The 208,557-nt window shown below is 46.7% G+C and overlaps 1 protein-coding gene across 4 annotated transcripts; it reads right to left on the minus strand.

Moving 5' to 3' along the window:
* Window positions 1–8,018: 8,018 nt before the first annotated feature.
* On the minus strand, window positions 8,019–194,535 carry MYO18B (myosin XVIIIB). 4 transcript variants are annotated; one of them, XM_039505043.1, is made up of 44 exons: window positions 193,769–194,535; window positions 187,629–187,754; window positions 185,579–185,734; window positions 181,755–182,477; window positions 181,147–181,213; window positions 179,570–179,682; window positions 178,470–178,646; window positions 176,905–177,103; window positions 174,171–174,313; window positions 171,263–171,363; window positions 167,109–167,172; window positions 151,033–151,177; window positions 130,984–131,154; window positions 129,032–129,122; window positions 124,425–124,617; window positions 123,016–123,096; window positions 122,141–122,288; window positions 119,900–120,059; window positions 116,850–117,033; window positions 116,265–116,466; window positions 112,911–113,020; window positions 108,679–108,744; window positions 106,806–106,934; window positions 105,801–105,944; window positions 104,072–104,161; window positions 98,940–99,059; window positions 98,098–98,206; window positions 96,945–97,069; window positions 94,794–94,948; window positions 92,323–92,446; window positions 89,678–89,878; window positions 88,962–89,072; window positions 86,297–86,401; window positions 82,186–82,338; window positions 68,704–68,817; window positions 68,057–68,173; window positions 66,744–66,827; window positions 64,929–65,066; window positions 62,658–62,843; window positions 43,218–43,351; window positions 40,159–40,200; window positions 38,898–39,059; window positions 10,025–11,274; window positions 8,019–8,169 (listed from the first exon to the last, which is right to left on the minus strand). In XM_039505043.1, the coding sequence occupies exons 2-43, from the start codon at window positions 187,665–187,667 to the stop codon at window positions 10,026–10,028; spliced, it is 7,125 nt and encodes a 2,374-aa protein (XP_039360977.1). In that variant the 5' UTR covers window positions 187,668–187,754; window positions 193,769–194,535; the 3' UTR covers window positions 8,019–8,169; window position 10,025. The 4 variants fall into 4 exon arrangements, with proteins under 4 accessions (XP_039360977.1, XP_039360978.1, XP_039360976.1 ...); XM_039505044.1 differs by lacking the exon at window positions 193,769–194,535 and adding an exon at window positions 193,391–193,525 and having other exon boundaries at window positions 122,141–122,282; XM_039505042.1 differs by lacking the exon at window positions 193,769–194,535 and adding an exon at window positions 193,391–193,525.
* Window positions 194,536–208,557: the final 14,022 nt, after the last annotated feature.

Below are 208,557 nucleotides of genomic sequence, written 5' to 3' on the forward strand. Positions count from 1 at the left end.
GTGTAGTTATCAATGGTTTGCTGTCAAACTGGGGGGTTGGGGGTTGTAACTAGTGGGCTTCCACAGGGATCTGTCAGGGGTCTGGTACTATTCAATACTGTCATTAATGACTTGGATAATAGAGTGGAGCATATGCTTATAAAATTCAAGCTGGGAAGGGTTGCTAGCACCTTGGAGGAATTCAAAACAACCTTGACAAATTGGTCTGAAATCAACAAAATGAAATTCAAGTGCAAAGTGCTGCACTTCGGAAGGGAACATGAAATGGAGCACTACAAAATGGGAAATAACTAGTTAGGTCATAGTACTGCTGAAAAGGATCTGAGGGTTACAACGGATCACAAACTGAATAAGCACCAACAACATGATGTAGTTGCAAAAAAAGACTGATCTAATTCTGGGGTTTCGCCAGGTGTCTCATACATACGACACAGGCAGTAAGTGTCCCACTCTACTCGACGCTGGTGAGGCCTCGGGTAGAGTTCTGTGTCCAGTACTGGGCACGACACTTTGAGAGAGATGTGGACAAACAGGACAGAGGCCAGAGGAGAGCAACAAAAAGGATCAAAGGTTTAGAAAACCTGACCTGTGAGAAAAGGTTAAAAAAAACTGGGCCTGGTTAGTCTTGAGAAAAGAAGCCACAGGAGGGAACCTGAGAACAGTTTTCAGATACGTTCAGGGCTGTTATACAGAGGAGGGTGATCAATTGTTCTCCCTGTCCACTGAAGGGAGGACAGGAAGTGATGGGCTTAATCTGCAACAAGGGAGATTTGGAATAGATATTACAAAAACTTTCTAACTATAAGGGTGGCTAACACTAGAACAGGCTTCCAAGAGAGGTTGTGGAATCACCATCACTGAAGGTTTTTAAGAACCCTGTCAGGGATGGTCTGTTACCTTGGCCCTGCCTCAGCACAGAGGGCTGGATGTGACGACCTCTCAAGGTCCCTTCTCGCCCGACATTTCTGTGATTCGCTGTGTGCCCAGGGTAACGTAGGAAATCTGTGGCAGATCTGGGAATTAGCCCCTGCCAAATCTGAGGGTTGTGTCCTAACCACTGATCCATCCTTCTTCTCAGACATAACTCTGCTCCCCATTTATCCACCATCCCCTCCCACTGCGCAGCATCCAGGATGGTTTATGCAATACCCTGCATTGCAACAGAGCTAAGCCTGGCCTCATTAAAGTTTAATCAGATTGTATTAGTGTGCACAGCTAAAGGTTGTTGGATCAATCGATGTAATGAACTTCCCAGGGCCGCACTCCTTTTGTGCAGGTACATGAAAAGTCCTTGCAATAAACAGCTTGTTGAGTGGCGTATTTTCCATTCTATTGCAAAAATATTCTGTCCACACTAGCACTATTGAGCCACACGCCCGCCTGGCAACAGGCCAAGAAGACAGCTGTTCCCAGCTGCCCGTTCCCCGACCATAGTCGGCTGCTGTCTCAGCACAGTGCTCGAGGCAGGACGCCCCCCGGCTGCACAGGGATCATGGAGCCTGTGGAGGCCAATCGTGTAAATGTGGCTGCAGGGAGCAGCTGACTAATGGCCAAAGAAACTGAAACATGGGCTTTGCTCACTGCTGTACTAGCTCTTTCAACGGCTTTATTCCTCTGGGGGCTGCAGCAGTGCAGGCGGCTGGAGGGTTGGTTAGAAAGTGAATGCCGGAAAGCAGCTGCGGTCCAACCCTTTGCTGGGCAGCCATCAGGGCACAGAACCATGTGCTTCCACCTAATTGTTCTTCTGTGGGGGCTTTAGTTAAGACATTGCCTGTCACCTGTTCTATAATTACCATGGCCTTCACATCAGGGTCTCGGTGCAGGGGATATAATTGCATTGGCTTTTTGTGGCTGATTCCAGTGAGAAAGTGCTCCAAGGCCTCCTGCTTCTAATCAAAGAGAAAGGCGATCTGCTAATGGAGCTCCTGAGAGCAGAGAGAGCTGGGAAGCTAAGGTCCCTGCTAAGGTCAGAAGGAGAACACAGCCAAACTGACAAACATCGGTGCTTGGATTCCAGGGGAAACTGGGCTGCATGCGAGATGCTCACTATACTCGGCTCTTCATGGCACTTTGGGAATGAGTGCAGGGCTCTGAGTCTCAGGCCTCCCAGCCAACAGGGCCGGCTCCAGGCACCAGCCCAGCAGGCAGGTGCTTGGGGCGGCCAATGTTTTGGGGGTTTTTTTGCTGCTTGGGGCAGCAAAAACCCTGGAGCCGGCCCTGCCAGCCAATGCTGCTAGCCCGGCTCTATGTTCCCGGGCCAGTGTAATGTGAGCAGGGCTCACCCCAGACACCTCCTTATCAGCCTCTCCAGCTCTGATTTCTATGAGCCTGTGATTGACAGATCATACCACTGGCTGCCTTAATCCTTTCTCCCATCACCTTCCAGTAAGTGTTTCTCCGGGGGCTGCATAGCCCACTCCTCGCTAACCTAGTCATCACCTGCCTCTTTGCACATTAGAAGTGTTAATATGGCACACTCTATCCTCTGCATTAAGAGCAAACCCTCATTCCGGGTACAGATTAGTCAAAAACATTCATCCAATCGTGTGTCATGTGTGGCACAGCTCCCTGGAGATCTGGGATGAACTGGGCCCTTTATTTCCTGCGTAGTCTTTCCATTAAAACATCTTTCACTTGTTTGTTCCCGGCGATTTAACATAACCGAGTACATTAATGTCCTTCAATGTATTAAAAAAAACTGTTAACCAAAAAAACAGCTCTGTTTGTAAGACGATCACAAACAATATTCCATCAGCTCGGATTGCCATGGGGCCTTCTTTGCTAGCTCACAGGAGAGCATATTAGAACTCTGGAGACGTAACAAATCCAGCCAATAGTCCTGCTGGTAAAGTGCCTTTTATCTCCATGTTTTGGTGCCTGTATACAGCTGACATCCTGCCAAAAAAGCCATTTGCTATTTCTTCCGCCCCTCTCCCTTTTTCTCCTGAGGAGGTGGTTTTCGACACTCCCTGCACTGAGGCAGTGGGGTCCAAGGAAAGCAATGCAAATTCTGTCACCTGGAACGTTTCTACGTAGCCTGGGCCAAACCTCAGTGAATGTCCAGTAGAACCAATCCTGTTTTGTCCAGCAGATGGGCTGGTGGATATAATATTACAGCAGTCATTACTGGGACCAAAAATGGCTTTTCCAAATTATATACAAATACTTGTGAAAAAAGTATTGTTTGAAAACATTGACTAGCATGTTTTTACTCTTTAAGAAGTGGGTTTTGTTTTCCCTCGTCTTTACTCTGTTTGTTTGTTTGTTTTTTTAAGGAATAATCAGGAAGGTTTGTTCCTGCCTTGCAATTAGACCAGCTGGTTTTGCTGCCTCGCAGAGCAGGGGAAAGGTGTGTGGGAGTGGGGAGTCTGACTACTAGCATGCTTTTAGCAAAGCATGCTGGGAGTGGGAAGAGTCTGGGGCCTATATAACACAAGCTCATCCATCTCTCAGTCACTGCTAGGATAGGCAACAGCAGAGAAAGATGTGCTGGAAAGACGAGGAGAGGCGAGACAGCACAGGAGTACCAGGAGCAGGTACTGTGCCTGGAACACTGGACATGTTATTATTCATCATCGTTGCTTGTTTTCTAAACCCAGAATTGTGTAGGACCAACTTCTATTGGCACTGCTGGATACCTGGACTGCCAGGTCTAGGCTGTTGAAGAGACGGGGAACTGAGGCACAGAGCGGCGAAGTCAGAGTCACACAGAAAGCCCGTAACAGAACAGAGATTCATATTAATATTATTTATTTGTATCACTGTAGCCCCTAGGAACCCTAGTCACGAACCAGGACCCCGCTGTGCTGGGAGGGGTCTGCTCATTGAAAGAGCCTATGGCTGCTGTAGAGGGAAAGACTTCAGATGTGCTGAGTACTATGTACTCATAGGGAACTGGGGTTGAATGTGATTTGATGAGTCAGCGCCTGTAATGAACGACTCCATCTCTGTCTTCCTTCTGCCAGCACTTCTTTGGAGGGCAGGACCTCTTGGTTCACTGGTAACAACACCCTTTTTTGGGGGGATCACCCGGCCTCTGCTCCTCACGTTCTATGTAGCCCCAAGGCCCTGGTTCAGCGCACACGTATCTACCGTCAAGCACATGCCTCCTTCTAGTCCTGCTCAGCAAACCAGTGAAGCAGGTGCTTGACCTGGACAGCAGTGCACTGAACTTGAAGCATACGGTCTAAGGGCTTTGCTGAATGGGGCCCAAAATGCAGATGTCCTGGTGCCAGGGATCCTTCCAGCCTGGAGGGGTTAAAATAGGAAATATATATCCAGGGGGAATGAATCCTCTCTCAGACCAGGAGCACTGTAAGTCTTCTCTGTGTTTGATTCAAGACGACTGATGTTAGTGTCGTCTGCCTGGCTTGACAAATGAAAGTAACTGTGGTGACAAGCTAAAGCAGTTTCTCACAGGGTCCTGTGATGACAAAAAGCAGTGACATGGGCAGTATATGACTATGCAGAGCCTCTTCTCAGTGTTATTTATAAGGTTCATTATAACGCGTTGGGATATTCCTTGTACATAATGTGTGGGAGCAATGTGGGGGCCAGCCTAAGGCTCAGCTTCTTTCAGTTGTGATGAAGGACTGAATAGGTGCTAAGACTGAACATGAGAATAGATTGGGCAAAGTGAGCCGTACAGTTGGCCTTTAGCCATGCTCTTATGTGAATGTCATGGTACCCTATATGAATGGGCCAATGGGTTCCAACCAATCCTAATAATATAATACTTAGAGATCTCTGCACTTTGATAGCACCTTTCATTCGATGCTCTGTGCAGACATTAGCTAAGTAGACATCACAGTAAGAGAGATATTTTCCTTGCCCCTGAAATGCAGCAGCCTCTGGGGTGGAGTGGGGGAATTCAGTAGCAGGTAACACTGCAGTGCAACACTAAGTGGAAATATAATACCCTAACCAACTGCAACTCCATGGGACAGTTTGTGAAGGCAGAATCACCAAGCCCTGCTCCTGACTGCAGCCATAATAGACATGTGGCAGAACTCAAAATGCAGGCAGGAAAGCTGTTTCATCCATGGTGAATACATTGGAGACAGTAAAACAAAACAAAAAAACCCGACATCATCATAATGGTGGGCTGGTCCACGCTGTAATGCCACCAAGGTCGTATGTTTGTCCTGCCATGAATCTCGCAGCCTCTCCTTTCAGAATGCTACCTCAAGAACTCCCTAGAATGAGGTACTGCAGCCAACTCCATTGCTTCAGCCTCTGTTCTTCCTTTTGGGTGTATACAACCGTCCCTAGCACCAGGGAACTCTCTTGCTTAGTCCAATATGTGCAGGCATGTGTGAAAGTGGGAGCAACTTAATCTAATTTGCACTGAAAAATTGCATGAGAACCCCCTCTCCGCATAAATTTTATGCAGATGCTGAATTTCATTAGGCAAAAGTCCCTGGCAAACACGGGGATCTTGACATGTTCAGTCTATTCTGTCCTGTTGTGTTTTTATTCCCAGAGAGCTATTAGCTATAAAAGCTGCACAGACGTTCAGGCTGCTTTGAAGGATAGGCTACAAAGATTTCTCTGTTCTGAAATGCACAGTCTGTGCTTTTTTTCGTAATATATGAATGAAGAGAAGAAGGAGGGACTGAGGTTTTTTTAAATCATTTTTCATTTGCTTCTTTCTTTTTTTTAATAGAATGTGAACTGAAAAAAGACATGGTTCCATTTCAGAAATTGCAAAGGCTATAATGAGTGTGCAGTGTATTGTGGTGATCCATTTTGTCAGTTTTAAGGGGAAAAGGATCTTTAAAAAAAGCCATGATTTCTTAATGGTATTGCTCTGAGAACTCTGGAGGAATTTAATATGCCCATAAAAAACCTTTTTAATGAAGAACTCCACAAGGAACACTTTGAATACATTTCGGCTTTGAAAGCAGGATCCTTTTTTCTGAAAGTAACATTCGTGCCCGATAAACTGTTCCACAACTAGAAATCATCCTAATTGCAGAGGCAATGATACCTACTCACCTCAACTCCCAGGGGTGTGGTAAGAGCAAGTTAATATTTGGAGAGCACTGTGAATGTGGGAAGTTCTCACTAGTAGTAATAGCAGAGTATATAATAGCTCCTACACCCTGGCCATGCTGGAATTTAATGTTATTCTTACTGTTGATCCTTGGCTAACCACTGAAAATGTGCATGGGTTTGAATAAGACAAAGGAAAAGATATGGTTCCTGCCCTAAGGAGCTTAAATTCTAAACAAGGGATAATAGCTACTATGAATGGAACAAGCAATGATGCCAGGTGGCTTGGTTGCAATGTTCCTTTGGAGTCCTTGACCATCCCGAGCAGCCTGTGCAAATCCCAAGCATTGCGTTACCATGCATTTCAAATCAGATACGCATCAGTATTTCCTTCCACTAAAGGCAAAGTGTCCAACAAGGTCACCCTCTGAACTGAACTCCTTCACGCAACCATGTTATCTGGACTGGGAATCAAGCTGTGCTCAGAAACGAGCCGGGCCAGCTGCCAAAGTCATTAAAAGCAGACAGCTAGAAAGTGACAGCATATGATTGCTGTCCAGCTTGTGTCAAAAGTAGGTGCAGCGCCATGATGGGGGTGAGCTGGTAGGGAATGTTTCAGTATTGCACCATAAACCCCACACTGAGCATCCACCTGCCTTCGCCTGGAGGGAGCTACTAGCACCTGCCTTTCACCAGGGAAATGTACTTCTGCATCTATGTTCTTTGCTCTAACACAGGAGTTTTGCTGGCCTTTCCCTTTCACACCTTCATGTACCACCCACAAGGCTGTGTGCAGAATGGCGAAGTGGGGAATGTATTCCTACACCTGCTGCTGTATGCTCCCCGTACGGTTATTTGTTGTGCAACCTGACTCTAATAATATTCTTACTTGATAAGTAGAAATTCAGCCAGGCATTCGTTCTCCTCTAAATAGCAAGACAGAAAGACACGATTCTTCTCCAATCAGTGGTGGTGACAAACTGACATTCCCGCAAATACCTCAGGATGCATCATGAATAGGGCTGTTCTCTCCGAGAGAGGAGCAGGACTTTGCCAAACAGAGCAATTGCCATCAAGCCACGTCAGACAAGACACAAGCCATGATAGTCAGCGCATTCACAAAGCTTGTAGCACATAAAGCACAGGTTAAAATAAGCCCCATGGTCCACTAAACTGCACAGTTAGAGATGAGCCATTGACACTTCAGCCCTTAGAGATGAGCTTCTTCAGAGCCACTTTGGAAGGTCAATGGCAAGTATCTCATTTAAATCATTTTTGTAAGTGGAAAACCTACACCATGGATTGGTTTTGCTTCCAATAATGGCGGGGCCATTAACCAGGTGTGTTAAAATTGCATGGCAGTAATCAGAGGTAATCTATGCCACTGCACAGTTCTTCCATTATTTGCTTTAGAAAAATGCACCAGAACTCAGGAAAAGTTACCATGGGTCCAGACAAAGGCATGAGGAAACATGAAAATATCAGGTGTTCTCTGCCAGCAGGGCAGCGGTGCTAAGGACTGCACAAAGCCGGAGAGGAGGTGGAAAAGTTTACCTACTTTTGTGTATATTGTAAACATCTTTGTGTAACTGCTTACATGAACCCTAATATGAACGTTCTGCAGTCATCTGTGAGAAAGAAAATGCTTCTTGCTACAAAGATTTAATTTAAACTAAAAACACAGCAGAAAAGGAGTGTGAGGAATTCTAAAGGCTGAAACGCTGAAAATTGCCTAAGTGCAAAATTTCTGGTCATGCCAAAAAGTATTTAGCAAATGAGTTATAACACCCACCTCATTCAACCTTACAAGAGCCAGTCACCGTGCCAGCAGATTGGAAAAGTGTCTTAGACATTGGCAGTGAAAGACATTTTCTGAAGAGCTTCACAGTTTTGCTACAAACACCTAGTAAAATAAACCCTGGAAGTTTTGCCCTTTCCTGGGAAGCTAGAATTTTGAGTGGGATTATTAGAATGCACAGATCCAATGACAAAGCAAAAATCTATTTGAAGTAAAAATTGCCAAGAACTTTGTTTATTAAGACTTAAGTGCAGATGACTCTAGGGAGTGTGTATACATTGAGAGATGTCTCCTAAACCTCCCCGCAGCAGTGGGCTGCACTTACGTAGTGGTGGACTTTTCAATACATGCATTTTGTTTTCAGCTGCCTGTTCTCACTGCAAGGAAAGGAAAGAAGAGAAGAGGCTTAAGTCAAAGAAGCAAATATTTTATTTTGTATAAAGCAAGCAGAGGTCAGAACACAGCTTCCCATTATAGTGTACATCGAATCACTGTCTCTCATATCATTGTCTTTTGGTCAGGCATAGCCTAGCATGCTCCAGACAAGGAGGAGCCAATGAAAGCCACCTACGTATCTGTCTTCTAATAACCACGAAATTATGAATGCTTTAAATAAGGCCTCAACTTCTTGAAACTAAAAAATGAAAAAGACGTATGAAGAGGCATATTCAGTGACATGGTTCATACCATGGAATTCAGGACAGAACAATTCTCAAGCTACCAGTTGAAATGTAACTGCAGCTACTGATGCCACATTCTGTTCGGAGAGGCTGACTCCCGCATGGGACTGGCAATACTGAGAGCCACTCACTGGTTATTCTAGAGAGTTTCCTAATGCGAACAAACATCTGTCCTTTCTGTGCTAGCTAACAGCATCGAAGTGACATTTCTCCTTTTGGGCACTCCTACTCTCCTTTCCGAGCAAAGGGCATGCTTTTTTGGCTGGTTGATGGCTTTATAGTTTATAGACCCCCACTTACTTTATTAAAATGAAGTCTGGGGGAAAGTGGGATCTCTTATTATCCAAATGCAGCTTCCCATAAAGACATATTTTATTAAGGTGCCCTCCGCTCCTGTGCTGGTTTCGCAGATTTGGTCACAGCTTGACATCCAATAAGTTTGTCTAAAGGCTGCATTTTTACAAAACATTTTTCTAATCTATTTCAAACACAGTTCCGGTTATGATGCATTCATTAGGGAGTTTGCTTTCCAACCTGGATTGTAGTAATACATCTTAATTCTGGAAGCATCAAAGGCAGTAAGAGAATTGTATCCAACTGGTTGTCAGAATCAAATGCTGAATACAGGAAGTGAGAGTGACTAGAAGCAAAACCTACCTTCTCTGGAGGGGTGAGTTTCGGGGCCCAGGCTCATCAATGGTTTAGATTAATAAAACAAGTAAAACGGTAGAGATGCAGGCTCAAAACGTCCCAGAGCCACGCCATGTAATTCAATGTGAGAAGAGCTAGGTGAGGAGATTCCAGCGAATAGGTGAGGCTCAAAGCAGTCTGTTCGGAAGAGACTCCCTTGCTCTTCCGTCACTGACAGCAGTGCAAGGTGGGTGTAAAACGCGGCTAGCTCCAAACGGTGGTGCGTCATGCCCACCGGGCACTGGTGTCAGTGGGGAATTGGGCTGCCTGCATCTAATGCTGTCAGAGCCGTCACTTCACGGGGCAGGACACTTCCTCCTTGGCCGGGTGCAAAGCAACGGCCAGGTTCTTAAACTGCTCACTTGGGCCCAGATCCCGCCTGGTCTGTATGCTGTACGAGGGCCAGGAAAGGGCAAGGAGCCTCCCTTTATCCCTTGCACAGACTGCTCTCTCCACGCCCTGCAAGTGGGGTTGCGGGAGGGGAGCCCTGGTCCCTCCCTTCTGCACACTGGCCCCTGGAGCAGGAGCAGCACATGGGGGAGGGGAGGCGTATGCTGTCTTGGGGCTACTTCTGCTCTGGCCAGAATGTAGCCTTAATTTGGTATGGAGGGACTGCCAAGGGATGATTATTCATTATGTTAATGCCGTTTATCAATAAAGCCAAGTAAAAAGGTAGATTCTGGTCAGAGTTTTGCTTATTAGCCAGGATTAGGCTATTCCAGACCAGAAGCCTCTGAAGATAAGAATTTGCAGTGGAAATGCTGGCAGAGCCTCTAGCTGAGTGTCACAAATAGCAAACCTATAGCAGCCGGCCCAAGGTAACCGTACAGACGGGCCGTGGTTAGTATAGCAGCAAGTTTACCTTAATCTTTTCCTAGATATTTCATCATAATGCTATTGACATCGTCTTCTTTCCCTTCTGCCTCCCATCGTCTTTCATCTTTAGCACCTTCAATGATTAGTTTTCCGGCGCATCCTTCACCTTCTGGTCTTTGAATCTTTGGTCGGCTCTTGACGCTGTCAGCACTTTTAAACGAAACGATCGAGCCAGAGGATGAAGATGAGTCGGAGAGGTTTCCAGCGTCCTCTTTGGCCTTTGAAATGGTCTTTATTTCAGACAAAAAAGTGCTGTCTGCCATATCCTGGTCTTCAAAATGAACGCTCATTGGCCTCTGGCCTTCTCTCCTGTCCTTGACAGATCTGGACAAACTGCTTGTTGACTGGGATTTGCGAATTGCTGGAAGGAAGTAATCAAAATCAACATTTGTTCTCCTTTCATAGTTAAGAGTTGGTATTTTCCAAGTGAACGGGTCGCTTTCCTTTCCTTCAGCCATAACATCACTGAATTTCTTACTCTGAAATACCAGAGAATCTTTCCCCAGATCAGCGCTGGCTGTGTCATCTAGTGATGGCTCAAGGTAACTTCTCCATGGCTTAAGTCTTGATGTATTGAACGTATCTGCTCCCACAGCTGGTGAACTCAGCTTTAAGGAGGAATTATCAATATTTTGTAAGAGTGAGTCACAGGAGCCAAACTTTGATATTCTTTTGAGAGCTGGGGAGCGCGCTGGCTCTGTGTTCTCAGATGATATGCATTTTAAACTGGATGAACGCACTAGGCTAGCTCCTGCAGGCACTCCTTCACTTTCTGTACTTTCATTGACTCCAAACTTTATTGGAAACTCATCATCCTCTTTGAAAGTCCTGCATCTTCTCAGGGAGGAGGCACCAGTTGTTTGGTAGATTGGCAGGGGAGAGGTGTCCTCTAATCCTAATGTTCTCTGCTCTTTCTCTGTTGCCCGTTTCCTCCTCAGCTCTTCTACATATTCAGAAAGTGCAGATGAAGAGCTTGGAAATGTCTCTTCTGCTGTAGGAGATGACCTCCTTCTCATCACAGATGGAGATATAGCTCCTAATTTATCCATGGCTTTTTTCTGACTGTCAATCTCCTTATCCGCAATTCTTCCTAATTCCCATCTTTGAGCGCCAGCTAAATGGCTCACATCCTTGCCAAAATCTGTCTCACCCATAGTTCTTCCATTTTCCCCTCTCCAAGCACTCAGTGCAGAAGCTGGTTGGTTCATTTCTTGATCTTTGATTTCTTTGTTCATCCTAAGCAACAATGGAAAGAGATACATTTTAGTTTAAATTACATGACTTGATGTAGCCGCAACGTCGGTCAGAAAGGCCACATCCTGGTATCCAGAAACCTGTTCTTACCTTCCGGTCTCACTTGAACCATTGCCTCTAAGTTGGAGTTGCTTATTGCAGGTAAATGAACTCTAGTTGTTTCATTAAATGACACTTTTGAGCATAACTGAACTCAACATAAATGTCTCTGAGTAAACTAGAGACGCTAAAATGCATGAGTCAAGGTAGATCACATCAAAGACAGTGTACTTCATCAATCTGACATACCAAGACATGCCTCAAAATGGGTTGCTTTCTCAATACATTTTAGCAATGGATTTATTTGATTTCTGTCACTAACCAAAGATGATACACTGAATCTTCCTGAAGCTGAATTATAGCACACTATCCCAATGCTACTCCCTGGTATGTTTCTCCAGTTCTCCCTTTGGTAGGAGGAACTAATTATAATCGATAAGAACAAAATAAATGCCTGGCTGTGGGCTGGATATGAACAGCACACACCACGGGACAAACTCCTTCCATTCGGGGGTATTTCAGGATTTGCCTTTCTGAAAACAGCTTTTTAGAATGGAACACAGGCCAAAACCAAAACCTGCTCCCAGGAAATAGGAAGCTAGCTGTGATATAAAATTAGACTCCAATGAAATAGCAAAGCAAGTGGAGCTAGTTAACCTTTGCTTTTTTGAACGTCATCTATTGCCCTTTTAAAATCAGTGCAATTTGGGGAGAATCCATTCACCAGCAAATGGAAGACTTGAGCAGCGCTGGCAGATGGTGCCGCAGAGACCTGAGGGGCGGAGGTGGAGGGGGTATGGGAATTCCTTCTGCAAACAACCACAAATACTGATTTTTAATTAAAGGAGTGATGCAGGCTCTGCTAATTAATCCCTGTCAACTGATAGCTATTGTTGTCGTAGCTATTATTAATGGGATGATGCTCTTAAAGCTTGTAGCTTTCACTAGAAAAGGAATACAGCGTGTCTTTAGAATTCCCTACCATTCTCTTAACAAGGACATGTTCTCTTTTGGTAAACAGCATCAGCAAGTATTGGAATGGAACATTATTGTTGTTGACTCTGGAGCTTTTTTTTTTAAGGGCAGACACACTGAGCAGGAGGAAATGCAATAATCAGGTGACATGCCTCATTGAGAAAGGCTATTGGCCAAGTAACAGTTCCCACTGTCCGTGGAGATTCTCCGGGCCTCCACCAGGGATGGGAGATGCCGGCTCCTCTGAAAGCAGCGGCTCAAAACCAAGGCTTGATACTGACAGCCTGGCTGCCTGTCAAGCAGCATTTCTGGTTAGGATCCTATGGAAGGTGATGGCGAGAGGACTCTCTGACAGCCCCATTGCCACTACATGTCTCTTTGACTCTGGGCCATTTGGGTACAGCCCCGAGTCCAAGACACCGCCAGGGCGATCTCCTCTCAGATGAAAGCGGAGCGAGTGCCCGTGCAGATATCGTGATGTCTGCTCTTTCCTGGCTGAGTGTTGTGAGGAGGCAGTATGAGGAGGGAGCTGTTACTATCATGTGGTGCTCTGCAGAGATCCATCTTGCCTCCCTGATGGTTCGATGGGTGTCTGGGGCTGTTGGGAGGGTGGATGAGGAGGCTGATTTGGTGCGCAGATGAGTGGACTGCTGGTGGCTCAATCCAGATAAGAATGAGATGAGGCTGATAGGCTGGGGGAAGTGACTGGCTGATGAAGAACCTATTCTTGCCCTAGCTTTACCTGGGGGGTTGTGCCCACCCCTTGTGACTCATATTCCCAATCTGGGAGTCAGGAAGGCTCTGCAGGTGCGCTTGGACGATGTTACAATACCACAGACCAGGAAAGCTTTATCCCATTTGTACCTGGTGAGGTTATGAACCTTCCTTTTGGCTGTGGGATCTCACGGTGTGTAGGCTGTGAGGGTATGGCCCAGCCACCATTTCAAATTAGTTGTAATTTAAGAAAAGTCCTTTTTGAGCTGGTGGGCCTTTGCCTTTGCAGAGCAGGCTGTAGCATAACTCCAGAAATGCCCGGGATGCAAAACAACTACAGAAAGGCAATCAGTTAAAGAAGCAAGACCACCCCCCACCACCACACACACTCCTTCCTCTCTTGTCTGCTGCAGAAAGACTGCAAAAATTGACTGCAATCAGTGTTACCCTTTGTGCCACAAAGCTCTGAGTGAAATTCTTCAAAAAAGATTGCACACATTCATCTGAAGGCCTGAAAACACATTTCCCCCCCTATTTAATTTTAACAATCTCTGAGAGGGGGAGTTTGCTCTGTTTCTTGTATGCAGCATGACTGACATTCTGAGGTGTTGTTGTATGTTTCTTCATGGTATATAATTTTGGATCAATAATATCAAGTAACAATCTTTAGGGTGCTCTCCCTCAGATTCGTGCCTGTGAAATTAGAAATGGAGTTTGTCAAAATGTATTTGCCCATAAAGAATTTTTTCGTGTTTTGAAGCTGGAAATACTGCTGTAAAGGAAGCCTAGAATTTTCTAACACAAAAGTATATTTTGTACTGCAACACTGCAGTCAGACATCATCAGTTAGGACCTATAATTTTCTATAATGAAAAAGCTTCTTGCTTTTGAATTTGTCTAACAACGAAAAGAAGAAAATGTGTGGATAATCGATTAAACCAGAGGAAACTAAAGATAAATAAACACCCGTGTGTGATGGAAGGGCTGATGTTTTCAAAACCACCAGTGGAGTTTTACCTTGACAATAATAAACCATCCTTACTAGGGAAGCATTCTAGTTGCTATAGTAACATTATGGTACTGAATAATCGCATAGACAATGCCGGGCAACTTGACACCTGACTCTACTGACCATAAAGCAATTTAAATGTTGAGACGAGTTGATAACAAACTGGCATCCAAAAGCGACTGAAGAAGTCACAGGATAAAGGTGCATTTGAGCTGCTTTCCTTATTGCATGACATCAATAAACAAAATCCTGAGGCGGGGGAGGGCTGAGCCTCTGTACAACAACTGCTGCTCCGTGCAGTCGTGGGCCTGTGATTTCCCAAAGCCAGCAACGTGAGACAAGGTGCACTGAGGTTCTGCAGCTGAGGAGTGAAGGGAGAGGCTCCTCAAATGGGAGCACCTGTCCAAATGCACTGGCCTCCCCACCCCTCCGACCGGTTCGTGAGCATCTTGTGGTCTCACTCCACCAGCCCTTTGGGTCAACGGACAGTCTCCTATTGACGTCGGTGAGCCTGGGATTAGGCCCTAAGAACTCTTCCTGACACCTGGGGCTAGCAGTGATGGAGAGAGGTAGCCATGAGCAGGGGTGGCTCTAGGTATTTTGCCGCCCGAAGCACGGCAGGCAGGCTGCCTTCGGCGGCTTGCCTGCGGGAGGTCCCCGGTCCCGCGGATTCGGCGGCACGCCTGTGGGAGATCCGCTGAAGGGAGGCTTGCCTGTGGGCAGGCCGCAGGCAGGCAACCTGCCTGCTGCCCTCGCGGCAACCGGCAGAGCGCCCCCCTGGCTTGCCGCCCCAGGCATGCGCTTGGCGTGCTGGTGCCTGGAGCCGCCCTGGCCAGCTTTGCTTTCACCCAGAATGGTCCCAAGCTGCTGGACTGTCCCTCACTAAACGAATTGAGCCATAACAACTTCAATTTTTCTAGCATACAATAAAATTCTGGAGAATATGTGACAAGACTAAACTCGTATGCTGAGCATACTATTGCTGCAGCCCTGGCTTTCATGCCATTTTCACTTACAGCCAATTCATGGCAGGTCCCAAACCATTCACATCGTCTCTTGGAATCCTAAATTGTATCCTACAGAAAAGCTGGTGCAATCCTTCCAAGAGGATGTACATGGGAAATGCCCCTGTCCATTTCTATGATTCCAAGCAAAGTTGTAAATTGCAGAGCCACTGGATTTCATCATTTAAACAGCCAGCTTTTCATACAGCAGCTTCACTCTTCCTTCTGGTTTTCAAGGCTTAGATAAAACTGCACTAAAGAGGCAAGAAACTCTAACCGCCTGTGAACATGAAAGGGTTAGAATCGGATATTCACTGCACCATTCAATGTAGCAGACACATTATCTTATGAAAGTGTTTAAAGCCTGAAACTTAATGAACCGCTCACTTGTTTATTGTTTTCGCTATCTGTGATATTATAAAATTCAATCAAGAGGAACCATTCTGCTTTTAGACCTTGTCCAAAGAGCAACTGTGTGAGTTCTTATTTGGTTCATGTGCAACATTAGCTGCTGCTTTCTTTTTTTTTAAGGAGAAGAAATGAAATCATACCTAAGGCCCTACTTAACTTGCAATATTGGGGAAATTGTGGATTCTGCAATATTAGGCTTTCACTGCAATTTTGTCAGCAGTAACCCCGTCATGTGTGGGGCTGAAAGTGGGAACCCCGGCCACTCTAAGGCTGAGAGCTGTTGGCCCCTGCTCTCAGCCCTGGGAAGCCAACAGTGGAAAATCGTGGGAAAGTAATAACGGACTTTATTGTTGCAAATAAAAAGGTCCATTATTACTTGCCTGCAATTTTCCATGGCTTGTTCGCCACTCAGCTGCAATTTTTTGACAATCATCCTGCAATTCAAGTAGGGCCTTAATCATACCCCAAAAGCAGAGAATCCAGCTGTTAATGTCTCCCAATCAGGGTCATAGGGTTTAAGGCTAGAAGGAACTGCCAGATCATCTAGCCTAGCCTCCTGCATCTCACAGGCCACCACCACCACCCAGCATTCATGTACTAAACCCAGGAACCAAAATTAGACTGAAGTATTACAGACCAGATTAGATTTTTATGTGCCTCAGGCAGAAAACAGGAGGGACCAAGGTGCACTAGTGCAGGGGCATGAGAGTGCTGAAGTGGCACTGAGCTGCTGATTATCAGTACTCACACTGCCACTGGGTCTGGGGGGCTGCATTTTTTAATTTTTTTTTTTGAGAGCTCTTTAAACATTTTAAAAACCTTATTTACTTTACATACAACAATAGTTTAGTTATATATTATTGTTAAAATGTATGACTGCACAAAAACCTACTTTAGAGTGATAAATGAAGACTGCACACACACACAGCTGAAAGGTTGCAAGCCCTACACTAGTGTCTGGAGATACCCAGAGAATCCTGGCAAGTGACTTGCACCCACATGCTGCAGAGGAAAGCAAAAAAAAAAAAAATAAAATCACCTCTCACTGCCTGCACTGCCTGGAAACCTGGGACAAAATGACCCCCACATGCAAAGCAGCAGCCCCCAAGCCAAGAGAGAGAGATGCGTGCCCACCTCAGAGCCCTGGTCTGCCCTGCCCAATATCCCATCGCCAGCTGTGGCCATCCCTGATGGGGGTAGGGGGAGAAGTCCCTTCCTGACCCCTGCAGGTGGCCAGTTGAAACTCTGAAGCATGAGATTTTAGGACCATAAAACAGAACCCCCAGAAGTGAACCCCGGGGCTGCTGAGCCCTGCCCCTTATCACAAGCAATCCCATCCTATCATCACACTAATAAAATAGTTCCAAATCCTACTAATCTGCACCCTTTGAGAAAAACCCGTTGCTCTCTGTAGGCATTCCACAGAGCACAACGGATAGGGAAACCAATCTGAGCATTTCTTGCTCCACTGGCCTTAACTGCCAATAATATAGAATATAAATATTTCTGCTCTGGGGTTTGTGTCATCTGAGGTTAAGCTAAAACCTACCAACATTCAGTGATAATCGCTACTTTACGCCATCCAGAGGGGTGATGGGATGAGTTAAGAGATCTGAGGCTAAATCAGTTGCCGTTGTACATCTTAATAAGCGTTGTGAGTGAGAGCAGCACAGACACTGTGTAAATGGGATTCAGGGGGTGAAGGGATAGGGAGCGAATTCTGAGTTCTGCATCTCAAAACAAAGACGGACTTGACGTCTCTGTGCTGCGATCTTTGTTATAGCAAGTGCTGTAGCCTAAGCTCTGTGTAAGCCAAAACTGCCTGAAAAGAACAGTTTCAGCACTTTGCCCTAATGAGCAAGAGTGAAATCCACCTCTGCAGCCAATGCCCCACTTAAATCTTAAGCAGTGCCTAGGCCTCATGCCTGACCTGTTCTGCTGGGGGGAATTTCATTCCAGACTAGTAACAGCTGCCTGAAACCTGTGGAAAGTATTAGAAAACAAGCCTGGAGCCATAGCCAGATGCTGACTGCTGGCTATAACAGAATGGCAGAGGGGAGGGCTAGCTTAGTTGCCTGAGTCTGGACACAAGCAACAATGTAGTCAGAACAGACATGTGAGTGAGAAGGGCAGAATTTCATTATTCCAGCCTTATTAACAGCATTTCCACACCTGCCAGAGCACAACAGGGTCCTGTTTCCTCTCTCTTCCCTGCTCCTTACCATGGGGCGGACATGCTCAGCTTCTTCCCAGTCCTCCAAAGCACTCTCGGAAAGGAGTCTGGATTTCACACACACTAAAATGAAGGGAAATCATTCTTCTAGCACAGACAGAAAGATGCCTCTCAAATTAACTGCACTGGGTGGAAGAGGAGTGGTCTGTCTGTATTTCAGTGTCTGTCAGGTGATTGCACAGGGAGTAAACCTGCTTCTGTACTGTTATTTGGGGGCAGCAACAGTCACCCTGTGTTTTGTCCTGCAGAACTTTATAACAACATGTGCTCTCAGACAACAGAAGTGAAGTAAACCTGTGTAAACACCTCCAAAGAAAACCCAGCTGCAAATACATGCAGTGGGCTTTGGGAGGGTGTGACAGGCTATACTCTTATGTTCACACTTTTTACAGGACTATGAGAAATTTTGTACAAAGTGTGCCTTGTGATGTATCATTTGAAAACTCATAATCTGCTGAACATTATTCTCCTGGTAAAACATGTGCATCAACATTGTATGTAAAGTTATAAGATTCTACTGTATAACATTGCTGTAACATGCTTCAAGTTTAGAGGCACAAACCAGTTCCTCTGAAACAAAAGATGAACCAACACCTAAGCCAGGTGTCAACAAAGCCGAGTGGACTATCACCTAGTTAAGCGGGCACTCTTTGAAAGGAAGAACAGTATAAGCAAGAAATTTAAATATTGGCAAAGAAACAGCTGGAGGTCCCTCCCACAGACCTCCTGTCACCTGAACTCCATCTGGAGATAATCCTCAAAGAGGAGAAAAAGATATAAGAAGAGAGAACACACAACAAAAATTACCTCTCTCTCCTCCCTTTCTCTCTGCTCATGCCATCAACAGCACCTGGAAGACTGAACTGGCTGAGGGGTCCTGGTTTGGAAGCTTCCAGCCAGTAAAAGACTGCAAAGAGCATGTGGTGAGAAAAACCTTTCCTTTGAATTAATTTGGCTTGTTCAGTTAGGCATTAGTTTACATTTTATCTTTTATTTTCTTTGTACCCAATTCTGACTTTTACGCCTCATTACTTGTAATCACTTAAAATCTCTTTTGTAGATAATAAAATTGTTTTATTGTTATCTAAACAAGTGTGTTTGGACTGATGTGTTTGGGACTCTCCACTTGAGATAACAGGGTTTGTGCACAGCATTTTCCATTGATGAAATGATGAACTTTCTATGAGCTTGTATTATCCAGAAGGAGAGGGCTGGGCAGTACAAGACACACATTTCTGGGGCAAAGTGTAGGACTGGGAATTTGCTGGTGTCATGTAATTCATGACTGACTGATCAGAGCATTCATGTAAATTCAACTGGGAGTAATTTACAAGCTAAAGGCTGTGTGTGAGCTGACCAGGAGTGGTTGCTCTCACAGCGAAGCAGTGTAAAAGGCACTGCAGGTTGGAGAATTGAGGAAGCACAGCTGTCCATCTTTCCAGATTGCACTGTGGGTAATGTCACAGTGAGGGGACAGGAGAAATCAGAGTCACATCAGGAACCAGAGACACTGCAAGGAAACAGGTTAGACCAAGACGAATCCAGTAATGGAGCGAGCACAGGTAGCACCTACTGCTCACAGATCGGTCCCTGAAGATGTAGATGGGTTAAGGATCACTGGGAAGAGAGAATGAACCAGACCTTGTACAGACTGGATTAACAAAGTCATGCCTTGCACTTAAGCCTATGCAGAGGGTACACTCTTCTCAAGGAGGGCTCAGGATTTATCATGCTGCATTTACTAGGAAACAAACATCGTCTCTTTCTTCTGCAAACCCTTGAGTCGGCCCATTGTGACACTTTTGACAAGTCACACTGTACTTGGAAATCACTTTAAGCTGCAAGTGAGTTTCTAAAGCAGGGGTCGGCAACCTTTCGGAAGTGCTGTGCTGAGTCTTCATTTATTCACTCTGATTTAAGGTTTTGCGTGCCAGTCATACATTTTAATGTTTTTAGAAAGTCTCTTTCTATAAGTCTATAATATAGAACTAAACTATTGTTGTATGTAAAGTAAATAAGGATTTTAAAATGTTTAAGAAGCTTCATTTAAAATTAAATTAAAATGCAGAGCCCCCCAGATCGGTGACCAGGACCCAGGCAGTGTGAGTGCCACTGAAAATCAGCTCACGTGCCGCCTTCGGCACCTGTGCCATAGGTTGCCTACCCCTGTTCTAAAGTAATGAAACAGCAAGGACTATATTGAAAAAACACGTGTCTCTGCACACAGTGGTGACCTGTGTGGACTTTCTACCCAGCCAGTCTCTTCCAAAGGGACACGAACAGGTTGCTCAAGGTCTGGAAGCTTTTCTGCCAGTCACTGTAGCAGAGCTCCTCACAACGTGGCATATTCCCAGGGCTTTCTCCTCGCCTGATAACAGCGCTCTTGACATATGGCTCTACTTTTTCTCCCCCAGTTACTGGGCATCTAAAAATAGCCAAGTGAGCAGATTCTGGCAGCTTGAGAAGTAAAAGCAAAGACCACCCAGCCACCCTGCTAGGAGGCCGTGCCCATCACTCCCAGCTCCCTGCACAGAACTCAGTGGAAATTACATTCTTTGTTTAAATCTGTCGGCTTATGCCACTTGCACAGTGCACCTTCCCCTGCTGTGACCGTCTGCCCTATTCATTCCTGCACACGGGCCCCACAGCATGGGGTACAACTGGGCCTGCAGTCAGAAGACAACTGGCAGGGGGCCGCCGGGAATCCTTTCAACTCAGACTCTTTGGCCCATTAGTACGGCTACTGAGCTGTGCTTTAAAGGAAGGCAACTCTGGCCCTTCCCAAGCTTGGTGGAGTCTATACCAGCTGTCGTAAAGGGCTGACCCTCCCACCCGGCCTGCCTTGGCGCTCTTGCTGGAGGCTCTGTGTTTTATCCTGAATCAGAGCGGTTTGGAGTGTCCTCTTCTTCAGCTCACGCTCGCTCGCCACAGAGCGCTTTGGCCAGCAGGGAGCTGCAGTGCAGAGAAGCCTGACGTCTGTTCTCAGGCTGGCTCGTTTTCCCCTCGGAGCCTGAAAATGCCTCGAGACGGCCGGTAACGAGAAGACAGAATGGCCTGCAAACTGCTCCCAACACGAGTGCTCAGAGAAGAACTGGGATTCCTGGATTGGATTGTGTGGGGCGAGCCCAAGGCTTGAATTGTGGGGCAGGGAAAAAGCAGGGCCTCCCACATGGAGCCTCCAAGCACAACCGCTCACAGAGACCTTTTGCTTAAGAAAAACAGAGAGCTCCGCTGCTGCCTATTATTGCTGCCCCAGGCCCATTCCTGGCTTTAGACAGGCCCCGTCAGCGAGCAGGTGATGTGACACGGGGGGCCGAGTGACAGCACTGGTGTGTAGGTGCCTGCAGAGTGACCGCACCCACTGGTCGAAGAAAACACGGCCCCCGCTGGAGAGAATGAAACGTGCGTCGCACACGGCTGTGAGTCACTGCTGAGGAACAGCACGGACGTGAATCCCCAGCAGGGCTTTCATTCTTAGCGCTGCGTTTAACCTAACACAAGAGCACTTAACAGGCTTAGCCTAGGGCTGTAGCCAAATGTGCAAGGAACAATGGCCTGGGCTCTGCTCTAGGTTTCAAATTAACCCCTTCAGGTGCAGCTCCACACACCTAGCTGCGGAGACAGGTCCTCATAACAAGCGGCTTTAAACTAAATGGGATCCAGAGCCACCAATAGTCTCCCTTCCCTCTACTCCAGAAGAGGATCAAGGCCCCATTCATAAGCCTCTGCCCTGAAGCGCACGTGTGTGAGAGAGTGAGCTGGGAGCTGACATGATGGAGGTACATACACACGCCAAGCAGATCGAGTGCCCCTAGTCAGCCTCTCTCATAGTACCAGGACAAGGGATGTTCAGTAGAATTGAAAGGTGACTCATGTAACACTGTGTTGTGTACGAAGTGATCTCTTTTATCAACCAATGGAACTCATTGCCACAGGATACCACTGGGGTCAGCAGAGCATTCTCCAGGGCAAATCCCAAAGTGGACAGATGTGCACTTTCTTCTGTGTTATCTGCTACTGGCCAGGATGCCGGCAAAGAGGGATCATTTGCCCAGTGCAGAATGGCAATTCCTACGCTATGCAATTCTGGGTCCTAGTGCCCCATAGCAATGGGATTTGTTGACCGCTCCATCTACTGTTTGTCAACAGAATTTCTGTGACTTGCTGACAAAATATGTAGTTAGACTTTTTCTTTTAGTGGGAAAAGCAGGAGGGGGAAAAATAAACACAGAAACTGGAGCTGCCAGGGGCAGCATCTCCCCCGCCACTGGAACAGACAACAATTATTTCTGTTCTGCTGGGATCCTGAAAAAAAAGACTGCATTAAAAACATGTACTGTTCAAACATTTATATTTCTAGATGCACCCTGGAATAATCAATGTGCTTAAAAACTCCATGCTGGCAACAGCAACATCTGTGCCTCTTTTCCTGATGAATAAACATTGCTTCTGCCAGACGCAGAGGAACCATCCCACCTTGTGTATGGAAGAGCTAAAGTGACTCTTTAAAACGGCCGCTGTGAAATGGTCTGTGCACTCCTGCTCTCTAGGTGCACCTGGCTCATTTATAACGCTGCTCCTGCAGCAGCTTCTTCACACAAAGCCTTCGGTTCTGTAACCTCCTTGTGAGGAAGATCCTGATCAGTGAGAAGGGCTACAATGATGGTCAGAGGATGGAGAACCTGCCTCAGGGGAGCAGACTTAAGTATTTTGGCTTGTTTAGCCTGACCAACCAGCCAACGGCTGAGGGGAGATATGATTGCTCTCCACAGATGCATCAAAGGGATAACCACCACGGAGGGAGAGGAGTTATTTAAGTTAAGGGCCAATGCTGGCACAAGAACAAATGGATATAAACTGGCCATCAAGAAGTTCTTCTTCCAAGGAGAGAACTGGGGGCAAAAAAACCTAGACTGAAATGGAGAAGTTTTTGGAGGGGATAGTATGATGAGGTTGCCTGCAATGGCATATGGCCCAACCATGACTGCTATTAGCAAATCTCTCCAACAGCTAGAGATGGGGAGAGCTCTGAGTTCCGACAGAGAATTTCCCCCCACATGTCTGGAGGTGGGTCTCACCCACATGCTCAGGCTCTAACTAATCACCATATTTGGGGCTGGGAAGGAATTTTCCATCAGGTCAGATTGGCAGAGACCTGAGGTGGGGAAGGTTCACCTTCCTCTGCAGTGTGGGATGTGAGTCACTCCTGGCTTGAACTAGGGTAAGTGGTGGATTCTCTGTAATTTGAAGTCTTTAAATTACGCTTTGAGGGCATCAGTAACTCAGCCAGAGGTTAGGGGTCTATTACAGGAGTGGCTGGGTGAGGAGGTCAGAACAGATGATCAGGGTGGTCCCTTCTGGCCTTAAAGTCTATAAGTGGGCAAATGGGACTCGGAGACGAACGTTCTGCCCATGAGCTCATATCCAAACCGTGTTCTATGTGTTTAAAAACAAAGCAACCCATTGCAAATAGTGGCTTGGCTCCCAAGCAGCCAGGCTCACAGGCTAGGCCTATCTGCGGTGCCAATTCAAGACAACGGAGGTGCACTAGGATCACCCTCACAATGTTCTGTGCTGTGACCTAGGACTTGGATGTCACCTTTTTGCTTACGAAACAATCATCAGTGTAGCAAGGTGCTAAGAGCAACACAAATCCAAAGCAAAGACACAGAGAACGGCGACTAGTATTTCCATTTGTCACGTAAAGTGCCGTGCTGTCTTGGAGCAGCGATGGGGCTGCACTGCAGGTACGTATGCCAAAGGAGCAAAAGCCCTATTAATTCAAAGCAGCATCTGCTGCCTGCTGCATTAGCACAGGGCCTGATTGGTTTTTACATTAAAATGCAAATAATGAATGTGGTTTAGTGCAACAGCAGCAAGGCCTTGTGCAGTAAGGAAACACTGCACAGGTGTGTCACCTTTCCTCCCAGCGCCCAACACCCGGGGTCCTTGCAGCAAACAGTCGTTATCGCTCCCCTAGCAGGAAGCAAGGATTCTGGTCACACCCAGCAGCCACCTCCAGCCCAATCTGTCTCTCCACCATGGATGAGCCACCTCTCCCCAATTGTACAGATTGTCCTTCTGTGATAGTTGGAAGGTTAGACGGTACTCACATGGATTAAAGAATGCCTCATTAACGTTACTGCCCTTAAAACCCTGGCACTTCAGGCAAGAGTGCCTAGTAATGGAACAGCTCAGAAGTATGCCCCTATCCATGTGAACCGGAGATGATGCTGCAGACATGGCAAATGCAAACTATGGCATCAGATACGCCCTGCAGGGGGCAAAATCTCCCTGCCCCAGTGCATTTTTAATGACTTGGCTAATGGAGTGGAGAGCATGCTTATAAAATTTGCAGAGGACACCAAGCTGGGAAGGGTTGAAAGCACTTTGGAGGAATTCAAACGACCTTGACAAACTGGAGAATTGGTCAGAATTCAACAAGATAAAATTCAATAAAGACAAATGCAAAGTAGTGCACTTAGGAAGGAAAAATCAAATACACAGCTACAAAATGGGGAATAACTAGCTAGGTGGCAGTATTGCTAAAAGGGATCTGGGGATTATGGTAGATCACAAATTGAATATGTGTCAGCAATGTGATGTAGATGCGAAAAAGGCTCATATCATTCTGGGGTATATTGACAGGAGTGTCATATGTAAGAGACAGGAGGTAATTACCCCACTCAGCACTGGTGAGGCCTCAGCTGAAGTTCTGGGTGCCCCACTTTAATAAAGATGTGGACAAACCGTTGAGGGTCCAGAGGAGAGCAACAACAATGATGAAATGACCTATGAGGAAAGGTTTAAAAACAGGGGCATGTTCAGTCTTGAGACACAGAAGGGACCTGAGTACAGCCTTCAAATATGTTAAGGGCTGTTGTAAAGAGGACAGAGGTCAATTGTTCTCCATGTCCACTGAAGACAGGAGAAGTCGTCATGGGCTTAATCGGCAGCAAGGGAGATTTAGGTTAAATAGTAGGAAAAACTTTCTAGCTCTCAGGGTAGTTAAACTCTGGAACAGGCTTCCAAGGCAGAGTGTGGGATCCCCGTCACTGGAGGTTTTTAAGACCAGGCTGGACAAACACCTGTCATGGCTGGCCTAGGTATATTTGGTCCTGCCTCAGTGCTAGACTTAATGACCTCTCCAGGTCCCTTCCAGCTCAGCAAGGACAAAGGTGTTAGATTAGAAGAGATTGACTCATGGAGTGTAATTCAGCTGTTTAGTAGTTTTGCACTAAGTTTGAAGAAAAAAAAAAAAGAGCCAATACCCTTAAAGAATTAGCAGCCTACACGCACTGCAGTCAGTCAATTCATCCACTGATTTAATCTAAACATATTTTCAATTAGAACGTGCGCGCCATTGGGGGGCATGATGCAAGTGTGGGAGGAGAGAATTCTGTAAACCTGGTCAGCATCACGCTTGCTGCTCTGCATGCTGCAGGCATTTTTATTTTGAGGATAGTGGCAGAATCAGCCTGTATTTTCCTACCCAGTCCTGCATTATGACAAGTCTTCTCTAGAATGTTGGTTTCAATTGCCAGAATTTTATCAAATTATAATGACATAAGTTAAAACTTTTGATCTGTCCATGTGCTGAATATCCCTGCAGGTCTACAACCATCTGCTGCACCTCTGAATTTATCTGTAAACAAACTGTTAGAAGCTGGAATTCAATCAAGACAGATTACCACTTCCTACTATACATTGATCCTTTATCGTAGCTACTGTAAAGGAAATCTAACTGGCCTCTTTCATACTGTGACAGTGCTTAATATTATGTCAAGCAATCGAGTAATGTTTGTATCTGAGATTAGTATGTTGCACTGCATTTTATCCAGAGACAAGCAGAGGGGAAGCTGATATGCCTTTAGCAAGCAGTTATGAAGTGCTGCATGACAAAGAGATCCTTTCTCCTGAATGAAATATCCCTCGGTTCTTGTTGCCGTCCAGCACTGAGAAGTTCTGTGCTACGCTGACATTTCTCTTGCCCTGAAGCGGTTCTCTGTATTATCTGCTATCTTGATTTGATGTAGTGACTATTAAAAGAGGCTTCAACCCTGGCTCTCTAGCCACACACAGAGACAGAAACTAAATTTCATTTACAATTAATTACATTCTGAGAAAGCACTTTGCATACCAGAGGCTAATTTCTCCCTTGTAACAAGTTTCTGGTTACTGGGTTGATATACTGTTTCTGGGAACATTCCCACTAATAGTGATGTCAGATCCTCTTTATTTCCCTGCCTGGGCCAAAGAACAGCCGGTTTGAAATTCTGTCTGGGATGCTGGAACCTCTACATTCAGCAGTGATCCCTTCCTTCTGCGATTCAGAAGGGTTGTGGGCCTAGCCTGAGAGTGAAGAGCCAGTGACCCTGCTCTGAAATGCAGAGCCGGATAGCAGCTCTGGGCTCAATTCCCACAATTCATTTCTCAGTGCTCGGAAAACTGATTGGAAGCAAGAGGGAAAGTTTAGGACATGGGACGTGGTTCTGGAACAGACCTTCTGGGTCATCGAGTCCAGCCCCTGCTCTCACAGGCAGCCCTGTCAGTTTCATCCATAAATTTGTCAAGATCCATCTTAAAACCAGTTCAGTTATTTTTCCTCACTCTTGCTATGGGGAGGCTTTTCCAGAACCTGATCCCTTGGGTGGTTAGAAACCTCCTTCTAATTTCCAGCAAAAGCTTATTCACGGCCAGTTTATCACCCGTTGTTTTTGTGCCAACATTGTCCTGTATCTTAAATCGCTCGTCTCTCACCCCGCTGTTCACCTCCCCACCTTGCCTTCCTAAGCTTATCTTCAAAATCCATGGAAAGGGAACTCTCCCCTCCGCACACCAGTGCTGCCATCCCAAAAACCCACTTTTAGTCTGAAAGCTTTGCAGCGAGGAGTGGCATTTTCAGAAGTACTCAGCACAGATCTAGCTGCACTGAAAGCAAAGTGAAACCTCCCTCTGATGGCGACAGGAGCAGAGCTAGGCCAATGGGAAGCACATCCCTGGATGTCTGTGTGTGTGCCTGATTTGCCTCACAAGAGACAAAGCCAGGATCACGCATCCCAGTTCAGGTGAATGTTTGGAAATGTGCCAGAGAAGAGAGAGGATGAGCACTGAGACCCTCATGTTAATGAGATGAGTATCTCATGAAGATGGACAACTCAATACAGTTCTAGATATATTTCATTCAAAGGGTCCATATGCTGTGTATTCTGGGAGCTCGTTTAATAAAGAGTTATGCAATGATCTTCTGCTCCTGTTTCCTGGCTTTGCTCCACTACAGAATAAACATGATTGTGAATGCAGCGATGCCAAGGGCCTGCAATGAAATGTTGGCTTCCTTTGTAAAGGGAGTGACACAAGTGGCTGGATAGATGGTCTCAGAGTGCACTGGACCCCCGAGGGATTGGAATGGATGTACCGTGCTGATGAGCTTTCATGTCACAGCGGCTGCTTTAGAAGCATGCAAGCCAAGCATGGAACCGATGTGTAAAACGTCCGTTGAAAAAGCACCCCTCTCTGCAGTAAATCCCACGTCTCTCTGAAATGTGGGGTTACCCATGTGAAATTCACACTCATCAAGAGATGAGCTGAGATTTCACCCAAGATGCTCTTAGTACAGGGTAGCGCAGCCAGAGTTTGTCCAGCTGTTTGTGGGAGTTGCAAAGCCAGGACTGAAAATGGAAGAGATGCGTGAATTGCTACAATCACTCGGACAAGTCTCATCCTCACCGCCAAGCTTTTTAGAGTCAATACACTGCTCGCACAGTGCTGTCTCTCAGTACTGTCCCCCCATGAATGCATGCCAATGAACAGCTGTGGCCTTTGGCATTGAGAAATAAATATAGCAAAGGCATTCATTCTCACTGTGGCCACAGACTATGAACAGCCATTGGGCATGTATCGCTAAGGTCCAGAGGAGGAAGCTTAAGACAATACCAAATCTAATTTAGCCCATTTACCTGGGATCACTGCCGTACCACATTTCAGCCTAAAAACAGTATGAGATTTGCAGAAGCAATGAAAACAGTTTAATCCCACAATCTTTTTTTAATACAGTTATATAACATAATCGAGCCACCTTCTCTTAAGAGCCATGGAAGCCTAACAGATAAGCAAACTAACTAATAAAATACAGAAAACACACTGTTAAGCCAAACATGTTTTTGACTGAATAAAAGAAACATGTAAAAAAAGCCTGAATCCCTATTTCAATGGTTCAAGTGCACACTCATGAACCACAGCTCATATTTAACTGCTGTTTTTAAACTTTCCATCTTTATCATACATTTTTGGCCATGAAAAAAAGAAATATCACCCCCAAAAATAAAATGCTCACCCAACCGAATCTAAGCAAGGAGTCAGAGCAGCAGCTCTCAACCTTTCCAGAGTACTGTACCCCTTTCAGGAGTCTGATTTATCTTGTGTACCCCCAAGTTTCACCTCAATTAAAAACTTCTTGGATACAAAGTCAGACATAAAAATCCAAAAGTGTCACAGCCCACTGTTACTGAAAAATGGCCTGCTTTCTCATTTGTACCATATCATTATACAATAAATAAATTGGAATATAAATATTGTATTTACATTTCAGTGTCTAGTATATAGAGCAGTGTAAACCCAGTCACTATCTGTATGAAGTTTTAGTTTGTACTGACTTCGCTAGTGCTTTTTCTGTAGCCTGTTGTAAAAATAGGCAAATATCAAGATGAGTTGGTGTGCCCCTGGGAAGACCTCTGCGTACCCCTGTTGAGAACCACTGAGTTAGAGGAAACTTTGCATTACAGGGCACAAGTACTAGACGGATAGTCAGTTCCCATTCTGAAATCATAGATTATTAGGGTTGGAGGGGACCTCAGGAGATCATCTAGTCCAACCCCCTGCTCAAAGCAGGACCAATCCCCAAATGGCCCCCTCCAGGATTAAACTCACAACCCTGGATTTAGCAGGCCAATGCTCAAACCACTGAGCTATCCCTCCCCCCTGTTAGTATGTTAGTATGTACATTCAAATCTTAAGACTGAAGTGCCATCAATAATTCACAGAGCTTGAAATAAACGTTTGGATTGTTGGCCTTAGCCCTGTATTTCCTCATATTTGTCTGGCTTCAGCTACATCCTGAATGTCAGTTAAGCTCAATGTGTGTGTTCCTCTGATTGTTTCAATTAGGGATATGGGCAGTGCTAGAAGCAGCACAATTTCTAAGCACATTATAATTGCAAAGCAAAACATTGTAAACACCACAGAAAATGCTTTGCTTAAATTAGAGGCAAACTAAGACCTGATACAAAAAAATCTAAAAGCATTTGCAAGCCAAATAGAATTCTGTAGTGTGCAATCCACACCAAGGCAAATGACATACAACACTAATTAGTGAAGATTACACAGCAATTAACATGATTATGATTATGCTAGTTGAAATAATTTATACCATAATATCCACACTTGCATTGCAATACAATGCATGTCCAGAGAAAAAAGAATATCAACCAAATGATGCTCTTGGTTCTGCATGTATGAAAACCAGTACAGCTCCAAGGCAGTAAGAGAGAAGAACTTGTCCAGATTTCAGGAAGAAATTTTCCTGTCACGCTATCAATGCAAGGCAGTTCTGAGTTTTTAATAGAAATTATTTGCTTTTGATAATATAATGTTTTAAAATAAAATAAGTAACATGGCCATTTCCTGACTGCTCCAAGGCCTCCAGTTCTAATATAATAAGAATATTCAGATACTGAAATCCAAACCTAGGTGATCTCCCTTTTTTGTGTCTTCAAGCGGTTCTTTCCCTATTATAGTAAACACATAAATAAATTATAAAGTTCAAAGTAATTTATTATCTGGGATTAGGCTCTGGCTATCATCCAATACAAGCAGTTAGCCCCCACAAGATCTTAAGAACAATTGGATGTATCCTGATCTGTTTTCATGAACATGAAAGTGTGACACTGTCCTCTCAAGATTCCAGAACTACACTTGAGAGCTGTGCTGATGGCTCTATGTGGTCAGTGTTGCTGCCGTATGTGCTACCACATCTGAGAGAGACTAAGCTTTGTTTCCGAAAACTCCCTTGGACGGAAGGGTCTAACAATGCCAAGGAGGCACCAGGGGGAAAGAATAGCTAGTGATGTTCATCAGCCATTGACTTGGAATTGAAATCCTTGGATGCTTTGCACTCACAAGGGCAGCGTAGCTGCAGTGAATAGTGCCACAAGATTCCCAAGATGACATAGCATGTGCTAAGTGCCACAAATATACGTCTGTCTTCTACTCCTGCCGTCTTGTAAACTAGTAACAGCTCACTGAGATCATCTGGGGAAAGGGGAACTCTGCTTCAAGAGAGGAAACTGACAGCTTCCGAACAAGACCCTGCAGGAAGACTAGCACCAGAGGGACCAGAGCAAGTAGCTCTCATTCGTCAAGAAGAGTTGTCCTATGACATGAAAAGAGATTGAGTGAAACTGTGTCTCTTACTCCTCCCCTTCGCTCCTGAAGGTAGCTTCACTCACTTGTTGTAACAAGGTCTGCAGAAAATCTTTGCAGATCCCATAATCACCAGTGCTGGGCGGCACTCATCTTTGGAACTTGCAGAGAGACATTTAAAGCTTGAGCAATGTAAATATTTACTACCAGGTTGTCAACACAGATGCCAATCGAGCCAAAATTACCATTGCAGACGTTGTGCCATTTCGTCATCACTCCTCTTGGAAGAGTCAATACTAATGAGCATGACTGAACACTCCTGCCCTCTACTGCATGAAACTAGAAGCACATGTCACAGATCACACACTAGTAACAGCTAATGGAGCTGCTCCTTTTGCAGCAGGACAGTCAAAGTTCTGTCCCCACCATCACCATGAAGCTCCAAGTAGGCATCATTGTGAGAACCATGAAGTTTCCAGGGTGCAGTGGGCTTGTTACTATATCAATGGGCCTAGAGAAAAGACAGACCCTTCATCCCACAGAAGAGTATCTGCAAGGAACCCAGAGTGTAAGAGATGACTGCTATAGTATAACCTAAGTCTAGTAGGGATGTGACGAATACCCAAAACCGTTATGATTTGTATGTGTGCGTCCAGTCACTCTGGGACTGTTCAGAATTGTTTGGATACTGACCCCTCCAAGTGAAGGCCCCCTGAATAGTCCCCTATCTCCTGCATACTGGGCTTAGAACCTTTGTAGTTCAGCAATTTCAATCTTGTTACCCAAGGATGCAGTAAATTCACATAGTTTTGAAGTCACTTTCTAATAAAAAGTTGACATTTTATTCCGACTGTGAGATGTCTCTGATTTACTGGGATTCAGAGTTGACAGCCATTTTTGTCCAAAAACTTAATATCAGAGAATTACAGAAAAAGTTAATCAAATTCCTGATCTCTGTGCACTGGGCTGAATATAACAGCCTCATATCACTCCCTTTTGGGAGCGGCTAGTTCAGGAAAGGAAAACTATCCTGCATATATTAGCAAGAAGTGAATGCTAGGTAGCTTTGTTTCTCATTACTGGGGGTTTGGGTAAGCGAAATCTTAATAAAACTGAGATCAACTGAGACAAGACACATGGGCTCTTTCTCATTAACTCACTAGATTCATCATCTTCCATTTGTTTTCATTTGATACAGCTTCCTGCCTACTACTTCAGTCTTAGATTATCTGAGGCCATTTGCAGTTATAAGGTTAGGATTTGGAATCTGCCTTTCCATGGACTTTAGAACGACTCTAAATTGTGACATCTCTTCCAGCCTGAATGCAAAGGATCGTTTTGAAATTAAGCCATGGCTGGACCAATATGTTGCTTTTATTTATCTCTCTATAGAGATAAATACTGTGCTGCCCACAGTCTATATTGCTGCCCGTTTATTATAAACCCAGCACAGTTCAGCTCAATAATGTAGTTTAATCCATCATTTCTGATCTATTGCCATTCATTTGCAGTTACACCTAAGTAATTTGGACCAAAGACCTAAGACATCCATAGGAATTAAGCTAAAAGCGTTCTTAAATACAATGCTAGAGTAGAATTCTGCACACTAAGGATGCTCTGCTCGCTGATGAAGGACTCATGTCAATTTCCTATGCCTAAGTCTAACCATTGCATTTATTGGTTTTAAATTCCATTTCATACCAGCAATAGACAAGGCTCAGAAAGGCATTTTCAACCTACAACAAAAATGATTTAAAATATTAGCTGAGTGGGGACTTGCTCTTCAGAAAATTAATTCTGGTTTGTATTTATTTTACCATGTAAACCTGAATTCACAGGGCTCAGACCTCGCCACAATAAGAATGGAGTGTTTAACATTATAGGGAAGACACTAGTATTAATCTTGAAAAATCACATAAACTCAGTGTAGCTACATATCAGACTGCACACAACTACAGGGTGACTATACATCAGGTAGGAACTAAACCCACTTTGCAATGACTGCAGTCTGAAAGTCAGGTAATGAAAAAGATATGTGCATAATACAAGCAAAAGCGACTTGGAGCTAGATTGTGCCATGGATTGCGTGGGCATGAGACGTGCCAGGGGGTAACCTCCCCCCTTGCTCCACCACACACACAAATCTCTTATGTTCCTGTATAGTCTCCCTGGCCTTGGTTCTGGGTATGCTGGAGAAAGCAGGTGGGTGGTGAGTGAGTAGAGGCTTGGCTGGTTCAGCTGATCTGGGGAGAGGGGTACTGCAAATAAATTTGCTACTGCAAATAAATACTGGGAGCCTGGAGAGATTCCCTTCCCTGTGCAGTCCCTGGACCAATGGAGCTATGTACCTTCTCCCACACAAGGCTCCTGGCAAAGCAATGGCATAGACCTTGATCTGAGGACTTCTGAAAATCCAGTCCATGTAAGTGCTTCACATCTGGGATGTAAAGTCACTGATTGTCTGAAGATCCCCATAATACCAGGGAGGAATTTCAAATAAGATGCCCGCCTTGTGTCTTCATTTCCAGGGCTATTCGGAGGGTTTCAGTCAAATCCTTAACACTTAGGTGCCCAATTCTGAACCCTTCCTCATGCAGAGTAGCATTTCCTCATGTCAGGATTCTCTCTGGTTTCAACTGGCCTGTTCTCAGGAATAAATTCTATTCCTGCAAGCAAAGGCTGCACACTTGGCCTCTGTGCTAATGTCATTTTGTGTGTGTTTTATGTTCCGACCTTTTTCTGGGGCTAATTTCCTCAATTTCTAGTCCCTCACAGCTGGGAGCCAAGCTGACCCACATTAAGTATCTAGCTGTCTGGCTGCTTATATATGCCATTGTCCAACTTGCTTACAGCCTGCTTACATTTTCTTCAAAAATTAACATGTCAGACATTTATACACTTTAATATAAAATCTTCCCTCAGTGGTAAACATGTGAGCGTATGGCACACGAATCCACAGATAGACGGCATTATCTCTTTAAATCACCTCTAGAGAATACATCAAGGAATATTATCCTGCTTGAAGTGTTTTTTTGAAGTAGCGGCTTTCATCTACCATTCCACTGATCCTGGTTTGGAACCAACTACCTTCTTTGATTTGATGGTTTGACCTTAAATACCACGCTCTCCCACTGAGCTTCCTTCTCCACATGTTGAAAAGAATGTAGCCTGAAACATTTTCACAGTCTCTGGGCCAAGAACTGTAGAGTACCTGACCTGATTAGGCGGTCACTTTTCTACAGCGGTTTTAAATAACGTATTAAAATTAATACACAACAGATTAACCTCTCAATTATGCCCCACAATGTAACTTTCCTGTTTCCACCTCTTTTCTCTACTCTTCAGCCTATAAAATGGCAGCTATCTTAAATGATGGTGCGATCTGTCAAACCAAGACATATTTGTAAAATGCAGACTTGACAAGACATTCTTCATGACCTTTGGTACTCTTTTGCCATTGTGTGATAACTCCCTCTTTTTAACATTCATGTATAACAACATTTACAGGTGTCTCCTCTGTTCCCCTCCATGTACCTGCAAACTACACAAGATTGGAAAAAAGCTTTCCAAGAGTGCTTGCTGAAGGCTGCTTCTGAGTAGTTTAGCAGACTAAAATAGTTCATTAGTTGATGTGTTATGCAAACATGCATATTGAACAAAATACGAAATTGTGTATATTTTAATTAGACAGCAAGTATTGAAAATGTAATAAAATATCTATGCCAGATAAGCCACTTTGATGAATCCATCAGCAATGTTTGCAAATTGATTGATTTTTCCCCCTACTGTTTTAAAAATACACTGGCTTGAAAGAAAAATAGACGTGAAATCAGTAGATGCCACCACCTGTGGTGACTAGGACTGATTCAAAAGGCAATCCTGGTGCCCAGCAATCACTGATGCGGTGTTATTACTGAATAACAAGCAACATGCAGTAAGGCACCTGCAGCCGGTATGTTTAGGTTCTCACTTGGACCTGCAGTTGCTTTTGCATTTAGATTAGAATCACATCTCCTGAGGGTTTGCCCTCCACTGTCCACACCGAATGGGCGACAATGGTTCTGGCTGAGATATTGGTGCATTGCTTAGGAAAAGGGCTGGTAGGCGGCTCTTGTGCCATGTCGTTTGAAGCAGTCAAGAGATGGAAGGAGTTGTTCAGTCCCTCTTTTCTCTCCATTAAATGGTGGGAACAGCGGTGAGAGTCTCTGTGAGCAGCAGTAGACAGCACTCCGACCCTAAGCCTTTTACCTTCTCACCACCAACTGGGGCATGTCATGCAGAGAATCACTTACTGTACAATGGCACATCATTCACTGTGTCATTTTTCTCCGCCTAGATGGGTGAGTTTGCATGTGTCTCCAGTTGTAGCTAAAGCTTTTGACAAGGCACATGATTGCTAAAGGGCAAACACAAGCCACTGGCATCACAGCACTAGTCTGACTAGCAAACAGAGACCCAAGCATCTCTCCCTACTCCTTGCTTCACAGCTGTGGCTATATCGCCACCCCTGACGCCTCCACAAACAACAAGCTGTTTCTGAAGCAAATTGTGAACGGCTGCTGCACACTTTCCGACGGGGCAGAATGTTAGACCTGAGCCAGCCCTTTAGGGGTCTGCAGATGATGTCACCAAAATATCAGCGTCTGGGCCAGGTGTCTTCAGTGTGCGCCTGCTCTGAGAACCTCGAGCTCTGCTGAGCTGCAGTGGCATGACTGTGTCCGTCAGAGGCAATATCAGCTCCATCGGAATAGGCAGTTTGCAGCCAAACAGAAGGTGCAGGGGCTCCTGAGCATGGCTGCTCATGTGAAGCCAGGGCTGAGATCAGTCACAGAAGTGGAGGCAACTTCTCTATAAGACATCATGCTTCTTCCTCCAGGGTTGCAACAAGGGCGATCACAGCTTCTCTCTTCTTCTAGCTCTTCTATTGTTCACTAAGCCCCATACGAGACAATAGACAGCTACCTCTATTTGTGAGACCGAGAGGGAAAAGCCCAGTAGGAACCAATTAAATGGACCTCTGCCAGATCCAGGAACAAAACCATGTATTTACTAAAAAGTGACAAAGAGTCCTGTGGTACCTTATAGACTAACAGACGTATTGGAGCATGAGCTTTCGTGGGTGAATACCCACTTTGTCAGACGCATGACATGTATTTACTATTTGTTCTTCTCTGTTGCTAAGTAGAACTTCTAAAGTTTTGTCAAAGAAGAAAAATAATAGCTTGTTTGTTCCAAAATGTGGTTTAAAAAAGCCATGGTAGACATTTTTGTGGTTCTTGCTCAAAGTCGGTCTTGTTCTTGTTCGTTGATCACAAGCACTGGGGCACTATTATGGATACAACTTGCTGCAATGTTAAGCCTGTCCGTGGCGTGGATTTACCTTCCAGATAGAGAGCATTTGTCTTTTTAGACAGCTGGTTCATCCCATGTATTCTATCCAGTGTCTGCACCACACTCCAGTCCAGACCTAACAATTCACACTGAGAACAGAGTGGCACTTTTGATTCTGAATTTTCCCTCCTATATTCTCCTTAGAATGGGGCCCATTCTGTCTGTACACACTTGATAGATATTTTGCACTGACAGAAGGTCCAGCAGTAGTCTGAGCTTGGCAAACCCTCTGTGACGGGGCGGTTCTGGCGGGACCCAACTGAGAGTGCCAAATCAGGACCAATTGCTCAAACAGGGCAGTCACAGCCCTAGGCTGGGGTTTTTCCACTTCTAAGGCAAACCAAACCAGCCAGACAAAGAGGACTTCGGTCTTACCCCACTGGCTAACCACAAGTCACACAAGCAATTTCCTTAGACACTCCAGTCTCCCAGTATCACCACCAGTGCACTCTTCCTGGGGATGAATGGTTATGAAAACCAACACCCCAATAAAAGAAAAAGGTTCTCTCGATCCCAAAGGACCAAGCCCCAGACCCAGGTCAATATACACATCAGATCTTACCCACAAATCACGCTGTTGCCAATCCTTTAGAATCTAAAATCTAAAGGTTTATTTATAAAGGGGAAAAGGTAGAGATGAGAGCTAGAATTGGTTAAATGGAATCAATTACATACAGTAATGGCAAAGTTCTTAGTTCAGGCTTGCAGCAGTGATGGAGTAAACTGCAGGTTCAAATCAAGTCTCTGGAACATCCCCCGCTGGGATGGGTCATTCAGTCCTTTGTGGGGAGCTTCAGTTTGTAGCAAAGTCCCTCCAGAGGTAAGAAGCAGGATTGAAGACAAGATGGAGATGAGGCATTAGCCTTAGATAGGCTTTTCCAGGTGTAAGAACCTCTTTGTCCTTACTGTGGAAAATTATAGCAAAATGGAGTCTGGAGTCACATGGGCCAGTCCCTGCATACTTCGCTGAGTCCTAAGGCGTGTCTGTCTTCTCTCCATGGGTCAATTGTGTAGCTGATGGTCCTTAATGGGCCATCAAGCAGGCTAAGCAGAGCTAACACCAACTTGTCTGGGATATCCCCCATAAGCACATCACCAACTTGAAATACAGACAGTATAGAGCCAATATACATAACTTCAACTAAAAATGATACATGCACACAGACAGCATAATCATAACCAGCCACCCATAACCTGGTCTTAGACACCTTATATGACCCCCTTTACCTAAGATTTGGTGCCACTACAGGACCTTGGTTGCAACCCATGTTCTATATGGTCCCAATTTATATCAATAACGTCACACCCTCTCATTAGCATCCTGCAAAGTATACATGGTCTGTGGCACACGAGATGTCCATGTGGCCTACCTTGTCCTGTCAAACAGAGAGAAATTTCAGTGGCAGCTGCCAGATATGGTTTCCATTGCCGACTTCATTCTGCTGCAAATCTGACCAAGTATCCAAAATGAAAGGGCTTGAAATAAGCATGCCCTACATTGCAAAGGCTGTCAAACAGCCGCTGAACTGCTTCAAGAGTAGAAGAAAGATCTTGTGCTTAAAGCGGTGGACTGGGATTCAGGAGAGCTGGGTAAATCACTTAGACTCTCTGTGCCCCAGTTCCTCATCTATAAAACAGAGCCAATAATATTTCCCTCCCTGGCATGCTGGTGAAGTGCTAAGGCACGAGGTGAAATGCACCGTGGAAGAAGTCTAAATTAAAAAATGTAGTTTGGTTTGTGATGTAGGCCACAATTACTGTTTTCCCTTTTGTGGAATTGATCAGTAGTATTGTGACATGCTTGGTGATCTGACCAAAGCTGGCCTGTCCATCCACTGATTCACACACATTTCCTTCGTACCACCATCTCCACCTGCACCAGGCTTCTGCGCACGGGCGCTATGGGTGAAATCCTGACCCCACTGAAGTCAATGGGAAAAGTCCCATTAACCTCAGTGAGGCCAGGATTTCACCCTGTGATTCCGTTACTTCCTTGAAGGAGAGTAGCCACACAATTACTGTAAATAAATTTGAGAACATCTAGGTGTGGGTCTATTACAGTGTCCAGTGCAAGCAATATGAAATCCTCTCATGTTAGGTCATGGTCTTCCAACTCATTCAGTAAATGCCTCTGTCTCTCTTTAACATCACCATTTTCTGTTGTTCCACATAACATTCCCATTGCTAATAGTGCTAACGCAGCTACCAATTGCAATAGGAGCATCTATTTAGAGAAATCATAGAGTACTTCCTAACACAGTGGTTCTTAGAGGTCTGCCAGCGGATACACCACCTCATCTAGATATTTACCTAGTTTTACAACAGGCTACATAAAAAGCACTAGCGAAGTCAGTACAAACTAAAATTTCATACAGACAATGACTGGTTTATACAGCTCTATGTACTATTCACTGAAATGTAAGTACAATATTTATATTCTAATCGATTTATTTTATAATTATATGGTAAAATGAGAAAGTCAGCCATTTTTCAGTAACAGCGTGACACTTTAGTATTGTGTGACACTTTAGTATAGTGTGACACTTTAGTATTTTTATGTCTGATTTTATAAGCAAGTCGTTTTGAAGTGCGGTGGAACTAGGGAGTACACAAGACAAATCAGACTCCTGAAAGAGGTACAGCAGTCTGGAAAGGTTGAGAGCCACTGTCCTAACATGATACTGCAGTAATGAGGTGAGTACTAAAGATAAAGATGTGACCAAGACTGCGTGAAACAGGGAACTCTGAATACTAGTCTTAAGTTTTCCCAAACTTATTGTGACTCAAAGTTCTGGATATTGATCCGAACAGAAAGTCCACAGCTTTTTAACGTTCACCAGTCGGTAGTTCTTACCCAGCTGAATGTAGTCCCTTGTATTTAAAAGGGCAATGAACGATCATCAGAAATAAACACCAGCTAGTGACCTACGTCACAACGAAATGTCATTGCTTTGGAGGTCTGGTCAAGTGACGGGTACTGGGGTGGAAGAGCTGATGTTGGCTGTTTACTCTGTAATTCTAGGAAGGCAAGATGGAGAAGTGCAGCTTCACACAGGAAATACTGTACCCTTAACATACTATTAGCCTCATAGCGCCTTGCTGCCTCGTTGCAATCTGCCAAGTTTAAAAGCACGCAAAATCAGAAATCTGCATGGCTTTTTAAAAAGAAGTAACTGATTCCAAAGCTGGCTGCTGCAGCTCCTGAAGGCCCTAGGAAGGCGATCTATGTTTTCTTGGCTCCCGTGCCTTGTACATCCTGCTGTGTGTGGCACTTGGCATTTAGTGTTTAAAGTTTCTACAGAGGATATGTTTGATGTGAGCTCTCTGTTTCTCACAACTCGACCTGCAGCACATACCATCCATTACCACTGATCTTTTTTAGTCTAAGAAAGTTCTGGACAGCTCTTACCTCAGGCTCGGGGTGCTGCGGCTGCCCAGGGATTGCCTTGAGAGACTTCCAGCCACGCTGGGACCTGAAGGTGATGACCAGCCCACTGAAGACCCCATCCAGGATTTGATGCTTTCTTCTGGCTCCAGACTTAGAGTGGAGCCTAAACTAGACTGATTGTCCCTGGAAGCAGAACACACCACCATTTTACTTTGCATTCACTCTGGCATGCCCTCCTTCTCCAAAGACAGCAAAGAAACCTGAGGTAAGCTGGCAAATGGGGTATTTGAAAATCTTATCCTGAGTAGGCTCTCTCACCTGGCTTTGCAGGTTCCCTGGACTGGAAACAACCATATGCCTGCCTCTCACCGTGTTGCAGAATTTGTGCTCCAGACCCAGGTCAAACCAAGCCATGCACACGAAAAGTGAAGTGGGGGAAAGATGACTAAAACCTAGATAGGTTCTCTCAGGGTGGTAGTTTGGGGTGGCTTTTGTTTGATCTGTATTGGTCCCTTCATCCCTATTTTTTTTTTTGCACCTCTAGATGACTGAATCTGTTCTGGTCTCTCACAGCATCAGCACAGATTGGCTCAGAGTCTGCTCTGAGTGCACATGGAACAAACTTTTCCAGGCAACATGATTTTCATGGAATTGCCGCTTCAGATGACTGTATCTCCTTATGCTGGTGAAAATGCTCTGTAACCTGGCGTGGTGGTGTGCAAACACAACCCCCATCTTATTCATTGTATGTTCAGTGTGGGAAGATGGCTTTAATCGTAAAACACGTTTCATAGAATCATAGACTTTAAGGTCACATTTGAACCAGTACTCCTGGGCTGTATCAGAGGTGGGTACAAACCTTCCAAAAGGGTTTCACACTGTGTTAGGGGTTTGGTCCTGTATTCATTTGTCATTAGTGTCCACTCCTGATATGGTGATAGGTTGATTCCCTTTAAGAGATTCACTTCCTTTAAGAGGACAAGCCAGTTTAATATTCTCAAATCAGACCCGGCAAAGAAAAAAAAATTGTGACCATCTATCTTGGATTAATAGGCAGAATATCTAGGGAAAATGTGGAAGATCAATGTAGCTGCAGCATATGTAAAGGCAATACATCTGAAATTCCATCTGAAACTAATCAAAGCACATCTAATACGAACACAATCACATTTTCACCAGGTATTGACATCTCCTTGGAAAACGAGATTTTGATAACTATGAGTCAATATCACAAAAAATGTGAAACACTTTAACCACCCAGCAAATCTTAGGGTTCACTTACATATCTCTTCTTAAACAGGCAGATTCCAGGGCCGTCTGGACACTGTAATGAAGGAAGAAAAGATCATTGCACTTGGTGATGGATTGTGCTGTCTTTACTAAACCACAGTGGAAGTCAGAGGATCAGCTTCTGTCTGAGGAGACCAAAAACATTTCAGATTCATTGTAACACAACTTTCTCCTCCAGCTGTCATTACAAGGAGGAGCAGAGCTACCAGGGCCTTTTCCTATCTGTCCAAAATATGTCCTAAAAATCAGACATACTGGAAATAAAGGCATATGGGTGTGTGTACACACACATACACACACAAAGGCCACAGTTGTGCACACTGGGGGAAAGGTATATTGGTAGAGTGATGTATGCCAGTCCAGAGCCCACTGATGGTAATGCAAGTTGTGCCAGTTGAATGGCTAACTATCCTGTAACATGCCCAAACACACAGCCCAGATCTGTAGGCTGACGAAAGGGACTGATGTGACAAGTACATGTTATGCCTGCTGTGAGCCACAATGCTATTTGCAGTTCTTCTGCATCCGAGCGTATTGGTTTTCCTAGGATCTACTTAGTGCAATATGTTTGGGGCTTGATGCTGCTCTCACGCCTGTGTCCATCAGAATTAACTCCACGGAAGTCAGAGGGGAGACCCAACATCAGGCACTGATCAGTTGTAAATCTGAGCCCCCTGCAATGCATCATAAACCTGGTTTGTTATAGACCTGGTAGCGTTCAATGAACCGTCCAGAAGGACTGAATTTACTAATTCAACAGGTTGGGCTTGTTTTAGGATCCACTGGTTAAAAGTTAAAGACTGCAGGGAAATGAGAAAATCTGAAGCCATGGATGTAGAGGAGGGTAAGTAACTGTAAAAAGGGCCGAACACCATTTACTTCAGCACAGCAGCCTGGAGAGTCCCTGCTGAGAAGTACTTCTCACCTCGGAGGAAAGCGTGACTTGTACCTGAAATCAGTTCTGATTAGAAAGGGCATTTCTGAGCTCTTGGGTTTCACCCTGTTCTACTCCGTTTAATAATTAGGGAAAGAACTGCATCTTTTCAAAGAATGGTATCAATATATATATGTATATACACACACGCACACACGCCCCATTCTTTGAAAATATATAATCTTTATATAATATTGAATAAGTATATCTTTTCAAAGAATGGAGTGTGTGTGTGTGTGTGTGTGTGTGTGTGTGTGTGTGTGTGTGTGTGTAACCCTTCTCTCTCTTTGTCATAAAGCCCTCTTAGCAATGAGGGAACAACAATCATCAGAATGAAGCTAGTCCAAAAATGGGGAATGGAAATTTTTTCTTGTCAACATTTTTCAACCAGCTCTCCTGCAAAAACGGATTCTCTCTCCCCACCCAACCTCGATTTTGAAGGCAAGGAAATGTCACAGGGCTGTCTGGTTTTTTTAAATCAACAACGTTAACTTATTGAGCATCTAGTTGTCAGAAGTCTGATAATTAGATGATCTGTGGAAAGGTCCTTCTCTCACATTAGCAGCTATGGCTGGGTAGCCCAGTGCATGCCCCTTTAAGACTGAGGCTTCGCAGGAGACTTCCTCTTGCAAAGAGAGAGGAGCCCTGTATTCAGGGCAGAGGGAGCCAGGAAGAGACAGAGCAGATTTATTTTCAGGAAGAACATCCTATTAGATCTGTTGCAAGAGCAATGGCCTTGTCTGGAGGCTGTCTGGGAAAGAGACACTCCGAAGCAGTCAAAGAGACTAAAAAGAAGTTAGAAAGACAGATGGCGCTGGACTGATTTACCATTAAAGAACAAATATTTTAAGAGTTGTGTGAAGATGAGTAATAGAAGGGAGGTTTCAGACTAGCATTTCAGGTATTTGACTGTATCTGTGAAGCCATGGGGAAAAGAATGACTTTCGCTGAGTAAGAACAGGTCTCTCAAACACAGATCTGGGAAGAGCACTGGAGAGACAGCAGGGCATCCTGGGTTTGGGGGCAAATTCCCCTGATCTGGAGATGAGTCAGTCATTTGTTTTGTTTAGCACAAAATTCACTGCTGGAATTATTTTGCCTTTTAATTTGTTGGAGAATTTTATTTTTAAATTTATTTGGTAACAGCCTTTTTAAAGGCTTGTTGTCAAGGTTTTTAGGTGGTAAATTTAACTTGCACTGGATTCATTTTGCCCAACAGTCTGAAAGCACAAGGTCACAAGCACTTCTCTGCAGGAAGGAAATGTGTTGGAGAATAAAGATTTCAATTCCAACTGGTATTTCTGAGCCTCCTGCTGGGAACATGCATTTTTCTGAAAAGTGAGATCATTTTGTGACACTGGCACTAAAACGATTATCCCATCCGAGACTGGAAATGCTTTTCCCAGTGGCTTTAATATCTGATTAACAAACAGGAGGAAAACTTTAAAAATTAAGCATACAGTTTTAACTATTCAACACTGACATTTTTATCATTAAGTTTAGCCCCCTTCGATCCTGGCCTAAATCCACTTCAGTTGTGACACAGTAAAAGGAAGTTATCCAAAGGCTGAAGGACACATGCAAAGTTAGGGCCTGGTTTTCCCATTGCCCTGTACCTTGTGTAGCCATTTCCACTTGTGTTAAAACCCTGCTCTGCTGCATTGAGAGCATTTGCCTCCTATTTTGCACTGGTTCAAATGACTGCACAAGGTGAAGAGCCATGAGCCATGGAGCAGCAGGCTCTCATGGCCACCGCTATATTCATGACACCAAACACAGGGGGATTAACCCTCCCCCTGAGGGAAACCATGCATCTGGTGGAAAACGGAACAGTGATTTTTGGAACCAAAAATCTTTTTTCATTGATAAATGGTCTTTTTTTCTTAAAGGAAAAATTTTGCATAGTAGGTGGCACTCACAAACTAAGCTGAGTGGGATGATTTACATGAACGTAGAAAATGGACCAATAATTTTTGTGACTAGACTATTTCCATCACAATTAGAGACATCAGGCCACATGGTGCCTAGTGTATCTGCACTAACTTTAGAATGCTTCCCCCAGGGGTGAACCTGGCCTTCTTTGTTTTGGCTTGTTTCTTTGGTTTTAGTCTAGATACCTTTCTGTATCACTTTCATCACTGGATTGCACCTCTTCGAGGGCGACCTGCAGATCCGCAATGCGTCTGATCGAGGTTTCCAGGTCAGCTTGCAAGGTCTGCCTCACTGCAAACAGCTCATCTACCTGCTTCTCCTAGGAAAAACATATGTTAAGATTAGGTTTTGCTCAGGAAAGTTGCAGACATTCAGCCATGGACCTACATATCCGAGAAGGGTAACAAACCATTCACTTACATGATGTATTTTCTTATAGAATGTATTTGTTATTATTCCAGTAACACCTAGAGATGCCAACCAAGATCGTGCTAAGTCATGTGCGAACACATGATAAGAGACCGGTCACTGCCTCGAAGAGCTTACCATCTGAATAGACAAGATAAGCCAGACAAAGGGTGGAAGAAAGGAAACACTAGTATCTGATGTGCAAATGGGAAACTGAGGCATGGGGAGGTGAGGTGACTTCCCCAAGGTCACCCAGGAAGTCAGTAGAAGACCCGGGGACTGTACCCAGGTCTGCGGAGTCTAGTGATTTTAACCATTAGTCTAGCTCCTCTTCCCTTCAAGAGCAGCGGTGTTATGGCAGAGGTTACAGTGCACCCCCAAATCCTGTAAGGAGACCCCCAAACTCCTGAACATTTCCTCTCATTTTGAATACTAACAGAGCTACATCCTCTGGTGGCTTTTGACCTTGGGTTTTGGCCTCATGTTCTTTTCTGGTTTTGCTGAAACAGCCTTTAGAATTGCATTAACCTACCATATTTCTATCCCTCAAAATAAAATGAAACGAAACAAATGCAGGATCCTCTCTCCCTCCTGGGTGCAGCCAGCAGTTGTGCCTGTGCTCTCTGTGTGGCGGTGTTACACTGATCTGGCCAGAGGATAGAGTCCATGCTCTAGGATGCCTTTCCCATCTTTTGAGTCTTTGACCCATTGGGTTTGGTTCCACCACAACTCTCTTAACGCTCAGGTTTTAAGATTCAGTTAAATTGTGCTTTATCCAGGCGAGATGTGAGTAAGGAAGCAGCTCATTCATAAGACTAATCTGGGAACAGACCTGCTGAGAGTGCAGGGGCCAAAGGGACATTTTTTGTGTATTTCTGGGTTGCTTATCCACTTACGTAACATGGTACAAACTGCTGTAAGACAAAGCTCTTTTCTGAAACGTTGCCAGCTTGTAAGAAAATCAGAAGCTCAATTTAAACCAATGGGAGGGGGGGGAAGCGTCACAATCCTGGATTCTATTGTCACCGTCAACATCAGCAACAGGCTGTGGCTGAGATTTTCCCATCATAATTGCAATAATGGCTGCGTGAGCTGGCGCTAATCACATGGAGATTTCACTCTTTTACCACTCGCAGTCTTAACTTTGCAGTTTTAATTTGCTTTTGCGTCTTTCCAGCTCACATCTAGAAAGGCGTTCTTCAGCCCGCTTTCCTGAACCATCACATGACAGAGACAGAGCACGCAAGCTGCAAATTTAACTTGATTGAAGGTGCCAGCTGTAAAATTGCCGTCTCTGTGGTGACAAGGTGAGAGATGATTTGTAGTGCAGGCAGCGACAGGCCTTAGTGCAGGAGCCAGCCGCCTGTCAGAGTAAATAATGAAAGCCCTGGTATCACAGGGTGAGCGGCCCTTAGGGGAATAGCATTTCAGTTCATAAAACATGCAAAGAAATGTCTGAGTTGGGACTGCACACAATCACAGTCGCTTTGGGGAATGCTCTGATACTTGTAGGGACTATAACGCCACCCAGATCTTTTTCAAATCTAGCATTTCCAGGCCTTTATTTTCTGCCTATTAGGGGGGAAATGTGAGTGGACATCTGACTGGTTCCCTTCATGGAACTCCCCAGCCTGGGAGTTAGAGTGGGAAAGGACATAGCAGGTCATTTTGTTCATCCTCGTGCCGATGCAGGTCAGCTGGGTATGAAAAGTGCCCCGGGACATGGCGTTCTGCTCTGGTCCTGTGGCGTTATAGGGCACACAGTAGCAGACACTACAACTGAGGTGGGAGATGCACCCAAATGAAAAAAAGCAAAATACTCTAGCCTGGGAACATAGGCAGGGAAGTGTTAAATCCCATGGGGAGAAAATGCAGAGCTTTAGCGACCACGTCCGTAATCAGCTACTTGTACATTTAAAACCAGCAGTAAAAAACCCTATTGATAAAAAAGCAAACCTTCAGATATACCGATAACAGCCCCAATTAAAATAATTCCTCCGCTCCGGGAAGATGTGACTCAATGAAATGTAGTTCACTGGCTGCGTTCTGGTTTTGCTGCATTCTATTATTATTTTCCTGACATACCGATGGAGGACTGCACTCCCCCCTCAACACAATGGGATGGAATCGCTTCTCTGTATCTGGGAATTCAGCCACTTTCTTACTCAATTTGGTGAAAATAAAAGACCTCGGAGTCTTCTACAGAGGTGAAATATTACCAAATAACGTAATCTCAGCAGCTTGCTTTGTGAGGACGCTCTCTCTCCTTGGGCAGCTCTGTGAACATCAGCTTGTTTTACATTGTGTTCACTTGTTGTTATGACTGTCTACCAAATGTTAAGGCTGCAATTTTCAGTGCTGCTTCTAAGGGCTCTGGCCTGCCCGTTCCCATTAAAAGCAGTGCCAACGGAGCCCCCAGAAAGGAAGTGAGACCATCGAGTGAAATTCACCCGTATACCAAGGCCAGCACAAGGCGACTGCGTAAGTCCCACTCAGAGCCACAGAGGTAGATTGAACCTTGGGTCGGCCTGGAGGATGGGGCAGCCCCTTGCAGAAGTAGTGGGACAAAACTCACCCCGAGTCACAGTCTCCCCCCTGCTCAGCTCGGTCTCTAGTACAGGGAAGTAAGTTGTGACACCCCTTTCTGGAGTAGCGCTTACCTCCCTCCTCGCAGCTGGCTGGCTCTGCTGGTTGGCACACAAGAGGGCAGATCCATGGCTCTACCCCTCCTTACCCCATTCATTCCCCTACGGGGTATCAGCTGCACAACCTCTTCTCTCTCCCACCCCATTAGTGAGCTTCATACTGAGTCATCGGTTCTATGCCCCCCTTGGGTCCCCTGCAAGGCTGCGTAGGACCAGGACACAATCTTGCCTGGTGGGTGAGGTAGAACTTAAGTGGTGCCTAGGTCTTGTGCTGGCTCTCTACGTGGGGCTGAAATCGGTCCTTTCTCTGACATCTTAGGCCCGTATGCTCAAGTGTTTCCATTGCAGGGCTGGAGAGCTGGGTTCTAAAAGACTCTGGGCCCATCCTACAAGGTGCTGAACGAACTCCACTCCCAGAGACTTCAGTGGAAGGGGAGGGTTCAGCACCTTGCTCTGGGGGTGACTTTAGGAAGGTCACTTTTACTGTTGGGGAAACCCAGAGAGGCCAATACAATTCACCTTCCAAGCAGGAGCTGTGCGAGGAGGAATTCATGTTAGTAAAGAGCTCTGAGAGCCAGTGGCCGAAGGCACCAGAGATGTGCAAAGTTACCAATCATTTTGTGGAGAGTGGGGGTTAACATTGGATGGTATTGAGCAGGTGACTTAATACATTACATTGCCACTATGCTAATGATATCAATGAGCTTGGGATTCTTTTTGCAGCTTCTGGACAGAGTGGTTATTTAATGGTAGGCTGGAAAACAGAGATTTCTAATGAATGCTGGCAGCAGGGCTTAACAATACCATTGTCCCTAAAACAGATGGGTTTACAGTTGAGAGCTGTCGAGTTATTGTTATTATTAGAGGCACTGGAACTGTTCCAATATTGCCAAAAAATTTCAGGCAAATTTGTGTTCGCTCTTCATTAACCTTCAAGTAAGTCACTTGTGCAAATCCACGTGAAAAGTAAATTTTAAGTCTGAATGCTCCAACTTTCACTGAAAGTTAATTCTGAATTGTACATTCACTTATATAAATATGCAGCCGGAACAGTTGGGGAACAGAACGATACTACATGATTTATGGAACCTGTCACTCAGCATGAACTGAGAATATTCAGTACTTTCTGAAGAATTAACAAAGGAATTTGAAGATTTCATGACCAGTCTGTAGGCAATTTGTAAATGGAAAAAAAGGAGAAATTTGTCAAGTAAATTATTAGCTTAGCTTGAGCAGAATCAAATAAGCGAAAACAATGTCTGCAGTTTATGGACTGAGCAGTGGTCTAGGTTTGGTCTTATTTTATCCCAACTGATTCACACATCCTTACACGGGGACAGTTGAATTTGTAAATAAACCATGAAAAAAAAGACATGATAGATTGGGGAAGGTTTCAGAGATTGTAACACTCATGGCTTTCCATCCGACAAGTTAATAAGTTGTTAGTTTATCCCATGTTGTACATACATCGAGGGCCTGATCCTTCACTGACGTCAATAGCAAATCTCCCATTACCTTCAATCGCCCAGAATCAAGAGCTTTGCTTGTACAGACAAGCTATGGTAGAAGCAGACACAGCCAAATGCTGTATACTGCACATGGTGAATCTGCTGGGGAGTTCCATGCACAGAGCATGGAAGTGATCTGGATGGATGAAAGGTCTGCAGAGTGGATTTGAGAGTAGTCCCTAGTTTAGCAGGTCAAAGCTCAACATTTATGGCATAATTTCTCTCTCCAGTCCACGGGAATGGAGTTAAGTACATTCTATAGGACAGAAGTTCCAGATGATTCAAGCAGGACAATCTTTCCTTGAGCCTCAAATGGATGATGCTATCCAAAAACTACTGTTCATAGCATATATTGGGCTTTCCTATCAGCATATGCCTGGGATTTCAGCTACTATCAACATAATTGGTGCCTGCAACAATTGTACCTATTTTGCCCTTCTACTTACATTCAAACATGGCATATCTGTACCACGCAATTTTCTTGAGGAAAGGAATAATCATATCAACATAATTAAATTTCAAATGCCAAAATTATCTTCTTTGCATAAACTGACAATAAAGTTCCCAACATCAGAACACCATTATTCTAGATAGCAATTCAAAAGACACCTTGACACATGTTGTTTCAAATTTGATGTAAATGCAAGAAGCATTTTCCTTTTAATACACCAGCCCCCGTGAATTTTACATACTCATTGAGAACGGACTGGAGAGAGGCTCTGACTTTCCTATTGAGAGGAAACAATAGAAATGCTCCAAGCACCCACTTCTATTGCTCTGACAAATCCTTCGTGCTCATGAAACAAAGGAAGAAAGACCCAAGGAGATGAGCAGCAGCAGCCAGGAGGAGCTCACAGGCAGCCGACTAGGAAATCCCCACACCCTCCTAGCAGGCAGAGGAGATGGAATAGAACCCTCTATGCCAGCAGGGGTGATCCTCCTGGGGCCAGATCTGCTGGCCCCAAAGCTGGATCTCACCAGCCGAGAGGTGTCAAAACAGCCACCCCGTCCTCCTTTCTCCAGCATCATTCTTGATTCTGTGTTTTGCTTGTGGCCTTTCTGCACCTCCAGACACATCTCCGCATGACTCATTCTTGTTGCATTCTCCACAGAGGAAGCGCTCTGGGGGTGAACAGCACCTGTCAGCATGGCATCTAAGAGAAACGGGTGGAGAGAAAGCCTGCCCCTGTAACACCCCAGCCAGAGAGGAGGGTGAGACAGAACAAATACCACCACAGGAGCTCAATGCAGGACATGGAGCATTTTACCAAAGAGACAACAAACCCCAACAACACCCCTCTCCTCAGCACAACTTAGGTAATTATGCAGGGCACCCAGTTACTTCTGAAACACCCCATCCATGCTCTCAGCATGACACCCAGTTTTTCCCCAGTGACCTTAACGCTGTCCCCAGCAAAACATGCAATCCCTTCCCGGTGACCTTAGCTGTGCTCCAGCAGTAAGGGAGCACCGCAAGCTTAGCTAGCGCGTGGGGGGGGGGGGTGTCTCCTTCTTACGTATCTCACCATTCATGCGTATTTAAACTGCACTTTCAGCCCATAAAAGCTCTGCAGTGTGTGAGAAATTGGGTGCGAAGCCGAAAGAAAGGATGCAAGCGAGGCTGTGCAGTGTGGCTAGAATTGGGGTGATGCACAGTGGCCCCCAGAAGACAGGCCGAGGTCTGACTGGACATGGATGACAGTCTCACTGCTTCCAGGGCTCACCAGCGAGCAGGGTGAAATGCGTGCCCTGCCACGGCCCATGGCATAGATCACCTCTCTGCTTTCCCAGGCTGCCAGGCCAGCTCCTTCCATCTGCAGTGAATTCACTTTAAAAATTAAGCCTGCCAGACCGAGCATCAGTTTGAAGGAGGCCAGAGCCTGGTGCTGTTGTTCTACCTTTCTGGGTGGCAGCCCTGGTGTAGGCACCTCCTTCACTCATTCTCGTCGAGCTGTCGGCTCCCTCACTCTCCCCGGTAGCTCTTTACTCCGCCCCAGTACATGTCCCCCAGGTGTGGGCGATGTCTCTGACACTTTCTCCAGGTTTCCTGGCTGATTTGGGGCCAGTGTCTCAGACGGGAGGATCAGTTCCATCCACTCGCCCGAACACACGTACCTAGTGTGAGACGTCAGTGCTCCCGCAGGACGTCCCTGTTGCACAGTGGTTCTCAACCTGCAGCCCGCAGGCCGCTTGAGGCCCAGTCAGCACAGAGCTGCGGCCCATGTGACATCCTCAGGGCCATACAGGTCGTATTGGATGCGGCCCACAGTGATAAACAGGTTGAGAAGCACTGCTGCAGCGCCTTCAAGTAGGAAGAGCTATTCTCAATCTGAAGGACAGTTTGGCTTGAGTGTAATTCAGCACAGCGCTTTACAGGGCAGAGCCCTCCAGAGCAGTGGCTCTCAACCTTTCCAGGAGTCTGATTTGTCTTGTGTACCCCCAAGTTCCACCGCACTTCAAAACGACTTGCTTACAAAACCAGACATACAAATACAGAAGTGTCACAGCACGCTGTTACTGAGAAATGGCTGACTTTCTCAGTGTGCCACATAATTATAAAGTAAATCAACTGGAATATAAATATTGTACTTACATTTCAGTGTATGGTATAGAGAGCAGTGTAAACCAGTCATTGTCTGGATGAAATTTTAGTTTGTACTGACTTCACCAGGTAAAACTAGGCAAACATCTGGATGAGTTGATGTACCCCCTGGCAGACCTCTGAGTACCCCAGGGTACGCGTAGTCCTGGCTGAGAACCACTTCTCCAGAGTGATGTAAGCTGGAAACTCTTATCACCTTGCTCTTCTGCAAGCAAGACTGATCTACCCTCTCCATTCGAAAACTCTGAGAGGCAACTCTGAGAACCTCGGGCTATTTAGAGTGCATGAATGTTGCTCTAATCAGCCACTCCTGCTGCCTGCATGACCCCCAGTGGTTTGCGTTGCAATTCATTTACCTCAAGTCACAGCAAGGAGCACAGGTGGAATGAATATCACAGCTGAAAGGACCATTTGCTCTATTGCGTATCGCAAGGCTTATCAGACACAAGGAAATAACTCATGGGGCTCTGGGCTGGAAGGATTCTAGTTGTGGGATTGTTCTTTCCATGCATTTCTCTATCAGCTCACCAGGCCTGCCATGGAAAACACTCTCTCCCTCTCTCTTTTCCACAGAAGCAGATTATCACCTGCCATGACATGAAGCTGTCAATATCAGACTGTGTAGTCACAGGGAGCCCAGACGCTACTGACACCAGCCAACAGCTATTCACGGCTCAGCCACACCCTGGGAAAGACTCACAAGGCTCTGCTGCTTTACAGTTGTTCTGTTATTAGCTCAGCTGTTTCTGCCTTTGGCTGTCTTCCCCGTTTCACAGCGGGTTAGAAGGGGAGATGGCCAGTCAGCTCCCGTCTAGTCCATCCTCTCATTCAGGACAGAACTGTCCCATGCAGCATCCTGTCTGGTGCTAAAGGGTGACCAGTTTAGTTGAGAGGGCCACTGGAATCTCAGGACGCAGGCAAGGCTGCTGGGATTGCAAAGGGGAGCTGGCTGAGCTAACAGGGGAAGCGGAGAGAAGGAGTTTGTTGAGGGTGTATGGAGGACGAAATTGTCACAGTAAAGCATAGGACAGGTGCTGGGTGTTCACTGGCGAGGTGGCACTAACCAGCAGTGGGTTGGTCTATAGATGTCTTGAGATGCTAAAAGGATTCAGGAACCTTTCCATACTTGCAGCTTTTCTAAAGAGCTGTCTCCTGTTTGTACTAATCTTATGTGTATCTACCCTGTAATTATTTAATCGCTAGTTACTCAGGATCGAAGAAGAACTGCCAGTTATTCTGTGTGGAAATCACCCCAATTATTACTGTAATTCCTGCTAAAATGTACTTTATTTGATAGATGTACCATCTATTTATGCAAAGTGGCCCAAATTGGATTTTCCTACCAACTACGTGGGTGGATAAATTGCCTTAATGTACAGCACTGTCAAAAAAACCCCTGTACAATACCGTACAGTCAATAGTTCAAAAGCATTTATTTAAAAAAGCTGAGGTTAATATTACCTGACTTGGAATATGAATTAAAGTCTTCCAAGATAATAGGGAAGAGAATTCAGGCTGCCATTGTTATTGTATAACAAAAGCCATATGTAGCAAAAACTCTGTCGCAGTGAGGAAACCTTGTCTTCAAAATCTATACAGAAAATTTTGCAATTCTACTGTTGTCACATGCTTAAAGTTCCCAGCCTTGACATTCTTCAAATAAGATTTCATACAAGACCATTTACTGCTGATCTAATTAAACATCAAAATTCTGGCAATATATATCATCAGCAAAGCAAGGAACACTGCCCTTCTAATGCAATTGTCAATGCTGCTCAGTTGTGAAAATGATCCCAATGCTCTTCCCCTGAGATCGCCCTTTGCCTCAAATACTCCTTTGAACGTCCCCTTTCATATTGTCCTTTGTGGACACTGTGATTCCCAGACTGATCTGCCACACATCTTCCAGTGTGGCATAGAGAAAGAGAGACGCTGTGCTGGGAAAATATTATTTCCGCTTTGTGAATGCTCCAGAAAAAAAATAGCAAAGCTAGGTCCAATGAACCCAAGCCATGCAGCACACTCTGTTAGCTTCAATAGAAACATTTTAAAGCAAACCAGTGATCCAACCAGAGCTTACCTTCCATTTGGCAGCAAGCAGTGAAGTAAAAGAGTAAAAGACAAGTGCAGTGTGCATAACAGGTAGTGAGAGAATGCAAGGACAATGGGGGTTTATTATGCATGCTAACGTGCTTGAAACGCTTAAAGTGTCAAACACTTCCCAGGCTGGAGGTTCTTACTGGTTTTAATTATTGATGGTGGGTCAGGTTCTGTTCTCAGTTACTCCAGTGTAAATCCAGAACAGTAACTGCATTGCCTTTACTGGTGTCACAGAGATCAGAACCTGGCGCTTTTGCTCTAGAGTTTGATAACATTATGCAGCATTACCTCCAGTGCTTAGAAGAAGACATGATTTAAAGCTGTGTGATAAGCCTCTTTCCAGGCTGTAAAAAGAACAGGAGTACTTGTGGCAATTTGTTAGAACACAGTGTGCTACTGATTTGGCCAAATTAAGGTGCTTTGTGCTTTGGGTTTCTTTTTGCAATCACGTCTGAATCCAGCTGAGACAAGAGCTGAGCAGAATCTCCTCTGCTTGTTGGAAATGGGAGGGCAAAGCAAGGCCAGCAGTGAAGGTGTCTGCAAATAAAAGGATGAGAACTGCTCAGCCCCTCGGCTGCAACGGGTTGGAGGACAAGGAGAGCATGACCAGAGTGCAGTGAATAGTTCATGGTAGATAATTTATACAATTTGCCTCATTTAATGGTTCATGACCTATCGACAAGCGCCTGACATGTCCTCAAGGTCATTTGAAATTATTTCAACAAAATCTTCTTGGGGAGTTGACTGTCTGTTGGCAGTTCGCTGCAAACATTCTATGTTGCTCAGGTTTGACTGGATACATGGATCACATGGTATTGTTTCTGCTCCTCCCACTGGCTGAGCATAACTTTTAGAGTCAGGTTTCTGGTGTGAATAGCAAAGACTGCAAATTCAGAATTTGCTTTCCACAAACAGTCTCCAATATTCACTTAAACACGTGTTCTTTCCATGAATATTCCTGCCAGTGAACACAGTGGCTATGTTGAGTAATATACGCTGGCTAGCATACATAGGTATTATGCTGATAATACTATCCACAATATATATTCCAAGCATTTAAGCATACATGCTATTAAGCATTAATATAGCAGTTAGATATCCCATACTGGTCTGTATCTTTATTATAATCATGTTCACTTATGCTAAGTATCCCATAATACCTTGCATTAGCTGAAGTAAGCTTTGTCTTAAGATAGGAAAACTGTCAGTATCAGGATACATAATTGTTTCCTCATTACAACAGATAGGAAGTTACTCTCACAAATCTATTTATCCTGGTACCAGCCTAGGAGCTGTCTTCACATCCCTTAGTGCCTGGAATGCTTGTAGCCGGAACAAAGATAAGGGTGCGTCATTACCTGGTACACATGCGTTCAGAACAAAAGATAAATGGGCAGTACACCATGATACTGGTAACTAACAAAGTAAAAAACTGATTAATTGAATCTAGTTTCAGGTCACGTATATAGTACCTTTTACTGGTACACAAATAGGGTATATAAAAATGGCTTTAGGGACGTAACTTTGGGGATCACACCTTCTGTGAAAGGTGAATGCACCATCACTCCATGGGATTACTCTTCATAGACTCGTGGAATCTTTTTCCTGTACCATATTAATAAAGCTTATTAACACTGGTTATTTGGGCTCTAGAGTATATTTCATAATGGCCCAAAGTGTGGTCGAGTAATTGACTATACAATTTATCAACAGCTGGAATAATCACAGAAAGAAAACACTACTAAGACAAAACTCATACAAAACACATTCCTTTAAAAACAGATGAAACCATAAATAGGGAATGACAGAATCCCGCTGAGCCTGCAAATGGAGTTGCATGGCTCTGTCAAGGCATCAGGGAACTAGTAAGACATTAATTTACTGACACCTGATGGCAGTTTTGACAGACATGCAGGAGAAAACCCAAATCACAAGCCTACTCTGCATTTCCTTTGCTTGTCTTAGACTGAGTTACACCCATGCACTGTGGTCTTCAAGACCTGGATGCGAGATAGCATCCTCTTGGCACAGAGAGCCCTCCTTGGAAGTGGGGGTGGGAGGGCTGGGCCTACCATCTTGTCAAGCTCAAAGTTGTTGCTAGACAGCGAGATGTTTTTTCTGTGGTGAGAACTACCCGTGGTGTTGGGCCATGTTTAGATTTGAGCCATGCCGAGGCCTGACTGTGGCTCGACCTGCCAGACCCCGGATTCAGGTATGTTTGTATCAGGAGGACAGATCCTCCCCTCTGCCTCTGTGGAAAGCAGAGATGAAAATCTGATGGATCCAGGCAGAGACCGGCTGGAAGGGCTGGAAAACCTCTTGGGCCTGGGGAAGCAGTGGTAGGAGTTGGGGCCAGAAAGGCAGCCACTCTCCATAGATTCAGCCTGCCAACACCCAGAGAGGGAGCTCACGCTGACGTTGGTGGCAATTCCAGGAAGTTAACGTTGGCAAGGCCCCCTCGGGCAGCAGCCCAAGGATACGATCAAAAGGAAGCGGCAAGTGCTGGCTCACATGCCCCAGTTCTCTGCTAGGTCAGAGCTGGGCTCGGGTGCAGTGAGAAATGGGAGCAGGTTCCAGCTCCTTTATTCAGAGCCAGCAGGAGGGGTCCTCTCGGAGACAGGCTGCTGACAGCGCTGGAGATAGGTCCCTTCTGCCGGGGGAGGATAGGTGGAGTGGGGCTCAGCTTTGGCACCCCCAAATTGTCCTCCACACACACCCGCGTCCATGACACAGCCACGCTTACACCAGACTATGTCTGCTCCACACCAGTGCAGATTCTCCCTACACAGGGGCAATTCTCCACCGGGAGTCTCTGGCTGATGTAAGGCCACTGAGTGCTCTAAACAGGATAATCCAGCCCACAGAGTTTCCAGGCTCCTGCATGGGAATAACCACCCAGGCAATGGCTAAGAACAACATCTTACCTTCCCATCCCACTTGCTGCCTCATCAGCCTAAACCAGTGCCAAGGCTCTGAAAAGGGATTTACAAGCCTTTCTTTCTTACAGCTCAAATGGTGTTCAATTGGCCTCGAAAGCATTTCAAGATAAGGCAAAGCAGAGATTAGCCCAAGTGAAATAATTTAGTTTGACTTAGTCTATAATGGATCTGTGGTCAGAAGACTTGGAAAATTCATTACAGTTCCTTCACGTCTCTCTATTGGTTTTGTGTGTATAAACTTTGTCAAATTTCCCATCCACCTTTAAGTGAAGTGTAATCTAATTAAAGATGTTTGGATTGGCTCTATTTGAATAACTTAACGTACACCTGCAGCATTCATCAATCATTATTATTTTTAATTAAGTAATTAACTTTGAGGTTTTCAGCAAGTTTGAAGTGACAAAATTTCCAGTCTAACTCTCAGGCGAGATGAGATTAGTATCTGTTTCTAATCTTTCAAACACAGGCTTTATTTGTAATTGGTACTAGCAACTGCAAGTGCCGATTAATTGCTATAGAATTTTTTTTCCCAGTGACGAAACAAAACTGCACATCTTATATGCAATGGATCTAATTATGCTAAGGTAGATTGCCCAATAAAAGCTTTTCATATCATGCTCTCTCATCTCAAAGTGGGGCTTAGAGAGATTGACTTTAGCTAAATTTAACCACAGATGATATCAAGCAAAGTCATTAGCTTTTACGGAAAGGCACAACTCCAAAGACCTGTGCCAGGAATGTTCAAGGATGGGGGCTGTAAGCTGGTCATTGGCTGTTAAACGTATTTAGTTAAAATTCTGTTGATATCCTTTAATTTGCTTTATAGTGCAACCCCTTTGAGAATCCAGCAGCAGTCCCTACACCTCACTAGGAGTATAAATACTCAAAGACTGAGAAACCATTAAGCCTTGCAAATGAAAACAGTTTGTAAACACCAAGGCTATAATGTGCTAAGCTGTTCTGGATAGCACGCTGATAACACTACTGTAATTAGGAAGGCTATCTTCTGTCATGAGAACCATAAAAGGTGTTATTTACACTGTGACTGTAGCCTAAAATACCTTCCAGATGGGATTTTTTGAAGAAATACTTGAGATCTCACTTAAAATAGTTAACAGTGCTCAAAGTTTCACATCTATTAATAGAAGAAACATTTAGAAACATTAAAGTAAACTTGTACATGCTTGGTTTTAAGATAAAGGTCAGATTCTCCTCTCTGCCATGCTGGTGTGAAGTGGGAGTGACTGCATCTCAGAATCACATTAACTGAGATCAGAATCTTGCCACCTGTGTGCTGCTGAACTTATTGAAAGCCAGGGAAAGGCTGGGCAGTGGCTGACATTGCTAACCAGGTCCAGAGGCTGAGAACTAATTATTACACCAGGAATCAGAATTACAACCTGGAAGCTTTAGCCTGAGTAAAGGTCTAGAGGGTTCTAACTTAGCAAGTCATTCTCCCAGATCCCGGCCAGCAGCTGCCACTCTCCAGCTGGCCAGCTCTGAAGGCAGCACCACTGCCAGCAACAGTGCAGAAGTAAGGGTAGCAGTACCACAACCCTCCCTACAATACCCTTGTGACTCCCCCACAACTCCTTTTTGGATCAGGACCCCTACAATTACAACACCCTGACATTTCATATTTAAATAGCTGAAATCATGAAATTTACTAATTTAAAAATCCTATGACCATGAAATTGACCAAAATGGACCATGAGTCCTAGTTATGTCAGTTGGGCATGTTGTATGAGTATTGATTGTTCCGCTAGAGAATTTCATTACACTGCATGGCCTTTGAGGGCATTTTAACATGTGGAAAACTCCCACTGGTGCTGTTGACTTCTTTGCATTTCAAGCTGTAATCCCAGCCCTCAGGGAGTTTTTTTCCTCTCTTAAAATATAAACAGTTGTAGATAGTTCAGTATGTAACAATGTTAAGCACTACTGCAAGATATCCGCTCTGGTGTGCTTTCAACAAGTGCTTTAAATTTACTTTGTATTAACTTTGATATTTGTAGCGATAGTATGAATAATTAAAATCAGACCTAGGAAACCTGTAGTTATTATAATTAGAGTCTATGTCATGCATTTAGCCATCTCTGTGCCAGAAAATCTGCAGTTGCAAAGGGGAATGCCCTGCCAGAACTGCACAAACTAGCACTGAAAACTGCAGGGCCAGGACAAGGCAATGGCGACTCCCCACAGCTATTGCCAGAGGACCCTGCCTTTTCAAAGATGGCAACTGAGACACAACACCGGACACCTGCAGCTGCTCCTGGGATGCTTGGGCAGTGCGGGCCTCTTCTCACCCCCCTCCAGAGTCGGGTAGCTGGGAATAGGCATCCTGAAAATCATCACAGACTCTCTAAGGCCCATGACAAGCTTACAGCCTACTCCTACTCATGCATACCCCTATCTAACAGCACAGCCATGTAACCTACCAGCATGCGCCTGGTAGCCTGAAATAACTAACAGATGTTTAGGGGCAGGTCCTTAGCTGATGTAAACGGTCATAGCTCTATTGGGGCCTTAATCGCAGCTATGACAGTTTAACCCAGCTGAAGATCTGCCTGGTAACATTTAAGGCCAGAAGGAATCCTTATGATTATCTAGTCTGACCTCTTCTGTATAACACAGGCCAAAGAATTTCACCCTGTAAATCCTCTATCAAGCCCATAATGAACGAGTGTGCACATAAGATTAGGAGAGAGCTGGTTTTGCTTTTAAGCTCCCAAAGGTTTATTCTAAATAGTCAGATAACTTAGGGTCATGTCAAAAAAGAGAAGAGGAATTCAGTTTCCACTGTAGCACAGAGAGAACAGGTGGCTGGGACTAAGTCTTTTAACCTCTGGGTGCTCAGCACTGTGCCGGAGAGAAGAGAAGCAGCCAGCAGCCCTGAGCACAGTCCTGCAGATCCACATCTTTCAGGAGGAGGAGACATAGCTTCTGGGCGGATACTTTTTCCACACACAACAGAAGAGGACAGCAAGATGCCCCTGAGCACACGCCACTCACTCCACAAGGAAGCAAGCACCGAAAACTAACGTCAGAGTGGGCTCTTGTAAATAAGGCCCTCTTGTGTGGAGGATTAACAAAGCAAAGCAAATGTTATAGTTCCTGGCCCTTTGCCTTGGGGCCAACAATTGTGCCTTGTCGGAATTTTCCACAATGGATAATGGAATAGGAACCTGGCTGCTCCTATCCCCCAAATGTCCAGGTTTGAGTCACTCACCAAGAGCCTGTGGATTGAGACTGAAATTCCAGCCCTTCGGCCCAGCTCAGATGCCAAGGTAGTATCTCCACTAAGCACAAGTCAGTACTGAGGGCACTGATACCAACCTGAACTCTGTAGTAAAGTGGTCACCACAGGGATTACAGGATTACCCAAGGTATTAGGGGATGGATCTATGTTCCATACCTCCCTACTTCCTCTTTGTCAGTGGGAGCCATCCTCCCTCCCCCACCTCCAGCACATTCAATTTTATTTTGGTTTTTTATGAGGCGGTTGGAATAAAGCAGCATGTTCCCAGCCCGCATTCCTGGCACAGAGCATTATTTTTATTCCACTGTGCAGACCTTTTACAAAAAATCTCCATGAGGAAACAGTGAGTTTGGGCAAGTCTGCCACTGGTTTAAGTTAGTGGAATGGTGGAAAACAATTTCCCTTTAGACATAAATTTTCATACGGCTTCACCACTGCTAGACGTGACCTATTGGCATTTGATGTATTCACACATATCTGAGCATTGCAAATGAAATTTTTAGCACTCTTAGAAGGAACACTGAACTTTGAAAATCCACCTGCACAATAAATAAGTCTCTTCCATCCATTTCACCAATTCACTTAGTGGAATGAGGGGTCAAACCCCACATAGGACAAAGGAAGAATTGTGTTTATTTCATTTATTTATTTATTTTGGTAGGTGCAGACTAGGGCCTAAGTACTGTTAAGTGAATAATTCATACAGTATTTATAATTTACATTGTATTTAACAGGAGCAGAGCCATAAGTGGTTGTCTATTAACTATTTATGTTCTCACCACCAGTTGACAAGCATGGCTGGGCACTGAGATCACAGCTCTCCTGCAATGTTTTATTTAAACATTATTAAAAGTACACACAGTCCTAAGGAATGCCTTCACTTTCAGAGAATATTAGACTCTGCTGTGATAAAGCCTCTGGCTCTCAGGGAATCAGTGTTTACTCAAAATACTCACTGGATTCCACCATAACTCACTACAAGGTCTTTATCCAACCCCTCCACACACAATGGTCCACCCCCACATCCACTGGATGAAGAGATTTTTTTTTTTGGCTCATCTCACAAGTCTGGGCATTGGATGTGCCCGAATGTTTTCTGAAGGGCCTTACCTCCTAGCACAGCAGTGTTCCTTAACTGCTTTCCATTAGGCTCATGCATTTGGGCAGCAGATTTCAGACAAACTCAGATACCTTGGTATCTGGGTAAATTTGAATCAATTTACATGTCTTTAGCCTTTGCTTATGGCTCTGTTATTTTTACGGGATTTTTTGTGTTGCCTCAGGTAGACAACTAAACTAGGATTCTCTCCGATGCCTTAGGTTCTTCAAAACCCTAGTCCTAGAAATTGAAGTATCAGGTGTTGTGTTACATCAACCCCATAAATGTCTCAATGGAGCATTCAAAAATTCTTTGTTTATGTTTACGTTTATATTTTCCAAATGCAATTAACAAAATCTGTGCACTCTTCTAAAAGACAACATCCAAGGTTTCAAAAATGATGCATTTCTACCGAATGCCCTTCTGAATTAACTAAACCACTAGAGTCTGCAAAAATGGCAAATACACATTCTTGGAATTAGCCAAGTATCCAATGCTCTTTAATTGTGAGTGCAGCCTAGAGCTGGTTCAGATGGAATTAAGGAATTGATCGGAACATTTCATAGATTTCCTTTCATTCCTGGGGGACAGTGGGTCCTTTCTAGACAGAATTTTCTGGCCATCTATACAACGTTTGCATACAAACATACCTAAGACAAAGTTTGTTTTGAACCTCCTGCAACAAAAATCACTCAGACTAAAACACCTTTTCCTGGGTTTTGTACATTTAGAGCAGGTAAATTGTTCATCACAACTGATTAATGTGCTACTTGGATGGAGAAAGTCCTCTCTTTTGCAGGCTGTACAGTTCTGATGAATGGATGCAAAGGGAAACTTATGACATGAGTTAAGTCTCTTTCCATTCAAATTTTTCCCTTCCTCTCTCAATGCACCAAGACACACTGGCCATTGTGGATGGCTCCTAGTTGTGCCTCTGTTCAACATCATGAGATGGAGAAGGAGGGATATAGAAGAGTTTACTATTGATCATTCTGTATCAGTGGTTTGCAACCTTTTCCATATTGTAACCCCATGTTACAACGGAAAACATGCTGGGAGAGTGATGAATGGAGCGCTATTCTTCTATGTAAGCAATTGCTCTGGTTGCCAGGGGTGCTACGCAGTGAGGATCAGGAGAGTACGTGGGGTGCACAATTATGAATGGGAGAAGAGATGAGACGAGAGAGCATCCTCCCCTTGAATGGAGGAGAAGGGAACACCACGCAACAAGTCAACAAGTCACACCACGCAACAAGACACACCCTATTACCGAAAGCCTGTTATCAAATATTACATCAATAATAATCACTCGTGAAGTAACATCCCCCAAATCCACCCCTTCCCTTGAAAATTAACACAGGAAAACATCCTCTATGATACTGCAAACACACAAACGTTCAGGATCTCCAGGGTAAGGGCAGAAACACAACTACGCCCAGCTCCTCTGCCTGGTGGATGGCCGAGGGCATATGCTGGCCTAAGGCTGCTCCTCCCCTTTCTCAGTCCTCATCCAATAAACCACATTTATGAACATTTTCCTGTGAACTGGAAATTCTGAAAACTTCTCATTTTGGAAACACCAATACACGGTGTTTCTGAAACAAAATGTGTTCCCTGGGCCCTGGCAGCTGCTGATGGAGATGGTCTGGATTCTGATCAGTTTCACCACTGCCAGCCGGGAAACAGACAAGAATCATTATCAATTTCAGTGAGCAGATGCTGGGGCTCCCAGAGCCCCTGGCCTCAGGGCAGCTCTGCCACTCAGACTATCCCAGGGCTTGCAGACTCTCAGGCCAGCAGGTCCCAGTCTGCACAGCAGGGATGCTCTGGAGCTGCAGAACCTAGTAGCCCACCTGGAATCCTGCCTGTGAGTCAATGAAAGTTCATCAAAACTGGACATTTCCACAAAACATTTTGGGTTTGGCAAATCGGCGTTGTCTGAAAAAACCCTGTGTTTTTGGAAAATTCCCAGCCAGCTCTCATCTGGCTAAAGTTCTCAGTATTTATTGGAGATGAGGCGGCAAAGCAATTCCTTTATTTAATAAAACCAATCACTACAGGGACCGCCTAGCTGCACAGCCAAAGCTACGTGAAGAGTGGGATGCTAGGGAGCCAGAATAACAGGCTCAGTTAAATGATTTGGGGACGAGAGGGGAGGGAAAGCCATATACAGCACCACCAGAGAGCTGCACTGATTGCTCGCAGTGCTCTGCTTGTCAAAACCCAACCTGATGTGGCTGACATTAGAGAAATCCAGGACAAGCAGTGGGAGGAAGTGGCCCGTAAAACATTACTTACCCTGCTTGAGGGCCAGCTCTAACAATAAATTGGTTAGACCGATCTCGAAATATCGAACGCACAGAACATCAAGCAGAAAATTACCTGTGGTTCCGGGATCCTTGGGCCAATCTGCAGGTTATTGGGAGGCTTCCAAATTAAAATTGTGTGCAACGGACAGCAATGGGTGTTGCAAACGCTACAGGACCCTCCCAGCATGCTGGGACCGACAGCAAACTGGCTAGGTTAGGCCAATTAGTTAGCACAACTCAGGACATAATTTATTTTCCAGCATCACGGCATCCCCCCAGTGTATGTTGTTATGAAATGTACCAACTATTAGATTTCATAGCGCAGCAGCAGCATCGCCCAGGTGAAAGACTGCTGGATAGAAACTGGATTATATCTAGAAGACCCCAAGATGTAGGGCAGGAGGAATTAAACCTGCATATGCCATGGCAGCTCAGGCTTGTCTCTGCTTCCCATGCACCAGACTGTACACGCACTCTGGCAATTATGTTCTAACTAACCACTAAAAGGCAACACAACTCCAGAATAAATCCAGTCAAGTATCTAAGCACCTGAGTGATGGATATCTCAGAACAATGCAGAGCTGCTCAAGTGGTAACCATACTTGATTATCTGAAAAAACCGGGCCATATCCATGAGGCATAAAGAGCTACTGACGCTGCAATGCACCTTTCCCAGCACCCCAGCCAAGGAGACTCCATTGGCCTCTGACACAAGGCAATACCCTCTCTTGTATGATAGCCCACTCCTCTTCTTACCAGCACCATACGCCTGCAACTGGCTTCCAGCTCTCTCTGCACCAGCTCATTCATGTCTGCTTTCATCTCCTCCATGCGCATCTGGTAATACTTGGTGTTCTCCTTCTCTCGAGCCTCCGACTCTGCGGCCTTCTCCAACTCCTCACCCATCTTTATTACACTGTCTCGCAACCGAAGGACAAGCATCTGGAGTGATAGGGAGGGGTACAAAAGGCAAAGGGGTTTTCTTAAATAAAAGATTACAAAGAGTTTTTCCCCCATTCTTTAGTCTTTTATAGTGATGTACTTGGAGGAATGCTCTCCCTTCCTGACCCCTACAGAAGGTCAGCTGATGCCTTGAAGCATGAAGTTTATATATACTTATTATTGTATCACACATTGCTGCAAATGCTCGTAATGGTGCTGATATGAAGCAGCTCGTTTTTGTCTAGTGGCCCTGTGATGCAATGAATTCCATACAGGCTGACTGCGAACTCCACAAAGCACTGGTTCCTTGGGTTGGCTTTACAATGATGGCTCTTTAATTTCATTGCATAGCCCATTGCAGACCCCTGAGAGCTTCGGCAGTGCTCCAATCACATTGCAGTCACTGTGTGGAATGCAGTGGATACAGTAGTGGCACACGGTGGCCCTTTTGTGTCCCATCATTCATTACCCATCGCCTAGAGCAGGGAAACAATGTGTGAGGCAAGCGCTACATTGCATCACATTTCCTCTCTCCTTTCCCATCCTGCTGGTATATTTCCCTTTCCCCACATTTAAGGCAGACACATTAGAACTCACCAGACTGAGACAAACACATGGTACTGTACAAATATTTTGATCTCTCAGCTATCCTTCATTTAAAACAACAGCTCACATTAGCATTCCCAGCCTTCAGCTCCAGAATCAATCACAGCATCCTCGACAGGTCTAACTGAAAGCTGGCACTGCGCAGCATAACTGGCAAACCCTGAGTGACGGAAGGCATGATCTCTGCAGAGTCACTCCAGGAACTCCCAGTGGAGAGCTTGTCCTAGCTAGATCTCACCTCAGAGCAGCTGATGGACTCTGGATTAGACAGGCAGGAACTGAAGGAAGGATGAAAGCAAGGCTTGTGGCAATGTGAGCAGAGAGGCTCCAATGTGGAAGTGGCCTGGCATTGGTGTCTGTATCTCAGCTTTGGTGTCAGAGGAGGGATGGGATCAAAGAGGAGGTGATGGGAGGTGAGCCGCACCAAGGGCAATGGCAATGACCTCACAGGAGGCTGCCAGAGAATGAGCTTTGGGGTTCACAGACACAAAGGGTTAAACCGCATGAGGGAAATAAAGAGCCGCCAGTGCAGCTTGGGTAACTCTGAAATGCCTTTTCTCTAGAGACCGCTCTCCTGCTGGGCTGCGCTCAGCTGCTCAGGGCTGTCTACGTCTGCCATCATTGTGAAGTGACCCTACTACACTTTCTTGGCCTCCCCTCAATTAGTCACATGTAAGTGGGGGTGGGGATGGGTATTTATATTTTATCTCATGACATGAAAGGAAATGAGCATAAACGAATATAGGCCAGGGTTTAAGCGCCGAGGTTGTTCTAGATGTATAGTGATGGACCTTCCATACCTTGACTGATTTAATGTGCTGGATTTTGGACTATGCCACACAGCCCTGTGACACGTCTGAAAGGCACTTTGATCAACGTGCTGAGTAGTAAATAAATATATTGCTCTACACCTTGAGGCAGGGGCCGTGTTCCTTCCATGTTTTTATAGCACTGAGCACGCTGCTGGCTCGCAGTAAATACAGCAATAAAATAAAGCAGGAATAATTAACCTCACTGGTATGAAATACACAGACTGGTCAGAGCCACAGATTCCACAAGAGACGCTTGAGCTGACTCGGCCTCTCACCCTCCCAAGGGCAATGCAAACGGTTCCATGTGTTGGGGGCATTACAGAGGTGACCACACAAGCTGCTCTCTGCTCTGGGTAGGAAAGATCCCAGGGCAGCTTTCATAAGACTAGGAGTCTGCTCTCATTTCTAGAGCCTCTTGTCCTACTGGTTTGCACTACGCTGTGAGCCACTTGGTCTCTTCCCTCCATGCCTGAAGTAGCTGCATTGCTTTGGAGCACCCCGTGAGGCAGGCCAATCTACCGCCAGGACAGGCTGGTTGACATTGCAGGAGAGGGAGGGGAGGAGGCATTGCCAGTGCACATGCCTGTCCCAGAGGCAGCCACTTTTTTCACAGGGTTTTTCCCTTTGTGTGTTAGAGGCAAATAAGGGGCTAAGAAATATGCCGTACCTCGAATCGCTTGATCTGCACACTCTGAAACCCCAGCTTGTTCTCCAGATCACAGATCAGCGCTTCCTGTCGACTGACGATTGAGCGTTCGACCATCGACTGCTCCACGTACACAATCCGGGCCTGAGCTGCCTGCAGCTATTTTAGAGAAGAGAGTGGGAGAAAGACGGGGGTCATGATTCGTCAGGCTTTTGGCTGGAAACGTCAGAACCAGCTCAAATGCTCCTCGGCCCCTTTCAGCCCTTTTTTATTAATGCCGCTCTGCGCTATTGTCTACCCTGCAGACTTCTCATGGCGGCACCAAATCCACTGGGAATAGAGAGATTTCAACGGTACCGCCTCAGAGCACACTGGAAGTGCAATGGCTGCATGTAGGTGCCGTGCTGTACAGAAAGATACTGCCGCCCCAGGAAGGTTGGCACCTGCCCAGGGTTTCCCAGGAACATCACTGTTTTGAGGTAACTGAGCTAGGAAACCTGTAAGGGCGCTCGCTACACCCTGCCAGCTGTCCAGTTTTATGGGCTCAGGGTTATACCTGATGTCCCACTTTTTTGTGCCTCAGAGGTGGCAGCCATACTCCCAAGCTTCCTATGCTATTGTTTGCGTGAAAACTGTGCAAACAATTCATTACATTCTGTGGTTTTACAAATAGAAAAACGTTGGCAATTTTTCACCCCATTGGGTGGGGAGGTTTCCTCTAAAATCTTTTGAGGACGGTATATGTGTGAAATTGTGCACTCTGTCCCAGGGCAGGATTTTGGCTGGCACCTGGAACTCTGGAGGCAGCCTTGGTAGGAAGATTAGACCAAGGCTCAGAAACAATGAGGGGAAAAATTAATCAGCCCTTTTCAAACCTCAGTCAAAGTTTGGTTCAAAATTTATTTTTGGCCCAGACAGGGGAAGTATTTCTTATTTTCTCCAAACTGTCTGTCAAACCCTCCACGCTGTCTGAGTGAGTCCAGCTCTTGGTGCCTGGGATAGCAAAGCACGCGGTCAATGGAACTCCTCGAGTGCTTAATATTAAAGATACACTTTACAGGCCTGGAGCCAGGGTGCCATGAACAAGGAAAACAGTTCCCAACTCAGGTTGTAGAAGGAGGTATATTCCCTCTGTCCCTGGTGTGGTGCACAGCACGAGGCTGGCTTGTGGTCTTGCACAGAGAACATCACAATTCAAGAAATTGCAACAGCGAAGAGAATGAGCAGTAAATTCTCCAGCTCTCAAAGAACCTTTTAAGTGTGAATTTTCCCCAGTTGCAAAGAAAGTTCACCGGCAGGTTTCCACAGATTTCCTGAACATGCAGTTTGACCCAGTTTTCCAGCTTTGCCCTGAGGAAAGTCGATACTGAGCAGTGTTTACAGCAGTTAAAAGGAGGCTTTTACATGTGTGCGTGTTTTATTGCTCTTAGAGGAGTGGGACCGTGGTATTGTAAAGAGGAGATATTTCCTGACAATAAGCACATAAACATTTCACTTGAATTCACCCCCAGGACATGAGCTCACCAAAGAGCCTGTATTTCAGTACTGACACTCAGAACTTCAGTGGATTCTTATACACGTCTCTGTATGGGAGTATTCCAGGGGATCTGAGTATCTCACTAAGTTTTTGTGGATACAGACTAACATGGCTACCCTCTGATACTCACTAAGTCCTGTGATCTACGGGCAATAAAGGGATTGGCAATGAGATGCCAAAGGACAGAGCGATTCTTGAAGTCCTTCATTGCCTGTCTGCTCCAGGTCTGAGTTAGTGACTGGACAGACATACCTTAGTGCCAGATATTTCAAGCCTTAAGGGGAAGGGGGAGGACATACTTTCTCTTGAAGACTTTGTTTCTCTTTCTTCACGTCCTCCAGCTGCGTCTGTAGCTCTCGAATCTGAGTAATGTCCACTGCAGACTGTGAAAACAGAAACCCCAGCAATAGCGACAAAAGAAAGAACTTGGAGCAGAACTGGAAATGCACAAAGAAGTTGTGTTTTGAAGACTGGCAAGGGAAAGGCCATTTTTAGTACATTTGAATGGGCAGCTGCTCCTGTCCTGAATTATGCAAGCATAAATCTACTGACCTCACCCGATTTCTCAGCTTCTGGGGATAACTCTCTGCAGAGCTGATCAGCCATGACATCACCAGGGTCATCCCCAAATGCTGATTCTGTAAGTCCTTAGTCTTGTTCCCCTCGCAAAGCTACTATGGACCTTTCACAGTCCAGGACATTTCTGGAAAATACTGGACCTCTGGCCAAATATAGAGACTTCTATATCTTTGAAGTCTCTGATCTTTTCTACGCTGAGACAGGTCAGATCTCTGGTGCTGTCACAATATGTTTAAGCTATTCAAATAAAATCCATATACACTCCCGGCACATAGCCAGTACCCTCAACACATCAATGTCCTCTTCCAATCTCCTCCTGGTCAAAGGCTGAGGACCTCACAAAGGACCTCCAAACACAGCTTGTCAACATTTTTCTTTGAAACCTTTTTTTCTGCAATTTTTTTTAAATGGAAATTTTTCCAAGAAATTTTTTCAGTGAAAATCATACAATTTCCAGTGAAAATGGAAAACAACCTTTTCAGTGTTAAACAACTTTGCAGTTTGGCCACTGAAACCTGGAGAAAAAACATCAGCGTCGAGGTTTTCAATGGAAACCTGAATTTTTTCATTTTGGTCGACATTTTTCATGGGAAAAAAGTCATAAATTCATGACCAACAAACTCCAAGCCGATTTGTTCTTCTAAGCAGCAACTTTTGTGGATGGACTTGAGGTGTTACTTTGATTACTTGCATAGACATCCAAGGGTTAACACTTGATAAAGGATCCCTAGCTGCCATTTTTATTTAAAAACATGATTTCAGGAGAGTAATAAACTAGCTGGTGCAAACCATCTTGGAATGACTCTCCATGTGCGTGTGTCTGGGCATGCATGTTCAAACTGCTCATTAGAATTATTAGAATTAATTGTTTGAAAAGTATTAGCAATATGTCTATGCGATTCCAGCAGGTTACATGTCATCTTTCTAACCCTCCCCTGTGGTGTGACGCCATGATGCCCTCTGGATCTCTTTCTAGCAACCCCCTTTTCACCCCATGTTCCTGTGTGTATTTCCTCCTCATCACACTCTTTACCTGTGCAATCAGAGCCTTGTGCTTTGTCATAAGTTCGTTCAGATCCTCCTGGTCCTCATCAATGCGTTTCAGGAGATCAGCTTTCTCGTGCTGCAGCTGATATAGGTGCTCATCAACCTGCGGAGGACAAACAGGGTGCTGCTCACTCAGAGATTACAGTAGGTGCCGACAAGGTCCAGGCACTGCCGGTGGTAGTGGTGGGTTTTCAGTGCTGTAATTCTCTGCCTCACATGCAGACGTGCTGTGTTCAGTGGTGGCACTTTACTAAAGGCCTTTTCCATTTCCACACAAATTTTGAAAGTCCGTGCGCTTCTAATGTTGGCAGGGAGAGGCAAACAAGGCTTTATTGGTGTTCACCACATCTCTGCAGACAGCTTAGGGTATGTTGTGTGTTCTGGATAATTTGTGCCACTTTTACATGTCCCTGGAGACAGTAAAGGCTCCTGGACTGGGTTCCCCCTGAAAAGTTGGACAATTTAAAGTAATTTATAAGCAAATGACATTGGCAATCCCAGCCCTGAGGGTCTCAGAGTCTAAATAATAAAGTCCATAGAACATGTAAAACTATCAACAAAGCACCATAGTGCCCTGGGGTGCTGGGTGGGGAATAAGCAGTTTCAATAATGTCTGCTATTTAGGGCACGTACCAGGTTCTTGTTCCTGCTGATCGTCTCCAGCTCCACGTGCAGGTTCTCCAGCTCCAGAGCCAGTGCCTTCTGGGAACTCTGGGCCTCTGCACATTGGGCTTTGCTCTCTTCCCACTGTAGAGAATTGAGGAAGGGGATAATGACATCAGATCACACTGACAGCCAGAAGTCATTTCACTGATCAGTCTTTCCCCTTTGCTGCACAGCAACGTTTATTTACATTCTACTCCCAGAGCGTTTTCACCCATTGAATACATTGTAACTCGGCCTTTTAAAATTTATGTGGCTCTTGAGGCATTTGGTTTCTATTTTACACTAAAAACCTCCTTTCTATTGGTTATAGTGCCATGAAATAAGACTCCAGAATAACATGTGCGATGCTACTCTCTCTCAGCGGTACCGCTTGCTTCAGGTGTCATTCAATTCCCTTCATAAATGGAAATCCTTAAAATAGATCCCCATCTTGCTGAGTAGTGAAGCAAGCGCCTCATTGAAATTCTACTGTCTGTCTCTGCAGTTGTGTAGTAAGGTAGTGCTGGGATCACTCATTTACAAAAGTATATGAATTACATGTAATTTGTGATTAGAGCAATTCATGATTTGGAGTATGCAAATGGTCTTTTCATGTAGTGTAAATTGCATTTGCAAATACACATGAAAGTTCACATTTACAAATGCTAATTTGCTCTTGATTTTTATTGCCCAGCTATTACAACCACAATGATCTTAAATGTGTTACAAACATCTGGAAGACGTAATGTCATTCTAAAATCTTTCAAAAGACAATTGCAGTTCAGTGAAGGGTGCATGGCCTGCTCCCAGTACAGTAAGGGTAAAGTCTAGCTTCCCTGTCACCTTTTATGTTTGGGTTTTCTTTCTTTCTTTGCTTAGTTTGTCTCTTAAGAGATTGTCTCCTGCTGCATGCACCTTCCTGCCCATTGCTGCTTTCTCTGTCTTGGCTCATCCTACCAGCTGACACTGACATTGGCTGATTCTTCTGGAAATGTTTTTAAAAATACTAATGCCATGTTCAGTCAGTAGCACACTCTGGCTTGCATTTCAAAGGAGGTTATCATTGACTTAACTCCGCTTCCTTTGAAGTCAGTAGGAGTTTTACTGCTGACTTCAATGTCAGCAGAGTTAATTCAATGCTGAGAGCTTTCGAAAAGCCCACCCTCTCTGTCCACACATACATGTGCTCATTGTTTTAGTTCAGCTGTCAAGAAGTGGAGTTTGGCATGACTGTATTTGTCTTCTGCAGCAAAGAGGAAGCTACTGCGTATCCATGTTTGATCCCACTCTCCTTCCACCGATCCAGTCAGAACCTAGCACCTGTTTTATGAAAACACATCTACAAATGTGATATTGTGGGCAGAACCACAGCAGCTAGGAACAATGAATGATACCACCACCCAACAGCGTAGGAAAGGAAGGGAAGAAAAATAACGTCCCAATTCACACCACAGATGAAACTGTAGAAGGGCAGAATGTATTAAACGCATAGTCATGGCCCTATTCAGACAGGTTAACACAACATTATGTAAAAAATACCATGGGATTTCTTATGGCAGCAGCAGTTTGGATCTCCTCCAAAAGATGGTGGATCCATATCAGTGTTCCCCTAGCATCATGCAGAGGCCTTGCTTCAACACTGCTTCAGAGATAAGAACATCACCTACTGAACTTCCCCCTTGTTTTTCCTGCTACATATAGGCTCCTTTGCCATTTCCTCTTTCTAGTACTGATGTAACACCACCGTGTTTAATGCATGAGAACTCATGTGCCAGGAGCCAATGTTTTTATAATAACTAAAGAAAGACAAACATCCTGATTTTTTCAAAACGCGAAAATGTTTTTTTTTTCTTCTTTTAACACAAAAAGGAGAATTATAAAGTATTGGGACTACAGCTTTTCTCAGTTCATTTTGCTCAATAATCCTGGGTGATTGAGACATACTTGGAAAAGTGATTGAAGGCAGAAATAGGTAATTTGCTTCCTTGGGGCCTAGTCTTCAGAGGAAATTGATTGTCAGTTGTTGTTCCTTCCCCTTAAAGTCTCAGATTCTTTTTATATAACTAGCACCACCATGATTTCTAACATGCTGCAACATAGTGAGATGAAACGGCAGTGCATTGTCAGTAAGTGCTACTCCACTGTATGGGAGCACTCATGGCAGCAATCCTACATTATGATTTTCATAGTGGCTTCTTGTCTTCCCAGGGGATCAAGTCCACGTGATATTTGCACCGCATGTGAAATGCATTCAGAAGAGTACTCACACACTCTGGCATTTTTCTTGATTATGTCTATTGGGCCACTAGAAATACCATGTCAAACCATTAAGATCTGCCTATGCCAGAGAAGTGTTGATTGAATAGACCCCTGAGCTTTCAGAATGAATCTGAGGGATGCAAATGGCTTGACGGGTCACAGCAGCCGGGTGTCACAGTAATTCATAAACTCTGCAGGCCTGGATTTCAACTGCCTGTGAGATGCACAGGAAATTAATGATGAAACTCACTTATCAGTTTATTCAGTTCAGCCCCCCCGCTGGAGGCCTGTTCCTTCCGCCATCATTCTGAACGCTTCAATGCCATGTTCAGTCTTGTTTTCAGCGTCCCAGGCGCTGAGATTCCACCACCATTTCCACACTCAGAGGGGACTCACTGTCCTGATATTCATTCATTTAATTGCATCCCTCTCCTCCTATTTCTAACTCCTTCAACCTGAAAAAACCTCCTCTTCTACTTGCAAACACAAGGCTGGTCTTCTACCACTTAAAGCCAGAGCAAATCCAAAGGTACCCAGAATGTTGTGTTAACCTCTCTAATGGTGCTGCTACACATCCATCACCTGGTGAGCTTTCTCCCTCGTAGAAATCAAAAAGCCTTCATCTCTTTTCCCTTTTGGGGCACCACATTATTGTTAAGTATCAGAGGGGGAGCCGTGTTAGTCTGGTTCTGTAGAAGCAGCAAAGAATCCTGTGGCACCTTATAGACTAACAGACGTTTTGCAGCATGAGCTTGCATCCGAAGAAGTGGGTATTCAGCCACGAAAGCTCATGCTGCAAAACATCTGCGGCTTGCATCCGAAAGCTCATGCTGCAAAACGTCTGTTAGTCTATAAGGTGCCACAGGATTCTTTGCTGCTTCTACACATTATTGTTAATTTTGTGATACACATTGCGATGGTGCCTAAAGACCCCGATCAGGATCCAGGACTCTTTATACTAAGACCTAGGAAGACACAGCCCATAGCCCGAGGAGACTGCAATGTAAGAAGGCAAGTGAGAGACAGAGGGTGGGGAAGAGGGGTAAAATTTCCATGCACATTTGCATTTTTGAACTATAGTTTTTATTTTAAAAAGCGACTGAGCAGAGAGGTGTGCTTGTGGCACAAAGCCATCTTCTTCCCCGCCACACATCCCGCTTGCTGTTTTATCTATGCCTTGCGTCTTGTCACACACCCAGATTCACAGTTCTCTCGGGCAGTGAGTGTCTTTGCAGCTCTGATCCTTGACTGGGCACCAAGTCCTACTGCAAAACCAATAACGACTCTCAGCTTTCCCTATCTGCCTCCTGGAGCCATCATTGATCGGTGCATTTCTAGTGGGCATCACTGCAGAGGTGAGTTTTGAGGAGGCATTGCAAGTAGGGGACCAGATGGTTCACCAGGTTTTGGTGGCGGTATTGCTGTTGCAGTCTTGATGGGGTGCACTCAGACCTGGAATTTCATCAAAGGATTTGGCCTGGCATTTTCCTGCCTTCAAAATCTCAATTTCTAGTGCTTCAGGGTCACCAAATTTATATAAAATCAGTCATCTCCAGCTGACTCTTTCCTTCTGTGCGAAGTGCTGTAAATAGGGCTCAGCAAGTCCCCCTTCCCTATTGAAAGGGCTGGGCTGACACTTTTATGAAGTATCACAGCCCACCACGCTGGGACGCTGACCAAATCCTTCACAGTCGCAGCCATAACAACTTTATCATTCCAGTAAAATAAAATAACTTCCTTGCGATTCCCTTCAGGCCTGTACACCAGCTGGAAATACAACGAGAAATGAGCGGCCAAGGCATTTACCGGTTCAAGTCCTGTGAAACTCTTATTAAAACGATATTCCCGGGTCTAAAGCCAGTCCAATTTGATGAAATGACTAGTGGTCTACAATCAGTCCAAGCACGTGTCTGCAGAGAGTTATTGCTGAGGTAGTCTCACAGTGAGGCTACCTTTCCTTTCCTTTCCTCCACAACTCAAGATAGTGACTACATTTTGCATACAGCTTGGGCTATAAATTACTGAAATTACCTAAGTGAAGGACCTTGGAAGGAGTTAAACATCATTCATTTCAAATTTCAATTCCTATTTGTACTACCAAAAAAAAAAAAAAAAAATCAAAGATCAGAAGGCTGGATGAAAGTAAGGCAGGTTTTGTGTACCTGTGTTTGTGCTATAGAGATGCTGTTCTCTGAAAGGAATGCGTTTTCACAGCTGCTCGGCTCCCCTTTGCACAACTGAATGCGTACATACCCAGCCCGTGCCTTCTGGCCTTCCTTTAACATCATTAGAACATATTCATGGCATAATAATAGGTTCCATATTCTAATAAGTTTCAGTTCAGGGATGGAAGTACCGGGATGCCTCGGGTATAGCACTAATTGCTTTAGAAAATAGAAACATCTGAAATTGTGCCAAGGGTGACCCAGCATGGGGACATGGGGGTCACTCATTGGCTGCAGACCAAGTTCCTGTGCTAGGGCTGCATGCGTATTACATTCCCTGCCCCTGTGCTGTGCATCTGGAGCTCGCCATGACACCTCTTAGCCTGTAATGTGCAAAACACACCATTCCTACTTCATGCTTTATTCCCCTGCCTCTTAGTGTGCAGGAAAGCAAGCTGATGGGAACAGGAGATGATGTGACAGTGTGCAGTCCTGAAGTTCCTTGGGAGGGCCAAGAAACATTGCATGGTAGATTTAGGAGGTATTCTTCCTCTCTCTCTAAAATCATGCTGTATGTGTCTCTTATTGCTCCTGCGCTCCTGACAGACCGTTCCGCCTACCGTGCCGGGTGTGCCCTGGAAGATCTCACAGGCAGAAGATGGTTCAACCCTGTGACAGCATGCAATGTTCAACCACAATCTCAGTGCTCACAGATCCACATCAGTGCTTTTCGTGAAGTCACCCTGATTTCCATGGGAAACTCCTCAAACTCCATGAAGACACAGTGAATGTCCCTGATTTTTCTTATGGCATTAAAAATAAATCAAGACATTGCCTTTGGCAGCATGATTTCCTGTGTTTGCTGCCCCACAAAATGCCAGTGTTACTCTTTGCTGGCAACTGGGCTGCTGAGGTGTATTTCCTGGTTTTCTGCTCGCTGTTACTAACTTGCTCTTTCACAGAGGCCTGGCTTTCCTTCATTGCTCTTCCTCCACAACCTCTCTTGTCCCATAGTTCAGGCTCGCTTTCTCATGCCCTAAAGGAGGCAGTGGTGTTTCTAACGGCATTTCAGCCCTCATGGGTTCTGATTTGCTGGAAGGGTTCAACCCCAGGCAAATTAAATAGGTTAGAAATTCTCCAGAAGGCTTCCTCCCCATGCTTCATTCAGGTTATGAACACAGATTTCATTCTGTCTGAACTCGACTGTCTCCACTGTCTCCCATTAAATACCCAGCTCCCTTGTTCGCTCCGTAATGGAATTTTCCCACTTGGGGAAAGTAAATGGAAATTCCCGTCACAAATGCATTATGTATGAACTGATGAATAACATTAGTTTGCTATGCTAAGCCAGCTGTTAAATACCTGTGTAAAATGGATGCTTCAGACTTATTAAGATACCAAACAACGCTCCAAGACCATGCAGGTTTTGCTAAAATATTGCGTTTTTGTTCCAAGTTTTTGTTCTACCAGTGATTTGTGGAGCTGGTCGTGGAATTTATTAGATTTCGAAAGCCTTGTCATGCATGACATTAGAAATCTGAGGACAGGGGTAATCATGAAGCTGGTTCAATACACGCATTGCCTCGCAGTGTTGTCAGCACGTTGAGGAGTCAATATTCACAGTATCAAGACTCTCTCTCAAGAACATCAGTCTCCAGAGCAGGCACCAGCCTCTAAAATAAAGGCAAACAATGAAGAAGGGCCACGATGCAAAGCTATGCTAAGAGAACAGCTATGGCAGGAGGGCTGTGTCTGCACCAATAGTACAGAAAAGCATTCGGCAGGACACAGCTGGAAAGGTCTCTGCACATTCATGAGAATGGCTCCCAAGTACTTGAACTTCTGGATTTTCCTTGATTTCTGCTATGCTGGGATTCCCGTCCTCGTCTTAACGAGGCCAGGATACATCATTACTGGCCACCCCCCATTCTGTATTGCAAGTGCCGACCCCCATTGGAGGGTGAAGTTCTCTTGGCAGTGAGCGAAGGGAGTTTGGCACAGCCCAAGTTCTACTGCCAGTAGGAGGAGAGGTGGGAGCTACTGACTGATACACTGTAAAAAACTAGTTCAGCAGCACAAAAAAGACAGGAACCACTGCACTAAGGACAGTATTAGAGCAGATGGCTATGTCTGGCTCTTCCTCTCTGGTCCAGAATAGCAAGGACCCCTTGACTCTGGTAGACACACTTCTCCCCAGCCTCTGCATAACTTCTACCGACCAACTTCCTTTCATAACACCAAATGGAACTTAGAAAAATCCATCCATCACAAACGTTCCACCACAAGTGGACACCACGGAGTCCTTCCATATCCAGTTTGATGCTTCGATCAGAAAACCAGCTTCCAGCTGCTTCAGCTAAGGCAAGTCCTTTGCAAGTTTGAAGTAGCTCACGTACACGACTAGTTAACTCTTCGGCCCTCTCAGTTCCATTTGGAGAACACCGAAGGTTCTCCCTGGGCACAGCGGGAGGTTAGCATGATGTCTTCACTGTCAGTCCAGCACACTGTCACATAATCCTGTCAAGCTAGAAGGTACCTGGTCTGTGCCTGAGGATGCCCCATAGAATTCTTACACAGGACTCTTCTCTTCCTTTCTCAATGCTTTGTATTCCCACCGAGCCACAGGTATTTTCACAGTTCAAAGGTACTTCATGTAATTATCTGTCAGTTGACAGTGGCCGTCAGAATATGAGCAATGGTCTGTAGTTGATCCTGGGTGCAGACATTACTTCTGAATTGCAGAGTGAGTCCCTGGGGTTTGTTGAAGAGTTTATATAAAAATTTGCATTTCCTACGCCCTCAATAAATCCATAAATCCCAACCAGTCGCTACTGTATTGTTTAGCAGGCGTGTTCTTTGTACTAAAAACCCTTTCATTCAGAAATGCAGTTTTCTTACGTGCCCTAAATATCACTGCATCTTTTCTTACTTACTGGTGGTTTTAAATGTCATTACTTAAATTAAAGGATTTGGAAGGAATCCTGGGTTTAACCAGCTATATATGATATATTTATCTACTACATGAGAACCCCTCCAGCCAGGGTAATGTTGAATCAATTTATTTGAAGGGATGGTACAACAATTATGCACAAATAAAGAGTCAAGTGGCACATTTCAGTCCCTCTTGCAGTCAGCAATCTCCATTTTTGCCTGGTTATTTATTCCCTCTGCATGTGAAAGGATTCTGTGTAAGGGTCAGTTACTCAGGTTACTGTGATTCATTCTTTAAAATGCTATATATAAGTCTTTGTCAAAATGGTGACAAACTGCCCAATTAAGAACACTAGAGGTGGGGGTGGGAGAAGCAAGTGAATGAGCATTGTCAGTCTTCAGCACTGAAGTGGATATAAGAGACTAATAGGGATTCATTTTTAAATACGGTGTTACAACAGGGAAAAACCATAGAAAAATAGCTTGTGAATGTCTGGGGGAAAGAACTTATTAGTTAAAAGAAAGGGATCCCTTGAGAATATTGAACAGTGAGTTTTCCTGAGCAGAGCAGCTATATCTGATCTATAGCCACTGATTCAAGAGCACTATGCTTGCATGTGGTTTCCACAATATCACATACTGCAAGAGCTAACCCACAGGTGTCAACTCCTTACAAACTCCTTCCAGCTGCCACTCTGAAGTACTTCTTTTGGCATGAAATGAACACCAAGCCTACTGAACAGCAGTGCCAGGCTGTGCTGTGTAAGCCCAAGCACTTCGTACGACCAGGCAAGGAAACCACACCGCCCCCTCTGCAATCATCAGGAATCCTGAGTGCTTAAAGCAGGACAGATTAAACCACCCAGAAGCCTGCCTTCAGAAAGAACTGGGAGGCATGGAAAACAAAGACTGGATTCATTTATGATACAACATGAGAAGAACAATACTCAAAGGAGGTTTACTTTGTTAACAGTCTGTGCAGGACAGACCCAGCCAATTTTGTGGGGAAAGTGCTTTATTCTGTATTAACTGCTCTGTCCTCAATGCAACTGGTATCTCTCACTTCAGAGTATGGCTGCATACGCAGTGCTGCCTGCTAAGTAAGATGTATCTGATACTACTGGCATTGACGATCCCTGATTAAGAGTGTAGGACTGTCACAGCACAGGGTCAGGCATTTGTGCATTTTCCTAGGGTTCCTTGGCACACGCAGGGCTAGAACATGACAGCACATGCTTAAAGAGCCACAAGTCTCCTCCAGTTCTGTTTGTTTACGCCTCAGCACCTTCTCCAATCGCCACATTCCCGGAGCTCCTACGTTACTTTTCATCTTTTATTCTGTTTGACGTGGAAATGAGCAGCTGGTTGAATATTTCTGAAACTAGCAGCCAGCCCCCTCCCCACCAATCCGAAAGAAACAGGTGCATCTTGGGATCAATAAATGATGTGAGAGAATGAACGTACGCCTGAGTGAGAGCAGCCGCATGTGTGCGTTCTGGGAGGAAGGCACACAGGCACTGAAGACTATTAGCTGCAGTTCAGGGCTGCACTAATCTGATAGCATGCCACAGTTCGCCCCTGCAAGGTGGGGCAGGGAGGGGGACCAGCACAAAGGGGGCAGGACAACACTCCCCACTAAGGGAGGCTCTGATGTAGCGTTAGGAGCAGCACGCCATTACGGCTTGTTTTTAACAGGGAAAAGCTGCATTTTTCAAGGCAAATTTCATGAAACATTAAAAATCACGAGCACCCATATTTTAATGATCAGCATCAGCCAAACAGTTACAGCCCCACCCACCCCACCTCCAGCAGCATTGGTCCAGACAGGCCCGGGAAGGAAAGAGAGTCTCTACGCACTGGACAGCGATTTATTTTTACTGGTTTGTTACTGCTGTGACCCGAGGTGCCTCAGGTCGCCCACACTGAAAATGCCAAGGGCAGGGCAGGCTGCACAGAGGAGAGCAAGTTTGCCTAACGCTGGTGGTTAACCCTGTAGTTAGATTTACCAACCAGCCACAAACTATCGGCCATGTTGGCTTGTACGAGGCAGGGATTGCGCCTCCTCTCGCTCGCAGCAAGGCAGCCAGCACCCTTCTGGGGGCCGTACAATAACAAGTGATGCTGACGGACAGTGTGCGGGCTGTACAGCGAGTGTAGCAGAGGCCAGTCACGCTGAGGAATGGTGACGATGGGGGTCCCTAGATTGATACTCTAACTAAGGGTGTTCTGGGGAATCAGGACTGGGATGAACGTGTGCAGAACCCATTGGCTCAGTATGTGTTATGTGTCCGCCCGCTCCGAACGGCTACTATCAGTAGCAGGTAATGGACCCACCCCTTCACCGCAAGGGTAGAGGTCTCGTGTTCAATCCACACAGATGAACCCTGGTGGGGATCCAGGACGACAGAGCTGAGCAGCATGCTCCATAGTGTGTTGTTTCCAAGACAAAAGGCACCAATAGTAAAGAGCAATTGCTATTAGGAAGACTAGAAAAGACACTGCGCACAGGAGAGTGGGGTGAGTCCTGGGCCTGTCTCCCCGAGGTGGCTGAAGAAGCTTGGGGGATATTTGATCTTTAACCAGGAGACAGACCTTAAGTGCTGTAAGTCACCCATCTAATGCAGTAACTCAGGTGCGCAGGGTCTGCACAACTGCTCACAGGGGGCATTGCTCTCAACTGTTTTTAATCCCCTTTGCCAGCTAAAACAAGGACATTCCAAGTCAAAAAGAGAAAGAGGTGCTGAATGATATGGGCTGAGCTTCCGTTTGTTTTTCTGATTCAGCATCAACTGGTGTGGGCTTTTCACTGTCTCAAGCCCCTGTGGGCATCATTTCAAACTCCACCTGTGTCCTCCCAAACCCCACTATAAGTGGGTCATAGCTAGTACCATCACCCATGGAGCAGAATATATTGGGGGTACTGAGTACCACTAGAAATCAGCCAGCTGATGCTCACTCTGCTCCCTGCCGCTGACCAGAAATTAATAAGTTGCTTTATTAGAGATGTTTCTCTTCAGCAAATAGAATTGCTTTAAACCAAGATCCCCTTCCATCCTGCCCCCCCCCCCCCACCCGGTGCCAGGTGGAAACAGCTGCAGCTCACAGATGTTATTTATGCAGAACTATTATCTCAATTATATATGTATGTTGTTGGAATTGCTTATGTCTCCAGATTAGTCTGTTTCCAGTGGAAATGTACAACGTGGATTAATTACTAAATGGCTTCTGAAGATTGGTGTCGTTAAATCATCATTACTCTCTTGCCTCTCCTTTCTGCGTTGTGCTCGTGAATAGATACCAGCGCGGCATTAGCAAGCACAGCACAGGTGATAATTCGTGTGAGGTTCCTTATCTTCTTACTGGCCTAGCCAAGCAGTCTAGCAAGGGTCCTAAGGCTGTTCACACCGGATCTGCCGTTTTCTCAAGCTGTCTCCCAACACCTTGCACTAACTGCTCCAGCCTCTCGGCATGGCAAGCAGCTACCTCTGAAAGAGCAGAACATCCAGGGCACTTGCTCTGCACCTGCTCCTGGGGGCTTGGGTGCAGCTACACCAAGAGAGACAGATGCCCAAAGTCACACCCACATAAGCAGAGTGCTCCAGGAGGGAGTGGGCTGCTCCACCAGGCTTTTCATTTTTTTCTGGGGTGAGGAGCCTCCTCTCTGTCTCTCTCGCTTCATCAGCCACACACCCCAAAGGGCTCTGAGCTGCACATAATGAGGGGAGTGGCTAGGAACGAGCCTGGGGAAATGGGAGCAGCACCTCCAGAAAAACTTCCGCTCGGGGAGATTTGTGAGCATGGGGAAATAGTGTCCCAGGAGAAGTGGTGAAAACCCCATCACTTGGAACCTTTAAAAAGATACTGATGCAAACATTATCCAATGCGCTGTAGGAAACAGGTTTGCACTGGCTGCAGCAGCGGGACTAGATGACCTAACAGGTCTTTTCCATTTCTATAACAATGAGATTAATTTCTCAAAAGCAGCAACCCCTATATCATTGCAGAGCTGCAATACACAGGCTGTGTGTGTCATATGCCCTTCCAGTGACTAATCTCCATAGAGGATAAGAACCTACTACTGCTGCCAGGTAAGAGAGCTACTCCTTGAATTCCTGTAGTTGAAGCTAATGCTTTCAGTGCTGGAGGTCCAGTGTTCAGACACTGCTCACAGACCTTGAGAGAGGTTTGTTAGAAAGACTCTTACCCATCCTTTCATTATCTTCTCCCCACACCACCATTTTCAATTCTTTGGAGCAGTCAAAAATGAATAAAGAAAGGGGTGTGTGTATATCTAACATCTGTTCTGCTCTAGGCTAGTTATGGAATGCAAGATGTCTGTGCTTCAAACAGAAGCAAATTAAACTCTGATCCTTGCACAGATTATAATACAACACACAATACTTATAACCATTTCCATGACAACAGATATGAAAAGGGACTTCATTTGCAAGAAAGGTAGAAAACACATTGAGGAGAAGGTAATTAACATGGGCTGTAAAAAGAAAGACCAGAACATTTTATTTAACTGTAATTGCCTTACTTAGTTACCTGTTGTTCCCAAGACAAGATTTCAGTCTGCAGTAGAGAGAGGAGAAAAGCCTTTTACAGGGGTCTGAGATAAACTCTCTTTGTGCTCAGGCATGTGTGCAGAGGCTGCTGTTATCTTGCCGCACAATTAACAAGGAAAGTTCTGTAAAAATGTCTTGCCTCATATAATCTTGCCGTTTCACTTTGGTTCAGGTAAATAAATCATGTCCCCAGGAAATGCTAGAAAGGCTTTTCTGTGTCAGGATAGCGCTGTTCATTAGACAGATGATGGACAGCCTAAAACAGCCATTAGCCTCCATCTTGTGCACGGTGAATGGAGTTTGCTGGAAGCTGTTCTTGGGCTGACTTCAATGAGTTTTCTATTTCTTCACAATTATTTCCATAGTAGATGTGACTGGTAACTAGGAAGTGTCTAGCGACAGAGTGAATGACTGTGGAATTGACTAGATTCCTTCTTTACCTTGGAAATCCCACAGAACCAAATCCAGGTGCTGGGCGTGAGCCGGAGCCCTTTGACAGTCATTCCACTGACTTCTATGGGCTTTGGATTGGGCCCCTCATGAGACCCATGAGTAGGAACCCTAAAATCAGAGGTGCCCCGTTATTTAAAGTCACACTCCTGCCTATTGATTTGAATGGTAAGTGCCCACAGAATGAGTCCAAGCAGCATGGGACAGCTCGTATTATTTCAGATGAGAGAGATGGAAAAGGAGTTTCAAGCCCAGAGATTTGCTGAGGCTATGAGAGGCTTGTTTTGCTGAGGGCTTTGAGGGGAGCTTGTGAAAAACCTGTCCCACAAAGAGGCGCCCTATCTTTTACGATGCTCACTTAGCGACCCAAGGCCAGAGGGTACTTTAGTCTCAGCAGGGAGATCGCCCCGAAAGTAAAAGGTACAGCACTTTAAAACACAAGGATTTGGCTGGAGCTCACTCTGCGTCCTGCATGCAAACACACTTCCCCTCTTTCCTCTAGAGCTCATGACAGCAAAGAGAACCTGGGGAGACAGCAGCTGCACTCCTCGCTTTGCTTTCCTGACTGAACTCCTAATAACAAAACATTACTTTTTGGAGCACATTTCCAGCTCCCTTTCTTACTTCTGCTATCTCCGTTTGAAAGCAGGGAGGCCAAGAATACACAGATCACAAGATTTTAGATACTAAGGAGAGCTGCAAAATATCAGAATTAATTTCTGTGGGAAAACAGCTGGGATATAACTCCATTAATGACTCCACAAAAGTCTAGTCCTACTGGAGTGGAAGCTTGCTCTTTCCTAGCCCTGACTGATGCATACCAAAGTCATTACGGCAGGGCACTGGCCAGTTGGTATGCATGTCTGTGCATGTTTACAGAAGAGGGTCCATGCGGCTTGGTCACTTGGGTGTAGTGATGTTATAATGTACCTGGGATAGGCCTGTAAGAAGTGTCTTATTCCTGTGCGTGTAGGTGCTAGAGCGTTTCCAGCATCCCAGCATCACAAAGTGAGAGGTGCCAAATGAAATGAAAAGAAAAGAAAACCAAACGTGTCTATCAAGACTCTACCAATAACCAGAGCGTTAAGGTCTCTGACCTGACTGCAAACTTTCTCAAGCTCCTCTTTGCTGACAGACGGACTGGGCTCTCCCGTTGTCACCAGCAGGAGCTGCACATCTGCGAGCAGAGCGTGTGTCCTCTTCAGGTCCCGCCGAAGCCGCTTCTCTACGTCGAAGTCCCGATGACCAATCTGGGGGCAGAAAGGTTTTCATTAGAGCCAGTTCCCGTTCCGCAGGCAATTCCAACATTTCAAGGTTTTTTATTTTGAATCAAACGAAAAGGTGACACTTCAAAATTTCCCAGGGAACCAAACCTCTCAGGAACATTTGAAACTGGGACTGTTGAAATGTTTCACTTCAACATTTTATTCAACAAAACTTTGTCAAAATCAACTTGCCCTCACAAAACATTTTGAGTTTGATGAAATTACATTTCCCAATAGAAAACTGTTGCGTTAGAAATTTGCCAACTAGATCTAGTTTCTGTTAGCATCTTGTTCGTACAGAGATGCAGTCTGCCTCAGTCTCCAGCTCAAGCAATAGATTTCAAAGGAGCAGCAAAGAAACTGTCTGTAGTGACCCAACAGATCAAATGAATAACTAACGACAAAGTCGAGGACCCAGGTGCTTTAAAGTTTCTTCAGTCTGTGGTATTTCCTATATGTAACACGTGTGCACAGTTATTATTGAGATCCACAGCGAGTCCAGATTTCATCCATCATCTCGCCACTCTTAAGCGATTTCATCTTTACTGTTGACCCCAGTCAGCAGTGACAGATGCCAGTGAAAGCTTTATGGGTATCTTCCATCGGAATGTGCCAGGCTTTGCATGCTGAACTGCTCGCCCGTCGAAAGATGGCTATAACCCTGGCTGTCACTTAGAGCTTGCAGATCTGAAACATCAGGTGCTGCTGTCCAATGCCCTGCTTCCTACACAGAAAAACTTCTGAGTAAACCCTGCACCAGGAATGAGCTATCGCTCCTCTGCAGTAGGAAGAGTCCTACAGCAATATTATCCCACTCTCAGTGCTAGATAACATTGTTACCAAGGATACTAATACAGAAAAAACAGCATGGCTCGAGGAAGACCAAGACAGCAACACAGCAGAATATCAGTCTGGAATCATGGAGGACTGTACAATGTATTTTTCATGGTCACTGTCATTGCTCCGGATTTGACCATTTGGGCTTTACACCCGTGGAACGTGAGCCAGCTGGGAAGTGAATTCCCCCCTACAAGCCAGGCTGCAAATCACCCATGCGGCCTCTCTGCCAGGCTTTGTGCTGGCATCAGGGGTGAATTCCAACAATAGTGGGGGGAAAGTCCTGCAAATCCTGGTTTGAATGTTGAAATGGATTGGCCTTGCCTGGATCTCTGCCCCTTGCACACTGGCCTCCTGTTAATACTGGTGCAGCTGAGAAATACTAACATGGAGACTCACAGAAATTGAATCTCTGATTTCTACAGGCATTCACACCTAAAACCTGGTTACTAGGATTACACTCATCCAATCAGGGAACAGAAACTACCCACTGTGCTTTATGACCCAATCATGATTAAGCAACATCTCAAATTTCAAATACTGAACAGCTAAAATGTAAAAGTTATCACAAGTTATTGAAGAATGAAAAAAAAAATCAAGAAAACATACAATTTTATCTGGGAAATTCCACATCAGAAAAAAAACAACAGGGGAAAAACCCCACCAAATAAATATTCAGTATGAATTATTCCCACAGCGCTACTGCAGAGCATCTGTTTTTATAGTGAAAGGACTCTTTGCAAATGACAGTTATTCAGTTTGAGTTGTGTCGCTTGCCCTATAGGCAGAGGTTTGTGTTGTTATGGGGGCTCCTCACCAGTTAATTTTGTGCCAGTGTATTACCCTGAAGCCCTTTAATGAAGGGAAACAGGAAGTGAGTTTAAAATATTCTACATCCAAATGAATTTGTGAGTATCCATGGACACAAGATAAGAGAATTAGAAAAAAACCGAGCAAACAAGGACATGGTTTCAGTGTTTGATTTCATACTAATTGGAATATGACGGCACTTGCAGTCTGTGCTTCCAAATATTCCTTATGTATCTCCTCTGCTCTCAGATCTATTCTCCTATCATCTATTCACTGGTTAAAATTCATTACACAGACTTGACCTTGGAACTTGTTTTAAAGCTGCTTGGCATTTTTCCGTAACCTGAAAACACTGGTGGTGTCTCCGCTTCCTTAATTGGCTTTCAGGTGTTCGATAAGCAGGTCTGCAGCATACTGTCCACTGCAAATCAAAGTGTAGCGCTACTAGGAACGCTAAAGCAGAGCAGATGTGCCTTTCTCCCATTCTCTCTCCCCCCAGAGGCAGGCTATCTCCTGCATGTTGTACTGTACTGTTTGTCCTGTCTCAGCGCGTGTCTGCCACAGCAGATTAATTCTGTGTCATAAATACAAATTGGGTTTATTGACTTTGCCATTTTCAGTGCACAGAGAACGCCAGTCTCTGCCTGCCCTCTCTGTCATCACCGACAGGTGCCTTCTCGTTGTAATCAGGGCCAGAAAAGCTAACTAATACAGTGTTTTTCATGCCCACATTTGCTCTTCCTTTCTGCTAATCACAATAGGAAATGAAGAATCACACCAGTGAACGTGGTCATTTGGTGCAGGGCATGGAGAGAGAGATTATACAGTCCTGGCAATGCCTTGTGTAGGGTACCAGCAGGGCAGCATCCTTTGGTAAGGACAATCTGACACTACCTACCCTCCCATGCACTGAATTCTCTCTGCAGCTCATATGCTACATTCATTCACCTGTGCTAATTTTTGTAAACTATCAAACAGAAGGAAAACGCTGAATTGACTGGTGGTAGTAATAATGATACCCTGCATTTATACAGCAGTGTTTATTCTGCCAGTTAACAAGTATTTTATGAGCTGAAAGCCTGTGTGAAGTTCTGGATAGGCCCCATTACACAATTTTACATCTATCCTGAAATCTCCCCACCACTGCACAGTGTTGTTAGGCTCCAAAATTCTTCATCTTCTCTCCAAAATGTCAGAACATACAGAAGTGCCAGACCTCATGAACCCCAGCCAGCTCGTTCCAGTGACCAGGAGCTATGCTAGCTAATGACCATACCTCCAAATAAGTAGCTCCCACTCTCCTCGGTGTGCCCTTGTTTTAAAGCTATTTTAATTGCAATATAATGCTGAGCTGTCCACAGGCAGTTTGAAAACATTCACATAACAGACTCAGCTCCCTGGGCTACAGCCCTGAGTCTTGCTGTCCTTCCGTACGGAAGCGATGAGACAGCATGTCCAACTGTCCAGTGAGGCTGCTCTTCTGTCCGGCTCTTACCCTGCACACCCAGGTAAGGGCCAGCATGGCCCTGGCCGTTAATGAGAACTCCCGCTACAGGACTTGGTGCAGGAGAGAGTTTCGAAACGTGGCTAGGTTCGTCGGTCACCTAATCGAAATGTCGTCTAATGAAGCTACGTTCAAGTTCCTTATCGTATCATTTAACATGAAAGAGCTGTGTATGCTTTTTCCAGCACTGCCCTCCACACATTAGATGGTAACAAAATGTTTGTTTGAATGAATGTGGTAGGGACAGACATCTACAGTACATAACAATCTGATTCCAGGCTTCTCTGGGCAGAAGGAGCTGTTCCAGCATTCCTGTTGGTTTGTTTGCTGCTCCCACAAAAATAGTACACGGAAAGCTTTCCTTCCCCATGGTTAGTTATCCAGACACTTAGCCTGGGAAAAACTATAAAGCTGCACCTCCAAGATCCCCTTGTGGGCCCAGCCCCACCTTTGTTCTGGGACTATACTGGGACCACAGCATTAGAACTGCTATGGCAAATGATAGTGCTCTAATAGCCAGGAGAATGTTTGGTGGAAGAAGAGCTGGGATTTGCCCCTTCGCAGCATCTTTGATAGCAGGGGGCTCATTGTATTCTGGTTCTGGCTTCATTTGTTTTTTGTAACTTGTCCCATATGAATAAAAAAAGGCAACAGTGTTTGGGTGGGGGCATCCCGAGTGCAAGATGGCAATGCCAAGGATTGGAGACACACACGGGCGTCTGGCTGGCAGTTTCATAAGCCATCTCCCAGGAGCTGGTAAAATAAGGTGACTGATGGATTCCAGTTTCCTACCTGCTCACAGAGGGTCCCAATGAGCCCTTCCAGATCCTGCTTCTCGTGGAGCACCATCTGCTTCTCCTCAAATTCCTGCTCCAACTGCATCTCCAGCTGACGAAGCTGCACACAGGTGAGAAGCACACAGACTGCTCAGAATGCAATCTCCTGCCCCAGCTGAGGCCAGCAGAAGGCCGCGGGGGTTGCCTCCAACTTAATAACTACGTCCCAGACACTACTTTGCTTGCTCCTTCCAGCGGTCTCTGAACAGTTTGCACCTTCCCGTATAAAAAGGCGAAAGCAATCACAGGCCTAGCCATTCACGTTACATGAAGTCCCTCATTTCTGATTGAAAATATAATAATATGGCCCAATGGTTTGGCCTGCCCGGGCACGGCGAAAGCAGCAGCAAAGTAAGGGTCCCTGCTGGCACACACGCAGTAGCTTGGCAGCCAGTTGAACACTCCCATCATTGCTAGTAGGGATGGGAGACTTCTTGTCCTTTAAAGACACTCTGGATATGTCAACACTGCAAAGAAACCCTGCAGCAGCAAGTCTCAGGCATGGGTCAATTGACTGGGGCGCGCGTTAAGGGGCCAAAATGATCAGTGTAGACATTCCCACCCACTGCTATTTTCAGCCCTGTAGCATGAGCCCCACAAGCCTGAGTCCTTTGACGCGGGCTCTGAGACCCAATGCCACGGGGGGTTGGGGCTGTGTAGACGTACCTGCTGTGTATTGGCGAGATGACCCCAGTACCTTCTTGGCAACGCAACCATGAGAGGGAGATGGGGAGGCCTCCTCCCAACCCACAAAGCTTTGCAGGGGCCACTTCCAGCTTGGCCCGTGGCACCACCCTGAGTGAATTTGAAGATCATGGCCAGAAGCACCTTTCACGTCTATAATTATTGTTGCCTCAACGCTCTTTTGCAAAGATCAGTTCTGTTCTGCTTCCTCATCCTTTGGGAGAGGCAGACAGACCAGATGCTCCAGTTCTCATGGCTGCTCTGCACAACTCTAGTTGGAGCCTACCCTGACAACAGGGGATTCCCCCAGCAGGGGAACCTTCAGGTAGCCTAGAGATGCCACAGCAGTTCCTGAGAATTAGTGCGACTGTGGCCAGAGAAGAGAGGGCCATATTCCCTGCACTTCTGACAAGGACTTGTCTGACCTCGGGCCGAGTCACGTAACCTGGGTGTCTCAGTTTTCCCACCTGTGACGAGGTCACAACGGTGAGCTCACGGAGGTGTTGTGAGGACTAATCAGGCCACGTTTGTACAGCTGACGGAGGAGGGAGAGGCTTGAAGAAGTGGTAAGTGTTAGGGGAACCGAACTGGCCCCTCTCTAGGCACCACTTATCACCTCTTGTTGAGGCAATGAAACAAGATCCTGATGATCAGTTCAGAGCTTTGCTGTGTGGCTGACAGAGGACCAGCTAGACCCTAAATGGGGTGAGGAAAATCAGAATGGTTTATTTCACACCATGGTTTTTGTTCCTTCGAGCCACTGGAAGGACCTGGCCTAGAGCAGCGAACTTGCCAAGAAGACTCCATCTCTGAACCTGTTAGTGGCTGGCATGGCTCATCAGCGCTCTCTCAAGTCACCCACCAGCCTCCTTCTGCATCTCTGAAAAGCTGCTCATCAACTGTGTTTCAAAGGGAAACGCGAGCAAGCGAGATACTAAATATTGATTCCCCTCTTGAGAGTCTCTGCCATTTACTCATTTAGAAAAGAAACATTCAATCTGTTTGGGGCAAGGGAAGGAAAAGAAGAAAAATATCTGTTTAGCTGAGAGCAGCCTTGGAACCTGTTCAAACATTTTTCAGTGAAATTGACACTATCTTACCCCTTCACAGAGGGCAATTAACAAAACAAACACAGACAAAGCTTGGGAACTGCGACTACAGGATTTCCAAGTGGAAGACAGCGTAATAATGCCCAGTAACTGAAAGCCATTGGGCCTAAGAATAAGTAGAAAGGAATAGAAAAAGAGGGGACGTGTGTAGAGAATCATAGAAAATGTGATGAGCATGGCCAACAGTTGAACTCCCTGTATTAATTTTCCTGGACAGAATGATGACGCTGTCCATGATTCTTCACCAGCACATTGTAATATGGAGGGTCTCTCTGCAGGACCACGGCCCTGACAATAATGGAGTCATACATGCATCAGTGACCCACTCATCCTTCAGACGCGACTCCTCCACAAATGTCTGGCTGTGGCCGCTTGCGTTTGCTTCCCATTCTGGCCTGACACCCACACCCCTTTTTTGTTTTATACAAAAGCACAGATAAATTCATCCTCAACAGAGATAATTTGCTATTGACAACAGGGTGCTCAAGGTGCATGGCTCACACTGTCTGCTTGAAAGCAGCATGTCAACACGATGTTAAACATAGGGGTTTGCACCTTTCAGAATATTGCCCTTAGATTACAAGCTATATTTGCCCAGTCCCATTTTCTGTCTAAATCAGTTAGGTCTTGCAATGCTGAGCAGTGCAATGTCTAAATACTTGTAAAAATCTGGGCCTAATTCCTTAATTGTTCCCCAGTCAAATCCACATGTAGCAGAGAATTCTAACCCCCGCCCCCCCAAAGGCAGGTTAATAACGCATCCCACCCTGAGTCCCTTGGTCACACCCTTCAGCAAGTCCCATCCCAATGAACACTTTGCTGACATACCCTCCTCTGACAGGACTGGCGAACATCCTCTAGCTCCTCTTCCTTGTCTTCCAGCTCCTTCTGGTGCATCTGCTTCATTCGTTCTATTTCCATTTCCAGCCGCATGTGGAGCTGAGGAGGCCCAAGACAAAGAGCTCTAGATAAGCCGGGGGAATTGTTACAAGCACTTCCCCAGTTTACTGACCGGGAAGGAAATTGCAGCACTTTTCCCTTGAAGATTTAAGAAGGATGCCAGGTGGGCAGCTCAGGCAGCGCAGACGCATGGGAGGGGCACAACTACCTATCACATCTCAGATCCCAGACCTCACTGCCAGGGGGACTTTGAATGACAGAAACTGCCAGGAGCTCAGCGTTTCCAAGCAGAAAGCTGCTGAAGTTACCACCTGCATCCTGTCAGCCTTTCACCGTGATGTGCGGCTATCACCTTGCAAGACTCAGCCATAACGATGCAAAACACCTGTTACCCATCAATTGAATGGGTTTCTGAGCCTAAGGCTTGATAATGAAACAACTGAATCATATTAAAATAGTTAAACAAGGAGAAGAATCAATAAACTGAACATTGAGTTTCTATAAGGTGAGAGGCTGCAGAAGACCCTAACAATCAATCTCAGATTGGGGAGCTGAATACTTGTTCTGCGCTTCTCAGGGTAGCTGGAGACCATGGCACTGATCTTGGACCTACTGGATAGAATAGCATCAGGAGGAGATGTTACCTGTTCCAGCTGCTCAACAGCATTTGCATGTCGGCTCAGTTCTTTTTGCTGTTCAGCTGCACTGGACTCAAGCTCCCAAAGCTTCTTCCTTAGGGTAGCCACAGTATCCTCGTCCCAGGCCTCCGGTGAGGTGAGCTCCTGCACTCGGGTGGCCAGCACTGCAATTCGCTGATTCAGATTAGAAGTTTCCAGGTCCTTTTGCTGTGCCGGGGGGGAAGAAAGTTCACAAATGTAGAGGGTCAGAGTAGGCCCGTTAGCCCCATTAGCAATGCGGCCATCTGCTTTCCCAAGAAAACAACCTCCCCAGGGCTTGATTGAGAAACCAGAACTGGTCAGAACATGTTGCGGGCGAGTGGATAATTTAAATTAAAATGTGAAAAAATAGCTTTCAACCTGACTTGTTATGAGCCTGTCAAAACTTCCCTTTCAGTGATACACAGCAAAGGAGGATACTGGGAAGGGAAGAGGCATTCTCGCTCTCATGCAGCATCTAAACAACCTTAATGATAGCTGTTAACCTTACTTTTGCAATCTGCTACAGATACCCTGGGGATTCAACTTCCAGGACACAGTGGCCCCAGCTAGGGATGGGAGGTGGACTCTGAACTTATCTGATGCAGCAGTCACTCAATGAAAATAACTACACCTTTACCTCGATATAACACTGTCCTTGGGAGCCAAAAAATCTTACAGCGTTATAGGTGAAACCGTGTTATATTGAACTTGCTTTGATCCACTGGAGTGCGCAGCCCCACCCCCCAGAGCATTGCTTTACCGTGTTATATCCAAATTGGTGTTATATCGGGTGGCGTTATATCGAGGTAGTGGTGTATCACTTCTTCAGACTGCTCCATTGGCCCCCAGTCATTGCAGGATCTACTTCTTGTTTTAAGACACCCTCCATGAACCCACACACCTAACTCGGACCAGCTCATCTGAGCAGTCGTGTTGTCTCTTTTTCTCTACTCCTCTCTAGCTCCCTCCGCCCACCCACCACTGACCTCTTCTCTTACTCTCACATGAGGTCACTGTTGTGGGTGTGACAGCACCTTCCTAGCAGCTCCTGCCATCTGGTGCTAACTTCTCTCCATTGCTGGCCCTGCATCTCATTTCGGCTCTCCACTGAAGCATGCCCTCTCTCCTTTGCCTAGTTCTCTTAATTCCCACCTTCCTCTGCTGCTCTCTGTTCTCTAACTGTCATTGCAGTTCTCAGCTCTGTAAGGATTTTTGGGACATGAGGGCTATGAAAGTTGCTTTAACAAAATAAAGCTGTGTTGCATTATCACAAGCTTTGATGGACCTGCCTCATTGATTAACTGGCATTCTGAATACCCTCATTTACTGCAAAATTTTCCCAGCAGCTATCGTATCTCTGAGATTCCAGAATAAGAGCTACGGCGTATCAACAAACACTATCAATACTCTTGACTAACGCTAGAGATCTTTTTAGAGAGACCCCTATGCTGAATCTGCTAAGAAAAAGATTAGAGCTCCCATCAGCTCCCTCCCCACTGTACGTCCCTTTCCTCCTGGCCGGTTAAGGGCTAAGATCATGAACCAGGTGGTGGCCAGTCTCTGTTTGGCATGGCAAGCCAGGAGCTGCAGAGAAGCTAGAGACAAAAAGGATATTCTCCTGGAACTGAATGCAGAGCGGCTTGTGGAACTGGCTGTAACTGACAGACGTTTCAGCTGGGGGCAAGTCTGCGTGGGACTTACGGGGAAGCAGCAGTGGCTGGGCAGGAAGCCAGGGCAGAGGAGCCCCAGTGAGTCTGGCCTGGGGAACTGCAAGCTGCTATTTGCTTGAACAGACTGGAGAGGGTACTCCAGGCAGTAGTGCTGAAGAGCTTTGAAGAGCCATCAGTTGGATGGCCCCCAGGACCCAAACAGGAAACACTATCACTCCCTTTGAACTTTGTCTATGCCTCTTACCTAAGGTATCTGCAACCTTCCCCTTTTCTGTCAGCCCGAGCAAAATACCCTTCCCTTAGCCATGTGCCTGAGTGGTTATTGGGACCCACCAAGGGTAGCGTCTACAAGGTCTCGCTGCTGAAGCACCTACAGGGCGTGCCTGCAAGTCAGGGTACACCTGGCACCCTAGGGGCCTGGAGTCCTCCATTACTGAGCAGCCCCAGTAGTTACACCCCATTCCTAGTAAACAAGGGCAACTTCAGTTTGAAAATACCCTTCTTCTGCTTCTCTCTTTACACCAACAGGGACTGATTTAACAGTCGGCTGCTCCCATTCTACACAGTCTTCGAACTCAGAGTTACGCCCGCATAAAACTGGAACAGTGACGTGCTGATTCTGGTCCCAAGATCATTCCCACTATGCGTTGGGGCCTCAATCCTGCCGCTTGTTACAGACAGACTTATGGACAGACCCCGAACCCTGGGCAAAGCTCTATTTACTTCAGTGGGTTTCTGTGTAGCGTTTGGGTTCCTTGTCTTTCAGAGGAGCCTGATCTGGGAGAGCCCTATGCATCCTGCTATGTGCTAGAAGAAATCACAGAATAAAGATGTCTCTAGCAGAGTGATTGGTGTCTAACTATCATGACTGTAATTACAATTAGAAGAGCTTTGCTGGAAGATGCCAGTTCTCCAGAGCAGCCATACAAGCAAGGGCAAAGTGGGATATTTTCCTCTTACCTCTAACCTCTGCTGAAGTTTACCCAGCTCCCATCTGATGGTGGTGTTCTCCTGGGTCACTTTTTCACGAAGGCTCTTTTCAAACACCGACTCTCCCAAGGCCTGGGCTAGCTGCATGTCAAACCTGCCACGTGTGACACATCCGCATTACTGCTCTACGGACAACAGCCCGGATGGGAACACAACTACAAGTGAGCATTAGCAGGGGAACAGCTCCAAAGGAGAGGGCAAGACAGTGGCAATTAGCATCCACTTGGCCTTGGACTTGCCAAGTGCTTCCGAGCTGAACTCAACTCATCGGGGGCCACATAATAGATCTAGAATCTGCAGAGTGTTGCTGTCATTTGGTGAACTGTTAATTACTCCATTTAAGTGCTGGCCTCGTGAAATTGAAGGCTCCTGAGCAGCAGCTCTGCACATTTAGCCCTTTGCACATACACACCTAAAGCAGCACTCAGCAAAGAGCAGAACATTAACAAGAGCTTAAAGTGGCCATTACTAATGTGAAATACTTTAAACCACTCAGCCACGCAGAGTAAGCCTGTGCATGGAGTCTGCCCTGAACACACACAACATTGCAGGCAGTTCAGAGATCAGCCTCTTGCGCTGACCCTAGGACTCTGCCCTACCCTCTCCGCGCTACGAACCTTGTGATTTCAGAGCAGTAATTAGGTGATTAAACTTTCTTGACTTGTTAGTAGATATGGGTCTGACCCAAACCCCTCAGATCTAAACTCGGGATCTGAGCTCCATGGAGATAGTAAAATGAAGGATACTGGCAATTAAATGTTTTGAAAAAACACAGAGGGAGCCAATAATGCAGCCAAAGTACATCATCTTTTTCTCTGTGCTGTGATGCAGAAGCCTCAGTCTTGGTCTCTCACTTCCTTGGGAGGAGGCAGCGCCCCACTTCCTTCACAAACACCTCTTTGGCCAAACAATAAGTAGCAGCACTAAAGCGTTTTGCACCCATTTCTTGGCTAGAACATGGTGGCAGTGGTGCGAGAGTTGGAACATGGGCTCCAGGGCTTCCTTCATCCCACTCAAGGACATACAGTATTTTGCTCCCAGCATGGGGGACTTACACTGTCAGGGGCAAACCCAGGGATCATCACTAATGGTAGATCTTTAATACATGCAGATCCTGGCCCTGCCTCTGAAACGCAAATTCTATTTGCTGCATCTCAAGGAAGTAGTCACCACCTTTGAGGAAAGGGTGCCCATCCTGCCTCACCTTCTCCATGTCCTTTAAAATGCAGTACGCAGCTCTCTGAAATTTTCCTTACAGAACAACGTTTATAATGGAAATGTGTTATAGTTACACAGCAACAGAATGTATTGCCTGGCACAATGTCCAACATTCAAAGCAGGTGAAAATAAAGAGCCCCACCAGGAATGTCAGCCTCCAAAAGAAAAAACAGTGTTTGAGGCCTACTTTAGGATTCACAATTGGCGTGCTAAATGCTATAGGGTTGTTGCCTGGTGCCCTTTAATGGAGATAGTATTTAAACTCTGGGTATCAGAGGAGTCACAGCAGCAGCCTCTGCCTTCCCTGGGGGTTCCCTTAAGATGTTCCTGATTTCGTGTGACTAGCAGTCTTTGGCTATAAATGAACTTATATGTTGTCGTCTCATTAGTATTCGTCTCAGAAAAGACAATGCCTGCCTCACTGGGGAAACAGCTGTCCTATTTTCAGAGATCAAAGTCACTCTTGCTTGGAAGGCTTTTTGTGTGAGGGCGTCTTGCTGTCCATTATCGACTTCTTAGGCTCCATCCGCATTTTTAGTGGCTGGATGGCTGGTCTTGCTTCTGCTTAACAGCGATTCCTCTGGGAGCTGACCCCAGAATATAGATCAGAGAGCTGGGGTCCCCAAGAAGGGACAAGTGGTAGGCTGTTGAAATGTTCTGATCTCCTCAGGTTGTTGGCTAGTGCTGAGGTTGCTGGGAAGGTCTTGATCTCAGGATCTGGTTCAAAGCCCCCCCACACACACACACACTTTCTTATTGCTTCAGTGGAGAAAACCATTGCACCCTGAGAAATGGGGTCTCCTGTTCCCTCTAGCGGCTGGCTGGGTACACCCTGTCTGGCTGCTGAGAGGGAAGGGTCTGGATTGTGTGTGTGCTCACAGCACAGGGCTGGGGAAGCAGACACTAGTCCCCAAATGAAGGGCTAATCTTTCCAACAGCAAACACAGTCAGAGAAGTTTAAAACAATGGTATAATTTAGTGCTTCTTCCAGGCTGGTGCAGCACTGGAAAAGGAAATGTGGGACAACTGACAGACAGGGAAGTGATGGTTCCAAAGGCCATGGACACAATATGTTTCTAACCCTGCAGAATCACTTGGGGAGAAGCTTTTTGGGGCACCTTCGGGCACTGTGGAGCTCAAGGGGATAAGGTAACTCTAGGCCGGCTCTAAAGCCAGAGCTGCCTCTGATGGCAGACCCCAAAGCTAGATCCCCACAATCTTACTTTTTCTGTTTCTTCTCCAGTTCATGATTGCGGCTCTGCAGACTTTCCATCAGGACCCGTGTGTCCTCCAGATCACAGGCCAAGTGTTTGCACTTCCTCTTCATCTGCTGTGCCACCTTCTTGGCACCCTCGTAGGTGCTCTGCACCTCACCGAGCTGCAGGGCAAACAACAATGAGAAATATCAAGCTGAAATTTCTGCTCAGTGATAACCGGGGGGTGAAATTCACCATTTAGGGGATTCCCAACATGGAACCTGCCTAAGGCCTCAGTCCATCCGAGAGAGAGAGAAGCCTGAACCAAATACCTCAGTCCAAAAGCACCCAGGCTTTGGGGCAAGTTTGGATCCCTGCTCTGAACTTTGCAGCCAGCTCACCAACCTCTAAGATGGGCTGAACCTGAACCCCAGGACAAAACACCCTCTAGATTTGGTGAGAAATTCAGAGCTGAAGCGGAACTTTGCAGCTCAGACCTACTTCTCCTGGCAAAGCTCTCCCAGGCTGAAATGCATCCTGTGCAGACACCCAGCTTAAGGGCTACCTAGGGGCCATTTAAATCCACCAAGGCCAAGTCACCACTTCCCTGTAGGCTGAAGCGGGACTTATGTGGTGCAAGGCCTTGTGCTAGGGCTCTATCTAGGGACGCATTTCACTGTCCAGAGGTCCCTTTTCCAGCAGCAGTGGTTGAGAATGATTTAACCCTTGCTACTCTGTGTCTATCAGGGTGAGTTCAGGATGGCATAAATGCCCGTTTGGACCCAGTCCCCTCATGTCTGCGATATTTAAGAACACTGAATCCCATCTTTGATGTGAAAGGGGGCCTTTTAACTTACTAACGTGGAAAAACGTTTCTGCTAAGGGTCCGCATTGGGCTTGGGAAGAAGAGAAACCCAGAGCACTCACGAATGAAGAAGTGGAGTCATTAAAGAATAACTTTAAATAAGCAAAATGTTGAGTTAATGAAGCCTGTAATTCTGAACTAAGTATCTGAAAGCAAATGGGCTGTTTTCTTTCACCCTAGCTCCTTAGAATGAGTAGCAATATTATAACTTTTTAATGTACCGTGAAGGTATTTATTTCTTCATTTTGCTCCTAATGGCAAGTGAGCTGATTTTCTAATCTCCTGTAAAGAGAGACCCACACTCTCAAAATGCCTCTGTGGCATTGTGAGCTCTTCCTAGAGCTAACATCTGCCCATGAGGCCTATGGCAACAAATACCCCTTGATCAAACATTGGAGAGGTGTGGGCTTGGTTTTTAATGTAGTTTAATGTAGCTTAGCACGTCAAATGTCATTCCAGTTTCTAAGAAGATGTGGAGATTAAATGTATCAGCTCCTTGATGCTGCTCGAGACATGCGGAGGCTTGGTCATGGCTCAGGGCTGCATGAAGGAGAGAACTCTAGTTCCATCGCCCCAGGACATTGCCATGTTCAGGTTTCAATTCTTTGCTTTACTTTTTGATCAGCACAAGCCAAAACATACAAAAGTGGACAGTGACTTTGGTTGCCTCCATTTTGGGGTGCTCCACTTGAGACACGGTCCAGGCTGTCTCCCACCCCCAGGGCCTTCTCGGTGCTTCAAGACAAGCACCCACAAAATGGGACAAGCACCCACAAAATGACCTGTCGTTTTTTAAAACCGGGGCCACATTTTCCCAACACAAGCGGCACTCACTGGGAATTTAAGGCCCTGCAGGTGTGTACATGCATCTTTTTATGCATATTCACACATGTGACCCAGGCTGAATTCTGATGTATTCTTGTGTAAATGCAGCTTAACAAAATGGCTTTGTTTTTTTCTCAGATTAACAAAGACTTGGTAATTTTTCTCAGGTGGCAAGAGTGTGGCTGGGGAGACATTATTACACATCTAAGAGCACAATCCTACAAACCCTTACTGACAAAAGAAATCCTTGCGCATGCAACTAGCCCCAAGGGGTTAGATAGGCACAGAGGTGGCCCCAAAGCTCTCAAACCAATTCTAGAGGCTGTGTCAACCCCCATCGCTAGTGGCAATGGTTTTACCATGACAACAGATTTCTTCGAGCTCAGGACATTCAGGATGTGAACCTTCTCTCTCCCCTACCCCATCCGAGCAGCTCCCCACTCACGTACACAACAGAACAGGAACAGCGCTGACCTCTCAGCACTTACCTTTTGCTCCAGCTCTTTCCTACAGTTCAGGTCAGATTCCAGCCTCTCTTCAAGCTGTGCAAGGCGTTTTCTGAGAAACGTGATTTCCGTCTGAGCACAGTCAAATCGCATCTGCCACTCCTCGTCTGTAACCAGAAAGCATGCCCAGGTAGCAGCCTGGAACCAGGCAGCAAGCACTCTAAGAAAGCTAATTCCATTTTGACATGAGTGAAGGGTTGTATTCAACAAGTCAGCTAGCCAAATGCACCACCCCCAAGACAGTCTGAGAACGCTGGCCGACGCAGGTGCACTGCGCAGTGCTGACCCGTCAAGGACATAGAAACATCTCTCTCCTGGAGTTCATGTGGCTCACTGAACTCTCCAGGTATGCGACCCTGCAGTTAAACACCTGTCAAGTGACTCAGGCTTGGGCTACAAGGCTGGTCCATGGCGGTGTAGACATTCGGGCTCAGGTTGGAGCCCTAGCTCTGGGACCCTTCCCCATCGCAGGGTCCCTGAGCCTGTGCTCCAGCCTGAGCCCCCACCTCTACACCACAATTTTACAGCCCTGCGAGCCCGAGTCAGCAGACACGGGCCAGCTGCGGGTGTTTATTGCGGTGTAGGTAGACTCTAGGGAGCTAAGCCTTCCCCATCCAGCAACCTCAACTGTGCCCTCGCCTCGTCACAAGTGATGTGCCTGTCTGTAAAACCCTCCGGTTTAAATACTCCTGACACTTCTGGAGCGTGGAGTCTCCAGGGCAGCAAAGAGAAGCACCAACGGCTACTTGGGCCGACACACTCGGTCTCCATCCTCGCTCGTCCTGCATTCCGAAGCCGAGGCAGCAGTGACGGGAGAGAGGAGATGTCACTCCCGTAGCAGCAGTGACGGGAGAGAGGAGATGTCACTCCCGAGCTATGTCAGACTGGGCAATCCAGAGTGACAGATGGCGGCAAATATGCAACTGGGTTAAAGGTGGTTGGTGGCAAAGTCCTGAAACTCCCAACAACCAGACAGATGCAAATGGGGTAAAACTGACAGGACACTGGGGCCCCCATTCAGACGTGGGTTACAGAGGTGCCATCCCCCTGAACACAAGAGGGGTGCAGCCATTTACACCCGGTCTGAGGTTGTCTCTGAAGCACATCACTGTTCTTGGCAGTTAGTGCTCCCTACCTCCAGCAGCGCCACTTATCCCAATTTCACGCAACTGAATTTGCTGCTGAGCTTTTTCCAGCTGCTTTTCCACGGACTCCAATTTCTTCTGCACTTGGTCGTATTTACTCTGAAAGGAAGAAGTGGGTCAGCTGCAAGCAAACTGCACAGACCAAATGGAACCCAAACTGTCTTCCCCAGCACAGCCACACTTCCAGCTGTGACCCTGACAGGAAAGGTCCCACTAGTGCCCGCTTTTCCACTGTCTCTGGCTCCATCAGAAATAAGAGATTCCAGCCCTGGCAGCTGGACTCACACTGTCAACAGTGAGTGAAACCAAGTATGAAACTGAAATAAATAATAATGAGATCATATGCACTCATACCTAGTGCCTTTCCTCCAGGATTTCCAAGAGTTTCACAGACAAGGGCAAGTGCTGTCTTCAAGTTACAGGTGGGGAGCACGAGCCACAGAGAGGAGAAGTGACTTGACCAAGGTCCCAGTGAGTTAGTGGCAGAGATGCATACAAAACTCAGATCTCCTTCCTCTCAGGCCGTGCTCACACTAGGCCACTGGGCGGCTGCCCAAAGAAGTGAAGGTTCCCAATGTTTCTCACACGTCTCAGTACCCAATGGCTGGTACTGTGTTTGCCCTGGTAACCAGCCCCCAGAGTGCACTTCCCCATTAGCGCAGACTTGAGCCCCATGGCTGGGCACTCTCGGCACAGACACAGTGAAAGGGGGCCGCGCTGCTCAGTGCTGGAGGTGCGTGCTGGGCTGCCCTCAGCCAGGAGCTGCTCTGTCTGGGGAGAGCACAAACATGCCACCTTGGCCATGGCCAAGCTCTTCAAGCCTGACACTCACCTGCAGTTCTTTTATCTCTCGTAACCCCCGGAGACGCTCGGCCCGTTCACCGTCTAGGACCTGGCAGGCCGCTTCGCCTTTGAACCGCTCGTCCGAGAGTTCGGTCGTCAAGTCTAAGATCTGGGGGAGCATAACACAAAGTGAAGTCTGAGCTGGCCGAGCACATCAGCCCTCTTCTAGGGGAAGACAACCGAGGCACCTTGATTGGAACAAACATCGCTTTGGTCCCTCTCTGCCTACTAACGGAGCCGGGGCTGAACTGGCTCTATCTGGGCAGCTGAACATGCTCAGTGTCTGAGGCTGGGGCTGCACAACTGACACGAGGAAGACGAGCTACTGACATGTACTAACAGCTGGTTTGGTTTCTGAAGCTGCCCCATCCTGCCCCACTCTGCAGACAGGATCAATGCACAGTATTGACTGACTCTCATTCTCCTCCTTGAAACATGCTCGTTACCTCTCTGGACGCCTGGCTAGACCCTAAGGCTGCCTTGCGCGAACAAGCTGGAAAGTGCAGCAGCTGGAATTGTCTGAGTGCAGAAGCTCCCTGCGGTAATATTCATTTGTTTGTTTGCTGTACCACCTGATGCCTCTTTTATTTGCTCATGCTCAGGACTCTGCTGACTGCACTAGGTTATTTTTTCACCTTCTCTTGTCCTGAAAGACGCAGTAACAGTTCAGTCTATCCTCCCACACACCCATACAAACCCACTGGGTCAAGCCCAGTTAATCCAACCTGCACTTTAGCGCCTTGGTCTCATGTTCTTAGCTCTCTTCCAGTCCCCCAGTTAGTTGTACTGCTGACTATGTTATTTACATACAATGATTATTACAGGTGGGGCTGGGAACACCACATATTACTGTTGCCAGACACTTCCCTTCACAACTGTTTTCAGTTGCTTATAACTTTGCCAAACTACAACTGTTTGAGCTGAAATTTTCTATGCCATGTATCTGCCTCACGCTGAATTTTACTGGAATTTTTCAGCCAAAACAGTTCAGCCATTTCCAAGAACAAAGCTGGGCAAATATGTTTTGCCCACGTTAAAAAAAAAATTGGCAACCTTCTCTTTGAGAAGCTCTAGCATCCCCATACTTTGAAGCAGTGATGCGAAATTTGGCAGGTGGATGGATCTTGTGTCAGGGAGGTGCTTTTGGCTATTCCTGTGGGAAAAGTAGGGGAAGGACAAGGAGAGACAGATCTGACAAGGATCTGGGTGTGGAGGGAGAACTGGGACTAGGCCTGGTGAGGAGAGGAGAATGGGACTGGGATGACCATCCAGGGATGCGGAAGAGATGGGACAGGTACAGGTTGGAGGGGATGGGGCAGAAGGGTCAAGCTTGGTGAAAGTGAGTAGAAGAGTCTGTGCCCACAAGAGCACATTCCCTTTTGCAACCTGAATCCGAGATCCCTAAGTCTCACCATCCCTCTGCCATCAGCAAATATCTGTGAAACCCAATGGCAAAATGTCCCATTCCCTCTAGTGCTGGTCCACATAGAGGATGACAACTTACTACTGCTAACGCTTACTCTGTTAGTTCAAATGGCAGAGGTCTGTATGGAGGAGCTGATGGTTCCAACCCAGCTGATGATCCACATGGGTGCCAACATGATGCCACCTGATGGAATTTTTATTTTTTCAGTTTGTTTTTTAAACCTAGAAAATTGCAACCTTAATAATGTCCTTTTAATGTAGACTTATGTTTGCAACTAGTTATTTATATTACAGTAACCCCTAAAATGTGCACAGTCCTATGCAGACAGAAAAAGAACGTACCAATTGCAAAAACAGAAAAAAAGCAGGTGCAAGGGATATGGCATACAACCAATGTGATTGGTTTAATGACTGGCACATGGCCCATTAGTTCCACAACTTTTGTGTGCATTTGTGTGTGTGTGTTTGTGTGTGTATACGCCCATGAATGTTCCCAAAAGCCATTAATGACTAAATCAACACAGGGTGGATGGTTGTGATCAACAATCCAATTCACCACCAAGGGGAAGGGAGGAAGGGAAGGAGCAGTCGATAAAGGATTTTCCACCATGAAATGCAATTGGCTTCTCTTCCTGGGGATTGTAGAGAAGAGAGGAAAGCATTGGCCAAGGCTCCGGTCTGAGCCTCCTCTGCTTTGCTCCTTGTGGCTGTATTTCACACCCTTTGCACAGGCACTAGAGGAAAAGGTCCTGCTTCTACAAAACAAGGTGCCATAAATTGGGCATCTCCTCTCTACTCCACACAAATGCCACTTTGGAGCAATTAATTCATTAACATGATAATTACACTGGTGCAAGCCTGGGGACAGCAAACTTGTGCCAGCCTCCAAACAAAACCTTCAGCCTGTTCCTTGGGGATCTGTGCAAATGACAGAAAAACATCTCTGCCGAGAGAGCTAAATCATTCTTTGCTGCTCACATGAACACGTTGTCATCCCCGGAGTGAACACGCATTATTTGCCTGATCAATTTACCAGTTTACTGACGCATCCTTAGCCTCTGAGCATTTGCAATACACTTCATTACAGTGTTATGTGCGTGCCCATGCGCACACACTCTGTGACCTCAATTCCGAGCCCCACTCCAGTTGGTAGGAGCCAGGATGAAACCCTGGCTCCACTGAAGTCAATGGTCAAACTCTAACTGACTTCAGTGGAGCCAGGTTTCTCCCAGACCTCGCTCCCCTGCTGGAGCAGAGCCATGTAGCTGACTCTTATGTAACACCCCTCTCCCCTGCAAAGGGTCATGCCAGGAATTCTGCCAGGAAGAGGAGGACAGGCTGGAGGACACTGTGCTCTGCTTATCCCCCAGCTGGCCTTTGGGGCCACAGCCAGATAGGCCTCATATAGAGCAGTTCTGGGGCTCAACCAGCTCCAACTGCAAACGACACCCTCCCTTCCGCCCCTTGAGCTGTGCCCAGTGGATACTGAGGACAGCTGAGGACTGAGGCTACACATGGTCATGAGTTACACACTGGAAAGCAACTAACTGCTGCAGCAATATATTTTCATGCAATTTGCCCATTGCGGAAACCATCTGACATCAACTGGGTGCTGCGATTAGGGTTAATCAGGTTTCCACACTGCTCTCACTGCTCAGACTGACCAGGGTTCAATTCCAGTTGAAATAATCAGCATGTGGCTACAGGAATAAGACATTAACTGAGAGTTTGATCTCCCCTTTCTGCAAGGTCTGTCTGACCAGGATCTGGCCCTGCAATCAGACCTGGCTGGCTGGTTCCCCTGGAGGCAGCTGGAAGGCTCCAGAAGTAGAAGTTCCAAACAGATCATTGACTCTTACAAACTGCCCAGAAAATCAGAAAAGATGGAAACTTGCAGGCATAGAACCGGTTTCCTTTCCCTATTTCAAGCCTCCTGGACAACCTTTCAAGGCACTTTACACTTTGCAGGAGGGCTGTACAAGCTGCTCCAGCAGCGGAACAAGTGTAGCTTCGGGAAGTGAATTCAATCTGTGACAACGTAGGATCCATAGATAGGCGGCTCAGCGACCTGGCGAATAGCAAGGGCCAGGTGTTTATTCATCTCACATACTCCCAATGTGGAGCCAAGTCTGGGACCAGAGTGCAGACTCCTACCTACTGCCCAAGCCAAGCCCTGTTTTGTCCTCAGTCCATCTCCCAGCCCCTTCTTTCTGAAGCAGAATAACCCTGCCCCCAGCTGCTGTCTCCAGAATCCTGATATCTGCTCCAATGCTTCCGCCTTTTAACATCCCCAGCTCACAACGGGGTCACACTCTGTGCCCACAGATTGGTGGGCTATTTTACTGCCTGCCTCCTCCTCTCCTTGTTAGCATTTGTTCCATTAAACTAAGCTACTTCTGGTATCTGCAGACATAGGCACTGGAACTGGGGGTGCTGCCACAGCCCCTGGCTTGAAGTGGTTTCCATCATATCCAGGGTTTGGTTCAATGGCGCTCAGCACCCCCACAACACAAACTGTTCCAGCCCTGCTGTCTGCAGAGGTTGCTGAGACTGCAGTCTGGAGAGTGAGATGAGAACGTGTTACATTTGTGTACAATTTCTAGTCTGATCAGAGTCCTTGTCAGGAGGCTGGATTCCACCCGTGAGGCCATTTCTCAGCCCCCGAATACCCTGTGTCTTTGGTGAGCTGTGACCCTAGGGGACTGCTGCCACCTCCTCACTACTCTTCACTTTGGTGGCGTAGCTGTTACCCTACTCCTTGCTGCCAGACTATGAGGTTGCAAACCAGTGGGGGGTCTGTGTGGGGGGAACAGGGGGAAGACAAAGGGGCTGGAGCCAGAGATGTGTGAGCACCAGAGCAGACACGAGAGGAAATGCGAACAGAGCATTCAGTGCTGAGAAGTAGATCTGTGATGGCATTTATTAAAGGGGCGTCAAAGTGGCCCAGGATGAAGCTGTTTTTGAGACACTGGCCCTATGATCTCGATGATACCGGAGAACTCTGTTAACACTGGTCATGCTCACTGTGTCGGCCCCTGGGGCTCCCGCAGCACACGGCCCATCCCTCTTACATGAACTGGTTACCTGCTAGTTACTTCTAATCCCTTGGTCTGTCAGCTGGCATCAGTACCAGTACCTCAAAATAACAGGGACCAGTTAAAATTGCTCAGCAGCCAAAATAATGGCAGGCAGCGTACAACGATTCTTCCATCTGCTAGGAGAGAAAACACCCATCCCCACTCAGATATCCTAATAGGGAACAGCAAAAGCTGCCGGCTTCCCAAATGGCCCATTTCATGCACCTGACCTGATAAAATTAATCAGTGGGTAATTTTCTTGGTAGATTAAATATAAAATCAACTCTTCAAGGATTGTTAACCCATGTTCAAAAATGACAACATGAGCGTTTTCAGAGCCCAGCTCTCCTGGTCGGGCTGGAGAGGAGTACGGGAGAGAGGAGATGGATGTGGACGGGCATCCAGTGTTCTCTCTAACCAATCTGCAAGGTACTGACAGGGAGACAACTGGCACGAGCCCAGACGTGTTTAATACACCAGCAGGTTTTAGACTTGTCTGACTCCTCACATAGCCAGTACAATTCAGCTTCAGTCTTTTGGGACACACTTTAATTTGCAACTGTGATCTAATAAAACCGTATAGGAAAGAGGCACAAAGAGTTAATTTGTCAGGGTTTACCTTGCTTTCCAACAGTTCTGTGTTCTGCCGAAGTTCACTACGTGACTGCTCTGATTTTTCGAGCTTTCGTCTTAGTGCTGCAAGCTCCTCCTAAATAAAATTGCCAAACACAAACTTAGAGTTCTAGCCTCCTTTGTTTATTTATAAACCTAGCTTTTCTGTTAAAAATAAGTGGGAGAGACATAATTACCTTATTAAGAAAATTTACTGGGCAAGTTTAAGGGCTGATCGCTGTTAATTGCTTGGAATGTGGTTTCTGACACTAATTTAAATGGCGGGAACATCAGCTTTGGTGTATGCACAGCACACATTTAATTAGAAAGAAGCAAACCTCAGATGCTTTGGATGAGCATCCAAGTGCCTGAATGCTGCTAATATAATAAATATTCTTGAAACCCTGGCCAGCTATCAGGCGGGAGCAGCTGCGAAGAGACACACACACACACACACACACACACACACACACACACACACACACACGAGATCCCAGCCTTTCCTCTTGTAAGGCAGGTTAACTATACTGCAAGAAGAGCTTTGCCTGGCAGTATCTTGACCATTTGACGTCCGATGCTGAACAGAACCAGAGTGTGCAAAGACATGGTTAAATGCAGACACCAAAGGGCAGCAGGGCCTTTTGGACCCTCCAACAAGTTTTGAGGGATAAGCAAAGGCTTGGGTCAGTTTTCATTTTATCTGACCCAGCTGACACATCCCTAGTTCAAACCCAGTAAGGGAGGAGAAGGAACAGCCAAAGCCAAGGAAGATATGCTGAGGGCTTAGCACAAGCCACGAACTGTGAGAAAGATGGAAAGCTGGTTTTACTGGGGCAGCGAGTACCGGTTGAAAGAGACTCACTGGGCCAAATGGAGCTATGGTTGCAGCAGGCATCATTCCACGGACATCAGAGAGCAGAGCCTGGTCTGTCAGGGGTGAATGTGGCCTGCTAGCCCTGTTCATCACTGCAGAGCCCAGTGTTTGGCAGCCAGAAATCAGCTGCTGAAAGTGGTCCCTCCATGGCCTAGGTGGTCTGCTTACCAGAAGGCCAATATTCCAGTGGTTCCTCAGGAGCCTTTGGAGTTGGAAAGAGCATGGGGGGTGGGGTCCCAGGAAAGTACATTTTCATGGGATGGAGTCTGGGCTCCATGTTAGACTGTTTAGGGCCCCTGGAAAAGGACCTCCATGAATGTGGTGCATGGAAAAGTCCCCCTCTTTAACGGCCCCTTCTCCAGACAAGGTGAGAGCTGCTTCCCACTTCTCCATTCGGATATGGGAGAGAGGGGCCTGTTCCGGAACTTTATATCTGGACCCTCCCACGTCCCAGTGATGGGGCCATGTCTAAACCAGGGCTAAAAGGGGCCTCTTGTCCAGAACCAGGACTGGGTCCAGTGCTCGTATTTGCACCCAAAAGCTGGTCTTGCCTTTGTAATGGGCTTGAATTTAATTTCACAGACCAACTTGTCACCTGTGTGTTTTGATTTATTCTAAGCAGAGGTTCAGATTCCCACTTTCCCCATGTGTCCCTGAAAAGCCTTATTCTTATTTCTGTACCTCTGCTTCTCGGACAAGCTAAAAACACACTACACGGCTCACACAGTGCAGAACTGGAAACAGGATTTAAAAATTGGGTATGACCAACACAATGTGTCTTTCTTCTGGCAGTAAAACCGACTTCCTGTCTGGCTAGCGTGCTGAGCATCCCATTTGGTGTCTTTGCTCTACTGTTACATACGTCTTTGACCCGGAGCTGGTCTTCCACTATGTTCACACTAAGCAATGGCCGAACACAGCTCATCAGCTGCCACCATGGCCAGTCCTTCACCACGTGGAACACCGCCAGATTCTTCTGGATGCACCGAATGGCTAAGCGCTGAATCTGAAATTAGAGCATCAAAAACAATGGCACTCTTCCAGCAATGACATCAGTCTCACTACATTATAGCGAGAGATGAGCAAGAGTTCCAGATGAGTGCCAGCACAGAGCACTTCACCAGAATCAAAACAGGGCATGGGAATGTGCTGCTTCCAGCAGAGACAAGGCCAAAGATGTTACCAACTAACATCAACACGTGGCTTTGGGAATGGATCGTTCATTTCCCAAGCTGCACAGAATTGCATTGCTTGACTTCAGAAAGTCAGTACACATGGCCCTGAGCTGTGGTTTGACTGCCCTGTGCCTAATTGCTCAGTTATGTTTCATTTGGCTTTGCAAGATTTAGCTTGAAAATTAGAATGTACAAATTAAAATGACTCCTGCAAACTGTTTAAATGTAGTGAGCTGTGTTTCTGTGTGCACATGCGTTTCGAGAGGCTGTTATTAACGTTACCCAAGACCCAGGAATTCTGAAATATCAGGGCCAGCGCGGGATACCCTACTCGCACTAAGCAGCTACGCCAGGAACTGCCCCGCAGTTTCCCTGGGCCTGCTCACGGTGCCATTCAACAGGAGTACGGGGCTCATAGGATGGCCTATGATGAATGGGCAGACATTTGTTCCATCTCCTATTCAATACGATCACTTCAGGCTTTTCCAGGTGTATTGACAATGTCCTGCCTGGGGAACTGAGGCCTCTCTCCTGCCCAGGGTGACCTAGGGCAACAGGAGAGAAAACAGGAACGCCCAGCCCCTTCGTGCAGCAGCAGAGCCACGGGTCACCTCCGGCCCAGCTGGCTTCTCCCAAAGAAGTGGGCGACCCCTGTCGCATCGCCGAGGCAATGAGCACAGGAAGGCAGTTACCTTTAATCTCTTGAATTTCTGGCGGGAGAGGAAGCCCTTGCAAGCTGCCTGGAGCAGAATCATGTTCTGGGATATCAGCTTCTCCCGCTGCTTCTCCAGCCTGGAGACTACGCCCGGCTTCAGGAAAACCTGGGGGCAACGGATGGAAATCAATCACCACTGGAAATGTGGCCTCTCACCAGCATTTGTCCAGAAGGAAATAAGAGCTGCTCTTTTAACCGTGGCTTAGTGACCACCCCTGCTAAAGCCAAAAGGCCATATTCTGGCTTCTGATCCCTGCCTGCCAGCCTTCCGCTGAGATCAGCAGGAGCCCCACACGCGTGTCTCCAGACTCTGGCCCTATGTCTGTAACAATTAATGGTCCATATATGGAGGGCGGGAAGAGTCCCCCCTCTGCCCAGGGCTGCTGTGCCATGGCACTGCCATCATTGTCCCCCCAGCACAAGGGGAGAGCGGCAGCAGTGAACCCCTCAGAACTGAGCATGCTGTAGCCGTGCTCATGTCCTGATGGCCCCCCGGACCCAGCAAATCCTCGCCCCAGATGGATGCTGTCTGAAGGAAGCACAAGCTATGCTTTTTTCAGTAATTAAGAAAGAGTGCCCATCCCCACCCCGCCTCGAGACACTATTCTTGCTCTCTCCAGACACAGCATCTCCACCACTGTCACTAGGGCAGTGAACCTGCCCTCCCAACTCTGGCTCCGGGAGCCTGAATGGACCCCATTGTATTCAACTTGCAGTTCACTCACTGCTTCTACTGTTTACTCCGCCCTCTCTTTTAGGGGTGCCCTAACTCCTATTCAAAGCTGCGTGTTGTTGAGACATTGACCGTGGATCTTTGGTCATTACCTACTTTATGGGCAGATGTCATTGGACTCTCTGTTGCAAAATGCATTTGCAATAGTGTATGCACGAAGTGGTAACATAGGAAGACACATACCAACATAGGTCAGGAAGGAACAAAATAAACGATGTCATTTACTTTACCTGCGCTTGTTACAAACATGCCTCAAACAACATAGATTGTGCTGATGTACTTGTATTTTGAAAGATCAATAGAAGGCTAAATTCAGAGATCCTGTTCCACCCCTGAGTCAAGCAAAACGCTCAGTGCTTTGACCAATATGATTTAAATACTCCATATTACCCTTTTTATATTGAAAACAAATTATTAAAATAAAACTATATTTATAATTGAAATCTATATTTTAAAAGAACCAAAACGGTATCAGAGAGCATTTCCAAGAAAACTGGCTTTCCTGAGATAATTCTATGATTGCTTCACCCCTATTTGATTGTCTCATTAATGGCTATATTAACTTCACAATCCAGTACAAAATCAATGTTCAGAGTGATGACAATACTAACTCCTGTATAACAAGATTTGACTGGTGCTGCTGTCATGCTATTGATAAAATAAGAGGGATTCATAGAAGAGATAATTGCAAACTATTGTATGCAGGATGAAAGAAAGTTATTCTGCTCCCTAGAATAATTCAGTGACTTCTTTTTTTCTCTATAGCATCCCCGAGAGAGGCAGCAGTGTATATATAATTAATTTCTCTTTGCAATTAGCTTTAAGTTTGAACGTGTTACTGTGGCAACTATTCATCTGGAAATGTCCTGCTTGTAGGATCTTAATGGCTTGATGTATAGATCACATCGGGTAACATTTTCAGAAGTGACTGAGTGAGTTAGGAGCTTAAGTCTCATTGATTTCCATCGGGACTTAGGCTCCTAGGTTACAACATGGAAGCAAGAAAAATGTCTTTCACTGTATTAGGTCACTAGGGGATAGGTTCCAAATCTAAAGTGCTCCTGGTCACAAGCCTGGATTTTACACAGTTACGACACAAGGACTGTGGACAACATACCTGACTGTGTCCCACTGCTACACTTTTCTTTTCCAGATCAAGTACCTGGAAGAGCTCTTCTATTGCCTGCAGAGAAAGAGCACATTAAGGACTGGACTGGTGAATTCATTGATCACAGAGACCTGGTTTGACTTGTATTGAAACAACAAGGGAATTTGTATATACTATACTCTTCAGGCCGAATCAGACCTGAGTTACCCTCCACTAAAACTGACAGAGAGCTGCCATTTATAACAGACCTACAGTGTAGTGCTGAAGGGAGGGGGGTGGCCAGATTAATGGTGTAGTCTTACAGGGCGCACGGTTTTGGTGCATAAGCACTAGAGGACAACCACAGTGTCCCTCATGAGGGATGCTGAGCACCCACAATTCCTTCTGAAATCTAGGGGTGCTTAGCTCCTTTTCGGATTGCCCCAAAAGGATGGGCTCCCTCCTGCTCACCACAACGCAAACAGGTGTTTTGCCTTTGATTCAGGGGAGAGCAGAATCAACTCCTTAGTGGTGTGAGCCTGGAGATGCTCAGAGCCCATCAGGACTGGTCCTTAGAAGTGAAGATCTGAATGTTCCCCATCAAAGTACAGCACAACTGCACATAAGAGAAAGCGAGACCCAGAACTACAGCCCACTCTCGCCCTGGGCGACTTGAAATGATTCCGTTAGACGCACCCCTGCCCCACCGTGCAAATACCAAAGAGGGAATCCTTCCGTAGGTCTCCGGTAAGGATGCATTTTAAACAAGCCTTTATTTTAAAAGTGAATCTGTCAGAAAAATAATGGTTAGTTCTTTGCAAAAAAAAAAAAAAAGCCTGATGGTCTCACAGCGACTTAGCAGATGGATTTCATGCCCTTACCCCTGCTGGGCTTTGGCTTCACTTGCAAAACGTTTATCAAAATCTTTCCAAAGCAATGCAAGCCAGAAACAACCCCAGTACGCAGTGCACAAGGTACATGCCCTCTCCTTTCTCATTCCCTTGCAGCTATGGCTCTGCTGTGGAATCACAACCATGCTGTGCCTCCGCAGTATAATGCATCAAACAATACGTCTCTGTCCCGGTAAAAAATAAGCAGTTTGTTTTTAGGCGTTTTTACTCCCCATGTCTGCTCACATTACTTATTAATCATGAGGTACAAGAATTAGAAGAGCAGTAACTGAACTTATTTTAGGTTTAGGGCTTCCACTATGAAAATCATAAACACAGCTTGTTGGAGAATTTTTACAAATCCAAGCTAGTCTTGTCGAAGAGAAGACTGCGTCTCATTACAGATGAAATGTATAGAAATGAATGCCATGCAAAGCTTGGTGGGCTGGGATTTCAGGAAAAGCTCCCCCCACCTCCCATTTCCATTCAGTTTGGGGTTTAAACAAATCCCAAACCTCAATGCAGAACACAGCCCAACCAACTGAGTTTTGTATGATTGCACCCCAGAACTCAAAGGGTTGATTTTCAGCTGTGATGGCCAACCTGGGCTCCCAGTGACTTCTAATGGATTTATGACTATTTCTAATAAAAAGGGCCAAGTTTGCTCAGGCTCAAGTACTTTAACAAATCCTACAGTGAACCTAGCTCACGATTTGGGTTTGTAACAAACCCTCAACCCAGGAGGCTTCAGTGGTTTGGAATTTGGTTGTGAAAATGTAATTTGAATCCAGTAAGAACATGCTAGTGTGTCTCATGAGTTCTGAAAACATCCCAGTAACGGGGCACCCACAGGCCACTATTTCTGTACTGCCTTCTGTGATGGGCAGTCAGGAGATGAGGGATGTAGCTGAGTACTTTATACTTCTTTTTAATCAGAAACCCTTCCAATATGGATGTTCCCTAAAAAGTGAAAGAAAGGCCCCCAACACTGTTCACAAAGGGCCGTTATAGATGGGCTTTCCTGGATCGTGTCTCTGAGTTCCTTTGACATGAAATGAGAATTGATAACTGATTCCACTTCCACTTCCCGGACAGCAGAAAGACCAAAGCAAGAAAGGCGCCTCTGAAGCTGACTTCTATAATACTGAGGCAAGGTAAGACGAGGCCACTCAGCAGCCTCGGAGGGAGAGAGCTATTTGAAAATATCAGGGGATGGAGTTCTGCACTGTCTTAAAAGGTGTCTTCAGGTTTTTGTTGCTTTCTGCAGTACAAAGAGGCTCCTTGACATGCTGGCAATTGGAAAATATGACATAATCTTCAGAGAGAAAGCAGGAGGACTTTCAGAGGCTAGATTGACAGCTTTTAATTATAGTCTTTAGAAGAGCGCACAAAGGCCACTTATCTCTTTGTTTACCGAAAGCCTACACATTTAGGAAGAGCTACAGGGAGTCTGAGGAGACAGCTCCATATTTCTCACAAATCCCATAAAAGGAGGAGGATGGAGGATTTTCTGGATAGTGCAGATCACAGCACCACTCAATAATACCCATGTTCACGTATTAGCAAAAGCATGGAACTCAGAAGCTCTGGTCTTTGAGTCAAGATAATAAACTAGTGAAAAACAAAGGGCCAGGAAAACATAGTGCACATCCTGATGAGGATGAATATGATCTACAAGAAGGGCTGCTTGAAAACCCCAGACCTCGGGGAGTTTTTACTATAAAACCTCCAGTAAAACAACGTTCCATATCAAACCTTCCCAGAATAGTCCCCTTCCTTGTTTAAATTCAGACAGGCACCCCTCTGTCACTACGGACACAGTTGTATGAGAAATATTGAAAAGCCACAGCAATATATGTGACCTCTCTGGAGCGTTCCATAGCCTTCTAGTATACGGGGGGGGGGGGGGCATTAAAAACTGGTTGAAGACAAAACAACATCTCTGAGAATCTGGTTCCCAAATTATAAAAAATACAGAAGTCACACCTTTGGCTCACTCCTTTGAAATGATCTGCAATCTGCAAGATCACAGAACAAAGCCAAGGTTTCATCAGTCATTCATGAAAACGTCAAAAGCCTATAAAAATGGCTATTGATTTAATTCAGGCACCATTATAACATTCTGAACTGAATTGAATCCAGCAGTAAAGTTATTTTAAAAGAACAAGAAGAGCAGAGCGGGAGTATAGAGGCTCAAGCAGCTGAGGGCCTCAGGAGTTTCCAACCTGTAATCATTCTGTGACTGCGCAGTCTCTCGTTCAGGTTGTGAGCAGAAGAGAGTATTGAAAGATCTGCCAGAGTGCTTATTGGAGAACTACGAGAGAACAAAAACTTTTTATGCTGGGTTTATCTTGGGTGGAAGTTGCTCTTTGTCTATAGATCTCTCCATATTTTACTCGAGTCTTCTAGGGTTTAATTGACAATGAAAATACTCACACGGATTTCAGTGGACATGGGATCAGAACCTGACTTGCATAGACAGGACAAAACATATCTTTCTATTAGGAGCAGAAATCATCCTTCAGAGATACAAGTGACCTTGAATTGAAACCATGAGCAGCAGAAAAACCTGCCAATGGACATGGGAACCAGAGAACCCACCGAGGTCAAAGGTTGAATCCGAACTGCTAATTTCCTTGAGGCACTACCAGAAGTCAATACAATTTGTGCTGCTAAATTACATAGGCAATTTTGAAAATCCCACCCAACATCCATGATGACATCACTAGTTAATCCTAACACCTTCCTGCAGGTACTGCTCAGTATTTCAAAGAGCTTTCACAATTGTTACAGATATAAAAGGCTGGTTAATTCTCAGTGATGCCCTTTGCCTTCAGCCATAACATATCCTGTATTTTCAATACCTCTTCTCTAGCATAGCTGGCAAAAAATATTATCTTGCATCACTGAAGATTTCATATCAGTACTTAACTGACACTTCGTCTGAGGCCTTGCAGATTTTCGTGGGACTACTATATAGGCCATCATTTTTCATTCACATATAAAAAATGAGAGCATCTTATCGACCTAGCATGCATGTGAGTGCTCACATGGGCCTGTATGTGTGTGAGATCCTATATTTGTTAAGTCAACATGTCAAAGTCTAACAAATCCATTCCAGCGTGGAGTTTTGTTGAAATCTGCATTGCTGTTATCTGTGTAATAAAAGCAAGCTCCCAGCCCAGAGAGAAGACTGAACACATTTGCAAGTACAGCTGAAAGGCTCAAAAGCCAGGAGAGAAATAACAAGAACCCCAAATAGACTCTTTTTTCAACCTTGTGAATGAATGTTTGCAGCTGGGAATGCTGCATGAGAGTGGATCTGGCTGCAGGTCACTCCCTCCCCAGCAACACACTGGGTAATCCACGCACCTTATTCTCATCTGGTATTTCATATGCTGATGTGTATTTCTTCATCACTGGCTGAGCCAGCACCTGGAAGCGGCGGCGGAACTGAGTCAGCACCATGCGATCCACGTAACCTGGGAGAGACGGAAAGGAGTAGGGTACAGATTTCAGAGAGGGGTGCTGCACCTTAGCTAATCAGTGAATCAGAATGGGGGCGATTCCATCAATCTCTACGGAAAACAAAAAACTGGGAGCAAATTCTCCTCCTCCTGGGCTGACAGGCTACGCTGGGGTGATTGGTGGAGAACAACACAACTAACTTTCTGTTTTACAAAAAGCCTTCCAAAAAGCGGGAGGGAGGGAGCACAGGGGAGAACATGCCAGTGCAAGGGATTGAAATGGTAGGAGAGAATGCAAGGCCTGGGGATGCTCGCCATGAAGCAAGGCTGGGTGACAAGAAGGGCCATGGGCTTGCAAGCAAGTTATGTTACCTCGTCACCACGACCTCTCAATGGAGTGACAGCGAGGATTGCTCACCTTCTATCTAGAGCTGGATAGGCCTTATTGTCCATTTAAATAGGTAGTGACAACCTTACTGCCAGCTACTAAAGAGACCTGTATGGCCCCTATTGCTGGGGCATCTCTGCACTCACAATCTATCTGTGAGGTGGGAAAGTATGATGCTTATCCTCCTTTTACAGGGAAATTGAGGCACAGAGAATATAAGTGGTTTCCCCAAAGTCACAGAGAAAGCCTTTGACAGAGCAGGGAAATAGCCCTGGGTCTCCGGAGTGCCAGGTCGGTGCCCTAAACACTGGGTCATCCTTCCTCCTTAGTGCACACAAGCTGTAGCCCTGGAAAGGCAGGCTGGCCTTGTGGTTAACATTTTGCCCCGGGACTCGGGAGAGCTGTGTTTGAGTCTGAGCTCTGCCACAAATGATCTGCCCTCAGACAAGTCACTGAATCTCTCTGTGCCTCTGTCCCGCCACACATTAGGTGGGGACTGATCAGAGCTTCTCTCTCCCCCGTTTTGTCAGTCTCGATTGTTTGACTGTAAGCTCACAGGACCAGGGACTGTTTCTTTCTAGGTGTGTCTACAACACCTAGCACAAGAGGGCCCTGGTGTGATGTGGGACTGCTAGGTATTATCATAATACAAACCATCTTCACCCAGCCAAATCTACACTCCATGGCCGGGCTAACATGACGAGGTGCCAATTTAAAATATATGCAAAAGCTTTTCACTGTGTCGTATTGGCCAAGAGAGAGAGTGTAACGGAGTCCCAGCTCCTGATCTGAAACGGACTGTCACCCAGCAGGGCAGCCTGCCATCTCGGCTGTGAATATGTCCCCATGGCAGCTCCGGCTCATTCTGCTTGATGTCAAAGACAGCAAAGCAGTAATCAGTAAGGCACCAAAGTAGGAATAATTTCTCTTTGTTCCTGATAGTACCAAACGCTCACACTCGCTCTCACAAGTGCTTTCGAATCCAGTTATATTTATTATTAACAAGCAGGAGACAGGCATCCGCACAGCTTGCAGAGCCAGGATTTATTCGCCATCAGAAACTCTCCACTTAGCCCAATAATTCTAACAAACACGTACCCGGAGCAGTGAATAACATCCTTCAAATAGTCTCTGGGTTCTGCTGTTCACACCTCTGTCGCTAAAGACATGGCAGTGGTTTGTAAGTCAATAACACTGCCTGGCTTGTGGGGAGAGATGATTGTAAGGATGATTATCCCTGGACACCTCATGTCTAGACCACTGGGAGGTTCCTCACCTGTGCTCAGCTCTCAAGGCCATGGACAAACGACATCTAATGCAGCACGTGCCCCCCCCCATCTTGTGGGCACAGCAGGGCACCAAGAACATGGATGGTCTGTGCTCTGTACTCCCCACTACCAGGCATTTCATTGCCAGGGGAAGCTCTACAATGCACTAAATAGCCTGGGCCCCCAACTGTCCCTGCCCATTTAGCCCCCACCACGGCAACTGCTCTTGGAGGGGGCACTTTGGCTGCTTAATGCTAGCATGAGTCAGAAGAAGCAGGGGACTCACTCAGCAACAGTTACTCGCCCCTGGAATCCAGCCCCACCGGCCCCAGCCCAGGCACCTTCTAGGTCAGATGACAGATGCATCCAGATAAATAGAACAGTCACCAGAACTGAGTGGAAGTTGGTCTCAGCACCATGCAGCCTCAAACCTGGGACAATCTACACAGATCCCGACTCTTTAGCGGCTCCCCTTGGCAAACTGCCTTGTGTTGTGTGGGAAATGTTTGCAAGCCTTCGGGGTTGCAGTTCTTGCAGGCACTGGCCAGGGAGCTCCGTTACTGCAGAGCCAAGGGAGTGCCGATTTTGATGTGTGGAAGGAATTGGCAGTTTGTGTGTCTTGGCTCTGACTGTTCAAATGACAGGAGATCCAGGCGCTAGGGAATGTCCGGGATATCCGATTTTTAATGTAAAGGCTCGATAAGGAGAGCTCTGCCCAGCAGGAGAATCTGAACAGGCAGGGCCTGGCCTGATTTACTTTCCCTCTGAAACATTTGTGTTGCCAATTGCTCAGCTGGGAGCATGTCATGCTCATCCATCTCAGCGGGGAAATAAGGGAAAGGCGGCCATTAGGACTGATGAGGTTATGCACAATTCTGCCAGCACAGCTCCATGACTGTAAACCGGCAGAGGGGACTGCAGCTCCTGAGTACGCAGAATAGGGTGACCAGATGTTAAGGGGAAAATATTGGGACCACCGCAGGGGGGGCCGGGTTTTTTTTACACTCACCCATCCGGGAGTTCGGCGGCAATTCGGAGGAGAGCCCTTCAGTCGCGGATGGTCTTTGGTGGCATTTCGGCGGCGGGCAACAAACCTTGCCGCCAAAGACAGAAGCACCCGCCACCGAAATACCACTGAAGACCATCAGCGACTGAAGGACTCTCCGCCGAATTGCCGCCGAAGACCAGGAAACAAAATATCGGGACAAATGGTGTCCCAACCGTACTCTGGTCAGGACGCGGGACAGACTCCTCAAAATTGGGACAGTCCCGGTTTTATCGGGATATCTGGTCACCCTAAGGCAGAACTGCAGTCGGGGGTGGGGGAGAGGTCCTGAAGAACCTCAGCCTGGGGTGAAGGAGCTAGAAGCCATGGTAAATCCACCTCTTTCCCATGGCCAAAGCAAAAGACAAGTGGACAATCACTGCACTGTGACAGACGAAAACAGGACTTGCTGAGACGTGGCTAATCAGGAGAAGGAGTGAGGAGCAGCCCTCCCTGTACTCGTAACCGCATACCTCAGCTGCTTTGCAGTACAGCGGCTAAGGGAGAGTGGGACGAACACATGCTAAAAAACTATAGTGCAGCGTAGGCTTGCCATACCGATCCTGTACAAGCGTAATGCATCTAATAGCTGGGCCCCAGACAACTGAACTCTCAGGGTTGGTACGTCCAAAGTCAGCTCTACTTCTCCTGTGATGCCGGGCTGAGAGGGCTTCCCTTCTGCGCCATCTGCTCCCACTCTTGGAACAAGACAATGGACAAAGTGTATCTGGGATCGTTTTACCAGATTTGTGAGAGCATCCTGTGGTATAAATAAAAGATAAATTAGATGAGTCTGAGTTGGGGACTGAAGTAACAAAGAACAGGAATTCCCTTTCCACCTCTTGATGGGTTTTTCAGCCACATACAAGGAGTTTCTTCAAATAACTAGGAACCCGAAACTAAACTGGCCAATGGAGAAAATTGGCACCAAGTCAGTGTCACTGTTTGAGTGAACTGTCAGCTGTGTGGAGCAGGAGCTGTCAGTTACGGTGTTTGTACAATGCCTAGTGCAACAGAGACAACGAGCCAGACGAGGCGTCAGGAGGCTCCCATGAAAGAAGCAGCAAGGGGCTCTATGGTATAAAGGCACTTTGACCCACCCCTTACGATACGTGAGGGTATCAAGACAACTCTGTTACTCACCATCTGAAGTTTGATCTGAGCGCACACAGATTTCTTCTTCACAGCTGCCAAGCTGCTGGTGAAGGTCTTCCTCACACAACCAGTACGCTGCAAAGCTTGCTGGGAATTTCCCTCCAGACCTGCCACTGATCGGCAAATCAGGGGCATTTTGGACCGAGGCAGAAACAGCTTCTTCAGAGCATCTCTGTCAGAAATGAAACAGTGAAATAAACCAGCCACGGTCACAAACGGGCTGATTGATAAGATCACAGAGATGCCACAATAATGGCCCAAAGGTGAATGGAAAACCTTTTCCTTTCAACTTACTGCAAAACAGAATAAAAACCATGATTGTGCACTGGCAAGGACACCACTAAGGAAAGTGTTTGGATACTGTAGCTTCCTTACCTATGGGGAAGCTGCCACATTGCATCATCATTGTCTGAAATGCAGTATTTCCTGGAATGATGTGCCAAGAACCAGAGTTTCCTTCTGGATGTTTAACCAGGAATTGTATCCCAGCACATATGCTAGATGCAAGCACTGGGACCAGGTACTGAAAGAACAGGGTATCTCAACAGCACACTTTCCCCTCTCCTAGAAACTGAGTCTTTTCTACTCCAGGTAAAGGGAATGTGTCACAGGGCTCACATCGAACACGGCCAAGTAAGACAAACCTGGCTGTGAACAGAGAGCCCCGGGCACAGAAGCACATTATTAATCTCTGTCTCTCATCCATAGTGGCTGATGGCCATTAACTTCCTCATTGAAATGAACCCCAAATACAGTGAGCTGAAGGTGGCTTAATAGCGGGTTAAAGTTACTGCCTATGTAAAGACATGAATAACTATTTGATTATATATGTACCAGGGTGCTAGAGGAAACAATACAAATCCCAGTGGCTTTGAGACAGAAGGAATGGTGTTAGTCGTGTGATGCCTGGTGTCTGACACAGCCCTGCGTGTAGTAGCTGCTCCCAGTGCCCCCAGGAATCTGGGGCTGTTCACACTCATCCATTCTCTACATTACTGGGGACTGGTGCTGAATAGCATTAGTGTCACCTTCGAATCAATTGCCCTTGGTCAGGGGCAGCCAGGGAGACCAAGATCCATTCCTGGAAAGGATGTTTGCACTTTGAAACTGCTGTTGAAGACACTAACGACCTGAGCTCACAGTGGGGACTCAGGCTGAGACTTTCAAAGGGCCCAAAGAGAGTCAGATGCCCAAGTCCCATTGAATTTCATTGTAATGCTGAAATCCCAGCCTGGGAACTCAGTTTGGGCCAAAGACCAATGGGAGTTCTACCTGAGTGAGGACTGCAGGATCTTGAAATGTTCTGAATAATAAATATAACATATAACATATAATACTAGATCATATCATATATAATCAAAATGATGTCTAAATGAAGCATTTTGATCTTATTGAAACAAAACTTTTCAACCTCATTGAAATGAAACATTTTGATAGCTTCCCTTTGAAAATGTGGGTGAAACTGAAATGTTCCCGTGAAACATACCCATTTCATTGAATCAGCATGTTCTGATGGAAAACTTGTGGCCAGCTCTATACACAATGTCTATTCATTCTATATTGTATGTCAACCAAATTAATGGGCCCAGCTGCTGATTAATCATAGGTGTTTGATGTTATTGCAGACTATCAGTGAGTGAACCTCAAATCATTTGGCACCTGTTTCTCCAGCCTTACCCAAATGATAAGAATTTCTGCAAGACTGGGTCAACCAAATGCAATTTCTGCTGGCTTTGCAGCATTTTCATGTCTGATCCCAGCTGGACTCCAGCAACAAAATACAATAGCAATAGTGCTGACGTTACATTCTGCTTTTCATGTCTGAAGCACTTGAGAAACCCAAAGGGACCAATTCTGCACCTATTATTCACACCAAATAGCGCTTGCCTGAGTAGTCCCATTGAAGATAATGGGTACTTCTCACTCTGATTAAGGGTTGCAGAATCAGGACCTAAACTAGTGAATACTCAAAATACCCCAGGGAGCTAGGTAAGGGAGAGTATTATCAGCCCCCTTTCACGGATGGGGACACTAAAAGAGAGAAGTGAAGTGACTTGCCCATCATGATCAAAGAGGAGTGAATATCACAGCCAGGATGATAACTCAGAAACTGTTGGCTCTCCCTCCAGTGCTCAGACCACGAGATCCTGCCCCTCTCTCCCCTAAACGATGTCAGGAAAGGCAACCAAACCTTCACAAACTTCTGCCAAGTTTGGCTCTGAGTTTGGGGTGAGGTTTCAGGAAGGGAGAGAGAGCTCTTGGATGACCCAAACCAGTTTGCGCATTGCTGCTACCAACTGCTGTGATTTGCTCTGGGACTTGTGTAAATGCCTGCACGCCCTTCAGAATTCTGGTTTCTTAGTAAAAATTCACACTTGATTTGTTATGAAAACATGGAACGGTTATTCCTGATGTGACAAAAGAGGAACTGAAATCTGTTCTCTATAGCACGAAGCAGCCGTGGAGACAGGTGGTTTAACTGTGGCAGACATTCCATTAAGCTCTCCCCGACTTCAGGAAGGATTATGCAACTAGGACAATTATTTTCCTTAACTTCTCTGGGACTGAGCTAGGCTGAAGCTGCTCTCAAAACAGCCAGTGAGGACGACCTGCCAACCACTTTGGAGTAGCTTTATAAATGCTACAAGAGGTATAATTTCCACTTTATGATCCCCAGTTGGTTCAAAAATACCCATAAAAGTCTTAGGCTTAATAAAAGATGGGAGGAAAAACCACATGCAGCATTTCCTGCCTCCAGAATGGAATCGCTTTCCCCTCCGTTAACTTTGCTTTAGCCCCAGGGAAAAGTTCTACAAATTCCAGTCCCAGTTAAAACACTTTGTTTCATTAAGGACGGATGTTACCCCCAGAGCAGTTCTCACTGGCGACGTTTATTATTACTAGTGCTGCAGTGACAGAGAGCGCGCTGCGGATGTACCCTGCTTCCTAGCTCTGATTGACCTTGTCACAAGATGCCCTGCTTGAGCTATCTACTTCTCTACTGCACACTGCCCAGGACGTCTGCTCCTGATACTTACATTTTGGATTGCTGCAGGACTTGAATGGAGTTTTGGGCTGACAGGTTCAGCTTGGCTTTATTCATCCAGCCAGTGAGGTCGTAGCGAACGGGATCTTTGCCCAGTTGGTGGAAGATCTCAAACTGCAGCATCTGCTCACACTTGCGAAGGAAGCCTTCCTCTGGAATGTGGATACACCAGCAAGCAGAGGTTACTCAAGGTCAATGGGGTGAAGTCAGCAAAGCTGCACAAACAGGGGCTATTGTCCAGCTAATATGACTGGAGTTTCTATGAGCTGTGTCCACTAACACAAATCTGAGGTAGCCCAGTATAGTAAGAGACCCTGCAGCGTTAGGCTTGTGAAGGGTGGCACTGACATAACAGCTAACGCATATTGCACCTCCTTTGTGTGCCGGAAGCTGCACCTGTCCAAGAGAAGCCGGGGCAGAGACTCTGTCTGCAGGTTGTACATTCCTGTATCCCTGACCTTGGAATGGAACCTTCGTCCTGCACCCCTCCCAACTCCTGTCCCAGCAGAGTTTTAGCCAAATTAGTGAAGTGCAGTGTCATATGGATGCACATTAAATTAAAATACTCAAACAGGTACCGCACTGGCCTTTCCCATGGTGCAATTCTGCTGACTTCTGGAAAACAATAGAGCTAGAAAGCAGCTGTGAAGCCTGAAAAAACTCAGCCACCTGTGCCATTCTCCATTCCCGCATGCTGCTGCCTTTCCTTAGGGCATAGCATGCCCAGGCATAGCCCCTGCTGCCAATGTGGCCCCCACCAACCCAGCAGACAGGGAGGTGGAGATGCTCACAGCCAGGGCCGGCTCCAGGCACCAGCGCAGGAAGCGGGTGCTTGGGGCAGCACATCTGGGTCTTTGGCGGCAGTTTGGTGGCGGGTCCCTCAGTCCCTCTCGGAGGGAAGGACCGGCCGCCGAATTGCCTCTGAAAAACGAAGCGGCACGGTAGAGCTGCCGCCGAAGTGCCACCAATCGCGGCTTTTTTTTTTTTTTGTCTTTTTGACTGGGTGACTACAGATGTGCTGAACACACGGTTATCCTTTCTATACTTGACCTACCCAGAAATAATGGGGGTATTGCATCTGGAAACTGGCTTTCCTTTAGATGCACCATCACTCGGACACCAACCTTAATCGTTTCGTTTGACTCTAGTCTGCTTCAGCTCCCCTGGAAGTGAATGGCAAAGCATCCACTGATTAGAGTAAATGCACTTAGTTGGCACCGTACATCTGCTCACACAAAATTTCATCTCCAGTTCCACTGCTGAGGATTTATTCAATGATGCAAAGGTAAATACTGTACATGCGTCAAAATCTGGAACGTCCATTAAAGTCAAGCCCATCCCATCCCATGTCCACTAGAGAGCACCAGGAATGCCACTGCAGCCTGGCAAGCCGGCTGGTCAGCAGGGATGGAGAAATTGTTGGTTCCCATGTATGGATGAGACGTTAGGCCAGGCAGTACAGTATTAAGAAGTTATATGTTGAGTCCAAAATGTTGTCTCAGCAGTTGCACAGGCTTTTAGGGCCACTTTGTCAGAGAATAGGACTGGTGATCCCACAAAAATGCACGTGCACCCACAAAACCTAACATAAAGAGGTGCCTGCTTCTACTGACTGATGTGTGTGTTGCGAGCTCAGTGGGTCAATGTGCTTTTTAGTGGCTCCCCCTTTACACCCTCCTTTGTAAATATGGACCTTTGGTTAATAGTTGCTATTCATCGTATTCAGGAGCTGCAAAGGCAGAAAGCTAAGGTTTGATCAAGTGCAGCGAGAGGCCCGTGAAGAGGTTACAGCACCAACTGGAGACATGCTAGAATGATTGCGCAGTCAGAGACTCCGAGGCCTCTGTTCCTCTCCGTGCCCTTTCACGGGGTAGTTTCAAGGATTCGTTCTGACACCAACTGCCCAAAGATCTGGCAGAAAGCTGAGAGGACGGGGGAAGGGGATCCACTGAACCAGAGTGCCTGCCCCGGCTCAGCGACGGGCTTTCCCCAGATAAAATGCTGGGAGTCACATTTGCTCGCAGTAGCCAACAGAGTCAGACCCAGGCTGAGCCCGGCCCTTTGCTGCCAAGGAACAATCACCACCCCTGGTCCCCAAGCAGAGTGCAGCCCACTGAGGCATTTGATTTGCCAGATGATTTCTGAACCTTTCCAAGCCCAGGGGAGGTGCCAACGGAGGGGCAGCGCCCATTGCCTCTGCAGATTTTACAAGCAGAGCCCCCTTGTTCCTTACCCTCACTCTCTGTGCCCTTCTTGGCAAAGTACGAGCACAGGCGGTTGAGCACCTCGCTGTCGCTGGAGCCTGGAATCAGAACCTCTTCATCCAGAATCCAGAGCAAGCCCTTGGGCTCTTCCGCCTGGCCTCCAGGCGGCACCTGCAGCTGGTAAAATGATACAACCCATCAGAACATCTCCCACGTGGAGTGAGGAGGGCAGGGGAGGCAAGCGGAGATGCGAGCTCAGCTGGCCCTGTTAAATGAGGCATTACATTACCCTCTAGTGATGGCTCTTCGGTCACTTATGTAAAATGAGTTCGGATTATGTACCCATATCCCCAAAAACTCAGCAGGCACTAATGAGCCTCTGCTCAGCCTGTTTGCTGTCTCAGGCCAACACCTGACTGGACCATAGAGACTGAGGTCCTGTGCAGTTTGATGACGCTGTCCATCCAGGTGAAGGCTGAGGAGCATGGACCGGGTAGTGTGTGTGGGGACGCAGGCACTGCTGCCGCCCACGCTGTATGTGCTTTAGGGGCAACCAGATACTTCCTTCTCTGTAGCTGTTATATGGGCCCTTCACTAGCACTAGGCCATAGCTTAAAAAAAGCAGCAGCAGGGAACATACCGTGAAACGTTAAGAACCTAACTGCAGCCTTTGCTCCAACCCCCCTCACCCAGTCACTATTCCGTTCCTGTCACCCCAATGTCAGCGCACCTCATGTTAGCGCATTGCCTCAGGAAATCCTTTGTCCACTGCAAAAGGGAGACTAATCCTCGTGAAATGCAAGATCCATAACCAGCAGCATTCCCAGCACTTATTCCCTTCCCCGCTAGCGTGGAGATGGACCGAGAGCAACCAGCTGTTGCTACTGCTTCCCGGCCATGTTACCTGTGAGGAGTTCTGATCGATGACAGACACCGTGGCCATCGGAGAAAGCTCTGGCAGATCAAAAGGCACCTCAACATTTTCCTGGAAAACATTAGTGAGAAGTTTGCTTTATTGGGAAGCTGACATTTGAAATCCAAGAGGAAATAAACTTGCAAGAAGAAAAACTGTGTCTGCTCCTTCTCCCCCCTTGCTGAGTGACAGCCTGAAGTTGGCTGATCAAAGCTCCTGTATCAGAAATCTTTGAACTGACTGCACTGGCAAAGCCTCAGCTGACATCACTGGGTAATCCTGTCACGGTGAGGCTGCTCACAAGGCTTCTGCAGTGGTTTGGGTGAATGGCAGAGAAGTTGCATAAATCATGGATGTGATAATAAAGGAGGACTTAACGAGGAAGCATCTTGAAAACAATCAATTATTTAATTTTCAGCTTGCAGGATTTTTATTGTTTTTATTCAGTTTTCCTCTCGAGCTGAGAATTCTAAGTCAACAACCCCATGTTACCAGGCGCCTGTTTCTACAGCTGTTAACTTTCTCAGCCTCACTGCCCCACATAGACACGAGCCCGCCATTCGTTACTGACAGCGTCTTCTTTGTGCTACATCACTGGATTGTGCCGCTCCCTAAAGGGGATTTCAGCACTTCTGAAAAACATCATTTTACACACATGCTTTGGCTTTGTGCAGCTAATGTAACCATTTCACGCTCAGGGCAGCGGTGAGTTAAGTGGCTCCTGGCCCCAGCAGCAGATGAATCAGATGTTTTCAGCAGAATTCAGTTTTAATGTCTTTCCATGCGAAGTGAGTGAGGCAGCTGACTGCGGTTTCAGATATGGGACCTGCTCCCACACATTGAGATGGAACCAGTTCAAATGCGGGGTCCCAGATTTAAATGGAGACTAAAAACACAGGCTGATATCAAGACAAATTGTGCCTGAGTATTGTGAGTGAGGCAAGTAACATCAATATTAAAATGCAGATTAATTTTTGACTTGCTGCAATTGTTTGCGGATTTTATATCAACTTGTTTCCTAGATAATTGAACATTTTCTTTTCTTTTCTCTACCTGGCACACAGGGGTACAAAGAGAAGTGCTCAGCTATGTCACTAGCAGGGCCTCCTCAAGCCACCTCCAATGTGACAAAGCTACTCATAGGGAAGTCCAAGCCAGTGATGAAATCTAATGGGATTTCTATTGGGACCACAAGGAGGTGATGGGGAAGGAGAACCACACAAACAAGGTGGGAAGGGTACATTGCTTAAGACTTCAATCTCCATTCAGATTTTGCGATACTTTTAGCAGTATTTCTCTCATTAAAAGCCAGTGTTTAAAAAGTCATGGACACTCTGGCTGATATGCAGCAAATGGAACAGCAGTTGAGATCCTAGAGGGGATCAGAGCAGGGGTCTCACCTCCCTGTACCTCTCCAGCTCAGACATGAACGTTCTCTTGTAGAACAGTGCCTGCAGCTGCTCATGCACATAGTTGTGACAAAGTTCTTCAAAAGTAGCTGCTCGCTCCTTCTTCTGGTGTCGAGGGTTGTGGAAACCAGGGGTGTCCACCACCATGATGGAAGCCATGGAGAGGTGACTGGATGAAAAAGACCTGAGAAAACACAGTAAAAATAGTGTGGAAGCTTTAGACAAGAACATATTTGAGTCCTATTTGGTTAACTGAAATTATTTCCTTCCCCAAATGTAAATATTCTTTCCTCCTGTAACTATCATTCCAGGAGGCACTTTTAATCATTACATCCTACGACCCTAAGCAATAATAACACCACATTTAATATCTCAACAATGCCTAATTGGTTGGCATATGTTTGTGTCTTTAAAACAGAGTGCTAATAATCAAATAGCTACTGATATTTTCCTGTCCTTTAGAATTTGAACTTTATCCAAGTCCTCCTTGTTATATTTATTACTGGTGACTGCTTCCAGCCTAGAACAGAAGATCTGGCATAGCTTGTTCCTGACCTGGACTAATAAACTTTTCACGGAGGATGGGATGAGACGACTTTTCTTAGGCACCATACCTGAAATATGGAATCCTCAGACCTAAGTTGTCTTAACTTTGGGTGGCAGAACTGGTCCTAAAGATGGTTAATTGAACCACATTGACTATGTTAATGGCAGTTTTAAGTTCCAAAGTATCGACTGTAGGAAAATAAAGAGTGTGATATTGCTACTGTGGAAGAATGCTGGGGAAATGATTGAGGAAATGTATAACCGCAAACACGGAGCGCAGCCAGTATGTTCTGAGGGAAAGAGATACTGTAGGTCGCTGGGAGATAAACCATCTTTCCAACAACTTCTTCCAAGTTTTGTTTCCATCCATGCCAAATACTTCAGATAAAAATAACTGTGGGAACATGACCTGGAGAAAGCTCTGTGGTTTTTTCAAATATCTATTTCTGAAAAGGTTGAGTTACTCTGCTCTCCTTCAGATGAATTGTTTTATGTCGTTTCCCATCTCCTCCTCCTGTGGCATGATACAACACGATTTGTAGAGCTGCACATTCTGCACATGGGTGAGATGTAAAAGCATGTACTTCAGTCAGATGGCAAATGCCAACTGAAGAAAATTGCTGAAAATAATTGGAGGAAAAAATGCTAGGCATTAGCATCCCGAAATCTCCCTGAAAAATACAAGTTTGCAGGAAGAAACAAAAGTATTTTTAGAATTCACTTAAAGAATTTCCTATCCACACCTTCCCCTAGCACCACTGACATGTCCTGTGATTCTGAAGTTGTAGTACAAGTTGAAAGTGATTTAAATTCATGGTACCTCATCAACTCAGTGAGAGTCAGCAACATTTTTTTGACTGCATTGAAACATATGTTTTGCTCTGTGACATATTGTATCATTGTTGGAATGGCTTAAAAGGCTTTGATGGGCTGGCTTGAAAAATAAAAACAAGTGAAACAAAGATGGTGTTAAAGGGAACGGAGGAATACAAGACACATTCTCTGAGCTAATGCTTCATTATTCAGGATTTTAGACAGCCAGCAGCATTTTGCTCTTCCATGAGATCTCAGAGAATCATCTTTGGACAGGCTGAAATAAATCAGAAGCAACAATCTGGAGTATTTCCAGTCACAGGATTGAATCTAGATTCTCATTTGACAACTTGAGCTGTAAATCAGAATGAAAAACAAAGAGACTTCCATGGCCTGACTCTTTTCTCTATTGTCTTGACTTGAGTTGGCCTTGATTTACACCAGGATAAGAAAGACAGGAACCAGTTCCCAGGATTCCTTCTTTTATAGCAGCTGCAGCATCGCTGCTGAGAAGCAAGTGGGAGATGTTGGGATGGTGCAGTTGGGGTTTCCAGGCCAGAAGGCAGCATTATAACTCTTAGAAGCACCAGAAAGAGGCTGATTAAATGTCCAGTAATCATCAGCCACTTTTGGAGTTTGGATACAAACTCTATAATTCTTAAGAGCTAGCTCACAGCTCATAGACAAGCTTTTCATTAGAGAATGAATCCTACCAAGCTATCTGTATGGCTCAATCTTTGATTCCACAACCAGTTTATTACTTTGTACATACTGGTAACCTTGATTTCAATCCTGCAAAGTCACAACAATTATTAATACGTAAACAAGCCAGTTCTCAACACCGCAGTGCTCCAGTGACTGTGTGGTTTACAGGGAAATAAGGCGAGTGGAACTAATGAGGGGAACAGGCCCATCTGACTGTGGGGAATACTTCAGCTCAGCAGAAAATGTGCTAATTGGATATTCCAGTCTCCGAGATGCACACTGGATATAAGAAACAGAACTGAATGTGTTTTTGTCATAGAAAAAACAAATCTGATTACCATCCTCTGGCTACCAAAATCCACATAAACATGACCATCAAAGAGAAGATTTCACATCCCCGGGATTAGGAAGGTTTGGAAGGCTTTGAACTAAAGGTAGGTCTGAGTATGGGTAAACTGGTAAAATCTTAACTTTAATTTCATGGCACTTGTAAAATACTGAGTTCCGTAAGCCGTGGTTTGTGATATTGACAACTTGCACTTTCAGGTTTAATAAAATGAAATATTTTAAAATAGCAAGGATGCAATGTAGCCGAAAAAGGGCAAACAATCTACAACGTGGGACTCATAAGGGGGCATCTGGAGGCAACTCAAGAGCCTGAAGTCAACGCTGGTTTCCGGTAGTACTAGGAAGAGGAGTTCTTTCCACTCAGGGGCGGCTCCGGGCCCCAGGCACGCCTGCGGGAGGTCCACCGGAGCCGCGGGACCGGCAACCAGCAGAGCGCCCCCTGCGGCATGCCGCTGTGCTTGGGGCGGCGGAATGGCTAGAGCCGCCCCTGTTTCCACTTAGGCTCATAAAGAATGCTTTGGAAAAGCAAGAAAAATCATGAAACTTCTCAGACTGACTCTGTGAAACTAGTAAGTGCAAGTAAGTTGACAAGACAAGAGAGGTAGCACAGAAGTAGCACAATAGCTAACAAAGCAGAGTCCTGGGCCGTGACGGGGCACCCGCCAACCACCACAATGCAAAATACAAATAATAAGAAGTGAGTGCTAGGCTGATCAGCACAACTGGGAGCCTGGGGAGCAGAGGAAAGAACTCAAGAGACCCAAAGAGTCCAAATAAGAATCAGAGAAACCTCTGAATGTTTGGGGCACTTGCCTAACCTAGCAAAACATCCCTTCTACTCACTGTCTGGCACAGCCCATGACCCTGCAGCTTGCTATCTGCTAAGGGCCACACGAGATCTGTGTCGGATTTTTCACAGTTGAGACCAGATCTGCCAAAGCACTCGGCTCCCGGCACCTCCCAGTGTGACACTTATGGCCAGACTTTCCAGCGCACTGAGCTCTTGGGAAAATCCGACTCCAATTCTGGGGGCTGAGTCCTGCTGAAAATTCTGGACTCGGGGTGGGATTTTTGAAAACACTAACATGACCGAGGAGAAAGAGTTCCAATGACTTTTAGTAGGACTTATGCTCCTAGGAGGAGCCGGGCGGATCCCTTTGCATGAGGGAGTGCGCCCGCCATTAGTTACCAGGGCTCGCAATGCAGGGGTGATTTTAGACGCCCAGCTGCTGTTGGATGATCACAGCCCAGCAATAATTCAGACACTTTACTGTGTGCGTCTGGTCCAGAGGTTGGCACCTATCCTGTTGGAGGAGAGCCTGGCCAAAGCGGTGCTCAGCACAAGCCTTTCAGCTGGATGCCTCATGCTACAAAGAGAATGGGCTGCCAGCCCTGCCTTCTCGGTCGGGGCCCCAGGACGCTGGGATTTGTCCCCCCTTGTCCCAGAGCCTTGGTGACCTGCCGAGCAGGCCAGAGGGGCCATCTGAGGACGGTTGAGAGTCAGGCCCTGGACTGATGGGAGGGGGTGGAAAGGAGCTATTTATAGCTGGCTGGCTGAGCGGTGCTGATTCCAGCCTGAATGTTTGTCCTGTAATGTGGCTGGGGTATGGGGTTGTAATGCTAGTTAAGTGCTGTGATGCCCAGGTACCAGCTTTTATCATTTAAATCCAGACAAATAGATACAAAAATGACGAAGTCGCATGGTTATTTTTGAAAATCCGACCCAAGATATAGAGCATCCTGCACGCAAAGGAACCAAAAACGTCCGTGAGCAAGTAGCTGCTGCATTGTGCTCCAGGAGCCTTTCCACCTGCTTCTTCTTCGCCGGGCGGCCAAACACATCCCGGCTGGTGATGAGCAGAACAATCTACTGAGCATGCTGTAGTTTCCTTTAAGAAGTTCACTCTTTGACTTTCTGATGACTTTCTTCTGCTACAGAAATATTCTTCAGATAACCTTTCTGCAGCAACCAGGGGCTACATACCACGTGCATCTCTTCAGAGTGCATTCGGTGAAGATTTCTCTTTATTAATGTCAGGGATGGGGAACATAAGGGACAAACATAAAGGACATGAATCATTTCTATATATTTATACATTGTTTATCACAGCCTTCCGCTCTCTACAAGCCCAGGAGAGATTTATTTGTTTGTTCTCTTAATTGCCTGGCTTAGGAACACTCAATACCTGTTGATCAGAGAGACAACAGCAGCAAACAGTTCTTCATAGAGACCTGCAGCCATCCCCTCCACACATTCCACCCCCGTCATCTTGGGCCCTAGAGGATACAAGGAGAAAAGAAGACAGCAGAGCAAGACACTGAATGATTTATTTTCAATTCTTTTTGATCTTCCATAGACAGACTTGATAATAACTCCATCACCTGCTCCCTTTAGAGTATAATTTGCACCAATCCTAATTCCTATGTTCAAGGCAATATATAAATCCATTTACATGAGGAATAAATATTTGCATGAGCTGCCCTGAACTGCTCCAATGTCTCTTACCTGATTTATATCTTGTAATAAATGCTTTACAATATAGGGACTGATCTCACAAACTCTTACTCACACAAGTATATCCTACCAGAGTGCACTCCAGTCAGTTAGGACTACTCAGATGAGTACGGGCTGGTTCTTAATCTGCATGAAATCAGACAGACAGACAGACACATACACACACACACACACTCTAAACCTGCCTTCCTGAATTAGCTCCATTCATTCTTCCGTTCATTCCAGTTATGCACTGGTTCATTAATGCTGTCAGACCATATATTTGAACTTGCTCTTCACTGAGCTAGCCCTGTAAATGCCATACAGCATGTTACCCAAATTTTCTCTAGAAAGACACAGGCATTTGCAACGAATTTGCAGTGCTGCTTCATGCAGGAGCACGATGAAAAGAGGCTCCCTTTACATACTGACTTTTTTTTTTGATAGCTCTTAAAACATTTTACATTCTTCCTTTAACCCTGGAACCTGAGCTGGTTGCTAGGAAACAAATAGCCTCCTAGCACCTTTCTCAAATGTGACAGTCCTTTCCATGGCAGATGTCAGAGTCTGAGAACCCTGAACACTGGCTGCAAACACACAAAGGGGAAAAACAACTTTCAAAAGGAAAATATCACCAAAAGAAGGGACAAAAATAAAATGGACACATTGAAATCAGAGGGATGCTGGCTGTGAATTACACTCAGTGCCCAGATGTCAGCAGGGAGTAAAACATTCTTGGCTTCTCAGCCAAATAATTTCCACTTGCTACTTAAAAATACTTGACATTTACAATTCAAATAACTATTTGTTAAGACTGATGCTCCCCTCCTCCTCTGCTGCTTTTCAGCCTCCTTGCAGGAAATAGTTGGCAAGTGCATGTTCAATAGTTTCCCTGTTGGTTTCAGCACAATGCAAAATTGTTACAAAAATACACACATGTGAGTGACAAAGGAAATGACAAAGGTCTGGCAGCTTGCTGGTCTTGGGAAAGGCATCAGCCTGTTTTGGAGTGTCACTGCCTCTTCTGAGGGCTCATTTGCCTGTTCTGTTCAGGTAGTGATGTTTCTTTTTGTGGCATACAAAGAAAAGTGCGAATGACATGTCGATCATGCAGATGGCAAGGACATAGCCTAGTCCTAGGGATTCGAATGACTTTGGAGATGTTCAACACATCTGATAATGCAGATGGCGGAACAAATATCATCTAGCTCACCCTAATTTACAGGAGGAGAGGAGTTGTGTGTGCCCATGCTAGCCGTGCTCCAGCAGGATCTCGCTTGCAAAATGGAGCAGGGTCTCATTGGAACAGGGTCTCTCTGACAAATGTGTCTTCGCTTTGCAAGTAGATTGATTTTTAGACCATGTTACTTGACTTTCCTTGTAGTAGGATTGTAGGATTAATTATCTTAAGATGCTCTGAAGAAGTGACATGTATGATCAGTATTATAAATTGGGGACAGTTACATTAATTATCTTTAAAAAAAATCTTTACCATAACTCTGTTTCAAGGATCACAGCACTGGTGAGAGATGGGTGACGTATATCTCTGGAGAACACGCCGCAAATACTCTAACTATTCCTTGGTCAAGTCAAGAACAATACACATCAATGATACTTAAAGGAAAGGGTGGAAAAGTCTGATACCAGCATTTCGTTCCTCGTCTTTGCTCAGCCGACTCGTTCCAGATGTGACCTGTTCTATTATCTGTTTCAGATGGTGCTTGAAGACCGCTGTGGTGAGCTCCTCAAAATCACAGCCCAGTACATCTGCAGCATTGTTCGCCCACTCAAATTTCATGAATTGCTTCCTGCCAACTGACAAGAGAGGAGAAAAGAAAATAGAATCACACAAAACAAGCCAGAAGATCACAAACAGCTGCATCTGACCACCTTCCATTCCCAACCCATGTCTACCCATAGGTACAGAAAGCAAACCCATCGTTTACCATGGAAAGGGTGGAATGGCATGGAAGAACATCCTGGGTCATCCTCCTGGTGAGACCTATTTACTCTTTCCCCACCAAGCAAAGAAGGATTTCACCCTTCCCTGAATACATAAATTGTTCCTCACATGCAACTTTCAACCCCCCCACTGCCTTCACTGACCTCAGAATAAGATGGACACGGTCACATGCTAAGGGAAGGTTCTGGAAAGAATTCATCCAGATGAAAACAGGCAAAAAAAATCAAAACAAATAGCGACCTTCTGACCTGAATGTTTTCTGGGCATGGAATGAGAGCCTGCCTATCTCACATTCATGTTTTGAGGTACATTATGGTGATAAATGCTCAGGTAAAGGCTATAAATAAATGTTCTTGTTTTCACCTTGAAACTGTGGTTGCCATTAATAATTTTACCTTTTGCCTAATTGCCATTATCTTGTTATTCCCTGCACCTGGTGGAGAGAACACTACAAATACCACAGAAACATTAATTACTTACAAATAACAATGGTAAAGATTTTAGCAGTGACCAAGTAACAAAAGAAATGGGGCAGATGGTCGTACATATAACAGTGGCACACTAAACAAAGATAGGGAAAAATCTGCAAATGCAAGGTCATGTGATCTGGAAATGATTTTTTCGATAGAAAGTACTTTAAAATAAATTGCTGTTCAGGTGTAATATGGCAGAGCTAATTAGTTACAACATGATGGAACCCATTCATAAAGAACACAGAGTAGAATAAAACTGATTGCTATAATTAGGTTTAATTTCACCTCCACAGAGTGCTTTATATTTTAAAACCTGTATTTATAGTTGGAGCTGCAGCAAACCTACGCATATTTTAAATGCTGGAAAGAAGCACCACCTCCAGACTATGGCACTTCCTGCAGTTTTCCCTGTAGCCTCACGTCTAGTGGAGACACCGCTCTTTGATCTAACCCCCAGTGCTCACAGAGGGGCATGTGTGCCAGCTGCAAAGGGCGGCACCATTCAGTCTGGGAAGAATCACTGCTTGTGCGTTTGTGTTTTAAAAGGATTAAGTAGGTCTCTGCACTGGGGGCAAATGTGGAGCTTGAAAAGGCTTGGGAGAGTGGGAGGAAAGGGAATTGGAAAGAAGCAAAGTGTCCCAGAGCCTTTCTCAGGAGCCTTCCTCAGCTCAGCACAGCAGATAGGAATGCTAAAGAAAAGCAGGTATCAGAGGGGTAGTCATGTTAGTCTGGATCTGTAAAAAGCAACAAAGAATCCGGTGGCACCTTACAGATTAACAGAGGTATTGGAGCATAAGCTTTTGTGGGTGAATGCCCACTTTGTCGGATGCAGCTGCACCCTCAAAAGCTTATGCTCCAATACGTCTGTTAGTCTATAAGGTGCCACAGGACTCTTTGTTGCTTTTTACAGAAAAGCAGGCTGCTTGTTATTCATATGTACGTGTCAGTGCTCAAGTTACCATTCCAGCTCAGTGGCAAGGACCTGAGCTCCGGGAGCACTGAGCTCTGCCATGGAGACTAGGGAGGAACACGGCACTGGAATCAGCTAGAGAAGATACTATAGCAAGCCAGTGGCAACCTGTCACTATACCACACATTGTAGCTGCTTGGAATGTCACAGAGACAGCCGGTGTTAGACTCAGGCCTCCGTCCACCAGCCCAGGCCCTGTTACCTTTGAGTTACTGAAGAAGTTCCTTTATAATATCTGTATAGAATCTATGACACACAGCTGAGCAAGTCTAACTCTGTCCGGTAGAGGACAGTTGTGCATTTACCTTATACCTTTACATTTTGGCTATGCCAAATTCCTCCCTGGAGAAAGTCCAAGGAGAAACCAATAGAATTATACCAGGGAGGAACTGGGCCAGTTTTTTAAAAAACTATTAGATCAGTTTCTTCAGCAAGGATTGAGCAGGATCCAACGGCTGGGAGAGGCAAAGAGGACCAAGCTACCATGGCATCATGATCCAATGCCAGGGTAGTGGCTGGCATCACCTAACGTGGCCATCAGCCAGGCACATTCTATAACATCAGTAAAGCAATCTCTGCCAAGGATCATGGGCTCAAGCAAATCCAGTGAATAGCTCAGTCACCTAGCTACAATGAATTGCCAGGGTCATAGTCTGCACTCAGTTGCTCTGATGTAACTCAGAAGTCATTCCACTGATTTCAGTAGAGTTACTCTGGATTTACATCAGCATAACTAACTGGGAGAAGACTTTGAGCCAAAGTTGGTTATTAATTACAAGCTCATTTAAATGGCTTTAATTACTTAAAGCTTATTCAAAGATTGTTATGAGCACTGAAGCTTATTAAAGAAAAATGGTCACATCTTACAAAAAATAAAACCCAAGTTCCAGCTTCTCGGATGGCACTGAAAGCCGAGTCCCGCTGAGGATGTGACAAACATCTCTCAGAAGGTAAAGCAAGATGACCAGGTGAACAGGGCCCAAGAAGGCCCCCAAGCATCACTTCCAATGACACGATGCTAGCGTTCCTGGGGAGAAGAGCCCTCAGCATTGATAATAAGCAAAATGTGTTTCCTGCTAACTGCAGCCTTGACAGGGAGGTCTGGGAGAACTGAGCAAAAGGTGCTCTGACTCAGTGGGGTTTGTCTATTGCAACCCAGCCAGCTCCAGTTACAAGGCTGGTTTAACACACACACACACACACACACACACACACACACACACACACACACACACAGAATAGGACTGCAGTTGTAAAAATAACAGGGGTGGGTGTGGTTCTGAATTCTGTTTTCCAGATAATTCAAGAGAAATCTGAACAATGGAAGTAGGATACTGGCTGGAAACCAAAGACCTTCTCCTATTTAAACTATGCCAGTCAGACGCAGATCAGCAAAACTGACAAAAATCCAAGTCAGACATTTTAAGCATCTTTTTCATCTATTTTGTAACATTTTTAATTTCAAGGGTTAATATTTCATTTTCCAGCCTCCGGCCTTTTTAAAAAAATATTTCAGCAATATGGGTCTCTGCTCTGAAAAGGTCTTGGAGATACACGCAGCCAGAACAATAGGAAATCTGACCCAGCCTTTGACTATTTTTGAAGTGCTGAGCACAGGTGCCCACAAACAGAGTTTTTGGCTAGCCGTTCTTCAAACTCCTCTTTGGCTTTTCTTATTACATTTTTACACTTTATTTGGCAGTGTTTATGCTCCTTTCTATTTACCTCACTAGGATTTGACTTCCACTTTTTAAAGGAAGTCTTTTTATCTCTCACTGCTTCTCTTACATGGTTGTTAAGCCACGGTGGCTAGGATTGCACTCCCATTGCGGAGTAACACCAATGGGTCTATGTGCCAACCGAGAAGTTAAATAGTCCTCCTTATAACCAGCCTCTCCAAGCAACCCCCATCCCCTCTCAGTAATAATCCCACACTCCCATTTAGCTGCCAAGCATCTTGTCTTGGGTTTGCCCATCTTGTCTCTCTTTGATCTGTCCCTGCCCCAGAGAGCTTACAATATGAATATATGCAGAATATTGTCTATATTTAGAGCCCTATATCCATTAATTTTACCTCTGAAAGCGATAACAATAATAAATAAATAAATAAAATATTAAATAGTATAGCATTTTTCCTTAATCATTTGAAAATTTCCATTGGCATTAATGGAAGTTTGGGTTGTGTAAGGATTGCAGGATTTGGTCCTTAGTTAATGGCGCATTGTAATTACACACTTCTAGATGTACGTGATTTCTCCAACTGGTGATGCTCCTAATGGCTTTTTCAGATGGTTCACACTTTTCTTAATTTAAAACCACTAATTTTCAAACCTAGCAAAGCCATCGTTTACCTTCAGCACAGCTAGCTGCACACTACAGCCTCAATCCTGCAAAGACTTAGGCATGTCCTTTTTGTACTATGAATGGTCCCATTGATTTCAAGGAATCATAGAACAGAACCACAGAATCATAGAAACGTAGGGCTGAAGAGCCTCAAGGGGTCATCTGTTCCATCGCCCTGCTTAAGCATACCATATAGACAGCAACTCAACAATACGTGTGCAGTTGGCTCAAACCTTCCAAAGAGATTCTGCTTTTGGGCAGAGACTAAGCAAGGAAAATGTCAAGCCCAAAGGAAATTATTTTCTGAAAGTTCAGAGTGAGTGAAGACAGGGGGGTTGAATTGCAATTGTAACGATCTAGTAGTTGCTGCTAGCAAAGGCTAAAATAGCATTTTCTTGCATAGTTTAAGAGCTTCAGAAGACTGAACTAACAGATGTGTTTATGGAAGCTGATGAGCTCACGATCTATCCCTTCAATTTCAGGATTATTTTATTCAAGCTCAACAATGATTGCAGTCCCCACAGCCCTGGAGGGCATAGTGCTGTAGTCTCCCACAGCAAATAAAGCTGCCATATATTTTCAATGACAATTATTTATATGCAACAACAGTGATTCCATCTTAATGATTAAAATCCATAAGGAGGCAAAATGCAGACCACATCCTTTCATAACTGACGAATATCTATGCGTCTGTGACAACAAGCTGGCAGGAAAACAGCAAAGCTGCCCTGGAATGGACAGAAAAGGGAAGAGTGGGACAAAGTCCCACAGGGACTTATCATTGCTGTAAAGGGTATATTAGACTAGGCGTTTCCATAATCCGTGGCCAGAAAGCGAATGCAAAAGGAAAAGGATGGAATGACTCAGACCAGGTAGAAGTGCTGGGTCCAAGATACAGTGTGGACAATTAGCAAAGCACAGTCAAGAGGATCTCTCCATTCTTCTCTGTGCACATTTCTTTCTCCCTTATTTTTGATTCTGATAAAGAGCTCCAAACATCAAGGCGTGCACTCTGAGTGTGCTGAGGGACCCCAAGGTGGGGGCAGTGGCTGGACTCTGTTCAAGCTGTAGAATTTTAACTCTGCCCAGGGGATCCAGAACACAGAGGCCTGGGTTCCCTTCACAGCCGAACTAGGAAGGGGCACTTGCAAGGATCTGTGACAAGATTCTTTCAGTGAGACTTAGGCTACGTCAGTTAGGCGTCGCAACACCAAACGGCAACATATCTAAATACCTTTAACTATCAGGCCAACATGCATCTGAGGAAGTGGGTATTCACCCACGAAAGCTCATGCTCCAATATGTCTGTTAGTCTATAAGGTGCCACAGGACTCTTTGCCACTTTTTATCAGGCCTATGTGACTTCCTCAATTGAAGGCAGCCTTCTAACTCCACATGCAGCGCCTTAACCACAAGGCATCTTTCTTCCCATATTTCAGTTCCTCTTTCAAACATCCTTTCTAGCACACACGCCCTTGCATAACAACACTGCAAGGTACAAGACTTGCTTCCCAGGATGCCTGAGTTAATCAGACTTGAATGTCCTCGTAAGCGTGAGGGGGCTATTCACAGCCATTCCCTCACAAGCCAAGCTCCAGATAAATCTCTTTTTCAAACTGAAACCTGCAAACTCTGTGCAGTTCTGCTTAGCGTCCTCTTCTGGAAACGAAGGGGTAAACAGAGAGATAAGCACAATGATGTACTGTATGCAGTGTTGTTGTAGCCGTGCTGGTCCCAGGACAGATAAGTACAATGTTTATCTTGACATAACAAGATGGCTGCCTCACGTGAGATACTTTGGAAATACTTGGATTTCTTTCTAGGCCTGCTTTCTGCTGCTTCGTAGGTAAGATCTTGCAGCTACCCTAAGAGGGAAAACACTAAACCTTATTAAAATGAGATAAAAGCTGTTGCTCTATAATGCACACATTGTTTGAGGTTGGGGAAATGTTACTAAGTTATTAATATACACCAGCTACTCTCTACTTCATGCCTCAGATTCTCTCTCTGGAGACTGTTCTAAGAACATATCTGAATAAACGTTAAATAATTTCTGAGATACTCTTCATACTGCTATTACTTTTCACACTGAAAAATATTCCTTAAATGGCACATCAACTTTACTTGACTGACATATCCTGAATAAGCAAATTAACATTCACGAAAAAATCCTCACAGAAATCCTGATTTGTTTGGTACTTTTTTCCATGCATTGTGCCTATTGATTTGTTAAGCAATTTTCCTTTCTATTTTCAGCCTGTTCTGTGTAGTGCTAAGCAGGCTTTTTCCACTTCATAAATTATAAATAAAAACAGCAGTGTGCAGTCACCTTGGTATGTAATCCGCCTATTGTACAACATCTGAACTTCAGCACGTAAAAGGTAATTATTTCAGCCTGTTTAATATTTAAGAGAGGCAATAGGAAGCGACACGGTCAGTATGATGCTTGTTTACATGCATGCACACACACAGCAGGTACACCAGAGTGGTAAAATAGCAGTTAAATTCTACCATATTCCATAGAACAGGCCATGTGACATTCCCATAGGATAAAATCGAGGTCCATGACTCACTCTTTGAATGTTAGCTTTGTTTGTTTCTGTTGTTTGAAAAAGTTGTTGTTGTTATTATTAAATCCCAGGAATGGCACTTCATTGGTCATGTAATAACAGCATAACCCAGTGGTCTTCAGGTAACCTAGAAGGCCACATGGCAAAGTTACGGGGAAAACCCAGATGATTCAGAGGTGACTGGACTTGGAGTTATTTTTTCTGCCTTATACAAGTGGGAATTATCTAATAAGATTCCATCGCTTTTAACCTTTTCTTAATGCTAAATCCCTATTGCAATGAGCTCTGGCATTAACAGCACATGGTGGAGCAGCAAAACGATGGCGCTGATCTGGGCAGGTTTCGGGAGCACTGATGGAGTGGTATTTCTAGAGCACTGCGGCGAAGTCATTCCACGTATTCCTGGGAGAAGCCTAAACCCAGTGGTATCATCCCAGAGGCCAGGCTTGTTACTCACAACCTTCTTCCTTCACTTCCCTGGAATCAGGCTGGCTCTGATTCTCGTCTCACAGCAGTATCCTGCCAGTTCATGCTGCTGGTGTGAGGGGAGTTACAATGAAAATGGAACAAACTGTGACCAGTCCAGGGATAAGAGCAGGAATTTTGAGATGTAAATCCAAGAGAAACATATTAATAGAGAGTGCACCTCAAGCACCTACCAGTCAGCCTGATTTAACACTCTACGCTGCTCAAACCGCCTGTGAAAACTCATGGAGCAGCACTGAAAGTTCAAAGGCAACGTCTGTTCCTTAGACAGGGCACTTGACGGATGAGAACAGCTGTCTTAAAGCCAATTGTTTTGCTGCTCTCATTGTCATGCATGCTCAGAAGCCTCTGCATACACTGAGTTCATCTTAATTCCATAGGCAGCCTGGCTGGGACGGGGTGGGGGGAATGGTGGGCAGCAATTGGGTATTTCAAGCTGTACTTGGTGTTTCTGTAATGGCAGTGGATAATTACATCAGAAGGAAGTACGCAGAGCTGCATCACTTTGTTCAGTGGTGGAAACACCAGGCTTCCTAGCCACCTGTCTTATACCCCCTGCAGTTCACCCCACCAACAATGTACTGACTTAATAATTGTTCATTAAGAGCCCTGAGACATCAGGAGTTAGTCACGAACATGCACGCCTCACATTTCCACTCTAATCAGTGCATGTGGGAAACAATTAAGGGAAATGAGAACGTGCTTGGGGAACCAAACGCCTCGCTACCAGTCTATTAGAGGGAATGCAGCCTAATTAAGAGAAGAGACAGCAAGTGGGAGATGGGAATCCCACTGAGAACCAAGAAAGCAGGGAAAGCTCTGAGAAGCTGCTGCCCAGTGAAACATCTGCTTTGTGTACATAACTTTTCCTTAATCCCCCATACCTAGGGAAGGTCGGGCAGACTACTGTACTATTTCTCTTCTGCAGACTAAGCAAACCCAGTTTTTTCAGTCATCTCCCACAGGTCATGTTTTCTAGACCTTTCATCATTTTTGTTGCTCTTCTCTGGACTTTTTCCAATTAGTCCACATTTTTCCTGAAAGATGGCACCCAGAACTGGACACAATACTCCAGCTGAGGCTGTATCAGTGCAGAGTGGAGCGGAAGAATTAATTCTCGTGCCTTGCTCACAACACTCCTGCTAATACACCTCAGAACAATGTTCCCTTTTTTTGCAACAGTGTTACACTGTTGACTCATATTTTGCTTGTGATCCACTCTGACCCCCCAGATCCCTTTCCGCAGGACTCCTCCCTAGGCAGTCATTTCCCATTGTGTGAGTGTAACTGATTGTTCCTTTTTAAGTGGAGTACTTTGCATTTGTCCTTATTGAATTTCACTTGCACTTGCAACCCCTACTACCTTGGTATTGTCAGCAAACTTTATAAGTGTACTGTCTATACCATTATCAAATCACTGCTGAAGATATTGACTAGAACCAGATCCAGAACTGATCAGTGCGGGACCCCACTCGATATGCCCTTCCAGCTTGACTATGAACCACTAATAACTACTGTTTGCCAACCATTTATGCACCCACCTTACAGCAGCTCAATCTAGGATGTATTTCCCTAGTTTGTTTATGAGACAGTCATGTGAGATAGCATAAAAAGCCTTACTAAAGTCAAGATATACCACATCTACCACTCCGCCCCCCATCCATACAAGTACATCAAATTAAGACAATGGGCTTAAATTGCAGCAAGGGAGGTTTAGTTGGAACATTAGAAAAAAGTTCCAGTCAGAGTGGTTAAACGCTGGAATAAATTGCCTAGGGAGGTGGTGGAATCTCCATCATTGGAGATTTTTAAGAGCAGGTTGGACAAACACCTGTCAGGGACGGTCTAGATAATTAGTCCTGCCATGAGTGCAGGGGACTGGCCTAGATGACCTCTCGGGGTCCCTTCCAGTCCTACGATTCTATGATGTTTTAGGGATGGGATGCAAAGGGCCAGATACCCAGCTGGTGCAAATCAGCCACAACTCCACTGACATTAACAGGGCCAGATCCCCAGCTGGTGTAAACCACCACAGCCCTATTAAATTCAACACCGATTTACGCCAGATGGAGATCTGGCTCACTATGTGGATGAGGGAAAGCGAGGGCAGGGGACATATCTGAAAAGGAACGGTGAGGAGTAGAGTCTCGATAAATGGAATTCTGGTTGCTGGGGCTTACTATTCTACTTCTGTACTCATGGCTAGAGTGGGACTGGCAGGCCACGGGGTCATTTCATTCTAAACAGTACAGGACCTGCAGCCTGTAAAGGGCACTCGCTATGTTTCAAACCCCCAGCTAATTAGTACAATGTCTCTCTCACTGTACATACCACTCATCTGCCGCTCTGTGAAAGGAGAGTTCAGCCACAGTGCCAAGCAAGCAGCTGAGCCAGTTTGTCACCTCGGCCACTTTTCTCCACTGACTTTATAACAACGTTGCTGTTTATTACTGATCATGGGACTAACACAGATGCCCATTTTCATGGCTTTGGGCGGGTGGGGGAGGACCGGGAGGGTTGATCCCTGCTCGGATGTTTAATTTATTTGTCTTCCACTCAGTTCTGCCGCCTATTCTCTGTTGACCCCTTGGCTAATGTACGACCCATTAATGCATATGGATCACAATGGGAAGAGCCGTGTAATGGCCTGATTAAAGAAATCTGCCATTCTGGCTGCATTTCGTGGATGGTTTGTAATGAAGATGTCAGAGCGCTGGACAGATAGTGCCAAGTCTCCGGGCGAGGAGAGACAGTTTGCCCCGGCTGAGGAGCCATGATAACAATAAACAACAATCACAGGAAGGAGAAACAATGTCAATAGTAACAAGGCTCTGGAGTCAGACCCCTCCACACCGCCAGTGACTTGGCAATAGTAACGGCCAGGCTGTGGCATAAGGGGAATGGATGAAGGAAAGGCAGCTAAAGTCTTTCAGAGACAAGGAGAAAGCCAATGAACTGAGGGTCAGGAGTAGCGCTCACTGCACCGGTTACAACAGCCCAGGAAACGAGAACGCAATCTGACTACATCACTGGGGGAAGCCTCAGGCCTAGCCATGCCGGGGTCACCAACGATATCATTTCGATTGGGAAAAGATATTCGTGTCGGGCGACATTGTGGCAAAGTTGCAGACCTCACGGGCGCTGGGCGCTGCAGCTACACCAGCCCTACTGGGCCTCAGCTCCTGAGGAGCACCGCTGCTGCTCCAGCCTGTAGAGAGGTGAGGGGAGCATCCGCACTGCTTTCCCCTTCCCCGCCCCCTTCAGGGTAGAACAGCACCAGGGCTGCTGCCGCAGCTCACCCAGTGCAGAGGACTCAAGGAACAGCACAGAGCTGCATCGGCCCCATACCTGGGGGACGGGGGAGGGCACTGCGAAGGAGGGCAGGTGGGGCTGTTGTCAGCCCTGCCCCTCCTTTGGCATGAGGTCTCAGTGGGGGAGATGCTTTAAGTCACAGCCAGAGGCTTTCCAAGAGCGATGCCAGCAGAGGTAGCTGAGCGCAAACACTAGATCAGTGGGAGCTTCCAGCCGCAGTCCCTTCCTGCACACTCTCTGACTTGCAGCTTTGATAAATTTCTCACCCAGAAGATAATACATCTGGCGAGTGCAGATCTGATCAGTAAACACCAGTCCAGGGCTCGAGTGAGCTCTAATCTACCAGAGCTATTTGCAAACTAGCAGATTTGTCAATTCTCCAGTTGCTCCTGTACTTCTCTGCTTTTGTTCTCATGGCTCTGAAACACTAAGGTGCCCCCTTAGGAGAGGTTCAGGTATAACCAATACCCACCCTCAGTGCAAACACAGCAGAGGAATGTGAGAGACCCGCTACCCACAGCAATGCCCTGTGTGCTCCCCGCAGTGACACTGTCTCCAGATGCCCTCTCTCTGGATGGCAGGAAGGGCAGAATAAGGGCACGCAGGGTGGCAGGTTCAAATAAAACCCTTTACCCAATCCATAGCTATTGTCTAACCCAGGTTTCTGGCCCATACTTGTATTTTGGCTTTTGTTTATATGGGTTTCCACCACCTGAGTTGGACTTTATGTTTCAAATGACTCAAAGCACAAACTCCACCCAAGTCCTAGAGTTTTGCATGGTTCCCACTCAATATATTAAACAAACAACCCTACCTCTGCCACAGGTGGGAAAGGAAGTGCACATTTGACCCAGAATGAGGCCCAGGTTCACATATCTCAGCAAACCTTTCCACTAATCCAAGCTGAGATTCGGGATTGCCATGAAAAACCTAAAACCCAGTGAGTTTCCCTGCAACACTCTTTGGAGATCTCTGCTCCACACAGCTCTGCCAGGGTGCTAACAGGCCAGGCAGACCACATGGCTTTTGTGATAGGGACAAATATCCATTAGGGGCAAGGGTTGAGAACATAAAACTCATGTCTCTTGTGACCTAGTGACTGATCATTTGATGCTGGAGGAAAAGCTGCTGCCCACCCTGTCTCCAGGACTCTTCATGTGGCAATCGCAACAAACCAGGTGTTTATCATCACTCGTCAGGGCAGCGCCAAGAGAGCTATTACATTCCGAAACACCCCACAGCAACCTCGGCCTCTGGAGGCTCTGCTGGCTTTGAGCTGCCAGGGGACAAATCCTCTCTCCTGGCACATTCCCCCTGCCAAATTAAACCTGGCTCCAAGGTGAACAAACAAATGGAAGCTACCTAAGCTCAGAACCCCCTTCCTTTCAGCACTGCACTCGGCAGGTTTCCACAAATCCACTAAGCTGTTCTCAGGTGGTTTTTAAGGCCTTTCCCATGAAGCCTGTGTGGATTTAACGTATGCAACATATAAGACAGGAATGATCTCACTGCATCTTGTTCCTTTAAAGAACATAAGGAAGAAAGCCCAGGTGCTGAAGAGAGGAATATGTTAGAACTTATGGAGAGATTCATAGATTCAAACACCAGGCCTAGGTGGAATTTATCAAAGCAGCGTCTTCATGAATGATGGAAGGAAGCAGGGAGACCCCTTCCCCAGCCAGAGAGGTAGCTAGCCTTTTCACTGACATTGCAATGGGGTGAGACACAGCAGAATATGATTTAGCTAAGCCAAATGTTAATGTTCTAGCATCACCATCAGGAGAGCGAGCTCTACAAAAACAAAACAAAACAAAAAGCCCACCACCTTCCCACAACTGAAGGTTGATGGATCTTGATGGTGATGAAAATGCTCCTGCCGTTCTACAAAGATTTTGACTTTGGTAAAAGAAAAAAAAATCTCACTGTATCAGCTGTCTGACCTCACAAGACTTCTGCATCTGAGCCAAAATCAAACCAGCAAGGCCGGGTGTGGTTGGACCTGAGGACCCTAATCTGCCCTCTCCACTCCAGAACTGGTCTGATCTGGGCCCCGCTCAACACCTGGTGCTTGTGCAAGAAGCTCAGGGAGTCAGAGAAAGCTAGAGATTATTCATGGGTCCTAGCAAGTCAGCGGCTCTCCTCTCCCTTTCCTCAAATTCCGCTGGCAGAGAAGGAGCCTGGCACTGTCTTTCCAGCAAACAGGATTAAAAATGTTTATAAAGCAAGATTTTAAGCCTTAAGCATTTCTTTGAAAACATTGGGAGGGGAAGAATTGCCCCGTGTAAAGCCTTATGACGTTACACACAAAACCCAGCCTCTCACACACTGGGCTCCTGCTTCATTTGGAGTTTCCCACCCATTGCACAGATGTCAGCCAGTGCCGGACTTTAGCTGGGACAACGATAAATGTTCTGAAACATGCTAAAGATGACACCAAAACATGCTGGGTTTCTTCCCTTGCCACCCTCCTAGGGATATATCTGATATTGCATTTATCACAAAAGGCAGCCTCTGAGCCAGTGATGATTCAGGAGACTTCATCCTTTTAGCAACCCACAATAATGAACAATTTGGGTAAATGTGGGTTTTGAGCCTTGGTGGAATTAAGAAAGTGTCATTTCCACATCAATTATTGAAAGGTCACTACATCTCCACGGCTGTAAAACAGCAGCTGTAATGCAGGTTTAAGGATTTTCTTACTACTGGTGAGGATGAGATAAGTCAGACTGGGCCATTCCTGATTGGCATTCGTGCTCACAGGAAATTGGGTAATTAGCACCTGCCTGATTCTGCAAGCTGCCCTCATTCTAACATTCTGATTGACATCCCCATTACCCTACTCATCTAAATGGCTCTGAGCGATTCTGGAAACTTTCCATTTTAAAAAGCTAAAAGAGGGATTCAGGTGGGGTTTCTATAGCTAATTTTCACTGCCAGTCACTTCTCCCTGTAGGCATCTGAGAGATTATTTCATATCAATGGATCCAGGCGCGGGGGCTCTGTATCATGCCTCCAGTGTGGCCTGAAGCAAGTCACATAATCGCTTTGTGCCTCAGTTTCCCAGTTGGATAATAATCCTTCCCTGCCTGATGTTCAGATACTACAGCAATCAGACTAGGGCAATAAGTAAGTAACTAGGTAGATAATCTAAAGCCTAGATTTCAATATATAATCAAGACTGTACCTCCAATAGATGCATTCTGGGGACCTAATCACAGGTTTCCTTTCCCTTCCCCTGATGGAAATAGCACGAAAACAGTTTGTTTCAGGCACAAGACCCAAACTGCTATTAAGATGCATATACAATTCTGAGCCCTAAAGTCTAACTTCCGCAGCACTTTGGTGGAGATCCCAATATCCCTGGATCAGACAATGCAAGATTTTTCTAGTTACGGGCACCTCCAATCTTAGTACCTGAAAACCACGCTGGGTTCCTCCCGATTTGCATATCCTCCTCCTCCTCATGTCCAATAGATAGTTCTGGGAGCAGAATTTTACTGGCAATATTCTCTGTGATACACAAGAAAGTGTGGAAACCAGCTCACCCTTCCATAGCCCCACTGAGTTCTACAGGGCTGGTGGTAGAAATGTTTTCTCATGAAACCATGCGGCTATGAGCCAGAGTAACTGCAGAAAGCAGGCTAGGGCAGTAACAAAGTGGAAATGTTAATCGCTTTTCTAGACAGAGCTGCACTTGACGTGCAGGATGGCACTGGACAGTTTCCAGCTCTCCCAGGACAAAGAGTGAAATACACTCTGTTAACTGACATGTGCCAGGCATGGATGTCTGGGGATGTTCTCAAAGCATTCGTAGACAGAAAGGAAGAGATCAAACAGCAGTCCATAGTGCCTTGCTTACTTCAGTAGAGGGCAATTCTGTGCAGAATGTACTCCTCTGAAAATAAATTACCCCTATCAAAGACTAAAAAGTAAACCTGTAGCGAAGTCTTGCCATGACAGGATGTTCCAGGCATAACAATCACTTTTCTTAACATTTAAAAAAATGAATAAACACACTGAAAAGACAGATGCAGAGATTTTCCTTCCTGGTGTTCTGTCCCATGCAGAACTGTGCCAGCTCACTTTTCTAAAGGGGAAGTGGTGGGAGCAACTGGGGCAGAATTCTCAAACAGGATCAGTCTGCTGGAAAAACTTGGGTCATTTACTCCAGTCCTTTCCATGCTGATTTTCAGCAATGGGCTCTCTGTGTCCTTACTAACCACAGGAAGACATCGATCCAGCTCCTTTCCTGGACACCCCTTCTGCATGCTTTTTGCTCCTTCTCCCGGGATGTGCAGGATTCCTTAGGCTGAGCCCTGACTCCCAGAGCTGCAGCCCCTTTTCCCCCAGCAGGTTCCCAATGCTCCCCTCCCAAGGGGACCCAGGCAGTCACTCCAGGGAAACTCCTCTTCCCTGCACGTTAATGACAGCCCCACTCTTTATAGAGAACGCCTGTCCCCGCCTTAACGGCATTTAATGAATGAACAGGGTGGGCTGGCCCTAAGCCTCTGCCCGTAAAGAACCAGAATACTCTGCCACAGACGCCAACCAAGGCCATGGAATATGGCAGAGAAACTGAAAGTGGACTGGCTCTGCACAATGCCACCTAATAATCCCTGCCTCAGATGGGCTCCCTAATCCCTTTCTTCAGCTCCTGAAATTTAAATTCAGTGCTTAGCAACCACAAAGGATGCAGCTTTAAGAGTGCTAGAGATGAGCACCCTGAGCACCCCAGGGAGATAGAGACTGCCCAGGGTAGAGAACAATGCACATCCCCAGTATGCTGCAGCAGGGACAGAAATACCTCAAGAAATATTTCACCTCAGAGAAAGCCCATGGCAACACAGCCATGTTTATTAAAGCTAAGATGTGGGAAGCCCTAGCTTGGAGTACATCAGCGCTGTGATTTTTATACCAGTCAGCAAAACAGACAGACCTAGACTGAGAATGGGCTGACTCCAGACCTCCAGCTGCCCCTGAAACCTCCTTCCTGGTTAAAACACTAATGAATACATGAAAATATGTAAGAGACTGGGACTCACAAAGGGGATTGAAAATGCTTAGGTGAATGGGCCCCTGGGAGGCCTGCTGGCCTCTGGATGTCCTTCTCGTTTCCCACAAAGGGAATGTCACAACATCTCAAAGGCAACAAGAGGAGCTGACACCAAATGGCACAGGCTTTTGAAATCCTACATTTTTTGTTGTCTTTAGAGCTACAAACTAGTTTCTCATTCTCAACCAGCAATAGATGTCACTTGTCTATTCCTGGGCAAACCGAATTTGTGACAATCTGCAAAGAAAATGATTTAACTCGCATTCCCCTGTGGTGAATACAGTGTGTGCCACAAGTTAAGTGCCTTTGTTTCTGAGATAAGAGAGGCTGCTGCTGCTCCCGCTGTTCCACAGGGCTGCAGTGTCTGGCTGCGTTCAGGAACGGGAATGAAAAAGGCCTGGATGAGCTCTCTTTGGTGACGTTTCCAAAGGCAAAGGATTTTGAATACATAACTTCAAAGTTCATGAGAAGGGGGAGGGAAGAGATGGCTATCAGGGCGACAGGTTTAACCACATTAAAAGAGTGTCCCTCAGAGACTCCTCCTCCAACTGGCTTTGATCCATTTTTTATCCACATTTCCTTTCATTTCTCTCCTTTTGTTGACACATGACAGGGGAATCGATACCAGAGTGAGTGGAGCTGAGGCATGCTCTGGTTTTTAATCCTGTATCTGAGTCACTTCTGTGAGCAGTCACAAGCCCTGTCTGGGCCTGTTATTAAATACTGCAATTCTTGCCCAAGTAGTTACAAGATTTTTCAAACACAAGAGACCCTTGACCTTAAACTGACTCACAGGACACCGGGGACAAAAGGCCCCTGCTGAAAGTTCAATAAGTTTGAGTAAATCAACTCGTTATGATGGGAGGGAATTTGTAAAGCCTTTCCCACCTTCATAAAGTAGATATACTGCTCTGCATATTCTGACACGGATGCGTAGTTGGCTCAAGAGCTGTGACCCTCAAGAACTAAAGTGGAAGACAAGGCCATTCTGAGTCTCTGAGTGTTTGCATTAGGCGATTCACAATTCCAAATTGAGAGCATTCTAAAAAAGTCAGGGTGAGTATCCCCCAAGGTCCTGACAGTTGCAAACCTTCCCTTCCCCCTTCCCAAATAACAATCACTTGATTAAAAGAGAGAACGCACCCCCCTCCATACTCTGCAGCTGTTACTGTGAATGGATGGGGAGCATTTTTTAAACAGGATGTCGTCAGGAGCAGCCAATTAGATGAACAGTAAGAGGCCACCCACCATTTCTTTAGAAGACTATAAAGGTGAAAGTGATATAAACCCTCAAGGTTCAGTGTATACTTTATCCACTAGCTCCCCCAGGATTAGGGAGAAGCTTCCTCTGAAGCAGAGACAAGATATGGTGCTAGATGGATCACTGGTCAACTCTAATACAGTGAGGCTGCAATGTTTCTATCAGCATCCTACTCCCTGGGCAGTGCGGGAACCTATCTGCCGGTGTAGCTTTGTGCTTAAGTTCTTTCGTTTTTAAATGAGGGGTCACTGTTTCCAATTTTGCCTTTTGCTGGAAACTCTGAGGCTGGAGGAACCTAGTCCCAAAGGGCAGGTAGAGCTCAAATCAATGTCAGACACATGTCCTTGCTGACTAGACTTTGCTGCACTGTAGAGAAATAGAGCAAACAGATTTACCAGGTGGGAAAGGAGTGGGGAAAGGGAGAGAGAACACACTTCAGATGAAAAAGTTCATCCATTTAAAATAATTAATAAATGATGAATGGCATAAATTACCATGAGATGGGTTATGATATGTTGCAGAGACTTCTACTGATGCCTATGGCTGATTTTAAAGCAACCCATTATTAAGCCCCTATAAATTGAAGTGTGTAAATCATATGTGGCTGTCTCTAGAATAGGTTAGAACACAACTTAAATACTTCATTAGGGAAAAGACAATTTCTGTATGCAAGTAGTAATGATGTCTTTATAATCTTCCTTCCGACTGTTACCATTGTAATTCAATTACACGAGACATTCCAGAGAAGCTAAAATTGCTAACTGAACCTGCAGCTCCACACAACCACCGTAAGATACTACAAACCAGGATGGATAATTCCTTCAGTGACCATGCCTCTTCTCTACCTGGAGCACTGATGAAATGCTAAGGAATGACAGACACAGCAATTTGGGGTGAGACGGAACAACTAACTTCATTGTCAAAGACAAGGGCCATGAATGTGAACAAGCTCAATAAAGACAATTCATTTCCATACATGTATATCGATCCTCCCAAACATGGCAGAACACCAGAAGGGAGACAGGAGGTAGTAGGATTCGTGTAATGGGTGGGTCTGGCAAAACCTGGATGTGAGAAAGAAATGGGATTTCCCTCCTTGATGGTACTGATGGTTGTGTTTGGTAGGGTGTATAAGGAACTAACACATTCCAGAGAATTCCTCCAGTAGCCTTAGAATCACAGAATATCAGGGTGGGAAGGGACCTCAGTTGGTCATCTAGTCCAACCCCCTGCTCAAAGCAGGACCAATCCCCAACTAACTCATCCCAGCCAGGGCTTTGTCAAGCCTGACCTTAAAAACCTCTAAGGATGGAGATTCTACTACCTCCTTATAGGGTGACCAGACAGTAAATGTGAAAAATTGGGACAGAGGGTGGGGGGTAATAGGAGCCTATATAAGAAAAACACCCCAAAATCAGGACTATCCCTATAAAATCAGGACATCTGGTCACCCTAACTCCCTAGGTAACCCATTCCAGTGCTTCACCACCCTCCTAGTGAAAAAGTTTTTCCTATTATCCAACCTAAACTTCCCCCACTGCAACTTGAGACCGTTGCTCCTTGTTCTGTCTGAGAACAGTCTAGATCCATCCTCTTTGGAACACCCTTTCAGATAGTTGAAAGCAGCTATCAAATCCCCCCCTCATTCTTCTCTTCTGCAGACTAAATAATCCCAGTTCCCTTTGCCTCTCCTCATAAATCATGTGCTCCAGCCCCCTAATCATTTCTGCTGCCCTCTGCTGGACTCTAAAATTTTTCCACATCCTTCTAGTGTGAGGCCCAAAACTGGACACAGTACTCCAGATGAGGCCTCACCAATGCCTTTCTTTGTGTCTTCTCCTCCCCTGCCCCACAGTCAATATTCAGGTCCCAAATAATTAACAAGGAACTCCCACGAATGATGAACCAGTGGCAAAGGCTTCCTAGTAGGTGTTACTTCCTGAATGCTTAAGTCATGTGAGGTGGCAAACTGCTGGAGATAGATGGGTCAAGTCCTCAGCTGGTGTAAATCTGTGTCACTCAGGGGCGGCTCTAGGTATTTTGCCGCCCCGAGCATGGCAGGCAGGTGGCTTTCGGCGGCAGCCTGCGGGAGGTCCCCGGTCCTGCGGATTCGGCAGCAGCCTGCGGGAGGTCCCCGGTCCCGCGGATGTGGCGGCTTGCCTGCGGGAGGTCCCCGGTCCCGCAGATTCGGCAGCAGCCTGCGGGAGGTCTACCGAAGCCGCAGGACCAGCGGACCCTCCGCAGGCATGACGGAAGGCAACCTGCCTGCTGCCCTCGCAGCGACCGGCAGAGCGCCCCCCCACGGCTTGCCGCCCCAGGCACGCGCTTGGCGTGCTGGTGCCTGGAGCTGCCCCTGGTGTCACTCCACTGACCCCAGTACTGAACTTCAGTGGGGCTATGCTGATTCACAGCAGCTGAGGACTTGGGCTCTTGGTTCTGTGCATGTCACAAGTTTGTAACAGACGGCAGTACATATTTCATACTCCCATTGCTTTGGGAATGGCACGTTTCTGGTGAAAAGTCAAGTGTACTTTTGAACATGCCTAGGAAAGGGATCAATGATGGGAACAGAAGTAACTGTCTAAGGTCTAGTCTATACTACAATCCAGACCATAAAGTCTCTAAAGCCAGGACACAATATGATGGGCTCTGTAGGCCTGACTCTTCACTCACACAAGTTGTACACCAGCATATTGTCATGGATTTAAACTGCGTGAGGGGAGAGTTGGGCCCTGTATCAAAACCTGCCTGGCTGAGGGCACTGTTATCTAGGCGTTGCTATGGATATTGACAAGAGAAATGCCTTTGTTATCTAGTATCTGTAGCATTCAGTTTGTGTTGAGCTTATCACCCCGGCCAAGCCAGTAGCCCATTATTTCCTTACTTTGAGACAGTAACACCTGTTCAACCCCCTGGTAGCCAATGAAGTCAGGGAGATGCTCATGTAACCTGAGAGCTTCAGTCTGTCTCAGTTCAGGTGACAGAACTCCCACCTCCACTTTGCATTCCTGTCATTGTGACCTCAGCATTAAGAAGCAGGAAACTCACAGAAAGACCAGCACACAGAAGCAGAGGAGGAATTAACTGGAATCTAGTTAGACTGTAAAGTAAGGACTACGCAATCTAATTACAACTTTTTCTCTCAGGTCAAATTTTGTATCCGTCTGGGCTGCCTTCCCCCTCCTCTTCCCCCTGCACAAGTAGCAGCCTGGTAAGAGTTGTAGGAAAACAAGGAAGATGAGAGGTGCAAGCACTCCTTTACCTTTACATGCCCCTGCAGCTCCCAGGTGATAGATCCCTGCTAACACACGCCAAATGGCAGTCTGCTCCTCCACCGTGATTCTCAACGTCTCCATAGCAGCTTGAAGCTGGGCAAATGCCACAGAAGCCTTCTGCTTCTCTTCAGTCTAAAAGGAGAGGAAAGAAACAAGAGAAACGTAATTCTCTCTAAAGCTAGAGCAGGGGATTCTTGAAAACACAAATACTCAGACTCAACCCTGGTGGGAAATTAAAAAGGGCACCAAGATAGGAAATGGTGGAAAATTACTAGCGAGGCTCGAAAATTTCCCAGCCAAACATTTTTCCTTCAGAAAATGTCCTAGCTGAAGCATTTCATGGGAACGTGATATTTTGGAGAAAATTTTGTTCTGGGACAAAAAAAACCTGAAAAAAGCATTTTGATAAGGTTGAAAGACAGCAGTTTGATTTTTCACTTTGAAATGACTTTCCAGTTCAAAATTTGATAAATATTATAAATTATAATATAAATATTTTAAAAGTTAGAATTGGAACAAAACATTTCAATTTTATCTAAACAAAATGTATCAATTGATCCAAAATAAAATTTTGGGGAAATTTTGCATTGTTTTTATTTCATTCTGAATCAGAATGTAAACCAGTTTCAAAGTGGAAATTCTGAGTTTTGATAAGCCCTAAAGATCACAATTAGCCTGGTATGTGTAGAGATGCCATCCGAGTGCCGAAGGAGCTGGCGCTGATTCTCCTTCCCAGGCTGAATGAGGTCTCATGAACCCAGCACTTTGCCTGCTAATGCGACTGCACATTTAGTCATGCCTTGGGCTGTCACGTCGCATTCAGTTCAGGAGGCACAGGCAGGAACGGTGGCAACCCCAGGGCAATTCCTGCTGAGTTGGATTTTATTGTCATTTTGGTCTTCAACTCAGACTGGCTCTGCTGCCAAACACAGTGCAAACCGGGCATGAGAGTTTGAATGGAACTTTGCCGCAAGCACCAAGCTCAGCATGTTAGTGATTCCCCCTAGAGTATGAACACGTCTATGTAGATTCAAGCTGGCACCTTGAACACTAGGCGTGTAGTAGAGGCCCTGGTGGCACTGGGCTGTCTGGCTTCACTGCTGCACTGACAGTTTGCTAATGTTCAGAGCATGGGAAAGCACATGCAGCATGTTTTTTGGGGAGGCATTGCCAAAAATTCCCATCTGCCTTGGAGAGGGATGTGCTGCACAATTCAGTTCTGAATCTGAATTCCAGCCCCCCACCAAAGACCAGGATGGTCCTCACCCAGGGTTTCGCTGCAGTCCACCACAGCAGAAGAGTGAGAAAACAGTTACAAGTGTCAGGTCCAGATCTGGACTCCAAAATGCACTTCTGCTGCTCAGGGGAGTGGAGCTCTACGGTCTTTATCCTTGCCCTTCTCTACTCAGTCCTCCAGGCAGCAGCACTCATAGCTGTGCTAAGACAGTGCCTGAGACTGGCCAGATGCCTTTGAACCCAGCACCATGACCTCTTTAATACAGGAATCTTCATCGCTGTTATTAGACCCTTCAGAATCCAACTACTCTCCTTATATGCAGCTGATCCTACTTATGCTCGTCACAGAGACAGAAAGTACAGTACCAATCTTTTTTTAAAGGCTCCTGGTTGCTGTACATGAATTAAACGCAAAGATTTAATTGTGAGAGGTGCTGAGAACCCACTGAAGTCAATGAGAGGTGCGAGTATCCTTGAGGAAAAACCCTGAAGATGGGGAAATGGTCACTTTGCTTTATCAGCGTGTTTCTTGGGCCACCCTACAGAATGAGAGAATTCTACGTTAGGAACGTTTACAGAACCCTACACAAATACTTCATTCACAGCAAGGCTGGGGGTAAATCTACCCTGCCATGCACTAACCAGCGACACCTGCAGCTGTGCACTACCAGCTCCCTAGTGCGCTTCTCCCATTTCAAAGCCAGGTAGATCAGTGGGCACCACAGAACTTTTCATGTGGGGCTGCAGGGTCCCCAGGGACAGTGTGTGTGTGGCAGGCTAGTGTGGGGTAGGTTTACACCCCAGCTTGCTGTGAACTAAGGGGATGGCTACACTTTGAACTGGAGGGGTGATTCCCTGCTCAAGGAGACACAGTTGCACTAAAAGTAGAGTGTAGCCGACATGGCATGAGCAGCAGAAAGGGCAAGCCACCCCAAGTCCCTGCCTGGGATCTCAGATGGGTACATCCTCATGGCAGCCAGCCCGTCCCACAGCTTGCACAGCCACGGCTACACTCTACTTGCTGTTGGTTTTTGTTGTGGTGCTCACAGAACTGAGTTAGTGATTGCTGACGGATAAGCAATCGTGACTTGATTATGGTTGTGATGGGCAAACAAAATAACATCCCAACCAGTAATATACATACAGGGAGCTAGATTCACAAGAGGGATCGAGCTGCCTAACTGCCCCCTTAGGTGTCACTGGCATTCACAAAACCACCTCTCAGCTGCCACCTACCCCTATAGGCACCTAAATTCTTTAGGTGCTTAAGTTTCCACCAGTGAAATCCTGTAGGCACCTGTTTCTGCCTGTAGGCACCTGAGTTCTGACACCACTGACCTGCTCACCACCTAGCGTGGGTCTAAGCCCCAGCCAGATTCACACTGCAGATTCTCCGCTATCTCATTGTGGGGCCCGGTGCCATATGCATGCCGCGAGCTCACCTAACCAACACTCCTGGAGGAGGCGGTGCTGCAGCTGCTCCTCTTATACCCAATAGCCCGGTGGTGAAAGTACTCACCTGGGGTGAGGGCAGGAGGTTCAAATCCCCACTCTGCTTTATTCAAAGCAGAAACTTGCACCAGGTCTCTCACTTCCCAGCTGAGTGCCCTAACCTCTGGTCTGCTGGGTCTAAAGCGGCATCACCTCCACCACCATCTGACCTGGCCACCTATCTCCAGGCATGATTCACAACGATTGGACTTGAAGCAGAAATTATTTCAGAGAAGTTCAACAGTCTGTGATACACAGAAGGGCCGACTGCATGATCACAGTGGTCCCTTCTGGCCTTAAAAGCTATGAATCTATGAAAAAAATCATTGACTCTTCTCAGCACAGTATCTGCAACTGGGATTTGCAGAGAAGTGAAAATTATTATGATTAGTTACACAATTATTATTAGTTAAATATATGTGTTACCCAATTCCAATGCTACAAAAATTAGAATTTTAATGCACAATTAGTCACAGATTTTAATTAAATGTTTTGTGTGATTGTATTAAACCCTGTATTTAGGAGGGTTGGTTACTGATTTAATGATTTAATCAGCTGATTTATATTTTCATACAATTTATATAATTCTGTATGTTGCCGCAGCAATTTGGAATCTAACCATCGGTCTTCTCTCTTCTTGCCAAATATTCCAGCCTGCTGTTAAATTAAGTCAGCTAAATTGCTTCAGCCTACCCAGCATCCCAGACTACATCCTTATCCGTTCATTTCCAGTATACTATTTGCCCTGTAGATCTTAGTGTCAGTAATATTTCCATGATGTGATATTAACAAGTAAGACAAACCTGAATTCCTTTCTCCTGTTCTAGGAGTTAAATCTAAGCAGGAGCTTTATATGTCATGAACTGGGAAATGGACAAATGTCAGGCCCATGGGGAAAATTATATTTTTATTTTTCTGATGTGATGAATGGCAAAAAAATCAGGTGCCCCAAATCCGCACTGTGATGAAAACCAGAGACTGCCACAAAGGCACAATGTGAGCTGCAGTCCATGCCCAGAACAGGGAGGAGGGACTGTTCGAATGTTCTCATTCTAATGCCGTCACCAGGTTATTCTAGCTCTTTCTGCAAATAATAGAATCTACTGAGGATATAAATCTTGGTTGCCAGTGAAAGATTGAGTGAGTAAGTTCCCAATGCAGATTAGAGACGCATATAAATGAACGGGGGGTTGGCTTCTTGCAGAAATGAAATAGCTTTAACAAACAGAAGAGACACTATCTATACACACACTTCCAGTAAAAGTTCATTCCAAATATTAGCAGCGTGGGACCAGATCAAAATAATAAAATGGCACAAAATCTGAGCACCGGCATACGACAGGGCCAGCATTGCTGTACGGGGAACCATATTTTATATCCCTGGCCTCAGGACTGTCCACCGTCCAAGAAGTCAGCCATGCAGTCCTCAGGGACCGGCAGAGGCTGGGAAAGCCATTTAGAAGGGAAACACGAACAACCTCCACCCCTCCTCTAGTCACTTCTTGCCCATGAGGTGGTGAGATCCCCCGATGGATGCAGCAGGCAGTGTTCGCATGCAACTGAACGGCCACGCTCCAGCCCCTGCCACCCACAACAAAAAACTAAACCCCAGTGACCCAGGAGAAGCACAGACTGGACTTCTTACAAGGGCCGTTTCCAATGGAAGCAGGCAAATGGGTTTCAAGTGGAAAATTTTGGAAAACAGAAGTCAGAGTTGGGCTGAGGGCCAATACCAGGTATCAGGGTCTGTGCTCAGGTTCCAGAGGTTGACCAGGGATCAGAATCCAAGTCAGAGCTCCAGGAACAGAGAAGAGACCTCATGGTGGCTAGCTAGGGAACCATGTTATTGCCTACATACTTTCTGGTCCATCCCATGAGCTGATATAGATCAAGGAGCCAATCAGGGATCGCTAAAGCAACTGTCAGTCAGATCACCCAAGGTGGAGCTTCCCATGGTGTGCAACTGTGGTGGATTATGGGTCGCAGGGAGTGACCAGGTTACAGGGGTGGTCCTATGGGGATGTTCATTGCCAGGGAGCCCTGCAGGCCTGGGTTTAAATCCCACCAATCCTTGCAGCAGCAGAAAGGCTGCCTGGGCTATCTTTTCTCCAATAGCAGGCCCCACATTGTCATCTTTGTTTCTTTTCAAGACAAGGAAAAGTAGAGTGTCGGCCTCGCGAGCAGTGGTGAGGAGTCTTTGCAAGAGGAAATGTATCAGACTAAGCCCATCATAAGCAGAGTTGTCTATGGAGCGGGCAGGGGGAACTGATTTCACTGCTGTCTCCACGCATCACACCCACTGCAAGCAGATGGACCATCTTCACATTTCATCCCTGGGTGCTGACCTACACAGAACGTCATTTCAGCCCTCAAGCCCACATAGGAGATGCTCAAAACTGTGTAAGTTTTCAGCATGGCAGTTGCTCTTTGCCATCACCCCTCCCTTTGCTTGCCTATCACGGATTGTAGCCCCTCTATCCTCGCCAGCTGTTGAAGGCTCTGAGCCCCGCTGCTGCACCCACAGTAGATGCCGCACCCCTGGGTGGGTTCAGACAGATCACTGCATGAGTGTGTTCTGTACAATGTTCAGAGCCTCACCGACTCATGTCACTTCACCAAGCTGATGTCACGTACTAACAGCCTCTAATTACTATGAGCCAGAGTTTTCAAGGTATTTAGGTGCCTAAATACCATTGAAAATCTGGTCTGACCATTCAGTGATGGCTTTGAACCAGTGACCTACAGATGAAAAGTCCCATCTCTCCTTATCACTCCCCTCACCCATCCAGTCACCCTGGGGGCTAGCCAGAAATAGACCTTCCACAAAGGGCTCCACCTCTTCAGTTTCGGCTGGAACTCTTCATCATTTCCGCCTTGGCTGCAAGGGTGAGTTTTGTTAACAGGCGAGATGAGCCCAAGCCACAAAAATCACCAGGGCTGAGGCTGCCTCTTTGTGCAGCACGCAGCCCAATGGGCTCTGATCCTGGCTGGTGCCTTTCGCTAATGATGATCTGGATTTCAAACTCCCTAGTGCTGCAAATTGTTGGCTATTGGCTCAGATCCATAGCTAACGAAGGGCCCAGTTCTGCCTCCTTTACTCACCTGGAGGAGTACTTTGCTGCAGTAGTGTCCCACTGGTGCAAGGGCAGCAGCATCAGGACTAGACACCGAGGGCAAACAGTGTCAAGGAGCTCTCACTGAAGGCACTAAGCTCCTGCTTCCTCCGCTGCAGGGGTTCAAAGCACAAAGGCAGGGTGCCGGCAGCAGGGGAGCAGGCAATGGGAAGGATAGCAGCTCGCATATGCAGTCACAGATGCTAACCAGGAAAACTTATGTGAGCTTCCTTTATTTCTATATGATGACCTACTAGAAAGCGCCTGCTACGGGCATCCGCAGCTTACACATCAGTGTATTAATTCCATTGTATCAACCCACAAAAAGCTTCCCATGGCACTGTAAATATCATTCTCCACTCCCGCCCGCCCTGCAAGGCAGGGCCGGCTTTAGGAAGTGCGGGGCCCAATTCGAACAGTTTCGACGAGGTCCCAGCAAGGATGACTTAAAAAAAAACAACACGTAAAAAAACACGTGGGGCTTGTACTCACTGGGCGGTGCTCCGAGTCTTCGGTGCCACTTTGGCGGTGGGTCCTTCACTCACTCCGGGTCTTCAGCGGCACTGAAGGACCCGCCGCCGAAGTGCTGCCGAAGACCCGCCGGGTGAGTAAAAATTAAAAAGGCGCCTCTAGCCAGGGAAAGGATTCTCACTGGGTGCGGGGCCCGATTTGGGGGAATTGGTGGAATAGGCCTAAAGCCGGCCCTGCTGCAAGGAAATCCTGGGCGCGTAGCCATTGGCCGTCTGTCCCATGTCAAACCCCAGAGAAGGGCAGGAGAGCAGATTTCTCCTTGCTGCCACCATCCCACAGCTGGTGGCAATTCTCCTTTGCGCCCGGCTTTATTAAGTTCCTGAATTCTTCTTTATGCTGGACTGTCAGGCCAAGTTCATCCCAGCGCAACTCTGCTGAAACCACCAGGAATTTGGCTGGTGCCTCTCTCTTGTTACAAAAAAACCCACCCCCAGGAGAGTCATGCAGATGCTTGTGATGTCACAGAACTTTTCCGTTTAAAGAGGATTTTCGATCCAGACACATGCCGCCCTGAGGCAAAACAAAACACTTGGGAGCATCTACAGGGAGCGCCGTTGCCTTGGCAGTGGATAGACTGTGTGATCTAACGGGTCTTTGCTGCTGCTATTGCCTATGATAAGGCTACTGATGAGAAAACCCATTTAAAGTCTGCAGTTTTTCCAAACACGTGGTTGGAGCTGGGCTGTCTTGGCTAGAGAGAAATCCATGATATGACAAAGGAGCTGGTAGAAGGAGAAGGATACAAGGCCTTGAAAGCAGAGGGAGAATATGAAATAGATAAATTACTGTGGGAGAAAACAACCTGCAGCAAAGAGCATCACTGGGACTGGTATAAACAAACAGCAGGATGAACAATAATTCAAGCACACGTGGAACTACTTGTGTGACTCATTCTGTGGATTAAATTAGTTTCAAGTTAAATTAATCCAAGTTCCAGTGACACTGGCTTTGCTTCTGACGTGTGAATATTCATATGTGAACTTTAGGAGAATAGCCATATCCCTGCACATTTCATGCAAAGGAACACTTTGGAGGTGATCATCATTCAGATTATGACAAAAAATGGGCAAAATTCTTCAGTGCTCTAGATGCAGCCTTTAAAGCTCTGCAGCTTTTATGGCAACATGGCTCTGTGATGATCAGCCAGCAGGTTAGCCAAGACTTTCCAAAGCGATCTGTGATTGTGGAGACCCTCTTTGAGACAACTTAAAGGGGCCTGATTTTCAAAACATGCTAAGCCCACTGAAAGGTGTCTCAGACTGTCCATTCAAAAACTGAGATACCCCAAATCACCAGCCACTTTTGGGAATCTTGGCCATTGGCTCTCTCATTGTACCAACTGGAAACTGTAGTAAATGCTTTAGTTAGAAAAAAGAGAGTGCCGGGGAGCTGTTGGTGTTTTTTTTAAATTGACTTTGTTTGTTTTATTATGAGATTCCTGTACTGTAGTGCCATTTCCCTTAAACCCAGCCATGGTTTTCAGAAACAGACTCAATCTCCAGGGTTTTATGCAAGTCAATGCCTCTGGAATACCTGATGCCTCATTTCTCTTTCAATCTGCAGTGTTTAGCATAGCATGTTGCAATACTGCACATGGAAACTCATCACGTCCTTTGGTGCAGTGGTGGGATGAGTGGCATAGCTGGGGTTTCCTCTCCCAGTTAATACGGCTGCATGATTTAAAAGAGTTTATTCTCAATAGGCAAGAAACTTAGAGGATCTTCCCCTCATTCCCCACTCAGCTCAGTCACTTAATAAGCCCTGCATGCTCTGCGAGAGCAGCAAGCTCTGCAAACAGGCAGCTTTCCTCGCCGGCTCAGAGAAACAAAAGCAAAATCAATCAGCTCTGGTTCTTCTCACTCCTTCTTAGAGTGGCTTCATGGGCATGGCCAGCGCTGGGCTCGTCAGAAGTGAATCCCCTTTTTCCTAGGGGTTTATGCCTTGGCAATAAAAAAAATTGATTTGTGCCATGCTGTGAAGTACTCCTCTGCAACCAATGCGTGGACGTTGATTCAAAGTGATTTTGCTTTGTGAAAGCCACCGTAAAACGAAGTGCCCTCTATACAGGTGACATTTTCCTGGGCTCCTTCTCCCACAGAACATAGGTCAACACGACCCCTCCAGCTGGCTTGCTTGGTTGCCCTTGCATGGGCTGCGCTTTCTAAAGCCGCTGTGAGCACAAGCAGTGTTACAGCCCGACAGCACCAGTCCAGCTGGCCAACGGCAGCATTTCTGGTTCCCGGGACGTTTCAATATTTTGACATTTGGTTTCAGAACCAAACCAATTTTTTCCAAATTTCCCACAAACCAGAACTTCAAAAGAAATAAAGTTTCAGAAACACCAACGCACGGTGATTCTGAAACAAAATATGCTCCCCAAGCCTCCAGCTGATGAAAGCGACACTCAGTTTGCATGGCAGGCTACCCCAGAGCCCTGAAACTCGAAGCCCTTGGGTGCCCAGCAGCCCACCAGCCAAGCTGACAGGGAGCCAGGCAGACAGGGCTCTGCCACCCATCCACCTGCGATTCAATGAAAATTCCCCAAACTGTTTTCATAAAACATTTTGGGTTTGACAAACTGGCATTTGTTGACAAAACTGCTGCATCTGAAAATTTCTAAGCAGCCCTACTCGGCTTGCAATGGACACAGCTCCATCACAGGCCAGGGAATCAGCAAGGAACTGCAGTGAAGAGGCTAACTTTAGGGGGCTTTACCTGGAGAAAATGCAAAGTTCCCTGAGTGCTTAATGCCATATGCCCACGTGCCGCCGACCTCATTTTGTTTATATCAGTTCTCATCACTAGTCCATGCAGCTGCACTGTAACTTTGCAGGGGTTGGGGTGACATTCGGGTTTGCTTTGAGCTTTGAATTAGAACAGGTTGGGACGCAAGAGTCAAAACCAGGCAAGCCAGAAACCAGCCCTAGGGACTTAGCCAAACTTTACATTCACTTAATAAACCCATCCTATTGGTTCAGGATAGAGTCATGTAGGGAAAGGTTTACAACCAGCCTTCAGCCGGCTCACAGGGAACCCAATCGTAGGATACAGCTCTGATTCCTCCGGACTTCATGGGGTATTTGATTCTTAGTCCCAAGGGATGGCTTGTGAATACTTGCTGGGCTTCCTCCCCTGAGCTGCAGTTTCTGCAGGACTCTGATAAGTAACATGGTGCCACACGCATGCTGTACGGTTCTAGTTCCTTGTTTCAATTTCACATGTTAGTCTCTCTCCATCTGAAGAGCAAAGCAAAAGCTTCGCTGTGTTTTGAATGTCACTGCAGTTCAGTCCTAGGCAGGGTCAGCTCTGGCTTTTTTGCTGCCCCAAGCAAAAAAAAACACCCCCTCCCCCCCCCGCCCCGGGGCGGCCAGAGCAGCAAAGCAAAAAAACCCATGCAGGACGGCCGGAGCACGGGTGCAGGCGGACTCCCGGCGCTGCAGATGTGCCCCGGGCAGCGGGGGGGGGGGGGAGGGGGGAGAAGAGGGGCGGCCAGGGCTTCCGCCATGCTGCCTGCCAGGAGGGCGCCGCGCCACTCCGGTCGGCGGGGAGGGAAGGACGCAGGCTGCCAGGCTTGCTACAAACCTGGCACCAGCTGGGGCAGACGGAGAGCGCAGCCGGCTCCCAGCAGGGCGCTGCCCTCCTCCGCGCAGCCGCCCCCTACAGGGCAGCCGGAGCAGCGAAAAAGAAAAAAACCTGCAGGGCAGCCGAAGCAGCAAAGGAAAAAAAAAAAAAGGATTCAAGGGCATGCCGCCCCTTAGACTCTGCCGCCCCGAGCACGAGCTTGTTCAGCTGGTGCCTGGAGCCGGCCCTGGTCCCAGGGACAGCAGGATATGCTGGTGGAAAGGGATTGTCACAGATATATTTAATAAACCCATAGAGGTGTGATGTAAATAGATACGTACGGTACCTATACCCTACACATATACCCATAGCTACAATCTCAGCAGGAACTGGCAGCCAGGGAGCTAGTCCTCCCTTGTTCTAGCAAATATTTTGGAAACTGACCACAACACACAATAAATCAACCAGCACTAATTGGTGCCCAATTCCAATCTCTTGACCAATGGGGATCCCTGAGCACAGGCTCAGAGTGCCACCCTGTCCAAAACACGCATTGTGCACAATTCTGAGACACAACCCTCCTGTTTTATTGCCTGAGAATTTGTCCAGCTTTTGCCTCCCTACAGTCTCCCCAGAGAAACTCATCTTGACATTGCTGTGAGCTCGCGGGAGCTAGACGATTCCAGGAGTTAGCAGGATAGGCAGCGCACACGATTACCCAGCTTGACACGATTCCTCTTTTACTTCAAACCTGCCAAAGCCAGTTACCCCCAGGAAGGGCTGCTGGGTCTTTTGTTTTTCAGGCAAACTTATCACGAAGGACTCACACAAGCACAGTGGGCTCCAAATAACTGTGTTTACTGGATATATACAACATGCAGGACTGAGCTGCATATACATTGCTCTGCCGTTTGGGTTCTGGCGGCTGCTAAACCACAGAACCCAGTGAGCACCACTGGAGGGCTCACTAGCTATTTAAAGAGATGCTACACTTTCCCCACACACTGCAAGGACTCAGGTTAGGACTTTCAAAGGTGCCTATTGGAGACCCAGCCTACAAATCTAGAGCACATTTGACATAAGCCATTTCTGAGATATCTCCAACCAAAAAAGGATTCTGGGTTTTTATTCCGTTGATAAAACAGCACACAACAAAACAAACCATGCACATTTTCATTTTTATGCTTGGCTAATTCAAAAACAGCCTAATGGATCTTTCCAAACAGTCAACTTTACATTGAAAACAAGCATGAAAGATTTCAGGCCAAAGGGTACATGCCTGGCATAACAGCTTATAATGAAAGTGTCTTTCCAACCCTAACAACTGCATCACTACCATAACGCTGCACTGTCTAGAATGGTGCAATATGTTTGCAGCTCACTCTGCTGCAGAATCTAAAAATAACCCTGCCCCACCCTCAATTGCTAGGGGTGGGTGTGAAGGTTTTTCCTTTTTGTTATTAGCCCCTGGGTCTGCCACACGTAGTATGTAATCAGCATAAATCCATGTTGTTTACTTGATACCCCACGGCAGCATTCACAGCCACCGCAGAGAGAAATACAAAGCATCACTGAGGGAGACGTCCCGTCTGCTTCTCCTCCAGGACCACCCTAATCTGAATAGGAGGCACAATATACGCCCAGGCTTGTACATACAGTATGGTAACAATAGCCAGAAATGCAGCTGGGCTTTGCTTCATCCACATTAGGAAACCAACCCCATTGCAGAGCACAACCCAGCAAATCCAACCCCGGGGGTGACCGCTGGAAATCTGGAAGTCCCCGCTCTGTCTGAGTCATGCCTTTGTATTGGTGGCTCAGCCACTGTGAAAGGAACAGGAACTGCCTGGAGAAATGGCTGTTGTGACTTTTCCATGCCCCTGGGCACTCTTGTTAACTCTTTATGCAGCCAGGAGCTGAGCAGCTGGAAGAGGCCTCAGGGAGCACCCTCTGAGTAGAACAAGATGATACTGTTTCAGGAACAGCTCCAGCTCCAAACCCAACCAGAGATCACACAGGCCCTCTGGTGGCGCTAGGCAGTGGATGCTCCTGCAGCCCAATCTAAGCCTAACATCTGAATTTGGCTAAAAAAGGGCCTTTTGTGATGTAGGGAAAGCTTCCCAACTGATCTCCATGACCAGGAAGAAAAGCTGATGGAGAGGACGTGCATTTCTGTTTGTCTTGCCACATTTGCCAGTTATCAGAGATCACAGACCCCTGCACACATGCACTGGAATGGGTCAGAGATTAGAAAACCCATTCTGCAGTGCACGAGTTCCCACTGCATGGTGGGCAGCATGTCAGCAATCTGCAGATGAAAGCTCTCCAACAGGCACTGACACCATGGACCGCAAGGCATCTGCAAATGCCGCTGCAGTCCAGCAAACCACTAATCCCCGGACTGAATGTCCCAGATGGCACAATCTGGCAGAGAGGCTCAGTGGAGCGCTGAAGGAGCCAAGAGACTCCACGGTCGCATTGCCCAGAGATTGTCAGAATCCTGCCTGCATTTCCAGGGAGATTCCTTGCATTTTAATTCTTTTCACTTTGCTGATTTGCTAAGACTAACGACATGTGCATGCTGAAGAGTACATTGACAGAACTGAGGCAACATTAACAGGCTGGCTTAAATATGCGCCATTTTCATTTTTCTATACTGACTGTGAATCAGGTCACTTTCCTTCATATATTCGCCACAATAAGAGTGCTGGGGAGGAAGAAGTGAAACTTAGAGAGATCAGTGAGTGGGAGAAAGTAATAAAAGAGCTCCCACTTTGTACTAGCAGCAAAGAATCCTGTGGCACCTTATAGACTAACAGACGTTTTGCAGCATGAGCATGCTGCAAAACGTCTGTTAGTCTATAAGGTGCCACAGGATTCTTTGCTGCTTTTACAGAACCAGACTAACACGGCTACCCCTCTGATACCTGACACTTTGTACTGAAAGACTTCAGCTAGCACAGTGAAGAGCATCATATATTGGTTTTCTGATACAGGCGTCAACTAAAATGTAACTGAAGAAGCCCTTTGCCTGGTGCAGCGTCTCAGAGATCGCAGCCTGAATTCCCATTTAATCCCATCAGCAGCAGAGCAACAATGAAGAAAGGAGAAAAAAATACCCCAACCCTGCCTCCTTTCCTTGTCAATTTCAGATTCACAAATGCAGGGGGATCCAGCCCTCCTCACCCACTGCTGCCAAAGATACAGTGCACCTGCAGAACTGGCCCATCACTCACATCTGCCATGTAATGCACCATGGGGCTGAAAAAAATAGGCCAGCAGCACTATTGACAGGAATTGTCCACAGGGAGGATATCTGCAATTCTATCCAAACCTGGGCACTCCGGAACAGGAGGAAGGGATGATGAAAGAAGGTCATTGCTCTGGGAAACACGCAGCTTCCATTTTAACCCTTTGGTGAGGCTCATTGCCTGGGGCATTAGCAGTGATCAATAACAGGCCATGCCCTGCCAAACCTGGAAACTCCACCCAGCCTGTGGCCAAGGGATCAATTGCAGAGCAGCTAATTTGTCTGGCCCTTGGATTTGATTAGCAGCTACATAATGAAGATTGAAAACTGAATTGTACCAAAGGCTGATACAACTATAAATTGCTGTGATTCAGGCCAGTGCTTTGGTGCATTGGTAAAATGCCTAATCCCCGCAAACAGCTAAAACTAATAAGGAGCAGATGATGAAAACCAAGTGTAGTCATAGCCCCTAAAAATATTATTCTGATGTTCTCCAAAGCACGATCTCACCCATCTGAGAAGTACAATCGCATGGAAATATCAGGAATTATTCACACACACTTAGAACAGTACATTCCCTCTGATTTAACTGAATCAGGGATAACAGAGGCAGACATATTTCCTTAAAGGTGCCGCAATGAGTGCTGAATTTTGAAATACAAGGGTGAGACAAACTCTAATCCAGCAGGGTGCTAGACTGCTCCACTACAGACACCAAGAAACCAGTGGCCCACAATCGCCCAGTCTCTGCTTCCCTTCACCAGCCTCCCTCCGAACAGCTAGCAGCACCTCTCAGTATCCACTGTAAAGCTGCACTGAGGAATTTCAGCTCCTTCACTTGCACTGTGTCCCACTGCACAGCACAGCCTCATCCCTCCCCACCCCAACAGAGCTCAGCATAACCCAGCACAATACAAAGGCCGTTCTGGATCCTACTGCAGTATCTAGCGCTGGAAGTCAAAGCAAGAAGTGTGTGCCAAAGTCAGTGTGTGCCAGCATCAAGGGGACAGCTCCAGACTGGGGGGTCCCAATCACTGCAAAGTCTTCTACCTAAGTAGCCCGCCGGATGCCAAGGCGCACTGCGTTACTACAGCTATTACTGCTAGCAGGGCTGGCTCCAGCTATTTTGCCGCCCCAAGTGGTGAAGCAGAAAAAAAAAAAAAAGATAAAGCTGCGATCGGTGGCTACTGTGCCGCTTCATTCCTGGCCACCCCAAGCACCTGCTTCCTTTGCTGGTGCCTGGAGCCGGCCCTGGTGGCTAGTATTTACTATTGATACTACCAGAGCGGCTAAGAGCCCTAGCCAAGGACCAGGACCCAATTGTGCTCGGTGCTGTCCAGACAGAGTGAACAGATGGTCCTGTCTCAAGGAGCTCCCAAGAGAAGAGACAATAGATTAGCTACCACTGGGGAGCACTCAGAACCAATGGCATAGTATCCGTCAGCACGATACCCAGTGCTCTCAGCACACCCGGGGCTAGCCATTGTCAGGCTTTTTGTAGGCAGCCTGGCAAAGGAGAGTTTTACAGGGGGATCTGAAGGAGGAGAAGGAGGTAGCTTAGCAGAGGATTATGGGAAGCTCCTCCGAAGCGTGAGGGTCCATATAGAAGCAACCACAAAGGTGCCTGTTGGGAAATGAACCAAGTGGGTGATGGAGGCTGGCACCGCTGGCTGGTCAGAGGTGGGAGTCGACGTTCTGGTGTCATGATGTTGGTCTGGGACAGGCCAGGAGCGAATCAGGCCACTGGAGACTCCATAGTCACCCCTCTCTCTCTCTCCACAGAGCGGTATGAAGAGATTGGGTCTTGCAGCCCAGAAAACCATTTCCACACTAGTTGACAAATAAACCCAGCTCCTTCTGATGCACCCCCTGGCTCCTCGCCTGCCCTCCCGTGCGCCCCAAGCTAATGACACAGCACCCACTTTGCCATCCAAGACTGAGAAGAAATGCAAAGTCCATCCGAATTGGGAGCCAGTGGGTGTGAACAAGGCGCTTGTTCTTGAGCCTCCCAGGAGAGACAGCTGTATTTTAAAGAAAATGTACCATCCATCCATCCTGAGATGAACCGTCCACTCAAGGAAGGAGGAGCTGTGCAAATAATAGAGGTTTTTTTATCCCAGGATTTGGTTCAGACCTCTGCACCCTAATTCAGAAATTGAGAAGTAGAGCCGGTCAGAATTTTTCAGTGAAATGTCTTTTCATCAGAAAATGTTGAGTCATTAAAAATGAAACTTGCCATGGAAAAGTGTCATTGTCAATGCAAATGTCATTGGGGAGGTTTCTCAGGTCCAGGATATTTCTGGTCAGAGAGAGAGAATGGCCAGTAGCCTTGAGGGTACTCCCCTGGGATGTGAGAGAGACAGCGGAAGTCCCGACTCTGAAGCAGGAGCGCTCACTCTCTGGTTTTTCACAAGCTCTAGTTTTTATATGAACATGGAACAAAAACAAATGTGGAAACTTCAAAAAAAATTCACAAAACCAAATTCTTGTTTTCCAGCCGGTCCTATTCAGGAGTCACGTTAGGTTCAAAATGTCTCAGGAAAGTTCAGGGTCTGTGCATTCCATACATCACACAATGACCCCTAAATTTCCTGTCTAGACCTCCATGACAGTACGTGGGAAGAGTCTAAATTGGCTGTGCTGGTAATTTGGTCTGAGGCGTATTCCTCTGCTAATGCACAGCTCACAAATTCTCCATCTGCAGCATATTTCTAAAACCAGGGGAAGTGCCATTTCAAAGGTTCACTCCTAGGAGCAATGCTCTTGTCACCTAGTGTGTCGGAACAAAGCCATGCACACCAAACAGCGCTATGCAGAATAGTCCAGGGAAAAGCAATACAGGGAAAGCAGGAGGTAATGCAACTGGTTTGTATAGCCCTACCTTCAAACACGGCCCGATTCCAAAGGAGTTGCTCTGAGCCATCTGGTGCAAGTGCAGCATCGTCCTGGAAGCAGAATGAAAATTAAACCACACCTCAGTGCTACCTGATAGGTCTTATGCTCTCCAGAGGGAGCAGGATCTGGTGCATGAAAATGTTACCCAATGCAACAGCACTGAGTAGGTTCAAAGCCACTGAAGGAGCTTGGATAATCCAATCGCTCCACTGAGAAAGAGAGAGCGTGTCGCTCTCGAGGGAGGTGGGTATGTTAAACTCATGTTTTCAGGCGTGTTTCCTAAAGGCTCGTGCTGTTGGAAATGCTTCTCTGTGCCCCTTTCGAGATCATCAAGCCCAAAGGAGTATTGTAAACTTCACTCTAGAAAGGCCTTCACTGGCCAGAAGTTTCAACTCCTTTCACCAAAGCAGATTCTCTCCAATTCCCATCTGTGGTTTCTGATTTCTGAGTGCTAGTTCCCCTCTTGCAGTCCCATGCTGCAGGCACAAGACGTGCAAATGTCCTTGGCACTTCCTTTCCCTCCCTTTGATAAGTAACTCATTGGGTTTGGAAGTGAGGTGATTAATAAAGGCTCCTAGCCAGGAACGGGTTTATACCTCCAATCCTACAGTTACCACCACCACAATACAATTCACACCCCAGTGAGCTATTCTGTTGTAGTGTGAATTCACTACCATGCTGTATGGTATCACACAGGGTCAGCATTGTGGTCACAACCTCGCTTTGCAGATACGAACCAGGGTGCCCACATGGTTCTGTGAAAGGGAGATGGGGAATTCCAGAAAGCTCATCGGCAAACTCAAACAAACAGAGCTCATGTTGGCCTCCTGGGTTCAAGGGTATTCGTTACTTGTATAGTGCCACTGGTGTGTATGGAGCGCTGCAGGTACAAGGGGAAATGGCCCTGCCAGCGGAGTTAACAGTCAATGGGACTATTTCTGTAGTAGGGGGTGAATTAACTTGGGTCGGGTGCAGCCCAGAGTTGTTAGGTGGGAGGTGAAATCATTCATATAAAATTAAAAGTGACCCAAACTGGCATCCAGAACTCAATTATTTGTTTCAGAGTAGCAGCCGTGTTAGTCTGTATCCGCAAAAAAAAACAGGAGTACTTGTGGCACCTTAAAGGAGCTCGTGAGCTAAAGCTCACTTCTTGGATGCATAGGAAAAAAAAAACTTTGCTCATGCTACAATAAATTTGTTAGTCTTTAAGGTGCCACAAGTACTCCTGTTTTCAATTATTTGTGTGTGTGTGAAACTGTTAATAAATTTTTTGGAATTATTTTTCATTTTCTTCTGATTTGCTCCATCCTAGTTTTAGCCACGATGCAAAAGCACCAGAAGTCTCCTGCCTGACCCTGTTCTCTGAAGATTTCTCACCCAGTTCCACACTCGAGTCTCCGAAAGTGATCACTCCACACCCTGGAACCTTTGACGTTTGCCCACTTCCCCTAAGAAGACACCCGAAAACAAACTCCCTATAATCCAATGCCCTGATTTCTGCTGCTTATGTGTCTTTGCTGCCCAATCTCATTCTATCAGACAACAGATTAACAAACAGGCCAAAACTAAAACCAAATGCAGTGCAGGGAAATCATTTCATAGCTATTCTGCTCCCTCTGCTGGGGAAATCAGAGTCCCTCAGTACGGTTCCAGAGCCTAATTCACATCCCCTGACAATATCATGTTGATTTGTCTGATCCTACATTTCTTGTTTAAAGTCTCCCTTATTAGCCCGTAACAATACATCTGTCTCTAACATTTTCCTTGTCAAGGGCAGTCCTGTCAAAAGACCTTTAGAACAAAGCCTCTGCCAGACTGATTTTTTTCCACCTTCTTTATCAGCACAGAAACGTTGTGCTTAGTGCAAGGTACCCTGGATGACCTGCACCATACATTCCAAGAGTCTTTGTTCTGCATTCAGCCCTCATCACAGAGAACTGGAACACACTATTCACAAAGCAGCTCGAGTATAAATGGGGGGGGGCGGGGGACAGGGGAGCCTGGAAGCAGATCCCAAGGGTCTAACAGTTATCTAATGGAAAGCTGCGCAGATTGGCCAACCATGTCCATTAGCAACTCTGTGACTGAGGAGAAACATCTCAGAATCGGTGACCTGACTCTTCTGAAGCCTATACACACTTTGTGCCCTGAATGCATCTATCAACCTAGATGGCTATACTCTTGATTTACACCAGTGTACACAAGAGGAGAATCAGGCCCACTCTCTCACTTGTGTAACACTTCTTTGACCCATATTTCTAAGTGTGTCACTTTTGTCTAGCATCTCTCTCCAAAACACACACGCAGCTCCTGCCGAAACATCATCATGTCGAGCTGCTGAAGAGTCTAATGTTTCCACCCTTCTGTCCAGGGGATACATCCGGTTATTGAAATGGACCCTTTGTAATAACAAAGGGACATGGAAACCGCAGTGCCCATCACCCAGCCGAGAACTGATACATTCGAAGGCACTGGGTCACGGTACAACTGACTACTAATGAACGTCAGAGGAGCAAGTGAGGGGAAATGTGCTGTATGAAATATTGATCGGGTGGAAGATCTCAATCTATTGTGTGCTGAGGTTTGCAGTGGTGAGGTTATATTCACAGACAGTACTGTACCTCCACAAGGGATGACCCAAGTGAACACACTGAAATGTTGTGGTTTGTAGCCTTTTTTTAAAGCTTATATCTGAAAACCATTCTCTGGGTGTAATCAGAGTGGCATGCACAATTGGTTAGAAGAGTCTAAATGGACCTATGTGGTGAAGATCTCCTCCTGACCTGCTATTTCCCTCTGCAACCTATGTTGCAAAATCAGAACTTCTGTACATTGTTACTAAACCGGCAGCTACTGGTTAGAGAACATGAGTTCGGCCTCTGTCTCCCACAGCTGTGGAAGGATTTTCCTGGCATTCCCTGAGGAATGGCTCCTGGACTCAGTGTGTGCAATATTCCTGCAGGAGTTGGGAGGAAGGAACTGCTTTTCATTCCTCTCTCTGTAAGAGAGAGCTGAACAAACACGCCCTATTCGTTGGGACTGACCTGCCAGTGCGGAGAGAGGGAGCCCTTCTGAGTAGTCTGACCTCTGGGCCCCAGCGCTCCTTGTGGAGCTAGCAGGCCTCAGCCCTGACAGGACCCCAGCCCAGGGTCTCCTCCAGCAGTGCCTCTCTCACGCACAAGACATAGCAACAAAGCAGCTCCAAGACCCTGACGTCCCTTGGCTGGTGCTTTCCATCACATAATAGGGACTGTTTGCCAGGAAGTGCTAACAGAGCCTATTTACTTAGAGATGCACATCTTTCCCTGACTGGTAACCCCACCAGAGAGACCAATAGTTCTCAGCACAAACAGAAACAGACAGGAGAGAGATTGCTAGAGTCCCTCATAGTCCATATGTGTTTCTCACAGGCTCCATTCTCACCTGGAAGCCTCTGCACAGAGCCCAGTATCCCTCCCGACAGTCCGCTCCAATGCAAGAAACTAGCCTGTTCCGTGCCTGCTGTCCCCTCCCACCCATCGCTGCCTCCTCCTCACACCTCACTATACTGCTGCGCATTCTCTGGAGATCCCCATGCATTCCTCTGGGTTCATGATCAATCTCATCCTCAGCAAAGCTCCTCCAGGAACTCACTTGGGTGCTCACAGGATCACAGAAATGTGGGGCTAGAGGGGATCTCGAGAGGTCATCTAGTCCAGTCGCCTGCACTGAGGCAGGACCAAGTATTATCTAGCCCATCCCTGGCAGGGATTTGCCCAACCTGTTCTTAAAAACCTCCAGAAACGGGGATTCCAGCACTTCCTTTGCAAGCCTGTTCCAGAGCTTGACTACCCTTAGAGCTAGAGAGTTTGTCCTAAAATCAAACCCAATCTCCCTGGCTGCACACGATGACCTTGCTGAGGTTGGTCCCATTGCTGCAGGGAACCTTTTGTCCCTTGGTCTGTCTTCATGAACCCGTCCCCTGGGGAGGGCAGATATTAATATGTCACACTCCCTCACCCAATCTCCTTAGACCTGTCTGTGCTGGATGCATCTCTTCTAGTGGCCCCATCCCCACGGCATCTAGCCACGAGTGTGTGGCGGAAAGCTATCGCACACAGACACACCAGATTTCGTCCCACACACACGCCTCAGCTATACCTGTGAGCCATGTCCAGGCCTGCCAGCATCTGAGAAAAGACACTGAAGTTGCTCTCTCCTTCTGGTTGCTGTGCGACACGGACCCTTTCCAACAGCATCGTCTGGCAGAGGGAAGAAAGAGAAGCTCAGCATCCACCCCCAGCCTGCAATCCCCGCCCAGGGCCAGCCAGAGACTGTGAAACCCAGATTGGCTGGGACTAGCCAAATGACCATCGTACGTTGTGACGGGGAGGGGTTCTTTATGTCGAACACCCATCACTGGCCAGATCAGAGTCACTGAGGAGTGAGCCAGACCCACAGACCAGGGGATAGGATGATGCCACCTGGATTTTTTACATATTTTGTATGTGGACAAAAGGTTAAAGCTTTTGAAAATGGATTATTTGAGAGACCAAACTTTTCCCTGGGTTACACCAGCCCTGCACCCCTGCAAGGTAAGTGGTGTAACTGAGAGGAGGATTTAGCCCAAGGCAGGGGTAAAACTTTCAACAGCATGCAAGAGACTTTCAGTGGAACTTGGGCGCTGTTGAAAACGCTAATGGCCACTCTCAAGTGATACTCCCCTTTGTATCCCAGGGACAGGCAAAGCATTCCCGGACTGGAAACGAGCCTGAACCAACCTCTCTGATCTTTATTATTTGTTATGGCTGAGTGCCCCTGCCTTTGCAGCTGAAGCGCCAACCTACTGCAAAGAGCCGATTCTTGTGATGGTTCCCCTAGAGCTGCAGGTGACTGTCCGCTATGCAGTGCCATACAACGGTGCATGTTCAGATGGCTCGGACACACCTCACCACACATTCAGTGCCGAGCCAAGCCAAGCCAATCCTGCCAGCAGAGAGGCGGGTGGAGCCCGGCAGCTTCGCCATCACTGCTTACTACAAAGACTTGCTCTTGGAAACCGGGCCCCCCCGGTATGGGACTCCTTGCTGTGCTCCCCTATGTGCTGGGAAGGGGACAGCCTGTTCCACTCTGCTGTTAACTTCCCAACCCACCCACAGTTAGCCCTGGCATTCTGACCTGTGCAAGTAGGAAGCCAAGGGGGTTATGCTCCTACATGGGACACCTTGGTGAGTTGAAGGGAAAGGAAAGACAGAAAAGCCTCCGTTGCCTGGAGCATCTCTCTGTGCACACAATAGCTGGCCTCTTTCAAACTCAGGGATTCAGGGAACTTAATCTCGGAAGAAGAATAATTGATACAGTGGATTCCAGGGAGCATTAGAAATGGAAATAGCGAGAGAGCCAAAGTCAGCCTTGAGCTGCACCAGGGGTGTCTCTTCTAGTCTGCCCCTCCGCAGGCAGTTGCAGGGCTGGTTCCCGTCTTGTGGCTCAGCAGAGAGGCCCAGCTAATGCACTCGGGGGGACAGTGCCAGCCCCAAGGCAAGGTCTGCTAGCTCTGAGGCAGGGCCAGAGCAGTAGGCAGCATGTGCCAGCGACATGCAAGGGGTATATGCTGCTCGATTCTTGGTTCCTGGGATTCCCACCCAAGTAACTCAGCTCCTGAGAGCAAGGGCAGAGCTTTGCTCCCCTTAGCTGTGGTGATAATGAAAGCAGATAGAGGCTTCTGTTTAATTTCACGGCCAACATGTACGGTGCTGCTAATTAAATGCCAAATTAGAGATTTACTTATGCATATTTCACACCAGTCTCATTCTGCTGGTCTCCCCAAGATGAGGTGGCTGGTTACTGGCTGCTGTGGAGCCCAGCGGCATCACTAAGAAAGCTCCTGCTTAACAGGAATTTGGATGACCTAAGTCTAAAGCTGGACAGATGAGAGACTGGGGACACATGCAGGGCTGCAGTTACCATCACTGTCCCTCCTGGCAGCAAACAGGTAGAGGCATTTTCCATTAAATACACAGAAACTAGCTGCCAGTCAGAGCTCAGGCCTCCCCCAGGTTCTGAGGCACTTCGGTTTATCTCAGAGCAGCGGAGAAGCCAGAGCCCTGGACAGCCGGTGCGGATGTTAATTTTTGCCTATTAACTGAATGTTCCACCAGGATGTTCTTTGTGGCAGGGGTGGCCTTGCCTTCAGATCCATTTTATATCATCTTATTTTCTCCGGAGTTCGTATTCCACAGGACAATGCAAACACGTTCTGGTTTGTTAACCGGGTCTGGCAACACTCCTTCGGCGTCGCCTGGCACCGAGCGCTGGACTCAAAGCAGGGTCTCGAGTTCTAACCGTGACCCCAGTGGCCTTGGGCAGGCTGCTCCCCTCTGCCTTGGTCTCCAGACAATGCTGACCTGCCTTGCAGGGGTTGCCAGGGTTAAATAGCTGGCACTAGAAGAGTGCTCTGCAAGGACTATATATATCTATATCTATATATAGTTGGAGATATACCAATCTCCTAGAACTGGAAGGGACCTTGAAAGGTCATCGAGTCCAGCCCCCTGCCTTCACTAGCAGGACCAATTTTTGCCCCAGATCCCTAAGTGGCCCCCTCAAGGATTGAACTCACAACCCTGGGTTTAGCAGGCCAATGCTCAAACCACTGAGCTATCCCTCCCCCCATCTGACTCAGTCGGATGATGACTGAACCAACCATGGAGTGAAGGGGTCTGCGTGGAAGGCAGCTGACCACTGACTTGCCATGCACGTGGTCCAGGAACAGATCCCAGAATTCTCATACCCCATTAGACTCCAAGGAAGGGAGAAGTTTTACAGAGATGCTTTACTGGGCAGCCCTTACATTCCCCTTTACCTCCTATAAAACCTCCACCATTTGCATCCCCAGCAGGACACTGGGTGGTGCTGCTAGAGAGGGACCAACGCGGCACCTGGCATACAAGGGCACCAGAGAATTGCAGTAGGTCTCCTTTGGCCACTTGAGCTCTCCCGTCTTGCCAGTGGAGGAGGCTGGCACTGCGCAGCACTTGGCCTGGGTGCGGTGGCAGGGGTATGCAGTTACCTGGAGGTGAGCGGCTGTTATTTGGCCTGTGGCGTTGAAATCCAGCGACATGACCATGGAGAAGCGAGTGGAGGCGCCATTGTGACAGGTGGTCACTGTCCCAAAGGCTTTGAGGATTGTGAACATGGCCTGAATCTTCTCCACTGCAAAAATCAACACAAACAGTCCGGTTTGCAACAAGCTCTGTGGCTGGCTGTAACAGAACACTGCACGCTTCCCCGGTTCGAATCCCAGCTCTCCATCTCCCTGGGCCCCAGTGCGACAGCTACACATGGCTGCTGCTATCCCGAAAGCATTCATGTTCTTCACTGAAAACCAGACCCTCCTCCAAGTCACAACGCCCAGGCCGTCTCTTCGGGCCCGCATGGCAGGCTCTCTTAGCAGGGAAGGCTGTGATGACACAGTGGAGGCCGTTGGCTCAGTGGTGTGCTGTGGCTCATCATTCTCTTTATCCCTAGGGAGGGCCTTCATTTTTGCATGCAAGGTCATTGGGAGTTAACCCTGTTTAAACCTGGATCAGAAAATGTTTAATTTATTCGATTTTTAACAGTCATCTGTAGGCGCCACCCAGGCTGTGGCCTCCTGCCCCAGCAATCAAACAATACAATGTAAATGTAGACCAGGGACTATCTATAAAAGGAGACATCTCAGTCTATACCCTCCCACACAGCCTTAGCAGAGGGAGGGGAAGAGATGCTGGAAAGCCTAACAAACCCAGGCTCTGGGGAAATCGGGTGTGGGAGCACGTTCTAAAATCATTCCAAAATGTTACTGCACCGGGAGCATTTGAGACAGGCACATAATACAAGTAGAAGGGATAAATTGATACATATTCTTCCTTTCCCCTTTGTGCAAATAACATAAAATAAAATAAAATAAAATGCAACCACAGTGTCAGATTCCACAGTCATCACATTGCAGCTGCATGGACTTTACCGTCAACAGCTAGGAAAGCACCCAGAACCTCATGTATGAGAAGCACAGGGGCTCCTACCACCTGAGCTACAAGAGAACCTCTGCTAGTCAGAATGGTGCTCGGACTTAGCAGGAATAGGAACACGAAGGTTGGGGGATTCCACTCACATAACTGGAGAGGACAGTCCAGCCCTTTTCATTCCTATCTGTGATCAGTTCTGTGCACACATGGGAGAAGTTCCCCATAACCATCCACACAAAGCCACCTCCTTCATATCCTTCCTTGACACGTTCCTCTGCCCTAAAGTCTAAAAAACCTTGGCGTTTACAGACCCGTGTGGTTCTTACTGAAGTAATAAACTTGGTGATTGGTTCAGAATAACTACGTGTCCTGATCTGGGAAATACTGTGCAAGGTAAAAGTAGACCTGAAAAAGAACCTAGGATTAACCCTAATGAGCTCCTGCTCCCTGGACTCAATACAAAGGAATTATCCTTATTAAATTCTATTCAAATAGTGGCTATCACATTTATCCAGTTGGAAAATATAGTTTGTTAGATTTCGGCTTTAAACAAATCTCATCAGCACCTCGGTAAATTCATAAAACTGGCCCCTACTCACTCTCGCAGTATGCTGAGCCCGCTGCTTGCAATGCTGAGCCAGACTAAAATTAACGATAACGATCTGTATTATGGCAGCACCCAGCAGCCCCAGTTAGAGACCAGGCCCCACTGTGCTAAACACTGAACAAACACGGGACAAGGAGCGGCCCCTGCCCCCAACAGCTTACACAGAAATGTAGAAATGTCAGGCTGAAAGGTCCCTCCAGAGCTCATCAGGGCCAGGTCCTGGCATTGAGGCAGGATCAAGTAAATAGACCATCCCTGGCAGGGGTTTGTCCAACCTGTTCTTAAAAAACCTCCAGTGATGGGAATTCCACAGCCTCCTATGGAAGCCTGTTGCAGAGCTTAACTACTTTACAGCTAGAAAGATTTTCTACTAGCTAACTTCAATCTCCCTTGCTGCAGATTAAGCCCATGACTTCTTGTCCTACCTTCAGTGGACAGGAAGAACAATTGATCACCCTCCTCTGTATAACAGCCCTGAACGTATGTGAAGACTGTTCTGAGGTACCACTCACCCAGCCTTCCCTCATAAGTCAGGGTTTCTAAACCTCGTATCATTTTTGTTGCCCTCCTCTGAACTTTCTCCAATTTGTCCAAATCTTTCCTAAAGTGTGGCACCCAGAACTGGACACAGAACTGCAGCTGAGGCCTCACCAGTGCCGAGCAGAGTGGGGCAATTACCTCCTCTGTCTTACATACAATACTCCTGCTAATACACCCCAGAATTATATTTGCCTTTTTCACAGCTGCAGCACATTGCCGACTCCTATCCAGAGCCCAGAGTCTTTTCAGCAGTGCTACCCTCTAGCCAGTAATTCCCCATTTTGTAACTGTGCATTTCGTAAGTGACGTACTTTGCACTTGTCTTTATTGAATTTCATCTTGATTTCAGACCAATTCTGTAAGTGGCCAATGTAAGTATCGGACAAGACACATCAGACAGACAGACAGAAGGGGAGCACAAGTGCAGAGGAATATCATCTCATTGTTCTCCCCCAGCCATTCATCTGTCTCCACCAGTTGTCTCTTCACTTATACTTGGATTGGATGCTGTTTGGGGCAGGGACTGTCTCTTTGCTCTGTGGTTGTACAGTGCCTAGCACAGTGGAGTCCTGGCCCATCCGTGGGCTCTCTAGGTGGAACTGCAATACCCAGAACAATAACGTGCAGACATAGCCACCCGCTGGCAGTACCTGAGACTCTGTTGTCCACGCTGCGGGCGGCGCCCACCAGGTATTCCAGAGCGCTCTGGCAGCAGGTTGTTTTCCCGGCACCACTTCTCCCCAAGGGCACAATTGCCTGGTCCTGCCGGTGCATGAGCAGGCTCCAGTAGGCTCTCTGTGCCACGGAGCAGATGTGAGGGGGCATGTTGTCTCGCTTCCCTTTGAACACCTAGAGACAGAAGGGCGGCGTGAGGAGCTGCTCTAATGATCTCCCTGAACACGGAGTCGCCCGGTGGGGTTCTCAGACACGAAAGACTTTGAAGGTTTTCACGTCAAGCCTGCCTGTTTCCATTCAGGCTGCGCTTTGTAACCCCACTGGGCTTCCCTGCGGCAGGCCCTTTCACCGCTCCTTCCCTGAAGCACCCTCCGTCGCCTTGAGCCTGGCTGACGCTCGCACTGGAGGGACAGACAGTTCCGGATCACAGGATAGGCGCATGCGAGCAGAGAGCGCCCGCTGTTAATGAGCCCATCTGTTAATGAGCAGCTGTGCCTTTAACGGGATTCCTCCCCTCTCTGCCCCTGCATGTCACCACTGGCCCAGTTTCCCAGAGCTCTGGGAAACCCAATTCCTGTTTTGCAGAATTTCAGTTTCCTCTCCGTTTCCAGAGCACACCTCTCCAAAATACATCGCTTTCTTTGCAATTCTAGCAAAGCCGCTCTTGTCTCACTCAAAGCAGGCAAGCACACACTTCTAATGAGAACAGCCATCTCCCCTTGCATTCAAAAGGGTGAAAGAGAAAGGCCTGCTTCACTTAGGGTGACTAGATAGCAAATGTGAAAAATCGGGACAGGAGGTGGGGGTAGTAGGAGCTTATATAAGAAAAAGACCCAAAAATCAGGACTGTCCCTATAAAATTGGGACATCTGGTCACCTTAGCTTCACTCAGCTTTTGCTTCGAAATGGGTCTGCTTTTGTTTGAAAAGTTCATGTGAATTGGGCTGTTTCAAGTGCCTGATGCAAGGCAACCTCCCCCCTTGATTTTTCGTACTGCTTTGCATTTCATTACGGACATGTCTCACCCCCTTCAGTTTGCTCTGCCCGGCCGTGCACAAAGACCCAGGTTCTGAGTCCACCACAAGGAGTGAGGATGCTCAGCCTGGTAAATCCCAGGTGTGCTGATGAGAAAATGGAGCCCTGTGTGTTGTTTTCAGCCACTACAGGAGCCCCAGTCCTGCTTCCCCAGACACGAGCTGTGCACAGTTCCCTCACACGCTGCTTCCCAGCCCCCTCTCCATGGTTAGGATGGTTCCGTGGCACCACCTATTGGACACTGATGGAATCCAAGGGATTCTTGTAAGAAAGGCCACCAGGGAACAAGACCCCATTCACTGAAGATCATTTTCCAAACCAAACAAATAAAACCCTCTAATGTGCTTCTAAAAAAGCTTCCCTGTGAAATACGTGGCATAAACCGAGCAGCCAATGGTGTGGGCTTTGCAGCCGTCCCAAATCCAAGCCAGGGAACCCGTCTACCACATCACACCATCACGTAGCCTCTGCATGAGCCACGTCACAGGGCCAGCCCACCACTCACCTTTCCTGAGTAGTTAGTAGTGGCCCAGCTGGGCTTGAGTGCAATCAGGGTGGGCCCTGCGTAAGTGTGGCAGAGCTGGGATTGGTACCGGTGCTGAAGTGTGTTAATGACACTCGATTCATTCAGACTGAGAAGTGCTGCAAGATCTTCCGTGTAATCCAGTTTGGAGGGATTGGTCTACAAAAAATAATGCACAAGAAGCTGCTTGAGGGCCCGGCTGTGCTGGAGAGACTCATTTCATTCCTTGCAGCGCACAGCTGATAACACTGATCACCTGGGAAACCTAACATTTCTCCAGATCAATCCGGAGTTTCCTGTGATCACCCTTGGAATGGAGTGCTAGACACTTTCCAAACCAACTGGAGGCCACAGTCCCTTCCCCAAGAGCTCACATTTTAATAGGGTTGAGTACAATTAACTATGAGGAGGAACCAAAATCATTGCAGAGCTTGGTAGTGCCGTGCAAAGTAGGTCCATGAATAGAGCCATGTGGCAGCCAGAGCATTACTCCACCTCTGCAATTGCAAACTGCAGCCTGATGTGCAACAGATTCCAAGCACTGCAGCCAATCACAAAGGAAAGTCAATTACCGAACAGCCAAAAAGTCTCATAAACACAAGGAGAATCTCTAGCCATCAGACAGGACCAGGGCCGGCTCCAGGTTTTCTGCTGCCCCAAGCGGGAAAAAAAAAAAAGCCGCAGCAGCGCGATCATGCCACTCCACTCTTCAGCAGCAATTTGGTGGCTGGTCCTTCGCTCCGAGAGGGACTGAGGGACCCGCTGCCGAATTGCCACTGAAGGCCCGGATGTGCCGTCCGTATAGCGGCCAGAGGGCCGCCCCTTGGTATTGGCCGCCTCAAGCACCTGCTTCTTTAGCTGGTGCCTGGAGCTGGCCCTGGACAGGACATCCAGCAGGGATGGGGGCCCGCGTATGTCAGCATAAGCTGGCACAGCTCCCTTGACTTCAGCAGAGCTGCCCCCACCTCGCAGAAGCAGTGAGGTTTGCCTTGGGACAGAGAGACCATTTCGGCTGGGATGGAGGAAGAGACTTTCCAGGCAGGTTTGACAGCATCTGTGAGGTTTTATTTCTGGGTACTCACCCGGTGAACGTCCTCCTCGTCCACCTCAGTGACAGTGTTGTCAGCTTCTAAGCGAATCCTTACCCTCCCACCTGGCAGCTCCGGGGTCCCCACATCTGGCTTCAGCACGGTAGCTGCAAGAGAAGCCCAAAGATGAGCTCTTTACTAAATGAGGGGCAGCTAATTACAGAGGGAGCTGAACAGGCCTGCACAGGTGTGGTTCTTGTTCAGAGAACTACAGAGGGGCCAATTCTGATCTCGCCCCAGCACTGTGCACTAGGGAACTTCTCGTGTGCACCAGCAAGGTTTACACAGTCCAAGCAGTGCACAAGGCTGTAATGTGCATAGCCCATTGGGCTCTGTCTCCACTGCAAGTGTAGGTATGATGGCAGCACAGGTCGGCACGCACATTTAATCTAGCCAGCACGGGTAACAGTGTATAGAGATGTGGCAGAGCAGGCTTCAGCACAGGCTAGCACCAGAGTACGTACTAAGGGTCCCGGCTGGCTTGTACTCTGGTTGCTAGTCCATGCTGAAGCCTGTTCTGACACTTCAGCACCACTATTGTCACCCATGCTAACTAGAGTCACGTTAGCACAGATAAGTCTACCCCCATTGCATTCGCACCTCCACTTGCAGAGGAGACGTGAGTCACAGTTCCCGTTATGTACATGTACTGCTAGAGCGAGGGAAAGAGGCCACAGTATAAACGAGAGATTCAGACTGGTTTATAAAACCAACTCTGAGAGTTAACAACAGTGTGCACAGAAAAGCATCATGGGAAAAACCTTAATGAATACGAAATGCTGCCGGTACTGGAAGAACGATACAGGGGAGGGCAATATGGGCTCCAGTGTTTGTATGCCTTCAGTGAGAGCGACCAACAGGAAAGAGATCCCGCCAGGCATTAGGTTTGCTGTTGTACTTCAAGGGTGATACTTTGCCTCTCTCCCTACTAGCATCTGGAGGCTTAGTGGCACTTGCACCTTGCACGGCCCTTTACACACAATAATCCTGTTTCACACCCTCCTGCCCGTGAGAAAGCCGGACAAGATTCAACCCATTTCACAGATCAGGAGAAGCAAGTCATCCAAACCGAATGGATGAATCTCTGGACAGGCTGAGCTCCCACTAACCCTTCTGGGGCCATGCAAGCTGCAGGCATTTGGCACTTTAGAGACCAGGCCAGGCAGGATTTGGCCAAGCCACACAGTGAGTCCTGACGGAGCCCGGAATGGAACCAGGAGCCTCACTCCCAGACCCCTGTTGTAACTGCCAGACTAGGAGGAGGTCACAGCTCTTAGGAGAGGCTCCTCTCCTGTCTGAGTCTCAGCAGTGGACACACAGGAATAGCCAGACTGGATCGGACCCGAGATCCACCTCGTCCAGCACCCTGGCTGCAAGGGTGGTGAGTGCCAGTCGCTTCAGAGGAAGAAGCCCTGTAGTCTGTAGTGATGGGATTAGCTTCCCCAAGGAGGGTCCTCCTAGCCCCCAGTGGTGCATCCAAAGCTGGAGGGTTTATCTCCCTTCCAAACACCACCAAAGCAAGTTACTCAGCTTAGGCATCACAGAGTGCAGCCGGAGAAAATGAAAGTTACCGAGTGTAAATCCATCTTTTTGGACAAGCCAAACTTTCTCTGTTTCATACCACACGTCGTCATGAACCTGGGGACAAAAAGAGAGTCAGGTTCCCCTGCAGCAGGAGACAGTGAAGCAGAGGCAGTTCTAATCTGATCTTTTAACAAAGTCTTTGACCTTTGCTCTCACACACAATGACCATTTGCTTTCCAGCCACAGGAATTAGCACTTTCCTGTTAAAGATCTTCATTTGCATTACACCAGGCTTCTTTCCCGTTTGCTGAGTTACTTAGTTACAGGGCTATAGAGAATGCAAATGTTTGCTATTACATTATAACTGGGTACAGATATATGAAAAGAATGCATGCAACATCCCACCTGGTTTTCATGAAATTTAAATCCTAAACACATTCTTCCACATTTTAACATCTGCATGCATTCTAATCAACTTGTCACTTTTAAGTCTACATAACACACCGAGTCTTCTGATCAGGGACCTTAAACAGCTTCTATTTTGTTTCAGTTCTCCCGTATCGAAGGGGTTTTTACTCTAACTCCATAGGGCAGGACTCTCTATAAGCCATGCTCTAGCTGAACAGCACGACATATGGACAGGGCACAAAATCACCTTGTCTGAGTCTGTGCTTTCCCCTGACTCCTTGATTTCTACAGGCTCCTTCTTATTTTCCACTGGTTCCTCCTTGATTTCTCCAGGCTTCTTCTTGAGCTCCCCTTGTTCCTCCTTGATTTCCACTGGCTTCTCCTTAATCTCCCCTTGTTCCTCCTTGATTTCCACTGGTTCCTCCTTGATTTCCCCTGGCTTCTCCTTAATCTCCCCTTGCCGCTTCTTGATTTCAGCCTTGATTTGGGGCTCCCGCTGCTTCTTCGTTACTACCTTCTCTTTCCCTGAACTTTCAGAACTTTTTCTCCTTGGTGAGTGGCCCTTCTTTGCAGGATCTTCACAGTGGCGCTGAAAATCCTTACCAGTTGTTGGAGCACCAGCAGGGGCATTTTCCCCTTTACTTTGTTCCTTAGAGCTCTGCTCAGGACATGGAGGTTTGGCAACCTTGGACTCATCTGGCGGGATTGTCTCCCCTGGTTTGGGAGTGGCTGCTGCCTTTTCAGGTGCCGGGGAGGTGGCTTTCATGATGTTGCTCCTCTTCACGACTCTCTTGAAGGGGAGAGGCTTTCTCGGTGCAACTTCCGCTGCCATTTCCCCTTGGTGCTGCTCTCCGTTCAGGCCGTTCTGCAGCAGTTGCCCTTCACTTGCCATTTCTCTTTCTACTTCAAGGATGTTCTCATCCTTTATCACAAACTGCTGCACGTGGTTGTCGTCAGGCTTCCCGGGAGGCTAAAAACAAAATCAAGATGAAGCGGAGCCTGTTAGCATTAAGCCTGGTGACACTAGAGGAACAACTCACTGGGTGAATTCACCAGCCCGGATTTGGCAGCCAACAGGCACCAGGGTCTCTGCAGAAACTTAGATCCAGCCTCATCTCAGGCACAGAGCTACAGGGGGGTTGGTGAGTTGCTCTCCTCACCTGGGGGTCGAGGAGGGTTTGATTTTAGAGAGAGACTTGGAGCAACTAAAAGTAGCTTCCAATTGACAGGGATAAACTGCAGGGTGAGATCACAAATCGCAGGAACAGCAATACGCACTCAGGGCAACATTTTCAAAAGCAGCTATGTCCTTATGTCCCATTTTCAGCAGTGATGTTGGCTCCTAGGACCCTAATTCAGTGGGGCCAGATTTCCAAAGTTATTTAGGTGCCTAAATGAGCAGAGGAGCAGCTCATGGGATTTGGAAAAGCCCCCGGGCTCCTGACTCCCATTGATTTCACTTTGAAGTTAGATGCCCAAGTGCTTTGGAAAACCCCACGTGACGCCCATCTACTCCTTCAGGTGCCAAATACCTATGAAAACCTGGCCCTTCTGACAATATTACCCAGGGCTTAATCCTGCAAGGTGCCGAGCAGAGCTGGTGGACAGATTTCGTGCCAGCCCTGGTGCCAGCATCTTCCGTGGAGCTGAGCATGCTGGATGCCTGGCAGGACTGGACACCTAGGGATCTCGCCCTGACCCAGGGACGCACACAGCGCTTGCTTTAACTCGAATGTGTGAGCTGGAGCCCAAACCTCTGGGGCTTAACTAGAATGGAGGCCTTGAGCTGGCCCTCTGCAGAAAGGCCAGTCGCATCCCCGGCTGCACACAGCGTGAGAGAAGGGTCTGTTTCTCCTTCCAAGCGCTCCCTGTTAGCATGTCCAGTCTAGCTCCATTGCTCTGCTTGGCCATGACTCAGGCAGTGGAGGCGATAGCGGGGGAATTAACGACAGCCAGGTGAGGAAGGCATTGTCACCTGGCCCTATCTATCTACCCTTTGGTGCTGTATCTAGCCGAGGAAGACAGAATTCTTCCCCCAGGAGAAGGTCTGTTGGCTCGGGGATGGAACAGACTCTGCACTTCCCTTGCTGGCTAGTCACACCTTTGAACCTTTCATTTTGGGCAGTGACCCAGGGACCAGGAGGCTCAACGTGCACCACAGAGAATTTTTCATCAATTTCTAGACTGGCTGTGAAGCATGTCTAGGGTGACTAATTGCACTAGCAAAGCCACAGGTGCCTCAGATATACATTAATGGTGCTCAGTCTCTGCCCACGGAGCGTGCTGGCATTCGCTGGGACTAACCCCCTGTTTTCATCGCTACTCAGCGAACTCCAGTCCGGAGCCAGGCAGCCCAGAAACTTCAAGGGAAATTCCAGGACAGGGCGGCCTTCCAGTGACCACAGGCCACCTGGCACATTCCCGAGGAACCTCCCCTTGGTAACATCATTGGAAGTGCTGCTTCCAGTGCACACGTCCCCTGGCTGCCTTCTGACTGAGCTGGTCTGGCCCTGCCGCCAGAGCATCTGTACAAACAGATTGCTTTGCCTACTAGAAACGGCAGAGATTCCTTGGGATCTGGAGGGTGGTTTTATCAATGGGGCTGATCCTTTCCCACAGTCGTGGCTGCTCAGGACCCTGGGAATCTAGCTGGGATCAAGGCAACTGGTCTGAACGGCAAGCTGGACCTCCTGGGGCAGGTCCCAAGGCTGGAAAGAGTGTAAGTCAGGCCAGCATTTGGCTCCCACAGACTCCCCAGCCCAAATAGCTTTGAATAGATTAATAGATTGTAAGGCCAGAAGGGACCACAGTGATCCTCTAGTCTGACCTCCTGCATAGCCCAGGCTGCAGGATTTCACTGAATTCAGTCCTGTTTGAAACAGATCAGAACTTTCAGAAACACACCTGATCCTGCTTTAAAAACTACCAGCGATGCAGAATCCATCACGGCCCTCGGTAAATGTTCCAGTGGTTAATTACCCTCACTGTAAAAAACATGTACGGTACTTAATTCCCAGTCCAAATTTGTCTGGCTTCAACTTCCAACCATTTAATCTTATTAAACCTTTGCCTGCTAGACTGAAGAGCCCTTTAGCAAATTTCTGTTCTCCACGTAGGTACTTACAGACTGTGATCACCCTTAACCTTCTCTTTGTTAAGCTACATAGACTTAAGGAGCTCAATGGATCACTGTGTGGCATGTTCTCCAACCCTTTAATTATTTTTTGGCTCTTCTCTCAACCCTCTCCAACTTATCCATTTATTACCCATTTGAAGACACTGCCCTGATTCTGATTCCTGCAGCTCACGTGAAAAACTTTGCAACTAGCACCAAAAACTCCAGTAACAGCAGCTGTTGTAGAAAGACACTGGGGACTTTGGGTTTGGCATTGCTCATGGATAGGGTGACCAGACGTCCTGTTTTTAAAGGGACAGTCCCATTTTGGGGGACTTTTTCTTATATAGGCGCCTATTACTCCCCACCCCCTGCCCTGTTTTTTCACAGTTGCTATCCGGTCAGCCTACTCATGGACCAACTACAAACCTGGGTTGAGGAGCCTTGCAAGCTTTGATATTATTGTCTATTAACAATTAGCTCTGTTAGGAAGATTCATTACCAGTGTTTACATCCTCTGCAGTGAGGCTCCAGCACTTTTGATCTGTTAGAAGCACAATTGTGCAAACAAGAGTAAAACTAGCGGCTTCTCCCCTCTTGCTCCCGGCAGCCCTCACTAAACCCAAATCTTAGCACTCGTAATGTCATGGACAACAACATTCTGCCTTTCTAGCACAGGGGCATTTTCAGGATGTACTCATTATCCCAGATGCACAGATACTGGGGCCCTGTCAGTTTCTCAGTGGGGGATGAACCTGGGACATCCAGCACTAAAAGCACTAGCCATTATTAATTGAGCTAAAGGAGCAACTCCTCTAACTGGCAGTTGTAGTAGTCTGGTATCCTCTGGCCCAGCAAACTGAGGGGGCCATGCCATACACATTTGATGGAGGAGGTTACACCGACAGCCGACCCCCAGGACACTGAACGCGGGGCACAATTCGTTTGGTACTTACATCTTCTTTGGAGTTCAAGGTGTCTTTCTCTTTCCGTTTAGCTACCTTGGATTCTTTCTCTGTTTCCCGAACAAGCTGTTTGATGAATCCCCCAGGAATCACTGAGAAAAGCGGAGGTGGCGAGGAAGGGGGTGGACTCTGGTCCTCTTCCCTGATCTGTTTGCACAAGCAGAGGCTACATTATTTGATAGCACGCCTCGTGGGCCCTGGCAAAGGTCTGCTTTTCGGGCTCAGACAGTATCACAACCCCCTCAGAGAGCAGTTAGTCAGCATACATGACTCAACCAAGCTCATGTATGACAGACCAAGTCCCGTACTCTGCTATAGCATCACACGGGAGTAGCAAAGTGAGAGACACATGGCCGGGGGCTTGCAGAGCTCTATCCAACAATCAGACGTTCTCGTCGCTCATCATGCCACCACCACTCATGATCTGGAGCTGGACCCTCCCCTTGCTGAATTTATTCCCTCCCCAGGACTGCATCTACTACAGGTACGTGTAGGCTGGTTTGTTATTGTAGGGTTGCTTGGGAGTCTTGGGTTGCACTGCTGGGTTGTTGTAGGGTTGCCTATGAGCACACGGCTGTTGTCGTAGGGTCACTCATGAAGACCAAACTAGCAGCACCAATTTCTTTCCAAACAACTAAGCAAATTTAAGGGAAATACCCCACATGGAACTGCAGGGGAGCTTTCCAAAGGACCAAGGGCAGTTAGAGGACATCCCCCAATGCAACTCCCCCTTGCACCTCTGAAAATCACTGGGGACTGACAGAGTGGGCCATCTAGCCTAGCCATCGCCCCATTAACTAGCTCTCCCTCCTTTGCTTATGACATTTCAGACGTTTCCTACACGTTTCCCCACTTGTGCTGAACAAGATGTGCAGCTGGTTTTTTTGTTGTTGTTTTTTTTTGCTTTTTTTACCTTCAGTTGATTGAAAGCCACTAGCAATTTAGTGGACACAAAGACGTGCTGGATGAGTTTTCATCGGTCCCCCTGTATGCAGGCGGAAGCAGTCCAACCTTCTGAGGATACATATCCAGCACCTTTACAAGTGCCGGTGCCAGCCCATGGGGGGCTTTAAACTGGAATATTTTGGGGTCCCTCCCCACACACACAGCACATACTAATACTTAATGGGGACGGCCTTGAGCTGCTTGGGGCCCTAAGCAATTGCTTCGTCGGTCTATGCCTAGTGCCGGCTCTACAATGTTCTAGTGTCCTTGGCAAAGCAGCCCAAGGGTAGCTTGCAGAAGCAGATCTAGGCCTCCATAAACCACTGTCCTCTCCTCCTCTTACAAGAGTGGACACGTGTAAGGGCCTCTCCCAACGCTGACTGAAGCCAATGGAAAGACTTGCACTGCCCTCACCGGGCTTGGGATCTGGCCCCACGCACATCGCAAAGGACATGGCAGTTCCAAAGAGGCCCAGGAACAGCCTCATTTTCAAACCTTGGAAAGCAGGGAAAGCTCTGACCGTTCAGGCCCTTTAAACTACCTTACTTGTGTCTGCAAGAAAACTGGAACGTCAGACCCATGGTGTCCTCTCACACACACCTGCACATGGCTTTAACCTCAGGTGAGGATAGTTATTCTACTTTTCAAGCATATTTTAACTCTCTTCTTCTACCTGGAATTTACTGGCAGGAGCCGTCTGCTCCCAAGGCAGTAGAGAAATAGCTCACAACACAAAACACAACACACAAATGGCCCCCGATGTGCTAGGAGCTAGGATGCTCACAAAGGGCATTTGTGGAAGGCAGCAGGACATGCACAGGGGCGACAAATGAGCCATTGACTATGAGATACCAAATCTAACAAGTAAAGTGAAACCAAAGGAATGGATCGTGCTGGCTAGCAAATGGTTAAAGCCGGGCGTGCTCCTTGCCCCCCTGCTGGAAGCGTTGCTACTGTGCGATTGGGAGCTCTTAGCTCCTTCCAATGATCTGCTCCCTCTAAGCGCCCGAGGCCCCACACCCAGGAGAGACATGCCACGTTCAGTGGGTGCCGGAGGGAACCCTGCCCCCGCAGCAGCACGAGTGTCGTCACTTTCCTTTTGCTCCCACAGTGCAAGGCGTGATGAGATGGCCATGCTTCTGCCGTGACAGTGCCTGAGGGCCGGAGAGCTTCGGGTGTGATACAAGGAATGATGCTTTATGGAGACAAATGACACATCGACCTGGGCCCCGGACCAGACACACACACACAGGAGGGCGGGAGGAGAGAAAAAACAAAGATGTCATTAGTCCATGAGCGAGAGATGTATGAAACACACAAGCTGCTCTGCCCCATCTCACCCTCCACGTGGGGTCCGACCCAGTGGGCTGAGCAGGCCCCTCTAAGTAGCCTGGCAACCAGCGATGCCGCTCCAGAGATCAGGGGGAGTAGCAGTCCCTGGAAGGTCCGTGCACCGTCAGTTCCAATCAGTGGCAGCTACTAACCCTGCCGTGGGTGTAGAGGACTCAGGCGGATGACACAAAGTGCCAGAGAGGGCTGTGAGGAACTCCACAGGCAACACGAGGGCAAAGGAACTTCACTGTCCCCAATAGCAAAGCAATGCACGTGGGAGGGAAAACGGCAAATTCTCATTCCCCTCACAGGGTCTCAATTAACCACGTCAACGCAGGGAAGGGACCTGGCCTCTGCTCAGTGGGCAGCTCTGGCTAACACACTAACGAGGGGGAGGAGGCTCAGGGAACAGGGCGGTGAATGAAATGGAGAATGTTATACCAATATTATATTAGCCAATGGGGTGGCCCCCTCTGGGTGAGCAGTACTGGGCAGCCCAGCTCACAAAGGACATGACAGAAATGGAGGGGGGTGGGAGAGCCTGAAAAGACCCTGAAACCACTGTTACTGAGAGAGAAGATGGAGAAGAGGGGACATGACAAAAGTCTATAAATACTGACTGGTCCAGAGAAGAGAGATCAACAGCATCTCATAATACACAAGCAAGGGGGCAGTGAAATTAAAATTCAAAACCAATCGAAGGAAACACCTTTCCCACACAATGTGTAACTAAGCGGGGAACTCGCTGCCACATGACACTGTGCAGGGCAAGAAGTCAAAACGGTTCAAAAAGGGACTGGGCATTTCTGTTAAAATCAAGACTAGGCAGAGTGATTTAACTAACATTAGCAGTTTGGCAGGGACATTAAATCCGCTGCTTCAGGGCTCCGGGCAACCTCTAAGGATCAGACACCTGGATGAAAACTAGTGTGGGGGTGGGGGTGGGGGGGCGCTGATAATGCCACATCGGTGACAGCAGGGTTCCTACACCTTCCCCAGAGGCAGCTGGGTCTGGGCAGTCAGGGCAGGATACTGAGCTAGTTGGCCATTGTCTTTGATGTGGATGTGACGAAAGCTCTGCAGTGTGGAGTCCGCATGCTAGAGGGGTTCAGATGGGGACTTCCTATCTGAAAGGCCTCACTCTAGGACGGGGTGGCCAACCTGGGGCTCCGGTGCTTTCCCCACTTGCTCACAGCAACGCTTCCACACATGGCAGAGAGAACGGCCTGCAGGGCCCATCCCGCCCACCATCCAGCCCCAGCCCCAGCCCCAGCACGGGTATCGGCAGGGCGAGGCCAGACTCAATGTGGTTCTTCTACAGGGACTGGGGGCTGGAGAGCGAAGCTTTGTCCTGGATGAGCCAGTACCACCGAACACACCGGCCAGCCCCAGATACCCATTGAACCTCTTCACAGTGACATGGAGGGAGAATCCCTTTGCTTTGTGCCAATTCCTGATTCACCTTAGGCTGCTCCGTCAGAGACGCCCAGTGCAACGTGCCACGCTGGGCAGAGCTGGCATGGTAACACCATTCCTCCCAAGGATTGCTGTACAGGCTGCCGGGCCCTTCCCAATTGCCCTGGGGTTCCCTCCCCAGCTGCAGGCCCCCTGCCCTCCAGGGTTGGTTTTTAATCATTCGCTCCATTCTTCGAGCCAGCCACACTCTGTGCGCAGACACCCCGCCTGCGAGGGGCCTGGGCTGCAGCAGGCACAGCACCCCACAATCGGCGGAGAAGGGGGATGATTAGCCCAGACCCCAGGAGAGGCACTGACCTTTCCTGGTTACATTTTGACGAGCTGAGCTCACTGCCTGTCCCTGCCACCTGGCGTCTCCGCAGCACGAATACCAAGGAGGGAAAGTCACTTTCCCATGGGCCGGGAGGGGCCGGGGAGTCTCTTCCTGCTCTGTGAGCTTGGCTGCTATTCCTGCTGCTACCGCCAGGGCCGGATTAACCTTTTGTGGGCTGGCGCCAAACATATTTGTGGGCCCCCATGGAGCAAATGGAGCATGGTGTGGGGAGGTCAAGTCACCGGAGCGAGGGGCCAGCCAGAGGCATAGGCACCAACTCCATGGGTGCTCCGGGGCAACACACACACCGGCAGCCAAGCTCCCTCTGCCCCCTCCTCCCCTGAGCATGCCGCGTCCCTGCCGCCAAACAGCTGTTTGGGGCAGGGACTTGGGGTGGGAAAAGGTGGGGGGGGGACTCTAGGGTCTGGGTTTTATAGCGCACACACAGACACACACAGACACCCACCAACACACACACACGCTGGCTAGGCCTGCCCAGAATACAGTTAGATAAACCAGCGGTTAAGATGCCAGTGGAGCCCCGGAGCCCTGACACCCAGCGCCCTCCCGCTCTAACCACGAGGCAGGAGGGGTAGCTCAGTGGTTTGAGCATTGGCCTGCTAAACCCAGGGTTGTGAGCTCAATCCTTGAGGGGGCCACTTAGGGATCTGGGGCAAAACTCTGTGTGGGGATTGGTCCTGCTTTGAGCAGGGGGCTGGACTAGATACCTCCTGAGGTCCCTTCCAGCCCGGACATTCTAGGATTCAGCACTGCCTCCTAGCGCGGGGAGCAGAACCCAGGAGTCCTGACTCCCAGCCCCCGCTCTTGGCAGCGGCCGTGCTTTCAGCGCAGTGGGGGTGCTGGGCAGTGGCTGGCTAGAGGCCCTTGGCACTGTCACCAGCCTAGATCAGCAGGGCAGAACTCGAGCTGCGTTGCTCTTTAGACGCTCGGAGTCAGCGAGCAGAGCAGGGTCTCCCCCTTTCTCCTGGGGGCTCTGAATTATCCCCAGGCTCTTCACAGGCAGACAAAGGGCCTGGGTAGCCCAAGGCCGGACACGGCTATCGGCACCAGCCCTGCCTGCACTGGGATTGACAATTGATTAAGGGCGACACAGACATCCCTGGCCAGCCCTGTCCTCACTCTGCCCTGCCGTGGCAGTAGCTGTCCCCGTCCCCCTCCGGGGCCATTTCCAGCACAAGCTCAGCTTGCTGGTGTGCACAGGGGTGGGTGTTAACCAGCCATCCCCAGGGTCTTCCCCAGGCTGCCAAGGATTGCCATTAACTTCTCGGGTGAAACAAAAGCATAAGCCTTGCCCATGGCTCCCTGGCAGGATGCGGGGCTGGGGAATTGGCAGACATAACACTTCTCTCTGACACCTTCCCTCCAGTGCTCTCTGGGCTGCACAGACATGACTTTAGCCTCACAACATGGCAGCGAGCTGAATATTATCCCCATTTTACAGCTGTGTTAGCACTTAGCAGAGGAGCTGGGAACAGAACCCAGACGTCCTGGCTCACTGCGCCACCCTCTCCCCTTCCTCAGCTGTGTGAGGAGCACGGGCACTGCACACCAGCATGGTCACCCTGGTTGGTCACCCCGCCAGGAGGAGGGGCGACACCATCCCATCTGCCACCAGCTCCTGACCCTCCCTCCCTGCTCTCAACAGCGACTGTTCATCTCGAGGTTTGTCTCGCGCTGAAGCCAGTGACAAGAGCTCCTCATGACTGCATGGAGAGCCAGGTGAGGGCCCGTGAGCTCCCTGCCAGCGAAGGTCGTGCCCTGCCTCACAGGCTCCATTTTACACCGAACAGTGAGGGGGAGAACAATGGAGATCTCTCTAGAAAAGTGGCTTTGAGGTTTTCCATGCTTCCTCCCAGGCCTAGCCGCATGGAGGGGCTCCAACAATGTATGATACTAGCAGGGATGCTGGGAAGCTGGAGAAAGCAGCTCCCCCTGCCACGGGACAGCAGGCTGCGCATATCCCCCTCCCCAGCGTCCCTCACATGTCCCCCACCGCTGGCAGGAGTGGCACACCCAGCCGGGAGCTGCACAGGGGCCATGGAGGTTAAGATTCTGTGCTGCTTACCCAATGCCTACTGCCCTGGTAGCTTATTAATATGCAAATTGGGATGAACTGTCTCACAGATTTTTCAATGGGAGATGCCCCCAGACCTCACTGACAGACTGAAATCTGGGCATGACGGGCTCCCCAGTCAGAACTTTCCTTAACCCTTTTGTTGTGCGTTGCATATTCAAGGCAGCAGTGTCAGCAGCCCCTAAATACAGGTTACTGGAATGTAACCCACAGGCAGACCAGACACAGGCCTCGAGCGGACATTTCATTGCAGCAATTCATGTTACCTCCGAGCAAATGAAAATTCTTCCTCCCTTATCCTGAAAAGCAGCACTGAGCTGTGAGCCTGGGTGAGTTTAGCTGCTAATCACTCTGCTGAGAGGCTGAACATGAGCGAGGCTTCGACACGATAAAGATTTTCCACCACTTTATGGCCAGACGTCTACTGGCGAAGTTAACACTTCATTCAGAAGCAAACAGCTCACAGAGGAAGTTGAGAAGCAGCTTCCAAAACTAACATATGAAACCCAGGTGCTACAGTCACGGATACTGTCCTGCGGCTTCAGACTGCAAACCTTACAAGCAGTAATTACGCCAGGGCCAAGCAGGATATTTGGTCCCGGGTGTTTTACACTAAACTTGTTATTAAGAGCAGCCACGCTGCAAAGTTCTCTCCAGAGCTACCGTCAAGGATAACAAGCAGAAGGGCTATTCAACCCCGGGCCTCAGGGCCTCAGCCAATCTCTGGCTTTTGGAGACCTAATATGGGGAGCAAATGATCCCATAGCTGCTACTGCCAGATTCTTACACCTTCCTCTGAAGTAGCTGGTGCTGCCACTGTCAGAGACAGGCTACTGGGCTAGAAGGATCACGGATATGAGCAAGAGTTCTCAAAATGAGATTCTGGCCAGAAAGCAGCGTGTTTCTGCTTTCCAGGAGTTCAGTGCCCTGCAGCGTTACTGCAACTGGTGGTTCTGGGAGCGGGAGGAGAGCAGGGCAGATAGTGATGACAAATAACAAAATAACAGTCCTGGTGAATGAATCATGCAGTCTAAAAACCAAGAGAGTGACATACCCTGTGCTGTCCTTACACACACACACACACACACACACACTCCACCTCCCCTACGCTCCCCCCCACACCTCACCCACACACCCTGCCCACAAACACCACCTCCCCACCACCACCCTCCACACACCATTTCCCCCACGCACCCCCCCACACCTCACCCACACACCCTGCCCACACACACCACCTCCCCCACGCACCCCCATACACAAACACCAGCTCCCCCTCACACACACACCACCTCCCCCACGCACCCCACTCCACCTCCCACACACCACCTCCCCATGTACCCCACTCCACCTCTCCACACACACCACCTCCCCCACGCACCTCCCCACACAAACACCAGCTCCCCCACGCACCCCTCCCACACACACAATTTCTGTTTGCTGGGAGAGAAAAACCAGCCAATGGATGCAGTCCACCAAAGGCAAACCTGTTACTGTAGCCCTTCATAGCTAGCTAAAAATAGCCCCCCACCCGCTTTTGAAAGTCAAGAGCCCAGCAACAAGCACACTCAAAAAAGCCCATTTTGGATCCCAAAGCAACACACGTCTCCTTCAGGACACAAACCAAACCAAGCAGAGACTCTACCTTCTGTACAAGCGGCTCCGTGGGATTCAGGGAGTTAAAGTGCTAGACAGACGCCCGGCTCTATTAGCAGCTAAAAGATCCTACCAAGCAGAAAAAGCAAAGAGAGCAAGAGACCAGTGGAAAGGAGCTCCCCCCCGCCGCCCCTCCCTTTCCCCGCCCCCTGCGATAGCAGCAGCTGAGTTGACACATGTCATTGCTAAAAATAAAGCCCAGCTCCAGGTCTGAGTGAGGGGACTGGCCGCTCCGAGGCCCATGGCCAAACGGGCTGGCAGGCAGGCAGGAGAGCTTTGGGGAATTCTATAAAGGGGAAGATGAGGGAGGGGGACATCGTTCTCCACCTGCCACCCACCCCCCCAGACCACCCTCCTTGCAACTCACACACACTCTTCATCTGCACCGACCCGCCCGTGTGTGTGCACAGCTGAACATAACCAGGTATTTGGGGACTGAAGAAGGTCTGATGCAAAGGGAAGAAAGTTTCCATCAGCGGTTTAAGAATGTTCTTTGGTGAAACACGTCCCAATGGGAGAAGTCCCGGCAGCGAGCTCAGCAGGCGGGAGCCGCTCCAGCCATCCATGCCCAGGCCGCACATCCCGCTGCTGGCACTTGGCAGGTGCTGCCCGCTGGCTCAGCTGCTGGGAGGCCCTGTCCTGGCTCAGAAGGAGTCCGAGCAGCCCTGTTGCTAATAAGATGCAGCAGAAGAACCGTCGTGGCAGCTGGCTTGGTGGTGATACATCATGGTGCTGCCACACAGCACAGAGCCCAGGAAGTGCCCAGGACCCAAGGGCATCAGCAGCGGCATTTCCAACTAGCGCTGTCCTTATCTGCTCCACAGCTCGAGATCCTCTCTGTCTGGCTGCAACTCCCTTGGCTCCCAGGCATGCATAGCAGCATTGCAGGCCCTTCGCTCTGCACCCAACTCCTGCCAAGCGGCCCAGCCAACTTCGCTCAAACTGCCGGAAGGATTTCACTGAAATATGCCGGGGGAATGGCTTGGAGTGTGTTTCTTCTCCACCCGGCAGGGAGCTGTACAATTCTGCCCAGAGCCTGCTGGCTTCAGAAGCACTCCAGCAACCCCAGCCAGAGCCCCAAGGAGTAGGTACAGCTGTTAAAGCCACTCAGGCAGCCAGAGCCTCTCACACCATCACTGGGCTCACACACAGTCTCTGCAGCAGGCTAAATGCAGGAAGGCTTTGTGCTGATAGAGCCTGGGTCTGAATGAGAAGAGTGCTGGTCCAGTTCTGCTGCCAGGCGACTCCTGTCTGCCAGCATTCCACTTCTAGTAACGGTTCTCACCCCAAGAAAACTGCCCTCGTTCCATGAGTGTGCCACCCTTTTAATCGGATACCTCTGTCTGAGGGGAGCGAGGGTAATTATCCAGGGACATGGGGGACTCGCCAGCACTGGAAATTTTTAAATCAAGATTGGATGTTGTCCTACAGCAGTGGTTCTCAAGCTTTTTTCATTTGCGGGGCTCTACAAAATTTCAAATTAAGATGTGTGCAGACCCGTTTGGAAATCGTAGACATAGTCTGCAAAGCCCCCTGGGTTCGACGGACGACAGGCTGAAAACCACTCTACAAAAGTCAAATGGTCTGTGTTATGCTGGAGGTCGGACTAGACAATCACAATTGCCCTTGCTGAATGCAGAATCTATCAATAATCATTGTTTACTTTCAGGCTAAGGCAGAAAATCAATTAAGAGCAGAAGGCCACAGTAAGAAGGAAAGACAATTCAAACTAGGTTGGTAATTGAAAATGTTTTTTACCAGTACGAAACAGGGCACATAACATAGTGCTAGGACTTGCTTGTGCTGGTGAAACACCACCCAGATTGGAACTGATAGGATGGGGGGTGGGATTGGCCACGTCCCTAAAAATAAATAAAATAGAATGAAAACCAGAAAGCAACGCAGGGGAAAGCACTCACTGTGAGAGCATCTTTTGGATCTGAAATTATCTATCTAGATTAGATGATCGATCACAAATGTATACAAATCACTTAAGCAGCCTTAGAAATGCAGCCAGCTCAGGGGTGGGATTCAAAAGTTATTTATCAGAGGGGTAGCTGTGTTAGTCTGGATCTGTAAAAGCAGCAAAGAGTCCTGTGGCACCTTATAGACTAACAGACGTTTTGGAGCATGAGCTTTCGTGGGTGAATACCCACTTCGTCAGATGCATGTTATTTAAAAGTATCAGAGGGGTAGCCGTGTTAGTCTGGTTCTGTAGAAGCAGCAAAGAATCCTGTGGCACCTTATAGACTAACAGACGTTTTGCAGCATGAGCTTTCGTGGGTGAATACCCACTTCTTCGGATGCAAGGCTTGCATCCGAAGAAGTGGGTATTCACCCACGAAAGCTCATGCTGCAAAACGTCTGTTAGTCTATAAGGTGCCACAGGATTCTTTGCTGCTTCTGTTATTTAAAAGTTATTTAACAGCACAGAGCAATAGTGCTGAAAACTGGGAAATGAAGAACACTACTCCGCTGAAACTGTAGGGGGCGCTCAAATTCCCAATCTAAATTACTTAAATTATAGTACAAAACCCTCCGCAAGTTTACATCTCACCCCTGGTAAAACAGTGCATGGACCAGGATCACTGATGATTTCATGTGGCCAGGAGGACCTTAGTTTCACTCATTCAAAAGGCAGCTCTAATGCCAAAGTGCTCCCAGCCTCAGGTTGAGGGATGGGTCCAAATGGAGTCTGTACTTAATCACCACCACTGCTTCCTGCAGCTCCTTCGGTTTCCCTGCCATACAAGTAGCACTGATCATGCCTGACGGTGCTTAGTGCGTGAGGATCTGATGAGATCACAGTCTCAGACGGGCAGATGACCTGTGTGCAACACTTCAAATAGCACAGGTCCAGCCCTCTACAATGGAAAAAAAAATTGTGTCAACCGTAGAGCCAAAATATTGAGCAAGCCTGATATAGCCAAAAAGTTTTGCCCTACTCATTGTAGGACAGAGTGGAAAACTGTCCCTCTACCTGAGCTGTGAAATACAGCAGTCTGGATTCTCTGCCGACATCAGCTTCCCAGAGGAGTTTCTCTAACTTGGCATAATTCTGAAGTGAATTAAAATAAATTGAATTAGTCCCACAATTCTGAAGAACAGCATCCACACAGGGATTTAATGCAGGTTAACTAATTATTTCAATATTCACACTTTACATTCATTTAGATTCATTTTCCTGGGTGCCCGTGTTGGGTCTGAGGAGTGTTATGTGCCAGGCTCAGGAAGCCTCTTACTGTCAGACATTGCTCTTACGTAGAACTCTCATCCCAACAAGAGAGAACTGAACAATAGACGCTGCTATTTTTAAGCACACCATTCCAAGTCATTTAATGAACTGGGATCTCAGAGCCTGGCCAGTGGAGTCCCAGATTTTTTTTTTTTTAAGGGAAAGCATTCTTGTGTGGGAGAACACCCAGTGGGGTTGGGATTTTTGGCTTTTGGACTCGGAGAGCTGCTATTAAATTTGTGCAACAAGAGGTATCCAACTATCCATCTTTTTCCACATTCTCTCACACAGTACCCAGCCCCTCGCTTTCTTCGGTTTCCCAAGGGATCAGGGATGGTTACGTTTCCAGAATGCCCGTGCCAGAGGTTTCAAGAGGACTGTTAGTGAGAAGGGAAAACAGGAATATCAGACTTCAGTTCCCTCATGCAAGGTTGACAGTCATACAAAGTGTCTCACAAACACTTGTTAAAAATACCTCCCAGTCCCACGTGAATAGTTGGAAGGCATGTGCTTTCAGAGGTTGCTGATTAGGCTGATTTAGCATTGTGTGCATGCAGGGTGCCCCCCCTGTGTGATCTGGGATGTTTGTAACCATTGCCGAGGGACAGCCAGTGGCTGGGCAGTCTGTGAGACGCAGAGGGCAAGGTGGGTAACATAAGCTTAGGTTGGTGGATGAGCCAAAGTAGGGTTTAAAAGCTGCTCGGCAGCACTCAAGAGGACAGCCGAGCCTCGGCGTTTCCGCCAAGTGAGTGCAGCCGTTTGCTCTCAGGAGCAAAGAATGGGCCACAGTGCTGCAGCTGAGTGCTCTAAACTGTTGCCTTGCCAGTGAATCCCAGTGCACCAGCCTCAACAACAGCTGCTGATCACGTATCTGTCTAGCAGAGTGACCCTGGCCTGGGGCACCCTCCAGCAGCAGGCTGCAGTGTGACAGGTGTGTCTGCCTCAGTTTCCCCTTCTGTTTGCCCATGAAAGGAACAGTCTGTCAGTGTCCAACACAAAGCACCACCTCTGGGCATAATTTATGCATTCACACCAGTGCAGTAGTTCCCTCCCAACCCTTGCAGTAAAACCATTCTTGACAAACCCACTGTAAACATAACAGATAGAACAGCGTCCCCTTTCCCCACTTCATGGGCAACTCCTCCAGGTCACCCACCCAACAGTCAGAAGCAGCACGGTGTCGTCACTTCCTTCTGCCCCTGACCCAGGGCCGCAGTCTCCAGGCCTCCCTGCCTGAGAGTGACCAGTCTCCATGCAGCTCTTCACTCAGGTTTTCGCCCAGAGGGCTCCCCACAAGTGCTGCTTCCCAGACCTCCACACCTGCGAGTCCTGCCCCTGCTCAGGGGATTGACCCTCCTGCAGCAAACCTCTTGCTTCCAGGCTTGGCTTCCTCTGACCACACTGGATCTGCCCTTTTCCCAATGGCTACTGCCCAGGGAGTCCCCATCTTTGGTCAGTTCTCACCAACACTCCTGCTACAGCTCCCATCCAACCTCAGCTCCCTCGCCTAGGACTCCCATGCAGCTCCTGCCAGCTCTTCCTTACTGCTCCCTGTGTCTCAGCCTCATTCCTGTGTCTGACTCCTCTACGAGTCTCCAGGTCTCCTTTCTTCTAGGGCCCAGATGGCCTCTCCTAAGCCTAACAGGAGTGCGGGGGGATCAACAGAGCAGTCCCAGGTGCACTGGCCTCTTCCCTCTTCCCTAATGAGTCAGTGTCACCTGCTGACATTGTCTCTCTCACCCTGATCCTGGAAAAGTACTAAAAAGAACAAAACACCCTTAGCATAGAAAACAATGAGTCTGATTTTCTGTTGCTCTGCATTCGGGCCAGCACTTTCACCAGCAAATCAATGCGTCCCAATCTGTCGGAAGAGACACCCCTTGCCCAAACACAAGACAGACTAAGAGTGGAACGAGAGGCACAGCGAGATTCTGAGTCACCGAGCATGTCGGGGTGGAGGCAGGAACAGAGGGCAGCTCTCCCGAGTCCAAATCTCCAACCACTAGGCCACGCTGCTATGTTTATCACTTGCATAGCTGTTCTGATTCAGCTCTGTTGCCAATTCACATGTGGGGTAGAGATCTGTTCACACATTTATCTAGTATATTTTTGGGCTTACAAGCATAACAAAAAGCTATAATTCTTTTTAAAGCAGCAAACATCACTAGGATTGAGCTCAGTCATTTCATCTCATTCATTGTGGGGAAATAGATTTATTGGAGTAACAGGTGCCGCTAAAACTCTTTCCCACTAGATGGCTCTAAGTGTGGCTTTCTTGGTTGACAGATAAAAAAGTCTCAGCAACTTTAGCCTAAATACGATGAAACTGCATTAAATTGTAACGCCTGATGGTAAGTGGGAATATTACAGGAGCACTATTAGCAGCAAAAAAACAGAAGCACTGAAGAGACACTGAGGGAGGTTCCATTTATAGCCATGGTTTGGATAGTCTGCCTCCAACGATCACCAAGGTTTCTGTAGACGCAATTTCATGACGGAAATCAATGTATTAAAAGGGACATTGTCAGATTGAAATCTAGTGAACTTCAAAATATGATTTAAGAGCATTTTCAGTTGCTATTCCTGCAACAGCCTCACGCTGCCAAATTTTGTGGGTTTATAATCATATTTTCCTATTCACTAACATGTTTCTGTGTGCCCTATATAAGGGCCACAGATGAAAACGGGAAACCACCTGGTTGACTGCACAGAGGGAACAGTGAAACTGACAGGCTGCAAAATCCCATCAAATGCACAAAGACATAGAATTGTTTGAAAAATGCCATTTGATTTCAAAGAAAATTTCAAATGCAACATCAACAAAGAATCCTGTGGCACCTTATAGACTAACAGACGTTCTGCAGCATGAGCTTTCGTGGGTGAATACCCACTTCTTCAGATGCAAGTGACTTGCATCTGAAGAAGTGGGTATTCACCCACGAAAGCTCATGCTGCAGAACGTCTGTTAGTCTATAAGGTGCCACAGGATTCTTTGTTGCTTTTACAGATCCAGACTAACACGGCTCCCCCTCTGATACTTGACTCAAATGCAACATGTTTTTTTGGAAGTTTCAGCATTTCCAATAGATTTAAAACTAAACCCTTTTTCCCCATCTTGTTTCATTTCAAATCACCATTTTTATTTGGGTTTTTTCTGAGAACCAAAACAAAAATTTCAATTCAAAATGGATATTTTCATTTTGATTTTTCCCCTTCCAAAAATGTCTCTAAAATTAAGTGTTTTCAAGAAATGTAACTGCTTTTTATCACCAAAAAATTTCATCTAGTTGTAGAAAACCCACTGCTGAAGCGAGAAGTGGTCTCCTATCACTTTCAGTGTTTGCAACCAAGGTTATAATCTTCCCTGGAGAACTGTAAAGCACTATGGACACTTACGATCTGACAGGCATGACTAGCCCATGTTGGGCAGGAAGCACACACAGAATGGGACCCACTGTGTCAGTTGTAGCTTTCCTTCTAGCTTTTGTGGGAAGTGTGCCTGCAGTTTTTGACTAGCTACAGGGAATGAATGAATAAATAAAATAACCCCTTAGCTGCAGGGGTAGCAGCGCATCACTAAAACCTACCCTGGGCCCTTAGACTGTAGAAGAATTGTTTGCAAAAACTGGATCTGTGCCCTTGCCTAGATAACGGCATGGTGCGTGGTAGAGTAATAGCCCCCTGGCGGCCCAGTGGTGACAGAGCTCCCTCGGAAACAATGGCCCTGGTTAAACCAGCCTCTCAGACGCACAGCATAGGCTCTTGTTCTCTACTAAATATCTCTTGGTTTGCTCCCCGCACAGCAGGAAGATAATGCACCACACCGGCCCAGGAAAGCAGCTGCTGGCAGGGCTATCTCTTGCTGCATTTTGACAGATGGCGTCAGCTGGAAAGCACTTCCAACTCTTGGGGTGCAGCCAATCAGAGCCAGGAGAGAGCACAGCCCAATTAGCAACAGAACAAGCAGATTTTTTTTACCTTCGGAAGGAGTGGGATAAGCTGCATGAGACTTGCCCGGAGGAGCAGGGACCCCCCATCAGCACTGGGAGGAGTCCCCAGAACAGAAACACAAAGTGCCCCCTCTCTTTCTGGGGTAGACCAGCCCTCCTTTCTCGGGTACAAGCCCCCGACCTGCAGCCCCATCCGGCTGGATCTGGGCTGCCCCCACGCCTTTCTTCTTTTTTTACGCATCTCAGCTGGGGCCTGTCATTTAAAAAGCCTCCATTGCCCCTGCCCCAGCTCCGCTTCCGATCCAATTACCTACACCTGCCTAGGAAAGTGGGCAAAGAGCTGCATCCATACCTAACTCCTCATAGCTTGCTGCTCCAAAACCACAGCCTCGCCCCGCTGTTCTCACCTACCGTAAGCAGAGCCTTGGGAGTGCAGGATGTTGGCGAGGGCAGTGCCTGAGGCCTCGTCTCTCTACATTCGCATTTGGGGTTCCGCTTGGTCAGGTTGTCACCAGTCTCGCTCGGTTTAGCGTGCCCCAGGGGTCTCATTCCAGGGCAGTGACAAGAGGGAGTTGTTCTGAAGGAACCAGGCTCTTGAAGATCATCGGCATTTCCCGCCATTTTGTTACTCTGTAGCCTTTCACAGTGATATTTTGGGCAAGGGATTTTCAGAGGCAAAGTTCTGTCTGTACTGCAGCCTCTTGGATGGCAGAATTTGTCTCTGGTAGCTCTAGGTGTCTCTGACTAAGCTGTCTGGAGGCCTCCAGGGACCTGAACAGATAGGAGAAACCTCATCAACTTTGCCCATTACGTTTCTGTAAATCAGCTGATTTTACCACTTGGTGTATGAACCGGAACCGAAGACTTGATGTTGGTGAACTCCTTTGTGCACGTGCGTTATCCAGGCACTGCCCAACCCAACACACGTCTCAAATAAAGGCAGAGGAGAGGCGATAAAACCCTGACAGGAGCCGAAGGCATGGGAGGAAACTCAGCCACGGTGACACAGAAGCGTTGCATTTTGGGCTGCTGTCTCAAAGAGTGCAAAGATGAGAGTAATCCTCACATGCCTGGAGACTGGTAGGGCATTCACGACATGTTTGTGCAGCTCCTAGCACAACAGAACCTTGATTTGGCTAGCCTCTAGGCCCTACTGCCATGTAGACGTTAGATTATGTCCCTGGAGTCTCAGCGTAGGGGAGAACCAGGGAGACGAATGCAGAGAGGAGGCCAGATCTGTAATAAAAGCAGTGTGGAGCACATCCAGAGGGTCACAAAACCCTCCTGAGGGAATCCTCTATCTTCCAATCGATACCATCCGATCAGTCACTCTCCTGTGCAGGGAAGGCCACACTGCTATGCGAAGGGGCCTTCCATATCCACTGCAGATGCTGACAGAGCCACCCTGGGAGTTATGCATTTCCCTGCAGGGAAACCAGGCCGTCATCCTGCCACATTAGAGCTGTGGAAGGAGCGTTCTCCTCCTGATGAGCCAGAAAGCAGGTTCCAGGAGAACGAAGGAAGTGCTGCTCTAAAATGATGGAGTGAGCAGAGAAGTTGTCTGGGCAGGGGCACACACTGTGTCTTCTGGTGGGCGGCAGCTCTTTGGGCTTGTTAGTGGTGGGGAAGGGAAACTGGAGCACCCCCCCCCACCCCGTCACCTCTGGAAATCCTGAGCAGAATTATCCAGAGAAAAAGGCATGCAGGGCCTGTACCCTCAGTGTGCAGAATTCCAGGGTTCAGCAGGGCGAGAGAGACAGCAATCTGAGCACAGTTCTCCCGTCCCAAGGAGATGGCACTGGCTCACATTGCTGGCCCTGTGAAGCATCAGCAGCATCTGCTTTAACTATACTCCACAGAAGAGAACAACAGCCTGTTGGGATCAACCTGGGGACTGAAGGACTCAGGGTGGCCAGGAGGAAGGGAGAGGAGTAGCTAAAGAAAAGTCACCATCCCCCTATGCACTGGTAACCTGAAGTCTCAGTGATGGGCCCATAACCAATCATTCTCTCTGTCATTCCTTTAAGGGCCTTCTTTTTCACGAGATTTTACTTCTTTCCTCCAAGAAATACTGAGATGAAAGCGGTAGAAGACTAAACAAAGACTCCAGGCTTCCAGGAGAGGGTGCAAAGCAGAGTGAGGGAGAGTGGGCGGGACACTGCCTTTATATACCTGATGTGACTGGCAACCATCTAGTCTCCTGCTGCCTGGTAGGGGTGGAGTTGATATGGAGCATAGTTTTATGGGAGAGTAGAAAAGGGGATGAATTGCTTCCCAGCTTGCCAAGGCAAATACCATTCACAAAGAATAAGGCGGTCTCTTTGCCCTGGAAAGCACAGCAGAGGGATCATGACCTCAGTCTCATTGCACAGGCGCAAGCATGTAATGCTTCTGTAACCGTCTCCAACTCTTCTCGCCCAAAACATTTCTTTAGGAGGATCTAAAAATCTGCCTTACCTTGAGTCATGGTGTCCGTGTGCCCAACAGGCCAGTGTACCCTTATCTTGAAAAGCTCATGCAGTCTTATTTTATTTTTATTTTTTTAAAAGCTGGAAAGAATGAAACACAATAACATGCTCATGTGATTTTTTTTATTGGAATTCTCTTTGCATGAGAGCAGTTGACCAACACACAGAAGCAGCTTAGCTGTTCCAATTGTTAAAAAAATAATAATGGTAGAATTAACTAAGTGTGGCACACCACATAAACTGCCGAGGACTGTAAACTGTGAACACACAGTCTCTGTGGAAGATACTACTTCAAACGTGCACTAGTAGTATATCGATGAGGTATAAAACCTCCTTCTTCACAATAAATATGAAAAGAGCAAAACATATAAAACAAATGTTTCTCAGATACAATATCTAAAGTTATTTACAGATACTGGCTTTTCTTACCATTAAATCACACGTTGAAAACAGGTTCTCTTTCCATTTTTTTAATCACTCATTGCTATTAATGTAAATCTGCTCCTCTACTGCTGCTTCTGAATTAAGTCACAAAAATAAAGTGAGTAAGAAAATGCCTCTCTCAGGAAGTTCTAACTTTATTCTGTTTTTCAGGCTGCTTTTATTTGCACTAGCTCACCTCACCTGCTCAGTCACCTCTCTCATCTAAGAAAGAAACAAGTCCATGTTTCAACAGGGAAAACTTTATCCTTCCACTGTACTCAGCTACAGCCTCATCCCAAAACCCCTTTATGCACCTCCCCATTCTGCTGCCTACTAAGCTAGAATGGAAATAAAAACACGTCAGGAAAATCCTGATGCCAAGGTACAATCTACCCTCTGGTGCAGGACTTCAAACTCAAACCTCTCGATAGTATAAAGAAGTGTTCTGCTCTGGTATGTCTGGGCTTAACTGAATTGGAATCAGTTCTATCGCCCTCACGGTGCATTTAAGAGAGGGCTTCAGAGAGAAGCTTTATAACGGCAGCAGTGCATACCTCGCCGTGGCCTAATCTCTCTCTGTGGATGCTCATGAGGCAGGACTGCTCAAAATTCTGGTTTGCTTGATAGCAAATCAATAGCAATTAAATGTGGTCAAACAATTTAAGACTGGGAAAATGGAAAACAAAACAAAAACAATCAAACCAAAGAAAAGTCGTTACCCTTACACAGTGCTGTCTCCAGCTCTGAATAAAGCACTGGTGCTAGTTTGTTAATGAGAAGAAGAGGCTTAGGTCCGATGGTGGGTAAAAGGAACATTTGATGGTGAGCTCTCCATAAGCAAGATGTTATTTAATGAAATACTAAAGAGTGCGTACTTGAATCTTCCCAATACATGGAGATTAAAAACATATTCTTTTATGCGGCAATGTATTCCTCAAAGCGTAGATGGCATGCTTAGAGATGGGCGAGTTTTAGCAAATGAGTTATTTGACAAATTTAGCCCTATTGTCTGTTAGTAAATTATCCACTACTCAATCATAATTTTACAGAATTGTCCAATAGTCACAACAGTTTGTGAAGACAGAAGTCAAGTCAGCCAGTAGTTTAATTGCAAACTTCTCACTATAGGTGAAATGCATTCCCGGAGCAGGAGGGGCCACCAAGACCCATGTGCCACTTAAAATACAATTTAAATGCCATTTTGAAGGTTTCAGTGGGAGTTAAGCAGTACCATTTCAACTTATGAGCGTTTGCTAGCTGGTCACCTATGTTCCATGATACTATTTCTGTTTCCTGACTGGATGATGTAAGCTTTCTGAACAGGATAAGTCCCTTTATCTGTTCACAAACAAACTGCGAACATTTATAACTCTTCATATGGTTTCCATGACTAAAGTGGCTGAGACAGCACTGCCACTGTAAAGCCTCTTGTGATTATTTGTGCTAGCATTTGTAACAGTTTCCTTTCCATGAACATTCTTGAGAATAAAACCTCGCTCACTGGAATGTTCAGGAATAAAAGGAATAAAAGCTGTGAATACCAGCAAACTGAGCTGGTGGGTTTTATTTGCAAGAATGTTTATATGATGCTTCATTCACTCAGCCATTGCATTAAAGAGATGATCTAGGAAACTGCAAAAAAGGGTGTGTTTTTATTTTTACAATAAAATGGTAAACTGGACAGATTGTTACTGAAATTAATTTGACTTTATTTATGAAAAACAGAATAAAGCTGTTCGATTCTATCTGAAAGGAACTGCCATCTCTTTAAATAACAAGCTATACAGATAAGGAGCAGGAATTTTATGGAATGTCACAAGTTGAAGAAACATATGGATAAAATAAATAATATAAATTTTTTTTTGTTAAAATAGAATTCTTGGTTTTATACCTACACAGCATAGCAACCTTTACATTAACAAAATAAAGCTGAGTCTGTGATGATTAGTTTAAAATAAAATAAAAATACAATTTAACAATAGTATTAAAACAGCCAATGTTCAATAAATGACAATCCACATAATATGTACATCATGGAATACAAATCAACAGGAAACACAAAATTAAATCATTTGCAATTTGTGCAGACATTTGTATATATATTTTCTCTATATATTTTAGATATTTTCCATTTTGTACAATATTACAAATTAAGAAATACCATACTTTTAAAAAATAATATTTTCAGGGTTTTTTAGCTTGTAGAATTATTGACTCATTTCTTAAAATAACACAACTAGAATTCTTTACTCTCTACAGCACAGTTCAAAATAACCTGTCCCCATAAGTATTTAGATGGGAATTTTAGAATTAAGGTAACTGCATAACCAATATTTGCTGTGTGGGAAAAGTAAAGAAAGTGATTTGTGCACATCTACACAATGTAAAAGTAAATGATATTAAATAGGAATGTAGTTTTTAGCTGTCTGTACAACAGCCAAAGAAAATCACAACAAACACAGAGCTCCAGGTACTTCATCTTTCTTGAAGAGTTTACTAATATTTAAGGCCTCAACCCTAAAAAAGTAAAATATACGAGTAACTTTATGCACATAGGGCTTGATCCTACGTTCCTTTAAGTCAATGGCAAAACTCCCATTGACCTTAATGGTGCTGCTGAATCAAGTCCAAGTAACTTCAGCAGGAGTGTTTATGTGCTTAAAAGTTTGTAAGATCAGGGCCTAAATGAACTGATTTCTTTATTTGTAGCACCAAATGCACTATATGTCCTGTAATCTATGTATAAGACTGTGAATAAATGTATATTGATAAGAACAGTGGCAATATTACTGCCATATTTTTTTATTTTTTCTTCAGGGAATGGTGGCGGGAGAGAGAGAGCTCTGTCACTTCACTGAAATTACAGGAAGCTTGAATGTAACTGAGCTAAGTAACACTCCACATGCCGAATTCTGGAGGCTGGGCCTACATACAGGAACAGTATGGTCCACGCATGTGCTAAACTCACACAACATGCTCAGTGCCATTGTTTTTAAAACCTAATATAAGAACGGCCATCCTGGGTCAGACCAAATGTCGTTCTAGCCCAGTATCCTGTCTTTCGACAGTGGCCAATGCCAGGTGCACCAGAGGGAATGAACAGAACAGGGAATCATCAAGTGATCCATCCCCTGTCGCCCATTCCCAGCTTCTGACAAACAGAGGCTAGAGACACCATCCCTGTCCATCCTGGCTAATATCCATTGATGGACCTGTCCTCCATGAACTTATCTAGTTCTTTTTTTAATCTTGTTATAGTCTTGGCCTTCACAACATCCTCTGGCAAGGAGTTCCACAGGTTGACTGTGTGTTGTGTGAAGAAATACTTCCTTTTGTTCGTTTTAAACCTGCTGCCGATTAATTTCATATGGTGACCCCTAGTTCTTGTGTTATGAGAAGTAAATAATGCCTTATTTACTTTCTACACACCTGTCATGATTTTATAGACCTCAATCATGTCCCTTCTTAGTCGTCTCTTTTCCATGCTGAAAAATCCTAGTTTTATTAATCTCTCCACATATGGAAGCTGTTCCATACCCTTCATCATTTTTGTTACCCTTTTCTATACCTTTTCCAATTCCAATATAACTTTTTTCAGATGGGGCAACCAGATCTGCACTCAGTATTCAAGATGTGGTCATACCATGGATTTATATAGAGGCAATATGATGTTTTCTGTCATGTTATCTATCCCTTTCTTCACAATTCCCAACATTCTGTTCGCTTTTTTGACTGCTGCTGCACACTGAGTGGATGTTTTCACAGAACTATCCACAATGATTCCCAAGATGCAAGATCTCTTTCTTGATTGGTAACAGCTCATTTAGACCCCATCATTTTATATATATAGTTGGGATTATGTTTTCCAATGTGCATTACTTTGCATTTAATCAATATTGAATTTTATCTGCCATTTTATTGCCCAGTCACCCACTTTTGTGAGATCCGTTTGTAACTCAGTCTGCTTTGGACTTAACTATCTTGAGTTATTTTTTATTGTGTGCAAATTTTGCTACCTGATGATTTACTCTCTTTCAGATCATTTAGGAATATATTGGCCAGCACTGGTCCCAGTACAGACTCCTGGGGGACACCACTATTTATCTCTCTCCATTCTAAGAACTGACAGATCTAATGCCCACTGACTTCAATAGGAATTGGAGTAAGCCCCAAATGAACACTCAGTACACTCATGTATTGATGATGCTAAATAAGCTCATCTCCAAAAAGTATTACTAAAAATATTAGATTTTAGCCTTAAATCTAGCTGGACTAGCATGATAATGAAATGAAGCTAAAGCATAACTTTTCTGAAGAAGCATTTAAACAATGATACTTAAACTACAAGGATGACCTAAATCTGGGTAAAGAAATTAACAGCACTATAAATCTTCCTCTGCGGTTTTGCAAGCTCCTACTGAAGTATATAATAGATTTGAACAATAAATTGCCCCTAATGTCTAGCTTAAACACCCTGAGGCCTTGGGCCATTTTACAGGGTGTTCACTGAAATGCTGCACAGCATCTCCCAACTAACGGAAAATACTCATTTCTGAAGAGTTCCACAGTTACACGTCTGTTTTGCAGTATAAATGAATGATGTTTTGCTTATCACAGACTTAGGTCCTGATTCAGGAAAGCATCCTAATTCGGGAGAGCGGTTAAAGCACAAAAGTCATGTGACTTACACATCTCCTAAGTGCTGTCCCAAATCGGGGACCTAATTCACAACAGTAAATCGGAAGGTCTAACCAGGGGCGGCTCCAGGCACCAGCACGCCAAGCGCATGCCTGGGGCGGCAAGCCGCGGGGGGCGCTCCGCCAGTCGCCGCTAGGGCAGCAGGCAGGTTGGCTTCGGCGGCATGCCTGCGGAGGGTCCACTGGTCCCGCGGCTTCGGCGGACCTCCCGCAGGCTGCCGCCGAATTCGCGGGACCGAGGACCTCCCGCAGGCAAGCCGCCGAAGCTTGGGGCGGCAAAATGCCTAGAGCCGCCCCTGGGTCTAACTTATTCCTTGCACACTCAAACTGCCATGGTCTTTCTTCACTAGGGAAACTGTAGCAAGCAAAGAATGCAGGGTGAG

Source organism: Mauremys reevesii, linkage group 18 (genome assembly GCF_016161935.1).
Source record: "Mauremys reevesii isolate NIE-2019 linkage group 18, ASM1616193v1, whole genome shotgun sequence".
Lineage (NCBI taxonomy): Eukaryota > Metazoa > Chordata > Testudines > Geoemydidae > Mauremys > Mauremys reevesii.

Bases quoted from the DNA above. Each gene is read 5' to 3' on its own strand.
- MYO18B (XM_039505043.1), bottom strand. From the start codon at position 187,667: ATGGCCATCTCATCACGCCTTGCACTGTGGGAGCAAAAG. The intron at 179,683-181,146 runs GTAACTTTCATT...CTTCTCTTGCAG, and splicing joins AAAAGATGGATTTACACTCG to CTACCGTGCTGAAGCCAGAT. The intron at 131,155-151,032 runs GTAAAGGAGTGC...CTCTCTTGTCAG, and splicing joins AGCTGCAGGGGCATGTAAAG to TTGGCAGGAAGCAATTCATG.